This window comes from Callospermophilus lateralis, unplaced genomic scaffold (genome assembly GCF_048772815.1).
Source record: "Callospermophilus lateralis isolate mCalLat2 unplaced genomic scaffold, mCalLat2.hap1 Scaffold_138, whole genome shotgun sequence".
NCBI lineage: Eukaryota > Metazoa > Chordata > Mammalia > Rodentia > Sciuridae > Callospermophilus > Callospermophilus lateralis.
The window spans coordinates 2,337,623-2,625,980 of NW_027512535.1; the positions used below are offsets into that span (position 1 = coordinate 2,337,623).

General features: G+C 37.0%; 1 protein-coding gene, 1 non-coding gene and 3 pseudogenes across 2 annotated transcripts; 2 read left to right on the forward strand and 3 right to left on the reverse strand.

Moving 5' to 3' along the window:
- Positions 1-26,386: 26,386 nt before the first annotated feature.
- On the forward strand, positions 26,387-157,178 carry LOC143388152 (F-BAR and double SH3 domains protein 2-like; annotated as a pseudogene).
- Positions 44,963-45,787, forward strand: LOC143388156 (S-formylglutathione hydrolase pseudogene; annotated as a pseudogene).
- Positions 119,057-119,537, reverse strand: LOC143640223 (transcription initiation factor TFIID subunit 13 pseudogene; annotated as a pseudogene).
- Positions 157,179-164,230: 7,052 nt separating the features above from the next.
- On the reverse strand, positions 164,231-181,098 carry LOC143388153 (protein Atg16l2). Its single transcript, XM_077108105.1, has 17 exons — positions 181,064-181,098; positions 180,265-180,367; positions 171,324-171,397; positions 170,800-171,051; positions 170,544-170,609; positions 170,114-170,227; positions 169,040-169,102; positions 168,341-168,449; positions 167,821-167,926; positions 167,064-167,134; positions 166,719-166,790; positions 166,487-166,607; positions 166,041-166,146; positions 165,030-165,179; positions 164,783-164,830; positions 164,579-164,680; positions 164,231-164,318 (listed from the first exon to the last, which is right to left on the reverse strand). The coding sequence occupies exons 3-17, from the start codon at positions 171,395-171,397 to the stop codon at positions 164,231-164,233; spliced, it is 1,542 nt and encodes a 513-aa protein (XP_076964220.1). The 5' UTR covers positions 180,265-180,367; positions 181,064-181,098.
- An 11,372-nt stretch (positions 181,099-192,470) lies between these two features.
- Positions 192,471-192,574, reverse strand: LOC143386204 (U6 spliceosomal RNA). Its single transcript, XR_013089549.1, has one exon. It is a non-coding gene; the product is annotated as a U6 spliceosomal RNA (small nuclear RNA).
- Between the last annotated feature and the right edge of the window lie 95,784 nt (positions 192,575-288,358).

Below are 288,358 nucleotides of genomic sequence, written 5' to 3' on the forward strand. Positions count from 1 at the left end.
TTCAAAAATACTTCTATAGGGCTAGATCATTTTTTTAATAAGGTGGAATAGTTAAGAAAGAAATAAGAAAGACAAATATCCCATTTTCCTCTCAGTTGTGTTCTGGATTTAAATAATAAAAGTACTCCAACTGAGAGAAGAGAATATTTCTATGCTAATTTGGATTTTTATGGGCACAATCACAATACAGGGATGGGAAAGGAAAGATGTCTATGTTGGAGGAACAAACTTTGAAAATGTAATTGTGCAGAAAAGGGTGAATATAAAGTTGACAGAATATGAAGGTGGCATCTACAAAGGATGATCAGAGAGACACACATTACCAAGACACACCCTGTTAATAAAACACAAGACACACCCTGTTAATAAAAAAGCCAGTGTAGATACGACTAGAGGCAGGGCAGCTAAATACACTGATGAGTAATGGATTATAAAATAACTATACCTAAAATGTCCAAGTCTGTTTGACAAGAGATTGAATCTATTATGTAAGAATAGGAGATAAAGAAAAAAGATCAGCCCAATTTGAAAAACAATAAGTAGGACTTGTAGACCTGAAAAAATGCAATGATTAAAAAATTAAGGAAATCAGTAATAAGAGTAAAGCTATAGACTAATAGTGGAAGGGTGAATTAATGAGCCCAGGACATAGCCTGAACAAAGAAATGAAAATTACCAAAGCAAAGCTGTGGCATTGAGAACAGAATGCAAAGTTTCAAACAGAGTTCCCAAAGGAGAGATAAAGGAAAAGGCAATGCTCAGAGGAAAAAATGGCTGAGATCTTTCCAGAGCTGAAGATATGAGCATTTTCATGGTGCAAACTCTGAATTTAGTGAGGGAACAATAAAAGGCACAGGAGAGGTTGGTTAAGACTGCCTTAGGTTCTCAACCATGCTTCATCCCTAAGAATCTAAGGGATCCAGTCTGCTCCTCTGAGCCGTTCCTGAGCCCCCGAGTTGGGGTTTACAGGTGAGGCTGGGGCCTTGGAGGGAAGGACCTCATTTCCTGACAGAGTAGACAGCAATAACGCAGGTCGTGATGGGCAGGGGCCTCTAGGTTCTGGTCATTACTGCTGACAGCGGACCTGTACACACAGCTGTCCCCCTGATCCATGGGTTTTCCCTCTGTGGTCTCAGCTGCCCTCTTTCAAAAACAGGCAAGAAGGGTAACAACATACACAAAGATACTTTGAGAGACTACTTTCATAAAATCTTTATTATGGTATATTGTTATAATTGTTCTATTTTATTATTAATTATTGCCATTAATCTCTTTATTGTGCCAAATTTACAAGTTGAACTTTACTGTTTGTGGTTTCAGGCAACCACTGGGGTTCCTGGACCATGTCTCCTATGGATGAATGGTGGCTAGGGATAGAACCCTCCATATTGTGGAATTACTAAATGACTTAAACGGCTTCACTCTTAACAGTTTAAAAATGTTTCCTTCCTCTGACCATGGAGATCTACCAAACTCAGTATTCAAGTTCTCAAATTTTCTGCATCTATAAACACTGGTAATTCAATTTTCTGATGAGATAATATGGTATTTTTTTTCCTTCAGAAAAATAAAACCAGTTCACAAGTCAATATATTTTTATCTGGATAAATAAACAGAAACAAACTTGAAGAATGTCAAAACTAAAAATATAATTTCAGTTTCTGTGAGTAATTTGGTTATTCCCAAAACTAATGTTCCTGCTCCAAGTACTCCTTAATATCACTGTATCAGATCTTTCATTTAATTTAAACATATAATGAAATATATCTTATAAAACTAATGTATTTAAAAGTAGAACCTTTTTTTAGGCTTGAAGGAAACAGGTGTTAAGTTGGAAAAACTCTTTTAATAGACTAAAATAATTTTATGTGTATTTACAGATTTCTAGAGAGATGAACACTTTAACTTAGCTATTAGATTGGGCACATTTAAATCAGCAGAAGCCAGAGGGGGAAATGCATTTGAATGTCTTTTAGGGAGATAAGTCCAGGTCTGTCCTCCTCTGCTCTCAGCCCGGGGAGAGGTATTGTGTACGTCCTTGCCCTCTGACTTCTCTTTGGGTTTAATCAGCAGGACTCAGGAGAGACTGGGATGTTTTCTCCCCACCATTTATAGTGCTGTGCCAGGGTTTAGTAGGGACCTTCTAACAAAGAACATAGCAGCACATAGGCAGTGAGGGTCATTCCCAGAATCCCCCACACAGAGTGAAGCCTGCTACACACTAGACCCTCTCCTCTCTGCTTGTCTCCATGGTATTGGAAACCACTCCTGCTGTATCACCGAGCCTCTGTCCCTCCCAAAGTCTGCCTTTTATTCACCTAAACACATTTTACTTTTTTGATATTGATGTAAGAATATCTCAACTGTCTGTACCCAATTTTCCTATGTACATTCAACTCATGCCACAGTGAATTGAATTCACTGCAAGACAGCAGGAGATGAGACCCCGGGCACATAGCTTTTCTTCAAGTGGAATTTTCATATCCTCAAAAGAAAAAAAAAAGGTACTCAAATATTTAACATCTTTTTCTATTCTGATTAAAAATCAGGCCCTGTGCACATTCCATACAGTTGTGGGAACAGGAGGCTGGAGGAAGGCATCTAGAAAGTTTGGTTTGGCATTCTGATATATTACATTTCTTAAGTTCCTCTGCCACACATAAAAAATAATCCTATGCGGTTCCCCCCAAATATGCAACTCTTATTATTTTGCAAATGTTGACTTGTTTCATTTGCTTATTAAATTTGTTCTTCCCAAGGTTTATTCTTTCTTAATGTTTACTTTTATTAACATGAGTAATGGTACATATTTAGGGAGTGCAGCATAATACTCTAATGCCTGCGTGTACCTCACATAGATCAATCAGAGTAATTATCTTTTCCATCTTGTTATCATTTCTTTTTGTTTGGAACCTTGGAGTTCTTCATAGAAACAGTGAAGAGATTATTGTGAACTAGAGTTTATTTTTTCTAAGCACAAAAGGACTTTAAAGCCATGGTATATTCCAGGCAGGAACTCTAGCGCTCTCTCCTCTTGGTGCCCACTCTCCATGAACTTAATGGCTCTGGATCCTCTTTTGTGGGTCTGCCTCTCTTATTCCTATCCAGAAGGGCACCAGGAAAGATCTGAGCCTGAATTTAAAGGCACAGCAGATGAAATAAATTGGAGTCTAGGGAAATGAGCTCAACTACTGGTTGGTCAAATCAGAAAGAAAATTAGTCTAGATGCTAATGATGATGTGTGCTCAGCATGTTGCGAGGCACACGATCAACTCACGCCAAGATGAGAGAAAGGTAGGAGATATTAACGATTTTAAAGCCAAACTGGGGAAACTGCAACCCACAAAGTTAGCCACAGGACTGATAATTAAATACTCTGCTAAGTCATTTATTTTTCTAGGTTAATTTTTAAATCATTACTGAAATGAACAAAAGACATATTTTTAACTTGGTGGAATTACATAAATTATTTGAGATTTTTTTCTAATTAGTACATCTTTCTCTTAGCTTTTCTTTCTCTTCATATATTCTACCAAGCACTTGGGGAAGAAATTTTTAATCCTTGTTTTTCCTTTCAATACAGTATACATGTTACATTTGAATATTTTGTCTGCTACTCTCTATACAAATAGATAAGATATGGTGCATTTTTTTTAAAAAAGCATTTATTTTTTAGTTGTAGTTGGACTTAATAACTTTATTTCACTTATATATTTTTATGTGGTGCTGAGGGTCGAACCCAGGGTCTCCCATGTGCAAGGCGAGCGCTCTACTGCTGAGCCACAATCCCAGCCCCAAGATGCAATGCATTTTAACCCATAATTGATACCAAGAAAAGTTCCATATCCTTCTCATCTTTTGCCTCTGACCCTAGTGGCAACAGGCATGAGAGTCACTCGGGGAGTGTATTTTCCTTGTGAAAAGTAGAAAGTATTCTTCTACCCTTTGCTGCTTTTCAGTTTTCTTTTCTTTCAATGAAATCTCACCCTGAAGCCCAATATATAAACAGAAAAAAAGCAGAAGCTGCAAGTCTCTCAGGGTGGTTTTAACAATGGCTGCTTTATCTCTTGCAATTCTCAAATGATGCTATGAGTTATGCACGACTGTTACTCTATTCTAACTGAGCCTTGGAGAGCTTTAATGACTTGCTTAAGAACATGCAGCAGTGAGATAGCAAAGCCCAAACTGCATTTTTTCCATCAACACATAGTTTGTGCATGTCACCCATGTGCCCGATATTGCTCTGTGAACTTGGGAGATATCATTAAACAAACACACAGAGTTCCTGTCCCTTGTGGAGCTTATACAGTAACCTACTAGTTTTGAATGCAGAACTGTCTAATTCCAAAATGGTAGAGCCTTAACTAGAAAATATGAGTTTCCACTAGCATTCTTTGATGTCCTTCAGTCAAATACTCTTTTCTGACATGGCTAAGAGATACCATTCCATTTTCATATAGAATATTTTTACCTGGATGAGTCCTTGTCAGTTTAAATTGATATGGAAAAAAATTAGCATCTCCTTGCCCTCATGCTCTCCATTAACTACCATCAACTTTCAAGACCCCTACAATGCTTATAAGCCCACAGTTCTCTTCTATGTAACCTCTCCTTCATTTGTCTCCAGTATTTCACAAGGTACAACCAGAATGGGGATATGATTCTGCCATTATGGCTCATACAGGGCAATTATCCATAGTGGGACTGTGTCTCAGTCCAACTCCTTCACTGAGGAGAGTCACATGTGTTCATTTCTTTAAATTCCCTTTTCTCTTTCACATGAGAGATCACATTGGACCCTTGACTTTCTAGGTCTGGCTGATTTCACTTCGCACGATATTCTCCAGTTCCATCCATCTACCAGAAAATGCTATAATTTCATTCTTCTTTAAGGCCGAGTACTCCATTGAATATGTATTCCACATTTTCCTTATCCATTCATTTGCTGATGGACACCTGGGCTGCTGCCATTCTTGTCTGTTATGAATCAAACTGCTATAAACATTAATGTGGCTGTATCACTACAGTATACTGATTTTAGTTCTTTTGGATAAATACCAAGGAGTGGGATATCTGGGTCACATGATGGATCTATTCCTAGTTTATTGAGAAATCTCCATACTCCTTTCCAAATTGGTTAGTAGTAATTTGCAGTGCTACTGATGATATATGAGTGTACCTTTTCCCCACATCCTTGCCAGCATTTATTATTTGTATTCTTGATGATTGCCACTCTAACTGGAGTGAGATGAAATCTCAATGTAGTTTTGATTTTCATTTCTCTGCTTCTTAAGATGTTGAACATTCTTAATATTTTTCATATTGTTAGCCATTTGCATTTCTTCTGAGAAATGTCTGTTTAGTCAATTTTCCCATTTATTGATTGGGTCATTCCTTTTTTTTTCTGGTGTTAAGTTTATTGAGTTATTTATATATTCTTGTTATTAATCCCATGTTAGAGAAGTAGCTGGCAAAGACTTTCTCCCACCTCTCCATGTTTTTAGTTACTTCCTTTGCCATACAGAAGTCTATGTCTCATCCTGCACAAAAATCCACTCAAAGTGGAATAAAGACTTAAGAATAAGACCAGGAACATTGCAACTTCTAGAAGAAAACACACAGTCAACACTCTACAATATGTGTACAGGCATTCATTTTGTTAATAAGATTCCCAAAGCTCAAGAAACAAAGCCAAGAACCAACAACTGAGAGCTCAATTTCAATTACAAATTCAGGTATTGCCCCTGAATGGCCTGTATGCAGAGCCTCACTGCTCCAGTGCTGTCTCTGTTTCATTTGATAATATTTATTCAGGCCAATGCTATGTGGCTATAGGGAACAGAAACTCTCTTGAAGCTGCTCAGATAGAAAGGGGGTTCACTGTCAAGAAGGACAAAGCACTATGAAAAAGGATGTAAGAAGTCCACTTGAGAATTGGAGAGTTGTCAAAGAGCTCTTCTATTTTACTCTTGTAAGGTTGTAGGGACCTTGTTTCTCTCCTTGTGAGGGTGAAGTGGGGAGATATCTGCTCTATCTCATCTTTGCAGACATACTTTTTCCTACATGCCAATGGCCTAAGAAGTGTGAACTTGGCTACAAATATGACATATGACCACATGACCCTCATTAACTATAACCTCTGTATTCCTTACTTAAATATCTCACACAAGAATCTGACTGGGTCAGCTCACTGTGCAGACCAGTTGACTTTGGTCACATGGTCACTGGGATACAACCACTGGAGACTGTATTGGGGAGTGGAGGGGTACGTAGCTGTGTCATGCTAATATGGCTATGTTAGTCTGCCACTGAATCAGCAATTACACATGAGGGCAGTTTCCTAAGAAGCCAGCAGTGGGTGGTGGGGATGAAGTCACAACCATGACCTCTATAACAGCATTGCTAGATAAATCTTAAAATGTGTTTATCTCACCACTTCCTAATTCCACTGTTCCCTATGAAATATGGGGTACAGTTCACGTAGTTCCTCTTACATTCAAAGTCATCTGTGACCTGCTCTCCTATGCCTCGGTGGGCATCATCTTCAGTGTAACCTTGGTTTTGTACACAGCCTCTACTCCTTTACTCCTCCAAAATGCTGTGCTCAATCTGGAATGTTCTCAGTACCTCTACATTCATTTCCTTTCCCTCCAAAGTCCTGGTTAAACCTTCCTACCATCTGGAAGTCTGTAAATCTGGGTCATCCTTCTTCCTCAAACACTTCTTGCTCAGGTGAACTATTCCTACTTCATTATATTAGGTCTTATGATGCCCTCTCTTTTGGATATTTCATCTTATTTCACCATACATCAAGGTCTCTGGAAACACAAATTATACTACGGGCAGCTGAATTCTCTAGAATTCAGGAGAGAATCTCACAACCAAGGACATAAGACCATAGCTGGAGGAAGGTGACTTTCTACTGACATAGCCATCCAATGATAGGACCACAGCCTTTCAATCTCACCCTCAGTTTTCAGTCAATCCATCATAAGATCTGGCTGACAGTGCCCATGACTGCCTTTCATATTCACTGTTTTGTTCCTTTTCCACCCCAACTAAGGTGGTACTCATGCCCCTGGCAGGGTTAAATTAGGTATGTACTAATAATCAGATGGCACAATGTGTGGGTAAGAAAAGAGCAACCCAGAACAGAATTCATATAAGTTGTCATTGTTCAGAAGAAGTTTTAGTGAAAGAAGCAAAGTAGCGTGGTAACATACAAACACAAGTTAGTTTACCTCATAGCCAAGCAAATGTCCATTGCTCAACTTCCAAGGAATGGTGTTCCACAAAACTTCAATTTCTGAAGAAGACAGGCTATGGGCAGAGACTTCAGTTGGGGCCATTGTAGGCTCTGTTTAGGAATAGAAATTGAAAACCAATGATCATTTCTGCAGTTGAATAAAACAATCCTTTGACATCCTTATTTTTGAGAAAGCATTTTAACATAAGTGAAACTTTTATAGTCATCCCATAAAAATATTTGAAAACAAGCACCATGTCTTGAAAACACAGACATTGATCTATTGCTGAGGACGAGGTGGCCACAGTGCCACAGGGGTTTTCCTTGCTCAGCGCCCACAGCAACCTGTGCCTTCCTCTCTTGCACCTCTTTCTCAGTATTTCCTTCTTCCCTCTGTTCTCTCTACCCCTTTTTCCCCTCTCTTTCACCCCACACCAGCTGCTTGGGAACTCCTATACTACTTTCTTATTTGGGTCAAACAAAGTCAAAGTCAAGTTCAAGTAAAGTTCATTTACTCAGCAAGCACTGAGTGCCTAATTTCACACAAGGGGCGGTGTGACTTTGGATACTGACTCTTTTGAAGGAGTAGGTAGACATGCCCATGTGATCTCCAGTAAGAACACCCCCTTATAATGAACATTCTTGGGGATTCATGGGAATCTCATAAGGCTCAATGATAAAGTCTTCCTCTGATTCACTGAAATGTCTGAGTGTATTTCCAACAAGCCCCTCATTTTTTTCTTAGGCAACTAAATATCTTTCTTATGTGTGAACAGACAGCCCTTTGACCAACTCCTCAGAGTGATAAGGATGATTCAGGAGAAGGGAGGTGAGGGGCACAGGAATATGCCAAAGGCTAAGTCTGTTCCCTACTTCCCACAGCCAGTTCTCAGGCCCTAGATGCTGAGGGCAGACAGTGTCTGATGTCCTCCTGCTGGCTAATTTCCATCACTTCCCAGACTCACAACCTGCCCTTGTAATTCCTGGAAACTCTTGGAAATGGGGTCTGGTTATGAATGCAAGACTCTTTCTTTTGCAAAGATGCCTATAATACCTGTTTTTATCCTTTTCAGAACTCAATGGGAAATGAGAAGACAAGAATAAGGGTGGCCGTCCTCCGTCCTCAGAAATATGGAGTCTATTTTTAGGAATGATAACTGTGGACCTTTTTTTTTTCAATTTACTGCCAGTTCTGAGGTTAGGAGAGACACTGGAATATACTGCATGAGCTCAGAATGCTTAAGGCCAATGGCCCTGGGTTAAAATCCTGGCTCTTACTACAGGAGTTTTGGCAGATTTATTCATCTCTTTCATCAGGCTTTCATTTTCTAATTTGTAGATGGGAGACTTTTCATTTGAAAATTCTAATTAGGTAACTCCTGGCAGATGGCAACAATGCAATACAGATTGGCCCCTAACATCTTTGTTAGGTGGAACCACATGAGGTGGCCAATATTCAGTTGCTGTCATCTATAAAATAGTGATTTGCTATCATTTTCTAGAGTGATCTTGAGATGTCTCAGAATGTGGAGCAGATTTAAAAGGAGAGAATGACTCAATGGTTTTCTAGTGAAGTGTGTGTGTACACAGCAGAATGATGCAATGAGGCCAGAGTGACAGGTACTCATATCCCTCAAAGGTTCACATTGTACATCTCTTGGATGGCATCTTGGCCCTCGCTTTCTGTCTTGCTAGTGACCGTTTCTCAGTTGCAGAAACCACAACAGAACTTTGAACTAGGGTAGCTTCCAGGGACTATTTTATTCTTCAACCAAGAAGAACAGGGTTGCAACCAATTGTTAGATTCTCTGTCTCTCGAGTCTTACACTTCAAGTCAGTTATGCTTGATCTTTATGACCTGCCCTGGGGACATAACCATAAGTTTGATTACTGTTGACTTGAGGAAAAAAAATACCCCTAAAGCCACAGAGAATTTTCTAGTCAGGTTTGAGCACAACTAGCTTATGGATATACAAACTTGTTTCCCGCACCTTCTTCTGCAGAGAACACTGTTGTCACTGGGCTAAATGGGCCTTCACCTCTGTTAATATAGACACCCACTTTGACTTCATAGGGTGAAAATGGCATGATGCTTTCGTTCCTGAAGACGTATCTTGGGGTGTCAGGGGATGTCACCACTGTCTGGATCCAGTTGGTAACCCCAAGAGGGCGGAAAGCAACCACATACCCAAAACCTTCACCATTCTGCAGCTCTTCAGGGACTGGCTGTAAAGAAAAGGCACATTCTGTCACTCTTAAAGACAAGGGCATAGCAAAGTGATGAGTCCTCATCCTTAGTGTTTCCTATGAATTATCAAATAATAACCTTCACCGTATCAAGTCGGAGATTTTAAAAAGAAGAGGAACAACAGGGGCACATTTAATTCAGCTGATTTTTAAGAGACATATAATACTCTTACCAGGCACCGAGGTACTGAGCTAGACTTCTCAGTGATTATTTGACATATGAGTGTCTTTAAGTCCACGTCTGGGTTTCTAATAACCCATACTCTGAGTCTAACATACTAGATATTTTAAGTCAAATAAAAATTATCAAATCCCTAGTGTTGGTTTTATGGAAAGAAATCATACCTTGATACAGTGATTAAGTACAAAGGAGAAAAAAAAAGAAAAGAAAAGAAAAGCAAAAGAAAGTAAATACAGCTTACTGAACTCAAGGATGCATGGACTCATGCCAAAAATTCTATTGGCATTTATCACAAGCTCATGATGCTTTATTTGTTTGTTAACATATTCAATTAATATAAATAAATTTAGTGCTAGCCCCCCCTATTTCATACATGTTAATTACATTTTCCCCCTAACTTGACAAAAGCAAAGGATAAAAGATGGTCAGGAAAGAAATATAGACTCAAGCACCTGTGGGGATGTGTGACATCATCAGCAGGACATTCCAGGAATGCAAGGAGAGCAGTGAGGGAACCTCAAGAGTCAGCAGCCAGGAGTTGACTCTCACCCTCTGTTTAGCAGCAAGGTGTTCATGTGCAAATTACTATCTTTGTGCCTCAGTGTTTTAATATATAAATTTTCCAATAATGAAATAAGAAAACTTTTGCAAAATGACAGGAACAGTGATTAGCACTGAAATATTTGCTACCGGTGCTACCAGCAGTGGCAACAGCGGTACCATTATCAGCAGCAATAGCAACGCCAGCATCAGAACCCACATCACAAGCACCACTGATAGTACCACCAGTACCACCAACACAGGCACCACAATTCCCAGCACCAGTGTCACCAGCACTGGAGACATGAGAACCAGTAGCACCTGTTCCATCAATAGTACCACCACCAAAACAATGACCTACACCACCAGTACCAACACCTCCAGCAGCGGCACCTGTGCCACCAGCTGTATCACCAGCACCATGAAAATGAGCACACACACCATCAGCACCATCAGCACCAACACCAGAATAACTACATCTGCACACCAGTGACACCATGAATACCTGTGTTCCCAGCACCACTACTAGCACCTGTGCCACAAAACCCACCACCAAAAAAACCAGTACCAATTGCACCACTACTACAACCACTACCACCACCAGCCCCCACATCACCAGTCCATCCCCAGCACCACTGTCACCAACCCGATGACTCTCAGCAGCATTAGCAGCACCGCCTCCATAAGCATCTGTTGTGATATTGCCTTTTTCATCCCGTATGTTAGTAATTTGAGTTCTCTCTCTTCTTCTCTTCGTTAGCATGGCTAAGGGTCTGTCAATCTTGTTTATTTTTTCGAAGAACCAACTTTTAGTTTTGTTGATTTTTTCAATAGTTTCTTTTGATTCAATTTCGTTGATTTCCGCTCTGATTTTAATTATTTCTTGCCTTCTGCTGCATTTGCTGTTGTTTTGTTCTTCCTTTTCCAGGGCTTTGAGATGAAGTGTGAGCTCATTTATTTGTTGGTTTTTCTTTTTTTTGAGGAATGACCTCCAGGCGATGAATTTCCCTCTTAAAACTGCTTTCATTGTGTCCCATAGATTCCGATAAGTTGTGTCTGTATTTTCATTTATCTCTAAGAATTTTTTGATTTCCTCCTTTATGTCTTCTGTAACCCATTGATCATTCAGTAACATATTGTTCATTTTCCATGTGATATAGGATTTTCCCATCCTTCTTTTATCATTGATTTCCAGTTTCATTCCATTATGATCAGATAAAATGCATGGTATTATCTCCACCCCTTTATATTTACTGAGGTTTGCCCTATGGCATAATATATGGTCTATTTTTGAGAAGGATCCATGTGCTGCTGAGAAAAAAGTATATCCACTTGATGATGGTTGATATATTCTATATAAGTCAGTTAAGTCTAGGTTATTGATTGTGTTATTTAGATCTATAGTTTCTTTATTCAACTTTTGTTTGGAGGATCTGTCCAATGGTGAGAAGTGTTGAAGTCACCCATAATTATTGTATTGTGGTCTATTTGATTCTTGAACTTGAGGAGAATTTGTTTTATGAACGTCGCAGCACCATTATTTGGTGCATAAATATTGATAATTGTTATGTCTTGTTGGTGAATGGTTCCTTTTAACAGTATATAATGGCCTTCCTTATCCCTTTGGATTAACTTAGTCTTGAAGTCGATTTTGTTCGATATGAGGATGGCCACACCTGCTTGTTTGCGAGGACCGTGTGCATGGTATATTTTTTCCCAACCTTTCACCTTCAGCCTGGGTATGTCTTTTCGTGTCAGATGTGTCTCCTGGAGGCAGCATATTGTTGGATTTGTTTTTTTAATCCATGTTACCAGTCTATGTCGCTTTATTGGAGAGTTTAAACCATTAATGTTTAGAGTTACTATTGCTATATGGTTTGTACTTCCATCCATGTTTGATTATTTGTCTCTCTCTTTTTTTTTTTTTAATTTAGTTTATTTCTCCATGATTAGCTTTCCCCCCTCCGTCAGTCTTTACTGGGGCACTTCCCACTGTTGGCTTTGGTTATTGTTTCTCATTTCTTCCTCGTGTAGTGTTTTGCTCAAGATATTCTGCAATGCTGGTTTTCTGGCTGCAAATTCTTGGTGTGTAGCCAATATTGTGGTGAGCATCACCGGTGCACTCAGGATTAGAGACCCGCCCAGTCCAGGAGGAAGAGCTGCTGCAGAGTGACTGGCTCCCGCCTACTGAGAGGAGAAGCGTGGCCCGGGGGGCACAGCTCCACCTACTGGAAGAATAGGGAATCGAACTCTAAGACTGCATGTTTTTTTTTTTTTTTTTTCTTTTCTCTGGTCTCCTGTTTTATTCACACTATGGATGATCTCTCTCATACCATAATTGTAGTTAACAATCTGAATTGATGAATCTAAAAGACTGCATGTATTAATTTTTTTTTTTTGGTTTTGTTTTGTTTTTGTTGTTGTTTTCCCCCAATTTTTTTTAATTCATTTTATCTTATTTTTTAATACTAATTTTCATTTTTATTATTGCAATTATGATTTCTTTTTAATTCTTTTTAATTTTCTGTTTCCTTTCTCTCTCTCTTCTTTTCTTCTGTCTTTGCATTTATTTTCAATTCTCATATTCCCCCTTCCTTGAATTCTGCCTGATTACTCTCATTCTCTTTGGTGACTTATTCCCTCCCACTATAATACCTTTCCTCCCAAGCAGCAAATAAATTTATAGGAGTAATCAACAACTCAGTAGTCAAACAGAACAAGAAGCAATATGAAAAAGCAAGGAAGGAAAGGAGTACAAACAATGCAGGAAGGCCTAAATATCCAGGAGAATATAGATTCATCAGAAAAATGGTCATATAAAGACCTCAAGGAATACCTTAGACAGATGGAATGGAACCTTAAAGAGGATACGAGACAGCAAATTCAAGCAGCAAAAGAACACATTGAGAACGAATTACAAAAACAGATAAAAGAAGAAGTTAAGCATCTTTATCAGGAGATAGAGATTATAAAAAAGAATCAGACAATAATCTTAGAAATGAAGGAACTTATAAACCAAATTAAAAACTCAAATGAGAGTATCACTAACAGAGTGGAGCAAGTAGAAGCCAGAACGTCAGATAATGAAGACAAAATATATCATCTTGAAAAGAGTCTAGCCAACTCTAATAGGCTGGTTAAAAATCACGAGAGAAGCATCCAAGAGATATGTGATAACATTAAAAAAACCAAATTTAAGAGTGATCGGGATAGAGGAAGGCACAGAGATTCAAACCAAGGGAATGTGTAATCTACTACATGAGATAATTACAGAAAACTTTCCAGAAATAAAAAAGGAAACAGATATACAAATTGTAGATGCATACAGAACACCGAGCATACAAAATCAAAGTAGACCAACGCCAAGACACATTGTTATGAAGATATCCAATATACAGAACAAAGAGAAAATATTAAAAGCTACAAGAGAAAGGAGGCAGATTACATTCAGGGGTAAACCAATAAGGTTAACAGCGGATTTTTCATCTCAGACACTGAAAGCGAGAAGATCCTGGAACAACGTATTTCAAACACTGAAAGACAATGGATGCCAACCAAGAATTCTGTATCCAGCAAAATTAAGCTTCAGGTACGACAATGAGGTATAATGACTTTGTATCTTGCAATCTTGCAAATAACTCAGTTATTAGTACCAGGAGTTTTTTTAAGATAAAAAATCATGCTATGTGAAAAATTATAGCTTTATAGCTTTATTTCTTCCTTTTAAATCTGTAAGTCTTTTATTTCTTTTTCTTGCCTTATCATACTAGGTAAATAGGACTTCAGGGAAAATGTCAAAAAGAATTAGTAAGAGAGGACATCTATACCTTATTCCGAAAGTATGTTAGCAGCAGAGTTTTGGTGGATTTTTAAATTTAGATTAAGGAGGTTTCCATCCACTTGAAGTTTTTTGAGTTTTTATTATAAATTAGAGTTAAATTTCATACATTTCTTATTCTATATTTGATCTTTAAATCAAGACAAGTTATTTAAAATGTCTATAGCTCTTATTTTTTACATAATTAAATAAAATTAATCTTTATTTTTCATGAAAGCAAAAAAACTAAAATATATATTTAGTGTTTAAGCACATAATAACATTAGATTAATATTTCATTTCATCATGAAATTAATAGAAAAGTAATTAAAGGTAATTTATTATGTTATTTAAAAGATATACTGCTTAACTTTTTTTCCCAATTATGTATTATACAAAACCATGAAAGATATTTCATAACTTAAGGAATAAAGTTCTTAATCTTTTACTGTAAATGTGATTTAAGAATATAGCAAAGACAATTATTTGATCATTCCATCAGTTTGAAAGTATTTAGCTTATGTAGTGAACCTAATTTTTAAATGATACTTTGCCTGATGTTGGGAAATTCATGATTAAAAAAGTGTAGTATGGGGCTGGGGATGTGGCTCAAGCAGTAACACGCTTGCCTGGCATGCGCGGGGCACTGGGTTCGATCCTCAGCACACATAAAAAAAAATAAAATAAGATGTTGTGTCCACCAAAAACTAAAAAATAAATATTAAAAAAAATTCTCTCTCTCTCTCTCTCTCTCTCTCTCTCTGTTAAAAAATAAAAGTGTAGTATGTCAAGACTATGGTTCCTAATATTCCTAAACATAGTATTAAAGAATATGGTTTCCTAATATTTTAAAGAGTCATATGATGGTAAACCTTTATTTTAAGTTTTATTTAAAACATTAAGTTTCAGTATATGCTGGGTCAAGAACAGTATACAAAATAACCTGTGCCAGAGCCATGGAGGATCCTCTTGCTTAGCTTGCTGTGGTGAATGGGCCAAAGGTTAAACCATCAGTCCATTTCCCAGTGTCTACTCAACAGTGGCTTTCTTTGTATTTCTTCATTTGTTAAAGCAATAAAGCAAGAGTTATTGAGAGGTAAAAAAAAGCAAGTCTCACATCAGACACTGATGGCTTTTTAAAAAGTTGGAATGGGATGTCACTGAATGTTCTAAAGGGCATATTGATAGAACTACATCTTTATGGAAGTCACTGCTCCAGAATGAACTATAGTAGAAATCAACATTATGCATCAGTGATACTCCTGTCAATATAAATAAACGTACATCACGTCTAGTGGACAAATTTCAGAGAGTAATGCTATAGGCTGGGAGAGTGAATTTTATTTTTTATTCTAAGCCATAGTTTATTTTCCTTAGCAAATTAATTAGGGTAGATAATTTTCTATATAAATAAACCTTTCATTCATCACATGTAACTTTAAGCATGATGTAAGAGAAAAACTAGTTAATTTAAGTGTAGAATGATACTAGAGGCATGAAATATTGTTTAGGGCCTTTCCTGTAGTGGCCCCAGTGTATTTCTTAGCTTCCATGCAGATTAGGTTTTGAACAGCTGCGCAGAGCACACAGAAATTGTGATTCCTGCCTCTGTGAACTAACTTGAATAAAGTCTTTCATCTAGAGATCGCACTGTTTTTGTCTGATTCATGAATCCCTCATCTTATCTTTGAAGGGCCCATTCAGTTTAATACAGTTCAACTTTGTGGTTTAGAGTTCTAGAAACTGATGTTGTAATTTATAATGCACAAAAAATTTTAACATAATTTCATGCTTTTTTGAAAATTAGATAAAATCCACTTTAAAATTATGTCTTTTGTAAAGACTTTTTGATAACTTGCAATTCTAGCTTAAACTTAACTAGGCGCCATCTTTATGACTTTAAGAATCTTAGCAAATGTCCTATTTTTCTGTATTTATAACAAGGTAAAAGAAATGTATGTGTGAAAGGACTTGGTAATTTAGTTCATTTGTTCTGTATGGAGAGTACTGTCACTCTGCACAGTGTTCTGGTCCTGCTCATGAGTGAGAAGAGGTCCATGTCACATCTATGTTCTGTGTGAAGTGTTCTGCAAATACCTAAAGAGCCATTTGATAGTTGTTCAAGACCTAATCTGCTAAACAATTTGTTAGCAGCAATCAAACAGAAAATGTAACTTATATGTAATTTGTAAAGAAAATGCCACCTGATCTTTTCCTTATTTGGGTTCTTTACCACATTGTACCACTTATGTGGTAGTAACCAAGCCTAACATTTTATTTTGTATACTTATTCCTCTCTAACAGATGAGTTCTTGTAATGAATTCTTGTTATTCAGGGAGCTTGACTTATTTCAGCTTTCATAAAAATTAACATGTGATACCTTCTCGGCATACATGTGGAACATACTGTGGATATTCCATTTCAATAGTGATAATGGTCAAATTTGATTATAATTTTATTGATCAATTTATTTATTATATTAAGGCACCTACTCATAATTTCAAAAATCTAGTGCAGCATGTTTTTTCCTTTGAGTATACAGAAATTAGGAATCAGAGAAGTTTTTTGTTTTTTGTTTTGGCAGTACAGGGGATTTCACCCAGGGGTACACAACCACTGAGCTACATCCTCTGTCATTTTTATTTTTTGTTTTGAGACAGGGTCTCATTAAGTTGCTACAGCTTGTCTTGAACTTGCAATCCTCTGGCCTTAGTCTCCCGAGTCCCTGGAATTACAGACAGGCACCACTGTATCCAGCAGGAACCAGAAAAGTTTTAATCAAGTATTTCTAACTCAGAATGTCAAAAATGCAAAAGGAGATTACTGTTATATATTAGAAACAGTAATGTAGGAGGCATTAATTTATACAATCAGTGAATGTTATTAGTAATTAAATGCTAGTCTCTGTACCATAACTTACGGCTATAGTGATTTAAATAAATAAGAGAAAATCTTTACCCGATGGAGCTTGTAATCAACCAGACAACTATAATTTAATCAGATACTAACCATCTATAAGAATTATGAATGAGTAGTGTTGTATGAGAGAAAATAACTGGATAGAGGGTGAACTATTTTATGTAGAGTGGTTAGAAAAGTCATTTTAGAGAAAGATACAAAAACCTGAAGTATGAAAGTGTGCCTGGATTGTGTGCTCTAAATATGGTTTCTTACTGAAAGGAGTCAGGTATTACAGAGAGAAGCAGGTCTGTGAAAGGATCTGTTAGAGAAAACAAAGAAGCAAACAAATTCTTGGGGTACAATATAGAAGCCAACTTGAAAGGCACAATTTGAGGACAATTTGAGCATCTAAAGAAAAATAACTGCAATTAATTGGAACATATCATTGTTTAAAATACATGAGTTTACATGAGTTTAAAATGTTACTTTTAAAATTCATTACTCATCTGTGGAACAAAATGGAACAATCAAATATTTATCCCATCTTTTCTCGCATCTTTTCTCTTAAGAACTGCACCTCAAAGCAATAAAATAGTTCAGGGATGGATATTATTTGTAGAATTATAGCTAATAAATGCAGGAAGAATGATAAATTGAAATGAAATTAAATACCTATGCAATGAAACTTTTTACATTTTACTGTATGTACTTTTGAGTGTTTTGTGTTAGGAAATATATGTATCAGTTTAAAAAGCAGTGAGACAGAGTTCAGCAAGTAGGAATGGGAGTGATGAGAAGATATTTCATGCCATGGGAATTGTAGGAATAAGGTACAGAAGTGACAAAATACTGCATATATTCAGGGAAACCTTAGTAATTGGGTTTCCCAAAGTATGAGATAGGTTAAGTGAAAGTATTATATATTGTAGAATACAATTCCTGGAAATAGTGGAACCAAACTATTGCCAAGTTCAGGAGGAACTTGAGATTCTAAGATGCATCAGTTCCTGCTACACTTTGGAATAAAATGGTGCTATTTCAACAAAGGCTCTCAATAATGAATTTAATTAAGCCAAATTGATTTGCTAGCAGATCTTATTAGAAAGTTACCTTGTATAGAGTGAAACATTGATTTTTTAGTCGAACAACGTTTGCTTAAAGTAGATGGTCTATGAATTTCTGTGATTGTTCTTCATTTCAGCATAGTATTCTTCTTATTATTTTTTTTTACACCTACAGGGTAGAAGTCAATATCCCCAAATTAATGATTTCTTTAAAAATCCAATTATGTTGGCCCTGCTATAATATTAGAGGACCATGGCTGTTATTATCTAAAAGTAATATGTTACATAATTGGAATGAGTATTTTAACTTCATTTCCCAACAAAAAAATCTTCAAGAGTCCCATAGCTCCTCCATATTATAGATATTGTTTTGTCCAGATTTATATTAAATAGATAATAGTAAGTGGGTTTATTTTTTGGTAGAACTAATTTATTTGATTTGAAATGATTTCTGTTATTATTTTTTGTTTTGTTTTTTGTTTTTTAAAGGAAAAAAAAATCTCGAATCTGTCTGGAGAATTACTAGTATGATACACCACCAAAGTCTGCTCATTAATCCTTAAGCCATTGTTTGTCTGTTTGCGCCAAATTAAATGCAGTCTTCCTTCTCTTGAATGTGAGAATTTGTTGCTAGCACTTAGAAATGTGCCCACACCTCAGCTAAGGAATGGTGGGAAACTGAGATCTCAAACTGTGTGATCCAAGCTCTGGAGTTGGACAACTGTGTTCCCTGTTTCATACCAGAGATAGTTTGTTCTATGGTTAGTCAAATGGTCTGGTGAAGTGAAATGCATATCACTTAAGTTTCAGTGTCTTCATCCTCAGGCTCATCTTTTTCCTAAAAATGGAGACGAGAGGACTGGACAATAACGAGAGAAGTTTGTGATGTTATGTCATTGGCTCTTTACTTCTGAATTAAATTTTCATTTGGAACAATGGGATTTTCTAACTAATATGTTTTAATGGAAAGAGCTTCCTTTATGACACAATACTTATTTTAGAAAAAAAAAATATTTTTTTTAACAGCGTATCCAGAAGTTGGCTAGTCAGTACGTGAAGAGAGATTGGCCTGGAATAAAAGCTGATGATCAGAATGATTACAAGTAACTTAACTAAGTGGTTTTTTCTTATTTTCTTTAAAAATGGTTTTACTCAGAGCCTTATTACATACAGCTAACATAACAGCCTAATTTTTGAAAGAATTGTTTCTTTGCTATGTTTTTAGACACAATTTCAGAATTATAAATTTTTTTATTTTCATTTTTTACATTTTTAACATATGTAGATACTCTGTATAAATTAGGTCATTTTCCTATGTCTTACACTGAGGTTGCATATAATTTCTTTAATATTCACATATGAGATATAAAGAATCTAGATGGCAGTGGAACACAAATTTGTTTTCTTGCTGACCTATGATAAAACATATTATTGCAACAATAATGAGGCAGATTGTACTATATTGTGATGATCATGGATTGTTTATTTTTGAAGTAAATTCTGAATTTGGAAAGATGAGATTTTGTGGTACTAGGGGGAAAAATTTTCTAATATGTTTTAAGGGAAAGAGCTTCCTTTGTATAACACAATACTTATTTTAGAAATGTGTGTATGTGTATATAAACAGGGTATCCAGAACCTGGCTTGGTAATATCCTATATAATTAATAATAATATTAATTAATAATTTTAAAGAAGATATGTTGTGATGGGATATAAATTGTCCTTAGTAACCTATCAATATTGAATGTGTAATTTTGTTTAGAATTCGATGTCTTTTGGGGGGTTAATTTGGTAGTATGTGTTGCTTTTTGTGCTCAAGGCTGTTCTTAATATTGGAGGACCCAGAAGTCAAAGATCTTAGAACTGGCTATATGGTTGGAATTAAGAAACAATAATAGAGAACCCGTGGTAATGAAGAACTCAGTATTGAAGTGTATGGTTTAGAGTCTGAATGTGAAATCAATCTTTTGAATTGTCAGTAAAGACTGGCAACTATCAGAATTTCTGAAGTATGTGATAATGGGGCTAGAAAGCTCAAGCATATACAAGAAACCCTAATAGTTCCTCCCAGTGACTAACTTAAAAGGTAGCATGATAGCTTTAAATAATAGAATGGTATAATTCCAACTTAGAGTATTAAAACAGAAAATAAAGTTCTAGGCAAAAAAGACAATTAGAACAAAATCTTGATGTGAGGCTGAGCATGCTTAGAATTACTGATATGAAGAATTCATCCTGACCCAGAAAAGGATTGCTTGTTAGGGAATAAAGGAGTCCAACTTACAGATAAGCTATATCCCAACTTAGTTTGAAATTCAGTATTAAAGTTACCAAAGAAATAGGGAATTAAGGTGGTAACTCAGTGGTAGAGCACTTTTCCTAGTATGTGTGAGGCCCTTGATTTGATCTCCAAACCACACAAACACACACACACACACACACACACACACACACACACCGAGAGAGAGAGAGAGAGAGAGAGAGAGAGAGAGAGAGAGAGAGAAGCTGTACTTAAGGCAAGCTTAAGCAAACATTTATTAAATATTCAGTATACATCAGACACTGCTAGGACCTTTCACTTGTGTCCCATGATTATTAAAATAACCTTGAGGCAGATTTAATTATCCTTGTTTTATACACTAGGACCCTGGGTCTTGGGTTATATACCTTACTCAAGGTCTATTAAAATGGACTCTTTATACACTCATGCATTCATTCTTTTTTTTTCTTTAATTCAAGATGTACATATGTAATACCTACTAATGTCAGCTACTAAAGGAGATTTCAGGATTAGAGACACTAAAAGATATGATGTTTGTCCTTTAAGAGCTTACAGGAGTTAGCCACTATAAATGGTTGTCCTATCAGGTCGCAGTAGTAGAGGTGTATTGAGACCATCAAGGAAAACTTAAGCTTGGATAGTTTAGTCTTGAGCTCTGGCAAGACTTTACCAGTTTGGTAAATGAAATTCTAAGTAGAAGTAACATCTTTAAGGCATAGAATATGGGAAAATATGAATATTAGGTAGCAGTGAGCAGTTCAGTATGTGAAGTATACAGCTTGGGGGATAGACAGAGTGGTGGATATGGAGAACATCTAAGGTGGCATCATAAAGGACTTTGTGTATTATATTATGGAGTGTCTCTTTTTATTCAAAAGATAATGATGACATTGAAAAATTTCTACAACAGGAATGATTTGATCAACTTCCGTTAATCACAGTATGAAGGTGGATTAGAGGGGTGTGTAAGGAATTCAGGGAGCATAGACTCAAATGAATTTAATCCCTTCTCATCTCTTATTTAAACTATGGAAATAATAGTAAAAATTAGAATGTGGGGAGGATTTCAGAGTTATGTTAGGAGACTAACGCTAGAGGACTTGCAGTTGATTTGGCAGTTTTGTTTTTTTTAAGTTCGTTAAATTTGTTCTGGGACAAACTATAAACAGTTGTCTTTGTATCTAAAATAACTCTTGGCATATAAAATGCACTTGATAAATATTTGCTGACTGGCTGACTGAAAAGAAGTAAGTGGAGGGGAGGAAGGGATTGTACAATGACTCCCAGGTTTTTTAATTTAGGCATCTGGGTTCTGAAAAAAAGACAATAGAAAGATCAGTACTGAGTGTGAGCATGGGAAGTGTGGTGTTCTTCATAGTTTTTTGGGGGATGTGGTGCTCTTCATAGTTTACATGGTTTTAGTCATTTTAAATTGTTGAATTTTTAAGTTTATATTTGTGTTGGTAGTTTAAAAATTCTTATCCAAGTTATTCATGCTTTTCATTAAGGAGGTAAATAGTACAAAACAGTTGTGTGGCATCTCCTTTCCCAAGCCTCTCTATTCTCATTCCTACTCCATGGAGTTATTGCTATAAAAAGCCTATGGTATTTTCTTTCCCTTAATTATTTTCTGTGTGATTTATTCATGAACATACACAGTTTTGCCCTTCTTGACAGAACTGGAATTATTGTGTGCATATGTTTCTGTAAACAGTGTTTCAGAGAAACACCCTTTCATAGCAGTACGTTTTGGTGTCACGATATGGATGAGTTATAGTTTCGTATCCATTTCCCTATTTGGTAGTTACTTAGTTTATGACTATTACAAATAATGCTGCAGTGAATAATTTCCTTTTGCACATATCTTCATACACTGTGGAAGTATATTCTTAGGGTAAATTCTTAGAGAGGACACTTTAGGTGAAGGGTTTATATGTTCAAAATCTTGATTGTAGAAATTGTCCTGAATTTTAATATATTTTACATTTCTTCTAATACTATTTAAAAATCATCCAATTTATTTACTTACCAACAGTACATGTGATCAGTCTTTTATATTGTTTGCCAATCTGTTGATACATGTATTATTTAATGCCATGAAATCCCATTTTCCTGGAAACTAGACTTTAATGACACTAGTTTCTCTCCCCCTTGCTTTTTCCTTAAATGTTTGAGAAAATATTTTCAGACTTTTCTCTGTAAATGTTTCTAAAAGTTCCCTTAGCTCTCTAGTGACTCTTCTCAGTAATCTTATCTATATTCCTGGCTTTAACTATTGTCTATAAACTGACAATGATCATATACTTTTATTGACTTTCAGCTTAGAGAATAAAAAATCAAGTGCCTGCAACTTGACCTTCTTTCTAGATCTCATCTTCTCCTATCTGGAATGCTAAGTAGCTGTTGCTCTGTCTGGGATCTTTCCTTTTCACATTTTTGTTGTTGTTATTGTTTGTTTGTTTGCTACAAGATAATAAACTGTCTTTGCCTTTTATCATAATTGTCTGTATGTGTTTGTAAAATTGGCCTCCTCCCACTCCCCTGGTTGAAAATCTTGTTTCTTCTTGCCAATCGGGTGAAGTTTAAATTTCTTTTTGTGATTTTCAAATCCATGAAAAATCTGTCTCTCCTTATCTCTGGGCATTTCTTCTCCTTGATCCTCAGTCCTCCTGCCTTTGGCAATAGTTTACAGGTATAAGTGGGTGAATGTATTTATATTTTACTAGTTATAACTTAATTATGGCAAGTATTGTTTTTCAGTTGTAAAAAGTGATATAAAAGTGTAACGTATATATTTTAGTTTAAAAGGTAAAGTCAGTTACAAAAAAGATGAGTAATTATGCAGAAGGTATGCACCCAAAATAGTGTAGGACATATGCAAAAGATTTCAGACACATAGATCTCAGTATAGCTTCATTGGAATGAAAAGGTCCTCTTTAATATTAGCCTTGTTACTAAGATTAAAGAGTCTTATGTCAGCAGAATAGTGAGGTTTGGGAGTCAGACAAATGTGGGTTTTAATCTAGGACCCTTCATTCCCTCCTCTCCTCCTCCAGTGACTGCAACACCATACCCATTTTAGGTGCTGAGAATATAAAGGTGACTTAAACAACCCTTCTGCCAGCTGGAGCCCATGTTCTAGTGAGGGAAGACAGTAAAACAAGTGTATAATTAAATACATATGTCAGTTGGTGATAAGGACGTACGTTTAGTGAGGTGGATAGAGTGCCAGGGAGCTGTGGCTCTGCAGTCACTGCACTGTGTAGAACACTGGTGGTTAGGGGAGGGGGCAGAGGCAGAAACTGCTGCAGTAATCCATGCACAAAATGATGGTGACTTGAGGATGGTCACAGTGGAAGAGATAAACTGTAATTAATTTCTATTATGTTTTGTGAGTCTAAGCAAACAAAATTTCTTGATGGAAGCAGATGTGCGATGCGAGAGAAAAGTGAAGAATCATTGACAATTCTGTGGATTGAGTTTGAGCAACTAAGTCTGAGTAGCTGTCAATGAGATGAAGTATTTTGCTACAGTAGAGTCTAGGGACATTAATAATTTGGTTTTGGACATGTTAGTTTTAAGATATAATAAATGTGGGTATGTTAAATAGGCAATTAAAGGTTAGGGAAGATGTGTGGGCAGGAATTAAAAGTTCAGGACAGGTCAGCATGGTGATAGTATGTAAAGCCATGAGCTAGATGAGCTCATCCAAGAGTCTGTGAGAAGACGAGAAGCTGGAGACTGACTCTGGAGCACTCCAGCATTATAGGGCCAGGAGATGAAGAAGAACCCCCAGAACATACCAATAACCAGTGAGTTAAAAGTAGACTGAGAGAGAAAAATGTCCTGGAACTCAAGCATTTTTTTTCCTCATTTGCATTTTAAGGAAATGAAAGTATAGTGAGGTGAGCTACATATGATTGTATTGGTTAAACTAAAACTTGATTTCAGGTCTTATGCCTGGTAACTGAATTCCATGCTTTTCATGGTACTGCATTGTTACAGATATGTTTACTTGCTAGTAATCTGCTAATCTCTAGAGGTCTTTTTTTAAACTCCCTTTATGATGAAAGGATTTCTCTTATTATTGTATAATCTTCATGATTCAGACATTCATCTCTTCATTCCTTTATTCATTCAACACATTATTGTAATCATTCCATATTTACTGGGCCCTAGAAATACCATAGTCAGCAAAACATACACTTGGCCTTCATGGAGTTTTCACTTTAGTGAGAGGGAAGGACATTAACTGAACATTTACATAACAAATTTTTATAATTATAGGAAAAGTGCTTCTACGTATGAGCACTTTGCTTTGAGTCTGGGGGTTGGCCTGGTGGTGATTATGAAAGACTTCTCAGAGGAAGGTATAATTAAACTAAGATTTGAAGAGTGAACAGCAGTTTCCCAAGTGAAAGGGTGAAGGGAAGAAGGTGCTACACTGAGGGAAGAATTCCTTCCCTTTGCCAAGACCTCCCTTCCTCTGTTAGAATTCATAATGTTAGCTTTTCATTTTTATTTTGATTTTAAAATGCATTACACACACACACACACAAACACACACACACACACACACACACATACACACACACACACTAGTTGTAGAAGGACACATACCTTTTGTTTATTTATTTTTGTGTGGTCCTGAGGCTCGAACCCAGTGCCTCACTCATGCTAGGCAAGCACTCTACCACTGAGCTATAGTCCCAGCCCGAAAACTGTATTTTTAAGTATAGATTAATAGTTGATGAACTTTTCATAGTATTGAACTTTTCTTTCACTTCACTCTCTGGGAAAAATCAATTATTTGGACTGTTTAGGAGTTCACCTCAAAAGTCATTTGCTGTGAAAGGCCAAGGAGGACACCAGTTTTGCTGTTGTGAATTCATTAATGCTTTTATACTGATGTTTTGTTTTGTTTTGCTAATGCAACATATTGAGTTTTTCCAAAGGGATGGTGATATATCTGCCAAAATAAACAAATATTTTATTCTCTATTGATTTGGTGTATTACATGCACAGATCCCTAAGACTCCTTGGTTAAAAAACTATAGTTTATCAAGTTTTTTTTTTAAGTTCTAACTAGTATAGGGACCAGGCAACTTTTCTTTTTCTTTTTTTACACTGTCTTCTATTGACCCATAGCTAGCATATTTTGTAGTATATGGTCCCACACATTGCTATAGTAGAAAATCCATTTGAACACTAGGAGGGAAATCTCAGGAGATGAATATTAAAATTACTAAAATTTTACTACACATAGGTGTCACATTTTAAAATACAAAGTATCATCCATTGTTATGGTGAGTTATAAGATACATTATGGCTAATGGAGGAAAATAAGAGGATTGGCTAGGCATTTAACAAATTAGGAGAGAAGGTTTGAAAAGGAAATTGATAGAAAAAAGCAAAAGATGAATTAATTTTTTGACTTTACCAAGAGATTGCTGAGCACATTTATCAAGCAAGGTGGTGGGACTTGCTTGGAATGACTACAAAGCACAGTGTGATGCTGAGCACATTACATCGGAGACTGATGTAGAGCAACAATATCAGAGATTCCTTTTGTTTGACAAAATGGACTTTCTCAAGCATATAAGCAGTTAGTTGTTCATGACATTCATTTTTTCTAGCCAAATGGGTTTATGTAAGACAGTATAGTTGAAAGAGAATGTAATATAGAGGTAACCAATCTTCATCTTTATTTCTATACTGCCATGTTGTATGACCAAGAGTTACTCTCTAAATCTTAGTCTATAAAATAGAATACCATGATGAAGTAATAAAATCTGATATTCATAATGATGACCCTGTGACAGTGAAAGTCCTGAAAAGTCTAAATTATTCACTATTTTTATAGTGTTAGCTTTGTCTCAAATTGTAATCTTTTTATTCCTTTACTCCCCATTGCTGAATAATAGTGGGGTAGAGTATATGCCATGCTTTCCTGTATGCTGAAATATTGCCTTGAAGCCAATATAAATAAACATTTATGGTTCTGAAGAAGATATTTATTCTGTCAGTGTTTGACAGTGAGCAAAATATTAGATTTTCTTGCATTTTCCTGCCTAATACTTCTCTGTCCCTCTTTGAATTTAGGAGCATGTATCCTGTTTGGAAATCCTTTTTCGAGGGAACAATGCAGGTAGCCCAGTCTCGGATCAATATATGTGAAAATTATAAAAACTTCATTTCTGAGCCTGCCAGGACTGTGAGAAGCTTAAAAGAACAGCAACTAAAAAGGGTATGTTCCCACTTTTTTTGTGTCTTTTATATATTTTAATACCTCACTGCTACATTTGCAGTCTGTAAAATTATGCTAAATTGCTTTTAAAAATTTGAATGTTTTAAAAATATGGTCACAGATGTTTTTGGGTGGCATTTTACTAGAATTTCTCAACCATGTTTTATTAACTGATAAAGCTGAGTGTAATTTGAATTCATGGAAATTGGGAAAGTTCAGTAAATACTCCTTAGAAATATAACTCAAGTAAATCCACCTGTATAGTTTCACAGTATGGTACAGTTGGATGTATATTAAAATAATTGTTATTAAGTCCACTATATCTAGAGAACAGTTTGTATTAATTAGCCTCAGTTTCAACTTGTGCCATTTTGCATAATTAATCTTATTTTTAAAAGTCTAGTGTACTCTAAAGTTGAATTGTGTAGGATATACATAAGTAAAGTTTTTTTTCAAAAGGACCCATTTATTTGATTATCCAGAAATTTAAAATTCATAGGAAAAATATCATTATCTTATGTGATTGTTATAGTATGCTGTTGAAAGTATATGTTTGAATTGTGTCCTTTTTGGAAAGAGACTAATAAAAATGGAGATTATCATGATACTTAATAAGAAATAAAAGTTTTTTTTAAGAAGGTCTTAAATCAATAACTTTTTTTTTAAGTTATAGGTGGACAAAACATCTTTATTTTTATTTTTATGTGGTGCTGAGGATTGAACCCAATGCCTCATACATGGTAGGCAAGTGCTGCAACTCTGAGCCACAACCCCAGTCCCAGTTATTGAAGTTTTTTAATAGAGATATTAATACTTCAGAATAGTAAAGCAATTATTTAAGGAAATAATATTTCAGAATCCATCCATTGTTCCAATTCTGATTGTCATTTTTAAAAATACTAATTTTCTTGTTTGCCAAAGATGATTTCAGTTGCATAAAATAAGTGTGTTAAATGCATATATGTGTATATATAAAATTTTAACCTCTTAAAAAAGAGCACTTTTTTCATAGTTCTTTTTTTTAATTGATTTTAAAAAATAAATAAATGACAGCGGAATGCATTACAATTCTTACTACACATATATACCACAATTTTTCATATCTCTGTTTGAATATAAAGTATTTGACACCCAATTCGTGTCTTCATACGTGTACTTTGGACAATGATGTCTATCACATTCCATCATCTTTCTAATCCCCTGCCCACTTCTTTTCCCTCCCACCCCTCTTCCCCATCTAGAATTCATCTATTCCTCCCATGTAGAGTACTTTTAACACATTTGTATAAAAATGTTTATGCTTATCTTTGCCCAAAATTATCTTGTTCATTGTAGACTATGTGATTAAACTATGTGACCACTCATCAATGATCTTAAGTTGGAAGAAAATGTACATTCATGTATGTGTATGTATCTGATTATGCAGAAAAAGGAATAGAAGGGAAGAACAGAGAAATAATACAATTTAACTTGCTAATCAGGCAGAAATATTGTGGTTCAAGTTGCCATTGTATTTATCAAATCTAACTGAATTACTGAAAAGTTCTACTTTTTTCAAAATCTGAATCTTTTTTTTTTTTTCCCTGAGGGGTGTATATTCTATTGGAAACCTTAAATATTCTTCAAACAGAACCATAATCTTCAATCAGGCTCTTGTGTGCCCTACACAGAAAACTGTGGTTTTTAGGATTAAAGGCAAGGAGAGGGGAAAATACACTGGATGAGTGCTTAAATTTGGCAAGAGGATCTCTCAGGATGAATGCTCTTCAGCCAGTTTATCAGCTTTTGCCACAACTTCTTCAATGGGTCCCAATTTTTATGTGGTGCTGAGCATCCAACCCAGGGCCTCGCACGTGCTAGGAGAGCGCTCTGCCGCTGAGCCACAAACCCAGCCCCCAAAATCTGAATATCTTGAAAAACATTTAGCTACTTTTCTTTGCTTTTCCACTGGTGGATAGATTCAGACCTGAATTATACAACATTCCTGGGGGGGAAAATATTTGAGATTTGATAGGAATTAACTTGTATCATGATATAGATGATAATAATGGCATTTGTGTTTACAAAGCAGTTGTTGAATGTTATACAATGGGCATAACTATCATGAACCTGGGATTGCACATAACAAAACCTATTTCAAACTGGTGTAAGCCAAAATGAGATTGTATTATTTTTTATATCTGAATACTGCAAGACTTATTCAGGCATTGGCAAATCCAAGGCGGGCTCAGATGATGGTAGTAGAACTCACTCTTTCTTTCCATTAGCTCTGCATTCTCCAATGGTTTCATCTTTTAGTAACTCCTTCCACTTGTTGGTCCCCAGAATGCCACATTTAGAAATCTTCTGGATAGCAATCCCAGATTTTCAATTTTTCCAAAAGTTGTAGTAAAACTGGTAGAATGATTCTTCATATTGGCTACATCATTTTGCATTCCTACTAACAATGTATGACGAAGCTTCCAGTTTCTCCACAACCCTGCCGATACTTGTCTTGTTTTTTTTTTAGTTGTAGTTGGTCACAATACCTTTATTTTATTTACATTTTATTTTTTTAATGTGGTGCTGAGGATTGAACCCAGGACCTCACATGTGCTAGGGGAGCGCTCTACTGCTGAGCCACAAATCCAGCCCCCCACTTTTTTTTAATCACCATCACAGTTGTGAGGTACTATTTCATTGATTATAATTTTGATAATGGTTAATGATGTTGAGTGTTCTTATATTTTTATCATAAATTTTTCCTCCACTGTTAGCTTCCTAATTTTATAATACTATAATTCTTTTAGTAATTACCTTAGAGATTTCAATATGCTAATTTATTAGATTACCTTGATTTAGTAATTTTACTGTTCCCCAAACTTAGTCCCAAATTAACTTTCATAATCTACCTTGAATTAATATTTTACTACCTCATGAACAATACAAAAATCCTCTAGCCCAGTGCAGTGGCACACACCTACAATCTCAGAGGCTTGGGAGTCTGAGGCAGGAGGATTGCAAGTTCAAAACCAGTCTCAGCAACTTAGCGAGGTGCTAAACAACTCAGCGAGACACTGTCTTTAAAAAAAATACAAAAAGGGCTGGGGATGTGGCTTAGAGTTCAATCCTCGGTACCAAAAAAAAAAAAAAAATCTTTCAGCGTGTTGTTCTTTTTATCTTCCTATTATGACTTTTGTTTTTTTAGACCTTTTGACTCTGTCCATATTTCTTTTATACTTTTTCTACTTTGTATTTCTACCCTTTTTTCTATATATACTTCTATTGGTCTATTTGGCTATTTATTAATTCTCGGTTCTTCTATTCCTAATATTTTAAAAACTTATCTTTTGGAATCTTAATGTATTTTTTCAGTTACAGAGTTTTAATGTGACTTTTTGGAGGTTAGATTCCATTTTTCAGTTGTAATTCTCCCTGTTTTCCATGTGCTCCTAATCTGTTTCATAATTCCACTAAATGAATCACTATGTGTTTTTTTTTTTTTTTATTGTATGCTGATCTTCTTGGTTTTCATTATTTGGTCTATGGCTTTAGTGTGCCTCACCATGCTGAACATTGTGGATCAAACATGTGAAGGTTCTTGAAGATGTTATTTCCAAATATGGTGATATTTAGCAGGCAGATAGAATGCTAGACCTTTGTCCTGTTAAGGTCTGGTTTTGGGGGTCTTCTAGGGGTGATCTATTTTACTTCTTTGGTCTTAACTGAAAGTACGGGATGCTTACTCCAAGACCTTTCTACTCTGACAAAACTTGAACTCTAGCTTTTCTTCTCAGCATCATACAGCAACTCTGATCTTCTGATCTCTGACCAGTCATTACCTACTTTTATCTGCTGGATTTCTTGGCGTTTCATTCTCCATATACCTATTAGAAATCAACAGATGACTCAAGGGAAAATCACATGTAGTGTTTTGAACTTGCTCCTCTCTGTAATATCCTTCTTTCTAGATCTTTGCCTTACAAATTCCTGATGTTTTCATCATCCCCTGAACTACAGACTATCTCCCCAGAATAGAGTAAGAATACTATTTTCTGTTTATATCCTATTTCTGTGCCATGATTCAACAGATGTCCTAAACGGAGGGAAAGTCAGGTTGAGTGGAGAGTTATGTAGGTGTGGTCCTCTTCTAGGTCTCAATTCTGTAAGACCGGGGTATGCTTTGTCCAATTTTCACACTTTCCAGACTATAGGAAGATAGGCTAATTCAAATTCTGTCACCATGAGAACCAGTTTCAACTTAATATTCTCCCTCTATAACATTAAAGTTAATGTTCTTTTTATAATGTTCTTTATTTTGGCAGTTTTCTTTTGTATACTTGGGAATAAACAGACACATTATAATTATGAAGGACTTAAGATTATAATGAAAATTACAATGAGAATAATACCATAATCTTTTCTGGATCATTTTTTAAAAATATTTATTTTTAGGTGTAGTTGGACACAATTGCTTTTATTTTATTTATTTTTATATGGTACTGAGGATCGAAACCAGGGCCTTGCATGTGCTAGGTGAGTGCTCTACCACTGACTTACAACCCCAGCCCCTTCTGGATCATTTTTTATATGTGAATATTTGCTTTTAAATCAGAACAAGATCCACAGTAACATAAGGCTTTTTGCCATTCTTCTGTTTACTTAGTAGTGCCTTTGTCCATATTTTTCTCATTTATACTAGAGTTTATCTACCCTCCTTGAAATAACTGTGATTTGGGGGTTTGGGTTTTAGCTCAGTGGTACAGCACATCATTAGCATCTACAAATCTCTGCTTGGCCCCCAGTGCCACAAAAATAAAAGAAAGAATTGTGGCTCATATTTGTCTAATAATTTAGAATTTGTAAACTGCCACCATATCCATTATAGTGTTATTAGATTTAAAGAGATTTAGATTTGAACCTAGAATTTCAAAAATAAATAAGTAAAAATAACAAAAAACTGTTGAAATTCAATATTTAAACAGTTTTACAGAAAAATACATATAATTCATTTACCTTAGTAGACTACTTAAGCTCTTAATCATTTTATCTTCTTAGAACTTAGAAAAAGGAGACTATTGATTATGAAGAAATAACAGAATTGGTTTATTCTTTTTTTTCTTTATTGCCATGATATCTGCAACAGCAAGCCTTTTATGGTTGCTCTTCTTATGCCTTACCTTAATGTCAGTCATGATTGTTAGGCAAACTGTGACACTATTTGACACGGTACTTGAGATGGAAATACCAGCTGTGCGTGGAATTCTAATTTGCAATTTGAAAGTCATTAAAAGTGCTGATTTTTCTCCTGGGTTTCCATCCTGAAGGAATAATGCATGGTCCTTCAGACAAACTCATTTCTTTCAGCCTGAAAACTAAAAATTGTATTAATTGCACTTTTGTATTTTACAGTGTATGGACCAGTTGACAAAGATCCAAACTAAATTACAAGAGACAGTGAAAGATTTGGCTAAAGGCAAAAAGAAGTACTTTGAGACTGAGCAGATGGCTCATGCAGTGCGAGAGAAAGCTGACATTGAGGCAAAGTATGTATTTTAATATTTCTGAGAAAATTATTATGCAGTTAAATGTTATTTTTGCTAATTAATACTTTGTTTTTTGTTTATATAGCATATAGATTTGTTCTTAGGTTGTGTTGGTTTCATTTGTTCTACATATGTTATGTACTTTAGGTCCCATTTTCATTTTATATTGACTGGTTTTTATCTGTTAAAGTGGCAAAGTAGGAATCTCTGACCTTTAAATTGAATATTTAGACAAGATAAATGAACATTGTATGAACAGACTTGAAAACTTATGGAGAGTCTAGTAAAAGTCATGATGATATCAGAAAGTAGGGTTTAAGAGCCTCATTTTATCATGCTAGACTCTAAAATTCAGTTATAGTTGAAATCTCTATGATATCTCAAGATGTCATTGAAGGAACAATGGCCCATCAAGTGAACAAGAGCACTGACCTCCTTTTAAAACCCTATCCCAAGCACTGTTTTTTATTGTACATGTAATTCTCATATTTCTACTTTTTAAAGTATGCTTTAACAATTTTGTCAATATTAATTTCAATATATGTGAATTATAGTCCTTTATTTTGAGACTTTTTTTTTAATTTTATTTTTATGTGGTGCTGAGGATTGAACCCAGTGCCTCATGCACACTAGGCAATTGGTCTACCTTAGAGCCACCACCCTAGCCTGAGCCTATTAAGGAAAGGAAGGAACTGGCAATTGGTAATAGGAGATACCAATCAAGCGATAGAGATTTTTGCAATGACACTTTGAGGAAGTGTGATAAATATTGGTGGGGGGGTGGGAAACCTGTGTTATAGAACTGAACTTAGGAGGCTTGTGATCAGGAGAGCTAAGACTTCTGTTCACAGTGCTGATTGTTGCAAAATCTAGGAGTCCAAACTCGTAGGCATGAAATCAGAAAGGTTTGGACAATTGTACAAATAGTCCAGCAAGGAGGGGGTTACCTCTAACATGTTGTTTTGTTGTCATTGTTGAGACAGGGTCTCTCTATGTTGCCCAGGCTGGGATCAAACTATTTATCCTCCTGACTCAGCTTCCTGAGTAGCTATTATTTATAGGTGTGTGCTAACACATCTAGCTTCCTAAAATGGCTTTTATCTGCAAGAAATTTAAGCAACTTTGTCAGCAATTTAGGAAAATTCAGGGGTTCCTGGGAAGTTTATTTAGTATGATGGGTTGATGAATGAATACTCACTGAATACTTGATATTACAGTGTAACATTTAATATTTTTCGAATTTAAGTTTATTGTTTTTATTTTATTTTTTGAGCATTCAAATATTTCCCATGCATTCATGGAGTCACTAAATCCATCTTTCCAATAAGATCTGGAGGTTAGCAGATCTCAGTTGGGATTATTGTACCATTCTGGCTTTTAGGAACTTGTCTTTTAAACTCTCTGGGATTCTAGAACAGAGAATTGACAGATTTGTAGAGCATCTACAAATGCCTAATTTAGCCATGGGTGGACTGTTCCTGAGAAGTGTGTATTTGACTAGGTCTATTTCACGGAACTGATCACGAGGAACTGCCTTCTCATGAGGCCAAATTCAAAGTGAGACATTTTACTTCAGTGTATAACTTCTCTGGAAAATTAATTCAACTACTGAGTAAAAAATTGGCTCTATGTCTTAATTCAGTTAATATTTATTTAGTCATTATATTGGGCACTATGTGTCACAGATAAGATAGGTGCGCTTTTGTGCCTTCAAGGAATTTAGAGCATATGATTTAAAAAAGTAACTTCATCATTTGTCTATTCATAGTAAACTCAAAGAAATTATCTACCTAAAGACACTCACCTAGTCACTAATTGCTTAGAGTAGTAATCTGAAAACACTGTTTTGAAAGCATAGAAAATGGAGAGATTACTATTGCCTGTTGATAAAGGAACCTTTATAGAAGAAGTGATGCTTGGGCAGATTCTTGGAAGAAGAATGAGTATGTTTTTTTTCTAAGCAGAGATAGGAAAATCAGGAAGGGGACTAAGCACTGAAGTAAATATAGTTTTGATGGATGCTATGATAGGCCCATTAGGAGAGACTACAGGAGGAAGAGGGTTAGTCTGAAGGAGATGGTAAGTTCCATTTTGGATATGTAAATTCTGAAGAGCCTGGGAGACACTGACATGGATATATTTGGGAGGTGATCAAATATCTGTTCTTATGTGAGAATTTGGCACTGAGAATTGAATTCTGAAGGTTATAGGATGTCCATCAGTTATAGGGATGCAGTCATATATACAGTGAGATATGAATTTGAATTTGGAGACCCAAGGAACATTAACATTTGAAGGATAGATGGTGAAGACTAGTACACAGTATAGTTTTTTATTTGTATAGTGTGTGATTTTTAAAAATCCTTATTTTTTTTAGATTGTCATCTTCAAGGACATTTTATGCTATTGTTAATGCCTACCTAAATACCATACAAGAAGTGTATGCAGATTAGCAAGTGAAGCAGACGCCATAAATTTAAATCTATAATTTTATGTTGGACTATCCATGTGCAAGTCAGCCTATTTGGATAATGACTATTTAAAAAGGAGAAATGACAGTGCTTCAAGCACAGTCTTTCTTACCCTGACAGGTACTTTCAAATCTTAATATAGGTAATCTTAGCTTTCCTACATCAAAATGAATAGAAATATGATTAATAAAAACAAAAAATTCTCATAAAATAGGAATACAACTAGGCAGGAAATAACAGAAATATCTTAGACCCAATTTTTTTAAAGCAGTGGGGAGGAGTTAGGAAACTGTATATTCATCCCTGAATGTATTCTCTCTTGTTAGAAATGCAAGAGGCAACTTTTGGTGTCCTCTTCACAGTGTCTGTACACAGACTGGCTGCTTCAACTTCTAGTCCCAAATGGTCTGCAACTCTGCTTCATACTACGAGGCATAGCTGCCAGTGCATGCATTGAACTCTCCCATGGCAATCACCATGACACTGCAGTTAAGACAAACATTTCAGCTTCAAAAAAATCATGGCTGTGGGACTGTTACTTGTTCCTTAGCATCTGTCTGTTGATTTTGTCTATGTACTTATCTCTAGCCTTTAAGTAAAAGCAGCATACTACTGCTGACTGACAGGTTATAGTCCCCCCCCCCAAAACTTAGGCATCAAGGGAGATAGGTAAGAACACCAGAGTGGGAGAAGATTAAGTAGAACAAAAGTTTACAGGACAGAGAGTCTTAAGGGCCTTCTTAGTAAGTTCAGATTACCTTTAGGAGGGAGGGGGCACACAGGCAGGCAAGAACCCAAACACAAATCATTTTTAATGAGGGGATTAACAAAAGCAAGGACTTTCTAGAGCCTATAGATTGCATTCTGGTGTTGTACCACCTGACACACATAGCTCTGAGAATCTTGGTCTCCCCAGGTTGGTTGCCCTGGGGTTTCTCTGACCTTTTGTAAAAGAACTGAAGTGTGTGGAATTATATGATACTAGGAATAACATGTAGTTTGATGACTCTTTTTTATTAGAATATACTAATATATTTTTATTTTTTTCTTGGTCAAATTGTATTTTTAAGGGTATTTTAAATATGTTAATCCCAGTATTTTTATTTTCCTATAATATTAAATATATATAATATATAAATAAAGGCAAATAAGCATCACTTTTGACCTTTGTAAATTCACTTTAGAACAGTGTCTTGGAAAAGGGTTATTAATTTTTTTAGTAATTATAACATTTGGTAATCTTATTATGATATAATTTTATTAAACATTCTTTTCTATTTTTATATAGGTCTAAACATAATCTTTTTCAATCAAGAATCAGTTTACAGAAAGCAAGTGTAAAGGTGAGTTTTTGAAAGGTATATTTCACAATTGAGAAACCTTACCTTATATTTTAAAAGTTTGAGGTCTTTTGAGAATGGAAGTGGGGTTTTTCTACTTTAGAGAAGCATTTCAAAGTCAATAACCCAGTGAGGAACTTTCCTTCCCAGTGATGGGATTTTTCACCCAGGTGTGGACACTGGACATAGCTTACTTCCCAAGACTGCTTGAGGGGTAGGTTTGGATGTGTTACAACTCATGTAGTCTGTGTATTTAACTCTTAGTCCAAGAGACAAAGTGCAGGGGCTTTCAGAAGCGCTGTAGAATCATTTCACTCAGACTTAATACCTTAAGACCAGGTCTTCTGGGCTGGTGCAAGTGAGTTTTTCTGAGGGGCCCTCAAACTGGAGTACCTGTCAAGTAAGCTTAGAGACCAGAGTTTGTTGCCAGACTCCCCACCAACAGGAAGTTTTTCTGACACATTTGGATTGTTGATTTTTAAAATACTAGTATCTAAAACCTCCAGATTTACCCATGTCTTCAAAAATAAGGAACCTTTATTTAGAACCTTTATTTTCCCATCTCAATAAACTCAAAAAAATATTTTTCAGTTCTGTAGCAAAATTTGGAATTATGTTAAGTATAAATAACAAAGGTTTAAAATGTTCTCCCCATGTTTTCAGGTACTATTTCATTTCTTAATAGTGAAGTATAATTTTTACATACATGTAAATGTTTTCTCCACATTCTTATTTTTACTCTTGGTGGGGAGCCATTAATTGCTGTGTTTCCATACAGTATCAGTTTGCACTGATTTTTTTCCTTTTATTATTATGTTTTAGTTAAAAGCCCGGCGATCTGAGTGTAATTCCAAAGCTACCCACGCAAGGAATGATTATCTTCTTACACTAGCAGCAGCAAATGCACATCAGGATCGCTACTATCAAACAGATTTAGTTAACATTATGAAGGTAATACAGTTTTAATATCTGTGATAATTTTGTTTCATTAAAAACAAACAACCCATGAGCTGGGTGTTGTGTACATAGGATTAAGTATAGAATACTAACAAGGCTACTTTCTATTTCATTAGAATGTGCTCAATATTGGTGACCGACCTTTGTTTTCAAGTAATTTGGAATTAATTTTTAATGTTTAAAGCCAATTCACAGTAAAGGATTGCATTATTCCTTAGACATAGAAGATATTTGCTAAATAGTGATTATTGATATATAAAAGATAAGATTGATATATAAAGTGTGACATAATTCTTAAGCTGGGAAACTGCTTCTGAGCTATTTCCTGAGATATTGAAGCTAGATAGAATCTTCAAGTACCTTCTGAATTATCAGAGAAAGGCTGGTATTTCAGCATAGTTTTATTTTTTGTTAGGTTGTACTGTTATTTGTTATTTTCTGCAAAATATTTTTTTAAAACAGGTTTTACAAAAAAAGTATATAGTATGAAAATATTTTTATAAAAAGGTGTGCTTTTTATATTTTTATAGTGTATTGCTTAAGAAAGTCTGAATTACTTATTAACTAGAATTTTGGCTATTTTTTGTTTTTAAAAAAACTTGGATTTTTTCCAAGTGCCATGATTTTATCTTTAGTAGGTGAAATTATGCATTAATATTTGATGATTTTTGAGTTGAACAAACAAAAATGCTGGTGGTTATATGAAGATGTCTTCTACTCTGGGTTTTACTCTGAAATACTGAAGATTGCATTACAATTTGTATATCCTGGTCTTTCCTCATCTATACTACCTGTATTTATTTTGAACTTTCACAGAAGTAAAGGAAAGGGGGAAGGGGAGAAGAAGAAAACCATTTTAACCCACTGCCAGGCTGCCTCTACTTGCAGGCAGACAGACTCCACTTTGAATTGCATCTCCTTCTTTCCTGTTTTCTTAAGAACCCAAACATTGGATTATTCTATCTTTCTCTTATATTTTCAACACAGCACTCTCAAATGGGTAGTTCTTAATGACTCTTCAACACATATATTGCTATAGTTAAATTGCTTGTTTTAGGAAATCAGCAATTAAAAATGGGGTTACAACTGGCGCAGGCAGTCTTTTTACTACAGAGGCTCTGGGAAAAGAGATCAGCTTTATCCAGAAATTACAAGTTCCTTGATTTAAAGTAAAGATGGAACATTTCCTGAGACCTCTAGCAAAAGGCAGGAATGTTGGAGGATGTCAAACTGGACTAAGAAGTAATTTATTGCAAAATTTCTTCTTTCCGGGCCTGAGGTTGTAGTTCAGTGGTAGAGTGCTTGCCAAATACTTGTGAGGCACTGGGTTCGATAAAAATAAATAAACAAAATAAAGGTATTGTATCCATCTCAAACAAAAAAAATATATATATATTTTTTTAAATTTCTTCTTTCCTTTTTGTTTATTGCCTGAAATCCCCTTTTCTGCCATTTGTCCTGTTGCAACTTCTGCTGGTTAGAACATAGGTTAGAATAATGAGACAGGAAATTATTTTATATCCAGATGAGAACTCCATGTACATTTCCCCAAAGAGTATTTGACATAGAGGTTAAATGTTTTAGCATCTTATTATAGTGCTTCAGACTTACCTGAGAATTGGCCTTTCATTCATTCTAGCATGACTGCTTTAGGAAAATGTATTGTTTCAAACAATACATTTACTGAAGATGATTTTTTGCACAGCATTTGATTCCTTATATCCTGTATATGTCTACCATTAGATCAAAGCTGATAATCTACAAATTAAGTATCCCTTATCTGAAATGCTTGGGACCCGAAGTGTTTCAGATTTTAGATTTTTGGATTAGAGATGCTCAGTCCGTATAATGATTTTTTTGTCCCTGTGAATATTTACTTTTAGAGCAGCAAGGGCTATATTCAAAGCACAAAATGGGCCCCTGTAACATTTTTCTTCTGTCAATTTCTACTTTCCATTTCTGTGGAAAAAAATGGACAAGATATCTCCAACTGCTTCTTTCTGAGAGAGAAAGAAGTTGGTGGGGAGTGACCTGAAATCTTTATTCTCTATCAGGTGGGGCATGGACAGTTAAGGGTATTCAGCATCAGGGTAGTCCAGAGGTCCGTGGTTGCCATTGGTGGGTAACTGGACAAAGTACACATAGGGTAGGATCATGCTAGGATAATAGTAAACAAGATAGCAAAGCATTACTTTTTTGTAAACAATTAGCACAAAAGCAGTTAGTATTTCTGCCAATCTCTGAAAACCATGAAGACAGTAACTCATTAAACCTTAAGGTGTATTGAGGTGTCTTACACCCAGACAAAGCAGGTTCCTGCTCAGGAGATGTGAGCCACCTGGGAAAATAAAATGTCTGAAATAATCAGTAAGAAATACAGAGCTAAAGGTTAGAGTTTAAAAAGTGGATCGTCTGATGGGTCTTCCAGTCTTGATAGGAGCTGGAACTGGACAACTGAAAAAGGGGGAATATATCAAGGACAGGGATAAGGTTTTAATGGGAGGAGTCTTATTTGGTGCTTCTTTCTTGGTGTGGTAGGTCTTGCAGTAAACAGGTTGATTGGTATTTGACAATCTGCACCTATCTTCCAGAGGCTGTCTGGTTCCAGCAAGTCACTCCCCTCTCCAGAGCTGAGTTAGAACTTGAGCAGTAGGTTAGGCAGGGGGCCATGTAATCAAGCATTCTCAAAACAGTGTATTCCTACTGGGAGTTCCTGATACCAGGCTTCCCTGCCTAATGGCTCCACCACTGCTCAGTTTACCCATGGCTCATAGATGGCTCTTGGCAAAGATGGGATCTAATGTTCCATTGATTTGTAAGTGGAGGCCGTTTAAGGCTTTAGAAACATTAGCAAAGTTGTTAGAAACATAGACAGCATTTAGTTGCTAAACTCTGTCACATTTAATATGCTTAATGCCAGTTTTTATTTTTCATCCAGCAAGAAGCCATGACTTCTTAAATGATAAAACAGTACAAATTTCAAACCAAGATGTAGTTACCCTTTTGAAACACCAGAAAAATGTTCTGGCTTTCAGATATATACATTGTTAATTTATTGTAGCATTTCCTTACTTATAATATTCTTAACTGTTATTCTCCAGGGCTCAGACCGCATTTTCTCTTAACACATTTGCTTGTGACATGACCAATTCTGTATCCTTAGCTTCCTTACTTGTTTCATTAACTTCTTCCTCTTCACTCTTTTCTTGTACCAGTTGGAGTCTGTGTGTTTTCTTCAGTGTTTGAGAAAGCTTCACCTTGAACTGTGAATTTCTCAGCAGCTGCTAAATGTGCTTGCCGAGGTAAAACTTCAATCTTGGCTTTCCCAAAAACTATATAGGTATCTGGATCTGAACTCTTACAGACATCTGGTTTTGTGATGACAAAGAGGATATTCTTAGATATTTTTGGATATTCATTCTAATAACCGAGCCTATCAAAGACCCAGTTTGGACATAGATTTCTGTGCCTTCTTTTCACTTTCTGTTTTACTTTACTGACTGATTCTTCATCGATAGCATTTAGTTTTTATAATGGCACAGGTGTCCCCTACCATGCATATTTTAAAATGAGCTAATATTAGCTTAAACAGCAGCAAAACTAAAATCTTAGTCTGAGGGTAGCTTCAGTGATAAGAGTGTGCACCAAGAATGTAGAAAGCCCTGGATTGAATCCTAGCACCACTTAAGCAAACAGACAACCCATTTTGTTTTGTGGTATAGGGAATCAAACCCATGGTCCCATGCATGCTAGGTAAGTGCTTTACTACCGAGCTATATCTCTAACCCAAATCCTATGTTTTCAAAATTGAATCTACACCAAAAGAAGATGTCCTTCAATAAACCAGGAAAAAATACCTTATTTGTGGAACCTGTGCTCTGCCAAAAACAAAGAGAAAATTAATGAACCTGACCAACTGTCAGATTGTTAGGTGTTCTTGAACTTCCTTTGAAGTCCCCATGCTTGTTTTTAATCAGCATTAGGTAGATTATGCTTCTAATTTTTCGTTTCATGAAACATTTTAGAATATTGATTTAATATAGAGGCAGAAGATCCTTAAAAATGTAGTGTGACTAACTTATTTCTTCCTCAGGCTAATTCTGTGGATCTGCAGTATTGGAAAACTCCCATCCATCACTCTATTGGCTTCCCTCACTGAATTGACCACAGTTTTGGGGTACCTTATTTAGAAATGCTTATTGTTCTGAGTAGATGTTAAGGTGATAATGCCCTAGTTAGAATCTTTTTTTTTTAATTATATGGACAGTTTAGAAGCAGAGGATTTTGTATTGAAGACTTAAGTACCAGAGTTTTTTTTCTATTGCAAAGCTGATCTTTGGTCTTGGCTTTGGAACATATTTCATCTCCTTCTGCCTTCTTCGGCACCAAAACAATTGATTATACTATTTTCTCCATATAGTTCTTAAATTCTGCTGCTATATTGACAATTGTTGGGATCTTGGTGATGATACCTCATCATGTCTGTCTTGGAGTTACACGCCACTAGTTGCCCTCTGTCTGATGCTAGCAAGTTGTCCTGAGATCTCCTATTGCCGTCTCCTCTCTGGATCTTCAGCTTTTTGTATCATATGTCTTCTTTTTTCTTAGTACCTTCTTGAGAAAGGTATAGAAAGTAAGCTTTTTTGAGGTGCTGTATCTATGAAAATGTCATTATTCTGTGCTTATAGTTGGGTATACAGTTAAAGGTTGAAAACTGTTTTTGCAAATGTCAGAATCCATAATCCATTGTTTTCCTGTTTCCTATATGGCTTGAGAACTCAGAGCCATCCTGGTTCTTGGATTCTTGTGTCTGATTTCATTTTTTGCTTTTCGTTTTTAGAAATTATGGACTATTCTTAGTATACCCTTGGATTTCTTGGATTACTTCTTCCCTTTGTTTTTCTCTTTCTGGAACTCCTTCTATTAATGTGTTGAGTCTCCTGGTCTGGTTTTTAAAATTTATTTTCTCTCTTATTTTCCATTTTTGTTATTATGCTCTATTCCTGAGAGAATTCTTCAACTATTTATTGAACGTTTAACTTTTTAAAAATAGTTTTATTGTCTAATTATTCCTTTTGTTCCCTAAATCTTCCTTTTTTATACAAGGTTTCTAAGGAATATGACTATATATTGACTTTTTTTAACTCCAGTGCTATCAGTAATACAGTTAACTTTCAAGTTACTTCTGCTTGTATATGCTTATATGGTATCTGTCTTAGTTTGAGGTAGGATTTGTCAAATTAGAGCTTCACTGTAGGTAATCTGGTAGACCATTTATGGGGGAAGCCCCAGTATTGATATTCTTAGCTGGTTCCTCTTGAACTTGTCAAACCCCACCCCACCCCCTCACCCCCCCTTCACCCCCCTCATCCCCCTCACCCCCTTCATTCCCCTCATCCCCCCTCCCCTTACCCCACCCCATTCCATCCCACCCCGCCCCACTCCCACTTCACCCTACCCCCCTGCCCAATATACACACCCTCCCTTTGCTGTCTTCTGAAGTCACTTCTTCAGATCTCTTTCCTTTGGTTGTTTTCTGAAGAACACTTCCCTGACCTGGTTACTCCTCCCAACCATGAAAATGGTTTATCTCATCTTTGTAGCACATAGTATAGTTGCAGTTTACTTAGATCTATGACTACGTGATGAGTACCTTGTCTCCCATTTACCTATACTTTCCATAAGGATAGTGGTTGGTTGTTTTATTAGAGATTTTATCCTTTCTACCTAGTTCAGTATATTTTTAATGCATGAGAAATGTTTGTGAACATTTGAACATACTGAACAAATGAATGAATAACCAATCTTGTTTTAATCCTCACGTGATAAATCATTTACTTCGTAAATGAAGAAATTAGATAAAGCTTGAATTCAAATCTGGCACGTCTAATAGAAGGGCTGGTGTCACTAATTCTTTACATGATGCTGTTTCTTTGGACTTCTTTTTTCTTTTTTTGTTAAATGGAGCATTGTCTTTTTCTTTTGGCTTCCATAAGGAGCCATGAGATGATGAAAGTGTTTTTGTTCATTTTGAAGCGTGGTATACAAGTTACATTATTTTTTTAAATAACAGAAGTTCTAGCTGGGCCTTGTGGCACATGCCTGAATCTCAGTGACTTAGGAGGCTGAGGCAGAACGGTTGCCAAGTTTGAGGCCAGTCTTGGCAATTTAGACCCTGCATCAAAATAAAAGGGCTGGGGATATGGTTTAGTGGTAGAGTACCATGGGTTTGATCCCCAGTATGCAAAATAAATAAAAGAAATTCTAGTATATTTTAGATAACTCTTGTTTTGTTTATGGGAAGGAGAGTGTAAAAGAGACTTCAGTGCTTGGGAGTGAGAATGGAGCAACTATTTAGGTGCCTTGCACTATAAGATACTACAAGTGCTTTAAAAACCATTATTTATTTAGTTTTTATAATAATTTCCTAATAAATTTATTTATTAAACTTATTTAACAGATCAACCTCAGAGACTCAGTGACATCCATTTATTATATTATAGCCAGGACTTAAGGTCTCGGTGTTCTTTCCTGGACACTCTGGTGTTTTCTTACCACCATACCATTCCTTGTTAGTAAAAAATAATATAATAAGCAGTAGTATATAGTGAATATAGTAGTATATAGTGAATATCATGAATTCTGAGAGAATTATAGTATAAAATTATTTGTTAAACATTGCACATTCTCTCCTGTTCTAATAATTCTTAAAATGATGATCATGTCTCTATCGAAATATATTTGGACAGCTTCCCCAAGGCATACTTTTTATTCCTCAAGCAAGTATTGATTAGAACAAATACTAAATATATATTGCTCTGTGTCTGTATATTGTCAGGCTAGTGGTTTTTTTTTTTTAATCTTCAAACTAAAAATCTATTGCTAAACCGTGGACCTGAGATAACCAGTTTAATCAGATCTATAGAGAGCAACTTAACTGGCTGCTGGAAAATGAGATAGTTGTTCCTTAAATGTTCTTTTGAATAACATGATCTTGTAAAATATTTTTCTTTTTAAGAGTTCATACAATATTTTCTTTGTGGTTTGGATGAAGAAAAATAAGGCACAGTACATCAGAGTAGAAAAGATAGCATTAGTCAATCTAATGAAAGACTTTAAAAGCTTAATAATATTGGGAGCTTATTTCTAGACAAATGTTTTTTGTTCTCATTGAAAGTTAAACATGTCTGGACTAGTTGATAATTGGGCAAAGTAATTAAAAACTTTATCTGACATATAATATCTAGAAAATATGATAATTTGGTGTATATTTTGCAGACTCTTTTTGGGGGGAGTAGTCAATAAAGAGAAAAATATTATTGGTGTTCAAGTCCCATTTCTGGCTTTTCTAGCTAAGCATTAATTATTCCAAAAAGTCTTCCTCATTCATATTTAGATTGTATAGCTCTCATCTTTTTTATTTTGAGTTCTGGCTTTTCTGGTATCTCTGCCATCTCTAGCTGGTATACTTCTCTTTCATGTAGTAATACTTTTTCACTTAATGAATAAGCATGGAAGTCCCCAGATTTCAAACTTGACTTTCTGCTTCTCTTGTTTTACATCCTTTTTGAAAGTCCCTTTTCTTAGGGAGAATAATCATTTGCCCAGTTTCTGCTAATATTATACAGTTCTTAAATATGCCTGAAATCTTGTCCTTAACATTATCCATATTTATTATGCTTTATCCATCTGTGGCAGAAACTTTTCTAAATTAGAAGCAGTTCATTTCCTCCCCCCTTCTCCCCATGGTTTCCACCAGTAATCACCCCATCCTAGGGATCAGGTGATGATCAGGGCTTAGAAACTGTAATGTCCAATATGGCAGTCCTTAGGTACATTGTGACTATGTAAATTAGTTAAAAATGAATAAATTTTGGGCCCAAGGAGGGTGAAGCCATGGGATTAGGTTGAGGGGGCAGGCCCAAGTGAGGACGAGCCAGGTGGCTGTTTTGAGGCCCTACTGTCTCTTGGCATTTGCCTCTTCAGTCCTGCCATCTCTACAGCTATCACTACCAGAGGATCGTCTGCCCTTTGCTGCAGACAGACATACAGACACACACACACACACACACACACACACACACACACACACACACACTCACACACACACACACACACAGCAAGTAGTAGTTGAATAGGAGAAGAATGGCGTTGAAACAGATTTTCAGCAACAAGTGCTTTGGGGTATTGCAGAACATTTTGAACATGACAGTGTTGATCTGAACTGAAAAATGAAATTTTCTGTCTACTTACCACCAAAGGCAGAAAGTGGAAAGTGCCCTGTACTACATTGGTTGCCTTGTTTAATTTGCACAGAACAATTTTAAATCAAAATCTAGTTATTATCAGGCTGCCTCAGAACACAGCTTTATCATTTGCTCCCAGATACCAGCCCTCATAGCTGTAATACTAAAGGAGAAGTTGGAGAGCTGGGGTGTCCGCACTGTTTCCTGGGTTTTATGTGAATATCACTGAAGATTCTTGGAAAAGTAACTTCAGAATGTACTCTTAGGTAACGAAGAAGCTTCCCAACTCATAAATACCAGTTTTTCAGTGGATCCCCAGTGGATGTCTATTTCTGGCCACTTTATGGGAGGTCAAGGAGCTCTAATTTGTCCTTTGAAAAATCCCAGAAAATACAAAACTGTGTCAGCATTTGCTCCAGTTTGCAACCCAGTGCTGTGTCCATGGAGCACAAAACCTTTAGTTAATATTTGGGAACAGATCAAAATAAAGGAAAGGAATATGATGCAACCCATCTTGTGAAGTCCTGTCCAGGTTCTCAGTTGGACAAGGGAAAATGACCAGTTTCTTCTAGATGGACATTTACTCCCTGATAATTTCATAGCTGCCTATATAGAAAAGAAAATTTCTATTGTTTGTAGATGATAGGAGGGCTATGATCATAGCTACTACTTCATTGCAACCTTTATAATCAATCATTATGCAAAATACCTGAATGCATGAAAAACTTCTGATAAGAAAATCTCTTCAGGATTATAAAAGTTATAATAAACAGAATCGCTGAGGAAAAAATTTTGAAACATTGGATTTCATGGTGCCGAAAGAACTTCATTCTACACTTGAGTCTCCTGAATAAATATATAAAATCTGAAAAAAAGAATAAATTTTAAAATTCTTTTTATTGTCACAGTAGCCATAGTTTAAGTGTTCAGAAACCCATGGGCTAGTGACTACCATATTGGACTGTGCAGTTGTATTTTCATTGTCTCAGAGTGCTACTGGACAACAGTACTCTGGAGCTTAGTTTTTACTTGTTTTTCTTCCATTGTGACTTCTTCTGTCCACTATCAACCCTACTGACCATTTTTCTTGATAACAACAGCTATAATTACATTCTGTTATTTCAGGAGTAATTCCATTTTATTTATACCTTATAATAGAACAGAAGTTGGAAAACATTTTCTATAGAGGGCCAGATAATATATATTTTAGGTTTCTGTGTAGTAACCACTCAACTCTGCATTTGAGTTTTTACTTGGTGATAGGCGCTTGATGATACAAAAATGAATTGGATAGGATCCATGCCATCAGTGAGCCACAAATAAGAAGGTTATGATTCTCTGGAGCAGCTCTCCAGGGACTTATGGAATATGACATATTAGATCCTTTTCCTGCTATATTGATCATATTATGCTTGGCTCCCTGTGACACAAAGAGAGTCTTTTGCCAGTCTTATCAAACCTCAAAAACAGTTGTTTTAAAATATTTTTAGGAGTCAAATATTTTCAGACTCCTATATGGAATCTTTATACATAAAGCAGATGAAGGGGAAAGCTATTTGGTTGTAAAACTTGAGAGCGTGTTCCTCTTGGTGTGTGTTTCCCACTCCTCTCACCTGCCTGTGCCTCTTCCCTTAGTTCTTTCTGTGGTTCCTGAGGTGTTGTGCTGAATACTACAGTTCCTTGAAATATAGTTTGGAAACAAATGTTCTAAAAAGGATATTCCAACTAACAAATTTCTTGTAAATTTTAAGTTTTATCTAGATGATCTTCATTCTAGAATTTACCAATTAATCTTTCAAAAATGTAAATTAGAACCTAGTAATCTATACCCTGCAGTGGCCAGTTCATCACAACGGGCTTAGACATTGTAGCTTGACTCTGAGTTGAGTATCTTTGCTGGAGAATCAACAGTGAGTGAGGGATGCTGAAGCTGAGCATTCATAGAACTATTTAAGAGAAGCATATAGAGCTGGAGTTGTAGTTCAGTGTCAGAGCACTTGCCTAGCACATGTGAGGCACTGGGTTCAATGCTTAGCATGGCATAAAAATAATTAAAGGTATTGTATCCATCAAAAAGAGTAATATATAGGGTGACAAGAGTAAGAACTTTGAAGAAATTAACTTGTTTTTAAAAAATCTGTTTTGGAGAAGTATAGTTAACATACAATAAAATGCAATTGTATGCCAAATCCATTTCATGCATTCCCACTTTGAATCTCTTACTTCCTGTATTACTGCCAGCTAGAGAAAATGCTCTGCTCTTAAAGGGCTAGTGTGATTATGTTAAACCTACCCAGATAATCTCTTTTTTCTTGCCATTTATGATAACACAATCCCAAGAATGATATCTCATCATATTCACTGTTTTTTTGTGTGAATCTGACTACTCTAAGTATCTCATATAAGTAGAATTATGATTTATCCTTTTGTGTCTGGCTTATTTTACTTAGCGTAATGTTTTCAAGGTTCATCCATGTTGTAGTATATGTCAGAATTTCATTATTTTATAAGGCCAAATAATATTCCATTGTATTTACATACTATATGTTGTTTATTTATCCACTGATAAATGTGCGTTCCTTCTGCCTTTTAGCTATTGTGAAAAATGCTGTATGAACATGGAATACATATTTTGAGTTCCAATTTTCAGTTCTTTATACACACACACACACACACACACACACACACACACACACACACACGTATTTTTTGGTAATGGGAATTGAACCCAAGAGTTCATATTGTAGCATGTATTACTATTTATTCCTTTTTATGATTGAATAATGATATATCATGTTTTATTTACCCATTCATTAGTTGGTTAACATTTGGATTATTTTCACTTATTAACTGTTACCTGTCTGACTCTTTATTCTCATCTCAGATCTCTCCCTTTACTCTTTACCCTTCAATGAGTGATTCTCTTTAGTTTCTCAACCATACCAATCTCCTTCCTATACCAGTGCCTCCTCACTATCACATTCACTTTTTTTAATTAACTTTTATTTGTTCTAATTAGTCATACATAACATTATAATGCATTTTGATGCATCATACATAAATGGAGTATAACTTCTCATTCGTCTGTTGTGCAGGATGTAGAGTCACACATCTATATCAGGTCATGTAATTACATTAGGTCATGTAATCATATGTGCACATAGGGTAATAATGTCCAATTCATTCTACTTTCATTCACATTCACTTTCTTAACTCCTGCATTTTCCTGTAGTGCTGGGAATCTAACCCAGGGCCTTACATACACTAGGCACACTTTCTTAAGTCTTAGGGTTCACACATAGTTCTAACCTATTTCTGTAGGAAAGCCTTCCTCAAACTATATTACATTCCTCTATTTTATATTCTCCCTGCATCGTTTTTTAATACTCTTCTTAACTTTAATTGTATACTTGATTATATTTTTTTTTGTTTTACCTCCTGCCCTTAGTATGCTACAAAAAAACAAAATTATGTGTTTTCTGCTCACAGCTGTATTGCTTGAGCTTAGCATAGTACCAACATATGTATCTGTTAAGTATATTAATGCATGAAATCTATTTGTGGTGAAACCTATCAACAGTACAGAGTTTTCATCTAATCCAATTTCTGTTAAATCTTGTTCACAATCAAATATAACATACTGCCTAAAGAAGAAAAGTTTTAAAGCAAGGCAAGTTTTGTTTGATTCCTGATTTTATCACTTAAATAGTTTTGTGAACATAGGCAAATTATTTCCCTTCTGAAAGCCTCAGATAACTAGTATATAATATGAAGCTGCTAGTAAGTATCCTAGTTGCTTTGGGAGTATTCAGGGAGGTAAAGTATAGTAAGCATTTCTACCTCGACCCGGTATACAGTAAGCACACAATAAATGTAAAAGTTATTATTATCATATTATTATTATAAGGTGCTTAGACATTTATGAATTCAGAAAATTCATTGAGAGTCTACTAGTACCTGGTACTCTTTTGAATATTTAAGATATACCAGTTAAACCAAGACAGACTTAATAAAAAGTACACATGGATCACTCTGTATATGTCAGGTGCTCATCTAAACTATTTACTTTCATTAACCTACCAATTTTCTGTGAATAGATACTATTATCATTATCCCTATTTTTATCAAAGAAGTAATTGAAACAAAAAAAGATAAGTATCTTGCCCAGGTTACACAGGCAGGCAGGCAGTGACACAGCTGAACCATGGATTACACCAGCCTACCTCCCATGTACTTTCTTCTAACCACTTTGCAGTACTACATTTTGTCCAGGGTCATTTCCACTAATGCCTGATGAACGAGGATATTTCATTTCTTTGGCAGATCTACAGTCTAGTAACTTTAAATATTTAAAAAATAAATGAAGCCAGGCATAGTGCACACGCTTGTCATATTAGAGACACTGGAGGCTGAGGCTGAAGGATTGCAAGTTCAAGGCCAGCCTCAGCAACTCCATGAGACCCCCAGCAACTTAGCAAGACCCTGTCTCAAAATAAAAGTTAAAAATAATTGTGGAATTATGGATGTGGCTCAGTGGTTAAGTGCCCCTGAGTTTAGGCCCCAGCACAAAGATAGATAGATAGATAGATAGATAGATAGATAGATAGATAGATAGGGTCCATTATGGTCTCATTTTTTTTGACTTTTATTTAATCTATGATGACTCCTGATGATTACCTCTACCTTTTTACATTGTGAAGGTATTTGTTCAATCATCTTTTCCAGAAGTTGATAGGAAGTCATGTTATCTCTGTCATTTTTATGTAAGGCACATTTTTACTAAAAAAAGTAAGGGGAAAACCTTAAAGTTTATGTCCTTATTTGACAATGATTGAAGGAAGAAAATCTCAAAGTATAAATAGAGTCATCACTTAACTTATATAAAATATATTCTGTACATTTTCCCAATTTTTCATTGACTGTCAACAGCCTATACCAGTGATTATTAAGTTTTTTTTTTGTCTCAGACCTCTTTATACTCCTAAAAATCATTGAGAACCCAAGGAACTTTTATAGATGTGGGTTTGCTTAATGATACTTACTGTGTTTGACATTTAAATTGAGAAATCTTTTAGACACAAGAATGCCTAGGTACAGATTTCACTAGCTGTCAGAGTGTCTGTGTCCTCATCTATTTTCTAACCTCTGTAAAACTCCACTATGTGCTTGTGAGAGAATGAAAGTGGAAAATGCAGATGATGTCTTAGTATTATTATGAAAATAATTCTGATCTTGCAAATTCTCCCAGCTGCCCCTTGTTCTCACCTTGGGTAACTTCTGCCATATACTAAATAATGTTATTACTGTCTTCAGCTGGAAGAAACTACTAACACTAAAATTGAAGATCTGATTGAATGTTTCAATAATAGTACTTGTTAAGGACTACCTAAATGCTTTAGATGCTTTTAGAGATGGAACAGAATCAGCCTCTTATTGCAGAGAGTTTAGTATTTACACATTGAATTTAAATGCAGAGGACAAAGTGTTAAGTGACATGCTCTTACCTTAGTACCACTTGCAATTTATAAACTGAGTCGCATAATACCATAAGATATATTTGACTGCTTATAATTCTCTTAACATATGATTAAACAAAAACAACAGCATATTTAGAGATATCAACTTTGCATTTTGTTTAGGGTAGCTTACTTAGTAACTTGCTGGAAAGATTTGGGTAAATAGAGAGCAGAGAATATTGCTATCCTCAAGTCACTTAATATTCAGTTCTCAAAAGTGTTTATTTCTCAACTACACATACTTCCTGTACTTAAAACAGGACTAAATGCACAGTTCAAAATGACTGGAAACACCTAGATATGATATACCCATAGATCAGCTAAGAATTGGAAAGGCAGAAGCTTTGTATTTAAACTGGACATTAAAGAAGAAAAAAAGGGTCCAAAGTTATTGTATTGAAGATGAGAAGCACCAAGTGAGCAATTCTAAGATACCTTCTTTATGTGTGTAGTACCTCCCCATTCCTAGGTCATCTTGTATCCACTGTGCGACCAGCCAAAAGTGCTTTAGATCAAATGCAGGAAAAAATGATGACAGAAGTGCTTGCATCTCCCTCCCTAAGCACACTTTACTCTGCTTTGACCCCTATGTTTCTGATTGGCCTTCATATAACTTGGGAATTCTTATTATCAGAGTATATTTCAAAAGCAGGGATTCTTTATTATCCTCTTCTTTATATTATGCTCTTCTCCCACACCTACCCCAATATTATCAGGACAGAACTCTTTTGGTGGTTACAGAATGGGGGATAATATTTTTATTGGAAATCTTTGCAGCTTTAAAGGAATAGGGATGGCAAATTGATTTTAGTTTATGTGCCTGTTGTAATATGTGCTTGTTAGTATACTGGGCCAAGAATTATTCTGAGATTCCCAGGCCAGCCCCGTTAGCAATCGTGGTCTTAGCTTCTGTTGATCATCATGCGATTTACATAATCTGTAGATCTCAGTTGAAACAGGGACTGACTTGGATTGCTCCTTTCAGGAAACACAGAAAGTTACTGGGAGCAGTTTCTTTGAAATGGCTATGTGCAGTTTATTGCAAGCAAGCCCATGTTTAGTGTGCCCCTGACTGTGACCGTGGGAGCAAATCTAAATTAACAGTCTTGATTGTTAATCTCAGAATGTGCTGCATCTCTCTGATGTATAAAGACTGTAGAATATATGAAATGGAAGAATAACAATTAAAATAAGATTAAGATTTCAAAAATAAGTGAAGAGTAGTGATAGAATTTTACAGACTACAAGTGGCTGGAGCCTCCCATCTTCTAATAGTAGAAAGATTCACAACTCATGTACATACATGCAAAGGGTTACTATGAGCCTGCATCATATCCTGTAGAAGTGCTGAAGCAGAAAAATAACTGGACTAATCAAGTCCAGTACTCTTACTTTCATAGATGGCATCCAGGCTAGTTGTTTCAATAGGCTAGAATGTTCTTTTATAAAAATAAGATTCTGAATTGCTTTTTTAAAATCAACTAAAAAATTTATTCCTTAGGGAGATTTGGTTGAAGATAGTTTTACTTAAATTTTATCACTTTTAAGTGATTATACATAAAACATGGAAGATTTAAGAGACCATTCTCTGAATGGTGGGAGTTTTGTTTTATATTGATTTTTTTTTGGTGGGGGGGCATTACTGGGGATTGAATGCCAGGCCCCTATACCACTGAAATACATCCCCAGCCCTTTTTATTTTGTATTTTGAGACAAGACAGGGTCTTGTTAAATTTCTGAAGTTGACCTTGAACTTGTGATCCTCCTGCCTCTGCCTCTCAAGTCACTGGGATTACAGGCATGTGCTGTCTGAGAGCAAATTGCAGACTTGATGCCTCATCATCTCTAAATACTCTAGATGTTATCACCTCCAAACAAGGCTATTCTACCTAACCATCCACATTAGGAAATCAGCATCATTATATAAATATCATCCAGTTTACATATCAAATCCAAATTCTACCAAATGTTCAAAAATATCTCTTTCTGGTTAATTCAATTGCATATCTCTTTAGATTCCTTCGATTTGGAAGAGGTTTTTTTTTTTTTAAGTTTTTTAGTTTTTATCCTGTCTTTCATAACTTTGACAGTTTTAAAATATACAGCCTCCAATTCTGTTGGGTGCCTCTCAGGCCATGCATTCTTGGCAAAAATATCTCAGAAAAAATGCTGTGTCTTCTCAGTATACCATATCTAGAGGTGTATGAATGATGTAATCACCTGTCTCATTCCTGGTGATGTTACTCTTGATCACCTAGTCAATTTGGTATCTGCTGTGTTTTCTTCCACTGTAAAATCATCTTTTTTCCTATGTAATCATGTTATTTCTGAATGTGTTTCCCAAAAATACATATGTAATGGTATTCGAAGGTAGTCTTGGGGAGGTGAGTAAGTCATGAGGGCACAGCCTTCATGGTGGCTTTCATGCCTTTGTAAGGCCTGAGAGAGAGACCCCTTGCTCTTTCTACCATGTGAGGACACAATGAAAAGGTTTTGTCTGTGAACCTGGGAGTGGACCCTCACTAGACACTGAGTCTGCTTAATGCCTCCATCTTGGACTTCCCAGCATCCAGTAAGGTGAGAAGTAAATTTCTGTTGTCTATAAATCTTCTAGTTAATAATATTGGTTACACAATCCAAACAGGCCAAGAAATAATATTTTGTGAGGAAACTATGCCAATTGTATTCCTCATCAGACCTCCACCTACCAGCCCTGGCATGCTTAAGTGAACCCTCCTGAACTCAACCACTTTTATGATGGTTACCAAATAGTAATTTTCTATTTTTCATCATTCCTTCTACAATTTTTAGTTGAAACTCTACTATAAGGGAGAAGTTTCTTATTTTCCCCCTCTCATCCCTTCATGCATTCATTCATTTCTTAATCATTGTGTTCATGGATTTCTATTTTCTTTCATGGATTGAAATTTGTTGGTCTTATTATTTATATTTATGTTCATAGTGTCCCATACACAACCAACAGGAATCTCTTTAAGCTGACTCCTGTCCTTTACTGTGTTCCCTTCATTCTTTCTTTCTGGTCTAAATGTTCCAGACTTATTGTGTACTTTTCTTGTACCATTTCTGGGAAATTATTTATGTACACACTGTGATGTTATGATATAAAATATATATTTGATCTCTGCACACATGCCACCCAGGTGTTTAAAACCCTTGAGACAAGGGCACTAGCACAATCTTTTATTCTTGTATTTGGTCTTTTCCCCAGTTCCTGACACAGAACTTCTAAATCTTTTTCTTAGGTAATGGGAGCATCATTTGTTCCAATGAGACCATTCTTGGTGGGCTCCTGGATGGCCTCAGGATAGGAGATGGTTGCCCAGGGAACTGACCATAATTAGAAAGTTGGAACTTCTAGCCCAACTTCCCTGGAGGAGAGAGGAGCTAAAGATGATTTGATCACCAGTGGCTAATGATGTAATCAATCTTGCCTATATAATGAAGCCTCTATAAAAATCCAAAGGAGGAGTGGGGGTGTAGCTCAGTTGGTAGAGTGCTTGCCTCACATGCATGAGGCCCTGGGTTCAGTCCCCACCCAGCAACACATGCACACACACACACAAGAAAGAAAAAAAAGGAGAGAGTTCAGGGAGCTTCTGTATAGGTGAACACATGGATGTTCCTGGCAGGTGGTGTGCCTATAAAGGACATGGAAGTTCCACCCCTTCTCCCACACTTCATCATATACATCTCTTTCATCTAGCTATTCATCTGTATCTTTTGTAATAACTTTTCTAATAAATGCATAAATGTATGTAAAAGTATTTCCCCAAGTTTCGTGAGCCACTATAGCAAACTAATCAAACCCAAGGAGGGTTCCACGAAACTGTTACAAATTTTTGTGTGTTTGATCAAAAATACAAGTCACAACCTGGGATTTGCGATTGGCATTTGAAAGTGGCCAGTACTCTTGTAGGACTGAGGTCTTAACATGTGACATCGATGCTGTCCAGAAGGGCAGTGTCAGAATGGAATTGAATTAGAGTATCCTCAGCAGGTGTCTGTTGGAGGATTGTCACATACATATCTAATGTCAGAAGTGTTAATAATACTGACTGGTAAGGGAGACTAGGAAAAGCACTTTGTTTTTTCCTGTCTTTTGCACACACATACAGCTGTATCTGTTTTTATATCTGTCCGTGTATGTGTATGTTTTTGTGTGCTCAATTTACATTGAGCTGTCCAGTTCAAATCCTGTACTTTTAAGATCCTTTCCTGCCTCCCTCCTTCCCTTTCTTCCCAGGGTCTTGTGCATGCTCAGCAAGTGTTCTGCCACTGAGCTACATTCCCAGCCCTTTCTTATTTTTGTTTTGAAATATGGTCTCCCTAAATTGCCCAAGTTGGCCTTGAACTTGTGATCCTCCTGCCTCAGTCTCCCAAGTAACTGGAATTTCAGGAATGTGCCTTCACACCTGTTTTACCTCCCTGCCTTTCTATTTGTATGTAGATGCTATGTTGAACAGTGAGAAACTTGACTTCCACAACCTAAATACATTGACTTATTTGCTGTTTCTGTGTCAGTCCTCTCCTGACCACTGGTCACCTATTCAACCTTTGATTTTCTCTTCACAAACTTGCTTGTCTTATTCTTTTCTTAATAGAGGCAGCTATATCTTCGCTGTTGCTTAGGCTAGAAATCATCCTGCTGCCCCCCTCCAAACTCCACATTATACCATTGGTAATTCTTTTAAGTAGAACCATTTTTCCCTCACCTCCACTACCACTATTTTAATTCAAGCCACCATTATTACATCTGCAAATACTTAAAGTCTTCTCTTTGATTCTCTGCTTCCACCCCTTCCTTCAATATGAATTCCTTCCACATTAGCCAAAGTGATCATTTTAAAACCTAAACTAGATTTTGTCACTCCTTTGCTCAAAACCTGCTAATAGCTTCTCTTCTCTTCAGTTTAAAATTAAAAATTTTATGGGGTCCTATGTTGTCAACCACTCTTTGTTTCAGTGTAATTCAATATTGGCTTTCTGACTATTTCACACCAAGTGCCTCTCACTTCAGGACCTTTGAACTTGCTGTTTTCTTAAGCAAGCTCTTCTTTTAGATACCACTTCTCCCTTACTCCACTCAGCTCCATTTCTCAGATGTGACTTTATTAGTAAGATCTCCCCTGACTAATCAGTATAAGATAGCATCTTATCTTCATGCTTTATCCCTTCACTGTGTTTATTACATTATGGCAACCTCTGACGTAATATGCAGAGGAGGACTTTTTGTCTTTTTCTCTATGCACAGTATTTCTAGCACCTAGGATAATGTGACAAATAGTAGGCTCTTGACAGTCAAGTACCATATGATCTCACTGATGTGGAATCTAAGAGTTGATTTCATAGAAGTTGATAGTACAGTGGAGGTTATCAGAGGCTGGAGAAGGGAACAGGGTTGGGGAAAGTTGTTGCCTGGGCACAAAACTGTAGTTAGATAAGAGTTAAGAATTTCTGGTGCTGTTGCACGGGAGGATGACTATAGATAACAAGACTGTACTGTACATTTCAAAAAAATTAGAAGAAAGGAATGGGCTTCCAGTGCTTTATTATGCTTCTTAATCTGTGAAACCATGTATTCATCCGTGGAAATGCGGCTAATGACATCCTTCTCATGAGTTGTAAATATGTGTAAGTGCCTCCTGCATAGTAGGGATTCTTTATTCATTTCTCTTTCTACCTTCCCTCATCTTCCACCATCTTCTTAGTCAACATAACTTCATGTCTTATCTATATCAAAAAGCTCTTATGTATATTAACCAAATTTTCTTACCAAAATAGTGTAAGGTGAACAGAATTAAACAAAAAAATATAGAATTATTTTTGCCCTAAAAGTGCTAAAGGCTAATATTAGATTAGTATTTTTCCTCAGTGAGTATATATATATATATATATATATATATATATATATATATATGTAAATATTTATTTCTGGCATTAAAATAGAGAAGAGAGAGTTGCCTCATTTAAGTGACCAAGTAAAACCAGTACAAGTTGACAGTTCATGGGGAGTTTCCAGCAATAGACTCATGGTTGCTCTTCCTTCCTATCTTTGTCTTCATATAGACATAATGGAAAGCTTTGGGGATTTTTTTTTGTTCTTGCCTGAAATAAAAATGCTCTAAAGTGTACATATTGAGAATATCAACAACATGTGGACCCTGAAAACTTATTGTTTAAGTGAAAGAAGCCTGTGGCTTTTAGTATTCTTATCAGCTAGTGTTTTCCCTCAGCTTTATGAAAATAAGACCTTTATCTGCTGTTCTGAACTCTCACCTCATTTCCACAGCAAACATGATCAACTGCTGTAAGATATAGAATTTATATGAATCCCAATATTGTAACTATAATGCAATAATAAAAAATTTAAAACCTTTTTAAAAAGAATTTATTAGAGACTGTGAAAAGGTAGATTTCAAATCACTGGAATAATAACAGATTATGAAAGAAATGATGTCAAGACTCTATAGAAAAAGAAAAATGTTCCTCTTTTTATCATACCAGGCTAAAGTAAGTGATAAGATTGTTGAAGATAAATTTAATAGAGAAAAACATGCATGAATGTTTACTTGGTCTTGGTGTGGAGATGAGATTTTTAAGAATTCTAGCAAAGGGTAGATTATATGGGAAAATGGTAATAGATTTGACATCCTGAATCATAAAAATGTGTCACAATAGTAACAACAACATCTAACATATACTGAAGTAAGGGCTAAGCATTGCAATAAGTACATCCAAGTTAAAGTTCCAAGGTTGAGAAACCTGGCCTATCGTGCCACTCTATATTCCTTTTTATTTTTCCCTGTTATCATAGACAACACTGTGACAGATGTTTTGCCATGGTATAACAAGTATTACTAGTTTCTCAATCTTTTTTGCACCTGTGTACCACTTGCTATTCTGCCACTTAGCAGATGTCTTCTATGTTAGTTTTTTGTTACAGCAACATCCTACTGCAAGATACTACTTCTCTTTTAATTAGGATCAGCTAAAACATGGAGATGCAAACTGCAGTGGCTCACACACCATAGATATTCATTAGTTTTCATGCAGTAGCTTAGGTGATTAGCAGTTCATATGATTAAGTTCTTCCTCCTGAAGCTATTCAAGAACCCAGATAGCAGAGTGGCTCTTCCACTTTCCCTCATCACTACCCTGACTAAATCTTGGTCACTGACTTATTTGGGTTCTAGCCAGTTGACTTAGGAAAAGATAAACAAATATCTATTCTCTGAAGATCTAGTCTGGAAAGTGGCATATATTACTCTGCTCACATTGTATTGGAGAACTTAGATAGAATGCTGTACCTGACAGCAAGGGAGGCTAGGAAATGCAGTCCCACCATGTACCAGGAAGAAAGAAAGAACAGATTTTGGTGGAAAACAACAAAGAGATTCTGTACATCCACTATGTATGTTCTCAATCTGATAAACCACATGATAATATGGGAATTAAAATATTCCTATAAATCAATAAGAAAAATTAAAATATTCCAAAACAAAGAAAAGCTACAAATTCAGGTTTAAAAAAAAATTCAAAAGACTAATGATTATATATCAATGGTGGGTTGATTTTTAACAGAGGCATTTAATGAGGGAAAGGATATTCTTTCAACAGAAATTAGACCTTTATCTCATACCATACATAAAAATTAATTCAAGATGAAAGACCTAAATATAATGTTAAAACTATAAAATTCAATAAAGTGTAAGTCCATGTGATCTTAGAATGTACTTTCTCAGATATCACCAAAAGCTCAATCAAACAATGAAGAAATAAACAGTTTATAGAATTAAAAACTTTGGTGCATCAAAGCTCTGTAAAGAAAGGGACAAGAAAATCCACAGAACAGAAAAAAACTATTAGAAAATTACTCTTATCTGATAAGAGTCTAATGTCAGAATATATAACAGAGCTTTACAACTAAACAATGAAAGGATGACCCAGTTGTTAAAATGGACAAAGAATTTCAATAGATTTTTTTTCCCAAAAAAGATATGAAAAGATGTTTAACAACATTAGCCATTAGGAAAAGGCAAACCCAACTATAATGAAATACCACTTCACACTCACTAGAATGGATAGAATTAAAATAGAACAACAATGTTGATAACAAGATGAAGATGGCACACACCTGTAATCTCAGGAGGTTGAGATAGGAGAATTGCAAGTTTGAGGCCAGCCTCAGCAACTTAGCAAGACCCTGTCTCAAAAATAAAAAGGGCCAGGGATGAAGTTCAGTGGTAAAGCGCCCTTGGGTTCAATCCCTAATACCACACCTCCAAAAAAGTAGAAACAACCAAAATATTCATTAACTGATAAATGTGTTATATAACTGATAAACAAAATGTGTTACATCCATATAATTTGATATTACTTAGCCATAAAATGGAATGCAGTACTGATTTATGCTGAAAGATAGATGACATTAAAATCACAAGGTTAAATAAAAGCAACCGGGTACAAAAGGTCACATGTTGCCTCATTTTATGTATATGAAATGTTCAGAGTGGGCTAATTTATAAAGTGAGAAAGTAGATTAGTGATTGCCAGGAGCTTCGGGGAAGGGGAAATAACAGTCACTACCTAATGGGTGTGAGTTTTCTTTTGGGGATGATAGAACATTCTGAAATTAGATACTGGCAGTAGTTGTACAACTTAAGATACTAAAATGAAGAAGTGATAAATGGGACATCTCAATAAAAAACAATTTTTAAAAACTAATGACTGAAAATCTTCTATCCCAAGAATCAAAGAAATGGAAATTATGATAATGTTAGTATCAATTCTATTAAAAAGCTAAGTTAAAAATTTGTTAATACCATCTCACTCCAGTAAGATTGGCAGCCATTATGAAGTCAAACAACAACAAGTGCTGGCGAGTATGTGGGAAAAAGGGTACTCTTTTTTTTTTTTTTACTTGTTGTGCACAATTTATTTTTTTTTAATTTTTTTTAATATATCATATTTCACACTTTGATTCAAGTGGGATATGAACTCCCATTTTTACCCCATATACAGATTGCAGAATCACATAAGTTGCACAACCATTGATTTACATATTGCCATTCTGGTGTCTGTTGTATTCTGCTGCCTTTCCTATCCTCTACTATCCCCCCTCCCCCCTCCCCTCCCCTCTTCTCTCTCTACCCCCTCTACTGTAATTCAATTCTCCCCCTTAAATTTTTCCTCCTTTCCCCTCACTTCCTCTTGTATGTAATTTTGTATACCCCTGAGGGTCTCCTTCCATTTACATGCAATTTCTCTTCTCTCTCTCTTTCCCTCCCACCTCTCATCCCTGTTTAATGTTAATCTTCTTCTCATGCTCTTCGTCCCTACTCTGTTCTTAGTTACTCTCCTTATTATCAAAGAAGACATTTGGCATTTGTTTTTAAGGGATTGGCTAGCTTCACTTAGCATAATCTGCTCTAATGCCATCCATTTAAAAGGGTACTCTTGTACATTGCTGGTGGGACTGCAAATTGGTGCGGCCAATATGGAAAGCAGTATGGAGATTCCTGGGAAAGCTGGGAATGGAATTTGACCCAGCTATTGCCCTTCTCGGACTATTCCCTGAAGACCTTAAAAGAGCGTACTACAGGGATACTGCCACGTCGATGTTCATAGCAGCACAGTCACAATAGCTAGACTGTGGAACCAATCCTGATGCCCCTCAATAGATGAATGGATAAAATAATGTGGCATTTATACACAATGGAGTACTACGCAGCACTAAGAAATGACAAAATCATGGAATTTGCAGGGAAATGGATGGCATTAGAGCAGATTAAGCTAAGTGAAGCTAGCCAATCCCTAAAAAAAATGCCAAATGTCTTCTTTGATATAATGAGAGCAACTAAGAACAGAGCAGGGAGGAAGAACAGGAGGAAAAGATTAACATTAAACAGAGTCATGAGGTCGGAGGGAAAGGGAGAGAAAAAGGAAATTGCATGGAAATGGAAGGAGACCCTCATTGTTATACAAAATTACATATAAGAGGTTGTGAGGGGAATGGGAAAAAAATAAGGAGAGTAATGAATTACAGCAGATGGGGTAGAGAGAGAAGTTGGGAGGGGAGGGGAGGGGGGGTAGTAGAGGATAGGAAAGGTAGCAGAATACAACAGTTACTATTATGGTATTATGTAAAAATGTGGATGTGTAACCGATGTGATTCTGCAATCTTTGTAATGTTTTGAATAACCAATAAAAAAAATAAAAGCTGGATTAAATATTTTTAAAAAATTTGTTAATATGGGGCTGGGGATGTGGCTCAAGTGGTAGCGCGCTCGCCTGGCATGCGTGCGACCTGGGTTCAATTCTCAGCACCACATACAAACAAAGATGTTGTATCCGCCGATAACTAAAAAATAAATATCTAAAAAAAATCTCTCTCTCTCTCTCTCTCTCTCTCTCTCTCTCTCTCTCTCTCCCTTTCTCCCTCTCCCTCTCCCTCTCTCTCTCTCTCCCTCCCTCCCTCTCCCCCTCACTCTCTCTTTAAAAAAAAATTTGTTAAAACATTCATATTCTGTTGTTGAGAGTATAAATTGATACAGCATTTCGGGGGCGCTGTTGGTACTGTATGTCACATGCCTTAAAATGGATCCTATTTTTCTGAGGGGAACAGAGGGAATGGAACGGGGAGTGGTTTGGTCAACAGATATTGTGTTATCATTAGATAGGAAGAAGTTTTGGTGTGCTTTTGCATAGTAGGATGACCATTTCAAAAAGCTAGAAGAAAGGATTTTGAAAGTTTTCACCATGAAGAAGTGATAAATGTTTTAGGAGATAGATATTTTTACCTTGATTTTAAAAATTACATGATGTATACATTTAGTAAAACATCACAGGGTATCCCATAAATATGTACAATTTTTGTTTTTACATATCAGTTAAAACATTAAATAAAAATAAACCATATTCTTTGCTTCAGTAATTATATCTCAGGAATTTATTTGAAGGATATAAATAAATGTATGTGAAACTATTTGTCTACATGTATAATCAAGATGGGATCACTGAAAGCAACTGAAATGTTGAGAAATAAAACATTCAAAGGCCTGGGAGTGGCTCAGTCGTAGAGCACTTGCCTAGCATGTGTAAGGCACTGAGTTTCATTCTCGGCACCACATAAAAATAAATAAATAAAGGTCCATTGACAACTAAAAAAACATATATTAAAAAAAGAAAACATTCAATAATTAGAAGTAATTGAAATACTTTATAAGAAGCAGTAGTTAATTTACGATATTATCCATAATGATACCATAAAATTGTATTGAGCAAAATTAATTTAATTTAATTTAGCTTTAGGTCTAGTCATACCACTTAAGTACATATCAAAGTTTGGGTGGCATGAAATGGGAACCTGTAAAGAAATTTCTACAGCTCAATCATAGCTCTGGAAAACCTCTTAAATCTGCTTTTCTTGGCTGAAGTGGTGCCTGTGTATATGTCTGGAAGAGAAGAGTTCAAGTCTCTCTTATGATACATCAAATTTCTTACCTAGGAAAAGTTTAAATAAATTTAAACATAGAATTTAGGTCCTCTACTAAGTTTAAAGCTCTTGATTGAGGCATAAGATACATTGGAAAATGTTCAGGCTTTATAATCATGAAAACCTGAATGTAAGTTTCTTACTAGTTGTGTAGTGTTGACCAAGTAATATGAGTAAAGGTTTAAAAAAACCTTTTCCCTTCTGCCTGGTAATTTGGCTATTTGTTAATGTTTTAAATCTGTTATCCAAGCATATTATTGCTCCCTAAAGAGCTTAAGAACTTTTCCCCTAATTATCATCACCCCATTTGAAATGTTGGTACCACAGATAGATCATGTATCTGCTTATGAACCATGACCCTTTGGAGGACCACAGATCTTTGTTACATATAAGGTTCTTTTGCCCCTCCAATTTTTGACCCATTGCCCCTGTTGAAAATGTTTGCTGAAAAGGCTTTGTATATGTTCTATGTCAAAAATGTTACTAGGCAACATTGCTTGATAAAAATCATGCCTGTTGAGTAAACTGTATCTAATGGGAAAACTGTAAATATTTAAAAGACCATATCATTGAGTTTGCCTGAGGACATTGACTCTGGTAACAGTGTGTCCCTTGCAGAGACCTGCAATCTATACCTATAGCATTGTTATAAGAGATTTTGGGCCCTGTGGGAGAAGAGGCTATTAAACTAGAATGACTTCCAAACCCACTAATGTGAGTCTCATTTTCTTGGACCTGAACCTCACCTGGGGCAGGGGAAATGGGGCTGGGGTGCAAAAAATAACTCTAGGTAGCTGTGTGAGCTACTGCGTAGACTGCTGCAGAGACTGTTCCTACAAAAAATGAATACCTGGAGCTACCTTCTGGCAGGCTATAATTTTTGTCCTATATCTTTCTATGTAGATTAGTCTTCTGAGTGTGAATGTTTAGTTGAGCCTGAGAAATTCTTCTGGCTATTATGCCTAACTTCTCAAGATTCAGTTTCCTGCTCTGTAAAATGAAAATGTTACCAACCTTACAGGATTTTGTGAAAACTAGAGATACTATACAAAGCTCCTGCCACAGAAGAGCTATTCTGTGAATGGTAGCTACTACTGGGTTCATCCATCATATTTTTTACGTAAGTATGCTATTTTCATAATACCCATTTCCAGTGACTTGAATTAGAGGGTATTGTCAGATGTTGACATTTTGAGCATAATAAGTTTTGATTATATAATTGTTTATGTTTAACTCTTTGTCATGCAATTAGAAGTTAGAGTTGTCAGCATCACAGTGAATAATGACTAAAGCCTGAATATTTATCTTCATATGTACTTAATGTGGCAGTTTACAATATTTTATGTGCCTTAGAACAAATATATCAATTACAGATATCAATTTTTATTAACTTCTTTATTCTCTGAGTATGGATAACAGTTTACTGTTTCTTGGCATAGCTCTTATTTAAAAAAGGGGGGTATTTGAGATAATTTTATTTTAATTTTTTGATACTGGGGATTTAACCCTGGGGTGCTTAACCACTGAGCCACTGAATATCTATATTTCCCACCCCTTCCTGAGGTTGTTTTTGTTTAGTTGGTTACTATTAGCCTTTTCAGTTTTTTTCTTTGAGTCTAAGTTGTTTAGGGTTTTGCTTGTTGTTGAGGCTGGCCTCAAACTTTTGATCTTCTTGCCTCAGCCTCCCAGGTCACTAGTATTACAGGCATGCATCACCATGCCAGGCTGAGATAACATGTTTTAGAATATCTGTATTTCCCACCCCTTCCTGAGGTTGTTTTTGTTTAGTTGGTTACTTTATTGCTTATCCAGGCTAATTTTTCAGAGTCTCTTTATCCTGCAGTGTGCAGCCACTAGTATCTTTGCTCTTTTTTATTGTTTTTATTTTGGAGCTTTGTATTCATTCCCATGGTTTCCCCTATGCTTCATTGCTTGGCAGTCAGCCAGAGACTGGTCCCAAACTGTACTTTTAACACTCACAAACAGTGCACTAGGCCTTTGCCCTCTTTCACTCATGGGTCCATTTATTAGTTGAGGACTGCATTCCAAGTTTAGGTAGTTTTATTTTTACTGCCTTTACTTTGTGCTGTGTTCCCTCATTTCTCCCTTGCAGGTACAAGTGGCCTTCCTGTCCGTTAGGGTCTTGTGGAAAACATGGCTTTTATTTCCCTGGATTTGTGTTAAATCCAGCTGTTGGTCAGATGTTCACCCCAACTGGGACCACAGCCCTAGTCCAGTAGAGCCACTGCCTTTTCTGGTGTACTCCTCATTATTTCACTTGAAATGAGTTTTCACCCTCTGCTTCAAATCAAGTCAGTCCCTCTTGGCAATGAACCTGCTAGTTCTTTGCCAGCTTTATTCTGGTAGGACTGTTTCCATATAAAAAAGACAGGAGAACTGCCCTAGGCAGAAATACCACAGATTGTCTCTGTTCTTACACAAAGTTCAGCAGTTTTCAGTTTTGGGTTGATTTCCAGAGCCTGTAATGGCAGATTTTGATAATTTTATCCAGTTTTATAGGGTTTCATTTTGGGGGGCAGGGTATGCCAACCTACTCACTCTGCCAAGCCAGAAATCCCACCTCAGTAGATTTATTTTAAAATGCAATCTTTGTTGAATTTGTCTAGTTCTAATGGATATTTAGATTCTGTTTAATTTTTCTATGTATATAGTTATCAGTTGATTATAATGTATTGTTGTTTTTGAGTTTGGGAGCCTTGGGTGAGAGTCGTTTGTTTTTTGCATTTTTAAGGAAGAGCATGTGATTTTTATTTTTCATAATATATCAGAATATTTCATTCTAGAATAAATCTTACTAAACAATGATGTACTTGTAAAATTCATTCTTCAGCCAGGCATAGTGGCATACACCTGTAATCCCAGCAACTTGGGAGGCTGAGACAGGAAGATCACAAGTTCAAGGACAGCCTTAGCAACTTAGTGAGACCCTTTCTCTAAACAAACAAACAAATAAATAAAAAGGATTGGGGCAGTGGGGTTGTGTGCTTTCTAATGTGTGAGGCACTGGGTTCGACCCTCAGCACCACATATAAATAAATAAAATAAAGGTCCAACAACAACTAAAAAGAAAAAGAAAAAAATGGAATGGGGATGTGGCATAGTAGTAAAGTGCCTCTGAATTAGGTATCAGTACTGAAAAATAAATAAGTAAAATAAAATTCACTTTTCAGGGACTGGGGTTATAGTTCAGTGGTAGAGCACTTACCTGGCACAAGTGAGGCTCTGAGTTCAATCCCCAGCACCACAAAAATTAATTAATTAATTAATTTGAGCCACTTTTTTATTTTTATATCTACCTTCATAAGTAGAATTCATCTTTAATTTTCCTTGCCTACTTTATATTGTTCCAAAATCATGCAAATCCCCCAAATGAGTGGAGTCACTTTCTGTTTTCTGGAATCATTTTTTATAAGCTTAGGATGATCTGCTTGGTTCATGAACTTTTGGTTGAACATCTCCAAAAGTATCTTGAGCTCAGTGTCTTGGGAAGTGTGACTACAACGATGTGTGTTATTTAAGATTCTGTCTTCTGATTCACTTTCTTCTCAGCTAAGCTTTTTTTTTTAATATATTTTTTTAGTTGTGTATGGACTCAATGCCTTTATTTGTTTTTTTTTAATGTTTTTAGTTGTAAATGGACATAATACCCACCTTCCTTCCTTTCTTCCTTTTGTGTTGAGAATCGAACCCAGGTCCTCACATGTGCTAAGCAAGTGCTCTACCACAAGCTACAACCCTAGCCCACCTTTATTTGTTTTTATGTGGTGCTGGGATCAAACCCAGTGCCTCACTCTTGCAAGGCAAGTGCTCTACCACTGAGCCAGCCCCTTAGCTAGGCTTTATGAAGTTGGTTGTGATTGCTTTAATAATCTGGCTTCCACTCCCAGTGTACCAATAAAACTGTTCTCACGGTGTCAGTAATAATGGCATTATTACCTTTTACAGTTATTATTCTTCACAGCAGCATTTGGTAATTAGCCACTCTCTTTTTCTCAAACCTTACCTTTTCTTGGGTTTGATAAAACTTAACTGGCTGCTTCCATTTTAACTATTCTTTCTCACTTACTAGGATAACTACAATAAAAATAAAGCAAATAGCATATCATATAGCATACTATTGTATAGCAAAAAATAATAATAAAGTATCATTTGATTTTCTTTAATTTTTTAAAAAGGTGTATTTTTCATTTGATATATTTTTCACTTGGTTACTAACGTAACAAAAGAAAATTTGCAGAGTACAGGAAATAACCCCACTGCACAGTAGTAAATGATTCTCTCACCTTGGCATGTTCTTTCTTGTCTTTTGTTCAGTCCCTAGGATTTAAAAAAAAAAAAAGTGTGTGTGTGACAATTTGTGAATGAACATGGGCTATTATTAACATTTTAAAGATTTAATTTTTGCTTATTTATAAGTTAAACATTTTTATTTAGTAATGATACTAAGCAAACTGACATTTAAAGTCATTTTTAAGTTGTTGGGTTTTTTTTTGTGTGTGTGTGTATGTGTGTGTTTGTGTGTGTGTGTGGTGCTGGGGATTGAACCCAGGGTGTTGTGCACACAAGGAACGCACTCTACCAACTGAGCTATATCCGCAGCCCTCTAAAGTCATTTTTAAATACTTATATTCTCTTAGATACTATTTTAGACATGGATGATACAGTGACTATTAGCAAATAAAATGATATTTTGTATAACTGCATTTTATAAACAACATGTTTCTGATCAAAGTGGTTTATCAACAGGAATATCAATATGCTTTATGAAAGATCTTTTTAGTATTAACAGTGTGGTGCATTTTCTGATAAGCATAAACAAACACAAAGGACCATTTAAATATTATTGGAGTGGTTGGAGATGTGGCTTAGTATTAAAGTGCTTGCCTAGCATGTATGAGGCCCTGGGTTTGATCCCCTGTACCATGAATAAATAAATATTGTTCCAAGATTTCAGTCTTTGAAATCTTAAATAGTAATGAGTTAAAAAGGCTAATACTTGGGCTGGGGATATAGCTCAAGCCGTAGGGTGCTCGCCTGGCCTGCACGGGGCGCTGGGTTTGATCCTCAGCACCACATAAAAATAAAATAAAGATATTGTGTCCACGGAAAAACTAAAAAAATATATATTAAAAAATTCTCTCTCATTCTCTCTCTCTCTCTCTCTCTCTCTCTCTCTCTCTCTCTCTCTCGAAAAACAAAAGGCTAATACTAATGGCAAAGCAGTTTCCTACTTAGTTAGGGCTGAAACTTATTTCCCTTGCTTTTGTGAAATTCGAGCCCAAGAATCATCTACGTGAGGCCATAAATGCCTTTTCACTTTCTACATGAGGCTGTTATGTTGTCACACTAGGAGCTCCTGCCAGAGGGGCTGTGTAAGCAGGGCACAGATGTGCTCAGAGAAGCCCCATGGGACTTTACTACTTGCTTATAGAAAGAACCACCAGCCTGCTTCATAGATTTCCTAAAGGTCAGGGAAATTTCTCTAAGAGATCAAAATCTAACAGAGAAACTGAAAAGATTTTTACCAATTAGGCAATTTTTAACATCTAAATAAACTTCCATAATTCTTTTAGCAAAATTAAGTTAGAATTGTAGATACCTTAAACTTTGGAATAAGGAATTGAACTTTTTTTGTTTTAGAATTTTAAGCCCATTCCTTAGAAAGTATTGAGACACACAGTCTATGGAAGCATCAATCTTACTAATTGGAAAAATAAAATGTTTAGTTGTGATTTTCTTTTTTTTTTTTTTTTTTTAGGGAGGAATTACTGTCATTGGTGCTGAGAAATGGATCCTGTGTTTCTTGACCTTCTTTCATAAATGTCCTTAGCTAATGATTTTTTCTGTGATCCAAATACTGTTTCGCAAGCAGAGTTTTTTTACTGGAATTGACTTTAGTATAGACATGTTAACGTTTATAATAAAGAAAACCAAATTCTTTTTTTTTTTTAATAGATTCTGAACTTGAAAGATTTGGTATTCTAAATAACTAAATATCAAAAAAGTAAAATTTAAATTTTAAAATACCCTACATTACATATTTAGTAACTCAGACACCACTCCTCCCCTCCCTACCCCGCATATCCAAGGATTGAATCCAGGCTCACTTAACCATTGAGCCACATCCCCAGCCTTTTTTTTATATTTTAGAGATAGGGTCTCACTGAGCTGCTTAGGGCCTTGCTAAGTTGCTGAGGATGGCTTTGAACTAACTATCCTGCCTCAGCTTCCTGAGCCATGGGGATTACAGGCATGTGCCATTGCGCATAGCCTATATTATTCTTTAATTGTTTCACATGTTTTATGTTTTGTATTTCCCATAGTGCCTTGCAAGACACAAATTGAGAAGCCCTATCTGAAATGCTTGGGACTATTTTAGATTTTGCAGTTTTTCAGATTTGGGGAATATTTGCATAGATTTTCCCAATTGAGCATCCCTAATCTGGAAATCTGAATTGTTCCCCCAAATCCACAATTTTTTAGTATCGTGGCATTAAAAACATTTCAGATTTCATAGTATTTTGGATTTGGGAGTTTTAGATTAGGGATGCTCAACCTGTATTGAGTGCACTCAGGGATCATTTTCTCCAGAAAATCTTCCTTAAATATTAATATTTGTCCAGATGCCTCTCTTCTGTCACCGCTGGTAGTTAAAATTATCCTATTACATGCTTGTTTTTAATACTTGGAGCATTTCTCATGGTTATTTATTTAAAAACAAATACAAATTCAGTTTCAACATAGTTCTTGACACACAGTTAAGATCTCAAGAAATATTTTATTGAATTGAATTGCTGGGTATAATTACTTAAATATTGTGTTTATCACAGGTTCTTTTATATCATAGTATCCCAAAATTGCACAGATTTGGCAGATGCAAAGATATTTAACTGTCACGTGTACAGCATCTGCCTAATATTGTTTCTGTTAGATGGAGGCTGTTGTGGGTCTAAAAAGAATCAGACCACCAACCAGCAATTGTTGTTTCATAAGAGAACAGTTGAAGCATATAAGAGGATAGGTTTGTTTCCTTTAATGGTTCCACATGTCCAAGAAACGTATATTAACTCTTCTCTAGAATTTCAATGTAAAGAACATTTAGAGGGCTGGGGATGTGGCACAGTGGTAGAGCACTCGCCTAGCACTTACGAAGCCCTGGGTTCAATCCTCAGCACCACATAAAAATAAATAAAGGTATTGTGTCCAACTATAATTAAATAATAAATTTTTTTAAAGGAACATTTAGATCAGCATCAGTGATATTGCCTCATGAACGAGACTTGATATTCTTCATGCTAAGTACTTTCTGGAGTTTCAGTACTTCATCATCAAAAATACACAGAAAGGATGCCATGTAAATAATACAGTCAAAAGATAGATATGAGAAAATTCTATGACTAAATTGGAATGTCAAGAATAGTTCTGTTTGCATCAGTTCTACCTATTGTCTTATCTTTACATTTCTCTGGTTCAGACACCTGAAGACCTGAACTTATGTCAGTTTCTCTGTATGAGGTCTTTTTGCCCTCGAGGTCTGTTTGCTCCAGCTCCACATATGTGCACATATTCTCACTACCTATGGGTCATCAGGACCACTGCTAAAGAAGTGAATTTCTTTGCTGCTGGGGTGGTGCAGTTGATGAGCTGCCATTTTAATGTTTCATTTTTAACAACAACAACAAAAAAGATATATGAGACATGTAGAGAAACAGGATGTATGGCCCATATGGAGGATAAAAAAGGAGTCAACAGAAACTGTCCCTGCAGAAATTACGGGGGACTTATTAGTTTAAAGATTTAAAAGCACCTATTTTTATTATAGCCAAATAGCTAATGGAAACCATGTCTAAAGAAGTAAAGGAAATTATAAAAATGAATCTCACCAAACATAAAATGTCAACAGAGATACAAATTTTAAAAGGGAACCAAATAGAAATTCTGAAGTTAAAAAGTACAATCACTGAGATGGGGGTGTAGCTTATTGGTAGTGCTTGCCTAGCATTTGTAAGGCCCTGAGTTTGACTCCCAGCATCACACACTCACATACAAAAGTATAATAACTGAAATAAAATATTCTGAATGTTTTTGACAACAAAATTGAGCTGGCAGAAGAAAGAATCTGCGAACTTAAAGGCAAGAATAATGAGGTTATCTAGACCAAGAAAGAGTGGATAATGTAATGTCTGCTTTAAAAGAAAATGAGTTAGGCGCAGTGGCACACGCCTGTTATCCCAGTGTCTCAGAAGTCTGAGGCAAGAGGATTTTGAGTTCAAAGCCAGCCTCAGCAACTTGGCAAGGCCCTAAGCAACTCAGCGAGACCCTGTTTCTACATAAAATATAAAAAGGGCTGGGGATGTGGTTCAGTGGTTGAGTGCCCCTAGGCTCAGTCCCCAGGACAATGCATGAAACAATAATTATTAAACATTTTTGATGGACTTATAATGTATAAAGATATATTTCTATGACAATAAATAGCACCGAGAAGGGAGGGAATAGAGTCGTATGGGAGCAGAGTTGTTGTATGGGATTTAAATTAAGTGTGTATTAATCCAAACCAGATTGTTTTAAGTGAAGATGTTAATTATAATCCCTGTCAACCACTACAAATACAGCTCCACAATTATAGTAAAAGAAATAAGAGAATTAAAATACAGCATAGAAAATACCTATTTAAAAGACTTAATTAGAAGATACTGTTATTATCTCTTTATTTTATAGATAAGGAAATAAACTTAGAAGTTATACTATTCAAGTACACAGTAGACTCAAACCAAACCTGTCACCAAAATTCCTCACAGTCTTTTTTTTTTCTTTTAGTCGTCAATAGACCTTTACTTTATTTATTTTTATGTGGTACTGAGAATTGAACCCAATGTCTCATACATGCTAGGCAAGCACTCTACCACTGAGCCACAACCCCAGCCCCCAATCTTACATAGTTTTATAGGAAAATTGGTAAAATTCTCTGGTAGAAATGGTTAAGTTTTATTATTCCATCGGTTCAGGTGTGTAAAGCTCAAGGTTAAAAGTCTTTGTAGAGGGGCTGGAGTTGTGGCTCAGGGGTAGAGTGCTCGCCTAGCACGTGCGAGGCCCTGGGTTTGGTCCTCAGCACCACATAAAAATAAAATAAAGGTCCTTGGCCCATTTTTTTTAAAGAGTCTTTGTAGAGTGATACTGCTAGTAGGAGCTGGACTGGGATTTGAATGCAGGTGTGCGTGGTTCAGGTTTCCTCTTGGATGTGCCGCACTGGGGTTGCTGCCTCAGCATCATGTGGTTGTAGCACATTCAGACTGCCTGGCCATGAGCAGTACAGCAGATCTTTTGGCATCTGACTTCACTTGTGTGCCAGTAGACAACACAGACTTTAGAAAAGCAGTTTTGAATTTTTTCTTTGTTGACTTTGTAAGTCACAGAGACTTTCCTATTTCCTTCCTCTTTCACAGAACTCTTATGTAGCTCAGAGATCTAAAACAAAACAACCAAGTATAAAATTAGGTGATGTGTTTTTAATTTTACTTTATATCAATTGACAAATTCAGCCACATGTTCAGATATTTACAGTAATGCAAAGCAGCCGTACTTGCTTTGATTTCTTTTGTTGTTATTATTATTGTTGTTTTAATCTGTAAGAAGCTACTTTCTCTGCAGGTACAGCTTGGGATCTTCTGAGAAAGATAAACAAAAGCATACAGACAATCAGTGTTTGCTTCCAACATCAGCAAAGGAGAACTGTAGAATTTCAAGACAGCTCACATTTATCATTTTGATATTTATTTCCTTGACTTTTACCAAAGACTATTTTAGAAATACTCATGGCTCTCAGAAAAGAAGTTTGTTTTTCTAGGCTGCATTAAGGAAATTCAGGAGATTTTAGCATAATGCTGACTAAAGACTTTATGACCTTTCTGAATTGAAAATAAGGAGGCCACTGTTCTCACATTAGGGGAAATTGCATCAAATGCTTAGAAAAAAAATTTCTCCAAATTTCTAACTCGTCATATTTTTTTCTCTTCAAATAAGTTCCAGGGAATTTATACTTTCCTGTAAATTAAATGTTCAGTGAAACATCTTAGAATTCTAAGTTTTTCATTTGTCATTAGACTATTTCCAATTTTTCTTACTATTTTGCATATTTACCATTATGGGTTTTGGTTCTAAACTCAACTGATTTTAGAAATAAAGCAGATAGAATGAGTAGAGGGTAGAGTTAAGGTGAATGGATAACAGGTGATGTGCAGCTAGCTAACTGAAAAGAGCATGGCTACTGAAGGCATTCAAATTCAGGTGTTTTGTTTTTCAAAAACACCATTGGACCATTAAAATATATTGCTGTTTACGGGTCCCATTGTTTCTCAGCCTAAATATTACAGAATTCTCCTTTTTTAAGAATTTGTATTAGGTAGTCAGTCACATGTTTGGCATTTTTTGTTTGTTTGTTTTGTACTAGGGATTGAACCCAGGGATGCTTAACCACTGTGCCACATCTCTGGTCCTTTTTTTAAAAAAAAATATTTATTTATTTTTTGAAACAAGGTCTTACTAAGTTACTGAGTAGCTTACTAAGTTGCTGAGGCTGGCTTTGAAGTTGTGGTCCTCTAGCCTTAGCCTCTTGAGCCAATGGAATTACAGATGTGCACCACTGTACCCAGTTTGACTGTTTTTTAAAATGTACATTTGGTTAAGTTACCTACCAAATTTTTCATATGGAAAACAACCAAGGAACTGATATTGTCAGGTTAGTTCAGTATTTGTATAAACCTTGAAAGAATGCTTTCAATTTCTGAGCATTTTTAAAAAGTTTTATGACTCTTTACACAGGTCTCTTTGAACTAAAATTTGTGCACATCTGCTCAATTTGAAATTGAACAAGTGTACTTTGAGAACATTCTTATGTCTTAGTTAAATGTTTAAATGCTAGACAAGACACAGATGCATCTTTACTATGCATGTCCTTATCAAACTTTTATAGTTGTGATACTTTTACATTTAGCATAAGCTTTAAATAGTTATTCCTTCAAATTTATAAGAATAGATGCAGCTTTTGGATTACATTTTATTCATCTCTGACATAAAAAGTTGTTGCCTTAAGGTATTAGATCCACTTAGATAAAGGAATATTGAAAAGCAAACTATTAATTTTATTTGCAATTATCTATGTGAATCAAGGGTTGTTGATTTTTTTTCCTTTTAATACAACCAAAACATACAATTTAGATATGGTTGATATAAGCTACAGTTGTCATTCATTCATCTTTAGTGAGGATTCTTTTGATTGCAGGTAACAAAGACTCAACTCAAAGTAGCTTTAAAAATGGGAATGTGTTGGCTACTGTAAACAAATCACAGAAGAGCTTGCTTTAGGAACTACCCTATTCCAGGACACTGCCCAGATCTCTCTCTCTAGTCCCCCTTGCCATCTTTACTCTCAGATTTCTCATCACAGCTTTTCTTTATGAGTTGTTTTAATTCTCTCCTACACAATTATGAATAAATATCTACAAGGTGAGAATAGTCATGTGGTGTGAAAGATAGGCCATTTTGGACTTGTTGCGGCTTCTATCCCAGGATGCTCTAATTTAGATCAAGTGCCTGCCTGTGCCCAGTAACTGCAGGCAGAGAGCAGGGATATTAAGTTCTGCCTTGCATTACCAGCTTGGTCTTAGGAGCTTGCCCCTATGCTCAGGGAAGCAGAATCTGTTCTGGGAAGAAGGAAGCATGCAAAGTCATGTATCATGCCATGGGATTCTACATCAGATGCTATACTATAAAGTTTTGAAAACACTACATTAGACAGAATTTTGTGAGGTCAGTTACTTATGTGTCTTTTCCAAAATTTTGCTAATTATAACATCATTAGGCTTAAATTTTTAGTTATGAGGTTCGGTGTGGGTGCATTCTTCTTCAATCCTGTGAATTTTGATCCATGTGTTATTTGTAAAACAAATATTTATTGAGCACTACTAATATGTCAATCTCCATAATTAGCACAGAAGATGTAGTGATGAACAGACAGGCATGATCTCTCTTCCATGTAGATCCCAAGGAAAGACAGACAAATATTATAAGCATGAGGTAACATGTTATGAAGCAGAAAGAGAAATACCTTCAGGAAAAAAAAAAAAAAGCTAAGAAAGAGAAGAGAGATATCCAGAGTAGATAATGATCAAGTGAAGTTCTTCAAGATGAATAAGAGTGAGCCAGAAAGGGAGGGCTGAGGGTAATCAAGGCAGAGGAAAGCTTGTGTGAAAGCTCAGGGAGTATTGGTGGAGCTGAAAGATGTGTGTTGTACAGAAAGTGTAATGAGGAAAAGAATAAGAGAGTAATTAAGTGAGGAAGCAAAAGACATAAACCAAGTCAAATCATGTAGTCCATGATAAAGAATTTTTTAAAAGCATCCTAAATGTGATAGGTGGCGAGTGGACAGTGTTGAGCAGTCAAGTAAAATAAGTAGTTTCAAAACATCCTCCTGATTTTAGTGTGCAAGTGGGTTAGTGAGAAGGAACAGCTGTGTGCAGGGCCACAGGAGATTGTTACAGTGGTATAAATGAGAAGTAAGAAAAGGACTTTGAGGACTGCGGGGTTAGCTCAGTAGTAGAGTACAGGCTTTGGAAAGTATGAAATCCTATGTTTGATTTCTAGGCACTGCAGAAACAAACAAAAAACTTTTTTTTTTTTAATTTCCAGTTTCTTATCACTTGGACCCATAGAGCTAGCACAAGACCTAGGCATAGTTGGTACTCAGTATTAAGGTTACAAGAACTATGTGTGTGTGTGTGTGTGTGCGTGTGTGTGTGTGTTTCACCTTAAAATGCATGTCACTCTTTTAAAAACTCATAATGCTTGTTTTATCATTTGCTGTATGTTAAAAAAAAAAAGACTTCAGTGGTTCCTGCAAACACTTTATCGCTACCCACTACCAGCATTTCTAAGCCAAAACCTTTATGTCAGAAGTTAAATGTTTCCATTTTTTTTTAAAAAAGTTTATAAAAAGCATGTCTTAAGGTAGGGATTTTATTCCAATTTAACACCAGCAGTTTCTGGTCATATTACATAACAACATGGATATTGTATTAAAGATATCTGTGCTGCTTGTATTTCAAGTGCTTGATGGTGCCATCTAGTGGTCTGATCACTTCAAAAGGTGGATATTTGCTATTTGGGGACAGAATTTTTTTTAAAAAATCAATTTTATAAAAAAAAGGTTAATGCAATAGACAAACATAAGATACCAATGGAATTTAATATAAAACCTTTGTTGAGTATTCTTATATGTATCACCAAAATACCTTCAGGAAAAAAAAATAGCTAAGCAAGAATGTATCAAAATTTAAAGCCTTCATTTATCAAAAGTCACCAATCAAGAAAGTGAAAAGACAGCTTACAGAATGGGAGAAAATATTTGAAAATTACATATCTTGCAAGAGTCTAGTATCCAAAATATGTAAAGAATGCTTAAAATTCAACATCAAAAAGACAACCCAATTAAAAAATGAGTCAAGGACTTGAATAGACATTTCTCCAAAAGACATATATATGGCCAATAAGCACATCATTGCATTAGAGAAATACAAACCAAAGCCATAGTGAGATACCATTTCCCAACCACTAGAATGGTTTTCATAATTTTAAAAAACAAAATACCAAAACCAAAAAATAACAACTGTTGGCAAGAATTTGGAGAAATGGGAATCCTCATGGACTGGTGGACAGGTGTAGCCACTGTGAAAAATTGTTTTAACAGTTTCTCAAACAGAAAAATAGAGGATTACCCTGTAACCCAGCAATTCCATTCCTAGGTATATTCCTGGGAGAAATGGTGTCAGAGTTAAATGGAGAGACGAATCTCCAAAAGAAAAAAATAAGGTTTTATTTAGGAGTAATAAAAAAATAAGATTGCAGTCCAGGATACCTGTACACAGGCCAGGATGGCCTTTGATATGTCCGGAAAACAAAGGAAAGGTTAGTGGTTTCATTGGGCAGAGGAAATCTATGAAAATGCAGACTTAATGGAGGCGATTTCGCTGGATTAGCCTGCCAGGGAAGTTCCTGGAACAGTCATTAGAAACCTAAGTGTTTCCCATGACCTCTGGACTCTGTTTTAGATATGAATGACAAGAACATTTTCATTTGTGTGCTCAATCTTCATATAGGTGTTCAAACAAATGTTCATAGCAGCATTATTCATAATAGTGGAAAGGGAATGAATTTTTATCAACTGAAGAAATGGCTAAACAAAAGAGTACATCCATATGGTGGAGTATTATTTAGCTGTAAAAAGGAATGAAATATTATTACATTGATGGACCTTGAAACATTATGCCAAGTAACAGGATCCAGGCCAAATATTATATGATTTCATTTATGTGAACTGTCCAAAATAGTCATAGAGATAGAAAACAAAACAGAATCTGAGTCATTTTTTAAAAATACTTTTATTGTTTTTTCTCTGACCTTCCTTTGGTAAGTATATGCTAACTAAAATGGAGGAGATTTTTTATTGAGTAACTGTTCCAAGAGTTGTGCCTGGATTCTTTGCTTTTATTATTGTATTAAATGTCTGTGCCTCCTCTGACATAAAGTATCTAGAGAAATTGTAACAAGCAGATGAGTAAAGATCAGAAACCAGAAGTTTTTGTCTCCGTGTCATGTTCTGTTTCACTTTCAGCTTTACCAGTGTTGAAATTTACCTTTTTAAAAATATCTTTTTTTAGTTGCAGATGGACACAATACATTTATTTATTTATTGAATGTGGTGCTGTGGAGCCACAAAACTAGCCCCTGGATTTTACCTTTTGTAGTTGCTTTTTTATTAGAGAGATTCAGCATTTCTCAAGTGATTGTTAACTGTTTATATTATTCTTACTCAACAGTCTATATCCTGTGCATTTATTATTAATAGATTTCAAACTGAACTTTCATACTTTTCTTGTGGACATAGAGGTATTATGTGTCAACTTTATCACAACTTTTTTTTTTTGCTTTTATTTGCACCTCTATTCTAGGCTCTCGATGGCAATGTGTATGATCACCTCAAGGATTATTTAATAGCCTTCAGCCGGACTGAGTTAGAAACATGCCAAACTGTGCAGAACACATTCCAGTTTTTGTTAGAGAACTCCAGCAAGGTAAAGTACCTTCACTGCAGTGGGTGGTGTTAACCATTTCAGAATTCAACGTGTTTTTGCTACAAACAAAACAAAGAAACTAATGTAATACTAGAAGAATGCTTAAAGGACAACTGTCTGGAGACAGCATCCTTCTAACTCATCCACAGGGGAACAGAAACATCCTCCTACTTCAGATTGAATACTACAGTATCATGGTTTTTGACATATGCTGTCATTCTTCAACACTAGTCTTTTCATTTAAAAATACTGATCTGTCAACTTTGCTCACATGTCCCAATGTGTGTAGAAAAAATATATGTAATTTCTTTTCTTTAGGTTCTAATAGAGTAAATTTTTTTGTAGTGGAACTATTCTTTTGAAAGATTAATTATTCTTGTGATTAGTAAATGTTATATTCTTCCTAATAAATGAAATACATAGTAAATGTTTCCTGACTGAGTGCATACATTTATAAAAATGTATGTGTTTTGTAGCTGCTGCTTTAAAAGATCCTGTTCAATTCTCTATTTTTGGCAGGGGAAGTGGGAACTGACTATATCTTTTAGAAACCATTTGTAAAGGGATCAGAGTATCCATCTTTGCATGACAGTATCCAAAGACGGGAAAGAAAAGGGGCACAAACTTTTTATCCTCCTTATGTATATATTCTTTTCAATATACCAGAATTTTAATGATCTATTAGAAAAACATTAGAAATGCAAAGGTGATGGGGAAATATAAACATTACTACCCTGGTACTTTAAGTCTTGTCATATGTCTATTTTGTATATTCTTAACCCCCAGAATCCCCCCCCCAAAAAAAACAGAAGGATTCATATGTAAAAAGAAGGATGGATGGATAGATAGATAAAAGTGTGTGAAAGAAAATGAAGTAAAATATTAATTGCAGAATTACAATGGGTATCTAGGTGTTCATTATCTAATTCTTTTTATTTTACTATGTGCATATTTTAAATTTTTCACAAGAAAATGTTGAAAAAAGGTCTGTAAAAGCATCTTGGCCAGGCTGGGGATATAGCTTAGTGGGAGAATGCTTGCCTAGCATGTGTAAAGCTATAGGGGCCAGGAAAAAATACTTTTTGGTCTTTTTAGTTGTACATGACAGTAAACTGTATTTTGACATATTATATATACATGGAGTATAACTTTCCATTCTTGTGATGTGGAGTTAACACTGGTCGCATATTCATGTATAGACATAGGGAAATTATTTCTAATTCATTCTACTGTCTTTCCTATTCTCATGCCCCCCTCCCTTCCCTTCATTCCCCTTTATCTAATCCAATGAACAGCTATTCTCCCACCCACCCCATTGTGTGTTGCATCCACATATTAGAACATTCAGCCTTTGTTTTTTTGTGGTTGGCTTATTTCACTTAGTATGATAGTCTCCAGTTCCATCCATTTACTGGCAAATGCCATAATTTTATTCTTCTTTATGACTGAATAATATTCATTGTGTGTGTGTGTGTGTGTGTGTGTGTGTGTGTGTATAATCACATTATCTTTATCCATTCATCTGTTGAAGGCACCTAAGTTGGTTCCATATCTTAGCTAATGTGAATTGAGCTGCTATAACCATTGATGGGGCCACATCACTATAGTATGCTGATTTTAAGTCCTTTAGGGATATGCAGAGGAGTGGGATAGGTGAGTCAAATGGTTGTTGCACTCCCAAGTTTTCTGAGCAATCTCCATACTGCTTTCCAGAGTGGTTGCACCAATTTGTAGTCTATGAGTATACCGTTTGCCCCACATCCTTGCCAACATTTATTGTTACTTATATTCTTGGTAATTGCCATTCTGACTGTAATGAGATGAAGTCTCAATGTAGTTTTAATTTGCATTTTCTCAATTGCTAGAGATGTCGAACATTTTTTGTTCGACATCTCTAGCAATTATATTTGTTGATTGATTGTGTTTCTTCTGTGAAGTGTCTGTTCAGTTTCTTAGCCCATTTATTGATTTGTTTGTTTTTGTTTTTTTTTTTTCTTTTCTTTTCTTTTCTTTTTTCTTTCTTTCTTTTTTTTTTTTTTTTTTTGTTAAGTTTTTTGAGTCCTTTATATATCCTGGAGATTAATACTCTATCTGAGGTGCAGATGGTAAAGATTTTCTCCAATTCTGTAGGCTCTCTCTTCACATTCTTTATTGTTTCCTTTGCTGTGAAGAAGCTTTTTGGTTTGACAGCATCCCATTTAGTATTGATTTTATTTTTTGGGCTTTAGGAATCTTGTTGAGGAATTCGGTTCCTAACCCAGCATGATGGAGATTTGTGCCTGTTTTTCCTTCCAGTAGGCACAGGGTCTTGCCAAGGTCTTTGATCCATTTTGAGTTGAGTTTTATGCAGGGTGAGAGGTAGGTGTTTAATTTAATTTTGCTACATATGTATTTCTAGTTTTCCCAGCACCATTTGTTTTTGTTACTATAGGTCTGAGTATAATTTAGGTTCTGGTATTGTGATGCCTCCTGCTTCACTATCTTACCAAACTAAGGATTGCTTTGGCTATTCTGGGCCTCTTATTTTTCCAAATGAATTTCATGTCTGCTTTTTCTATTTCTATGAAGAATGTCATTGGAATTGTAATAGGAATTGCATTAAAATGTGATTCTGCATCTGTATACGGGGTAAAAATGGGAGTTCATAACCCACTTGAATCAAATGTATGAAATATGGTATGTCAAGAGCTTTGTAATGTTTTGAACAACCAATAATAAAAAAAAGGAATTGCATTAAATCTTATAACACTTTTGGTATGGCTATTTTGACAGTATTTATTCTGCCTATCCAAGAACATGGGCGATCTTTCCATTTTCTAAGTCTTAAAGGAAGCATCATAACTTAATTCCTTCTATGTAGTGCTTAGTTTCTGACCATTTACCAAATCCTTTTTATTCATTGGTCCATTCAGGTTTTCTGCTTCTTTTTCAATACATTTTGGTAACCTGCATTTTCTAAACAGTTGTCTATTTCAGTTGTTACCAGACTTGATGGCATAAGTTTCTCATATGCTTTTTTGCCTCTGGTTATTTCTCTTTTTATTTCAAATATTGCCTTGCTTTCTTATTTTGATCTAACATACCAGTCCTTTATTCATCTTTGCCAGAACCAGCTTTTGTTCTGCTTCCCAATGCTATGTCCCTAAGTTTTACCTTTATCTACATTATTTCTTTTTTTAAAGTTTATGTTCTTGTCTTTCTCAAGCTTATTTTCCTATTTAGGAGCTTTATTTTCAGTCTTTCTGTTTTCAAGTAAACCCATTTAAGGCTAAAAAATTTCTCCCTCTGTGATATGTAGGGCTTTTATTGTTATTTCTATATTAACCCATGAATTATTTAGAAGTGAATTTTACAGTTTGCATTCAGTGCAACTATATGGTAAGGTGACATTTTTCATTTCTAATTTTATTGGAAAACAATTTTTATTCATATTTTTATTCTATCCTTTTAAACTTTTTTGAAATTTCTTTTTCCAAGAAAAAGTTAGCTTGGGTACAGTACTGGTAGTTTAGAAAACATGGTTATAACAAGTCGCTAATATTGTACACACACCTAATTTCCTAGGATTTTCTTTAGCACATCTACATCTCATACTGTGAAACCCATGTCATTGGTATTAACATGCTCATCTGATGGAGAGGAACACAGACTCAGGTAGTTTATATGACTTACCCAGGGTCACATGCACATAGTGCTCTATGTATTTTTCTACTGTGTTATACTATGTTATATTATTCCTGTAGTTTGTTACTTTAATTTAAAATATATTAAGAATTTATGAATTAGTTTGGATACATAAAGAGATAAGCTTTCATTTTGTGCCTTCCCTAATGTGAGTGTTTTGTTCCCCAGGGATGAGCAATTAATGAGATGCTCTTATGTTTATGGTGAAAGTGGTGGGAATAAAATTTTAACAAGAATGATATATCCGGGAGAGGCTCCCTTTTGTTCCAAGTGAGAAAAGCTTACACCTACAAGTTTTATGCCTTGTGCTTTTCTGTTATAAAGAGCTTGTTACATGACTCTTGTCAAACTGCTGAAGGCAACTAGGTGATTTGATAACCTACTGGGAAGTTTGAAAGTCTTTAGATTTTTTTACTGTACATCATTATTACTCTGTCTTCTGAGGTAAAAATCTATTTTTCTAACATGTCTAAAATGTAACATATTCCCAAAGATATTTGGGGGGTAATTCATACTGACATAACACACTATAATTGTTAAGGTGCTGTCTATATCTTTCATCCTCTAAATGAAAACAGCTGGGTCTAGGAGCTTTTATTAAATTTTAATTATTTATGAAGCTTGCTTTTCTCCTTAATATTTTATGAAATGCTTTGTATGTAACTGAAGCAGATGTTATCATAGATTATTTTCTCTGGGATCATAACTCTAAAACTAGCTCTACTGGCCCTAATAGTTTATGTGTGATTGTTTTCTGTCTATATAAAGAACTCCTACTGATGAATAACATAGCTCTTTGAACAAGTCATAAAATAACAATGTTATTCTGTATTTCTTTTGAAAGTTAAATTCTCTAATATTACCAATCTTAATACCTTAAAGATTAACCAAAAAAGTAAATTTAATAAAATAAGGTGAAAATCACTTGATCACTTTAGTAGACACAGAAAAAACATTTAAGAAAATTCAACCCCCTTTAATGGGTTGAAAAACTCAGCAAATTAGAAATAGAAGGGAACTTCCACACCTTGATAGTTTTTGTGGAAAACCAGATTTAGTATCATACTCAATGATAAAAGACTGAAAGGGTTTCCACACTAAAATCAGGAACAAAATGAGGATGCCTGCTTTCACTCCTGCTATCCACCTTTGTACTAGAAGTCCTAGCTAGAGCAATTAGGTAAGGAAAAGGAAAAGAAGAATTAAAATGACCTCTGCTTTCAGAAGACATGATTATATGTAGAAAACTATAGAATTCGTGTAATTACTACTATAGCTAATAAAATAATTGAGCAAAGTTTTATCTTGTGGGTACAGAATCAAACACAATAACCCATTGTGTTTCTACACTCTATTAATGATAATTCTTTTCCAAAAAGAAAATTAAGAAAACAATTGCAGTTATAATAGTATCCAAAGAATAAAATACACAGGAAACAAAATTTTTTTAAAAGAGAGAGAGAGGATTTTTTTAAAAAAAATTTTAGTTTTTCGCAGACACAACATCTTTGTTTGTATGTGGTACTGAGGATCAAACCCAGGCCGCACGCATGCCAGGTGAGCGAGCTATCGCTTGAGCCACATCCCAAGCCCAGGAAAAAATTTTTTGACCAAAGACATTGAAGAGTAAAAACTATAAAACACTGCAGAAAAAAAGAACTGAATAATTGGATTATAATAAATGTTTGTGGATTTGAGGCTTTCATATCGATAATTTTTAATATCTTCCAAAATGATCTACAGATTTAATGCAATCCTGTCAAAATTCCAGTGACCTGTTTTGCAGAAATGGAAAAGGCACTCTTCAAAGAGAGAGAAGATGGGAGGGGAGGGGAGGGGGGATAGTAGAGGATAGGAAAGGTAGCAGAATACAACAGTTACTATTATGGTATTATGTAAAAATGTGGATGTGTAACCGATGTGATTCTGAATCTTTGTAATGTTTTGAATAAAAAAAATTAAAAAAAAAAAAACAAATTTACATGGAACTGTAAGGAACTTTAAATAACCAAAGCAACATTGAAAAGGATAAACAGTTGGAGGACTCACACTTCCAAATTTCAAAACATACTACAAGTAGAGTGTGGTAGAAGCATAAAGATGGGCATATAAATTAATGAAATAAAATTGATACTCTAGAAATAAACACATGTATCTGTAGACAATTGATTTTTCCACAAGGGTATTATGACCATTCAAAGACAAAAGAATAATATCTTCAACAAAAGTTCTGGGACAAGTGCAAAAGAACAGAGTTTAAATAAGTCGAACCTCTGCTGCACAAAAATTAGCTCAAAGTGTATCAGTGATCTAACTATAGGAGAAAATATAAAAGTAAGTCTTTATTACTTTGGATTTAATAGTGTATTCTTAGATTTGACATCAAAAGCATAATAAGACTAAAAATAGGGCTAGGAATACAGCTCAGTGATGGAGCACTTGCCTAGCATGTGCAAGGCCCTGAGTTTGATCCCCCAACATGGAAGGAAGGAAGGGAGGGAGGGAGGGAGGGAGGGAGGAAGGGGAAAGAAAGGAAAAGGAAAGAAAGGAAAAGGAAAGAAAGAAAGACGGGCGGGCTGGAGTTATAGCTCAGTGGTAGAGCACTTGTCTAGCATGCGTGAGGCTAGACACTGGGTTTAATTATCAACCGCATATAAATAAAGAAAGGTCCATCAACAGCTAAAAACATTTTAGAAGAACAAAAAAAGAGAAATTAAAAAGAAGAAAAAAAGCAGATAATTGTACTTATCAAATTAAAAACTCTTAACACATCAAAGGACACTATTCAGGAATGTTTTTTAAAAAAAGACCCAAAGATGGAAGAAATGTTTGCACATCTGATATTTAAATTTATCTATTAAGGATTTTATAAACAGATTTATATAAAGGACTCTTACAACTCAACAACAAAATAACAATTCTTAAAATGGGCAAAAGACCTGGGGCTGGAGTTGTGGCTCGGTGGTAGAGCATTGCCTAGCATGTGTGAGGCCCTGGGTTCGATTCTCAGCACCGAATTTAAATAAATGAATAAAATAAAGATCCATCAACATCTAAAAAAATATTTTTAAAAAAATGGGCAAAAGACTTGAGTAGACATTTCCTCTGAGAAGATGTACAGGCAATAAGCACATGAAAAAACGTTCAGCAATTGTTGGTCATTATGAACACACAAATTAAAACCACAGTGAGATATCATTTTCTGCCCACTAGGATGGCTTTAATAATTTTTTTAAAAAGTTAAACACATAGTTACCATATGACTCAACTTCTGCTCCTAGGAATACACTTAAGAATATTGAAAACTTAAAGTATTAAAACAAAAAAATGTACATGAGTGTTCACAGTAGCATTATTTATAATAGTCAAACAGTGGAAACAACTCAAATGTTTATCAACTAGTAGTTGAGAAAGTAAAATATGGCATGGTATATACATGCAGTGAAATATTCTTTGCCCATAAAAAGGAATGAACTACTAATAAAACAAACAGCATGCATGTTACAGGAAAAAAAATACCATAAAAAATATAAGATGATATTGTTATTGGCTGAATTGTGGCCCTCGGAAATTTCATGTTGAAATCCTAACCCCTAGTACCTCATAGTATGACCATATTTGAAGATAGACTTTTAAAGATATAATTAAAATAAGGTCATTTGGGTGGGTCTAATCCAGTATGACTAATGTACTTATAAGAAGTTGAGAATTATAGACATTAAACAGGCACAGAGAGACCATATGAAGATACCAAAAAAAGGTGGCAGCTCTAAGCCATAGAGAATGGCCCACAGTAAAAACCAACCCTGCCAGTATCTTGATCTTGAACTTCTTTCCTCTTGACCTCTAAAGAAATCTGTTTCTGATATTTAAGCTCCCCAGTCTGTTGTACTTTGTTGTGGCAGCCCTAACTACTTAATGCAGATGCTTTCCTTGTTAATAATCAAGGAAAGACTGGGATTGTGGCTCAGCGGTAGTGCACTTGCCTAGCACATTCGAGGCCCTGGGTTCAATCCTCAGCATCACATAAAAATAAAGAAAATAAAAGTATTGTGTACAACTATTTTTTAAAAATAATAATAATCAAGGAAATGAAAATTAAAATCATCATGAGATTCCATTTAACCTGTCAAAAATAAATGTAGACAAGAATGAATCTTAGCAAGACTATGTATTAACAGAAACATGCTGCAATTTGGAAGACCCAATTTGAAGATATTTGGGCACAAGGGAGTCTTGTGGTGATGGTTCAGTTTAGCATCTGGACTATGGTTTGTGGTTATATGAAGCTACACATGTGCATAGAGCCATATAAATGAACATACCCAAAGGAGTAAGTGTATAATTGGTGGAATCTAATAACCTTTATGGTGTATACCAATGTCAATTTTCTAGCTTTTTATTGTGTGATAGCTATGCAGGATGCTGACATTAAGAAGTACACAGGAGGGCTGGGGATGTGGCTCAAGTGGTAATTCGCTCGCCTGGCATGCTCGGGGCGCTGGGTTCGATCCTCAGCACCACATAAAATAAAATAAAGATGTTGTGTCCACTGAAAACTGAAAAATAAATAAAAAGAGAGAGAAAGAGAAAGATCTTAAGAAGTGCACAGGACTCCTTTGCAACTTTTTTCCATTTCCTTGACTAGAAATCTGAAATCTTAAGTGTCAGCAAGCTGTACTTCCTCCAAAAGCTTTAAGGGAAAAACAATTCCTTACCTCATTGGGTGTCTGTGGCCACCTCACTCCACTCTCTGCCTCAGTGGTCACATTGCCCTCTCCTTTTGTCTGTGTAATTTTCTTAATATCTTTTGTTTTTTGAGAGAGAGAGAATTTTTTAATATTTATTTTTTAGTTTTCAATGGACACAGCATCTTTATTTTATTTTTATATGGTGCTGAGGATCAAACCCAGCACCCCGCGCATGCCAGGCGAGCGTGCTACCGCTTGAGCCACATCCCCAGCCCTCTTAATGTCTTATCATTGGATTTAGGGCCCACCTAGGTAATCCAGCATGTTTTTATCTCAGAATCCTTAATTACATCTGCCAAAACACTTTTTCAAAAGGAGGTAACATCCACAGATTTCAGGGATTAAGACATGGGCATATCTTTTGGGAAGTTACCTTCAGCCCACTATAAATGTTAATATCATAAAAAGAGGCAAGTCAGGGCAAACCTTCTCATGAAAGTAAAGCCTACCTTGCCAAAACAAATAGAAACAAAGCAGATCCAAACAAACACAAACCTGAATCTAATTAAGCCTCTAGATTCAAAAGCCAATTTAAGGAAAAACAGGAAGTAAAACATTCCCAGGATGCAGTCAACAAAATTCAGACTCAGAAACTCAACAAAAAAAACCTGGGCTTCTTCAACAATTGAATTGATTGCAAGAGAGGAAAAAGGAGGAAGAAAGAAATTTACAGTGTATGTAAAGAATATCATCTTAAGCAACATCAGCTTTCCCTCACCAGATTCTCCCCACCACTCCTCACCCCATCTCACCTCTTCATTCAGGATTCAGTATCATCTTCTTTGCTCTCCCTGTATCCTCTATGTGCTTCCATAGTGTGCTTTAGCTGTGTAACCTATTTAGTTCTCCCAGCTTCCACATTATAAGCAACATCCAGTTGCGCTCTGGGGACTGACTTTATTTGGATCCTAATTCGAAAAACTTTTAAAGAATAGGGAAATTTGAACACTAATTGATATGTTAGTCTTGTAAATTTTAAACTGAATGTGTTTTCTTAAGACCCCTATTCTTTTAGATAGGATATTGAAATGTTTATAGATGAGATTGAAGTAAGTCTGGGACTTACTTCAATATAATTAGTGACAGAAGAAGTAGATGAATTTATAGATGAAACAAGATTGTCCATGAGGGGATGTTTTTGAAAACTGGGCCATGAGCACATGGAGATACATATTACTATTATCTCTACTTTTATGTGTGTTTTGAAATTATCTATAACAAAAAGTTTAAAGTCTGTAAGAATTGACCTGTCCAGTCTGCCCTTGCCCCACCCATCATAGTGCTTGAGGATTTGTTTGGCTAGTGATCCTCCCAGCTTTTCTTCATGGTAATGAGTGAGGCTTTGAGGGCTGGATCATTAGCTTTCAGTTATTCTAGCTTAAAATTAGAACCCAAGAAAAGAACAAAATACATTTCCCTTTGAGAATACGTTTTTTCAGTGAGTATTCCTTGACCAGAACCTCCCCATAATCCTCACCCCGTCTCATCTCTTCCATCTGAATTCAGTATCACCCCTTTTGCTCTCCCTGTACCTTCTGCGTACTTCCACAGTGTATTTGAACTGTGTAATCTATTTGGTTCTTCCAGTTTTCACATTCTAAATTACTGGAAGATACTAACCCTATTTGCTGTTTTGTTCATCTGTGGATTCCCTTGTCACTCCTATACTTAACGTTGGACCTGGTAAGCTCTATAAATGGATGATTGAATGGGGGGGAGGCAAGCAGTTGAAAACTGGGATTGCACTTGTAAATAAAATATAAAACACTACATTATCCTCTCAAGTAGTCCATCCTTTTCCCAGATTTCCAAGGTAAAACTACAGAACTTTTTTGAACTTTTTTTCTTCTGCCCATCCTCAGGCAGAGCTGCTAATGAGGTGTAATGCATTGCACATGAAAGATGAGTAACCAGTGCAGAAAAATGCAATTTGGGTTTCTGCATAATCAAATGTTGCTTATTTCCATTTTTTCCCAGAGCATATAATTCATTTTCAGAGACCATCTTTCTATGCTGTTTATTTTGCTGTTCTATGTATATTCCTTTTCAGTCTGTCTTCTGAATTATTTGTTTTAATTAGTTATACATGACAGTAGAATACATTTTGATATACATAAATGGAGTATAACTTTTCATTCATCTGGTTGTACATGATGTTATGATTACAGATGATGTAATCATATATGCACATAGGGTAATAATGTCCAATTCATTCTAATGTTATTCCTATACCCATGCCCCCTGCCCTCCTTTCACTCCCCTCTTTCTAGTTCAAAATACCTCTATTCTTCCCCCTCCCCCATTGTGAATTATTATCCATATATCAGAGAAAACATTTGGCCTTTGGTTCTTTGGGATTGGCTTATTTCACTTAGCATGATGTTCTCCAGTTTCATCCATTTACTGGCAAATACCACAATTTTTTTATTCTTTAAGGCTTGGTAATATTCCATTAGGTATATATACCAGTTTCTTTATCCATTCTTCTGTTGAAGGGCATCTAGGTTGATTCCATAATTTAGCTGTTTTGAATTGAGCTTCTATAAACATTGATGTGGCTGTATCACTGTAATATGCTGATTTTAAGTCATTTGGGTATAAACCTAGGAGTCGGATAACTTGGTCAAATGGTTGTTCCACTCTCCACACTGCTTTCCATAGTGGTTGCACCAATTTACAGCCCCACCAACAATGTATGAAGTATACCTTTTTTCCCACATCCTCACCAACATTTATTGTTGCTTATATTCTTGATGATTGCCATTCTGATTACTCCAGTAAGATGGAATCTCAGTGTAGTTTTGCATTTCTCTTGATTACTAGAGATGTTGAACATTTTTTCATATATTTGTTGATTGACTGTGTTTCTTTTTCTGTGAATTGTCTGCCCATTTATTGATTGTGGTGTGTGTGTGTGTGTGTGTGTGTGTGTGTGTGTGTTAAGTTTTTTGAGTTCTTTATATATCCTGGAGATTAATGTTCTATCTGAGGAGGTGTGTTTGATAAATCTTTTTTCCATTCTGTAAGCTCTCTCTTCACATGCTTGAATGCGAAGAAACTTTTTAGTTTGATTCCATCCCATTTATTGATTCTTGATTTTACTTCTTGTTCTTTAGGAGTCTTGTTAAGGAAGTCAGGTCCTAAGCAGATGTAGCAGATATTTGGGCCTACTTTTTCTTCTATTAGGCACAGGGTTTCTGAGTGTATTTTAAGATCATGATTAGAATGCAACCTACTGGGAAAAAGTACAAGAAATTTTCTGGCAATATCATTTTGTGCTATAGATAGGATTATCTTGCAGTTTCCTAGTGAATGGCAGTTTGTAAAACAGACTTCTAAGAGCCCATCAAACTTCAGAGTTTGGAGAAACTAAGAAACCAATGCTCCCTTCCCTGTTCACACACATACACACCCATTACACAGGATAGCTTTTCATGACATTTTGCTCTCTTAAAATAGTGCATATTGTTTAGTCTTTAAATCTGGACTAGTTGCTAAACTAGTACTTTCAAATTTAAACTCTTGAGAAAATAGGACATAGAAGTAATAACTCTTATCTTAAAAAAAAGGCATAACATTATCATTTCCTTTTGATCACATAGTGTTGGATGATTTCTCATTTGTATAGAAACCAGCTGAGTAAATCTTAGACTTTAGAATGTAATTACTGGACATTTTAACCTTATTCAAGACTTAAAGATATCTTATTTTCTCTGTAGGTGGTACGGGACTATAATCTTCAGCTGTTTTTACAAGAGAATGCTGTATTTCACAAACCTCAACCCTTCCAGTTCCAGCCCTGTGACAGTGATACTGTAAGGGGAATTCAGATTCTCTTATCATTTTTTTAAATTATATTTGTGCTTACATAGTTATCATCCTTGGAATAGACAGGGAGAGCTGAGTGTATCTCATTAATTTTGTAACAACACTATGAAGATGTAGAGAAACCATGACATTTCTTCTGTCTACCATGTAAGGAACACACCCAGTGTCTTTATACTAACAACTTCCTACTGAATAAGATGAAGTTATGAAACAAAAGTAATGAAAATCTGAAAACTGAGGGAAGAAGAAAAATTATTCAACAGATTTATTAATATGTACATTATGCTTTCTGTACATGAAATTCTTTTATGTTATACCTCTCAAAGAACCCAGTGGTTAAATTTTAACCAGAGTAGAATGAATAATGTAATAATATATATGGGCATAGAGATATTTTAATTGGCTTTAGAAAGCAATTATAGGCCTTTGATAATTCATTTAAGATTTTAGAATGTTAACATAAACCTCAAATTGGCAACTTTTAGAGAACTTACATTAATTATACATTTTTCTTAAGTTTAAGGGAAATGTTTGCCATTATTTGAATTTTTAAAATGATGAACAAAAATATGAATTTTTTGACACAAAATAATGAAATTTAGCTTCTACAAAATGAGAAGTAATATTGGCATTCTAATACATTCTCTAAAAGTAGGCAAACCAAGAGGGAAGTCAAATTATATTCAAAAACTCTTTTAGTAAATTTAGAATCTGAAAGGAGTATATGATATATTTTCAGAGTTTAATGATATCACTTTAATAGAAATGTATTTGTTGGTGACATCCTCATTATTTTTCTTATATTTTGAATAGCCCTGTTAATAGCTATATAAGGAAATACAGGACTGGGGATTGTAGCTCAGTGGTAGAGCACTTGCCTGGCATGTATAAGAGCCTGGATTCAGTCCCTAGTACTGCAAAAAGGATAGAATAAAATAAGAGAAATATTTAGGAAAAAAAGAAATATAGGAAATTAGTATTTGCTTCTTAGATAATGGCTTTTGCCATTTATATTAGTGACCTTTTGAACAAATCAGATTTTTCTTAACGACTCAATGATATTGTCCTATAATGTGACTTCTTTGAAGCTTGGGATGAATGAAGTAGAGCCTTAGAAGAAACAGAGCACGGACAAGTTTATCAAACTTGACTTAAAATTGTGACTAACTAGAGAATATTTTATTTTTGCCTATTTGTCACATAAAAATCAATCATCTCACTTTCAAAGGCCAATTGTAGCCCTAAGTCCTTCTATCTTTGTTTCTAAACACTGCTAAATGTTCTTAGCTGTTGTGTTCCTGATTGCCTTATAATTCTAACTCTGTGCTGTGTTTTCTATCCTTGTGCAATCTTTACTGGGTAGAGTTTAAGAGCTGCCCAACTGGTGGATATTGAGCTCTCCCCTGTCAGTGCTTTGAGAATGACCATAGCTGAGGTATATCGGGGTATGGGTCAAGGGTGGGAGGGATGGAATGTCTGGGGTTGCATGTTAATGAAGGGTGGGACCTGGTGTGTGACTGAGTCATAATTGTCTATATACAGGGCCCCTGAATGCATGAGCAGTAGCTTTCTGATTTTCCCTTATAACCTAGGAATTTCCTTTACTTTGTATAGTAAATTGATTGAGCTTCTCATTTTTCCTTTTGTCTGAAACACCTTAGTTTTCCCAACAGGAGTGTGGGAAGAACCCAAGAGCTAATCTTGGCTGTAATAAAGAAGGAACTGTATCCTAAGAAGGAAAAGAGATTTGCCCAGAGTCATGTGGGGAATGAATGACACATAGCTGTTTTGATTGCAGTTCTAATGCTCTTTCTGTTATGCTGTTGTTTCCTGAAAAAAATGTTGGAAACTTAGAAGCCATTAATTTTTTTTCATAATAGAAAACAATAAATACCTGTGGTTTTATAAAAATCCTTATAATGATTTTGAAAACGTTAACTATAAAATATTTTATGTATAATTTTTGTTGTTATAAATTAAGCATTCTTATTGCTTACAAAAAACAAATTTACAAGGTTGGGGATATAGCTAAGTGGTAAAGTGCTTGCCTTGCATGTCAATTCCCAGTGCCAATAAATAAGTAAACAAACAAACAAATTCCCAAGCAAGTATTTTTACTCAGTATGGACCAGTATTTTTCCTTATGGGAATGGAGCCATTGTTTACTTGCTTCTCAGGTTTTACTTCTTGGAGCTGGTAGCACAAAGCTTGGCATGAAGTGAAGAGAATACAAGTCAGTGTCCATTAACTCATTTTTTCTGCCAGCTGAATCTTGGACATGTAGGAAGTACCACTCACCTCTATCTTCAGTGTGTTTCTGAAATTGCTCTTGTTGGTTCTGTTTTGAAACATATCTCAGTTCAACAAACACTGAACCCCTACTGTATGTTCCAGTCACTCAACTAAATGCTAAGGATAGCTATGACATGCTGAACTATAGACCTCAGGCTAGATGAGCTTTCTGTCTTTTCATAAGTTTATTGAGGCATATTTACATATCATATAATTCACCCATTTCAAGTGTGTTCAATGATTTTTAATGAATTTACCAAATTATGTTTCATCATCATAAATAAGTTCTAGAATATTTTCATGATCCTGATATGATCCTGCATGTCTATTTATTGTTAATCCACATCACCCCTCCCAGATACAGGCAACCACTCTTTCTAGTTTTATTCTTTTTAGATTTGCTTTTTCTAAATTAAATCATACAATATGTGTAGTCTCTTATGCTTTGCTGCTGTCATTTAACATAATGTTTTCAAGATTCATCCATGTTGTAGAATGCAGCAGTATGTTTTGTTCCTTTTTATTGCTGAATAGTATTCCATCATATGAGTATACCACATTTTGTTTATCTGTTTATCTATTCATCAGTTTGAACATTTAGGTTGTTTCTCACTTTTGCTCTTATGAATAATGCTACTATGTTAATTGCTATGCCAGTCTTTGTATGAACGTGTTTTCATTTCTCTTGGGTTACTGGGTCATAGTAAATTCCTGATTAAGTGTTTAGCAAACTGCCAAACCATTTGCAAGAGTAACTGCAGAATTTCATATTTCCATCAGTATTGGGTAAGGGTTCTCATTTCTCCACATCTCCACCAATATTGATTGTTATTTGTAGTTTGTTTTTTTTTCCCATTTAACACTCCACTATTGAGCTTCTTCCCCCCACCAGCCCTGTCTCTTTGGTTATAGCCTTGCTCGTGGTTGTGAAATATCTCATGGTAGTTTTTATTTGCATTTGCCTATGACTAATATTGTTGAATGTTTCATGAGCTGATTAGCCATTTATATATCTACTTTGGGAAATGTCTATTCAAAACTTTTTTGTTCATTTTTTTTATTGGATTGTTTGGATTAGATTTTTGAAGATGAATTGAGATTTATCTTATAGAAATTGAGGAATAATATGTCAGGAAGTTAAGACAGCAATTGAAAACAAACAAACAAAAAAAATAGGTGGCATTCATTGAACATTTATTTTATGCTAGACATTTTTCTAATTACATGACCTATATTAAATCATATAATCCTCATGACAGCCCTATGTCTTAGGTGCTGTTTTTCATCTCCCCTAATCAGGGTCCCTCAACTAGAAATTTTATAGCTAAAACATTTGTAAGTATACGACCTATTCCTGAGATGGCAAATAGTCTTGGGATGAAAGAGAAACTGAAAATCCCATAGGCATATGTTGCAACCAGATTTTATGTTTGGTAATTCTATATACATTGTTAGATGGAGAACTATGGAATATTTTCAAGTAGGACAAAATATGATGAGATCCATTGCAGAAGTAGGACAGTATTGTTCTTTATCAAAATTTGAATTAAGACTATGTAGTTGCTAATATTTTCTCTAAATTTTGGTAAGATACATATAGGAAAGTCATAGGATGTTTAACGTTACTACTGTAATAAAATATAACTTATTATCATATACTGTGTTAAAACTTAAAGAGAAAAAGTTTTCAGATAATCCACTTCAAATTGCAGTGTTCTACAAAAGTTCAAAACATCCAACTAAAAACATATAGTCACAGTATTAGCATAGGAATTTATTTAAGGCTTGGAATTATTATGCCTTTTATTTCCGACTGATAGAATTCCCTTTCATGTTATCTTAATATATGATTAATCATAAGATGATTACAAGTAACAGTGACCAAAGGAAAGTGTTGTTTGATGTGACCTAGTAGCTATCTTGTGGTTAATATTGAAAGGAGCTAGCCAGGCATGGTGGCACATACCTATAATCCCAGTGGTTTAGGAGGCTGAGGCAGGAGCCTAAGCAACTCAGGTAGACCTGTCTCTAAATAAAATACAAAAAAACCCCACCAAAACCTGGAGATATGGTTCAGTGGTTAAGCACCGCTGGGTTCAATCCTTGGTCCCCTCAGTCAACCCCCCCCCAAAAAAATAATAATATTGAAAGGAGGTTTTCTTGTCTATTGTCTATATTTCCATATTGTGTTATTGATTTCTAAAGTATCCTTTCTTTATACCTCATTACCATTTATCAGATGATAGTAACAAGTCAAAAATTCTTTAAAAAAAATGAGCAGAGTACATCTTTCTTTGCAGAAATGAGTTTTTAATGCAAAATTATTCTGAGGAGGATATGGAATGTATCCTAAAACACCTCCCTAAATAACAGGTATTCTGTTTAGAATTGACAAGTACATTGATTAGAATATCAGTGTTGAAGAGTCATTCAGCTGTCACACAGGTCATACTGGTGTTAGATATTCATACAGGTATTATACAAGAACAAGTCCTAGGTCTTAGTATCTAAAACTAGCTGTTTATATTATATATTTTTAAATTTTTTGATTTATTCTCCTTGTATATAAAATGACTATTTTATTGGGTATGAAATTAAACTTTTGACTCAATGCCTGGCACATAGTGGTCGGTAAAGAGCTAGATGGATCTTTATGTTTTTCCTTTTTGTTTTAGGTTTTGCCCCTCATTGCTTCAGGAAATATCAAAATATCAAATATAGATGATACTACAAAGATTACAAAATCTTGCAGTACTTAACTTCCTTTTTAAACTGATTACTGCAAGTCCCGTGGGACTTCTGTTCTCTTATTGTATTACCCAAAGTAAATCTTATTAACCTCTTTCTTAGCATTTTATAAGCCTGAAAGGCAATAGCTGACAGTTACCTCCCTATGACCTGCACTTTTCAGCATCTCTGTCCTGCATACGTGCCCACCTTCTGTTTGCAAAACCAGTAACATAAGTCCTTCAAAGTGTTTCTCACATCCTATGAAAAAGCACAAGGTCAACCAGGGATAGGAAAAAATATGGGAAACACACGTCTATAAAACTTGGATAAGTATGATCTATAGAGGCAGCAAAACAAGGAAATATTCTCTCAAGCTTCCTGGTGGGAATGAGAAAACCCTTTCCTCTTTTCTTTCCTTGAATTGTAATTAACAAGATCTTCAGAGATAATGGTAGCAAAAGGGCTGACATAAAATTTCTGATACATGGTATTTTCCTGTTATTCTGGCCACCATTTCAGATATTTAACTCTGCCTTCTCTAGATTAACAGTTACATTAAGTAAAAAGTCCACTTGCTTGAGGACATCTGCATATTTAAGGTTTGCTTAAGTGGAGTTTTTTTGTTTTGTTTTGTTTTGTTTTGTTTAGTGATGCTGAAGATTGAACCCAGGGCTTTTAAATGTAAGGCAAGCACTCTACCAACTGAGCTATATCCCTAAACCTTAAGTGGAGCTTTTTATGCATTTATTAAAATTAAATATTTAACAAGAATTTCCCTTGTCTATAAAGGACCATATTGGGCTAATGTATCCTGTAGCAAATTTACCTGGAAATTCTGTTACGTAAGCCAGGTGTACTGGTGAACACCTATGATTCTTGCCAGGCTAAGGAGGCAGGAGGTTCGCAAGTTGAAGGCCAGCCTGGGCAACTTAAAGAGACCCTGTCTCAAAATAAAATTTTAAAAAAGGGTTTTAGGTATAGCTCAGAAATAGAATGCTCCTGGGTTCAATTCCCAGTACCAAAAGGGGAAAAAAAAATCTCAAGTTATGGGTAGCTCTTTCCACTGGTGGTAATTTTGTATTTATATAGCAATGTCTCATAAACAGGAAAGATGATGATAGAGATTCTGTGGAAAATCTTCCCATTCAGGAATTAGGTGCCAGGTATATGTGGCAGGTGGCATCCAAAACTGAAAAGCTGCAGCTAAAGACATGAGCGCTACTTTGTAGAATCAGCAGTGTTGACAGGTAGGCATTCAGTAGGGGTTGTTCTCATTTCTTCAGCCTTCCAGAAAGGGTTTATTTGATTCTCATAGAAAGCCTACCATCTATGTGATAGGCCCTCTGCTGGATTAGTCACCTTCACCTTTCTCCTGAATTAGTTCCTTCTCTAAGCATCCAGAGAGCTTTCAATAGATGCCTTGGTGATGTATTGACGTACAGGGTTTGGGGATTTTGTGTGTGCGTCTCTGTGTGTGTATTGGTTTATATTGAGTATTGAACCCTAAGGCACTTCGCCATTGAACTATACCCTCAGCTCTCCTTTTTTATTTTTAATTTTGAGATAGGGTCTCACTAAGTTGCTTGAACTTATAATCCTCCTGCCTCAGCCTCTTGAGTCACTGAGATTTCAGGGATATAATTTTTGCTTAGATTTGCCCTTGCTATTCTAGCTGTTCTGATCTAAGAGAATGGTACTCCTTTATCAGAGTTCTCATCAGCCTTAATGGAATTGTACTGTACATCCTTTTAACCAGTTGTCCAGTCTTCCAGAATTGCCTCAAGACTCAGACCACAACATTAATTCTCTAGTTTATTCACCTGAAAGACTAGGCACACAATCCAATTATGCAGTTGAACTGCCACTTTTCTCTGCAGTGAAGGTGCTACTGTCCCAGCTTGATCAGAATAAGCTTAAGACATGTCTTTGACAGTACACTGCTCCACCTCCTCTCCAAGGTGTGTGTAAGGTTTAAAATATGTGACTTTAGGTTTTACAGACTCTTACCAAAAAAGGCTTGGGGCCAAATCTGTTTCAAAATTCAGAAATTTTCAGAAGCAATCCCTGTACCATCATTACACACTGAATAGGACATGAGGAAGCACCTGATGATCAAACAACACAGTATTTTTTGCAGTAAAACATTTCAATATTCATACCAAGTTAAATGAATAAAAGCCTATAAATAACATCTCCTTAGTTCAAGACTAACTCACTTTGCTTCAAATGAGTTCTAAACTTAAAAAAAAAGATCTTTGTGATTTTCAGAGCATTTTGAATTCCAGAATTATAGATTCTGAACCTATTATTGCATTCCAAGCACAAACCTACAGAGATCCAGGTCTTTTTACTTTTTTTTCCCCTTTTTCTTGAGATGGGCATTTCACTCTGTTCCCTATGTTGCCCTGGCTGGTCCAGGACTCATAGAGTCATGCTGTCCTCCTGCCTCAACTTCCTGAGTAGCAGGGACTACAGGAGTGTACCAGCATTCCTGACAAAAGGGACCTCTTGAGAATAAATAAAAATTAACTTAAATAAAAATTAACTTAATTGAATATATTAGAAAACATCAAAAAGAATTAGTGGATTGGGCTGTAATGCCAGCAATTCAGGAAGCTGAAACAGGAAGATTGAAAGTTCAAGTTCAGCTTCAACAACATAATAAGACTGTCTCAAAATAAAAATAAAAAGGACTGGGGATGTATCTCAGTGGTAGCATCCCTGGGTTCAATCCCTAGTACTAAAAACAAAAACAAAAAAAAAATTAAAATAAGAATAAGACGGATTGATATTAACTTGATAATATCCACCAATGAACTGAAAAATACAATTAGTACACACACTTTGAGTGAAGGTTAATGAGGGCTGGGGATGTAACTCAGTGGTAAAGTACTTGCCTTAAATGAGGATTAATGAGATTGTTCCTGGTACAACAACCCTAATTTTATCTTTTTTCGAAATTTGGTTGGAAAAATAGTATTTTACTGTGCTAGTGGTTTTCATTCGTCACTTTTTCTCTTTCAAATGAACACATTTTGGGTACAGATTTGAAAAGTAAGGACTCTGTTTCCTCTGTGAAATCAGCATTCTCTCCCAGCTCACTTTGTCATTTTATACAGGTACTCAGATATCTGTCTGAACCTTCTGTGCCCTTATAGTAACTTTAAAATGAATTTAAATTAAGCTGGTACAATGGCAAATGCCTATAATCCCACCTACTCAGGAGATTGAGGCAGGAGAACCACAAGTTCAAGGCCAATTTAGCAAGACCTTGTCTCAAAAAATAAAAAGAAATAAGGATATAGCTCAATGGTAGAACAACCCTGGGTTCAGTCCCAAATAAAAGGAATGGAGGGAGAGGATGGGAATGAATCTTGAGAGGTGTCTGAGGACAAAATAGTTGAGATGTGTTAAAATTGATTTATCATAAGTACTAGAATGTTAATTTCCTTTATTTAGTTCTTTAAAATTATTTAATTTATAATTTTTAAAGATCTTAATATTTTATTCTAAATGGACTGGAAATTTTTAAAAACTTAACATTGCTAGTTTTTAAAGCCTTCTCAAACTTATTTGAACCAGTTCGGGTTTTTTTGTTTTGTTTTGTTTTCCTCAAGGAAAATTAAATCAGTTAAATGTCTTATCTCTAATTAAAAACCTTTCCAAAGTTTCATTCAAAAGAAACTTTATTTTAGCAGCGTCTTTTTAATATTATTGTCTCTGTGTTATTAATATTAGTACTAACCAAATAGTACAATTAGTGACAAAGTATAAGCATATATGGACAGCATGGAATCTGAGCCAGCAGGGTCTCAATACAGGCTCTAGACCCACTGCTTAGTGGTTGAGTGGCTTTAGGGAAAAAACAACCCTTTCTTCTCTTCCTTCTTTCCCCTCTCCTCTTCCCCCCTCCCCACTCACTGTTTTGAGACAGGGTCTTACTAAATTGCCCACACTGGCCTCTAACTTGTGATCCTCCTACCTTAGCTTCCCAAGTAGCTGGGATTACAGACATGTACCATCATGCCCAACTGATACATAACCTTTTCTGAGCTTAGATTTCTATACTGATAAGTTGAAAATAATAATTTCTGTGTATTAGGATTGTTTTGAGAACTAAATGAAATTATGTAGGGGCTGGGGATGTGGCTCAAGTGGTAGCACGCTCGTCTGGCATGCGTGCGGCCCGGGTTTGATCCTCAGCACCACATACCAACAAAGATGTTGTGTCGCCGATAACTAAAAAATAAATAAATAAATATTTTTTTAAAAAAAGAAATATGTAAAGTGTCACAGAGATTAAAGAATCAGTAAATGGTAACCTTGTTTTCAAAGTTATCATAACTTTATAGTGTTCTGATTATAAAACATGAAAAGAAAGTTTTTACCCAAAGTATACAAGAGTCAAAACATCATATTGTTTCCCTCATTGCTAGATTTTAAGGTTTTCTTTCTACTGCAATATGAACTTCCACTTTAACTTAAAGTAGGAATAAACATGCATACATTCTCTTTTTAAAATATCATATCATATGCCATAAAGTTTAAAATGAAAAAACAATGTTTCCACCCAAATTCTCAACATTCAAAGTAATCATTGGTAAAATTATATAGATATGGATACACAAGTTCATATAAATAGATTTATACTAACCAAACTTGAATTTAATCTCTAGCACTCATTAAATTCCAAATAAATTTATATTTCAGGAATATTATTAAATTTTTATTGGGACCCTTTTGCTCTTTGATTAGGCTAAACTCCCAGATAATGCTAGGAAGATATCTGGAGCTCAGAGCAATAGCATTATTTTTTTTTATTTTTTATTTTTTGGTACTAGGAATTGAACTCAGGGGCACTTAACCACTGAGCCATATCCCCAGATTTTTTTTTTTGTATTTTATTTAGAGACAGTGTCTCACTGAGTTGTTTAGGGCCTTGCTAAATTGCTGAGGCTGGCTTTGAACTCGCTATCCTACTGTCTCAGCCTCCCAAGCTGCTGGGATTATAGGCTGCACCACTGCACCCTCCTACAGTAGCATTATGAACATAATTTTTTTATTACATGCTTTTTGAGACTGTTATCCAGAGAACATTATTCTCTCTGGCCAAAAATGATCCTACTTATTCTAAAATTTATTGCTGGGTTGCTGACAACCTGAGATTCCATCTCCGGACATGTTGATTTATAAGTAAGGAAACTAAGGCCTGGAGAGGCGGGGTTAAGTTAGCCAGGGTGACACATAAATGTATTTTAGATTTCAATGACTGCTTCTTAAAATATCTAATAAGTTCCATAAAGTAAGAGTTTGCAGAAGTCACTAAATTTGGAGATTCAGATTTATTCCTTCTTTATTCATGTTTGAATGGATTTTAGAATGCAAATTTAAACATACAGCAGATTATATTAGATGACCTTTAATTGGATGAGTGGAGAAAAGATGTCAATTCTAAAGTCAGCTCTGAGAACCTGTGCTAAAATTTGTGGCACTCAATAAATTAGTTCTCTTTCTCCCCTCTTCATTCTGTTCTTACCCACATAGAATAATTTTGTCTCTCATCAGTCAGAAACTCATTCTAATAAAGTAAGTTTGTTCTTTTGTCTCTAAAGGCACAGTCCTAATAATCTAGTACCCTGGCCCTCACTTTGGAATCAGGGCATTCAGTTATATTTGCATAACTAGCATTTACTAAGGACATTCCTGTGTTTGTGTTAGGTCCCAAACTAGGTGAAACACTGCTCAGGCCCTCAGATTGCCTAAGAGCAAACTGAAGCCAGTGCAGCACTGGCATGGCTTGATGTTGGCCTGATAGTGGAGACTCAGTGACTTCTAACAAACTAAAATCAATTAATATAATGGGTATAGTCAAAGTAAAAGAGCCCCTTAGTCATCTGGAGAAATCAGGGAAGATTTCCTGAAAAGGTAGCACTTGAAATGAGACTAGGAGTTTGTTTATGAACAACACAATAAATAAATAAATAGGAAAACTATTCCAGCCAAAGGAATTAGAACTCAAAAGCACAGGCTTGTATTTAGATTGACATTTATTTTGCAGCAAAAGAACAACGTGCTTCTGAAACGTTTTTACTAATATCTCATGATTTCTAAAATTATTCTATTTCTGAACATCTCAAGAATCAAATTTAGTTGACCCTCCTTTACGTTAATAGAATTTGTAAACTGACACCTAACCATTTATAGCATCCCTCTTCAAGTTCTAATTTGTTTGTGTGTGTCTGTGCATGTGCTACTGTTATTCTGAGATTATATGTATGCTTCTTTACAAATAAGCAAATTGAGTAAGTGAGCTTTTCCAGAGCTAGGCTATAGTGCTATCTGTTATTTAATTATTTAATTCTCATATTCTGCTTCAAAAAGATACCAATGTTCTTTAAATTAGGTGATTCATGTCTCTTATATGTTACCATTCTTTTATATATTTCAAATACATTTTTAAAAGAATAAAGGGAAAATATTTAAAAAATGAACTAAAAATTAAATTAGTCATCATTTAAAAAGAAGCAGTCACCTGCAGCTCCTTCACTATAATCAACCACTGTAAATATGACCACTCTAAAAGATAGTGATAGGGCTGAGGTTATAGCTCAGTGGTAGAGTGCTTGCTTCTCACTTGTGAGGCACTGGGTTTGATCCTCAGCACCACATAAAAATAAATAAAGATATTATGTCCATCTTTAAAAAAAATAGTGATCTACATTATAGCCTGACTGATAGGATTTGGGGGATGATTGGGGGAGTTCCGGGGATTGAACTCAGGAGCACTTGACCACTGAGCCACATCCCCAGCCCTATATCGTATTTTATTTAGAGACAGCATCTCTCTGAATTGGTTCGTACCTCACTGTTGCTGAGGTTGGCTTTGAACTTGGAATCCTCCTTTCAAAGCCGTCTGATTCTCTGGGATTACCATGTGCCTGGATGGTAGGATTTTTGATAGTGACGATGGCTGAGAATATTGCTCTGTGTGTTGTTTAGCACCCTGGACTGTGTTTGCTTTGTATAATATTTTTATTTTATTAAGATATACGTTATAAAGAGCTTTCACTTGTCTTCTGTGACCTGACTTCAGAATTTATGAAAAGATTAAATTGCAAGTGAGTCTCTAAAATTCTTTCCATTTCATTATATCTCTTTTTATTCTAAAAATCCTCTTTGGACAATTCATATTTAGGAACTTATTTTCTTAGCTAGACACAGTGAAACATGCCTGTAATCCCAGTGGCTCGGGAGGCTTGGGGCAGGAGGACTGTGAATTGAAAGCCAGCCTCAGTAATTTAGCAAGGCCCTAAGCAACTAAGTGAGACCCTGTCTCAAAATAAAAAGGACTGGGGATGTGGCTTAGTGGTTAAATACCCCTGTGTTCAATACTCAGTATCAAAAAATAATTTTTTTTTTCTTGCCAAAAACAGTAACACACACCTTTAATCCCAGCTACTCAGAAGGCTGAGGCTGACCTCAAACTTGGGATCCTCCTGCCTCAGCTTCCACAGTTGCTGGGATTATAGGTGTGTGCCACTATACTCAGTATGTCTTGTTTTTTAAGTGCTAAATGAAGGCCCTTTGGTCTAACTACTGAGTATAATAGTTGCAATCAGAATAACAATATTTTTCTCTCTGTTCTCTCTTGTGTTGTAGAGTCGACAATTAGAATCAGAAACTGGGACCACAGAGGAGCACAGTCTAAATAAAGAGGCTAGGAAATGGGCCACACGTGTGGCACGTGAGCACAAAAATATTGTTCATCAACAATGGGTAAGTGTAGTAGAATCCTGGCCACATTCAGCTTAAGCCAAGTGTCAGACCCATTTAAGGAGCTAAATTTTATTAATGTGAAAAGCACCCATATATGTTTTTTTTTTTTGTTCTTTCTCAAACTCAACAATATAGTCTTATCTATTTATCTTAAAAATTCTGTAAACCTTGTAGCAGCAACACATTAATTCACCTGTTTGACATAAAATTGCCTAAGAAAGACTAGTGATGGTGTATTACAGTTTGTTGGCCGGGGGAAGAGGCATACATATGATAAATTAAAGTAGACTTTCATCTCTCAAGACAAGTTTTTTTGAAGACACAGTTGTAAATTCCATGAAAATATATTTTCAAGACTAAACTCCAAGTGCAAAGAAATTATTTTAAATATGGTATTTTTTTTAGTTTGATTTTTAGTATCTAGATCCTCTTTCTTTGACTTCACATCCAACTTCTTAAAAGAATTGTCCACACTTACACATCCTGACCTCCCTCCTGCTTTTCAGCTCATTGTGTTTAAGCTTTGCCTTGCTTTCCTTCTGATCATTCCTTTCCTTCTAAATTTATCATAATCACCAGTGATGTCTGTTGCAAGATCCAAAGTGGACACTTGATCTCTCGTTTTTCTTAACCAATCAAGTTTCATCATAACTAACAACACCCTTCTTCTTAAAACACTCTTCAGCCCTCTGTAACTCAGCATTGTTCCAGTTTTTCCTCTTCCTCTTCAGCCTGTCTAGATTCTTTCATGGGTTGCTCTTTCTCTATCCAATGGTTAAATATTTAAATTCCTTAGATTCCTGAACTAGGCTGTCTTTTTTTTTTTTTAACTCTTTACTCTCCCTATGGTCCATCTCATACACTGCTATTTTTTCACTTTCAACCTAATCATAAACTAATATTTTCAACATTGGGCCTTGCTTGCTGCTGTATCCCATGTATTTTTTTTGCCTACTTTGACATCTTATTTCACTTGTCTCACAGGAGACAATGTTTTGGGTTTTGGGGGTTTGTTGTTGTTGTTTGCTTTTTGTGGGTTTTTCTTGTTGTTGTTGTTTTGGTTTTGGTTTTTTGATTATTAAACTGGGAATTGGACCCAAGAGTGCTTTACCACTGAATTGCATTCCCAAACCTTATTTTATTTTATTTATTTATTTGGTACCTGGGATTGAACCCAGGAGCACTTAATCACTGAGCCACATCCCCAACCCTCTTTTTTATATTTTATTTAGAGACAGGGTTTTGCTCAGTTGCTGAGGCCAATGTTGAACTCACCATCCTCCTTATTTTAGCCTCCTGAGCCACTGGGATTACAGGTGTGTGCCACCACACCCAGCTTTGTGTCTTATTTTAAAATAGGTTCTCACTGTGTTGCTGACAGTCTTGTTAAGTTGCCGAGACTGGCCTCAAACTTGGATCTTCCTGCCTTAGCCTCCTGAGTCACAGGATTACAGTCATCCGCCACCATACCCAGCTTAAAAAAATTTAAAAAGCATTTTTTTAATAATGTCTTTCAGGGGCTGGGGATGTGGCCCAAGCGGTAGCGCACTCGCCTGGCATGCGTGCGTCCCGGGTTTGGTCCTCAGCACCACATACAAAGATGTTGTGTATGCCAAAAACTGAAAAATAAATATTGAAATTCTTTCTCCCTCCCTCTCTCTCTCTCTAAAAAAAATAAAAAAGATTTATTAAAAAAAAATAATGTCTTTCAGTGTTCTGGGTATTGGTAGTCTCAACTTGGCAGTTATCACTTTATAATAATCAGATAATGGCCAGTGCTGGTGTCATCTCATGTGAAATAACTGGTTCTTTTTTTTTTTAAAGAGAAAGAGAGAGAGAATTTTTAATATTTATTTTCTTTTTAGTTTTCGGCGGACACAACGTCTTAATTTGTACGTGGTGCTGAGGATCGAACTCAGTGTCTCGCGTATGCCAGGCGAGCGTGGTACTGCTTGAGCCCCATCCCCAGCCCCCAAAATAACTGGTTCTTAGGCTGGGAAGATCTAAACAGTTGGGAACCAGAATGCTAGGGCTTCTTACACACTTCTGTCTCTGTGTGGTCTCTCCACATGATCTCTCCAACATGGTGGCTTCAGGTTGGCTATACTGCTTACATGGTAGTACAAAGCCCCAAAGATATAAGTTCCAAGAGTGAGAAAATAAAACCTGTGTATTCTTTTGACCTAGCCTCAGAAACATCATTGGGATTGTTGAATCATATTTTATTGAGACAATCACAAAGGCCTGTCCATAGTTCAAGGAGGTAGGACATACACTCTACTTCTTGGTGGAGAAGTAACGAAGTTGGAAAAACATGCAGAATGAGAAATGTAGTAACAACTTTTTGAAAAACATAGTCTTCCACAGTATACCTTATGGTTAAAAGTTATAATTAAAACTTCACATACCTCTGACATGCAAAATACACTCACTTCTTATCCCCCAAAGCCTGGGATTTTGGGTTTTTTTTTTTTTTTTTTTTTTTTTTTTTTGCTAAAATCTGTCCACAATTAATAAAAATTGTAAACCAAGAGCTAAAGCTCAGTAAGCCTGAGGCAGGTAAAACACAAAGAAAATCACACCACAGTGCATCATAGTCAGCTTTAAAATACAAAAAATGTTTAACAGTTGTCAGGCGTGGATATATACACCTATAATCCCAACTACTCAGGAGGCTGGGGAGCAGGCAATCACAAGTTCAAGACCTGCCTGGACAACTTATTGAGACTATTTAACAAAAAAAAGGTTGGGAATGTAGCTCTGTAGTAGTAGTCCCCAGGTTCCATCCTAGTATGAGATATTGGGATGGGGGGGTGGTAATTGATTGTCCATAATGAAAAATCAAAAATGTTTCCTTCAAGATCAAGAACAAGCTAAGAATGTTCACTTTCACCATGTTTACTCAACATAGGAGTTCTAGAGCAGTTATAGCAAAGTTGCCATAGCAGTTATAGCAAAGTTGCAGGATGCAAAATAAAAGCAAAAAAATCAGTTGCATTTCTAAATAACAATGAGCACTGCAAAAAGGAAATTAATACATCTCCAGTACCACAGCAACAATAAAAAAAGGAAATTAAGAAAGCAATTTCATTTCTAGTAACACCAAAAAGAAAATATCAAGAAGGTAAAAGACTTGTACACTGGGAACTACAAAAACATTGATGATAGATTAAAGAGGGCATAAGTAAATGGAAAGACAGTTTATGTTCATTAAGTGAAGGTATTGATAAGATGACAGTTACTCCCAGAATGATGTCCAGATTCCATGTAATTCCTATCAAAATCCCATTGGGAATATATCCAGTATTCATGGAACTGAAGGCAGATATTGTTTGGGGTTTGTTTTATGGGGGCTTCTTTTCATGTGTTTGTTTTGTTTTGTTTTGTTTGTTACTGGAGATTGAACCCAAAGGCATTTTGCCTCTGAGACACATCCACAGCCCTTTTTCTTTATTTCGAGACAGGGTCTCATTAAGTTGCTGAGGCTGGCTTTGAACTTGTAATACTCATGCCTCAACCTCCCAGATAGCTGCAGATATTGTTAAATGGCACTTAATACCAAAATGTTCTTCAAATTCAATGTAGTTCCCTTCAAAATCTGAACAGTGTTATTTACAATAAAAGACAAAGCCATTCTAAAATTCATATGAGATCTCAAGAGACCCCAAATAGCCAAAATAGTCATGAAAAATAATAAGGTTAGAGAACTCCTACTTCCTGATTTCAAAGCTTATAAAACTGCAGAGATTGAGGTAGTGCAGTACTGGCATAAGGACACATATATAGACTTTAACTACATATGAAATCTATTTTTATTTATTTTGGAGGGATGGGTACTAGGGATTGAACTCAGGGGCATTCTGCCACTGAGCCACATCTTCAGCCCTGTTTTGTATTTTATTTAGAGTTGGGGTCTCAACTGAGTTGCTTAGCACCTCACTTCTGCAGAGGCTGACTTTGAACTTGAGATCCTCCTGCCTCAGCCTCCCAAGCTGCTAGGATTATAGGCTTGCGCCACTATGCCCAGTATATGAAGACTATTTTTAAAATACCAGTTTTCTCCATATATTCAATGTAATACAGGTTAAATACCCAGCATTTTTTTTTAATTAACAAGCTAATTCTCAAAGATATGTGAAAATGCAAATCATCTAAGATAGCCAAAACAATTTTGAAAAAGAAGGATTAGATTTGAGGGCTTTCTCCACCTGGTTTCAAGACATAAAACTATACTAATCAAGATGTTTTAGCATTGGTATGAGGATATACTTACAGATGAATGGAACAAAATGAAGAGTCTAGAAGTAGGCCCACGCATATATGGTCTGTTGATTTTAGACAAAGGTATAACAAACTTGTAAAAATGATAAATATATATATAATAACATGCCTTGCACATGTGAGATACTGGGTTTGATCCTTAGCACCACATAAAAATAAATAAAATAAAGCTACTGTGTCCATCTACAACTAAAGAGAAGAAAACAAGATTGAGTTCCCTGTCTCCTTCCCAGCTATTAGCTAGAGGCTGTCTTTAGCCCCTAGAAGCTACTCTTCCTGGTCCTTGCACTTGTGCTTCCGGTCTCAGAATCAGCAATGGCACACTGAATTCTTCTTCTTAGAATCTCTAATTTCCTTTCTACCCATCTCTTATCTTACTCTAGCCAGAGAAAATTCTTTGCTTGAAAGATATCACATGATTATATTGAACTCACTTAGGTAATCAAGGATGATCTCATTATTTTAAGGTTCCTAACTCTAATACTTCTGCAAATTACATCATACATACCCACAGTTTCAAACACCAGGGTATTTACATCTTCAAAGCCATGCTGCTTATTACAATGATAAAACAAGAAAACAACATCTATCATCACCACTACTTTTCAGTGTCATATAGGATTAGTCAATGTATTAATTAAAGAAAACCAGTTAAGAGATTTAAATATTAGAAAAAGGCACATCCATCATTATTTATTAATAATATATGTACCCAAAATACCAAGACCCAATTGTCAATGATGGTTTAGTAAAGTGAACAAATACAAGAATATATTTTTAGAAATCATCAATTTTCCAAGGTTAGGAATCTGGCTCAGTGGCAGAGCATTTGCCTAGCATGAGTGAGGCCTGGGTTCAGTCTTCAAAACTGAAGGGAAAAAGGAAAACTTTAGTTTTCTCATTAATCAGAAATAATAAATTGCAAATACAGTGGAAAAAAGTTATTCATCACAGCAGTAAAATACTGATAAGGTAAAGGAATATAAAATTTTAATGAAACTTAGAAAATATATTTGGAGAAGCTTGACATTCTGGCTCTAAAATTTACCTGGAATTCTTTTTATAAACACACAAGAATGAGACTTACCACATACTAAATCATAAAATAATGGCCACAGAAATTAACTGTGATCTAATACAAAAAAATAGCAAATCTATTAAAGAACATATGATAATTTAGAATAATGATCTTATCAAGATACCATTTTTGGCATACACAATTGCTAAATCCATTTACTAAAGGATTTACTAATTCTTTTCCCCAAAGATTTGAAATGTCAATCAAGATGCCATATTTCAGGTAGGAGGGAAATATAATGATGAACAGTGTATTAAAAGCTGCCAAGAAATTATTGTTAGGTTTGATAATGGTATTATGGTTGTATAAAACAATTCACATTTAGAGATATTTATTATAACACGTAGGAATAAAATGACTTAATATCGATTTTTTTTCTTCAAATGCTGTAGCAAAGAACAAAAAGGATAGGTAAAGCAAATTTTAACATTTTTTTGAATCTCAGTTATTAATATATGGGATTTATTGTAATAGATGCTCTAAAACCTTCAAGTATATTTGAATTTTTTTATAATAGAAAACATGTTAGCCTGGGGGTATGGCTGAGTGATAGAACATGTATATGCTTAGCATGCATGAAGCCCTAGGTTCAATTCCAAGCACTACCAAAAAAAAAAAAGTTAATGGTGTTGGGGTTTGAGTGTGCAGAGTTTAGCTCCCTCAGGCCTGACAGTGTGCAAGAGCTGTGGCTGTGATTTAGGTCAGCTGAGGCAAACCTCAGTTAGGAGGAGGAAACGTTCTCTTCCCCTTATCGCAAGTCACAAGTTCTGCATGGTTTGGCCAAGAGGAAGAAGCTTCCTGCATACTTGTCCTAGGAACAGTACATTCTAAAGAAACAAATGCCTGCTCAGGGGAGTAGACAATGTCTACAAAGAACTTTAGGAGGGTACTTATCAAATAAGCAGGAACGATCTGAAGTTAGCTCTGTGTATCCGCTGAGGCATGTTATCTGGGCAATGTGGGCAAAGTGTTATTGAAGAATTGCTTGCTTTGTTAGAAGAAGAATATAAAAGGAACTTGCAAATAAACCTCAGCATGCAGTTGCAATTGCTGCCTTCGCTCTGCATCCCCTGTGTCCCGGTTATTTCGTGACCCTTACCCAGGGACCCGAACGCACTAGACGTTCACATAATGGCATTTCAAATCTTTGGGGAAAAAAGTTAGTAAAAATCCTTTAGTAAATGGATTTAGCAATTTTGTATGTTTAGGGAAAAATACACCATTAGGTTTCTTTCTTCCACTATATACAAAATAAATTTTAGAAAACTAAAGAGCTAAGTGCTAAGCGCTAAACATATGACTATTAAAAAACTAGAAGAACCTAGAATATATATATATATATATATATATATATATATATATATATATATATATATATATTTAGTTATCAGTGGGCCTTTATTTTATTCATTTATATGTGGTACTGAGAATTGAATTCAGTCCCTCACACATGCTAAGCAAACCCTCTACCACTGAGCCACAACCTCAGCCCCATATTTTTGGTATATTACAGATACCCTTTTTTTTGGACGGGGGGTGGGGATACCAGGGGTTGAACTCAGGGGTACTCAACTACTGAGCCACATCCCTAGCCCCATGCCTTTTTTTAAATTTTACTTAGAGACAGGGTCTCACTGAGTTGCTTAGCTCCTTTCCATTGCTGAGGCTGGCTTTGAACTTGCCATCTGCCTGCCTCAGCCTCCAGAGCTGCTGGGACTACAGGCATTTGTCACTGCGCCCAGCCATATACCTTTTTAAACAAAACAAAACTCAGGAGCTATAAAGGAAAAGACTGATAAAATGTGACCACATAAAAATTAAAAATTTCCGCAAAACAAAAGAGCATTAAAAAAGGAAAGGGGATAGAGTAGAAGGAAATGTTTATAACAAATAATAGGAAAAAAAAGGAGTAAATATCTTGAAAGAAATATATCTTAATAATAATTAAAAGATTAAAAAAGTGAATTGAAATAGAAGTACAAATTGCTAGCAACATATAAAATGATTCTCCATTAATTAGAGACCTGAAAATATGGTGAATTACATTTATGGATTTCTGGATGTTGAGTCAGTGTTCCTGGGATGAAACCCACTTGATCATGGTGCACTGTCTTTTTAATATGTTTCTATGTGATTTGCCAGCATTTTACTAAGAATTTTTGCATTTATGTTCATCAGGGATATTGGCCTGAAGTTTTCTTTCCTTGGTGTATCTTTGTCTGGTCATAGGTTGAGTTTAGAAGGGTTCCCTCCTTTTCTATTTCATAGAATAGTTTGAAGTGGATTGGTGTTCTTCTTTGAAGGAAGGTCTGGTAGAACTCAGCTGAGAATCCTTCAAGTCCTGGGCTTTTCTTTGTTGATAGGCTTTTCATGGCATCTGCAGTTTCATCGCTTGAAATTTACCTGTTTAAATTTTGTATATCTTCCTGATTCAATTTGGGTAGGTCATATTTCTCTAGAAATTTGTTGATGTCTTCAAGATTTTCTGTTTAATTGGAGTATAAGTTTTTAAAATAGTTTCTGATCATCCTCTGTATTTCAGTGGTGTCTGTGGTGATATATCCTTTGAGTTTTTTCCCTTTTTCTCTTGGTTAGCATGGCTAAAGTTTTCTCGATTTTATTGATTTTTTTTTTGAAAAACCAACTCAACAGTGAGATTATTTTTTAAAAAATACATTGGCATAATTCTAAAGACTGGCAAAATTCAGTGTGGGTAAGATACAAGGAAGAGTAGGTACAACTTTGTGTAGATAATCTGGTAATGTCTATTAAAATTAAAATGTGCAATTTCTGCTTTTATATTTTTTATCTTAAATATTCCTATATGTGTTCAAAAAGTCATTGACTTTTGTACAAAACGTCATTGTACAAAGGGTTCTTTGTACAGAGTCACGTATAATGTTGAGAAACTTGAAAATTCAAAAGGCAAATAGAGTAAGAATAAATGAAACATGGTACAGTTAAATTCTTGGATCTATAGATTAATTAAAGAGAATGAGGTCAGTCTATTTATACAGACATGAAAAGCTTTCTTAGAAAGATTGAGAAGATAGTATATCTAATTTTATTTTTTTAAACAAAATTTTCTGTTTGTTTTTATATAGAGAGAAATGCTCAAAAGTGGTTTAGAAAAAGTAAAAATTAATTGATGGTATGACAGTTTTACCCCATAATGGATTATACAATGTAATAAAAAACTTTTGCCATTTTGCATTAATTGTTTTGTAACAGTATTTTATATTCATGTAAATTTTAAAAACTAAAGGTATGCATGTCAAAACTTGTACAATCCAAGTAGGATCTGTAGATTGAGCCAATGTCAATTTTTGTACTCTATTGCAGTAGCCCCTACTTATCTGCAGTTCACTATCCATGGTTTCAGTTACCTGAAGTCAACCACAGCCCAGAAATGTTAAATGTAAAAGTTCAGAAATAAACATTTTAGATGTTTTAAATTGCACACCATTCTGAATAACATGGAAGTCTCATTCTTTCCGACCCAAGATCCAAAACACTTTAACCATAATTTTTACGCTACGTACCCTATCCACCTGTTACTTACTGAGTAGCCAGTTAGATTATCAAATCTGCTGTTATAATATCAGAGTGTTTTGCTTAACCTTTTATTTTACTTAATAACGACAAAATACAAGACTAGTAATGCAAAGAAGGCACCATGACATAAAACAGATTAATTCTTCCACTGAGAAGCATTGTTGCAGGGCTTATAGAAAAATACATAGTAATTTTAGAATTCAGTATTACCAGCATTTTTAGCATCCATTGAGGGTCTAGGAAAGAATCTTCTAAGGATAAAGGGAAACTACTAATGTAAAGTTATATAAATTTTTACCACTGGGGGAAGTTGGGTGAAGGGAGTGTGTACTAGTTTTGCAACTTACAGAGTCTATAATCCAAATTTTTAGAATTAAATAAATAAATGAAACAAAATTACAAGTTAAGGAAAGGATAATAATTTGTTAAAAAAGGAATCATGGTTTTAGTTACTAAAATCTTTCAAATAATCATTCAAGGAACAAAGATGAGAAGGAGGATTATTTTCTGTACCTGTTTTCTCTTTAGGTTCTAAACAAACTTGAATGCCATGGAGTTGCTGTATCAGAACAAAGCCGAGCAGAACTGGAACAGAAAATAGATGAAGCTAGAGAAAATATTCGTAAAGCAGAGGTAAGGGGGCAGCTAACTATGGCATTTTGCCCAACTCCAGTCAATGTCACAGCTGTGATGTACACCTTTGAAGCTGAGTTCCTACACTTATTAAGTTGAAGGGGAATCACCATTTAATTTATGTCCACAGTAGTATTATTGAGTGCCTGCTTTGTAGAAAGTATACATATAGCAGACTTTGAACCTGCTGTGAAGAGTTCATAATCATGAAAATTACATAACAAAAGAATTAAATCACAATAAAGATATTAAAGTTTAACAAAGTAAAATTATAATCAAGTTAATGGTAGAGATATTTATGTTTATATATAAAATGATAACTTATATATTATAGAATATATAATAACATTTATATATAATTTATATATTATATAATAATACATAGTAATATATTTACATAAGATTATATATGTTTATATTTAGAACCTAAAAAATCTCCCTTATATGGGTGGTTTCTGAATCCAGGGGCATGAACTGGGTCTTCAGCAATAGAGATTTGGTTGAGAAGCGATAGGGCATTATAAAAGTAATTTTTTTTTTGACTCATGAGATCTTTTGAAAGTTGTATAAAAACTATGAAACCTCTCCCACAAAAAAAGAAATGTACATGTTGTGTACAGCATCAGAGTTCATCAACCCCAGGCTAATACTCCTTGCCCTAGAGGGGGAGAGGTCAAAATGAGAGAACAAGAAAGTATTAGCAAAAGGGGGCAGGCACAGGGTAGAGTTTGGCAATTGAAAGTGATTAGAATAACAGATTTTTGTAAGGAAATGTGATAGAAAGTAAGTAAACTATGTCCAGTTCACAGAGGACACACATGTGTATTCATCTACTCTGCTACAGCATGATGAAGGGATATGGAGGTAGACATTTAAAAAAAAAAGACCAAGACTTTACAACTCTCAAGAGATATGTTCTTATTAGAAAAGCCTAAAGAATGCCAAAGATAACCAAGACTGTGAAGCACAAGTGCCAAAGAGTGGCCATACAAGTATGCTTCAGGAAGTGGAGGACACGAGGAGCATTGGGGAAGGGGTTTTCAGAGCAGAGGTAGGACTTAGGATGGTGTTGGCCAGTGAATAGTATTTAATTAGTCAGGGAAAAGGGAATAACATAGATCTGTGGCTTGCAACCTCAAGAAACAGAACTTGAACCAAAATATGAAGGTAGGAAGGAGGCAGGTTTTAGTTTGATGTTGAGAAATATTTTCTAAGAGTCAGATCTTCTGAGTGGCAGAATAAGTACATAATGCAACACTGTAAGGGCTCAGGATTCTGGGCAAGCATCTGTCAGGGACTCTGTACAAGGAATTCTGGCATTGGTTGAAGGTAATCTAAACTAGTGATTTTCATACACCCCTTTATTGCTCTAGAGGTTTTGAAAAAGTGCTTCCGTGGTTGTGGGGTAAGGGTGAGGTGACAGAGGCAAACACAGGGTATATGAGCGTGTTTTTGACATAGCCCCATGGAAGTGATTTGAACCAGAATGGGTTTGCCATCTTCATAGTCTAAAGAAGCTCTGGTAACCTCTCCTCTGCTTCTTTCCTGGCATAGTCTGACCCACAGCCTCCATAGTGAGAAGGGCAGGGTGTGCAGTGAGCAGACATTTTCCTCTCTGAATTCAGAGTCACAGCTAAACCACTACCCTCTGGTGCTGGCCAAGTACTGCTGGCGGGCCCTTGCCAGTTTGGAAAACACTGGCTTGTGGTAGAAGAGATTATTATTCTATTGTTTTGTTTCTCTTCACTCTGGATGAAGCCAGTATTACCGCCTTAGTGGAACAGAAGTGATTACCTTAGAACAAGTCTCAGAAGTTTTCTGAAGGGGTTGTACTTATATTTTCCATTTACAGACTCCATCCATGGTATCACTATCTAGTACCTTAAGTCCACTAGTGCCTTTACTACCACATCTTTTATAGTAGTAGTACTAACAGCTGTCAGTCTAAATAAAGGCCTAAATAAAGGCCAGTTGACCTTTTATTTCCCTGAGTATGAGTATGCTAAACTACACTGTTAGCTTAAAACTAAAAATATAAAGTGAGATTCCCACAACAGAATATTTCACCTCTCCTAATACATTTAAGTCTGCATTCTCAAAGATCATTTTCGTTCCAAAATATGGAATATGCTAAAATTATAATGTCAGATTATCTCAGTTTTGAATGTCTGTAAAATGTAATTAATTCTATTTTCTTAAAATGATCTCTCAGTTTCCTCATATTAGAGAATTTTTAAAAAATTCCCAGCTAAAATTAACTGGCAAATAGGAGGGCATGTATATTTGGGCAGTACTTACAAGATTATCATAATGAAATTTTTTGATAGACTAGAAAACAAGAGAGATTGACATTAATTGTTTTGTACATACCCTTTTTCTTTTCTCTGCCTGTATATCTTTTGCATTGGTTTTTCTGAATTGCATAGTTACTCAATAGCTTTTTACCTAATTATAAATACCTGTTACAAGAGAGAGAAAGGTGGTTAAAATTGCATTATAGCTTTCAAGATTGGTTTTTAATTCCTGCTAACAAGAGCCTTATTAAGAATCTGCTTTATCCAGTCTTTCCTATATTATGTCTCCATTCAGTGTTGCTAATTAGAATAAAAGTCATTTGTGGTCTTTTGTAATAGATTAAAGAATCTTCCAACTAGAAGAAATTCAAAATATAAAAAATGCTTTTCCAAAGACTAGAGATCTTTAATTCTTGTCTGGTTAATTTGGGGCAGATTTACTAACTGATTAATTCAACCACTGCATCAGCTATGTTCCAGATACTGATGAAAATACTATACTCACTGGGCATGGTGGCACACACCAGTAATCCCAGTGACTCAGGAAGCTGAAGCAAGAGGATCACAAGTTCAAAGCCAGCCTCAGCAACTTAGTGAAGTCCTAAGCAACTTAGCGAAACCCTGTCTCAAAATTAAAAAAAAATAAAATAAAAAGGGCTTAGGATGTGACTCAGTTAAGTTCTCTGGGTTCAGTCCCAGATACAACAACAACAAAAAAATAATACCAATAGTGATGGACAAACTCTTGTTTTACTGTCATGATCTTTGGATTGTCTCAGGAGTATTTGTAGGAGCTATATCATGTCTTCAGCCTCTAATTCAGGAATTTGAAATAAGACAACTGTTTAAATGAAATGTTAATTTTTTAAATTTTATTTTTATTTTTTGATACCAGAGATTGAACCTAGTGGCACTTAACCACTAAGCCACATCCCCAGCCCTTTTTAATTTTTTATTTTGAAACAGATGGTTAGGGCCTCACTGAGTTGGTGAGTCTGACCTTAAACTTGCTTCGATCTTCCCGCCTCGGCCTCCCAAGCCACTGGTATTATAGGCATGCACCACTATGCCCAGCTAATAATAATGTTCTTAGTATGGTATTTAGGAATTCAAATTTTTTGAAATGCCTTTTGTCATATACACACACATTCATCATTTATGTTATTTTTTACATAACTATTTAAAAAGTAATAGCTTAGAGTGTTACAACATAATGATGTTAAATGTAATTCCCATGTTACTACAATGAAAATGGCTATACAATATACAAAAAGAAATGAGAAGGGAACTAAAACATGACACTGAAAAATCAACTAAACACAAAATACAATAATACAGGAGGAAGTAGGGACTAAAAAGCTATAAAGCATATATAAAACAAACAGGAAGACAGAAGTCCTTCCTTATCAGTAATTACTTTAATTGTAAATGTATTAAATTGTCCAGTCAAAACTTAGAAATTGGCAGAAATTTGCTTTCTATAGGAGACTCAACTTTAGATCCAAAGACACAGACAGATTGAAATAAATGGGTGGAAGAAGATATTCCATGCAAATAAGAACCAGAAGAGATCAGGGTTGCAGAAAGACAAATACTGTGTGATTTCACCTGGATGAGGCACCTAAAGTAATCAGATTCATAGACAAAAAGTAGAATGGAGGTTACCAAGGGCTGGGAGAGGGAGAATGGCAAATTGTTGTTTTTTGTTTTAGTACTGGGGATTGAACCCAGGAGTGCTCAGCCACTGAGCCATATCCCAAGCTCTCATTATATATATATATATATATATATATATATATATATTAGAGACAGCATCTTACTGAGTTGCTTTAGGGCCTCTCTATGTTGCTGAGGCTGGCTTTGAACTCACAGTCCTCCTACCTCAGACTCCCGAAAAATTATTGTTTAATGTATAGGGTTTCCGTTTTGCAAAATGAAAGAGAGCTGGAAGATAGTGGTAATGGCTGCACATCAGTATGAATGTACTTAATGCCACTGAACAATACACTTCAAATGGTTAGTTAGCATGGAAAATTTATGTTACATACACTTTACTACAATAAAAAAGAAGGTGAGCCAGGCGCAGTGGCACATACCTGTAATCCCAGCCACTCAGGAGGCTGAGACGGAGGATCGCGAGTTCAAAGCCAACCTCAGCAATGGTGAGGCGCTAAGAAACTTAGTGAGACCCTGTGTCTAAATAAAATACAAAATAGGACTGGGGATGTGGCTCAGTGGTTGAGTGCTCCTGAGTTCAATCCCTAGTACCCCCACAAAAAATAAATAAATAAATAAAAAGAAGATGAGGGCTGGGGTTGTGGCTCAATGGTAGAGCACTTCCCTAGCACATGTGAGGCACTGGGTTTGATTCTCACCACCACACAAATAAATAAATAAAGCTATTCTGTCCATCTACAACTAAAAATATTTTAAAAAATAAAGAAGAAATAAATAGATAGATGGATAAATTTAAATAAAAATAAAGGTATTGTGTCCATCTGCAACTAAAAAAAATATTTTTAAAAAAGGTGTGTGTGTGTTCTTTAAAGTAGCTTGTAAAGAAGTCAAAAGTTTTAAGTAGTAGTCTAGTCTGTTCATGACTTATGTTGTTTCAGAATGTTTTTTAGTTTACATTATACCTTTTTTCTGGGTTGGTCGAGTTCTGTTTTTTTGAACAATGAAATGATTAACACAATAAGGAAAAAATAATGTGAGAAATCAAATATAGGACATTTTTAGTAACCTCCTTTGGTGTAAGATCTGTAAGAGGAACTATAGACTACATTATCCTTTGTCCAAGATGTTCACTAGATTCTATGATCTGAATTAAATGTGTATTTGAAAACCAAAGTCCAGCCAGGCACAGTGATGCACACCTGTAATCCCAACAACTTTGGACGTGAAGGCAGGAGGATCATGAGTTCAAAGCCAACCTCAGCAAAAGCTAGGCACTAAGCAACTCAGTAAGATCCTGTCTCTAGATAAAAATACAAAATAGGGCTGGGGATGTGGCTCAATGGTTAAGTGCCTTTGAGTTCAATCCCCAGTACCAAAAACAAACAAACAAAAAAATCCAGAGTTCCGTTATATAGCATCAGTGAATTAACAAAAGAAAAATATCAAATTATTCTTTATATAAGCACACTTTTATAGATACAAGTTTCCCCCACACCTGGTACTAGGGGTAGAGTGATTGAACCCAGGGGTACACTACCACTGAGCCATGCTCCCAGCCTTTTTATATTTATGTTGAGATAGGGTCTTGCTAAGTTGCTGAAATTGGCCTCAAACTCACAATCCTCTTCCCTCAGTCTCCTGGGTTGCTGGGATTACAGGTGTGTGTCACTATGCCGAGCCCTGTTTTATCTTAAATTGTCACCTCATAAAGTGCTATCATACATGAGTAATTTAAAATTACTGTGCTACTCTTGTCCCTCAGTGACTCAAAAATAATTAAGACCCTTGTTGTAATGTTATAAAAAAATCCAGTTATGTAAAAAGGTAAGGCCTCATTATTACAAGGATAATGAAATGACAAGTTTGAACCTACCATAAAAACAATTTTCAATCATATTGTGTCCAAACTTACATTATGTTAGAGCCTGTTATTGTGCAGTTTTACTGTACTCTTAATGTTAGCAGACCTCTTGACTAATCACTTTTTTTTTTTTTTTTTTGGTATGGGGAATTGAACTCGGGGCATTCGACTACTAATACCTACTAAAATAGGCCACATCCCCAGCCCTATTTTGTATTTTATTTAGAGATCAGCCTCCCAAGATGCTGGGGATAATTATAGGCGTGTGCCACCACACCAGGCAACTAATCATTTTTTAAATTATTTGTTGCAAAAATTTTCAAGCATACAGAAAAGCGAAGAATAAACATGGACTTACTGACATCTATATTTAACATCTATATTATGTTTTGCAATATTGGCTTTATACGTTTATTAGACTGACACATTATTTCTGTTCTATAAGGTGCAAGTTAGGTCTACCAGCCTAGTTAGAGGCAGGTTAGATTTTAGGCTGGAATGCTTCAGTGGTGATGCCATGTTTTCCATAACATCAGGAATCATATAGAATAAAGTTGTCTGCAGTTAATGATATGAGTGGTCATTTTTTTTAAGCTAAGGGCAATAATTTAATGCAGTAAGCTAAATTCACACAAAACCTGTATACTGTGAACTACAAAAGTGGTTTTTGTAGTTACAGTTTTAGTCAACTACACATTTCCACAAGTACTTACAAATATGTTAAAAAAACACTACCCCAAATGCTTATCCTACCATTAGCTCATTAAATATTGCCATTCCTGCTCCTGAAAGTAGATGATTGGGAAAATGATAAAACTTAAAAAGTAACCTAGGTCCAAAAGGTTTTAAATCAAAAAAGTCTTTCAACATAGAAGCATCAACATGAAACTTTTAAGTTTCTAAAAAAATAAAAATTAAAAAATCACTCTTTAGAAAATATTAAAACAAATTATCATTTAAAACACAAAAACATTCTTACAAAAACTTGTAGTTTCAAATATCATCTCCTTAAAAGAAAACCAGTTCACTATGTTTAATAACATCTCAGACCACTGTTGTCTAAAAACTTCAGAATATGTAAGGCATATGTCTCAGCTGTCATAGTCAAAATGACACTTAGATTTCACATATTAAACAGCTATAGTATAGCTTATAATGGCACAAATATACCTAACACATAAATACTACTTCATCCTTTAGATAGTCAAAAGTCAGAAGGAACTGCATAATTTGTAAGGTACTTTAACTTACGTGTAGTCATTAAACTCAGTAAGTAATTCAAGTATAGTCATGTAAAGGCAGGTAATTAAAGGCTCAAGGACCACTCTAAGATCAAAGACATGAAAATAAAGGCTGAAAACTTTGTTTCTCCATCTTTCATTTACATGCCTAGATATTAGGACATTACTGAACAAAATACACAATTATTATATATGATTTCCACAGAATATAATGAAATTTCATGAAGTACAAAAATTATCAATATCCGTAGTTTGCTTCATCAAATGCTTTTCTAGCTCGTTTCAATTCTTCATTCATGGTAAGCAAGTCTTTAACCCTAGCAAACTTCCTTGGGTCCTTTCGAATCAAGAAGACCATATCTTCAACTTGTACTCGACCTTGTCTTCCAATTGACATTGCCTTGTGAGTCATTTCAGTGATGAACTCAATGACAAGATCTTCAAGAATATCCACTGACTCAGTGTAAGGATTCTGGTCATCCCCAAACCCATACATCATACATCGTAATTCTTTAGAAAAAAGTCTCTTTCTTTTACCCTGTCCACCTTCTGCACCTCCTCCAATTTCTTCATTTTCCTCCTCAAAGGTCGGGTCTTCTTCCTCATCTGCCATCATGAGTGGTCACTTAATTAAGGTAGTGCTACTGGGTCTTTCTCCTGTAAAGGTTCTTTTTTACCCCATTGTGTTTGTCGAAGTATTCATTATTTCTGGTGGGGTGAATAGGTATTTTCTATCTTGAGTATTGTTCTGACCTGATAGGTTTTTTAAAATCAACTTTATCAAAATATACTATATATACAGTAAAATATAACCGTATTAAATGTATAATTCAATGAACTTTGACAAATATATAGCCTAAATCACCACCACAATCAAAATATAAAATATTTCTGTCATCTCAGAAAGTTCTCTTGTGACCAGGTAACAACGGAAGTGTTTTCTATCTTATGGATTAACTTTACTTATTCTGTATTTTCTTTAAATGAAAGAGAGTATGTACTCTTGTATCCAGTCTCTCCCTTTCGATACATATATTTGTTTACCCATTTACCTGTTCATATATATTTGGGTTATTTCAAGATTTTTACTCTTTATTTATAAGAATATACAAGTAATATACAAGATTGGACATGTTTTGATTTCTCTAAAAGTGGAATTGCTAAATCATATTGTAAATGTGTGTTTATAAGAAACTGCCAACGTGTATTCCAAAGTGACTGTACCATATTATACTCCCAAGATATGGGAGTTCCAGGGGCTGGGATTGTAGCTCAGAGGTAGAGCGCTCGCCTAGCATGGGCGGGACCTGGGTTCAGTCCTCAGCACCACATAAAAATAAAGGCATTGTGTTGTGTCCATCCATCTACACCTAAAAAATAAATGAATAAATGTTAAAAAAAAAAAAAGGATATGGGAGTTCCAGTTCCTTCACCAGCATTTAGTATCATTGGTTTTTATATATTTGGCCATTTGAGTGGATATACGATACATTTCATTGTGGTTCTGATTTGCATTTGATTGCTAAAATGCTGAGTCTTATAATTTTTTGGCCAAACATATATCCTTTTTAGTATTTTACCCATTTTTAAAATTTGGGTCAGTCTTAATTCTATGTATTAATCATTTTTCAAATATATGTATTGTGAATGTTTTCGTCAGATATTGGCTTGCTTTTCATTTTCTATATTGTAAATTTTTAATTTTGGTGAGATCTGATTTATCAATATTATCTTATGGTTAAATCTTAAGACATTTTTGGCCCACACTAAAGTTGTGATATATTCTCTTATGTTTTCTAAAAAGTGTTGTAATTTTAGTGTTCTGTTTGGGCTATGATCCTAAGAATTATTTCAGTTGTTGAGGTCCAGTTTGAGTTAACAGTCATGGTTTTTCTTTTCAACATAGAGATACAGTTTTCCCAGCAGTTTTCCTCATTACCTTTGCAACTCTACTGAATACAACTGACTATGTATGTGTGAATCTTCCTTTGATTGTGTTCAGTTCCATTGATCTATATGTCTATCCTTATGCCAGTGTCCAGTCTTAATGACTTTAGAATAATAAGTCCTGGGATCAGTTACTGTAAGTCCTCAAATTGTTTGGACTATTCTCATTTTCATCAGCTTATCAGTTTCTACAAAAAAAAAAAAAAAAAAGATGGCTGGTATTTTGATTGGAATTATACTGAATGTATAAATCAATTTGATGAAAATTGACCCCTCAATAATATTGAGGAGTCTTACCCTATGTATTTTCAGCTTATGAATTTTTGTTCATTTTTTGTTAGATTAATTCAGTTGTCATTTTCTAAATCCCATATTATCTAAATTTGGCCCCATATTATCTAAAGTTGGAGTCCATTCAGAGTGTCTTCTGTATCCCTTTGATGTTACCCCCAATAGTTTGAATACTTTCTTTTAAGCACAACAAGCTTTCATAGGCTCACCTTATATTTTCCCTGCCCAGACTTAGAATTAGCTCCAAGGAGATCAGATTTATTTATTTGTTTGTTTGTTTGTTTCCTTTCTTTCTTTCTTTCTTTCTTTTATTTTTCATTTTCTTTTCTTTAGTTGTTATTGGACACAACACCTCCATCTCATTCATTCATTTCTGTGTGGTGCTGAGGATCAAACCCAGCACCTCGAATGTGCTAGGCAAGCACTCCACTATTAAGCCATAATCCCAGCCCTCAGATTTCTTTTAATAGAGAATGAAATTTAGGCACTAATGTCTGAGCTATGAAGGTCTGGGCTTATTACTGTGAGCGTCATTTATTTTTTATTCTTTCTTAGATTTATTTTTTTTAATATTTATTTTTTAGATGTAGATGTACACAACACAATGCCTTTATTTTTATGTGGTGCTGAGGATTGAACCCGGGTCCTGCCCATGCTAAGCAAGCGCTCTACCGCTGAGCCACAATCCCAGCCCCTCTTTCTTAGATTTAGTGCTATGCATTTATTATTGTTTTATGATCATGAGTTAATTTTGGTATATCCAATTAAATTTAAAGTTAGAGGGATTTTATTAAATTTCTTTGATTTTTTCCCACTTTTACATTGAAAATCTCAGTACTTTTTTCCTCTCCTTTTTTAAAAATATCTTTATTTATTTTTGTGTGGTGCTTCACACATGTGAAGCAGGTGTCTTCCACTGAGCTACAGCCCCAGCCCCTTTCTTTCTTTTTATGGAACTTCTTTATCCTTTTATACATATTAAGCAGTATCAGAACTACAAAATTTTTAGATTTCTTTGCAACTCTTTTTGAATGTAGAATATATCTCAATAGCAGTTCCTGCCTTTTTAAAAGTATTTTTTAGTTGTAAATGGACACAATACCTTTATTTATTTATCTTTTAATATTTATTTTTAGTTGTAGTTGGACACAATACCTTTGCTTTACTTATTTATATGTGGTGCTGAGGATCTAACCCAGTGCCTCACCCCTATGCTAGGTGAGTGCTCTACCATTAAGCCACAGCCACAGCCCCCAGTTTTTGCTTTTTGTAATGGGAGTATATTAGACAGTTTTCTGTTACTGTAACAAATACCAGAGATAATCTCCTTATAAAGAGAAAAGTTTGGGGGCTGGCATTGTAATTCAATGACAGATCACTCACTTAGCATTTTTGAGGCCCAGGGTTTGATTCCCAGCACTGGTGGGGTGGGGTGGGGGCCCAGATAAAGTTAAAGAGAAAAGCTTTATTTCTGCTCCTAGTTTTGAGGTTTTAGTTCATTTGTCCCATCCCACTGCCTTTGGGCCTGTGGTGAGGAAACACTTCATGATGGGGAACACATGATGGAGCAAAGCTGCTTACCTCATAACCAAGCCACAAACAAGACAGCAAGAAAAAAGGGTAGGGTCCCATTATCCCCTTCAAAGTCATACCTCCTGTGACTGGAAGACCTCCCACTGGGTCCTACAAGTTTCCACCACCTCCCAATCATACCAGGCTGGGAACTAAACCTATAACACATGGGCCTTTAGGGAGCATTTTAGATTTAAACTATAGTAGAGGGATTAGCTTATAAAAGGCTCACTGTTTTGTATAACAGTTATTAATCTGGGATAAAAACATTAAAACAAAAATCATTTGACAGAGATGCTACTATACGACTTTACCTAATTGGCATTCACAGACTATTCTGCTGCACAAGAGTAGAATGTATGTCTTTTAAAATACACATGTACCATTCAGCTGCATTATATACTGGATTGTTAATCAGTCTCACTAAGTTTATAAAGATTCACATACAGGGCTGTGTGTGAGGCACTGGGTTCAATCCTTAGCACCACATAAAAATAACCATAAATATTTTTTATTTAATTCATAGATCAATTCTGGGGGTGGACACATTTAACTCCATCTCACAGATGAGAAATATGATTTAACTGAGATCATACTGATTTTGGTATGATTTTGGTATGATTTTGGTAAATTGTTTTACCAATGGTTCCTAATAAAACTTGTCGCCTTATCTAAGCAGTCCCCTCCCACACTGACTCTGGGCATTCTGTCCTTCTACAACTACAAAAAAAAAAAAAAAAAAAAAAAAAAAAAGATTCAAAGAAAGTTCTGTGACCCATCAGAACTAAATTAAAAATCAGTAACAGAATGATACCTGGAAAATGCCCAAACATACAAAAATTAAATTATTCAAACAATAATTTGTTGTTGCCTTTAAAAACTATCCCTAACTTTATAGCAAACGCAGCAGTGTTTTATTGATTTTTACTATGCTGGATGTTAACTGCATTTCTTTTTCTGGTTTTTCCTGATATTACTTAAGCACTACATTCAGCCATAGAGTTGCCTGGAGGGCTGGGTCTTTCCTGTGTCTTCTTTCATCCTCACATAGGTAAAATTGGCCTCCCTAACAAAGTTGAATGGCCCTTATCAGTGAGCTTCGGCTTCTAGCAAATGGATTTGGCCAAACCAAATCACAAGGACAAGCCCAGAATCAGTATGGGAGGGGACAACTTGGACAAGAAGGCATGATTCATTAGGAACCATTGGTAAAAAAAATTTACCAAAATCAGTATGATCGCAGTTAAATCATTTTTCTCATCTGTTAAATGGAGTTTAGTGTACCCACCTCAGAATTTTTGGTTAAGTAAATTTTTATGAAATTTACAGAAAGGTATATTCCAAAGCTTTTAATCAGTTTGCATATCATCAAAATTGATTTGAAAACACTGGAAAATTCTGTTTATAAGCAATTGTTAAAATATAAGCAATTGGAGCTGGGTGTGGTGGCACACGCCTGTTATCCCAATGGCTGGGGAGACTGAGCAAAAGCAAGGTGCTAATCAACTCAGTGAGACCCTGTCTTTAAATAAAATGCAAAATAGGACTAGGGATGTGGCTCAGTGGTTGAGTGCCCCTACTCTCAATCCCTGGTATCAAATATATAAATAAATAAACTATTGGAATCTCTTGAGGATTTTGAGGAAACAAACAAAACTAATTCCCCCTGCTCTATGCTCACAACACAGATCACTTTCATGATCCCAAAATAAACAAGAATTTTTTTTTTTCCCACCAGCCAGCAAGCATTCAGTTCTTCAATAGACACCTGGCAGTGATTTAGTTCGGCTCTGACATTATCAACCTGGAAATGGCATCAGATCCCACAGATTGGCCCCAGATTGCCCCCACTTTAGATACAAGTCACAAGCCCAGGTTTCCAGAACTTCTGCCAACTGCCTAAAAATTGGGATTCCCACAATCCCCTTGCTTTTAGGCCAAATTAACTGGCTAGAGCCATTCACAGAACTCAGAGAAACACATTTACCAATTATAATGGGTATTTTAAAGGATATGAATAAACAGCTAGATGAAGACATATATAGGGCAAGATCTAGAAGAATCCTGAGTCCAGAAACTTCCATTCCCATGGAGTTGTATACCACCATCCTAACATGAAAATGAGCTTTTGTTCACCTTCCTGCAAGCCTCCATGCATGCAACTGTCCATAAGCTCTCCAAACCTTCTCATTTTATGGAGACTTCATTGCATAGACATGATTGAAGTATGGACAACCACGTAGAAATTTATTGGACAAAGGAGTATGTTCTAGTGCTAATAGACTGAGTGGGGAAACCAAGCAAGGCCTGTCCAGATTCTTCTTGGCCTCTCTATGCATCATTCATTCTTACTGGCATGTGATAGGACCCCTCCTGAAATGATGTCTTATGATCTTCTCTCATATAGGTACACTGATGATTTGGGGGATGGGATACTGAGGGTTTAACTCAGGGACACTCAACCACTGAGCCATATCCCTAGCCCTTTTTTGTATTTTTATTTAGAGAAAGGGTCTCACTGAGTTACTTAGAGCCTCGATGTTGAGGTTAGCTTTGAACAGTGATCCTCCTGTCTTGCCTCCCGAGCCACTGGGTTTAAGCATGTGCTTGGAGGATTTGTAGGATGAACCAGAAAGCAAAAAAAAGAAAATATTTGATTGGTTAATGTGGAGCAGTAGCCTTATTTAGATCCTTTCCTGTTAGAAGGTAGTTGGCAGTTTTTGACTGATGAAGCTTTTTTCATTTTACCCTTTACACTGAGTTGGGTTCCTATTTATTTACATAGGAATCCAGGATACTGGAGCCACCTTAGTCTCATGGCCTACCAATTAATTATTTTAAAAATTAACATCAGATCAAAAATTAATTCCAAAGTAATCTAAATGTAACAGGTAAAATTATGAAACTCTGAAAAGAAACCATGAAGTAAGTCTTTATGACCTTGGATTAGTTTCTTATATTTGACACCAAAAGCCCAAGCAAAAAATGTGGGGGGAAAACTACATAAATTGAACTTCATCAGAATTAAAAACTTTCATACTTTAAAGGATGCGATCAAGCCAAGTGTAGTAGCAACACGCCTGTAATCCCAGCATCTCATGGAGGCCCTCAGCAACTTAGTGAGACCCTGTCTAAAAAAAAAACAGAGAGCTATGGATGTGGCTCAGTGGTTAAGTACTCCTGGGTTCAATCCAGAAAAATAAAAATAAAGGATGCAGTCAAAAAGGTGAACAACATCTCAGAATGGGAAAAAATGTTGCAAATCATGTACTTGATAAGGGACTTGTTTCGAGAATACATGAAAACTCATCTTAAAAAGACAAAAATAACAAGACAATCAGCCCAATTTTAAAATGGGCAAAGACTCTGAATAGATAATTCTCCAATGATGTACAGATGGCTAATAAGCACTTGAAAAGATGCTTAACACCATTAGTCATCAAGGAAATGCAAACAAAGCCATGAGTTTTACACCTACTAGAATGACTGGAATCAAAAAGGCAGACTTTAATAGTTGTTTGCCATGATATGGTGAAACCATATGCTGCTGGTGGGATCAACAGTGATTCTGCAAGTGAGTTGTTGCTTTATGACCCAACAATGTACTCCTATCTATACACCCTAGAGAAATGAAAACATGCACACAGAAAAAGTTGTATATGAATGTTATAACTACATTATAATAGTCAAAAAATAGAAACAACCCAAGTGTCCATTAGTTGACAAATACAGAATATTATTTGGCCATTAAAAAGATGGAAGTACTGATACATGTTACAACAGAGATTAATCTTAAAAACATGCTAAGTGAGGGGCTGGGTTGTGGCTCAGCGGTAGAGCACTCGCCTCACACATGTGAGACCCTGGGTTTGATCCTCAGCACCACATAAAAATAAACAAAATAAAGAAACTGTGTCCATGTATAACTAAAAAAAAATTTTTTAAAAAACATGCTAAGTGAAAGAAGCTAATCACAAAAAATCCACATATTTTATGATTTAATTTATATTAAATATCCAGAAGAGGCAAATCTACAGACAGAAAGCAGACTAGTGGCTGCTCAGGGCAGCAGGGAATGAGCAATAGCTCAATCATACTGAGCTGTTTCAGGGATGATTAAATGTTCTAAAATTGACAGAAATGATTGCGTGCACTGTGAATGTACTATAAACCATTGAATTGTAGTCTTTAAATGAGTGAATTTATGGTATATGAATTATATGTCCATAAAACTATTACCAAAAAAGGGAGGGAGGGAAGACAAAAGAAAGATAAAGATTCTTTTTTTTCTGTCTTTTAATTACATATTAAATTTATTTTTTCATGAGCGATCAAAAAAGCTAATTTTTCAAGAATATTTACCAAATGATGTCCCTTTAAGCCAAAACTCTAATTACTTTACATAACAATCTATATGATACCCCAAACCATTCAATTTTGAACTTTAAAATGGTTAGGATGGTGAATTTTGCCTCCATTTAAAAAAAATTATATGCTTTAAAATCTCTTAAGATAACAACATTAATTCAGCCATAAAACCCCACTTGAACAAATCAGAGATCAGGTTGTTTTTGACACCAACTTCCCAAGAAGAGGTCGACTAAAATTGTATTATGAGTGGAATCTGTGAGAGTCAAACAGAAAGCCACCAAGAGAGGGTCATCAGAATTCTCTCATTGGGGGTGCTGGGATTGTGGCTCAGTGGTAGAGCACTTGCTTAGCATGTATGAGTTACTGGGTTTGTTCCTCACTACCACATACATATATACATACATACATACATACATAAAATTTAAAAAAAAAGAATTCTCTCATTGGAAATTTCAAAGTTAAAAGAAAGAGACCACCATTCTAATATGTGAAACAATTAAGCTGAATTTATTACTTGCTAAATAACAGAATGATCTTTTTTGTTTTTTAATTTATTCTAATTTGTTATATATGACAGCAGAATGCATTTCAATTCATATTACATATATATAGCACAATTTTTCATATCTCTGGTTGTACACAATGTAGAGTCATGCCATTCATGTCTTCATATATGTAGTTAGAGTAATGATGTCCATTTCATTCCATTTCCTTTCTTATCCCCATGCCCCCTCCCTTCCCATACCTTCCCTTTGCCTTATCTAGAGTTTGTCTATTCCTCCCATGTTCCCCTCCTCATCCCCATTATGAATCAGCATTCTTATATGAGAAAACATTTGGCATTTGGTTTTTTGGGATTGGCTTACTTTACTTAGCATTATATTTTCCAACTCCATCAATTTACCTGCAAATACCATGATTTTATTCTCTTTTAATGCTGAGTAATATTCCATTGTGTGTGTATGTGTGGTGTGTGTATGTATATGTATGTATACACACACACACACACACACACACACACACACACACATATACAGTTTAAATATCCAATCATCTACTAAAGGACATCTAGGTTGGTTCCACAGTTAGGTATTATGAATTGTGCTGCTATAAACATTGATGTGGCTGTGTTCCTGTAGTATGCTGTTTGTAAGTCCTTTGGGTATAGACTGAGGAGTAGGATAGCTGGGTCAAATGGTGATTCCATTCTCAGTTTTCTAAGGAATCTCCATACTGCTTTCCAGATGGCTGCACCAATTTGCAGTCCCACCAGCAATGTATGGGTGTGCCTTTTTCCCCACATCCTCTCCAACACTTATTGAAGAGAGAGAGAGAAAGAGATTTTTAATGTTTATTTTTTAGTTTTCGGCGGACACAACATCTTTGTTTTTGGTGCTGAGGATCGAACCCGGGCCGCATGCATGCCAGGCGAGCGCACTACTGCTTGAGCCACATCCCCAGCCCTGTTTATATTCTTAATAGATGCCATTCTGACTAGAGTGAGATAAAATCTTAAGAGTTAGTTTTGATTTTCATTTCTCTAATTGCTAGAGATGTTGAACATTTTTACATATATTTGTTCATTGATTGTATATCATCTGTTCAGTTCCTTGGCCCATTTACTGATTGGGTTATTTGGTTTTTTTGGTGTCAGGGTTTTTGAGTTCTTTATATAACCTAGAGATTAGTGCTCTGATGAGCATGTGGTAAAAATTTGCTCTCATTCTTTAGGCTCTCTATTCCCCTCACTGATGTTTCTTTTGCTGAAAAGAAGATTTTTAGTTTGAATCAATAACATTTGTTGATTCTTTTAATTCTTGCACTATCGAGACTTACAGGACCTAATCCAACATGATGGAGATTAGGGCCTACTTTTTCTTCTTTTAGGTGCAGGGTCTCTGGTTTAATTCCTGGTCCTTGATCAACTTTGAGTTGAATTTTGTGCATGGTGAAAGATAGGGATTTAATTTCATTTTGTTGCATCTGGATTTCCAGTTTTTCCAGCACCATTTGTTAAAGAGGCTATCTTTTCTCCAATATATGTTTTTGGCACCTTTGTCTAATATAACTGTAATTATATGGGTTAGTTTCTGTGTCCTCTATGCTGTACCATTGATCTACCAGTCTATTTTGGTAACAATATCATACTGTTTTTGTTACTATTGCTCTGTAGTATAGTTTAAAGTCTGGTATAGTGATGTCACCTGCTTCACTCTTCTTGGCTAAGGATTGCTTTAGCTATTCTGGGTCTCTTATTTTTCTAGATGAATTTCGTGACTGCTTTTTCTATTTCTATGAGGAATGTCATTGGGATTTTGATTGGAATTGCATTAAATCTGTATAGTACTTTTGGTAGTATGGTCATTTTGACAATTTTAATTCTGCCTATCCAAGAACAAGGGAGATCTTTCCATCTTCTAAGGTCTTCTTTAATTTCTTTCATTAGTGTTCTGTAGTTTTCATTATAGAGGTCTTTCACCTCTTTAGTTGATTCCCAAGGTTTTTTTTTTTTTTTCAGGCTATTGTAAATGGGGTAGTTTTTCTTTCAGAGGATTTGTCACTGATATACAGAAATGCCTTTGATTTATGAGTGTTGATTTTATATTCTCATACTTTGCTGAATTCAAACATTAGTTCTAGATGTTTTCTGGTGGAAATTTTTGGGTCTTCTCGGTATAGCATCATATAGTTGGCAAATAGTGCTAATTTGAGTTCTTCTTTTCCTATCCATATCCCTTTAATTTGTTTCTTCTGTCTAATTGCTCTAGCCAGTGTTTCAAGAACTATTTTAAATAGAAGTGGTGAAAGAGGGCATCCCTGTCTTGTTCCTATTTTTAGAGGGAATGTTTTCAATTTGTCTTCATTTAGAATGATGTTGGCCTGGGGCTTAGCATAGATAGCTTTTAGAATGTTGAGATATGTTCCTGTTATACCTAGTTTTTCTAGTGTGTTGAACATGAAAGGGTGCTGTATTTTGTTGAATGCTTTTTCTGCATCTATTGAAATGATCATATGATTCTTATCTTTAAGTCTATTGATGTGTGATGAATTACATTTATTGAACAGAATGATCTTTACAAAACATTCTCTCTAAACAAAGCAAGAGCTGATATGTAGGATTTAGGAAAGCATGAATTTTAGGGATTGGCAGACTGGGAATGTTTTAGGGATTGACTCACTCCTAGCATGGGTGGAGGTTTTGTTTGGGGTTTGTTTGTTTGTTTGGTCAGTTATTTGGTTGGGTTGGAGGGAGCAGTATTTTCGCTGCTGGAGATGGAACCCAGAACTTGATTATAAGCAAGTGTTCTACACTGAGCTCCACACCTCACCCCCTGCTCCCAGCCATGGTTTTTGGAGATGGCAGACTACCCAAAGCAGAAGTAAAGGCATGAATACTGGATGAGGCTGGAGATGATTGTCAATCAGACAAGCATGGAGCTGTCACTGGAGGATGACTTTCAGAGGCATGCCTGTTGTAGCAGAGCAGTCACTGTTTCAGACAGATTTAAAATTGGTTTTATAGTCACTTGTTTAGTAAGTTTTTTTGTAATAAGGACTAAAGATGAGGCAGTCATTCCCTTTCTTGAATTTGTAGAAGAGGAACTTTTTTCCAGTCCCCACTATTTCTGACAGCTGCATCATAACTTAAAAGCAAGAAGACTATTAATCAACAAACAATCACCAAAGGCAGCCAAATCAAAAGGGAAGTTATTGGGGCTGGGGATGTGGCTCAAGCGGTAGCGCTCTCACCTGGCATGCACGGGACGCTGGGTTCGATCCTCAGCACCACATAAAAATAAAACAAAGATGTTGTGTCCACCAAAAAATTAAAAATAAATATTAAAAAAAGAAGTTATTTAAGCTTGTGCTGAAAATATTAGAATTATTAAAAAGAGATCATTTATTATTAAAAAGTGGTTATTGAAAGGAAACAGTAGTTTTTAACTCAGTGGCACTGAATGCATCTTAAGATTAATATCAACTGAAGTAGTATACCTCTTCAAAGTAAAATCTTTTCTTAGAAGAGCAAATAGAAGTTACTTTATATAGGATACTCATTCAAAACAATTATCAAACACTTATCAGAAGAATAGCACCGAATGTCAGTGCTCCAGTCATTAAGGAGCCTAGTTATATTTAAAAGGTCAGCAGTTGCACAGATGAGTATAAAGTAATGTGTATGCTACCACATTTTGAGTGGGTCTGTATAACCTGCCTTGGGAGCAGAGAAAGGGGTATGGAGTAAGGAGGCGGGGTGGTCATGAAGATCTTCAGAGAAAGGATAATATTTGAACTGACTCTTGAAAGGTAGGAACTCACCAGACATCAAAAGGCAATAAAAAGATATTATGCACAGAGGGACCCTCATAAACAGAGGCATGAGAGCACATGATATATTAGAGGAACAGCACATAGTAGTGTGGGAGCGCAGGGTGTGTGGAAAGTAGTGGAGGAAATAAGTTGAATTTGAAAGATGGCTTGTTCCATGTTAAAATTTAGTTAATTCTATATTCAGTAGGCACTCCAGAGTTTTTGTAGAAGATTTTAGCAGGGAAGTGACATGATGAGACCATGCACAGCCTGTAAAAGATGGATTATAGAGGAAAAGAAAAAGACCAAGAGTTGGATTATAAGGCTGAAAATACTGGATTTTAGGATGTTCTGAGGGGTAGCCTTGTTAACGGGGGGGTGGGGGGGAGTAGGCTTTATGGCATACTTCCTTTTCCTATTCATAAGTTATGTATTTTTAAATTTTTATACCTTTATTATATTTATTTATTTTTATGTGGTGTTGAGGATCAAACCCAGGGCCTTGCATGTGCTAGGCGAGCGCTCTACAGCTGACCACAACCCCAGCCCCTCATAAGTTATATTTGATGTGTCATCAGTACTATGCTCTTGTGAATATACAGTCAGTCAAGGGCTGGAGGTGTAGCTCAGTAGTAGAGCACATGCTTATCTAGCACAAGACCTTGGTTTCAATCTCCAGCACATACCCCCACCCCCAATAGATAGATAGAAGGAAGAAGTATGCTATTGCCATGTTTAGGGGGACTGCTCTTGTGTTTATGTTCTTTTCCTTTCTCCTCCTCTCTGCAAATGATAAATTACCTTTTATACCCAAGAAGAATTGCTTGTGAATATCAAGATTGTCCTAAATAAATAAATGGGAAATAATTTAATAATGAAAGGGGGGAAATGCCTTGATTTCTGATCATTTTCTTGGTTTCCTTAGATAATTAAGTTGAAAGCTGAAGCCCGGCTAGACCTGCTAAAGCAGATTGGCGTTTCTGTGGACACATGGCTAAAGAGTGCCATGAACCAAGTAATGGAAGAACTGGAAAATGAGCGATGGGCCCACACTCCTGCAGCCACCAGCAATGGCACACTACACTCGGTATGGTTTCTTTTCTTGGATATGATGGGCTTTCACTAAAGGATGAAAAAGAAGTACAGGAAAAAGAAGAGAGAAGATAAAAGCAGTTTGTTAATGTTTTTTTTAATGTGCAGAAAAAGAATACATTGTCATTAATGGGGTTATCAATGATTATCTACCAATCTCATTATTTATTCTATTCATGAAGTAAATGTACTTCTTAGCTAGAAGTAGTAGAATAGAAAACTTAACCTAGCCTTTCTGAAGTTTTCAGAAGTCATCTTTAGTGAAAATGAAAAACATTCAGAGTTGTAAAATCTTAAAGAAGTGTGAGTGAGGCGTGGTGGCACACAGCTGTAGTCTCAGTGACACAGGAGGCTGAGACAAGAGAATCGCTCAAGTCCAGGAGTTCGCACCTTGCTTGCAGAACATAACCATACCTGTCTCAAAATTAAAATAAACAAATTTTCAGCAGTGTGGAGGCTCAGTGTAAAGGTAACTCCAGCTCCCACAGGCTCTCATACTTGATTGTCAAACCTGGGGCACAAGCTTAAGTTTTCTTACTTCACATCCAAAGGTCTTTCCACTTGGATGTCATTTAGTTCAACTTTGGTTTGTCATGTTAAAGATCTAAGAATCAGAAAAGTTCATTGATTTCCCTGATACTACATAGGTGGATATGTGATGCATTCTAGTCAGACCTAATTCCTACTTCCACCTTGTTACCCATTACTCTCTCTCATCTTGTTTATTTCCTTAATGGTGTTATCACAGTTTGTACTTCTCTTCTTTGTTTTCTTTTGTTTATTGTCCGTCTTCCTCTCTGAAATATAATTGCCATATCTGCCTAGTTCATTGCTCTGCACAGCTAAATGTCTGGCACATAATAGGTTCTTCATATTTGTTGAAGGAAGAAATGGAGAAAAATATGGATACATAGGTGGGTGGGTGGAACAGTAGCAAACTAAAAGCTAAAATCTCCCAACTTCCACTGTATTTGTAATGTTGTGTCCTTCAGAAATAAAGTGTCCTTGATAGAGAAATTAGCCAAAGTTTTAAAACATTCTTAGAAGTTTTTTCAGTTTTTTCACATAACATTCTGATTTTTTAATGGGCATACACTTGCACATTTAAAAAGGATTGTGTGTGGGTATACATTTAAGAAGACAAGATCTATTGAAGGTTTATTTTTATTTCACTATTAATGGTAATTCAGTCCAGGGGAAAAAACCACACATCACCGAAATGACTTTGGGGTTAGAAGAGCTTGCCATGTTTTCATTAGAACAGAGTTGCTTCATGTCATGGAATATTTCTTCCTATTGCATCTTTTAAAAGATGTTAATTCCAATCTGCTTTAGGTTACTTTGTTGTATAGTTTATAATGTCAGCAAATTCTGGGCACAAACTTGCTTTTGGCTTCTACAGCAGCAGCACTGTTTCCAACCAATCAAACCCATTACTATCCTTGGACTAGCACCTCTTCTGACTAAACCACCTGAGAAGGTCCGTATCACTTCACATTGTGCTTACTTCCAGGCAAATTGGAGGTAAATAAAACTTGTTTCTCTCCTCAAAGAGCTTACAAGCTGGGAGAGAAGACAAGACTTTCATAGACCTTAGTGATACGTAGCAGTGTGTGACTGGGCCACTGTGTGGCCGCTTGAAATTGCTTACCTCTATCATCAGCACACCTTGGGAAAAGTCACTTTTTTCTGGATTTCTGAGAGAATGTTAAGTTAATTGATTCCAAGATCTCCAGCTCTAAAATCTCATAGTTCTGTGACATGCAGCCAGAAAAGCTCAATACTAGTTAGAAGAAGTTTGCCTCATGCAGGAAATGTCATTTGAAGGTAGTCCTTGAACAATTTTAGCAAAAAATAAAGAGGAAGGGCTCCTGGGTATAAAGGAGGGGAATGAAGGAAATGTGTATCTAGTGGTATGTAGACATCAGCTCATCTAGAGACATGTCTCTGGTAAAGAAAGTATTTTGCAATCTCATCCCACATTTTCCTTCTATCTAGTCAGTCTTGGTAATCCTATGTCTTCCCTCCTCATTGAGGGATTATATTTTGTAGAAGATCTACTGACAATATAAATTAAAGAGAGATTCAGTCACAAAATTATTTAATGAGGTCCCAATATTTATTTAACCTGCTTTTGAATAACATCTCTAAAATAACTTAGAGAGGATTGTATCTCTTCACACTGACAGCTAGCTGGCTGACAAATGTAAAGCAGAAGCACACATTCTAGTAACCAAATATTTTCTTCCATTATAGATGCCAACAAAAGCATTAGTCATCTAGAAAATATGATTGATACTACTGGTAGACATTAACAGTATAACTGAAAATTACCTTATAAAATATAAATGTTTTTTCAATATACAGTCTATTTACCTTATAGAATAAGGAAGGAACTATACTTGAGCATTGACTCTTTGTCTTCTGCTTCATACGTGGTACAGAATATAAAACTGGGAAGAAAAAAAAAAGAATCTCAGAATATGGCAACATTGTTTAAAAGGAGAACAGTCTGCTGGTGTAAATGTTCAGTTGGTGGGTAACTGAAGAGCTTCCTGTGTTTGAATTGCTGCCAGTGACTTAGTCTGTCTTCATGTCATTCATCCCTCCTTTTTTTCTTTGTTTTCCCTTACTCAAAATCCACAACCAATTTACAACCTAACTTTTGAAATTATATTAACTCTATGATAGGAAAAGTTACATAACTATATTACAAAAAAAAATTAGAAAACAGAATGGGGAGGCAAATGACCAAAAGTTCCATAACACTACAGATAGCAATGTGGTATAATTCGTTCCTCTTTTCTTTTTTCATTTTCATGTAATTGGCAAGCACAAATTATATATATTTATGGTATACAACATGTTTTGAAATATATTCATTACTGATATATATATTTTAAATATATTTATCATAATTAAATTAATTTTGTATTTTTCCTGCCTAACATGCCTTGTCACTAGATGATCTTCATAATTATTCTTCCAGTGCCTGTACAGTATTCCATTAGGAAGGCATAATAAAATTCACTTAAATGTTCTCTTATATGCTCATTATTTAGACTGCCTCCAAATTTTTGCTATTTTAAATAATATAAAAAATTTTTACACATATAATTGGCTTTCCATATCCCTGGATTCTGCATCCATGGATTCAACCAACCACTGATCAAAAAAATTGGGAGAAAAATCACTTCAATTGTGAACATATACAGACTTTTTTTCTCTTATCAATATTCCCTGGACAAAATAGTATAGCAACTTTTTTAAAAAATATTTTTTTAGTTGTCACTGGACCTTTATTTCATTTATTTACATGTGGTTCTTAAGACTCGAACCCAGTGCCTCACACATGCTGGGCAAGCACTCCCATTGAGCTATAACCTCAGCCCCAGTAACAACTTTTTACATAGCATTTACATTGTATTAGGCAATGTAAGCAATGATTTAAAATACATGGGAGAATGTGTGTTGTTTAATATGCAAATACTATGCCATTTTATATTAGAGATTTGGACATTGATAGATTTTGGTATCCATGAGAGGTCCTGGAGCCAACCTGCCTTGGATACCAACAGGTGACTGTATTTTTCCATATTGAGAATTTTTCCTGTAGTACAGATTTTCAGAGTGGGATTAGTTGGTCAGAGATTTGCAGTCCTTGTTTAATATTGGTTTATTTTTTTTCTTAAACTTTCTAATTATAGCTAATACTATGTACTTGTCTTCCCTATCTTTAGCCACTTCCCCCAAATATTGAACAAAAGCAAACAGTCAACTTTGTCTAAGAGTATGATGATTGAATATGAGAGTTACACAGAAATTCTGACTCCAGTCATTATGAAGACCATGTTGAATAGTATGATTGAAATGCAAGGAAATTAATCTTTTTTTGTAATGGAAAACCTCTCAAATTTATTAGTAGATTAAATATTTTTAACCGTTGAGATGTAGTTTAGTTCCATCAGCCCAGGTATTGCCTAATAGTTCTTGCAGTATAGAGGTCTTTGTTTTTGAATATGAAAATCTGTTTTTGGTTTAAGCTAATCCCAGTGAAAAGAAACAGCGGATTTTTATAAATGCAAACTGTTGAAAACAGTTTGTAGAATGTGCCTACAAAAATCTTCAGTTGCTTTTGCATTTACAGTATTTCCAAATGAGCAATCGTGGTTTTTATTTAACTAAACTCCATATTCAAAAGAGCCTACTCTTTTAGTGAAACTAACAAATCCTCAGTAGGAACAGCTTACTTCAGTAAGTATGCCTTGAGCCAGTCCTTCTTATGAGACCCTTCACTAGGTACTGAGAATTACTAAATTGAATATGTCTATTAAGTTAGTGCCCACAGATCAAGAGAACCAGTCTCACTTAATGACAGCTACGGCCAAAAGGTAGGCGAAAAGATGTACAGAATTTCACTCTGAGGGGATGTATACTATGTTCCTTGACTTTCTGCATAGCCATAATAACAAGTGCCAATCTAGCAATCCCATTAATGGGTACATATTCAAAAGAAATGAAATCAGTATGTTGAAGGAGGTTATCTACTTTCCCATGTTTATCACAGTGCTATTCACAATGACTAAGATATGGAATCAACCTAAACATCCATCATCAGATTTCTGGGTTTTAAATTGTGGCATTTAGTTGGGATCAATTGTGCATATCTGTCCAGCAACTTGGGAGGCTGAGGCAAAAGGATCACAAGTTCAAAGCCAGCCTCAGCTACTTAGTGAGACTCTAAGTAACTTAGCAAGATCCTGTTGTAAATTTAAAAATAAAAAGGTCTGGGAATATGGTTCAGTGGTTAAGTGCCCCAGTACCAAATAATTAATTAATTTAAAATATGGCATATATATATATGAATGTTGTTGAGCCATAAAAACAGTGCAGTCCTGTCATTCATGACAGCATGGATAAATCTAAAGGACATTATGTCAAGTAAAATAATCCAGGCACAAAAAGATAAATATCTTATATTCTCTCTTATATGTGAAATCTTAAAAAAAATTATCTCAGAAGTAGAGTTGAATGGTGGTTCCTAGAGATTGGGATGATTGGGTGAAGGTATATGGTTAAAGAAAATATGATCATAGTTAGAAAAGAATAAATGAGGAGATCTATTGTACAGCAAAGTAGCTATAGTTAATTATGGTATGTTATTTATGAAAAATGTAACAAAAGTAGATGTTATGCTCTTAGCACAAAAATGTGAGGATAAATAAATTGTAAAAAATGTATGTACATATATGTTATTACTAGAAGAAAAGCCATCAGAAAAGATAATGAGCTGAATGCAGTGGCAAACTCCTGTAATCCCAGTTACTCCTGAGACAGAAAAGGCAAATTTGAAAGCAGCAGAGGCAACATAGTTTAAAAAAAAAAGTAATGCTATTTATCTCTACCTAGTGGAATACTGTGTTGTTATTATCAACTTTATTTTGTTTATGATGACTTTTTTAGGAAATTAAGTTATTAATTCAAAGTTCTTAAAACTATCTCATCAATTATGATTTCTATGAAATAAAGGAATTAACTTAATTTTATACAAGAAAAAAATAAAGTGCCTGACACAGTTTCTTATACATAGTACATGTTAAAAATATTTATCTGAACCTCAGAAAAGCCATTTACTCTAGTTCTGACAGGTGCATTACTACTCAATGGAGGGAGTTCACATTGATAGAGTGTATTATGACCCAGGTATTCTGCCAAATACAATCATACGTTATATATATGTGCACAATTAATTAATGAGCACAAAAATCCTGAGTGTATTTACGTTGAGGACACACACTTGGGAGAATTAAATACCTCCTGAAGGCACACAGCATATAAATGAAGAGAAGTGACATTTGAACCAAAATATATCTCCCTCTGAAGTCCTGCTCTTTATCAATTATTTCACCATCTCTGAGTTCCCTTTCTTCCTCTAACTTCTATGATGTTTTAATAGCTGTGCATTCTTTTATTATTTTTCATTTCTGAAGCATTTGTTGAATCATCATTGAAGGTCCCATTTCCAATGTAGTTAATGGTTTTATAGCATCAAGTACTGTATGAAAGATGACATTAAAATTCCCAAGTTTTTTTTAATATTTTTAACAGCTTTACTGTGATAGAATTGACATACGATAATCTGCACATATCTAAATGTGCACAGTCTAATACATACAGACACATGTATACACCATGAAACCACCACCATTATAATGATGAACGTATCTATTACCCCCAGAGGTTTCCTCATTTCCTTTGTAATCTGCCTTTCCCATCTCTCATTAGTCAACCAGTAATCCACTAGTGTTTATTGCTCAACATTTGTTTGGTTTCATTGGTGGATCTATTTGTCTAGTTTGATGCCAGTACTCCATTGTCTTAAGTCCTATAAAATTATAAAATGTTTTTTTGGGATTGGTTAACTTCTCTTAGCATTATCTTCTCCAACTGCATCCATTTACCTGCAAATGCCATAATTTTATTCTCTTTTAGTGCTGAGTAATATTCCATTGTGTATATATACCACATTTTTTAATCCATTCATCCACTGAAGGGCATCTAGGTTGGCTCCACAGTTTAGCTATTGTGAATTGTGCTGCTATAAACATTGATGTGGCTGTGTCCCTGTAGTATGCTGTTTTTAAGTCCTTTGGGTATAGTCTGAGGAGAGGGATAGCTGGGTCAAATGGTGGTTCCATTCCCAGATTTCCAAGGAATCTCCATAGTGCTTTCCATATTGACTGCCCCAATTTGCAGTCCCACCAGCAATGTATGGGTGTGCCTTTTTCCCCACATCCTCACCAACACTTATTATTGTTTGTCTTCATAATATCTGCCATTCTGACTGGAGTCAGATGGTATCTTAGAGTAGTTTTGATTTGCATTTCTCTAATTGCTAGAGATGATGAATATTTTTTCATATATTTGTTGATTGATTGAATATCCTGTTCTGAGAAGTGTCTATTCATGTCCTTGGCCCATTTATTGATTGGGTTGTGGGTTTTTGTTTGTTTGTTTGTTTGTTTTGTTTTGTGTTTTTTTTTTTTTGGTGTTTAGCTTTTTGAGTTCTTTATATACCTTAGAAATTAGTGTGTGATCTGATATATGAGGGGTAAAAACTTGCTCCCAAGATGTAACAATGGGTGCCCATCTAATGATGGTCCCGTAAGAATTATGTCATCTAAAATATAGAAAGAAAAAAATTGTCATGTAGTAACATAGGCCTCTTAATTTGGTAAGCATTCTCTGCGATGTTCACACCATGATAAAAACCCCTAACAATCTAACAATGCATTCTCAGAAGTAGTCCCCATCTCTAAGCAATGCATGACTGTGATTGGAATCAACCTATACTATCTGTGAAGATAGGATTTGAAGAGGGAGACTGTTTAGGAGTCTTAAGGTGTTCCAAGTAACAGGTTGGATTTTGTTGAGTAGAAATAAACACCATCGCCCCAAAAATTATAAAATGTTGAAGTCAGGGAGGATAAGTCCTCCAACTTTTTTTTTGTACCAAGGATTGAACCCAGAGGGACTTAACCACTGAGCCACATCCCAGCCCTTTTTATTTTTTATTTTGAGACAGGGTTTCACTAAGTTGCTGAGACCGACTTCGAATTCACAATCTTTCTGTCTCGGCCTCCTGAATGCTGCATTTATAGGCGTGTGCCGTCACACCTGGCTCCCCCAACTTCTTAAAGATGTTCTCAAAGTTGTTCTGGGTTTTCTAAATCATTTTTACATAATTTTTTGTCAGTACTGGAGATTGAACACAGGGGCACACTACCAGCTCTTTTTATTTTATATATTAAGACGTAGTCTTACTAAGTTGCCTGAGCTAACCTTGGACTTGATCCTCCTGCCTCAGCTGCTGGAATCACTGAAATTACAGGTGTGGTGTGCCACCATGCCCAGCTCCAGATATTTTTTGTTACTGGTCTCTTTTTTTTCCCCCTTTTGTGTGTGTGTGCGCACGCGTGTGTGTGTGTGTGTGTGTGTGTGTTGTTTTACTATGTATTGAACCCAGGACCTTGTGCATGCTAGGCAAATGCTCTACCTAGCCTTTTTTTTTTTTTAACAGGGACCACTAAGTTTTGCAGCCTGGCCTCAAATTTGTGATCCTTTTTCCTCAGCTTCCCAAGTAGTTGGGATTACAGTCTACTTGCATCATCACACACAGCTGTTAGTGATTTCTAATTTGTTTCTGTTGTAGTCCGACATACTTGACATACTTGAATCCTACTAAATTGTTTTGTGACCTAGTATATGGTATATCTTGGTAAATGTTTCTCATGTACTTGCTGCTGTTAGATATTATGTTCTATAAATGTCAGTTAAGTCAAGTTGGTTCTTCTGTATCCTTACTGGTTTTCTGAGAACTCCACCTGATGCCCTGAGCCTTCTGAGGTTTTCTATTCTATTAGGAGAGAACAGGAATTATTGTCAAATCTGTGCAATATCTGTGGATCATTTTCTCTAATCCATTTGGGTGGTTCTATTCTTAACCACACATACTTTCTTCATATAACATGTACTGATCAGTACTCAGCTGAATACTTGTCCTCTGCAGATTTCCCATAATATCTGTCTATCTCTGTCTCTCTCTCCCACCCTCCTCTTCATCACTCTGCAGTCTCAACTCCAGCCACTTTGGCCTTCCTGAATTCCTAGTTCTACTTCATCAGTTCTGGGAGACCATCATCCTCTCTGCCTGGATTTCCTCTCCTTATGTCTCTGCCTAGGAACTTTTTCTGGCAGTAGGTCATTACTTAATGTCCAGTGTCTTAAAAACTATATGTATACACACACACACACACACACACACACACACACACACACACACACACACATATTTATAAATACATATTTATTAAACATTTTTAGTTGTAAATGGACACAATACCTTTCTTTCTTTCTTTCTTTCTTTATTTATTTATTTATTTATTTATATGTGGTCCTAAGGATTGAATCCAGTGCCTCACACATGCTAAGGAAGCGCTTTACCACTGAGCTATAACCCCAGCCCTCTTCCATATATTTTGAACAGTTTTTAGTTAGTTTAGACCCTGATAGTCCATCTTGCTTGGAAGCAGGAATCCATTTTCCTGATACTTTTTCACATATTTCATAACTTTTTGTGTCATATTTGGAATAATGTTCACTGTGATCACTTCTCTGTCCACATGGAGTTCAGAGGTTCTGTTGTTTATTTTCTATAAGCAGCTGCCTTCCCCTGTATTGAGTATTAACAGATTCTTTATCTAGATTCTCCCTACCTCATAGAAACAATAAAAGCTAATGGTTTATTAAGTGCCTTCTGTGCAGCAAGCATGCATTAATTGTTTTAAATGTATTACCTCATTTAATCCTTATGGTACCCTGTGAAGCAGTCATTAACTTCATTAGAGAGATGAGATAATTGAGTTGGAGAAGTTAAGTAGTTTGCCCAAGGTCACACAGGAGGTGACATGGTCAGCTCTCACACTCAAGTCCAACAGACTCAGAGCCCACTGCTTCCTAGAGAGTACCACAAAGCCCATGGTGCCTATCTGAGGTTATTTTGCTGAGTACAAGAAGACCACTACTAAAACCAACTCAAAAAGATTCTTCTTATCTGTCCTGGCAATAACAGTAAGCATTTTACAACATCTAAGGAAGGAAAAATACTAGTACAGCTAGAAAAAAAATCATTTTGATTGAAGTTCTGTCAAGTGACCGGAAGAAAAAGAATTGAGTGCAGTTCTTTAGATAATAGAAGAAGAATGTAATTTTAGAAATGCTGAGTCAAGAGGGTAGAGGAGGGGGCTGGTGTGTAGCTCAGAAGTAGCATGTAGGAGACCCTGACTTCCATCTCCTCCACCACGGGGCGGGGGTGGGAAGGTGAGGGGTTGGAGCCAGGGCTGTGGCTCAGTGGTAGAATACTTATCTAGCATGTGTGAGGCACTGGGTTTGATCCCTGGCACCACATACAATAAACAAATGAAATAAAGGTATTGTGTCCATCTACAACCATAAAAATATTTAGAAAAAAATTTTTCTAAATAGTTTTGTGAGGGTAGAAGAGGGGAAAAGGAAGAAATTATTCTGAGATGATATGATTCCGGAAGGTGCTGGAGCAGTGCAGAAGCATGTGTTGCTGTCACTGAAGCCTTTCATTCCCTTCCATAAGAACCAAAAAATGAACTCAAAAATAGAGCAGGGAAAGGAATGTTTAGTGTCAACCATTGTTGCCAAGTTAAAATGTCTTGAATTGATTCCAAGTGCCATAGCACAGTACAATATTAACATTTTATATATTTTTTAGAAATTTGTTCTACCTTCATTTTTATAAATGTATGAGCATTTTTAAATTTTTTTGTAATACCCACATTTTTTAAATGTTTATAACCTTTCTTAGAGTGTGAAGGGAATGTCTTATAGTAGTTGAAATATTTTTTTTAAGTTAGTGTTATGGAAATTTCTAGAACATCATCCTTATTTTTTGTATAACACCATTCCCTGTAGGAAAAAACAATAGAATCTGAAGTCTGAGATTTGAGAAGTCAAGATCTAAACTTATTTTGCCACTGGCCTGAGGGATTACAAATGAATAACTGTAAGATCAGGCACAAGATTACCTCACTGACATGTGGAGAATTTTCAGTAATAATTATAAATGAAACTATGTCAGGACGTTTGAAGTGGTGGCAGTAAATGTGGCAGGAAAAAATGTAGTTTATTCTTCTAGAATTCCCTGCGGGTCTCTAGAATTTCTTAGATATTCTTAAAATTTAGGAATTCTTAGAATTTTTTAAGAGGAGTCAATTTAAAAGTATTAGTGATCCTCCTCCCCCTCCCCCTCCCCCTCCCTCTCTCCCCTTCCTCCGTTTTTCAGTTGTAGGTGGACACAATACCTTTATTTTATTTATTTATTTAATGTGGTGCTGAGGATTGAACCCAGTGCCTTGTACGTGCCACTGAGCCACAACCCCAGTCCATCCCTCAGTTTTCTTTGTCCTGCACTCCCTTGACAGACAACTATGCTTGTGTAAATATTATTTATATTTAATATAGCACAAATGGTGCTATAGATAAATACATATACATTTTGAACATCCAATACTACTTTAATTAATATGCCTTTTAGCTATGGTGGGTAATATACCTTGAGACTCAGATTAGAAAATTATATATTTTCCTGTGTAACACTGCACAGGGGACTTTTCCTTTTGTGTCAATATACCTGTTTATCATCTAGTTATACCTGTTTATTATTTAGCATATAGTTCTATGACATTAAGTAAACTTCACAGTGTTGTGGCACTGTCCTCAGTATCCATCTCATCTTGCAGAAATGACTTCCCATTACTCACCGCAGTTCCTGACAATCACCTTTCTACTTTTTGTCTCTATGATTTTGACTCCTCTAGATATCTCATATAAGTGGAATTATGGGGTTTATTTTTTTGTGACTGGCTTATTTCACTTAGCATACTGTCCTCAAAGTTCATCCTTGTGGTAACATTGTCGGAATTTCCTTCCTTTTTAAGACTGAGTAATATTCCATTGTATGTATGTACCAATTTTGTTTGTCTTTTCATCTGTTACTGGACACTTGGGTTGCTTCCACCTTTTGGCTGTTGTAAACACTACTACTGTGAACATGGGTTTACAATTTTCTATTCTAGTCCATGCTTTTAATTCTTTGGGGTTTCTACCCAGAAATGGAATTGTTGGATTATATGTAACTCTATGTTTAATTTATTAAGTAAACACCATACTACTGTTTTTCCACACCAGCTGTACTATATACAGTAACATTAACAGTGTACAATGGTCCAATTTTCCACATCCTCATAAACATTTATGAAAATAGCTTTTTGAAAATAGCCATCCTAATGAGTATAAAATGGTATATCATGGTTTTAATTTGCACTTTCCCAATGATTAAACATGTTGGGATCTTTTCATGTGCTTCTTGTCCATTTATATATCTTCTTTAGAAAAATATCCATTCAGGTTCTTTGCCTTTTGTTGTTGTGTTGTTGCTGCAGGGTTGGGAGGATCCTGGGGATTTAACTTAGGGGCACTTGACCACTGAGCCACATCCCCAGCCTTGTATTTTATTTAGAGACAGGGTCTCACTGAGTTGCTTACCACCTTGCTATTGATGAGGCTGGCTTTGAACCCACAATCCTTCTGCCTCAGCCTCCCAAACCACTGGGATTTCAGGTGTGCACCCTGAACCTGGCTGCCTATTTTTTAATTGGGTTGTTTTTTATTGTTGAGTTTTAAGCATTCTTTATATATTCTGGATGTTAATCCCACATCAGGTATATGATTTGCAAATACTTTCTCTCATTCTGTGGGATCCTGTCATTTTATTGTCCATTGATGCAAAACAATTTTTAATTTCGATGGTCCAATTTATTTTATTTTAGCTTTTTAAAAAAATTTTTTGGTACCAGTGATTGAACCCAGGGGTGCTTATCCACTGAGCCATATCCCCATCCTTTTTTATTTTTTTATTTTGAGACAGAGTCTCGCTAGAACCTCAGTAAGTTGCTGAGGCTGGCTTTGAATTCAGGATCCTCCTTCCTCAGCCTCCCAAACCACTGGGATTACAGGCATGCACCACCATGCAAAGCTATTTTATTCTTTTGTTGCCTATTGTCAGTCAGTATTTAAGAATAAAAAGTGAAAGATACTAATAAATATTTCTTCTCTATTTGAAACATATTTTACTTTTGATTGTAAAAATGATCTCTATCCTCTATTAACATGCATGCATGAACAGACAGTCCTATCTATGTATAATCGAATAAGTAAATTAACATTTTGGAACAGTTCAATTTTAGGTGCTTTTCCTGTTTCCAGACATTTTCTTGAAGCAAGCAAACTAGCTAATGGTTTTTAATTTTTTCTAGCTAAATGCAGATAATGAAAGAGAAGAAGGAGAAGAGTTTGAAGACAATATGGATGTTTTTGATGACAGCAGTTCCAGTCCTTCTGGTACCTTAAGAAATTATCCACTCACCTGCAAAGTTGTTTATTCCTACAAGGTTTGTATTAAGATATTGCTGATATTAAATTGTGACAAACCTAAAGATACATGTGACTGTGTCTACCCAGCTTCTCACAGGACACCTAGCATAATGTCAGTATTCAGTTAATATTTAAAGGAACGAAACATAATGATGAAGAGTTTAAGCTCTGATATTAGATTTCTTGAGTTAAATCCTGTCTCACTGCTTATGAACTACATGAGGTTACTCTAGTCAGCCTCTTAATTTCTATGAGCCTCAGTTTCCTTATCTACATGATGGGGATAATATTGTAAAATAAATGTGAAGATTAAATGAGAGATTACCTTTATAGCAAAGCACTTGGCATAGTACCTAGTTCAGTAAATACAGTATATTCAGTAAATACAGCTCTTACCCTTACTCTCTATTGCCTGCTTGGCATAAACCCTCCATTAGAATGAACCTCAAAATTCATATCAAAATAAAATTGTTTCCCAAAGCAGTTTTTAATACTTTGCCTTTACTCATCCTAATATAATTCCCTCTTGTCCATATTGAGCAGGAAATCTGGATTAACAGATGCCAGAATTTCCAAACTTGGTTTGGTATAATAGTTCTTACTCTCTCTCATCCTTTCCTGCTTATCCAATTACTTTATATTCAACACAAAGTAAATGGTGTTTCAATTTTCCAGTTCCTTTCTTTCCCTCACTCCCACATTCAGTCTGTCAGCCAGTCCTGTTGTGCCCACCTCCACAACATATCCTGAATCTATTCACTTTTCACCATATTTACTGCTCTCATCTTTATCTAGGCCGTTTCTTTGATTGTTATAAGATGGGGATGAGCCCTCATAATTAGGCTTCTTTGACACTAGCTTCCCAACGATCCATTTTCCAGCTACAATTATTTTTTACATATAAAGGAGTTAATTCCATCCCCTTTTCTAAAAAAAACCCTTTTTAAGCTTTAAATGTTAATTCCATTCCTTTTCCTAAAAAACCGTTCCCAGCCCGAACTCTTCACTGGAATCCGTAATGTCTAGCCTGATTGGACTACAGGCATTCTCCCCAGCTTTATGTCAGGCCATTCCTCCACTTCACACACTCAGTACACTGGCCACTCTGGCTGCCTTTCTGGCTTCAAAAGTACCAGGTTCCTTCCTGAGTACACATCTTTGCACTTGTTGTTCCCTCTGATTAGAACTGTGTCTCCCCATATATCTGTTGACTGCCCTTATCTTCATTGTAGTTCAACTCAAATAGCCTCCAAAGGTCACCTCAGCCACCTAAACACATAGCTAGCTCTTTACTACTCTATCCCATAACACTGTTTTGTTCACCATACTGTCATCTCTCACTCAACTACGGGAATATGATCTGAGAAATGCAGCATTTGGTGACTTTATCGTCATTCAAACATTGTAGAGTGAGCTTATACGAATCTAGATGGTATAGCCTAATAGACACCTAGCCTGTGTGGTAGAGATATATTATTTCTGTTCATCAGACCATGACGAACAAAACAACATGAGATTAAATCAAGCACAAGATAAACTCATGCAATCCAAAGATGCAATAAACGTGACATGTACAAGGCTACTGTTGGCCAGCATAAATTGTTTTACAGTAAACTTGTTTTTTTAATAAGTAGAGATTACAGACCAAAATAATGATTAAAAGTATATTAAATATAAACTAATACCTAGTTGTTTATTATCATTATCAAATACTATATACTATACATAATTATGTGTGCTGTACATATATATGATTGGCAGCATGGTGGATTTGTTTACACTAATGATGCCACAGACATATGAATAATATGTTATACTGTGACATCATGATGGCTACAATGCTGTTTTTTAATTTTTCATCTCCATTATAATTTTATGGGACCACCATATATGTGTGATCCAGTGTTGACCAAAATGTCATTATGTGGTACATGACTGTATAGCTCTTAGTGCCAGCCAGATTAAGTCTTACTTGTCTTCATATTTCTTTGCCTGGTTCCCCATTAAAGGCTTATGAAAGTATAAACTTTGTGTTTGTACCTTTTCTGTGTCATGAGCTCCTGGGACAATGCCTGGCACACAGTGGGTCTTGGATTAATAATTGTGAAATTAATAAGTGAATGATGTAAGGAAGGCATGAGCAAATGAATCCTTTTCTGGCCCCTATACTGATAGAGAAAGCAAGAGGAAAAGGTTAATGCTAAGGAATAACAACAGAGGGACTGTTCTGAGAGACTCTTTAACTGTCATACACTGGGCACTCTCACTCCACTCCCCAGTCCTGTGTTGCCAAAAGCTGGCATTATATACTTTTCAGTATCAGCTATTCCTGGGTTTTTTGAGTTTAACATCATTTCATTATATTTAAATTCATAATACTTGCTGTTTTCTTTAAAAAGTTAGGGTTTTTTCCTAGTGTACATTGTTTTGATAATGTTTTGAAATTTTGAAATCATCTTCTAAGAAATTTGGGGATATTTTACAGGACATTTTTAAACTAGGGTTCAGAATGTTTTCTGATATCACCTCTCCTTGTTATATTTACATGAAAGTTTCAAAACTAATTAAGATCCTTAGATGGAGAGAGTTCTAAGTGTCTAAATTGTTTTAAACAGCTCACATTCAGGCTGGGGTTGTGGCTCAGTGGCAGAACGCTCACCTAGCACGTGCAAGACCTGGGTTTAATCCTTAGCACCACATAAAAATAAATAAATAAAATAAAGATATTGTGTCCAACTACAATTAAAAAATAAATATTAAAAAAAAAACAGCTCACATTCACCCATTGATCTATCACAGTACCTCTATTAATCTATCCCAGATACGTCTCTGTGAAACCAGACTATCAGAATCTATTTAGGGCTGAGTGCAGTGGTGCATGCCTGTAATCCCAGCAGTTCAGGAGACTGAGGCAGGAGGATCATGAGTTCAAAGCCATCCTCAGTAATTAGCAAGGCCCTAAGCAACTCAGTGAGACCCTATCTCTAAACAAAATATAAAAAGGGGCTGGGGATGTGGCTTAGTAGTGAAGCGCCCCTGGGTTCAATCCTCAATACAAAAAAAAAAAAACAAACAGAATCTATTTAGTCAGTTAATCATGAGCTAAAACTGAGTGCACAATATGTGATAACTTTTGTGATATAAGAATTAATATGACACTATCCCTGCCATCCAGGAATAGACAGACTACGCAGTAGTTAAATAAATTTTACAGACAAGATGGCATTTAAATTAAATCATAATCTAGACTTTTCTAGGTAGAGAGAGAAGATAGGGAAAGGAAGGATCCTTCTAAGCAAAGGGAACAGCAGATATGGAAACTGGGATGAGAGGATAGGGTGTTGAGAACAGTTTACTTTTGGATGTGTAGGAGCGCTGAGAGGTGGGGAGTAACAGAAGATCTAAAGGCATTTGCTGTCAGATAATAAAGGGCCTTGTATACTAGGCTCAGGAGTTCGGTTTTTATTCTGGACTTTAAGGAGATAACTTTGGTATTTGTGTAGAAACTCAGGAGGATAAATTAGAATAGAGAGATCAGCTGGGCACAGTGGCCCAGGCCCATAGTCCCAACTACTTGGAATGCTGAAGCAGGAGGAAGATGGCTTGAAACCGGGGTATTCAAGGCCATGCTCATAGCAAAACTCCATTGCAATGAATGAATGAATGGAAAAAAGAGAAAGAGATTGACTTTGAGCCTAATCATGATTTCTGTGGCCTACACCAATAAAAAAGGACTAGATGAACCTGGTGAGAACACAGAAAAGCTATATTTAATATTCAGATTCAAAAGCTTTAAAAGTATTCATAACTTTTAACCTTATTAATATCCATCCTAAGGAAATGAGCCACAATACAGAAAATGTTTTACATACAAAATATTCTTTCAGGGTTTGGGATATAGTTCAGTGGTAGAGTGCCTACCTAGCAATGTGTGAGGCCCTAGGTTTGATCCCCAGTACTGCAACAACACAAAAGTGTTCTTTCATTATCTTCTACTTTATAATAGCTCACAGTTTGCTATGGAGTTTTGTAACAGACTGAAACATATTAGGACTTAAGGAGACATTGTGAGACCTTGCATATATTTAATAGCCATTGACTGACCACTTGCTGCCTATAGTTGGAATAAGTGAGAAATACAGTCCCCGCCTTAAGTCATTCTAATAGGGAACTCATAAGGACTAGCAGTGAGCTAGAGCACCATGGTAGTCAGTGTGTGATGGACTCATGGAGTCTTAATGAAAGGAAGAAGCAACTGGCTCATTGCCAGTGGTCTGAGAAAGAGAGCTGGGCCACAAGTCATGAGAAGCTACTGCTTCTTTGTTCATTTCAATCTCTTCAATAACCCTACAAAGAAGATATTATCAGAAAACACCATTTATTCAACAAACAATTACTTGAGCATCTCTTTATACAAATACTTTGCTCTTTCTAGGGCCTGTGATGTAGCACTGATCAAAACAGACAAAAATCTGTCTTTATGGCACTTATGTTCTGGTAGAAAAAAAGAAAGAAAGAAAACTGAGACTCAGATGGTCTCTTTCCCATAGAAACAAGACTGAAACTAGACTTTTATACCTATAATAATCTAATCCATTCATCAGATAGGAAAGCTGGAACAGAGCAGGACAGACAAAAGGAGCAGCCGGTTATAAGCATAGAAGCAAGAGAGACATGGTGCACCTAGACCACAGGGAAGAGTGTGCTGGTCCAGGGTACCCCGAGGCTCACAGGGCCCAGACTCTAGGTCTTGATTGCCATGTAGAGGAAAACCTTGTACAAAAGTTGTCATTGGTGTGTGGTGTCAGCACAGTCATGCTAGTGTCTGCTTCTGCTAGAAGACTCCTGCTGCACTGGGCCTCAATGGCTGTTGCACAAGGACAGCAACATATCCTGCTTTGCTCTCACACAGGGTAGAGACTGGTATGGTTGTATTGAGACTTTTTAAGTCTTGGCATGTAATTTAGGAAAACGGCTTTACTACAGAAGTACCTTTTACTGGTATATTCAGGACACAATGTGGTTTCAGAGTAGCAAAGAAATTCCATTGGAAAAGCTATCAAGAGTAAATGTGGACCAACACTAATTATCTCATTCAACAATTTATCCAATGCTTAAATCCTGAAATTGCCCATATTTACCTCCTGTTGACTAATGATCTTGGCAGTGTCACATGGCCCTCTCGTATGCTGTCTTTTTTGTAGGATGATGTTTTTGTATATGCTGAATTAATTATATAAAAAATATCCTCCAAGCTATTTGGCTTTTTTTATTTCAAGAACAGTAATAACTTACCTATCACTCTTCAGACTAAATGTTATAAAACATCTTCTTTTTTAATAGAGAATCTTTATCATATAGACTTAACTCATTTAATTCCAAATTTTAAGATGCATTAAGCCTGATTTTTCTTTTTTACAAAGAGTGCTGCACGTCCACATCCCAATAAATAATAAAGAACTAAATTATTTTCCTCAAAAAAGAATAATTGAGGCCAAAATTGACTCTACTGCTGTGTATAACTATGAAGAACAAATTTTTAAAAAGAGTAAATGAGACAATTTCTATCAGGTCCCCTCTCATCCTGCAGGAGTTCTGTCTCTTTTCTTTTCAATTAAATAAATTCTCTTTTACACTTAAAAAAAAGTAAATAAGTGGGTTTCATATATTGACATAAGAGGTAATTTACTTAAAATCTGGTCCTGGAGTGGCTGGGGATATAGCTCAGTGGTAGGGTATTTGCCTAGCATGTGTGAGGTTTTGGGTTCAAACCCTAATACTGAGGGGAGAAAATCTAGTCTTATAGTATTCTCTGGTTTATCACCCATTTTCAAGACTGTTTTTGTCTTAAGGAGCTATGGTAGCTTCAGAATCTGGGTTTTGATGAAATGTTTAAAGCTTGCAAAATGTGGAGTGAATCATAGAAACTGACTAACTTTCTTGCCCAATTTTTGCTTGTGTAACTTGGAGATATTTTACACTTTGTAATTGTGAGATTTGAAAAACTATATGGTCTCAGTTGACAATTTTAACTGATCTTGGGACTTGGGGGAAGCTTTTAAGGCTTTTACCAGAGAGCCAGAAGATACTCACAAGGCCACCTGTTAATATGACATACAAGGCTCTTTAGGAAGCAAAGCCAAACAGACTCTCCAACCCCTCTGTGGAGCCTCTGAGAGTCTCCTCTCAGGTTTTGTTGTCCTAAGGGAAAATCTGGTGACTGGTGCTATCAGGGACAATAAAGCCATCACAGATTGTGTAGAACCTCTAAGGATCAACCCAGTCTTCATACTAATATTGGAGCATAATCCAAATTTTGCCTGATCTCAATCATGGCCTTTCCCACAATTTTCCTCTTTGGGCCACTATTTTATAGCAATTCCAGATCAACCCTCGGCATTGCTTAACCTCCATCCAATCCATGTACATAGCCCTTTGCATTTTCCATGCACCTCCATGGTAGCCTTTGGTAGCACTTCCGTTTCAGTGCCTTCTCCTCTGCCTGTGCTTCCCAAGTCGTCATGGTTCTGTGCTTATTCATCCTACATTAACACCCCAATCCTCAAGAGAATGGCAGGACTGTCATTTTGAAGAAATGGAGGCTGAGTAACTTACCACTAGGTACCTGAGCTGAAGCTGGAACCCACATCCTTCACTTCCAGCCCAGTGCTGATCACTGATCTGATTGCCTCCTGAGGATCCAGTTTTAGTTGCAGTTTTATTTTGTTTCATTTTTTTAGAGTAAAACTTCACCTCATTATGATAGTTTTACAGCATTGAAATTTTTATGTTTCTCAAAATCATTTCAATATTTTGATCCCCAGTTTTTGTTCTGACCAGCTCACATCTGCTCTTTATCTAACCTTTTTAATTTTGTCCATGACCATCCTCCATTGCAGGCTTCTCAACCAGATGAGTTGACCATTGAGGAACATGAGGTGTTAGAAGTGATTGAAGATGGAGATATGGAAGACTGGGTAAAGGTATATTCCTTTGCTCATATTGCCCCTCTTGTGACATTTTTAGGAGTTTGTTTTGGTTCTTATTATGTCCGGTCCAAACCTTTGTGTGTGCAAACCTGTTTTGTAACCATGTCTTTTACCCAGGCTCGAAATAAAGTTGGCCAAGTGGGTTATGTGCCAGAAAAGTACCTACAGTTTCCCACCTCGAACAGCCTACTGAGCATGCTGCAGTCCTTGGCCGCTTTGGACAGTCGGTCACACACATCCAGCAATTCCACGGAAGCAGAACTCGTTTCAGGCAGCCTCAACGGAGATGCCAGTGGTAAAGACTGAAACAAGGCACACTTTATTTGGTCACATTTGACCTAAACTGTATTACCCTAGGAGTAAGCCTTCAGTAGGTTAAAAAGCACTTTCTTCCTGTTTTTTGTTTCCCTGTTTTGATGACAGTGAGTAAAAAAATTACAACTTTGAGTGGTGCTCTCTGAGTTGTCATGTGAGCATAGGGGTGGTTGCAAAAGCAGCCTTGACTGTCTTTGTTCTTAACCAGATTTGTCTCTCTCTTGCTTTCTAGTCTGTTTTGTGAAAGCACTTTATGATTATGAGGGCCAAACAGATGATGAGCTATCTTTTCCTGAGGGAGCAATCATTTGTATCTTGAACAAAGAGAACCAAGATGACGATGGCTTCTGGGAAGGGGAATTCAATGGGCAGATTGGAGTGTTTTCATCGGTGCTAGTTGAAGAACTTTCAGCCTCAGAAAATGGTGATACTCCATGGATGAAAGAGATTCAGGTACCAGAGTGGGGAGAGCTGAATTTTATAATGTTTAAAGGGATGGAGGTGTGGCTCAGTGGTGGAATGTTTACCTAGTACGTTCAAGGTTTGATCCCTAGCACTGCTGAAAAGAAGAAAAGAACAGCTGCTTTAAAACATGATTAAAGAAAATAACTCCCTAGGGTCTCTTGAACCAGGCAAAAGTGGGTTGCAGTCTCTCTGCCTCACCCTCCCTGTTCCAGTCCTCAATTGCCAGATGTCTATATAGCTGAATTTCAGAAACCAGAGACTTGACGGTCAGACCCTTGTGGGATATGACCCTATTATGCCTTCATTCTTCTGCATTCTGTGAATCTATTAACCAAAATACTAAATCGTATATAGCATATCAAAGGTTGGTTTGGTGGAGAGAGAAAAAACAAATCAGAGAGAGAATGTGTTATGTCCATGGTTAGTTTATGTGGTACAACTCTGAGGTAGCTCTTTGTTCTATCACACTCAGAGCCCTACCACATAACCCAGGGCCTGCCAGAGCCCCTGTCCCACAATAAAGGGGCTGTAAGGTTTTGCTCATCAGTAGGAAACTTGCATTTACAGGAAGTCCTAATTTATTCAGTTCAGTTTTTCTCTGGGGATCTGTTACAGCAGCCTGGCAGATAGAAGAATAAAGTGTTTGCCAATCTTGTTTGCGTGATAATAACTTAGCCTCACATACAAGAAGCTCAGCCAGTTATTGTATCTTCATATGTAAAAACAGTACAATTTGTCCCCTTTTTTGTTCTTCCTTAGCTTTGTTGAATTGACTAATTTATCATATTTTCAATTAAAAAAGAAAAGTTTAGAGAATGGTTTGAATTGGTAACTGTTTGAAGATAAACTAAAATCAGTAATATAATGAGATCTATGATAGGAAACTGTTAAATGCATCATGAAACAGTTTGGGGTAGTTATTTTAGGTCTATTTGCTGATGAGCAAAAGGCTGACAAGCTTTAACAGTCATAATATAGTCCCAGAGAAAAGGAATGTGTGTTCAGCAGCAGAGAAGAAGCCAGCTCTCTTTCCTGAGGCCAAGAGCACCTGGTAACCTTGCCTCCTTCCATGCAGATCTCTCCTTCCCCCAAGCCGCAAACATCCCTGCCTCCGCTACCGCTGTATGACCAGCCTCCCAGCAGTCCTTACCCCAGCCCGGATAAGAGGAGTGCCCAGCTCTTCCCCCGTCTCCTTCAACAAATGGTAAGGGTCCTCTGGGCAGGGTCTGAGTGCATTTTATTGCACAACACCACATAAATTGAGCTTTTTAATTCTCTCCCTTAGAAAATAGCCTCCATGCTGAGTCACCAGGATTCTCACAGGCATCAAGGCATACTCCTGAGACCTCATATAGCAAACTCCTGCCTGTAAGTCTCCTAGCTGGCAGGGTTATAGAATGCATAGTTCTTCCAAATCAAAATCAGCCCCTGTGTGTTGCCAAACAAGGATGAAATGAATTTGGGAAGGTAAAAAGATTGATTGAGGGGCTGGGGTTGTGGCTCAGAGGTAGAACGCTCGCCTAGCATGCATGAGTCACTGGGTTCAATCCTCAGCACCACATAAAAATAAAATTTTGTGTCCACCTATAACTAAAAAATAAATTTAAAAAAAGAGCGATTAAAAAGGCTAAGTGGGTTATGTGCCAGAAAAGTATCTACAGTTTCCCACCTCAAACAGCCTCGACAGCTCTAAAGTCAATTCATCTTGGATCATTTAGTTTATACTGGAACACTTCTCACTGACATGGTAAGATCACAAGATAACCACTGTGCAGGTGTATTTCAATTGTATTTCAAGCTCTAGGAACATTGAAGTAGTATAATTGTAACATAAAAACAATTGTTTTAGCAAGCGTTTATTAAGAATCTATTTTCCAGGCCGTATTTGCCTCTTTGAGGAGCATTGAAATACACTAAATGACCTCAAAGAACTCCTGTTCTCAGGGATATATTCTGACAAATAGTTACCTATGCTCACCCTTCACTTTACTGCCATCTTAGTTCCACTACCACTCCTCTTCAAGGTCATGGCTTTCATACTGGTAATCCAGTGGACCCTTTGCAATTCTGTTTTCCTTGACCTTTATCACCATTTCTTGAACCACTAGGTTGATTCATTAAGCAGATGTGCTTTGAGTTCCTTATTAATGACTTGGGTCTTAATATTTTTTTTATACTGGGGAATAAATCCAGGGGCACTATACCACTGAGTTATAGCCCCAGCCCTTTTTATTTATTTATTTTTTCAGACAGAGTCTTACTAAATTGCTCAGGCTGGCCTCAACTTGTGATACTCATGCCTCAACCTCCTGGGTAGTTGGGATTACAGGCTGGGCCACCACACCTGGCAGGGACTTGGGTCTTGATTCTAAATGTGATTGAAAGCCATTGTGAGGTATGAAGCAGGGCAGTGTTGTGATTAGTTTTGTATTTTAAACACATATTTATGGCTACCAAGTGGAGACCAATAAAAGGTGGCAGAACTGATACAGGAGCCATTAGGAGGATGTAGCAGTTGTCCAAGCAAGAGGCATTAGTAACATGGGCTGGTGGGTAAGAGTAGAAATGGAGAAATCGGGGCTAATTTTCTTGTCCACCACACTTTGCTGGCTGGCTCTATACTATACCTCCAGCTCTTCCTTTTCATTGACCTTAGCAGGTTTCTCCTCCTCTCTCCATCTCTGCTGATACTTTTCATGATCCTGTCCCTAGACTGCTTCTCTTGAAGTCATTCAACATATTCTCCCCAAGTTACCTATTCCCATGACTGTGAGAACCAAATCCCAGAATCATGTCTCTCAGTGAGTTTCAGACTTGTGGTAATCTCAACTTATATGTCTGAGACCAACCCCCAAAACTCAGCAAAAATTAGTGAATTACCTTCCCTCCAAGACATGTTCCTTCTTCCATTTTGCCTGTCTTGGTGAATGGATCCTCTATCCTACCAGTGCTCTGGAGGCATTCCTCAGACCTTCCTGGCCTACCTGCAGTCATCACCAGGTCTTGCCAGGTTTACCTTGGATACAGGTCTCAAAACTCTTCACTGTTCTGCTTCCACCATTCCTGGTATCTAGTTCAGCTCACATCAGCCTTCATTCTGAAAAGTCTGGAAAGTCTCCTATGTTGTCAGCTCACTTGTCCTGTTGCCCACTTCCAATCTCTTCTCCAAACTGTTATCTGAGACATCTTTTCATGGATCTGATATGCCTTATAATCCATCAAAGACTCCCCTGCCTACAGAGTAAAGCCCAGATTTCTTTTTTTTAAATATAGGGTTTTTTTAATATTTATATTTTAGGTGTAGATGGACACAACACAATGCCTTCATTTTTATGTGGTGCTGAAAATCAAACCCGGGTCCCACCCATGCTAGGCAAGCGCTCTACGCTGAGCTACAATCCCAGCCCAAGCCCAGATTTCTTATAACATGTCTCAACAAGGCCCTTCATTTCTTGCCCCAGCCTGCCTCTCCAGCCTTCTCTCTTAGAACTGACTCCCAAGACATGCTGAAATGTCTTATTTCCCTAAGTATTGCGCTCTTGCCTTCCAGGCTTCAGCTTTGGAGAAGGATTTTAGGGCTTTAGTAACTGTTGTGCCCAGGGCTTTTAGCCCAGGCAGCAGTCTCATTTGTAGACTTGACATTTCATCCAGAACAGTACCTGCTTTTCGGGGTGGGAAATTTACACTGAAAGTATGTGCCCATGTCATTGGATAGAGGACTGGTTGGACTTTGCAGATGCTCCAGCCTGAGTCTGGAAGCTGACTTACAAACCAAGACTTTGTTCTTTACTCAGGTCCGAGCGGCTCCCCCTCCACCCACACAGAACCACCGAAGGCCAGCAGAGAAGATGGAGGATGTGGAGATCACAATGGTGTGACTATGGGCTTGCCCTTTGTTACCGCTACAATCAAGGCCAGGCTTGGAGTTTGGCCCATCCTGTTGTTTAGGCACCTTTGCATGATGGTGACTCTTTAACAGAGCAAAACCAAGGCAGATTCTCTGTGACTGGGTGGCCTGGTGAACTCCTCCCATGTTTTGAATATTTTGTGCCTTTTTTTGTTGTTGTCATTTTCTATGTCATCTGTCCTACCATAGCACAAATCCTAGTGGGCCCTAGAAGCAGAGGGGAGTAGCCCTCATGCCTAACAATGGTCCATTTTTATAGGAGATTCCAGACCAGGCCTCATTCCAGGGAATAGTCACAGAATTCTGATCATGTGTGCTCGTACAGTATATTACTGTGGCCACAAGGATGTGGCAAAAATCTCATCATTCTTCAAGTGGCTTTTGCTCATCTGATTAAGTATTAATCAGATTCTGTTGGCTCCAAAAGGAAACAGAAGGAGGGATTCAGGAGAGGCTGGCTCCTCCCCGAAGTTCGTCCCCAGATGAAGAGTGAAACCATACCGGGAAAAAGTGGACTGCCCATTGCATTAGCGCCAGTTGCATTAACGCACATCTCTTCCACAACTAACAGATTTAAAATAATAACAGTGTCCTTTGTATTAATATTTATGCCATTCATTTAGTATTAGTGGGGCTAACCTGGAGGGGGCTAAACTAGTAGCCTCATCTTGCCCATCACATAGACTAATAGAAAGGAGGCTACGGCCACAGCAGAGATGGAGCTTCCAGATCTGAAATGAGCCGGTTTAATGTTCTTTTTGTCTTTGGACATTTTTCAACTCAGTTTTTACAGCATATACTCTTCTGACCAATATCTTTAGAACCTGAGTGTCTGATAAATTAAGGACACATGGCTGCTTGTTGAGCTTCTCTATCGGGGAGGTCCCTAGCACTATTTTGTTCAAAAGCTAGTGCACTGACCCAGACAGCCTGGTCGCTGTTGGTATAGACAAGCTGTCACTCATGAATAATGCAGCTCCAGGTCCTCCCTGATGCTTCCTAGGAAGGAAGAACATGTGGGCCTGTGGAGGAAACTAGCTTCCTGAGCAAGAAAAGACTCTGACTGCACATCCCACACAAGTGCAGACTGATGAGGAAGAGGAGCCTTCTGCGAGTCCCAGGAGAGCTGGGGGTGGGAGGGGTGCTCAGCAGTCTTCAGCACTGGGAACAGCGTGGGGCTCTGCTTTCCACCCATGGAAGGTAGGGAGTGTGTTACCTAGGGACTGAGGGAGGCTTGCCTGTTGCTTTTCTGTTTTGGCTAAGAAATCACATTTTTTAGAATTTAATCCAAAAGTTGTATTATGCTTTGAAAATCCCATCCCTCTTAAGAATCTTTAGAAACTTGAAATGCTCACCAAACATCCCTGTGGGATTTTTGACAAAATGTAGGGTCTGAACGGAAGAAGTTTTCAGTTATTCATTTGATCACTTCAGTAACAATACCCCTTGACTGTTGGCTATGGTTTTGGTTTTTCGCATTTTGTAAACTGTTGATCTACTTGAGGTCTTCTTATGTTTATCAAACTTATTCTTAAGTTTAAAAAAGCAATTAAAAGGGTGGTTTTTTAAAGATTTTACAATTTGTGGAAATGTTACAAATCTAAAAAGTGCTTATTAAATAGAGCAGTTCAACTTGCCACCCAGTCTTCTACTCTTTCTTTAGCTAGCCAAATTATCCTTGAATTTGGATTTTTCACAACTTCAGAAAGTTGTTGAAGTCTTTTGTTAGATCTTAAAATGTTTCTTGGAAGAGCTGCTAATTTTATTTTTAAAAACAAAGTTGTAAAAATATGCCTCCGTTTTAAAAAAATAATCCCTCCCTCCAGGACATGTAACCCAGCATCACCATGCACAGGGCAGGGCTCAGAAGGAGTCTCTGTGCAGATGCGCTTTCTTTACAGTGGCTGTAAAAAATTTGTATTTATTATGTATAAAATATTGAATAATAAAAAAATGGAATTAAGTTTTCCAAGTTTCCTTTTAAAAAGGTTTGGTTCAACAGGCTTTTCCCAAAATACCATGTTTCTTACAAAGATACTCTTGGGCCCTCCTTTACAGCATTTAACAAATTCGGAGAGCAAGTAAATACACCATGGGACACAGACCCTGAGACCACTTTTGTGCCAGGTATGATATCCTGGGTCCTAAAGATGGAAAGAAATAACTAATGGTCTTTGCTTTCAAGGTTCTTTCCCAGTGGGGAAAAAAGACGGCTACATAACAATGAGGACAATATTATGAGACATGCTGGAAAGAAAGGGCAGCAGCATGCTGGTGAGCTAAGGAGGGAGCCTGGAGGATGTGACCACTGGCTTCCTGGATGTGGTCATTCTGGATGCTTCTCCCCTTTCCCACAGCTACATCCTACGAAGTAATGAACTGAGTGTGTATAAGGACATTTTATTGGTCCCAAGAAGGATATATCAAGTATGCAGCACAGGGTGGTCTCCACATACTCCTCACATCATTTCTCCCACCTCCTGGGTCCTCACCTTAATAACTGAGATCCTCGATAGTCTCCTGCTGTACAGGAACACACAGGTCCCTCAAGAGGCCTGTGTGAAGGGATGTGTGTGAGGTGTCCAGCCATAAATCTGGGACACAGAATATTTCCATCTTCTGCTTTCCCTGCAGTGCAGGCTGCTCACATTTGAGATGGCTGTTAGCACTGGAGGCTTAGTCTGTGACCAGGGGCAAAGTTCAGCTAATTGCCCCATCCCAGTGTCGCAGCTAACCGTAGGCCTCCTTCATCTTAGGAACAAGCTTGATGCGGGCAAGCCAGACTCCCAGCATATGGCTTGCAGCACTTCCTCTCTGACCCCACCACCCAGCCCACGTCCACAAGCGACACAGAAACCATGTGATGTCATCTGGCTTCAGCCCTGATGCTGTTAAATGAGTGATCCTCCCTCCAACCTGCTGCAACCCCAACTTTAAAAGAAATGGAATGAGTGATTTCGAAGAGTTTATCCAACTCTTATTCTGGATCAGTTCAGTTATTCTAAGATACAAGTAAAAATATCACACAGCAGGTCACCGTAGCTGAGAACAGACCATGTAGATAGGCTTCCTGGAAGGCAAGCATGCTCACCACTCCACCACCAACACTGTTCAGCCATGGCTGAAGATTTCTTAGAATAACAAGAAAATGAAAAGAAAATTCCAGCAATTGGACTCATCCACTGGCACAAACTGTCATGCTCCAGGTTGTAATGACATCTCAGGCTGTACTAGTCACTGCCGAGGGAACCCAGCCACAGTTTTTGGTTTTGGTTCCAGTTACTGCCCAGCCCTCTTCAAGTAGCTTTATGACAAAATCTGGCAGCTCTGAAACCTTTGCATTTGTTTTGTTCATTGTAAAGTTTTTCCTGACAGAAATATAACCAAATAATAGAAATTTTAGATTAAAAGGAAGAGAGTTAAAGTTTGTCCTGAAACCCCACCACTTGACACAACCAATTGAGTTTCCACCTAGGTTCTTCCTATGTTTGCTTTGTTCCTGACTGATCTGCCAAGAACCATATGAATGCCAAAGAGCATCTTGTTCCTGGACTATTTTCCCTTGGTCCCAGTGGCCAAAAAAAAACCACACATAGTCCTTCTGCCATGTCTGTTTCTGAGAACTCTGATCTGGGAATATCTTCCTGAAGTGTTTTATCCTGAAGCATTGCAGAAATGAACCCATGAGTAGGGTCCACACCCCTTCCACACTGTACCAAACACTTGCCACAGCTGGCTGCTGGGAGGGGCAGGAAGAAATGGGGGGAAGAGACTGTGTGCAAGCCCTGAGCTATCTCAGATTTGCCCTGAGGGGCTGAGGCTCAGCCCTTCACCTTTCTAGGCCTCATTTTCTTCATCTTTGAAGGTAGGAGTGAGAAGGTAATGCAAACTTCCTAAAGTCCAAAAGGATCAAATAATATAATGTACAGATGAGCTGAAGATATTATTTCAGAGAAAGCCTAAAACCAGAGGTGGTGTGTCTGAAGATAGCAATATTCACACATTCTCACAAGTGGGTCCATACCTTGTGTCAAGATTCCTTCAGAAACCAACTCTGTTACTCTGTCCATTCAGCAAACTACTGTACCAGGCTATGTTCTGGGCACAGGAGTTCAGCCCCTGCACAAACAGGCTCACATAAGGTGGGGGAGTCTCAAGAAAACAGAGGAGCCAGGGCTAGGAGATGACCAAGGGATAGTAGGTACCAGAACAAGGGTGTCTGTCATTTAAGGCCTCAGATTAGGCAGGGCAGTTGGAGGTACTTAGGCCTACAGAAGAGCTATGTCACCTGGCTGATGGGGTGGGGAGAGCCTTGGAACAGGAAGTTTGACAGATGGCAATATAGAGCCTGGAAGCCACTGTGATTTGCCTCAGTTCTGCTGTGTGACCCAGAACAAGCTCCTGCCCTCTCTTGGGGCATCAGTTCATGTACGTGGCAAGTGTACAGGTCATTCCAGTTTGACTAGGGACCTAAACTCAGGCAGACAGCACCCAAATGCCTGAGTACTAGAACCCCAAACACTAGGGTTGGGGGTGTGGCTCAGTGATAGAGTACTTGCCTGGCCTGCATGAGGCTCTAGGTTCCATCCCAGCACTACCAATAAAAAGAAAAGGGCTGGGGTTGTGACTCGGTGGTAGAGCACTTGCCTAGCATGTGTGAGGCAATGGGTTCGATTCTCAGCACCACAAATAAAGTCCATTGACAACTAAGAAAATATTAAAAAAAAAAAACAAAAACAAACTTGAGCACTGACTTCTGAAAGGCCTAGAGAGGTCTTTATCATTAGCCCCTTTGAGCACCTGCCCTGGGCATCTGTGGCCTCTCCCTCCAGTCTGCCTCTCCTTTCAGATCTGCTCCTCCAGGAAGCACAGAAATTTAAGGTGGACATGTACTCCATGAGGCCACACCATCCCACAGTGTATGATCAGGCCTGCCCCCATAAGTGGAAGGAAGGCCTTCAGGGAAGCTGGGGTCAGGGAGGCTGCCATCCCAGAGAGCGAGTCCCGTCATCTCCTGGGCTGTCTGAGCAGTCTGTGATCTGCCGAGCTGTGCCTTCCAGTGAGGCACTTAATCTGAACGGCAAGTTTCCTTCTCTCCGTTGTTCCTGCCTCCCCCTCACTTTGAAGGACACTAACCCTCCTGGCTTTAAGGGTCAGAATTGAAGAGAGAAGATGCAGGGAGGAAGCCCAGTTAGACACAAAGCTGGAATCACCCCCACTCTGGTAGTGGTGGTAGTTGTGGTGGCTGAAGTGGGGGGCACGGTGCATCACTGCCCAGGGAGCCTAAAGTCTGACATTTGTATGATGAATGCAGTCACAATGCAGGTGTGTGCAAGTGTGATCTTGACTCAACCTCTGAGCCTCATCTTTTCTCATCTGTAAAATAGGTGATAACCATATCACAAGTTGGTTGAGAGGAACAAATGAAATTACCGGAAGTACACTGGAGGCTGACACGTTAAGTACTTAGTAATGGTGGCCACTGGGACATCATTGGTTTTTTTCAGCCATCAGTCTCTGGGGGGAGGCTGGTGAAAGGACTCCTCAGAGACCAGACAGCTGGTGACCCCTGCTGGCCACTAGGGACCAGAGCGGTAGGGCTGGGGCAGGGGTGAGGGGAGCTAGATTATTGAACTCACAGAGTGCCTGCATAGGAGAACTTAATGACTTCATAAACATTCCCTGAGGTTTCTCTGAGCCAGACCTGATCCCAGGGAACATTCTGTTCCCATCCTGGCCTATTTCAAGAGCTCCATGGCTTATAATGGAGGGAGGCTGATAACAAACAAGAAAGGGTAGGACCAAGCCTGGTAGATGAGGAAAGGGCTGTCAGTAGGGGAATCCTGAAGGACGAATTTTACTTGTGGGCTGGGAGGGACAAGAACATTCTGGATAGAGAAAAGCACATGCAAGTCACATTCAGAATAGCAAGGGAATGAAGATGCAGGCCAACAGGGTGACTTCCAAAGGCTAGATTTCAAGCTGAGGGGTTCTTCTGAAGGCAGCAGGGAAAATTCAAAGAGTTGGCAACTTAGAAAGTCACTGGCTCTGGCAAGTACGGGACTGGGAGGAGACAGTGAGTCTAGAAGGTGGCCTGTAGTGGCAGCAGGGATGGAGAGAAGCATGAGGCACAGCAGCCTCAGGATCTGGTACTATGAGGGGCAGAGGTCACATGCACAGATGACAGGAGGCAGCTGGGTATGGCATCCAGAGTTCAGGACTGCCGTGCCAGGAGAAGTAGGCAATCTGGGAGCAATGAGTAGATTTTGCCATTTGGCCAACACCTTTCTGTCTTCACTGACCTGTGCCAAGCCCTAGGCTACAGAAAGAAATGGGGTGCTGGGTTCTGCCCTGTGAGTTCAGCCTGGACTGGGGCATGTTGTGGGGGTGAAATTTGATGCCAAGGTAAATGAAGGCCCAGGCTTAACCTCCCCTCCTCTACCTGGGCCCTGCCTCTGGAGGAGGAAAGGGGGCCAGTGTACCAAATACTTTGATATCACTCTTGTTTGTTAGGACCCTTTCCACCAGGACCCCATGGGCTGCTTGCTCCCTTTTCAGCCCACTGTGTTGGTTTGGCCTCAGGGCCAGGTTGGACCCAAGGCTACATTTCCATGGCTCTGAAAGGCACTGGTTTGGGCTGTCCTGAGCCGTTCTTCATGTTGTTTGCATGATTAAGCTGGGCAACCTGCGTCCCTGGGCTGGCTCTGCCAAAACAGCTCTATGCAGGAGGAGGAAGGAGACCAAACCAGATTTCCCTGAGCCCCCAGCCCAGGTCTCCCTGTACCCCACAAATGCTGCAAAGACGCAAACAGACAATTTTGTTAGTCACCCTCCCTAAGTAAGTGAGGAGATACATATTTTAAAAAGACTTTTTAAACAAGAACACTGTTTTTAAACAAACAGACCAAGTCCTTCTGGGCCTTCTTCCCCATTAAATTTGGAGGCCACCCCCATCCTGTGGGCTCTGGAGCTCTGTGAAGCAGAGGGAAGCTGTTCTCCAGCCCAGGCTGTGGGGGTGTAATCCTAGCGCCAGAGCACAACCTTCCTGCCCTGGTCCACGCTCACCACGTGGCTCCCGGAGCAGCACCAGGCCACAGCGTTGATAGCAGCACTGAGGAGAGGGAGAGTAGGGTTCAAGGGGAAGCAGGACCCAGGTCTGCAGCCTGGCTCTGCCCCCCAGTATTGGACCTAGATAGTTTGAGGCCCTCTGTGAGCCCATTTCCTCATCTGTAAAGTGGGTATCTATAAAACACACGTGGAAGGATACCTGGGTGCTTTGAAGGGCTGTGGGGTGAAGGTTTGGAGACAGGGGCTGGGAGATGTTAGAACCTGGTGTCAGGCAGGACTAGTAGGAGGGTAGTGTCTGCTCACCAGTGGGGGCCCTGAAGGCTGCTCTCCAGTTTCCCAGTGTCAACATCCCAGATGTAAAGGGCTCCATTTGAGGAGCCTGCCAGTGCATAGCTTCTGTCAGGGCTGCAGTGGCCACAGCAGAACAAGAGAAAGTGACTCAGGTAAGGACACACACAAGGACCAGGTGGGGTGTACTCGAGGATGGGAAAGCTCTCACAGACACACCTGAACACAGCTTTGGTCCAGTCAGAACCACATTTGAAGCCATCATCCCTAAAGACAAACAGGGCTGGGGTCAGAATGGAGATCACTGCCGGTCCTGTCCCCAACCAGGGGCTTTGAGAGCCCCATCTCTCTAAGGTGTCAGGTACCTCAGCAGGTCCTGGTCAAGAAAGGCAGAGAACTTTTACAGGAAAAGAGAAACACAGCTGCCCCAATAAAGGCCACAGGATCAACAGGCAGAGCCTAGTACCTGAACACCTGGCGGATATTGCTGACCCGGAGGTCGATGACCTTGAGTGTGTTATCTCTGGAGCAGATGAGCAGGTGCAGCTGGTCATGGCTGAGGCTCAGGGAGGTGACCCGGCCCTGCACAGGAATGACCTGGGTGCAGCGGAGACCCCTGAGGAGAGAGGGCTAAGGAACAGTCCCCCAAGCCATTCCTGAAAAGAAGGGACTAGTTGTGGTACCCTTCCTAACCAACAAAGTCCAGAGGCAGGTCTCTGCCAGTAACTAATCTCCCTTATCCCTCCACCCAGCTCCCTCCACTGAAGAACGTGGTCAGACTTTGATTTGAGAAGGAGCCCTTGAAACCCTTGGATCACTAAAATAAACACTGGAAGAAAAACAATGAAAAGTCTGTCTTGAAAAACTTGAGAGAAGGAAGGGCTTCAAAGGGCAGTCCCTGCACACCAGCAAGACCAGCCTACATGGGCCCTGCACTGGCTCCAGCTCTGCATTTCTAAACCATTCACCCAATGCTGGGCTCTTCTGTTCAAAAAACAACTAAAAACATTTCTTGGTTTTTTAATTGAAGCGTGGTAGCCAGGCATGAAGGCACATACCTATAACTGCAGCTACACAGGAGCCTGTGGCAGGAAGATCCCAGCCTGGGCAACTTAGCAACACTCAGTCTCAAAATAAAAAGTAAGAAGGGTTGGGGATGTAGCTCAGTGGTAGTGAACCACTGGGTCCAATCTCTGGCACCAGAAAAAAAGTAGAAATAAAATGGAAAAAGTTGTTTGTCCATCTTGGTTGTAAAGCCCAGGCAGTCAATACTGGACTGAGAAGTCACAAGGAAAGTGGCACAGCTTCCCAGGGGCGCTATGCCCCATGAAGCTGTGCCCAACAGAGGATACCAGCTGGTAGTGCCAGCCCCATAGCTTTACTCCCCCAAGGAATCACCATGACCCTTCCTGCCAAGGAGCAAGAACTCCAACACTCTGACCCCAGGTCCACCAGCCACCCGCAGTCTGCCTGTCACCTGCTATCCCAGAACCGGATCTTCTGGTCATTGTGGCCACTAATGATGATGTGGTCCCCGCACACCACGTCGTTACAATAGGAAAGGACATTGATAGTTCTGGAACCTAGGGACCAAGGGGTAGAGCGCAGGGTCTCAGAGGGTTGTCAGGAGCTAGCACAGTAGACACGTAGAGATGCTGAGGTCCAAAAGGGGCAGTGTTCTCCCAAGACTAGAACCCAGATCTTCCCAGCCCAGGGCTCAGTCCACCTCTTCTTCATCTACCCAAAGCTTAAAGTCATGAAGAAATCAGATAGGGAACACCAATGGGGCACAGAGAAGGATGACCTTGGAGGATTTCACCCAAAATGTCTTTGAATCCCAGAGCCACTCCCAGAAAGCAGGGTAGGTTCCCTTGTATCTGAGGGAAGGGGGGGATGGGAGGTGGAGTTGGAGCTGAGCCTCACAGTAGGCACGGCCAAGGTCCCACTCCTTCACTGTCCGGTCTCTGCTCCCAGTCACCGCCTGGTGTCTTGTTAGCTTGAATTTGGCAGCTGTCACCTTGTCCTTGTGTCCAGACAGTGTTTCCTGCCCCATCCCAAGTCTGGATCAAAGGCATGGCCAAAACCCCATAATAGCACCTCCCTCATCCTAAAAAGGACCCTTGACCCTTAGGCTGCCTTCCCAGTCAGGTCTCACCTTGGACCGTGCCTCTCCCACCTTCCAGAGCTGGGTAGCCTGATTGTAAGTAGCTGCCAAAACCTGGGAGCCCTGGAGAGATGGGGAGTGTTAGAGGTCTGAGTCTAGGCCTGGCCAAAGGCAGCATCTTTCAGTCCAGAGAACTATGGTAGGGGTGGCCTTAAAGGTTCCCATGGCCCAAGTCATCAAGGAAGACAAATGAGCCTCAGGCCAGCAGGAGTGATATATGCAAGAGCCCAAGGACCCAGCTTTTGGATACTGTTACTGATGGGAGCCTCTGCCCACTGGTATAGAGACTGGGGTGTGGGGAGATAATCCCATGCTACTGGGGCAAAGTCCCCTCACCGAGGGGTCGAAGTCCACACTGGTGATGCTGCCACCAGCTCCCTCAAGGGTCTGGTTGGCCTCCAGACGACCTGGCAGGGCAGGGGGAGAGCAGGGAAAGGAACAGGTGAAATGAGGTCACTCACAAAATAGAGGAACTGGAACCCAGAGTGGGAACAGGAGTCTCTCTTAAGTTAGAGCACAGAATCATGGAGTACAGTTACAGCCTGGGCTGCAGGGGCCTCAGGGGGAAGCTAGGCATTTCCCAGATAGGGCTAGAGAAAACCAGAGAGAAGGGAATGTCCATAGGTCACACAGCAAGCCAAGCCAGACCAGCTGGAGATCTGCCTCCTCTAGGAAGCCTCCAGGGGTTGGCTCTGAGTCCCTAACCCAGTTGTAGAGCAGAGCTTAGCACAAGATGGACAGTCAATGTTTGTGTCCTGACTTCTGGCAGGTGGAGTGATACCAAAAGAGGTGATGGCCTGGTGAACCCAAGGACTTGTTCCTCTAAGGTCTGTCTCTGTAAGACTGATAAGGGACCTCCCCCTCCCCCAACAGAGGCCCATCTGCACTCAGCCCTCCCCATCTTGCAGGCCTAGGGGTTCTACCCTTCCTCGGAGAGGCATCCTCAGAGTGCTGCTCCTGCAGGGGGGTTCTGTAGCTATTGCTCACAGGAATGTTCCAGGTAGAGGCAAACACAAAGAGGCCCACCCAGGAGCAAGCTGAGAGTAGATCTTTAGAGAAAGTACTGGGTTGGGCTGCAGGTAGGGGTCCTTACCTCCTACCACATTCCAGAGGTGGATAAGACAGTCAGCCCCACCAGTGGCCAGGAGACTGCTGTTAGGGCCAAAACATACAGCATTGACTTCAGAAAGGTGGGCATCCTGTGGGGAAAGGGAAGGTTGGTGACCCGGGCCTTCCCCACATATGCTTGTTTGTGCCCCCTCACAGGCTCACTCTCAATGTGCCTGTGCACACATACAGCCTGCTGCTGGCTTGGTATCCACACCCCAGGTCTCTTCCCAAATCCTGAGTTTCAAACTTAGCCCCAGCAAATATCTTCATTTCTGCCTGGTCCCCTGAAGCAGCCTCCCAACTCTGCCTCCCAGCACTCTCATTGGGCCACCTACTCTCTCAGCCTCCCATCTCCCTTTCCAGTCTATGCCCCCATTGTAAAGAGCCTGAGCAGTTCCCACCGTGGCCTGTGGAGACAAACTCCTGCTGGTCCTGGGGGTCTTGCTTGCCTGGCCTGCACTCCCATATTGGCCCCCACACATGTGGCCCAGTTCCTCCCTTACCAGGACATCTTGAGCCCAAGTAGGAAGTCGGGCAGCCACACACACAGGGATGCTCTGGTATCGCTGCTCAGGGGCACCCCCAATTGAGTGACCTCTCCTCTTCTTGAAACTGCAGGGGTAGAGTCAGGAGGATGTTCACCAAGGCCTTCTGATGTGGGGGCTTCAAGCTCCCCAAAGGTAGCAGCAACAGGAAACAGACATGGCAGTAGCAGAATATGGCCCCAGGATCCATCCAGCCCGTTCCCCAACCCAATTTACCCGGGATGGAGTGGAGAATACACAGAAAAGCACAGAACAAGGGCAGGATTGGTGGTTGCAGGAAAACTTCAGGGCTAATGGTTAGTATTGGCCTTGCCACTGCTTGGCTTTGTGACTGAATGAGTTCTTACATTCTGAGCCTTAGTTTTCCAATTGAGTGAGAGTTCCCATTTGGCCTCAGGCTGGAAATCTTGGTCCCCTGTGAGGACCTTGGATAAGGACAGATCCCTTATAAGCCTGGAAGATAGCTGAGTAGGGGTTAAAAAATGAGTTCATACACCTGGTTCCTGCCTCTGGGGCCCAAAAGAGATACACACAGACAGTGGGCACCATATGGATGAACAGATGAGGCACATACAGAGACCAAGCCTGGGCTCCAGAAGCCTGACATGAGGCTCCAATAGGCCCAACCCCTTCACATACACAAATACACACACTTACTCTAGCAGCCCCTTCACCACATCCACACAGTGGGACAGAGTCAGAGAGGTGGCTGAGGCAGACCTGGGGCAGAACCGAGAACCACGTGCTAAGGGACTGGCTGGTAGGTGTATAGGCAGCAATCTTTTATCCCTATACTTTGCTGGAGATCTGAAGACTCATAACCTCTAGAGCCTATGACAAGAACTTGACTCCTTGAATATCAGGAGAGTTGTAATCCAGACCAACCCAGGAAAATGCAGGCAGGGAGGGACTTGACAATGGAAGTCTCTACCATGATGATAAGAACTACCAACCCCCCCCCACACCCTCAGCAAATGCTCACAAACAAAAGCTCCTGGGAGGCTGAGCTAGGGCATATGGGAGTGGGCAGATGAAGTGGCCTCAGGCTGGGACAAGGCTGGGGGCAGTGAAACCTAAGCTGGTTGAGTAATCTCAGAAATGCCCAACTGTACTGGGATGTCTCAGCCCACCAGGGCTGCCAAGAACTTTGGAGACCAGTGTCTCAAGTCCCTCTCCAAGGTTCCTTCACTATCCCAGGACCTAGACACCAGGGACCTACAAGAAAAGACTGAGGAGAAAAGCCTTCAGGCTGGTAAATGGAACCAGGAGAGAGCAGCCTCAATAACAAGTAAATCAAGACTTGGGGGGACTGAGAGTGTGAGCAAACATCTACATATGTTCTTATGTTCATACACACTAAGGTATTCGCAACCAAGCTCCTGTATACATATGCCCATGTCCTCGTGTGTACCTACCCATGCACACACCTGTGTTTACATACATACATGCCTAGGACAGATGAGCCCTGGGCCTTGCCCACAGTTCCCTCCTCATGACACCCTTCACAAGCCTTAAACCCCACCCCAGAGCTCTGGTCCTAGGAAGAAGAGAAAGCAGTGCATGTTCAGTGAAAATGACCCCAACTACCCCAAGCACTGTAGGTCAGACCAGTCCTGGGCTGTACCCCAGCTTCTCCCCAAACTCCTAGCCCCAACCCACCAGCTGGCCCCAAGGTCCTAGAAGAAGACAATGGCAGCCTCAGAATTCTGAGACAGCCAACTGGGTCCTCACCTGAAAGGCCTTTTCCACTTCCCACAAGCCTCACTCTCCAGGGACTCAGGCTTAATAGCCAAAGCCAGAGTCTCTGTCTGCTCTCTGATCCCATCATGTAGAGTGTGTGGAATCCTGGGAGAGAGGAATAAAGCTCAGGAAGTCCAAAGCAACAGGCCAGCCCCTCCCTGCCCAAGCACTGATTACAGTGAAGATGTGAATTCCGGGCGGGGAAGGGTCCGAGTGGGAGGGAGGATGTGCGGTGGGCACATGAACTTGCTCCTACAATCACACAGCTCTGCAAGGATCCAGTGGACCCTGGATTGCTGCTGTGTCCACCCACATGCATTCAGGGGTACCGGTGTCGGGGAGTGGGGAAGATGGAAAAATGGGCACACAGTCGGGCAACTACAGAGTACAGGAGTCAGATCCGGTCCCTCCTCACTCTTACTCGCTGATGCTCACAGTCCGTTTGGCAGCCTTCTTTAGTTCCTGGGACACCCGCGCCTGATTGGCCCTAGTGGGGGAAAAAGCATCCTAGGAGCCAGAAGATTCCAAGGTGGGGTACCAAACGCCCCTGCTTTCAGGTTCGAGCCTGATTTAGTCCATTCTCCCCAGGGGGCAGTCCCCACCGCTGACTTTCAGGCAAAGGCGAGGCCAGACTGAGGAGGCTAGTCATAGAACAGGTTGGGGCCCAGCCCTCTTACCGTTCTCGGCGCTCGTTGCGCAAGTTGCACTCGGCTGCGGCGCGCTCCTTGCGTTGCAAGAGCTGCTCCAGCCGATCGCGCGCCTCCTCCTGGAGCTTGCGCAGTGCCGCCTCTTGGTGCCCAGTGTGCACGCGCAGCACTTCGTAGGCCTTCCGCTGCGCCGCATTCTGCTTCTGTAGCTCTTCTACGAGGCTGACCTGCTGCGCCCTCGCCTCCCGCAGCTGCGCCACGCGGGCCTCCACAGCCGCCAGCCTGGAGGACCCGAAGCGCAGGCAGTGCATCCCAAAACGCTTCCATCACCGCCCAGTGGGGACCCGCCTAAGACCCCAGAGAGATCTACCCATGGCCACCGGCCAGACAGGTGGTTAAGCCACGTCCCCAGCCAAGCCTTCGCCCTCAGAGCCGTGCAGTTCGCATCCCCCAAACACAAGCCAGGGTGGTCATGGGGGAAGCTGTTGGGGCCACGCAATAACCCTACCTGGGCCAGAGGAGGGCGCAATCCCTTTCACCCTACCGGTACTCACCTGCTTTGCCGCTCCTCCAGCTCCGACTGCAGGGCATCCAAGGCTGCACTCTTCTTCACCACCTGGTAGGCCATCTGTGGGGGCAGACAGGTGGTCATGGGCACCTCTGGAAGGCTCACCAGGCCTCACGCCCCTCTCAGGCAGGAGAGGCTGGAGGGACAGAGCCTGCCACCACCTTCCACGGCCCCTTCCCAACAAGGCTCAGATGAGTTTAGGATCGTGCATAAGGATACAACAGAGGCTCTAGGCTCAAAAATCTGACTCCTGAGTTTCAATTCTAGCTGTGTTGTGCCACTTATTTTCTCTATGACCCTAGGGGTGTAGAGACCCTTGGAAAGTGAATCTCCTTAGCAAGCTTCGTTTTCCTCACCTGCAAAATGGGAATGATAGTGCCTACCTCCATAGGGTTGAAGGAATGCTGAATGAGGCAGGGGTACAGATGAGATGACCCTCACCCTACCTCCATAGAGCAACCCAGAACTATTATGAAGAAAAATATTTAAAATAATAGCAGATGATTATCTAGCATTTACACGTGCCATGCTTTATTCTGAGCACTCTACACATGTTAACTCTTTTAATCCCCATAATAACACCATATAGTAAACCCACCAGCCTCGTTTTACAAATGAGAACATTGCTACAGAGAAGTTAAATGCCTTGTCCAAAGTCACACAGCTAAGTGACAGTTGATATTTGAACTCAAGCTACCTAACTACTGCTGGGAGCCATCAGCCAAGTAGGTATGACAAATTCCTTGCCAGCTTACTCCCATGCTGTCTAGTGGAAGGACTTCTGAAAGGTGACCTTGCTCAAGGACCAGGGCAGGATCCGTGTTTAGGGTGTTCCCCCTTTAGAATAGGGCAGTTTAGCATAATAGGAGAGTAGGGTGTTTCCCCTTTAGAATAGGGTGGTTTAGTAATAGGAGATTAGGGTGTTCCTCTTTTGGAATAGGGCGTATCCTGCTGCTGAGTTCCTCTTGAGTGCTTAGGGTCAGACAGTATTTTTTGAGAGACAGAAGCCCATGCGGTGTGGATTTAGGCAGGAGGTGGATTTGGGAGAGAGTGGATCAGGGCAGAGTGTGGATTTGGGAAGAGAACGTGGATTCCCCCAGAACGTGTTTGTAGACGGCCGGTGTGAGATCGGGAATAAAGAATTGCTGTTTGAATCTACAAGCTGTGTGGAGACTCATGATTTGTGCCCAGCCGAGAGACTGCGGCATCTGGTGGCCCGTACGGGGATCGAACCCGCGACCTTGGCGTTATCAGCACCACGATGCCGTAGAGGGAGACATTGGGCTAATGAATGCCGTTCTCAAACTACCATAGAGGGTACTCCCTTACCAAAAAACGGAAAAGGACCAGGTATTTACCCACGATACCGTGGAGAAAGGCATCAGGCTCCGTTGCCAAAAAACGGACAGCCGGGCCCAATGCTCCGGGGCCCACAACCACAAATATACGGGGCAGTGGAGGAACCCAGCAACACCATCAGAGTAGTGCCCAGGACACATTGTCCATTAAATCCCTCATCAGACAAACCCGAGGGAGCGCAGGGTTGGACATCTGCGCCTCTGCCAGAGCAGTACTAACTCCAGAGATGGGAGTTCAAATCATTCCCACAGGAGTAAAAGGACCTCTTCCCCAAGGGACAGTAGGCTTATTATTGGGACGTAGTTCATCTACATTAAAAGGACTTATGATAAGTCCCGGGGTAATTGATCCCGATTATGTAGGTGAAATAAAAATTATAGCTAGTTCTCCAAGAGGTATATCAGTAATTTCACCTGGAGACAGAATAGCACAGTTGTTAATAATACCCAGCCTACATAATAAATTTCCTAGTCATAGTGTAAAAAGAGGTTCCAGGGGATTAGGCTCCACAGGTGTAGATTGGGCTATGTTGTCTTTAAATTTAGATTCTCGCCCAATGTTAAAACTAAATATTCAAGGACACGACTTTAATGGGCTACTGGACACAGGTGCAGACCTTAGCATCATATCTAGTAAGGAATGGCCAAAACATTGGCCATTACAACAAGCCACTCAAACGCTTCGAGGCCTAGGAGTGGCTACTAATCCCCATAGAAGTGCAATGATATTAGATTGGAAGGATCCTGAAGGTTGTGAGGGAACTATACAGCCCTATGTATTGGATCATCTTCCTATAAATTTATGGGGACGAGATGTCCTAGATCAATTAGGTTTGACATTAACAAATAACATCAATCCTAATGCGCCCACTACTAGGGCTAGACAAGGTTTTAGGAAAGAAAAAAGATTAGGAAAACAAGGACAAGGTATAGCAGCACCAATTCAAATAGATCAAGGAACAGACAGACATGGGTTGGATTTTCAGAAATGGCCACTGAGACAATCAAAATTACTTGGAAATCAGAAAGACCAGTGTGGGTTCCTCAGTGGCCCCTGACTAAAGAAAAGATACAAGTAGCCCATGATCTGGTCAAACAACAATTAGCGGAAGGACATATACAACCTTCCATATCTCCCCATAATACTCCCATTTTTGTCATTAAAAAGAAATCTGGTAAATGGAGATTATTGCAAGATTTAAGAGCCATTAATAATGAAATGGTTATTATGGGACCTGCTCAATCAGGGATTTCTCAATTGTCTGCTTTGCCAAAAACCTGGCATGTTTTAGCCATAGATATTAAAGATTGTTTTTTTTCAATTCCAATTCATCCCGAGGATAGTCCACGTTTTGCATTTACTATCCCTGCATTAAATCATGAAGGTCCTGATCAGAGATATGAATGGAAAGTACTCCCTCAAGGGATGGCTAACAGTCCAACTATGTGTCAAATATATGTTAATAAAGCAATCCAGCCACTTAGAAATCAAAATCCTGAACTACAAATATTTCACTATATGGATGATGTATTATTGGCACATAAAGATAAAAACATATTGCTGGAATGTTATGCCACACTTACAAACTTATTAAAAAATTATAATCTAGAGATAGCAATAGATAAAGTACAATTAAATTTTCCAATTAATTATTTAGGAGTTCTATTATCCTCAACCATGGTCCGTCCACCAAAAATTCAAATACGAGTAGATCAACTCAAGTCACTTAACGACTTTCAAAAGTTATTGGGAGACATAAATTGGATAAGGCCTTATCTAGGCATACCAACAGGAGAGTTGGGACCTTTATTTGATATTCTAAAAGGTCCATCAGATCCAAACTCACCTCGCATGTTAACTCCTGAAGCAAGAAAGGCATTGAAAATTATTGAAACATATATGGAAAATATACATTTGGATAGAATTGATATAAGTTTGCCTTTATTATTTATTGTACTACCAACAAAAAATATTCCTACAGGAGTATTTTGGCAAGAAGGTCCATTATTGTGGATACATTTATCTTATTCTCCTAACACTATTCTTACTAGGTATCCTGAGGCTGTAGGACAATTAATACTCAAAGGAATAAAAGCAGCGAAGGGAGTGTTTGGAATTTCTCCCAATAAAATTATTACTCCATATACTATGGATCAAATTGATGAGTTAGCTAATGAGTTAAATACTTGGGCAATAATCATGTGTAAATCTAATGTTTCATTTGATAATCACTTACCATCTAATCCTTTGTTGTCTTTTTGGTCTAAGCATCCTGTAGTTTTTCCAAAAATGACAAGAAAAACCCCTATCATGAATGCTCCAAATATATTCACTGATGGGTCAAATAATGGTACAGCAGCAGTAGTTACCCCTGATCAAACTTTTACATTTTTAGTACCCAAACAATCAGCTCAAAAGGTAGAGCTTAATGCAGTATTACAAGCTTTTTTAATGTTTAAAGATTCTGTATTTAATTTATTTTCTGATAGTCAGTATGTAGTTAATGCTATAGTATCTCTTGAAGATGCTGGTAGGATTTCCCCTTCTTCTACTGTTTTCTCTTTGTTTTCCACTATACAAAGTCTAATCTGGGACAGAAAAGATCCATTCTTTATAGGACATATTAGAGCACATACAGGATTGCCTGGAGCCCTTAGTTTGGGCAACGATTTAGCAGATAAAACTACACATGACATACATATTTTCTCTACACTAGAAGAAGCTATGAATTTTCATAAAAAATTCCATGTTAATGCTAATACTTTACAAAAGCGTTTTAAAATAACTAAGGAACAAGCCAGACATATAATAAAACAATGTCAAAATTGTGTGACCTTTTTACCACAAGTTAATCTTGGAGTCAATCCTAGAGGACTGATACCTAACCATATTTGGCAGATGGACGTCACACACTTGCCAGAATTTGGAAAATTAAAATATTTACATGTTACAGTTGATACTTCTTCCGGATTTTTGATGGGCTCCCTTCATGCCGGAGAAAAAACTAAAGATGTTATAGCTCATTGCTTACAAAATTTTGCCACTGTGGGTGTTCCTAAACAGTTAAAAACTGATAACGGTCCTGGCTATACCTCTACCTCTTTTAAACAATTTTGCTCATCATTTGGTATTACTCATATAACAGGAATTCCATACAATCCACAGGGACAAGGCATAGTTGAAAGAGCTCATCAAACTATTAAAACGTACTTACTAAAACAAAAAGAGGGAATTGGAAAGGGGTATATATCCCCCAAAGATAAACTTAAAATAACACTTTTTACCCTAAACTTTTTAAATTTGGATTCATCAGGACTTAGTGTTGCAGAAAGGCATATGTATCCAAAATATGTGCATAAGCCTAAAGTTCTTTGGAAAGATATTCTAACAGGACAATGGAAAGGTCCAGACCCAGTGATTGTCTGGAGTCGGGGCTCTGTTTGTGTGTTTCCACAGGGAGAACAGCAGCCGATTTGGATTCCAGAAAGACTAACTAAAGCAATTTCTACGAATCGAAAAGAAGATGATTTGACTCAAATCCATAACAGCTGATATCCAGAACTCCAGCTTGGCCATTCTTACATCTGCAACAGTGATTAACAAGGATGCTTTTTTCAATATCTATTTTATTATTGCATTTTTCCCACATCATAAGGTTCTATTTTTATTTTTTGAGCTCACACAAACCTAGGTTAATGTTTTTCTGATCAGTTTTATTTTTTTTTTTTGACTATAGAGTTTTTAAACATTGCAATGGAGATTTCACCTAGGTAAAGCTACAAGGCCTTTATTATTATCTTATATGTTGTACGTTTGTTTGCACATTTGTGTTTTGTGTTGTATGTCTGTGTGTGCGTATTTTATATATGAGGAGCGCTCATGAGAAAATGGATCCGAATTTTTTTTTTTATTCACGTGATTTAAATGGCTTAATTTAAATTAGGTAAACAGCTGTTAAAGATTGTTTTTAAAGATGCTTAACATATCTGCTTGTTTACTAATTTAAATCAGGTAAACAGCTGTTAAGGATTGTTTTTTAAGGAGGTTAACAGATCTGTTTGTTTACTTTCACCTTTCCTTTTCATTATATTTAATAATTCTTTTCAGGTTAATGTCTTTTTAGCATCATTGCCAGAATTCCTATCTTCATCCCAATGAATATAACTCAACAAGTATGCTCAATCAAGGAGTCAACTTACTTTGGGAGGAAACGGACTTTGGGAGGAGACAGACAGATTGATAGATTCCTCCCCTTTGAACTGCTTACAGAACTTGCCTGGACTATGTAACTACGTTTAGTGCAGCAAATTGTGGTAATGCTGGCATATCTTTGCTGATGGTGTCACCAGTGATCTTTGCTGATGGTGTCACCAATGATGCAATTTTTCCAAAGGAACTGTCAATTGGCTTGGTGTCGTGGCATTTCTGTATCCTCCTCCCTTCTGCTAGTGATGGTCTAAATTTGGGGGCCAATGGCTATATGCTGGACCGGCAGTCAGTGACGGGTATGATCCAATTGCAATGGTATCAACCTAAGACAGGAGGCTGACGCCTAAAGGTCAGTTGCCTAAAGGTCAGTTTTCCCATGACGGGTAAGAACCATATGTTGAATTGGACAACCTACCAGGCGCGGTCCTTAAGCCACATTAACCTCACTCCCCCACTGGCACCAAGGCCAAATTTGGGGGCCAACAGAGGTGAGGCAAAGAACCTCACCCCCCCACTGGTGCATAGACCTATCCACAAGTATGGCTGTATGCTGGACCGGTAGTCAGTGACGGGTATGATCCAGTTGCATTGGTATCAACCTAAGACAGGAGGCTGACGCCTAAAGGTCAGTTTTCCAATGACGGGTAAGAGCCATATGTTGAACTGGACAACCTACCAGGCACGGTCCTTAAGCCACATTACTTGTTGTTTAATTAATCAGAAGGGGGGAGATGCTGGGAGCCATCAGCCAAGTAGGTATGACAAATTCCTTGCCAGCTTACTCCCATGCTGTCTAGTGGAAGGACTTCTTAAAGGTGACCTTGCTCAAGGACCAGGGCAGGATCCGTGTTTAGGGTGTTCCCCCTTTAGAATAGGGCAGTTTAGCATAATAGGAGAGTAGGGTGTTTCCCCTTTAGAATAGGGTGGTTTAGTAATAGGAGATTAGGGTGTTCCTCTTTTGGAATAGGGCGTATCCTGCTGCTGAGTTCCTCTTGAGTGCTTAGGGTCAGACAGTATTTTTTGAGAGACAGAAGCCCATGCGGTGTGGATTTAGGCAGGAGGTGGATTTGGGAGAGAGTGGATCAGGGCAGAGTGTGGATTTGGGAAGAGAACGTGGATTCCCCCAGAACGTGTTTGTAGACGGCCGGTGTGAGATCGGGAATAAAGAATTGCTGTTTGAATCTACAAGCTGTGTGGAGACTCGTGATTTGTGCCCAGCCGAGAGACTGCGGCAAACTACATCATGCTCCAAGTAAAGTGTTGATCTACAGGGAGGGTTCAAGGGATGTGAGTTCTATTCCCTGCCTCTCCAACATTTGGCTTTCTTTACAATCCCTGACCAACTGCTGGCCTGCCCAAGCACAGATCTCAGAATACAGAAGCACACAAGGCTAAGAACAGGAATGGACTGTGAGAGTACTGAACCCAGACTGAGTCGTGGATCTGCCCTGAAAGCCCGGAAGTAGGGTGAGAATCATTACATATTTACCCCTGCCTCACTCCACATTCCTTCAACCCCAGAGCCAAGAGATGGGCCAGCCATGAAGATGAAATTTGGTTCCCTTCTTTCAATGCTGAGGGGTCAGTGAGAGAAACAGATCCAAGGCAAGGCAGTGCCCATCAGTGTGGCAAGAGAAAAATGAGGGCCAGACTCTGAGCACCTCTGGCGCAGCAAATACAAGGAAGGGATGGGGGTGGGGTAGGGTGGTACTCTTATTGCTAACATCTGTTCCTGGTACTTTCTCACAAGCCCTGGTAAGGATGGATTGAGGTGCGAGACTGAGGCTGTCTACCTGCACTGATATAACTCCCTGGGTGAGGGACTGGGAAGACCCCCTGCACATGCAGACAGGGCCCCTACTTTTATAGCTGGTCCAATTTACAATGTTTATAATCCTTCTCACCACTGAGCAACCTAATCATCATCCTCGTCACCTATCACTTGCTTTCATTTCTGTTGTGTTATACCACTCAATATTTTTTTATTGGTACTTGTCAAAATTCAAATGATAGGAAAAAAATTCAAATGATAGAGGTAGAAAACAGATGAGTGGTTACTACCAGTGGTTAAGGATGTTTGGGGAAGGGTGAGTGTGACTAAAAAGGGATAGCAAGAAGGATGTCTGGTGGTGATGAAATTGTGCTGTATCCTGATGAATACAAATCTACAAATGTTATGGCATAATGTCACACCATTATCAAGTTGCAACCACAGCATCAGCTCTGGGGGAGAGGCTCTCAATTTGTCTATAGCCCCCTTCCCACACTTGTGTTGGGCAGGTGACTCGGCTTACTGTAACTGGACACATGTTTACTGGCCCATCACACTCTCCTCCCTTGAAAACTCCACAGGGCCAGGTCTGTTCACAGCTGCACTCCCTGTTCCTTGGACATAGTGACTGTCAATAAATATTTGTTGAAAGAATGAAGAAATCACAAAAAGTAGATTTCTGTGGGTGGAGTTTTAAATCTAGAATCCACCTCTCTAAGCCTCAGTTTCCCGCTCTGTACCTACAATGTAGAGGATTAACTAAGTTAATGCTTGCCTAGTGCTAAGTGCTATATTATGGAAGAGATGGTGACTTCAATTATTTTATTTATTTATTTATTTATTTTTATTTGTGGCCCTAGGGGTTGAACCCAGGAGTACTCTACCACTGAGCTACATCCCCAGCTCTTCTTATTTATTTATTTTGAGATAGAGTCTTATAAGTTTCCTAGGCTGGCCTCGAGCTCACAATCCCCCTGCCTCAACCTCCTGAATCATGGGATTACAGGGTGTACCACCCACAGCTGGAGATGATTTTAGATGTGATGTCTCTGCTGAGCAAGAGTCCAGTGTGCAGAAAAGAAGGCTGGGTAGAGACAGGTCCAAGAGTCAGAAGAGAAAAAGAAAGAGAAAATCCCTGTGGCCATGGGAGCCAATGAGCACACTCAAATGAACACCCACATTTAAAGGGAGGAAGGAAAGGAGCCAGAGAAGGAACTCAGAAGTAAAATCTACAGATATAAGAAGAAAATCAGAGGAAATAAGTAGGGTAAAATAGAAGCCAAGAGATGCCATTGCAGGGGACAGGCAGGGCAGTAATGCTAGGTGGAAGTGCCAAGTCCTGCCTACAGACTACATCAATCTTGGTTGTTTGTCTGCAAATATATATTAACCATCACCTGATGCTGGGCCCTGGGGTTGCCTGGACAAGGGGTGAAGAGTAGGCTCACTCAATGCTTGCAGCACTGGACTTTAGGGGATGCAGCAAACACAGGAAGTTCTGCTCACTTCCTGGTTCCCTTGACAGTATCTCCCTGCCCCAAGTCCTTGATCCTGGCCCTGCCCCATTCTTGATCCCTTCCCAGCTTACCTCACCACAGTCCAAGCAGAGCCCCTCCTCCTCCTCCTCCTGCCAATTCACCCTCAGAGTGCCTGGTGGTGAGCTTTGGTCTGAGTCAGGCCCTGACTTCTCCCTGCCAACCAACCAGAGAGAGGTGCTTATGTCCCCTCCATTCACCCCAATGCTCAAAGGCTCCCAGTGTCCCATGAAAAGCCTGAAATAAGAGCCGTTAACTTTTTCTTGAGGAAAATGGAAGCCTGAAAGCCACTCAAGGAAAAAGCAAGGACTGAAGAGCAGTCAGTGGTGGAGTGCTTGTCTAGCATAGGAGAGGCCCTAGGTTCCATCCCCAGCACCACAAAAAAATAAAATAAAAAGAAAAAAAGGAAAGAGCAAATCTCAGAAATGAGCTTTCATGAGTCCTGTGCTCTGGCCTTGTGTTTCCTTGCCAAGGACCTTCCTCAAAAAAACACCTGCTAACTCTGGCCCCAACCCATTCCTTGATCTAGTCTTCACTCTCTTTCTCTTTGGAATAGGGAGCAAGATCCTTTCTGTAGGCATCAGGTAAAGAACAGGGAGATGGAAAAAGGCTAAGGAGGAAAGACAGGAGTGCAGGGTTAGGAGGTGAAAGGGATAGAAAAATTCAGAGAAAGAAGGAGAAAGAAGATTTTAAATCAGCTGGCCTGGGAGAGGGCCTGCCTCTCCAGAACCACCCCTGAGTAGCAGCCAGGAGCCATTGAGGTGCTGGGAGAATATGACCCAGTATGGGGGCTGGTGGGCAGGAGGGACTAGAAACAGGCAGCCTTTTATGATCACTGATACATATACTTACCAGAAGCTCTGATGGGTGGCAGAAATAACATCATTTGGCTTCTTATGAAGCTTCTCTGAGAATTTGGCCAATAGCTCAGCTTTTTCTAGAAGATGATTATCTGGGGGTGCAAGAGGGTGAGTTGGGGCAGAGATAGACACTTTCCAGCCATCCCCCGGCATACAAGCTAGAAAGGCTGCAGGAGTCCAGGGATGCTGGGATTGAGGCAGCTACTGGTGGATGGGTTGTGCCCCTTGCCTGAGAGCTGTTTGTTCATCTCTACAGGACCTTTTTTAGTGCTGGCATAGACCACCATGTCACCCAGGAGAAGACCTGTTCTCCCAGGGACAGAAGGATCCCTACTTCTGGCAACAGGATGGCTGGGTCCTGCCTGATGAGGGTCCTGAAGGACGCCAGGGGCCTAGGATTGATTCACCTCTGCCCCAGACAGGGCTGGCTCCAGAGCATGATGAAACAAAAAGCTGTACTAGCCTATGACCTTCAGCAAGTCACTTCCCCTTCAAGGGCTCTAACTTCACACTAAAGTAATCCTAACTTCCCCAGAGTTGGTGCAAGTTCCCACAGGTCAAAATAGAAAGTCCTTGAGCAATTATCCAACAGACCTTCTTAGGTTAGGTGGTTAGACCCTGGATTACACACACCCACCACCATGCACGATAACTTCCTCTTTTCAGTTCCGGAGCAGGCTGGGGGGTGGTAAGCCCAGCCTAGCTTCTCAGCTCCCTTCCCTCACCCAGTGCCCTGCTTGTCACCTTGACTGAGGTCCCTGGATTTAGCCTAGTTCTCATACAAAACCCCACCTCAGCTGTAGTAAAGGCACAGCACTGGTCCCCAGCAAATCTTAAAAAGGTTCCATTATGCCTAATTTACATAGAATAAATCTGAGGCTTGGGGACATGAACTACCCAAGACCACAGAGATAATAGGAATTTCAGTCTTTCTGATTTCAGCCTTCTGGGTTGCTCCAGACCCTTAGATTTGGAAGTCCCAAAAAGGGATTGGGGGTGACTCTTTCCTCAAACTGGGAGGTTCCCCTGTCTATCGAAGCCCTTAAGTGAGGCTGCCTGGAGGTAGGGGAGAGCCTCAGGACCATCAAGAAAAAGGCCCAGCACCTGGAAGATTGCAGAGTGATTTCCCAGGATAAGAAACAGATTCGGTCTTGGGGACTTACCAAGATTAGCTCCAGTGAAATAGCAGCAGGGATTGTGGCCAACCCCAAACTTTTCTCACTAGTTCCAGGGCAGGCTGGAACTAGTGAAAAAAACTAAAACTTCCAACCCCAAATATACAATCTCAGGTGACCAATGGTCCTACACACAGATCCACTCTTGTTCATCCCATCCTGAACTGCCCCACCCCTACCCCCAACGCACACTCCAGCTGCCCAGAAAGCTCCAAAAGAATCTGACTTCCCAGCTCCCTTTGAAATCCTGCGGCCCCTGCTTCTCCCTCAGGCTGGGGTGTGCTGAGCACAGAGAAGCTTCGTGTGTCCCAGTCATCTATAGGCGGCAGCAGAGCCCAGATTCAGAGCTTTCTCCTTAGAGATGAAGAGTTTCACTGTTACCCTAGATCCACCAACAAGCGGCTACTCAGCCTTCCTTCACTGGGTTAGAGACTAAATGGTTTGATCTGGTCCTGGGGACCATCTGAGAGGGAGGAAAGCACAAGAGACCTGGCAAAAACAATACTCAGGGGCAAACGTTCTAGGAAACCCAGCTCGTGGGGGTTGAACCGAGCCTTGAGGGGGTATCAACAAGGATCTCTCCGCCCAAGAGAGTGCTAAGAAGAGCCTGGATTGGAAGGGACGGGAATCCTGGCCATTCAGAAGTGGGGCGTGGCAGACAGGTTCAAGTCGAAAGACCTCGGAAGCCAGAAGTCGCTGAAGCACTTGGGTCACGGCTTGAACAGCCAAACCTTCTTCCCAGGCCGGGAGCCCAGCCTCCTCAATGGCCATTTTCTAAGATGCTCAAGGGCACACTCACAGGCCGGCACCAGCTCCAGGAAAAGTGCCTTCTGCGTGCGGTCCCGCTGCTGTAGCTGCCGCAGAATGTGGCGCTTATAGCCGGGTCTCCAGCCAGTGCCCTGGGCGCGGCACTCGGTAGCAGGCGCTGCAGGGGCAGGGGCGGGGCCTCTCGGGGACTCCAGGACGTCGGGGTCGGGCGGTGGCGGGGAATCCCCGGCCGTACCAAGGGCTTGATAGGGATGGAGGAACTGAGCGCACTCCTCGGGGGAAGCTGCCGCAAGTCTGCGCCGCTGGGGCCCCACCAGAAAATTTTTGCCTCACAGGGTGCTCCTCTTGCTGTCAGGGGTAATAAGTTGGGACCAGAATCGAGGCCCTGGGTCAGCTACCCCTTTGCCTGTTGGCGCGCTCCGGAGGCGGGGCCTCCAAGGCCAAGTCCAGTGTTCTTCCTTGACCCAAACGCGCTGGGACTCAATTCTAAAGTGAAGGATGCTTAGAGAACAAGAGTCTTTTTATTTTCTTCCGTCCGGAGGATGCTTTGGGCTGTAGGGATCCAGGCTGGTGTCACAGATGCCATAACTCATTGCAGGGGCAGACAAGTGTTCCTGGAAGGAACGCCGCCTCGCGACCAAGACTCTCCCTAGCTGGGTTACACCCGGTCTCTTGGGTGTACGCAGACACAGGGCACCCACAGCATGACAGAAGCACAGAGGAGGAAGAGACAGAAGGGAAGAAATCCTTCTTTCCGGAGATGATGACTTTTGAGTTGGCCAGAGGAGAGAAAAAAAGATTCTCGGCCGGGGGCGGGACGCGGGGGGGGGGCAGTCCTCAGAAGTTTGACGACATAAAAATTCCCATGAGTTGAGGGCTGCTAGGTCAGGAGTCAGAACTGCCTATGGAAGGGAACAAGGTTTAGGGGCCCAGTTGGTCACAGACAGTTTAGGTCCCTAAGATTAAAGGGATGCAAGCTGGGCGCGGTGGCACAAGACTGTAATGCCAGTGATTCTGGAGGCTGAAGCAGGAGGATTCCAAGTTCAAGGCCAGTCTCAGCAATTTAGCAAGACCGTGTCTCTCTGGGGCTAGGGCTATATTTCAGTTGGTATAGTGCTTGCCTCACATGCATAAGACCCTGGGCTCAATCCTCTGCACCATAAAAAAAAAAAAGATCCTGTCTCAAGAGGAGACCCTGACTCAAAAGGATTGGGGATGTTGCTCAGCACCCTGGGTTCAATCTACAGTACCAAAAACAAAATCAAAATAAATTAGTTAATTAAATTAAAAGGGGATGCAGCTGTTTTAATCTCGGAAACCCCCTTGATCCAAAGAAACAAGAGGTTTGTTTGCCTGAGGTTTTATGGAGTAAATGGCTGAGCTGGCCAGTAGCCCAGTATCCTGAATCAGGGTCCAAGAGTTAACTTGTTTGGGCAGCCTCTGGAGGAGTAGAGACATCTCTTGTGGGTACACTTGACAGTGTATCGTGGATTTCATGGAACGTGATAAAATTGTCTCTGGCCTATCCAGAGCTCTCAGAACACAGGCTTGGGTGAGGAATCAAAAGAGCGCTTCACTGGGCCAGCCTTACCCTGGGAAATACTGGGGAAGGCCCAGAAGGTGGTCCTCTCAGTGAAACAAAAAGAGAAATTAGGCAATGTCAGGTAGCTTTCTGGGCCTTGGAGGTGACAGGTCTGTTGAAATTCTAATGGGGATGGGTCACAGAACTTGGAAAGTAGTAAAGGCTAGTGATAAACCAGCACAGTGCTTTAAAATCACAATAAACTGGGCTCCTTGGGCCCTTGTGGCCTTTGCATATGCTGTGCCTGATCTTTGGAACAACTTCCTGTCAAGCTAGTACATCTCTTCACCTCCCCAGGGAAAACTATGCTGTGGTCTATGGAATTCCTCTTGGGATAAGGCCTGAGTCCCAGGTATCTGCATCCCTCCCACCAACCCAGGCCTGGCCTGAATATTTCACATGACTATTTCTGTTGCAGGTTGGTAGTAACAATCACCAAAAGGCATGCCCAGTCAAAGGACACAGTACCTGTGGAGGCCTAGGTCAGTTAGTGAAAGTGATCAATTTATTTTAGGATTAGCTAACTCTCAGATACTTAGAAAATGCACATTGGAGGGTGTATTAGCCCAGCTATGAGGTGCAACAAGCTGTTTTTATTGTTATTATTATTTTGTACCAGGGATTGAACCCAGTGTACTTAACCACTGAGTCACATCTCCTTTTTAATTTTTTTTTTTGAGTCAGGGCCTTGCTGAGTTGCTGAGGCTGGCCTCGAACTTGCAATTCTTCTACCTTGGTCTCCCAAATCACTGGGATTATAGGCAAGAGCCATCACATCTGGCTAGTTGTGTTATATCTGAATATTATATAATAAAGAAGTGATTGGCTTCTACTGAAAATATTTTCCATCTTTAGTATATGACAGAATGTATTATAAAATTCACTTAAAATACAGAGCTGAGGTTGTGGCTCAGTGGTAGAGTGCTTGCCTAGCATGCTCAAAGCCCAGGGTTCAATCCCCACCATTGCAAAAAATAAAATTAAAAAAAAATAGGGGCTGGGATTGTGGCTCAGTGGTAGAGTGCTCATCTAGCACATGCAAGGTGCTGGGTTTGAGCCTCAGCAGCACATAAAAATAAATAAAATAAAGGTATTGTATCCAATTACAACTAAAAAACTTTTTAAAAGATAAAAAAATAATACTAAATAAAATAGAAAGAAGGAAAGAAAATCTACAGAACAGGAGAAAATATTTGCAAATATAATCGGATAAGGGCTATTATCAGGAATACATAAAGAACTCCTAAATGTCAACACAGCAACACCCAATTAAAAAAAATGAGGAAAAGATATGAATAGATATTTTTCCAAACAGCATAAGCAGATGGCCAGTGAGCACATGTTGACATTACTAGTCATTTGGGAGATGCAAATAAAATACAACAAGATGCCACCTTACACCTACTAGGATGGATACAATAAGGGAAAAAAGTGTTAGCAAGTATGTAGAGAAAAATGGAACTCTCATGCACTGCTGGTAGAAATGTATGGTAATACGTTTCTGTGGAAAACAGTTTGGAAGTTTCTCAGAAGGGTGAACATACAAGAATCATATGATCTAGCAATTCCACTCCTAGGTATATATCCACAAGAATCAAAAGCAAGGATTTGAGCCAAGTATGGAATCCCACGCCTGTAATTCCACGCGATTCAGGAGGCTGAGCCAGGAGGATAATAAGTTTGAGACCAGACTCAACAATTAAGCAAGAGACCCTTTCTCAAATAAAAAGGACTGAGATAAAGAAGAATGAAATTTGCTGGTAAATGGATGGAAATGGAAAACATCATGCTAAATTAAATAGGCCAAACTCAGAAACTCAAAGGTCAAATGTTTTCTCTCATGAAGAAGCTAAAGTAAAATAAAGAAAATGAGGAGGAAAGGATTGGATATCATAAAGATAAAGGGAAGGTCAGCAGTGTATTAGATCAAAAAGCAGAGTGGAGGGATGAGAAAAGGGAGGCAATGCCGAATGAATTTTGTGCACATATAAATATACCACAGGGAACCTCACTTTTATGTAGAAGTAAAAAGAACCAATCAAACATAAATAAATAGATGAGCAAAAGGAAGTTTAGCAGAGTAGAGGAAGGGGAACAGGGAAGGGGAAGGAGGATGGGAGAAAAAAAAGGGGAGAGAAAAGGATGGGATGGTGAACTGAAATTGAATCCCATGCATGAGTTCATTGGGATGAACCCAATTACTATGTATAATTATAAAGTTCTGATTTAAAAATTAAAAAGAAAACTTTAAAACTATTTTAAAAATAAAAAGGGCTGAGCATGTGGCTCTCTGGTAAAGTGCCCCTGGGTTCCCTCCCCAGTAACAACAACAACAAAAAAAAAAAGGTTAATAAACCTTAAATGAAAACAGCATAGTATTGGCACCAAAATAGACTGGTAGACCAATGGTACAGAATAGAGGACACAGAGACAAACCCACATAAATACAGTTATCTCATACTAGACAAAGGTGCCAAACACATATTAGAGAAAGGATAACCTCTTCAACAAATGGTGCTGGGAAAACTGGAAATCCATAAGCAACAAAATGAAATTAAATCCCTATCTGTCACCATACACAAAACTCAACTCAAAGTGGATCAAGGACCTAGGAGTTAAACCAGAGACCCTACATCTAATAGAGGAAGAAGTAGGCCCTAATCTCTATCATGTGGGATTAGGCCCCAATTTCCTTAATAAGACTCCTATAGTGCAAGAAATAAAATCAAGAGACAATAATTGGGATGGATTCCAACTAAAAAGCTTCTTCTCAGCAAAAGAAACAATCAGTGAGGTGAATAGAGAGCCTACAGAATGGGAACAAATTTTTACCATACGCTCAGTAGATAAAGCACTAATCTCTAGGTAATATAAAGAACTCAAAAACCTTAACACCAATAATAATAATAATAATAATAATAATAATAATAATAATAATAATAACCCAATCAGTAAATGGGCCAAGGACCTGAACAGACACTTCTCAGAAGATGATATACAATCAATCAACAAATATATGAAAAAATGTTCAACATCTCTAGCAATTAGAGAAATGCAAATCAAAACTACTCTAAGATTTCATCTCACTCCAGTCAAAATGGCAGCTATTAAGAATACAGACAACAGGGCTGGGGTTGTGGCTCAGCAGTAGAGCGCTTGCCTCACATGCGTGAGGCCCTGGGTTCGATCCTCAGCACCACATATAAATAAATAAATAAAAAGAAAGGTATTGTGTCCGACTACAACTAAAAAATAAATATTAAAAAAAAAAAGAATACAGGGCTGGGATTGTGGCTTAGCGGTAGAGTGCTCGTCTAGCACATGCGAGGCCCTGGGTTCCATCCTCAGCACCACATAAAAATAAAATAAAGATGTTGTGTCCACCGAAAACTGAAAAATAAGTATTTAAAAAAAAAAAAAGATTTGGGGCTAGGGATGTTGCTCAAGTGGTAGCGCGCCAGGCGTGCGGCCCGGGTTCGATCCTCAGCACCACATACAAACAAAAAGATGTTATATCCGCTGAAAACTAAAAATAAATTTTAAAAAATTTAAAAAAAGGTATATTAAAAAAAAGAAAAAGAATACAGACAACAATAAGTGTTGAAGAGGATGTGGGGGAAAAAGCACACTCATACATTGCTGGTGGGACTGCTAGTTGGTGCAACCATCTGGAAAGCAGTATGGTGATTCCTTGGAAAACTTTGAATGGAACCACCATTTGACCTAGCAGCACAATTCACAATAGCTAAACTATGGAACCAACCTAGATGCCCTTCAGTAGATGAATGGATAAAGAAACTGTGGTATATATACACAATGGAATATTACTCATCATTAAAAGAGAATAAAATCATGGCATTTGCGGTAAATGGATGGAGTTGGAGAATATTACGCTAATTGAGGTTAGCCAATCCCAAAGAACCAAAGGCCAAATGTTTTCTCTGATATGTGGATGCTGATTCATAATGGGGGTGGGGTGGGGGATCAAGGGAGAAATGGAGGAACTTTAGATAGGGCAAACAGGAATTTGGGGAAGGGAGGAGGCATGGGGGTAGGAAAGATGGTGGAATGAGCTGGACATTATTACTCTAAGTACATGTATGAAGACACAAATTGTGTGACTCCTTTGTGAACAACCAGAGACATGAAAAATTGTTCTTTATATGTGTACTATGAATTTAAATGCATTCTGCTGTCATGTATAACAAATTATAATAAATAAATGAATTTAAAATTTTAAAAAAGTTAAAAATGACAATTTTACCACAATTTAAAAATCCTCACTCAGGGCCAGTATGATAACACATACCTATACTTCCAACTACTTGGGAGGCTCAGGCTATAGTATCATTGGAGACCAGCCTGGGCAAGAGAGCAAGAACCCATCTCAAGGAAAAACCAAAACCAAAAACAAAAACAAAACATCTCAGTGAGATAGTGCACATCCATAACCCCAGCAACTGAGGCTGAGGAGGCTAAGGCAGGAGGATCAGAAGTTTGAGGCCAGCCTGGGAAACTTAGCAAGACCCTGTCACAAAATAGAATATGAAAAGGGCTGGGAACTTAGCTCAGTGGGTTCAATCTTGAGTACCACAAAACAACAGCAAAAACAGCTCACTCAAAAACGAAATGCAGGCCAGGCACCATGGTACATGCCCATAACCCTAGAAGCTCAGGAGTCTGAGGCAGGAGGATCGCAAGTTCAAAGCCAGCCTCAGCAACAGTGAGACCCTGTCTCTAAATAAAATACAAAATAGGGCTGGGGATGTGGATCAGTGATCAAGTGCCCCTGAGTTCAATCCCCAGTCTCAAAAGAAAAGAAAACAAAGAAATGCACAATCAACTAAGTCAAAAAAGAGGCAATAGGGCTAGGGATGTGGCTCAACCAGTAGTGTGCTCGCCTGGCACGCGCGGGGCGCTGGGTTCGATCCTCAGCACCACATTAAAAAAAATAAAGGTATTGACAACTACAACTAAAAATAAATAAAATTTTTTTTTTTTAAAAAAAGGAGGCAATAGGTGGAGAGGACTAGAGTGCAACTCAGTGAATACTTGCAGCATGTGTGAGGCTCTGGGTTGGGTTCTGAGCACTACAAAAAAAGCAAGCAAGGACAAAAAAAAATGGAGAGAAACTACTTGCAGCATACATATAAAAGTAATAAAATCCAGAACATATAAATAACCTTTGTAAATCAACTAAACAGAAACCCACTATAAAAATGAGCAGTGGAGCAGATACAATGGCATTAATCTGTACTCAATTATTTGGAAGCTGAGGAAGGAGGAATGCAAATTCAGGGCCACTTTGGGCAACTCAAAATAAAAGTCAAAAAAGACTAGGATGTAGTTCAGTGAGCCTTGATTTGTTCTCCAGAACTGGTGTGTGTGGGGGTGAGAAACAGTGATTTTTATCAGAAGAAAAACAAGTCATCCACAGAAAATAAAATTGCACATTAACTAGTAAAGTGTAGCTTAAAATTCAAATGAAAGGTTTTGGAAGCCTTGTATCAGCTATGGATATTGGTTGAGCCCTTAAGACAGGGAAGCTGCTTTTCTGGGAACTCCTGGGTGAAATTCCCAGGATGGCGAAAGCCCAGATCATCCTCCAGGTTCAAACAAGGCAGTCAGTTGGGAGATGGGCGGAACCTGACAAGCAACAAAAAAACTGTTTTTCCCCCACATTCTTATCCTGTTTTTCCTGAAGAAGCTCCTTACTATCCCCCTTGGTCTGTACAGCTATAAATAAAGCAAGTGCAAGTTTTTCTCTTTGTTAGGATCAGACCCATCAGGGCTATTCTCCTGTCTAGCCCTTGCTTTTTAATAGATAATTCTTGTCTTTGTCTTTAATTTCTCTTTTTTTGTAATATTTATTTTTTAAGTTGTAGTTGGACACAGTACCTTTATTGCTGAAGATCAAACCCAGGGCCTCAAACATTCTAGGCGAATGCTCTACCAATGAGCCAATATCTAAGCCCCTAATCTCTTAATATTACTTTCATAGCTTTTATTTCCCAGCCAGCCCACACACCCGATAGTTAAGCACTCCATCCTCATGCAGGATGTGGGCAGAAAAGTCATCTTTTATTCTTCAGATTGGCAAATGAATAATTTTCTTTCTTTTTCTTTTCAATTTTTTTTTAGTTGCAGATGAACACAATACCTTATATTTTATTTTATTTTATTTTATTTATTTATTTTTGTGGCACTGGGGATTGAATCCAGGGCCTTGTGCATGCAAGGCACTCTACCAACGAAGCTATCTCCTCAGCCACTATTTTATTTATTTTTGTGTGGTGCTGAGGAAGCACTCTACCAATGAGCTACAACCTGTTTTTCTTAAAATTAGTTGATGCAGGTATGGGAAATGGAGTCCACCATTTGTAGCTGGTGGAGTATAACCTGGTTTATTTGCTCTCTTGGGAGGGCAATTTGGCCACATCTGATAAATACACACACCCTTGGATCCAGAAGTTGCAGTCTAGTGCTGGACAGGATGAATAGTTACTTTATCACAATACATCCATAAAAAGGAATCCAGGAGCTTGGGTTGTGGCTCAGCGGTAGAGCGCTTGACTACCATTGTGTGAGGCCCTGGTTCCTCAGCACCACATTAAAAAATAAATAAATAAATAAAACAAAAGAATTGTGCCCAATTATAACTAAAAAATAAATATTAAAAAAAAATAAGGAAACCAGTACAATCCAAAGGAGCTAGATCTGGATGTCCCGACACTGGAAATATATGTCTGAGATACTTCATAATACTGCTTAAAACCCAGCAAGTTTATTTTTTGCTTGATATTTATGTTATGTTTCTAAATGATAACATCAAAGGTTTAGACTGCTGTTTGCAAGTAGTTTTCACAAATAATACCTTTGGGATTGGGTTGGCTTTATTCTCAGTACATGAGAACACAAATAGCATTGTAGCTGCTTTTTTATTTTCCTAGCTTTGGCTTCTCAGTCTTAGTGCCATCTGAATGTGTTCTATATGAAGTTTTATCAGACAAATTTAAATTTCTGTAAAAAAAATTGGTAACAATCTTGGGCAGGGGCTGTGACTCAGTGGTAGTACACTTGCCTGGCATGTATGAGGCACTGGGTTTGATTCTCAGCACTGCGTATGAATAAATAAGGGTCTATCAACAACTAAAATAACACTAAAAAAATTTTTGGTAACAATCTTAAGGCAAATGAACAGTTTTTATGTTGTTAACTAATTGCCCACCAAATATTATAACTAATTAATGTAGAATTAAAAATGAAATAGTTTAAAGGTGTGAAATGGTTAAAAACATCTAGGGTTAAAACATCTAGGGGTTGGGAAAAGTGAGTTCATCTCACAACACACCAAAGGACCCATGTGAGTGTTCCATCAAAGATAAAAGGAAAAGTTACTTTCCTTATTATTATTGTAGGTTTGAGAGAGGGGCATAAATTAGGTAAAGTTTTTTGTTTTTTTTACAGTTTTATTTTCTTTTCACCCAAAATAGGCACTCATATAAATTTACTTAGTAAAAATTTTCATACATGGGAGTCCAATAACTTGACCAAGTTTGAACTTGTGATATAAAATTCACTACCTAGTTCTTTTTTTTTTGTGGTGCTGGTGATTAAACCCAGGGCCTTGCCTTTGCAAGGCAAGCACTCTACCAACTGAGCTCTATCCCCAGCCCACTACCTAGTTTTTAAAGAGAGAATGTTATAGAGAATGAATCCCATTTCTCCAGTTTCTTCCTCAAGGGTAGTTTCTATAAATGAAAAAGAACAGTTTGACATGATTTTCTGATGATAATTCTACCTAAGAACTTATGAGAATATTATTTCCCTAGATTAATACAGCAGCTTCTCTTTTTTTCTTTTAATATGCACTGCTTCATATGTCATCCTTGTGCAGGGGCCATTGTCATTCTTGTGCAGGGGCCATGCTATCCTCTCTGTATCATTCCAATTTTTAATATATTTGCTGCTGAAGCAATCACAATATGGCAGTTTCTTGATTGAAGAATTGTACTTGTTATTTTCCTGGTTGCCTTCTTAGAAACAAGTATACATTTTTAGTACAGCCAACTTTTATTTTTCCATTGCCCCTAAGTTTAAAAATATTCACATTATAATAGTTCACATAGTTCTACAGTTAAATAGTTTTAGTCATTTTCTATCATAACCAAGGCAGACTCTTTTTTAAAAAGTCTTTCAGAATCCATTTAAACTGTCAGCATCATATACACAGTAAGAACAGCTGCATAGAACCATAAATCTATTTGTCAACCCTTGGAGCTTACTAATACATACATATAGCTAGATATGTGGAAACTCCAGGGAAGTGCTCCAAAGAGGCAGCCCTCCTCCCAATTTTGAGGTGGAGCTGTCGTTCATGATGAAAATCAATCATTCCCTGTCCCTTGTTTATTGTGAGTTTGTGACTTATTCTGGAAGAGGCCACAACCTATGTCACAGCCCACATTGAGAGCAGGCTGTGTCCTGTCCTACCCATTACCACTTTTGACATCATTCTGCCAAAGAACATACCCCTGGGGGTGATTTTGTGAAAAGTATAGCAGAAGTTTCTGTTCAAGGAGCATAGGCAATGGGATTGACAACTGAATTGGCTATAACAGGAGAATGGCCATGTTCATTACCCACTTGGGTTTATCCTTAGCCCAAAATGGCTGAAGAAGAGTGACACAGCTGATGGCACAGTCAGCACAGAGCAAAACTCCCACAGTCAAGGTCTGTGACTTGGTAGTGTTATCTCCGGATAGACAGTGGTCCTCTAGTGGCCCATCAGCTTGGTGTGCTGGCTGAAGCTGCATGCAGGCCACCATAAAGACCTTGATTTTGATCAGCAACATTATGAGCACTGGGGGCAGGACACAGCCAAAGAAATTAAAATATTGGGACTGGGGTTGTGGCGCAGCGGTAGAGTGCTTACCTCGCACATGTGAGACCCTGGGTTCGATCCTCAGCACCACATAAGAATAAATAAGTAAAATAAAGGTTAAAAAAAGAAATTGAAATATATTATATAATTAATGAGGACCACATTCTTAAATAGCAGCAACTTTCATCTATGGTTTCATCTTGGGACTTTCTTTACTGTGGTACTGTCTTTACTGTTCCACTCTAGGAATGAAGTCAATCCAAAGCTAAAGGCAAAGACCCAGAGGACAGCAATAATCATCTTCCCCCTGCTCAGGACCTAGTGACTAAAATTATACACCCAAGTGGGACACAGATAGGTGCCTGTCAACAGCCACAGCCAGGAGACTGAAGGGGAAGCTCTGAGCATGAGCAACAAGCAGGTGAGGAAGACAGCTGCCAAAGTCAGTAAAGCTCAGGTTGATGGTGATAGCAAAGAGAATAACCTTGGCTAGAGAGGGACCAGGAAGTAGTTGGCAGGCACCTGCAGCCACTCAACATGCCCACTACTGTGCCCTTCAGCACAATGCCCACTATATACAGCCTGTCTACACTTCCGGCAGCATGACCCAGCACCTCCACCTGCCTTAGTCAACCACATCTGGACAGTAGGTGATAGACTCAAGCAAATCAGAGCCATGTATAAAGGGGTCAACATCAGGTCTGCTCTGCTAAGTGGATGCAAGGTACTGTTTCCTTGGAAACAATGAAGTTAATATGGGTAGATTTCTTTAGAATTTTATTTATTTATTTTGGCACCCCTGGGGATAGAATCCCAGGGTACTCTAACCACTGAACTATAACCCCAGCCCTTTTTATTTTTTATTTTGAGACCAGTCTCACCAAATTGCCCAGGTTGGCCTTGAACTTTGATCCTCCTGCTTCAGCCTCCCAAGTGTGTGGGATTACAGTTGTGGGCCACCCAGACTCGTTAGAGTAGAACACATGTTCAGAAACCCCTTATCTCAATCTCTGCCCCGGGTGTAAATTCTGTCCATTTAGTGAGTTAGATCCCCCAGGCAAGAGTTTCATTCTTGTTTAAACAATTCAAACAGCTGTTTCCAATAGCCTATAATTTTAGAAAACAAGGCTGCTCAGTTAAGTAAGGAAGAAGTAGTCACTTAAAGCAAAGGGTTGTTAGGACATTTTTATGGTTGTGGTATGTATTTAGGAAAAATATTTCTTGTTAATTTTACCACCTTCAGGCAGGTGGCGCACGCCTGTAATCCCAGGAGATCGGGAAGTTGAGACAGGAGGAGTTCAATCCCTGGAATAAAAATAATAATAATAATAATAAAATACCACCTTCTATGTGTCTGTTATTTCAGCCTGATGAATAGCAGGGCAGATTTTTACAGTCCAAACTAATTTTGAGGTTTCCAGGGACAAAAACTGAGGAGGGAGCTGCAAACTGATAAAAGTTAATTAAGAGGGCTGGGATTGTTTTTTGTTTGTTTGTTTGTTTGTTTTTTTAAAGAGAGAGGAGAGAGAGGGAGAGAGAATTTTAATATTTATTTTTTAGTATTTGGCGGACACAACATCTTTGTCTGTATGTGGTGCTGAGGATCGAACCCAGGCCTCACGCATGCCAGGCGAGCGCGCTAGTGCTTGCCTAAGTGGTAGAGTGCTTACCTAAAACGTGTGAGGCACTGGGTTCCATCCTCAGCACCACATTTATTTATTTTTATTTTTTATTTTTGTTTTTTGTGGTGCTAGAGATTGAACCCAGGACTTTATGTGTGCAAGGCAAGCACTCTATCAACTGAGCAATATCCCCAGCCCCTCAGCACCATATTTAAAAAAAAAATACAATAAAGGTATTGTGTCCATCTACAACTAAAAAAAAAAAATACATTAATTTCAAAATGAATTCGATTAAGTACAAATTTGGATTCATGCATGGCATTTATCCACATGTCAAGTGTTCAGTAATCACAGATTAATGGCTATAGTATTGAATAATACAGATAAAGAACATTTCCATTATTGCAGTAAGATGATAATTGAGAGTGCAGTCTCCGAGGAGTGATGGGGAGGGGGCCCTGTGGGAGTTGCAAACTAATGGGTTGTATTCTAAGACACATCCTTTCCAATGCTTGTGCACTCCTACGCTAGCTACGCGATTCCGCCACTCCAGGTTCAGAGCCTGAGGTTCGCTTGCAGAACCCCAGTAAGGTCCCCAAACTCTAAACTCCCAACAGGCGGCAGGTCCTTCTGCGACTCTGACTCTTGGACTTCTGGGAAACGTAGTCTTTACAGCGTTCCAGCCCCAGGAAGGTCTTAACCGCGAACTACAGCTCCATGCGGGGGTGCTTTGAGGTTCCGGTGGGATTGACTACGGTCTCGTGTCTGCGGCGGTGGATGCTAGGATCGACGCCTGAGGTTCAGTGGAACGACGACTGAGATGCTGAAAATAGGGTGAGGAGGAGATAGTGATCACTCTGTGCCTCCCGTCGCTCCTAACATCTCCGCAGCTCTGGGGCTGTGGAGACGCCCCAACCTACGCGGAGCCGACTGAGTCCCCAGGGAGTCGTGGTGACAGAACGGCCACAACCGCTAGGGGGACTGGAGCGCGCAGGCTCTAATCTGAGGAGGAAGAGCCGCCAGAGGGTTCTGGCTTGGCCGGGAGGCGGGAGGCTGGAAGCGCACGCGCAAATGCAGGGCCTCAGGCGTCTGTAAACACTGAAGGGCGCCTTCGTAGTCTGAGCGTCTAGGGATCGATGCGCGGGGGCGCTTCAGCCAAGAGAAGAGCAATTAAGTAGTAATGTAGCGGTCCTGTCATCTTTCTGCAGCCTTTTATGGTTTCCCAAACACAGTCCCCCTCATTGCCTCTCCTAATTAGATCCTCACACTGTCCTTTTACAAATGGAACAAATCAAAGAAAGCCACACAGCAAGAGTCCCAGCATCACAGAAAGTTAAGGACCAGGGAAGGACCAAGATTTCAGGGCTCTAATCCAGGCTTTGCCTTTGATTTGCTGTGTGACTTGGGTATTTTTGTTCCCTTGGGAACCTAAGCTTTCTCATTTATAAGTGGATTAGCTTGTTGGGAGAATCAAACGAGATCCAGGGATGAAAATGAAATTCCCAAGCAGTCTATAAAGGCAAAAGATTATTATAGTTGGGTGATTGCAGACTGAGGGACCCATTTCCTCTTTCTACAATTTGCAAAACTGAGAGTGCCAAAAGGGGTAGGGGCTTGCCTCAGGTCTCAGCAGCCTGTGAGCAAGAGTGAAACCCAACCCTCCTACTTTTGGGCCTGGAGTCCTTCCTTGAATCCAAAGGAGCAGTGTGTCTTTGTTGGATATAGGTGTAGAGAAATAAACTGTTTCCCTGAGGGCCTGGGCTTCTGCACATTGGCCTGTTGGAGGAGTGTCCTGCTCTGTTGAGGTGACCACCAGAAGCAGGAAACTGAGGAGTATCAGGAGAATCCTGGGGGAAAAGAACAGTGTTGCTGGAGATGCTTCTTGGGACTTGACAAAGGTGAGTGCAGGAGCCCAGTTGTGACAGATGATGTGTCACTATTAAGGGGACAGATTAAATAGAAAGGAATGATAGGACTTGGACTCTGTTTTTGAGCTTGAGAGGCACAGATGACTCCAGTTGGGCCAGTGGCAGCTGGAGGTGATACACCAGCTGGTCTGGGTGGTGAGGAGAGGAAGTGATGCACATTGAGGTGAGGCTGTGGGAGCCACTAGTACAGATGGAAGAGAGGTGGTAACTTGCCACCTGCAGGATCATGCAGCTGCTCAACAGGGAAGTGAACTTTTCTCTGTATCTTGTAACAGAGCTGGGCTATACACAGCTGTTTCCCTCTGGAGAGCTCTTAGAGGTTCTAGGGGTAGGTTGTGGTAAGAACTGGGAGATCCTGAGGTTTGATTGCTGTTTGGACCTCCTCAGGCAAGTAAGGCAATTTGGCTATTTATAGAAATAGGAAATCCAAGATCCTCCCCTCTTTCAAGTATCTAATTCTCTGGGCCTTCACTTGCTTCTGTTTTTCAGCCAGGGAAACTGAGACTAAAGAAGAAAAAGGACTCTCTTAAGGACGCATAGGAGTTGGGGGACAAGTAGACTAGAATAGGGATTTTTTTATCACATAGCAGTAATAATGACATCAAACATTTATTAGGTATCTAATGTGTACTCTGAGAAGAGCTTCCTTGGGGTAGCAAATGGAAACCAGGATTGCAGTCAGACCTGCCTGGTTTTTCACCAGCCCTCCCAGTGATTCTGGGTGAGTCACTGCCCCTCTCTGAGCCTCCAGTTGTTCTGTAAAGTGGAGGTGGTAAGCCTTATCCAGGGCTGTCTTGAGGTTTAACTATAAATTAAGTTAAAACCTGTTTAGTGCACAGAACAGCACCAGGCACATAATAAGCACTTAATAAACACTGGCCACTGTTGTTCCTCGGGAAGACAGGTTGAGACAGTCAGGTTGCAAATGGGTTCTCTTCCAGCAGACATGCAGCATCCCCTGGTCTGCCCATGTCCCTGATTCCTCCATACCATGCCCCTCATACTTCTGGAAGCCAAGGGAAGACCCAGGTCCCCATATTCTCCTCTGGCCTCAGAGCCTGGCAAAGAAAGAGATGTCTCCAGTGTTAACACCTCCACATGCATTCCCCACACCTGAGGCCCAGAGTTGAGACAATTCTTTCCTGAAGTTGTATGTTACATGCCTGGACAGACCAGAACTGACCCTGGGATCTCTCCAGCCCCTTCAGGGTAGGGGGTTGTACCTGACTTCTCTTCCCTGTAGGGCAGAATTCCAAGAAGACTGACAGCAGGTTCTTAGCCTGTGTTTCCCCTGAGTGGAGCAGGGATTGGGGGCAAGGAGGAATTTGGGTGGAAAACAGGCCTGCCAGACACCCCACCCCCAGACCGCCCTGCTTGATGATGGAAGCCTGACACAGTGGTCATTTCAACTTTGATCCATGATTGACTAATAAAATTCTGGTTGAACCCCTTATTTATAGAGGAGGAAACAAAAATCTAGCACTGCCAAGAACTCACTGAGAGCCTCAGAGAGGAGGGAGGATTCTGGTTCAGTATATAGCTTTCTGACTTCAGGTGAGGGCTCTGCCCAGCAGATGAATTGGAGTGGGCAGGGCTTTACTTCACCTCTCCTTCCCCTAGTTCTGCTTTGAGCCAGACCTCAATGTGGCCACCCCACCCAGGCACATGAGCTCTAGTTGGGGTTGAGGGAGTTGGGAATGTGGAAACATCAGGGAAGGCGGGGTATAGACAAAAAGAAGGCCAGAGCTGACCTGGGGCAAGTGGGAGCAGGGAGCTCTTGGTGTGTGGCTCTTGTGGGATGCTGGGGCCTTATTAATCAGTCTGAGGTAGCAGAAGATAAAAATACTGTGGGAGCACACTCCTGGAGGAGGCTAGCAAAGCAGATTCAGGAATGAGTCATAGATCCCTGGCCCTAAATTTAGAAGGTGCTGAAGGAGGCAGCCTTCCCCTGGGGAAGACATGGAGATGCCTGCTGACCCAGGGCACCAGGGATTCAGGGCAGGAAGGAGTGGTTGGCAGGAGTTCCCTGAACTGTAGCACTCCATCCTATAGCTGAGCCTGCTAGAGGCCTGTTCCAGGGGTAGATCAAACCCAGAATGAACCTTAATACAGGACAGAGCCTTCAGTCCCATTCTTAGAGTCCCTGGGAACCCACCCACTCAATCCCTTCACACAGTCCTGAGAACCAGCCTCTGCAGTGAGGACATTTCAGAACCGTGCTGCCCACTGGGTGGGCATGGCCAGGCTTCCTGTGCCACTCGCGCTGCCATTCTGATATCTATTTATCAGACACCAAGGAGAGGAGTATGGATGTAAGAAGCTAATGCCATTGAGTGAAGGTCTCTCAAAGGGGACCCAGCCAGACCTTTTGCAAGCTCCTCTGAGAAATGAGGATGAGGGAGAGGGACAACATGTCATCGTATCCACTTTTGCCTTATTCTCAACCCTCCAGGCTCCAGATTAACACAGGTCAGGAGAAGGGAGAGGAATCAAGGAGGACATGCTTTGGGGACAGATGCCAGACCTGGGGGTAAGGAAGCTCAGGAGATAAGATAGACAGTTGCTGTGGCATTCATTGAGCACTCAAAGAGCCTCCTCTTCCATCCTCCCTTGCCCATCCTCCAGAACCTAAAACCGGACCCCTGCACTGAGAAAAGTGCTCTGTCCTCATTCTGATGATGGAAATCCTCGTAGTCCACCCATCTTAGAAGTCAGAGAGCTGGCCGGGCACAGTGGCACCTTATAATCCTAGTGACTCAAGAGGCTGAGGCAGGAGGATTCCCAAGTTTGAGGCCAGGCTTAGCAACTTAGTGAGACACTGTCTCAAAATAAAAAAAGATTGGAGGCAGGTCATGGTGGTGCACACCTGTAATCCCAGCGGCTAGGGAGGCTGATACAGGAGGATTACAAGTTCAAAGCCAGCCTCAGCAATGGCGAGGCACTAAGCAACTCAGTGAGACCCTGTCTCTAAATAAAATACAAAATTGGACTGGGGATGTGGCTCAGTGGTCGAGTGCCCCTGAGTTATATCCCTGGTACCCCTGCCAAAAAAAAAAAAAAAAAGATTGGGGATGTAGCTCACTGGTGAAGTGCTGGGTTTAAAAAAAAAAGTGGGACAGCTGAGACACAGAGAGGTTGAGTAATGTTCTAGATCACACACTGAGTAAGGTGTTTTAACCAGACAGTCTGGCTCCCTGGCCCAAGTCATTTTCCTAGACTGCTGAGCTAGGTACTTTACCCCATCTGTCAGGCCTCTTCTTCCATCCTTCCAGGCCCATCCTCCAGTCCCTGCACCCAGAACCTTGGAAGCAGATCTTTGGGGCTATGCAGGATCCTGCTGCCCAGGTTACCCATAGGCTTCAGGAAAGGACAAGTTTAACTGGCCCCCAACACTGCCATGCAAGACTTCACAATTGATGGCATCCTCCTTAACTCTGTGGGGGAGGCCTCTTGAGCCCCACCATTCTGACAGGAGTACATCCTAAAGAGGTGCAGTATGAAGGACTGCAGCAGAACCACAGGGGCTCCCCACCAGGGAAGGCCCCAGGCTTGTGCTAAGGACTCCTTCTAACAATATCTGTTGGGACCTGCTGTCTGCAAGAACCGAGTTGGATCTCTGCCTTCTAGAAGCCCTAGAATTTCCTTTCAGAGGTGCCTGATCCATCTGCTGACCTTGAGCCTTCCCCTGGATTTGTGCTCAGGTTAAGAGGGTGGAGGTATCTTGAGTATTTTCAGGAAGGACAGGTTGTTCAGTCCTTCTTCAGGGTGGATAGAAACTCTAGTCCTGAGACTACAGCCCCTTTCTGACAGCCCACATGACTTCCTTCTTTTGGTTCCTTTTTAATCTAAAACCTGGGCCCCCAGTGCTCTGACTAAGTACAGTTTCACCTCTTGGAACTAGAGGGGCTTCCAGGAAGAAGTCAGAATCACATTTTGGGTAATAAAGAGAGATCAGGAGTCCACACCTAAGACCCCCCAGGCTATTATCTTTTCAGAAAAAAGAGGCTCCTCTGGGACACATTGCTGGCCTGAGTGCTGCTGGTGAGTCTGGGAAACTCAGATACACCAGGGGACATAGCCTGGCCCAGGTATAGTTTGATTTCCCATAGCTAGGGGAAAACACACTGGAGCACCTAGGATAGCTTCTGTTTCTTGCTGGGCCTTTTTTTCCCCCTCAGCTGTCAAATGGAGCTAATGGTCCCTGCCTGACATTTCACTTAAGGTGTGAAGGTGAGACAAAATGAGCATGAAAGACATCCCCTGGTCTAGTGGCATGTCACAGAAAGAAGGTGCAGAGGTTTTTTTGTTTTTGTTTTTTTTTTGTGTGTGTGTGTGTGTACATGACAACTTATACACCACTATGACTTGGGTGCAATGTGCATATTCCCCTGACACAGCAGGCATCTGAGGTCTGTTTGGGAACTGACATGTGACTGCATAATGCTTCAAGGTTTTGTGACGTGGGTGTGGCAGTGCCTCAAATGTAAGGTTGCCAGATTTAGCAAATTTTGGAGATTTAGTAAAGTTAATCATTGCTTGTCTGAAATTTAAAATTTTAAATTTCACTAGGTGTCCCATACTGTGTGTGTGTGTGCCTGGCACATGCTAGGCAAACACTCTACCACTGAGCTACCTTCCCAGCACATTGTTGTTGTTGTTTTTTTTTTTAAACTGGCAACTTCACTCTGATATTGTGTGTGACCATGTATGTGTATGTACCTGTGCTGCACTGGCCATGTTTGAGAATGAGATGGTGTATATTTGTGTATGATTCTGATAAGACATTGAGATGATGTATGTGACTGTGACAGTGTCACCAGGAGGAGTAAGGATATGGGTAACTCTGGGTGATGAATGCAGTGGCTGTAGCTCCCAGAGGTTGTAACAGCGCCCTCAGGGAAGTGTGGGCTATTTGCTCAGTGAGGCCCATCAGGGCCAGGAGACCGCCTTGGGTAAACATTTAGATCCGGGTTTGTATGGGACTGAGATGTAGCTCCTATTGCCACTGTAAAGAACACGTCCCTCTCCAGGCTAAGCCAGCCTTGGTGGCCTCAAAGTGCTTTGTCCTGGACCTTTCTTGAGGGCCTATGGAACTGAGGCTCTGCTGCTTCCTAGTGACATCACACAAGTCACTGTCTAATCTTCTAGAATAGTGCCCCTAGGATATTGCTTTTTTGCCCTAGAAAACTTGGGAATTTTCTCCACCCGAACTAACAGGTAGCATACCCCTGAGGAGGAGGTGGGGGCAGAAGGCACCAGTGGTGGGCCTTCTTACCTCCCAGAGGGGAAATTGAAGTAGTCATCTGTCTGTCTGGCTAAATGGTGAGTAGAAATGTGTACCTAGGAGCAAGTCAAGTCTTGCAGGACCCCTATTGTACAGGACATGGTCAGGGTGGGAGGCACTGGTGATGAGGATGGAAACTAAATCTTGAGGATTAGAGAAGGTGGTGACAATGCCAAGGACCCCACAGGCAAATGGAAAGAGTAGTATGTAATGGGGGTTAGGAGTCAGGAGTCCTGGGATTTTTATTTCTGCTTGACTCTGCTAGCTGGGCCTTCTGTTTCTTTTTTTGGGAGGCTGAAGCCAGATGACATTAGTCTGAGGGGTTTAGATGTAGTGTGGGGAGTTGGCCAAGGGGTGACTCTAGGCAGATGCCCTCACCGCTACTCCAATAGTTGTCAGGGCCTATGAGCAAAGTCTAGTGTAAATGTCTAAACAACTCACTGACTCCCCCAGTCCTGGGGTCACAGTCTAGGGGCTGGACCCAGAGGGATTCTGCTTTGTGTATGATTTGGGCCCTCCTGGAGCCTCAGCTGCTCTCTCTAGGAGGGGCATAATAAGACTCAGTCTTGCTCAGAGCCCAGGGTAATAAGTCCTCTCACTCCCATGAGGAGGCTTCTCAGTTTGCTAAGCACCTTCTTGTACACACTTTCACCTTCTACACCTACCCTGCTCCGCTTAGTGCTGTTCTTTCTGGGGCCCAGAACAGTCAGACATGGGCTCTGCCCTGGGCTCACAGAGGCACCTCCATCCACCTCCTGTGGGACTTGGGTCTGGGGCAGGGGGCTGAATGGGCAGAGAGCAGGGGTCATACTTTGCCAGCCCTTTTCACTGCTTAATCTTTCATGAGAATCATACCTAACATGTCAAGGTGTTACTTTAATGCTTTTTGTTGGAGCCATACATTTTTGGACCAGTGCATTCCTCCATGCCCTACCCTGTCCCCGAGTTATATTTTTGAGTGACACTGGCATATGTACAGCTCTTCATTTCAGTAATTCTCAGAAGGTATTATTATTCCAGATGAGGAAATAGGCTTGGAGAGAATGTGTCACCTGCTTCTGGTTACACAGCTAGAAAAGGTTTTGAATCTAGGTCTACTGACAGACTGTGGGAAGCAGGGATGGCCTAGGCCTGGGACTCCTGTCCAGATTCTGTCCCCAGGCTCCTTCCCATTCCTTACTCTTCCACTTTTGAATATCAGGCCCTTAGCTATGCTGCTCAGTGGTGTTGTGAGACTTGGTATGTTCTGTCATGTTCAAGGAGATGTAAAGAGCCTTAGAATCAAGGACACTCCTTTGCAAGGGCAAATTAATGAGTAGAATGGAGTGATGCCCTTCTGCCTACCTGCTGGCCAGCCAATCTCATCTGAAATCAAGACCCATTGATGAGCCCAGGGCATAGCCACCTGAGCCCAAGAGTGCCAGATCACCCACCTTTACTGACCTAAGACCCAAAAGACCCAAAAGATTTATTCTTGTCTTAATCTGTGTTTAGATGTGAGGGATGTTTTGGTTCTTGCCATCTTGCCATCTGTATCTTCCTGGGTTTCTGTCTCCTCCTCAGATTGGCAGCCTTCTGGGGTAGGGAGTTCCTTCTGTCAGTTTGCCCTCACTGCCTCCTCCTGCTGTCACTCCAATCTTATCTTACTGTCTGTTGAGATGTGCTGGGTGGGGGGATGCTAAAAATACAGAAGCCACCAGACCAGTGCTGCCATCTCTTCCTCATGGCTGATCCCACAGGTTATAGTCCAATTCCACAAACCGGACTTGGGTCTGCTGGGGTCCCCTGTGGCTCTCCTACCAGCCTGGAAGCAAAAGTGTCTTCCTCAAGGCCTGGGGAAGACAGTAACGTGGCTAGAATTGGGCCAAGGGCAGGGGAGGTAGATTAGAAGTCAGAACCTGGTTCCTCCCCAGCTGAGAGCTAGCCGCCCTAACACCTAATCATTCCAGACTTTTTCTTTTTTCTTTCTTTCTTTATTTTTTTTGTAGTTGTGGATAGACAACATGCCTTTATTTTAGTTGTTTATTTTTATGCGGTGCTAAGGATTGAAACTAGTGCCTCACAAGAGCTCTGCCATTGAGCTAAAGCCCCAGCCCCAAACTCTTTCTTTTTTTCCAGTACTGGGGTTTGAACCCATGGGATCCATACCACTGAGCTGTATCCCCAGCCCTTTTATTTTTTATTTTGAGGGAGGGTCTCACTAAGTTTCTGAGTCTTGCCTTGAACTTTTGATCCTCCTGCCTTGGCCTCTACTCAGGGGGCCTCTCAGGGGGTTGAAACAGGAGGATTGAAAGTTCAGGGCCAGTCTCAACAATTTAGCAAGACCCTGTCTCAAAAATAAAAAGGAGTGGGCTGGGGATATTGCTCAGTTGGAAGAGTGCTTGCCTTGCATGCACAAGCCCCTGGGTTCAATTCCCAGCACACACACACACACACACACAAATAAATAAATAAAATAAAAAGGAGTGACTCCTGGGTTCAATCCCCAGTTGGGGGGGGGGGAGAGGAGTGTGAATCTGGAGGTTGGAGGTGATTAATAGAGATCTAGAATCATCACATGGGCCTCATAAGGACCTGCAGCTCATTGTACAGGCTTCAATTTGCTGAATGTCTTGCTGTTGTCTTGCTGTCATGGCTCCCGGTTCACCCCCACTCATTTTTAAAATTGGGCCTGATTTACAAACATCTCAGAGCCTTGAGCACTTCAGGAAGAGACACCTCTATTTGTGAAGACACCATGCTGACTCCTTATATTTACTCTTAGTGCCTGTTAGCAAAGCTGTTCTATCCCAGGGCTCTGGATGGTGAAGCCAGGATATGCCTTCTGATTCCCTCCTTGTATAGGAGGAACCAAGGTCCAGAGATAAGCAAGTAGAGCAAGGAGCCCTGGGTAGGAAGAGGCTGAGTGGGCTTTTGTCAGATAGCTATAGACTCACTTTGATACTGGGCCAGTGGTAAGCATTTGTTGGACCTTGTTAGGTGCCCATCCAAAGGAGCTCAGCAGAGGCCCTTCCTGCTCCTGTTTAGTCCAGGGCCAGTCATGGGACAGGTTGCCACACTCATCCTGACCTGACCTCAGAGAAGTTGATCTGTTAGCCTTAGTTCACACAGAGTAGCTGCATACAGAGATGGCACTAGGACCCAGGGAGCAAGGGGGCAGCCTCCAGGCTGGAAGGGGTGACTGGAATGCTGGTGGACATATCTCCCCAGAGGCCATGAAGCTCTGATCAGTTAAGCCTGGGAAGGGACCAGGAAAACCTCAGAGGTCTGGGGCCTGATGCTATTTATTGAGAATCTAGTCTAATACAAGGGAGATGTGTGCTGAGAAATGGTGACTTTGGACAACAGCCCGAGGAAGGGGCTGGAGGAGTCCTGGTAAAAGTCCCAGGTGAGAGTGAGACTAGAGAGGAGAGTTTGCCCAAGTCTGCCTAGCCTGTGAACCTTGAGCCAAGTGAGAGCAACTTCCGGCTGGGTTGGCACACTCCAAAGGGAATTGGGTTGGGTGTGTATAGGCTTGGTGTGACTCTTGGTTGTTGGGGTTGCAAGTTTTGGGAATCCCTGAGTTGCTGTGAGGCTGTCATCCCTGCGAGTTAATCTCTTGATTATCGTTTGTGTGTGTGCCCATCTTTGGATCTCGGGTGTTCTGGTGACAGAGTGCCTGTGTGTAAATAGGTTGTTGCAGAGGTGTGTACCTGTGAGGGTGGGAGGGGGACAGCAAGAGGGGATTCATAATTAACTTCCAGAATCCCTCTCTTAACACCTCGCCTTCCTTCCTCTGAGCGTCCACTCTATCTTGGCCACTCCTCACCCAGCCCCCAAGCCCTGCCTGAGGACTGCACCCCCGCCCCCGCGCGCAAGGGTCCTCTCCCGGGGCGTGTAAGGGCGGGCACTAGGACCCTGCGGGGCGGGGCGGGGCTCGGAGCTCCTTCTGCTTTACCTCCGCAGCCTGGAAAATACCGAGCGAGGCAAGCCGAGCCCGGGAGCCCTCAGCCTAGCCCGGAGGGAGGAGCGCGGGAGGGGGCGCGCAGGGCGGGGGTGCGGGGCGGGGCCGGGCGGTGGGACCCACTGCTCCTCCCCCCAGGGCCCCCGCGCGGCCCCTGGTCGCCCGGGCAGTGGCGGCAGCGGAGGCACTCGCACCCCGGCCCTGGCGGGACACAGGTGAGTGGCCCTGCCGCCCGGCGCCCCACCCCGCCCCCGAGCTCACCTGCGCGCATCCCGCGCCCGCGCCGCTGCCGAGTTAGTTGAGGCGGTCCGGTCACCACTGCGGCGGGGGCCCCCCGCCAGACCGTCCGTCACCTCGGATCCCCCTGTCCCGACAGGCTTCCGCGGGTCACCCGCACCCCATACGCAGCCCCCGCGCCGGACCGGGAGAGGTCTGGGGTCGCTCATGGCGGGTAGCCCCCATGACTGTCCTGTGCCCGTCCGCCCTGCCCCAGGGGCCAGCGCCTGTCTAATCACAGCAGTTCAGGACCCCAGCAGCTCCACCCGCGCCCCCAGCACTCTGACTCCGGTCCCCAAACCGGTCTTGCAGGTCCCAGGAAGGTGGCGTCAGCATCTGCAACCGCGTCGACAACGTTGTCAGAGCCTCCGCGAAGGATCCAGGAGAACCGGACTAGGACCAAGGTGCTGGGCCTCCCCTCTTTCCCAATGGAGAAGTCAGCGGCCTCAACAGAGCCTCAAGGACCACGGCCAGTCCTGGGCAGTGAAAGTGTCCAGGTTCCGGACGACCAGGACTTCCGCAGCTTCCGGTCAGAGTGTGAGGCTGAGGTGGGCTGGAATCTGACTTACAGCAAGGCTGGCGTGTCTGTGTGGGTGCAAGCTATGGAGATGTATCGGACTCTACACAAGATCAAGGTAGGGGTGCACTACTGCACCTGCAGCCTCCACCACACTTTACTGCCTCATCCCAGGGTCTCCTGTTCTTGCTGCAGGGCCACAGACCCCTGGGGGTGCATCTTGGCCCAGAAGGAGTCTCCTGCCAGGAACTAGGAGGAGGCATGGTCTACTGGGCCAAGTCTCCATTATACAGATGGGCCAACTGAGGCCTGGAAAGGGGATGTGACCCACTCTGGCTCTATCAGTCGAAACTAGACATGCCCCTTTTTGCTGAGGAGGGGGACTGCTGCTAGGCCTATCCAGGAGAGTGGTCTCCCCCAGGGACCCCTCTGTCCAGCAAGCCTCCACTTGGCCCCTGAGTTGAGTCACCCTAGGCCAGAGACTGATCCCCTTTTCTTCCTAATTCCTGGTTCTCAGCCTGAGCTGGGTCTCCTCTCTGCCTGATCTTTCCAGCCTGATCCCTTTCTCTCTCCCTTCCCTCCGTGGCAGCTCCCTGAGTCTCCAGCAGGGGCTCAGCATTGTGGCTGGCAGATTGTGATTGCCAGATCATGAAGGCAGGGCTTTGATGTCCCTGCTTTGCACTGGGACAGGCTGGGGTGGGCTGGGGAAGCAGGGAACCTGTGGTCAGGTCAGAAGCCAGCTCAGAGGACAGTTGTAGACACAGCAGCCCCTCACAGGTACCCTCTCACTCCCCTGCAGCTTTATGGTTCTCTGTCAGTCATGAGGTAGACTTGGGGTATGATGGGTAGATGGGACAGAGGCTGAAGACCCTGGTGTAGGGCCACAGTAACTTTCCTGATACCTCTGGTGTTGCTTTGAGTAACATATTTTGAGGGTGTGTAGATTTCCCTTCAGAGGGTTTCTTGCTTCCTTTCCCTTGCCCTCTTCTCCCTTTGACCTGGAGCATGTGGAGAAATACATTCCTGTTGCCAGGGGCCAGGACGATGGTCTTTTTAGATAGGACCTCTCCTGCCTGGGACCTAATCTTTGACTTCATTTGGGTATACTGCCTCACACCAAACTTGAGCTGTCTGACCTTTCCCTTCTGATCCTGTGCTTTTCTGCCTCATTTTGCCTTAATCATTTACTGCTTTGTCCATCTTGTCCCGACATGATGTGGCTTGCTCTTTCTGCCTTCTCTTTTCTCCTCCACAGCTCTCTGCTTACATCCTGGCCATCTGACTCTTTCTCTTTGTGTTTCCATGTGTGAGGGTGGGAGGGGGGCAGCAAGAGGGGGTTCTGTCTGTTCCCAGGCTGGAGGACCCTGGGCTGGGATTTCTCAAATCCATATCTGAACTGAGGAGCAGGGAAGGATAGGGCAGCTAAGAGGTTCTAGCTTGATACTGCCTGAGGCAGGAGGGACAGATTCTATCTTCCCCACCAACAGGGGAGGGATGTTTGTTGAAGGAAGGTGGAAGGAAGAGACTAAGGAACAAAGCTAATGAAAATTGAGTAAGGTGACTACAAGGGAGCCTGATTGTGACCCGAGAAGGGCTTTTGGCTGGTAGTGCTCAGGGAGGTGGGAAAGTGTAGTTTCTTCACCAAGGTTGGTTCTGGGAGGTGGGTACTCCCACCCTCTGTCAATAGGGTGGAGCTGTCTCCTCCATCTGGCTTGGTTAATCAGTAAACCCAACTCAGCCCAGAGTTGGCAGGTCTGGGGGCCAAGTTGCCACAGTAGACCCCATGTGACCAGGTCAGACTTGTCAGGTGGCCTTCCTTGGGGGTGGAAGTCTTAGAAAAACTGGGATGTTCTGGGCAGGGGGTATATACCCTGGCTCTACTTCCCTCTCAGATTGAGCAGAGGCTGGAGGTGCCAGAGGGGTCTTTGAAAGCCCTGTTTCATACTACCCTTCCCCCCACACTGGGGTACAGGTAGTGAGGCCCAGAGGAGTCAGGAGCCAGCCCAGGGTCACACAGCTAAGTTCTAGCAGAGCTGGCTTAGAGTCCAGATGTGCTAGCCTCCCAGTCCTACCCTCTCCCTTACTTTTATTCTCATTCTTCCCCCAGCTCTTTTCCCTGCAGTAGAGGAGGTGAGCAGAGCCTAGACCTATGGAGGAGACTAACACCTTGGTCATAAGCATCCCCAGGGCCAGCCCCCCTTCCTTTCCTTCCAGCATAGCAGATGGAACTCTGGGAGCTAGGCAAAGGCCTCTTTGAGCTACCCATCCCCAAGATTCTAGTACTCTCAGGTGCCATGCAGCTAATCCTATTTCTGATAAGAGCTCCTTCTCTGAGCCAAGCATGTTTCTCCTTCAACTAATTCACCCTCAGGCAAGTCCTGGGCAGTAGTAGACTTGTTGCCTTGTTACAAAGAAACTGAGGCTGAAAGAGAAGATGTCCTTTCCCTAAGGTCATGCAGCAGTTGAAGCAACTGGCTCCACAGCCTCTGCCCCTCTGTGCATAGGCTCACATCATTAGGCAACATCTGGCCTTTAACCCCATCAATAACTCTTTGAAGAATCAAGAACACAATGTTCTCATCATCCCTTTCTTTTTTGATAGATGACAAAGCTGAAGCCTGCAAAGGGGAGTGACTTGTCAAGGTCAGACAGCAGGTTGAAGCCAGAGTTCCAGGGATGACTGGGTCACCCCTTATTTGATGAGATTGACACCCATTGGGGAGAGCAACTGCTTAAAATCATGTACTGATGGAAAGAGTAATCAGTACCAAACACACTCACCTGACACAACTGGACTTATATCTGACCAAGTGTTTGGGTGTCTTGTAGCCCAGTTAAATTTAGAGATAAAATTAAAAATGTACCATGCAATTGATAATAATGGCTTGGATGATGTGGTTGTTGTTGACTCTAAAATTGGTAAAGTGGGCAAATGGTATTGAAATCATGAGGATACATAAAAGCATTTATAAAGAATTCAAGTGAGAAAAAATTAGACCCAGGACAAGCCAATGACAGTTTTTGATAATCTTATGTTGGAAAGTGGAGTATAGATCACAACAAAGATTTCCATGGAAGAAAAAAACAAAGAAAATATCAGATAAGAGAGTTCAAGTAAAACTATAAAAGATAAAAAGGTCAATGGTATCAATTTTTTGTGGAGTTCAAGGAAAGTAGTATTAAAATATTTCATTTGGATTTAGCTTTAAAGAAGTCATTATGAAAGAAAGTATTGATGCCTGGCATGGGGGTGCATGCCTCTAATTCCAGCTCCTCAGAATGCTGAGGCAGGAGCATTACAAGTTCAAGACCAACCTCAACAATTTAGCAAGATCCTGGTTTCAAAATAAAATAAAAAGTGCTGAAGATGTAGCTCAGAGGTAAACCACCCCTCTGTTCAATTCTTAGTACTACAAAAAAATTAAAAAAAATGTATTGGTAAAGTGATAAAGACAGAATTATCTTGAACTGTGAGAAGATATGATAATATCTTCATATACATTACCCACACAATTTAATATTTTATATTGCTAGACATCAAACCCAGATAGTACTTAAATAGAGACAAGATGTTAATAAGTTTGTGTTCAATATCATTTCTTTCATATCATTACTGATTTTCTATAATCTAAACACATGATGATTATTTAGTTTCTATAGCCTTATGAGCCCCATCATTCACTAAATAATTTTTTTTCCAACATGTTCCCTCTACCAGAAAGAGTTTCAAGAACTCTACATACCTCTGTTATGTCTCTTTAAGTAACTAATGCTTGCTATTTTTCAGATCTTAGATTGTATTAATTAGTTTTATATTACTATTAAAAAATCCCTGATGCAGACTAACTATATAAAGGAAAGTTGTTTATTTAGCTCGTAGTTCTAGAGAATCAAGCATTTGGCACCAAGCATCTGCTCTGTCCTGTTGAAAGCCTCTGGTGGATTGCATCAGAATGGTGGAAGTACCTTCTTAAAAAGGAAACAAGAAGGAGACTCAGGGGTCAGGATTGCATTTATAATATTTCTTTCTTGCAAGAATTCATAGGTTCCACAAAAGCTCCTCCAATGATGCAAGCACTCCTACTAGGATCCATCTCTTTAAGGGATCCACAACATCTCCTAGTACCAAAACCCTGGGGACCAACTTCCAACACATCCAGAAAATAGCACATGTCAATCATACTTTACTTTGAGAAGATTCTATTGATTTTCCTAAAGAAAACTTCCTCTAGTAAATGTTATTACTGGATTAAGTGCTTCTTCTCTTGGAAATTTCTTCTTCTTTTCTTTTTTACTAGACTCTTCCTTGATTAATAACTGTTTAGATCACTAGAACATAAACTTTATTGAAATATGGTAGATTATTTTTCTTCTTTTAGTGCTTCCACAGCACTAACCAGTCTCTCACAAAAAACAGATTCTCTGTAAGTATGTGTAAAATGAGTGAATATACAAAATTAACCAGAATGCGTTTAGCTAAAAATTGGAAATGTACATGCTAAATGAGGTAACATAGTCCACAAGAGTTCTGACCTATAGCAACTATTGATACTCTATTTAAAAGATGATAATTATTTTTCTAGACTAGAACATGAAATTTGATCATCTTTATTATCATATCAAACTTATAAAATATCTAATTGATACTTATTTGGGGGGTTAATAATTCAAACAAGATTTTATTCCTTACAAGCTTTTCTAAAACACTTTAGAGTTGTTCGATTTTTATAAAGGAAAATGAAAGAATCTCAGAGAAAATATATCATGTAACCTATAATGCCTAATTTTTGTTTCAAGAATTTTAAATACCTAAAGTCAGTTGCAGCATAGAGGATTTGAATAGGAAAAATATTTTACTCAGAATGATGACTGTATGTCTTATAAACCACTAGTGAATGATATATTTGTAATTTTTCCTGGAATCAAGCAACAAATGTATAAACACAGAGCCATAAACTTACATAATTTTAAGAAACCTTATGCCCTTAATGAAATTTCCTTTAGAGTAGGAACCTTGTCTATAGTGTCCACAGCAGATCTTCATATATATTTTTGTCTGCAATAATCTTCAGTGTTTTATAAAGAAGCCAAATGGATAAAATCTCTCATTGTCAATAAGGGCTTTTCTTACACTGATGCTGAATTTCTGACATTCAAATTCCTCTATTTTTATTCCATCTTGCCATACAGGGCAACATTACAAATGTTTGAACTTTTTTTTCATTATCCTCTTCACTTTTGCAAACCTTTCAGTCTTTCTTCTGGTTATGTATGCATTTGTTCCACAGAAATCATGGTTTTCCAACAGCCTCTACTAAAGGCACTGTTGTCATGTCTAATTTATTTTGCACTTGACAATTTCATTCATGTTAAGTTTTATCTTGTTCCCATCTTTATTTCACTGATTTTTATGCCATATTAGCTATTTCTCATAGCCTTGATTATTCTAAAATGTTCTTGGCAAATCTCCATTTATACAAGAGTATTAAGAAAATATAAACAATCTAAAGCGAAGAGTTCTGTGAAACACTGATGGACATCTTTTGCATTTTCAGCAAATATTCACATTATATTACATGAAAATATTCTTCTACAAATACCTTAAGCATACTGGATAACTTTTGACAATTGCTGGTCTTATGCAGAGCTTAGCTTTTGAGAAAAACAAGTTGAGAAACCAAATTGGAAAGGTGCCTAAAAAAGCAAAAGTGGGAAGAACAAGCTAACAACTATTTTGCTAATTGGTGGAATGGACAAGTGTTTGGTTATTCCAGTAGCCAAGAGACGGAAGTTCTAAAGGTAACATAATAAGTTGAAATCAAGGACAAATTCATGAAGTGGGGAATTGGTACCTTACACAAAGGAGTCCTGAAAAAGAAAGAAAAAGAAAGAAAGAAACCTGGCTAATTTAACAGACTATTGCTAAGTGAAAATCTGAATTTAGGGAAAATATATTCAGAGGCAAAAGATGATGAAAAACACAATTGAGCATCTTTTTCTAGGTTATAGGAGAACAACAGGTAGGAAAAATCACTTTAATAATTGATAATCATAGATTTCCCTTGATGTCTACTTGAGCTTAATTAACATTATTTGCATTCAGACCAAGAAATCAATATTAAATGGTTCTAGACTGTGAGCAACACTTGCGTGCCTAATGACACAAAATTCAAAATATTTCTTTTGAAAAGAAATGTACTTTAAAATAAAAAGTGTGAACTATCCTGAATGATAACATTCCACTGAACAGGATCTTGCATTTTACAATGACAAAAATACATCAAAAGAAATATATATCTGTCAGCAGATATAGCAAACAGCAGAATTCAACTGCCAGCAAAGTTAGATGGTGGAAACCAAATAAGAATTCAAGTTATTACGAGATATAAGAAAACTGTAAGTTACTACTCTATTTAAATGAGTACATTTAAAAAGCATAGATTCTAAAACCCCAAAATGTATTCATTAGATGAATAACAATAAAAACGCTTGTGGAATAGGGCAAATAAAATGTCAATATAACTGAAAAGAGCACTTGAAATCTACTTGTTGGCAATAACTAAGTTATCTTGAATAAAGGACAGATAGATAAGGGATGATATCCATGAGAATAATTAGTAGTTATAAAATGTATTTGAGAAAATCTAATTTTCATCTCATCATGATTCTAATAAATGAGAATATTAGAGAATGCTGAACAAAGGCAAAAATAAGTTCTTGAAAATCAAAACAAAGATTAAAAAGGTAACTCATAAAGAAATGGGAAAATCAAACTGACACAGATACTTTACAGCAATAAAAACAGAAGTCAGTGGAAAATGGATAAATTCTTCTGAGTGCCAAGAGAAATGCTATCAAACTAGAATTAGTGATCAGCTGATCTATGATTTAAAATGATATAAATTTTAAAACGAAGATTTTTTCATAAAAGAGAACGTTACCAACCCTCAACTCTACAACAAGTGAATTTTGAACTTGAATTATAGAAAGAATAAAATTAAGCCCCCAGAAAATATGTTTTCTCACAGAAAGAATGAAGGTGTAATGAAAATAAACAAATGTGTTGGACAAATAAAAATTTTCATATAAAGCAATAATCATGAGATGTTCAGGGGGAGGGAAAATAAAAGAAAATGGCACTATAATAGAAGATAATAATTACATGTGCAATTGGAGAAAATGATTGGAGGAAAATTATTGCAAGGTGCTTTTATCCTCTAACAAATAATAGAGCTATTTCCGGCTTACGTGTGAAGTCAGGTATATAAAAACCTACAATGTAGGAACATTCAACAAAAAGAAGAAACAGGCATTTAACTTCTAAATACAAGATTGCTAGAATAAGCAATAAAAAGATGAATAAAAAAAATGATAATAGCATAGTAAATCTCCAGTGTTGAAATGACAGCAAGACAATACAAATGTGGAATTATCAGAAAATTCCAAACTATTTATTCTTACTTGTATACTGCATTTTACAAAGGAAAGTCATCTATATTTTCTCATTTAATCCTTATGAAACTTTGATTATATTAAAGAGGCCATGTGATTATATTTGCTTGTTTCACAGATAAGTAACTGAGTTATTTTTTGTTTTGTTTTGTTTTCTTTGATTTTTAATGTGTTTGTATCATTGATTTCTAAAATTAAAAAGACCAGAGGGAAATATTCAAGTCCATGTCAGCTAGGTTAAGTATGTTTGCCATTCCAACTGAGTGCATCAGCCATTCAAAAAATTGTGAGTATGTGGATCATGAGAAAACTGAATGTATGACATTGTAGGACCCAGTGGACCTGGAGTTGTACAATGATTTTGCCATTCTCTAGAAAAGCAGATGAGTCCAAGTGCAATCAACTACTATCTGTAGTTTACTCTTCTTGCTGTAATTACTGTGTTCTTATCATGTAATCATGACATTAAGTTACTATGTCATTTCAGAATTTGTAAAAAATTCAGCAACAAATTTGCTACCATGTCTTGTCAGAATCCATTCTTGCTTCATGCACCCCTTGTTTGAATAAGGAAAGAGCTGCCTTCTTTCCCATCATTTAAAGTCTAAAAATTTCATATTTTAGTAATCACTAAGTGTATATGTTAAGAAACGTCTCAAATTACAAAAAAATTAATTGTAATAACTAATTATAAAAATGTTTTTCATTGTGATATTTCCCTGTATCATACCTGATGCATTGATCATGCCCATGTGTCCTTTTATCCTTGTCCCCCACCCACATGGTCTCCTCTCCACTTTACTGCCCCCAGCATCCTTCCTAGTTCTCAGTGGTTTCTAGCAGTGCCTCTTCTACTTCCAGGTTGTGTGTGTGTGTTTGTTTATTTTAAGTTTCCACGTGTAAGTGATAACATGTGGTTGAGGGCTTAGCTTTCTTTGTCTGACAACTTTTATTTAAGTAGATATTTTTGAGTTCTGTCCATTTTCCTGAAAATGTCAGAATTTAATTCTCCTTTATGACTGAATAATATCCCATTGTGTACACATATACTATATTCTTCATCCATTCCTTTGTCCACGGGAACCTAGGCTGATACCCTATCTTAGCTATTGTGAATAATGCTGCAACAAACATGAGTACACAGACTTTTCTTTTGCATGCTACCTTCATTTCCTTTAGTTATAAACCCAGGAGGGAGGAAGAGAGAGAAGGAGAGAGAAAGAGAGAAAGGAAATGGGCTGAAGAGGAACCCCTCTAGGGCATCCTCCAGTGACCCACCTCCTCCAGACATGCCCACCTGTCTGCAGTTTCTACTTAGTCTTTCCAATTAACTGGATGGACTGATTAGGGGGTTAAGGCTCTCATGATCTAAACCTTTCACCTCTGAACATGACTTCAGTAACTAGTTGGGGGCTATCTCACATCCAAGCCATAATACCATTTTTCTTTTTTTGAGCAGTGTCTATTAAGATCATTTTTCATTTAAAAAGAAATAAATTACTTGTTTTTATGTTGTTAAGTTTTGTGGGTTCTTTATATATTTTGGATATTAATTCCCTATCAGAATAACTGGCATGAATTTTCTCCCCTTCTGTATTGTCTTTTCACCTTGTTAATTGTTTTTCTGTAAAACCTTTTGAAATTACAGACTTAAAAATTCACTAATAGTAATTAGATGTTCTCTTGATTTTTTCTGTTTTACACTTATCAATTTGCAACTTCTCCTCTGAAGTTCAGAAAAAATCAAACAAAAATTTCTTTTTTTCTTACTTTGCTTTTCACCTTTCTTCCTTGTGCCTTTGGCCCAAAATTGATATTATTTTTTCTATCATTTTTTATTTGCCTATAAGTACAATAAACATTCATAAGACAAAACAAAACAAAATTTATCGGCTGCCTTTGGAAGTTTTTACTATATTACCTTCAATTTTGGCTCTGCATCCCTTCTGTTTATTTTATATGTTAGGTTCTGCTTTACTTACATATACAACGATTTTTTCTTTGTACACTTAATCTTAAAAAAAACATTTATTGTGAAAATTTCTTTGTTTCTCCTAATAGAAAAGACTTTATAATGTTGTTATTTTTTTAAGAGAGAGAGAATTTTTTAATTTTTTTTTTTTTTTTTTTAGTTTTCAGCAGACACAACATCTTTGTTTTTATGTGGTGCTGAGGATCAAATCTGGGCCGCACTCATGCCAGGTGAGTGCACTACGGCTTGAGCCACAACCCCAGCCCCATACATAATGTTGTTATAATAAACTAAATGATTTTTGTACATTGTAAATGAAACAGAGATGTTTAATTAAAAAAAATGTTCTAATAGTTGGTTACATATTCAAAGTGACGGTATAAAAGTCTCTAATGTGACACTGCTTAGGTTAAAGTCCTGCTTTAATTTGTCTATGGCTAATCAGCTTTATTATCTTGAAACTTACGTAAATATTGGTGAATCTGTATATTGTTGTTGTTGTTGCTTTTGTTGCTGGTACAATGGAAACAGTATGTTTCTCATTTGTGGTAAAAATCTGAAACTCTTTCTTGAATTTGTGATATATATATATATATATATTATATATATATATATATATATATATATATATATATATATAGAGAGAGAGAGAGAGAGAGAGAGATACACATATATATGGCAATTAATTATATGATGGAAGGCTGCTACTGTTAACACTTTTATGACTTCTGAGTCCATATTCATAACTTATAAGTAACATTTTATTAAGTAGTTATGTTCAAAACATTTACTGCCCTCTATACTTTACATATATTAAATTATTTTATACTCACAAGGATCCCGTCATCTCAAAATTTTATTATTATTATTGTTTATAAATGATGAAATTAGAAAAAATACTATGTGACATGTATTATGGTAGACTAGGTATTGCAGTAGCAACAGATGACTCCTTGATTAAAATAAACTGAATGTTCCTGAAATAATCTCTCCCTCATGGCCAGGTATATGATGAGCTCTATTCCAATCAGTACTCAGTGATCCTGGTTGATAGAAGCTCTTGTCTCTTGTAGCTGCATCTTCTGCAACACAGAGTATCTCAGATCCCGCAGCTTGCTGATATGTCAAAATGGCTCCCCTGTCCACAGTCATTGGCCAGAATAGACCATGTATATGGTCACAGAATCTGCTAACTATGAAGAATTTGCTGAATAGTTAGGTAAGCACCACTGTGTCTACACCAGGTAAGAAGCATCAGAATTTGAACCCCAGCTGTCTGGTTTTTGAGTTGCTTAGCCGCACTGTAGAACACATTCCTAAAATAATTTGACCAATATAGTATGTGTGTTGCATATGCCTGTGTGATTTCTCACTGTTGTCAAAAATATATTCATTCTTTTTTATGGTCATAAAATGAGGACCTAAGTTCTCAACAGTGAAATGTGAGACAAGTCATTCACCATTTCTGGGACAGAGCTTACAAAGGCAAGGAAGCTTCTCCATGCTTTCTTTTGGCTTCTGGGCATTGGATACACTTTATGACAAATCCTTAGGGCAAGGCACAGGAATAGAGTAAAACACCTGTGCTCCCGCGTTCTAGGAGAGCTCCCTGGAGATCAGGGACACCTAATTTGAACTCTGTGTCATCGTGATTTCCACCCAACACAATATTGTTGTTATGTATCTGATATTTGTCTCTTCTGTTAAACTCTTATGCTAATGTTTATTACTGCTATTCTTACAGTCACCTAAAGACACATACCATATTATTATTTTCCTTGTGAATTATTAGGGAGTTTTAATTATTGACAACTTTAACCAATAGTTTTTGATAGAAATCTGTTCCTTTTGTTATACCCTAATTTATGATTCCTTCTCTGGGGTAAGGGCATTTGGGCATTCTCCCACTCAGGTTCACCTTAAAATTCTCATGATTTGAATGTAGATTGCAAGGCCCCCCCAAAAGCAAGTTAAATTTATTCTGTAGAACTTGCAGTAGGCCTGGGTGTGTATGCAGAACCTGTCTGTGGCTGTAAAATACATAGCTATCAGTTCATCTCCCTTACTTTTTTAAAATAAGACTTCACTAGAAGAAAAGAGAAAAACTCGTCTTGAGCCCTCTGGTACTTCATTGTCATTACTAGATTGAATAAAACAATTCTCTTTCCTAAACAAACATACAACCCTTTAGATAGAATTTAATTTAATTATTCTTAAATGCATAATTCTTACTCTAAAAGAATCTTTGTTGGAAAGAACATTCACTATGATCTCTTCTATTATTTTACTGTAATTACGCTTCATAGAAAAATTGTAAGGCATTAGAAAATAGAAAGTATCTGTAATTCAATTCATTATGTAATTTTGTGTCCTTGTTTATTAAGCTTCCATTATATTAAGTAAAATGAAAATTCTCAGAAACTTGGTCCATGAAACCAGCTCGCCAGGGAGGGAAACTTACCACAGGGAGACATCTAGATGTTCTTCCACAGGTGGCACACATGGCCACCATTACCCTTAATCAACCACGTCTGTGGAAGAACATTCTCAAAATGGATGAACAGATCTAACTTATCAAGAACATTTCTGAAATAAACTTGCCAAGCTGAACCATTTTTCCCTCTATGAAATCAATTTTTATATCCATCCACACCATCTATTCCTCATGAAAATGGAAAATTAAGCTTCATGTTGACCTGGCATCAGTTAGTTCCATTATCTCCAACTGGTTCATTAAAAAATTCAGGGGTTTCCTTTACTCAAATATACCAATTTAATTTATTAATAAAAAATTTATATACTCATCCATGTATGCTTTACCACATCATTTCTTCTCTTCAACATTTTAAGAAATTAACTTACTCAATTCTATGGTCTTATTTAATACCTGTTCTATTGGTGATATTACATACATTATTTTCTGCTTCTTGGGAATGATGGACTCAATTTCTCTCAAGCCAATGGATTCATTGAAAACCAATATATTCTTTTTAGATTTGAATTAAGTAATGGCCTACTTGGAAAGTGTGATATTTTTAAACACTTTGTATTTGAAAATGGTTTATAATTTTTTTCCATAAAATTAACTTAGAAAAAGCTATCCAAGGAACATAACAGATTGTAACAAAATAGCTAACATTTCTGAATGAATTACATTAATTTAATTTAATTTATTTTAGTTTATCTAATCTCTTAAAGCCAAGACTTTTAATAACCAGTCATACTAGAATGGGGAAATTTGACATAAACATACATATTTCTATGAACACATAAATAACTCAGTGAACATACAGAAGGATTACTAGCACTTTAATTGCAATTCCTGGTAAATTACTTTTAATGACTTTTTCAATAATATATGTAAAATTATTAGTTTCAGATGAAATATACCTGTACTACTCATTAAGTTTCAATAAATAATTATTAATTATGTGGCAATTTAAAATAAATTTCTAAATTACATTAGGATAATGATGAAACATACATGATGTGTATTAAAATAGTCATCTCCTAAGAGTGAAAAAAATTGTTGCTATGCAAAAAGTAAGGGGAAAGATGGGAGTTCACAATACATCCATTTGTGATGATGAGATTCATACTGACGGATGTTTAGTCAGCAAGTAAAGAAAATATGAACCTAGATAGGCAATCTCCATGCATGTCTAACAAAATTGTCATCACAGCTTTGGGAATAAACAACATGTCCCAAAAGGGGCAGGCTTGATGGCAGGAGGCCTGGACCAGCTTCCTAGATATCCAGGCATAGGGGGATACTTAGCATGGAGTGCACCCTGGAGGTGGGAAGGCTACCAAGGCTGTCTACTAGGCAGGTGGATTATGTCTCAGGAGCCTTCTTGTCAGAACAACTGTACTAAGATTATAATTGGGACTGGAGTGGGAAAATTTCAAAGTTTTACTTGGAAAGCAGAAAGGAGAATATCCTTCTTCTAAGTCATTCCATCTGTAGTAAATGATTGTTGATTTCATTTAACACCTTTTTAGGATTTATTTCTTCCTGCCTAGTTTATCACAAGTATCTGCAGTCCCCTGATTTTAGTGATTTTGTTCCCTAATCACAAAAGTAACATATCTTCAATTTAGAAAACTTAAGATGATTCAAGAACGAATACATAAGTTTCACTATTTTTAAGCAATGACTATTTCCAGAACAAGCACATCCTCTTTTACAACAGTTTATTTATACCTTTTTTTTCCTGTTCTCTGCTTATGCTTCAGCCACATAAAAATGACATTCTAGATAGTCTATTTGTCTGGTTTGACATGTGTATCACTTTCAGTTCACAAAGCATGTGTCTGGAAGAACAATCCCATCTTCTTTTAATTGGCCTTTTCTCTTCCAGATAATATATTTTACAGATTATTGTGAAAGTGGTGATTTCTAAATATAAATACGTTAAACGTGTATTTTGGGAGCACTTTGTACATGATACTATTCATGTGTTACATTGTTATTATAAGATATGCCCTGTTTATGGACATATTGTTGGTATTTCTTTGATGAGCTGACATCATTAAATATTTCAAGTGTTAAACATTCTCTTTATGGAGCTAAAATCATGAACTCAAAGTAAATTTTAAGTCCGTCCACTTCTAATTATCTCTCAAAGGCATGACAACCTTTGCCACCTTGAATCCCAGACATGCTTGTCCAGTCTGAGATTATATTAGCATCCAAGTTAAATGTTTACCTTCCCAGAAATGAGGAGGTGAACATCATACATCATGTCAGACTAAACCTAATCTTTATGGTTGCTAACAACATGCATTAGTCATCTATTGCTGCTTAATTAATTATTACAAATTAAGTAGCTCACTATTACAAATATAGTAAATACTGACTTACTGTCTTATGGTAGTGAAGACAGAATTCTAAAATCAAGTTGTCGATAGAGTCATATTCCATTTGGAAATTTCATAGGATTAGAGATGTCCTTACTTTTTCCAGTTACCAGAGGCCATCTGCAATTGCCTTGTGTCTTCTTCCTCCATCTTCAGAGTATATTACTTCAGCATCTTCCACTGTCATAGCATCTCTTACGTTTTTTTTTTTTTTGTGTGTGTGTATGGGCTGCCACTGGGGATAGAATTCTGGGGAACTTGACTACTGAGCCACATAACCAGCCCTATTTTGTATTTTATTTAGAGACAGGGTCCCACTGAGTTACTTAGTGCCTCATTTTTTGGAAGCTGGCTTTGAACTCACAATCCTCCTGCTTGGCCTCTGAGCCACTGGGATTATAAGCATGTGCCACCGCACCTGGCCATAGCACCTCTTTCTAATCTCTGCTACTAACTTTACCACTCACTTTGTATAAGGACCCTGTGATTACATTGAACTCATCTGGTTGATCTAGAATAATTTTCCTACTTTAATACTTAACAAAATCACATCTATAAAATCCTTTTGGATATAAGATCATCTGTTCACAGATTTCATAGATTTAGATGGGTACATCGTTGGGTTTTTAGTTATTTTACTACAACATAGAATGTGCAACTTTATCATCAGGTCTATTTTAAACACAAATTAAATCATTAAAGAGAATAAAACTCAAAATGAAAAATAACACAAACAAAAGCCTTAACTTCTAGTAATTTAATTTTTTTTTACTTTAATGTTGGTTTTAAAAATATTTATAGTCCAAATAACAACAACTGAAGCCACCTTATTATAGACTAAATAAATTCTATTTTCCTTATGATTAAAAACATCTTTTCATAGATCTATAAATCTTGAAGAAACTAACATAAATATTAAGTGTATCATTATTAATTGGTCACTAAATGAAAAAAATGCAAAATTATTTTAGATTGAGTCACTTTAATAAGAAGCATTTTATTATCATTTCAATCACACATAAAAATAATAATCATAAATAAACTGAATATGTTCCCCATATCACACAAAAATGTGTTAATGGAAGATTACATGCAGAAACCCAAAAAGACTTAGAAGACATTTCAGTGTCCAAAGGAAAACAACTTATTTCCTATAAGAATTGGAAATAGTAGAAATGAAAGATAAAGGATGGTTTCTAAACAGTCCTATGAAGAAAGAGGAGGGGTTTTAGATGAAAAGAAATTTGATGGACACTGTTGAGAGTCACAGCGGAAGGGGCCCCAGCAAACTTCCAGCTGCCACCTCATGATTGGCTCACAGAGGACCCAGCAAACTTCTATCTGTCATCTGATTGATGAAGCTCATTGGGCTGTTTCCCCGCCCTTTCAGACCACGGAGCTGCTCATTGGGGTACTTTTTTTGGGTCTGCCCATGCAACCTAGCCAATGGGCCTCAAGAGCAGGAGGAGTGGGGGAGGTTGAGAGGCTTATGGGAAGCCGGTGGTGCCAGTTGGGCTCTGAGGGTTTTTCCTGAGGAGCTGTGTGGAGTGGTGTGTGTGTGTTCTAAAAATAAAGTTCATTTCTTTTGACATGTGGCTCCTGAATTGTGCTCAGCCAGACTGCGGCATTTGGTGGCTCACAGGGGGAAAGACTGAGGGTTAGTGATAAGGTAAACTGCTCGCCCCTGAGGGCAGAGCAAGAGGATGGGTAGCAATTTTAAGATTCTTCTTTTGTTTTGCTTCATTTTTGTTTTAAATTGCCTGTCCCTGGAGATGTGTAAGATGGAAGAAACACCACTCACATCTGAGGAACAGATAGGGAGAAAGGACGGATGGACATTTTAGGAGGCTATTATAATGATTTTTTGTTGTTCCAATTTTGTTTCACTCTTTCAGTTTTGTTAGGCGTTACCTTGTTGGGTTGTATTATAGTTATAGTAGAAAAATTCAAGTAAAAGAGAAGGTCTCTCGAGCTAGTAAGACAGAGAAAAAAATTCAAGTAAAAAAAAAAGGTCTCTCGAGCTAGTCAGACAGAGGAAAAAATTCAAGTAAAAGAGAAGGTCTCTCAAGCTAGTCAGAGGAAGAAAGTTTAGAGCAGAAAAAGGCATCAGGGGAAAAGTTACAACAGGAGACTGCTACTAACACCTTTCTATCACCAGAGGGTGTAAGTGTCCAACCAACAGTGCCACCTCTACAGGAGACTGCTACTAACACCTTTCTATCACCAGAGGACATAAGTGTCCAACCAACAAGGCCACCTCCATATGCTGGGAGGTCCCCAACCCCGCAGTTGATAGATGGGATCCTGAGACAGGATATCAAATATTAACATGCACTGTATTTGAGGCAGTAGGGCAGCGAATTCACAATGCTTTAAATTTCAAAACAGTGAAGCAGCTAAAAGAGGCTGTAACAACCTATGGTCCTCAAGTACCCTTCACTGTAAGCATGGTCGAATCCATTAACAACTTGAAACATGATGCCAGCAGATTGGGCTAATATGTGTAAAGCTGTGCTAAATGGAGGGCAATACCTGTTATGGAAGGTTGCCAATGAGGAATTTTGCAAGGAGACTGCTAGGCGAAATGCAGCAGCTGGTTATCCTCAGAGAAATCTAGATATGTTGTTAGGAAAGGGACCTTATGAGGATCAGCAGCAACAAATTGCATATGATCCTGGCATATACGCACAAATTGCTGCAGATGCTGTTAGCGCATGGAAGGCTGTACAAGGACAAGGAGGTTTACAAGATCAATTATCTAAGGTAATACAAGGAGCTAATGAATCTTATGCTGAATTTGTAGATAGGCTTATTCAAACAGCTACCAGAGTTTTTGGGAATACAGAAAAAGCAATGCCATTAATAAAACAACTGGCTTATGAGCAAGTGAATCGTGGGTGCAGAGAAGTCATTAGACCATGGAAACATGAAGATTTAAACACATATATTAAATTATGTAGAGACATTAATGAACACGGGCAAGTTGTGGCAGCTGCAGTAAAACAGGCTTTAGATGCCAGGCCAAGAGCATGCTATAATTGTAAACAAACAGGACATTTTAAAAGGAATTGCCCCATAGGAGGAGGGTTTAACAAAACTAGGTATCAAAGGAGTAGAATACCGGGTATTTGCCCATGATGCTGTAGAGGGAGACATTGGGCTAATGAATGCCATTCTCAAACCACCATAGAGGGTACTCAATTATCAAAAAATGAACAAGGACCAGGTGTTTATCCATAATATCATGGAGAAAGGCATCGGGCTCCATTGCCAAAAAATGGACAGGGGGGCCCAATGCTCTGGGGCCCAAGACCACAAATATACGGAGCACTGGAGGAACCCAGCAACCCCATCAGGGTAGTGCACAGGACACATTGTCCATTAGATCCCTCATCAGACAAACCAGAGGGAGCGCAGGGTTGGACATCTGCGCCTCCGCCAGAATAGTACTAACTCCAGAGATGGGAGTTCAAATCATTCCCACAGGGGTAAAAGGACCTCTTCCCAAAGGAACAATAGGCTTATTATTGGGACGCAGCTCTTCTACTCTAAAAGGACTTATGGTACATCCTGGGGTAATTGATCCCGCTTATGAAGGTGAAATAAAAATTATAGCCAGTTCTCCAAAGGGTATATCAGTAATTTTACCTGGAGATAGAATAGCACAGTTACTAATAATACCCAGCCTACATGATAAATTTTCCAGTCGTACTGTAGAACGAGGTTCCAAGGGATTAGGCTCCACAGGTGTAGATTGGGCTATGTTGTCTTTAAATTTAGATTCTCGCCCCATGCTAAAACTAAATATTCAAGGACATGAATTTAATGGGCTACTGGATACAGGTGCAGACCTTAGCATCATATCTCGTCAGAATGGCCAAAACATTGGCCATTACAACAAGCCACTCAAACGCTTTGAGGCCTAGGAGTGACAACTAATGCCCATAGAAGTGCAATGGCATTAGATTGGAAGGATCCTGAAGGATGTGTAGGAACTATACAGACATATGTATTGGATCATCTTCCTGTAAATTTATGGGGATGAGATGTCCTAGATCAATTAGGTTTGACATTAACAAATAACATCAATCAAAATGCACCAACTATTATGACTAGACAAGGTTTTAGGAAAGGAAAAAGATTAGGAGAACAAGAACAAAATATAGCAGAACAAATACAAATAGATCAAGGAACGGACAGACATGGGTTGGATTTTCAAAAGGGGCCACTGAGTCAATCAAAATTACTTGCAAATCAGAAAGACCAGTATGGTTTCCCCAGTGGCCCCTGACTAAAGAAAAGATACAAAAAGCCCATGACCTAGTCAAACAACAATTAGCGGAAGGACATATACAACCTTCTGAATCTCCCCATAATACTCCCATTTTTGTCATCAAAAGAAATCTGGTAAATGGAGATTATTGAAAGATTAAAGAGCCATTAATAATGAGATGGCTATTATGGGACCTGCTCAATCGGGGATCCCTTAATTGTCTGCTTTGCCAAAAACCTGGTATGTTTTAGTTATAGATATTAAAGATTGTTTTTTTTTTCAATTCCAATTCATCCTGAGGATAGTCCATGTTTTGCATTTACTATCCCTGCAGTGAATCATGAAGATCCTGATCAGAGATATGAATGGAAAGTACTCCCTCAGGGGATGGCTAATAGCCCAACTATGTGTCAAATTTATGTTAACAAAGTAATCCAGCCACTTAGAAATCAAAATTTTGAACTAAATATATTTTACTATGTTGATGATGTATTATTAGCACACAAAGATAAAAACACATTGCTAGAATGTTATGCCACATTTACAAACTTATTAAAAAATTATAATCTAGAGATAGCAATAGATAAAGTACAATTAAATTTTCTAATTAATTATTTAAGAGTTCTATTATGCTCAACCATGGTCCGTCCACCAAAAATTCAAATACGAGTAGATCAACTCAAATCACTTAATGACTTTCAAAAGTTATTAGGAGACATAAATTGGATAAGACCTTATCTAGGTATACCAACAGGAGAGTTGGGACCTTTATTTGCTATCCTAAAAGGTTCATCAGATCCAAATTCACCCCGAATGTTAATGCCTGAAGCAAGAAAGGCATTAAAACTCATTGAAACATATATGGAAAATATGCATTTGGATAGAATTGATATAAGTTTGCCTTTATTATTTATTGTACTACCAACAAAAAATATTCCTACAGGAGTATTTTGGCAAGAAGGTCCATTATTATGGATAGATTTATTTTATTCTCCTAACACTATTCTTACTAGGTATCCTGAGGCTGTAGGACAATTAATACTCAAGGGAATAAAAGTAGCAAAGGGAGTGTTTAGAATTTTTCCCAATAAAATTATTACTCCATATACTATGGATCAAATTGATGAGTTAGCTTATGAGTTAAATACTTGGGCAATAGTCATGTGCAAATATAATGTTTCCTTTGATAACCACTTACCATCTAATCCTTTATTGTCTTTTGGGTCATCGCATCCTGTAATTTTTCCAAAAATGACAAGAAAAACACCTATCGTAAATGCTCCAAATATATTCATTGATGGGTCAAATAATGGTACAGCAGCAATAGTTAGACCTCATCAAACTTTTACATTTTTAGTACCCAAACAATCAGCTCAAAAGGTAGAGCTTAATGCAGTATTACAGGCTTTTGTGATGTTTAAAGATTCTGTATTTAATTTATTTTCCGATAGTCAGTATATAGTTAATGCTATAGTATCCCTTGAAGATACTGGTAGGATTTCCCCTTCCTCTACTGTTTTCTCTTTGCTTTCCACTATACAAAGTCTAATCTGGGACAGAAAAGATCCGTTCTTTATAGGACATATCAGGGCACATACAGGATTGCCTGGAGCCCTTAATTTGGGCAATGATTTAGCAGATAAAACTACACATGACATACATGTTTTCTCTACACTAGGAGAAGCTACATATTTTCATAAAAAGTTTCATGTCAATGCTAATATTTACAAAAGCATTTTAAAATAACTAAGGAACAAGCTAGACAAATGATAAGACAATGTCAAAATTGTGTGACCTTTTTACCACAAGTTAATCTTGGAGTCAATCCTAGAGGACTGATACCTAACCATATTTGGCAGATGGAAGTCACACACTTGCCAGAATTTGGAAAATTAAAGTATTTGCATGTTACAGTTGATACTTCTTCTGGATTTTTGATGGACTCCCTTCATGCCGGAGAAAAAACTAAAGATATTATAGCTCATTGCTTACAAAATTTTGCCACTGTGGGCGTTCCAAAACAGTTAAAAACAGATAATGCCCCTGGTTATACTTCTACCTCTTTTAAACAATTTTGCTTATCATTTGGCATTATTCATATAACAGGAATCCCATACGATCCACAGGGAAAAGGCATAGTTGAAAGAGTTCATCAAAGTATTAAAATGTACTTATTAAAGCAAAAAGAGGGAAATGGGAAGGGGTATATATTCCCCAAAGATAAACTTAAAATAACCCTTTTTACTCTAAACTTTTTAAATTTGGATTCATCAGGACTTTGTGCTGCGGAAAGGCATATGTGTCCAAAAAATGTACATAAGCCCAAGGTACTTTGGAAGGATATTCTAACAGGACAATGGAAAGGTCCTGACCTAGTGATTGTCTGGAGTTGGGGGTCTGTTTGTGTGTTTCCACAGGGAGAACAGCAGCCAATTTGGATTCCAGAGAGATTAACTAAAGCGATTTCTACAGACCAAAAAGACGATAATTTGGCTCAAATCCATAATAGCTGATACCCAAAACTCCAGTTTGGGTATCCTTACATCTGTGACAGAACCAGGATGCTTTTTTCAATATCTATTTTATTATTACCCTTTCCCACATCATGAAGTTTTCTTTTGTTTTTTGAGCTCATACAGACCTAGGTTAATGTTTTGCTGATCAGTTCTATTTTTTGACTATAGAGTTTTTAAACATTGCAATGGAGATTTCACCTGTAAAAAGTTATAAGGCTTTTACTATTATGTTATGTGTTGTATGTATTATATTATGTGTGCACACTTGTGTTTTATATTGTATGTTTGTATGTACATATGTCCATATATCATATATGATGAGCGCTCATGAAAAAATGGATCCAAATATATTTTTTTAATTCATGTGATGTAAATGGTTTAAGTTAAATTGGGTAAATAGCGGTTGAGGTTTGTTTTAATATGTGAACAAAAAACGAGGCTAACATATCTGTTTGTTTACTTTCACCTTTCCTTTTCATTATATTTAATAATTCTGTTCAAGATAATGTAAATTGTTAAGTAAATTGTTTTCTTTTAGTGCCTTCTGGAATGTTACATAATTTTTTTCTTTAGCCATTATTACCAGAATTCCTATCTTCATCCCAGTGCCAGTGAAGACAAAGATAAAACCAATCTACAGCTTCTGCAATAGCCATCACTGAACTGCTTGCAGAATTGCCTGGACTATGTATCACTTGTATGCATTGTGAACTCACTTGTATGCATTATGAACTATCTGTTGGTGCAGCGTCTTGTGGTAGTGTTGAGGTATTTTTGCTGATGATCTTCCTCCCTTCTGCTTTCAGCTAAAATTTGCGGGCCAACAGAGGTGAGGCAAAGAACCTCACCCCCCCACTGGTACAAAGACCTATCCACAGGTGTGGCTGTATGCTGGACTGGTAGTCAATTATGGGAAAGATCCAATTGTAATGGTACCAACCTAAGTCAGGAGGCTGATGCCTTGTGGTCAGTTCATCAGATGATGGGTAAGAACCATATGTACTATAGGACAACCTAAGGAAGGCAGGGTCCCTAAGCTACATGCTTGTTGTTTAAACAGAGAGAGGGAGATGTTGAGAGCCACAGCCAAAGGGGCCCCAGCAAACTTCCAGCTGCCAGCAAACTTTCAGCTGCCAGCATACTTCTAGCTGCCAGCAAACTTCCAGCTGCCAGCTGATGATTGGCTCACAGCGGCCCCAGCAAACTTCTAGCTGCCAACTGATTGGCTCCTCTGCAGTGATGCTCATTGGGCTGTTTCCCCGCCCTTTCAGACCACGGAGCTGCTCATTGGGGGACATTTTTTGGCTCTGCCCACCCAACCCAGCCAGTCAGCCTCAAGAGCAGGAGGAGTGGGGGAGGTTGAGAGGCTTGTGGGAAGCCGGTAGTGGCAGTTGGGCTCTGAGGGTCTTTCCTGAGGAGCTGTGTGGTGTGGTGTGTGTGTTCTAAAAATAAAGTTCATTTCTTTTGACAAGTGGCTCCTGAATTGTGCCCATCCAGACTGCAGCATCTCACAATTTTGTGTTATGTTTTTCTGGTGATTGAATTACCCATGCAACTTGCTAGCTGATGTGAACTATCCCCAGTAGGCCTCCTAACTTGCCCCTTTGTACCCATACACTTCCATTCAGAAGCTGAATAAACTAAAATCGCTTTTGTAGAATTCACTATTTCTACCATTTTTACACAGATTCAGCACCTTGGCATAGATGCTCTTATACATGTGGAGTTAAGATGTGAACTGGTGTGGAGCCCATTTTTTAACTGATGGGCACTGGTTCTTCTCAAGATCAGTTCTGAAGACATTGGTTTTTTCTACAGCTATCCAATTCCTAGATCCCCTGTGTCAACAGGAGAGGGAGCAAGTGAAGGCAAACTATTGACCTGTTTATTAGAACCAGGTGTTCCAAACAATTCCTGTCAAGGCTTCTGGTTGTGATGTTGAGTTTGCCTCAGCAGTCCTACCAGAAGTTTTAAAAAGCATCTGGTAACTATGTTAAATCTGGTTCTGTCTTAATATTTAGAATGATATTAATTCCTATAAATGTCCCAAAGTGTGATGTTTGGATAGCATTTAGCTCCATAAATCTGCATGTTGAAGGTAATAATGGAACCAAAGACACATTATCAGAACATCATTGATGTATAAAGATCAGTGATGGACATGGTTTTGAAGGCAGTCATCCAGTAAATTTTTTAGGCACAGAAACACTGGAGAACATGACTATCAGAAGCTAACACAGTAAGAGAAGCCTATCAGAGAAGGTGGTAGTGGAAGAGAATATATAATACCATCTTAAAGAAAGTTTCAAATCTTTTGAACATTTCCTTTCCACTGCTTTATTAAGTTTCCTTTTTATTGTCCCTGTGTATTTTCCAAATACTCATTATTTCTTTACATTGTAACCCCAACTTGCAGTTTCAAATGCCTATGGTGTGGCCAATGGTGAACCAATTCATTCATACTATGTAACCAAGCAATTATTTTTTATGCATTGCTTACTATCATTTCTTATAAAATTTAAACCAGAGCTTATTCAAAATTTTATTTCTTCATTCTTAATTTTAAACAGCTGAGCAAATATATGTAAATTTGCAAAATCAAACTTATTCAACTGTCTACAAATTCATATTACCAAATTTGTATGTTCACTTTCATATTTGTGCACACATATGTATGCACACACACACACACATACACACACACACTAATTTTTATTCTTTTGTCTTTACCTCTGGAAATAATGTTTATTATTCCCTTTATTTATTTAATATGTCTCTTTTTATTGATACAAGATTCATTAATTCATTCAAAATTTTTAGAAACTACATGTGGAACAATAAATTATGGGCTATGATATGATAACAAATTAAATATAGAGTTCCTGGTACCAGAATTCTTAGAACTTGTAGAGAACATAAAAATAATGAAAAGCAGCTGGTGAAGGAGATAGTGAGGGTGATATTTTCTGTGAGGCTGTCAGAGAGAACCCATTTGGAATAAACATTTATGCAGAGAGCTGGAAGAAACCTCTCACTCTGCTTTCTGCTGGTCCCCTTATATTGCTTTGCATTAGCTTTTGATATATTTAAGATTCACATTTATTTCTCATGTGTACTATAGTATTTTACCCAGATCACATTTTATCTTTTAATTTGGCTTATGTTATGTGTAATATATATGAATCTTTCCACAGTGTAGCCTAATTTTCAAACTTTCTTTTATGATTTCTGAACCTTGTAATCATTAAAAATAACTTTCCAATCAACATTTTTGAAATAATATTTTATTTAATATTTTTACTATTTATTTACTTCTTACATTAACACATGGATTCACTTGGACTTTATCTTGACATAAGTTATAAAATACTGATAAATAGATAAACAAACCTGTTCCTTTCTACAGCATGATTTGAATAATCAAAACTTTCTATGTGAGATGTTATCTTAATTAGAAGCTAAACTGTTACGTATGTTTCAGTACATTCTGTACTTATTCATTGGTTCCATTTAACTGTAGATTCATTATTACTAAGTGTAAGGTAAATAACTTAAATTTTATAAACCATTTTAGGAAAAGATTATCAATTCAGGACAAATATAAAATAATATAATCTATATCCATCTCAGTTGTGCAAGTCATATTCATATAGATACATGTCACAATGTATCCTTGACTCACCATTCACAGGAAGATGATTTTACTAAATGTTTGTTTTAATCAATAAGGATCAAAAGCCCTTTCTCATGACAGATTATTCTTTTTGTAATTGCTAGTTCTTTATCCTAGCAGAGTTCCCATAACCTTTAAAAGTATAATAATGCCTAGCCAACACAGTGTGAACAATTCATTGCATTTTTTTTAAAGTAACATTTATACATAAAACTTTTGTTCTGTTTCAGTAAGTCATTCTAACATATGCTGGTTAAATTCTGTCTTCTTGTTACAGCCTAAATCTGTTTTCATTCAGGTTTGTTACTTTATGCCTTTAAGCTAAAAAAGGATATTTAAAATCTTGAGAGAAATGATTCACACTCTCTTTGGCAGCTAAAGTTACAATGTTTGCCTTTTGCTCACTCTTTGGAATTTGATGAACTAAAAGATTAAGACAGCTATACCACATGTATAAACCAAATGCTTTTAGTTCTCATTCTGACAACACAATTGCTTGTGGCTTCTCAGAGAAAAGTCACTCTTTGCTGTTGTTAAAACTGTTTTCATAGACTAAAAGTGATGGGAACCTGTCTTAAGAATTTTATTCTTCTTTTATTTTTTACATGATGTTGAACTGGATTTTCCTGTTGATGAAAATGAAAAAGGTCAATTCTCAGTGACAGATGTAAAACCTAAAGCACATACAACTTGCCTCCTGGCTGCTCTGAGTGTCTCCTTGCTGAGACCATAAAATGACAAAGTTTGGAAACGTCAAAGAAAGTTAATCGTGAGTCAAGGAGACATTGTGACATGTATCTATGATCTAAGATAAATCTTTCCAAAAAGAGAGAGAAATATAGGGTAGTGTGTCTATTATTGCATGAAAAGTACTTTAAAAATATACGGAATAGTCACATTGAAAAGAGTATCACGATAAACTCTCTAGAGAACACTGAAAATAGAAGTAAGGTTGGGGCTAAGATTTAACAGATGGATTCTCTAGCCCATAAACTTTATCATTGAATGATCACAGCATTTTTATCATGTATACATTACCATGTTATAAGAGAAAAATTCCAAACAATTTATATATATTTCCAAAGATTGCTACCTGGAATGAGAGAAAAACCACGGCTATAAATCAGGACTTGTTTGAATTCTAAACTCTTGCCTATTCAAATTGGTGTTGTAAAATAGTGTCATCATAGACACTAGCACAGGGGGTTAAAATCCTAATTTTAATCTACTGAGGGCGGGAGGATGCTTTGCTACTTTAGGATGATGGAATCTGCTTCACAGAGCTTTTGTGAGGCAGGATATTCAAGACTCCATGACAGAACTTGGGGCATAAAAATAAAATCAAATTTAGCTGGTTTTGTTATTATGACATTCTTGTCCATACAGTTAATATTGCAAGGAAAAAAAACTGTTCCTGTCTTTAGGGATCTTAAAACTTAGTATCTGAGCAAATTTTCTAGTAATCAACACATAAGATGGGGTTCTATGCTTTAAAAAAAAACAAAACAAAGATGGATAGTAAAGATAGGAGAAGGGAAAATTCACAGAGATCAGGAGATGGTCAGTTCTATTTTGAAAACAGGTCATAAAACTTTTCAAGAATGAAAGAGCCTTGAGAAAAGTATTGCAAAACTGAAAAAAATAAAAAAAAATTCAATAGGTTATGACAAAGATGTGATAGAGAAAAACACTAGATAGGGGAGAGAACTATAAACTAGAAATAACATTTCTAGGAATGTTAAGAAAATGAATTTCAATAGGAGTGTATAAATATTTCACTGGTATTTATAAACTAGTAAAGGAAGGATGAGTTTGGAAATATTAATTGGGACAGTCAGAGAGTTCTGTATACTAATGGGACAGAAACTAACAGGTGCTATTATCATCAGTATTGCATGCTAGATGTAATACATTTTGGCATGAAGAACCTTTTACTAAATTCATTGTTTGGATATTACATGTTACATTTTTAATACATATGGGTTGAAAACCTATGGACAATGGTTAATATTAGCATGCAAAAAATGTATCCTTTAATTTAACAGTATTATCCTAGAAATATGCCATATGTGTATGAATATTAACACAAATTATTTCTTTTATGTGCTTTGACAAGCATACAAAATGCAGTTTTTGTCAGTTTATTCACATTTGTGGTAAACTGCAGCCCAGAAAACCAATTTTTTAAATCACAACATAATCTCCTTCAAGAATTCAGTGGTTCTGTACTGTAACCCAACTGTTCCTCTTACTAGCTACATGACCCTGCATTTGTTTTACAGGCTCCTGAGGCCTTTGATTCAATATCTCTAAAGAAATTACAGACTAACTTATAAGCCATCATCATTTGAAGCCAAATCATTATGTGAATATACTTGTGTTAAATAAATTGACTGGGAGGAAAGAACTAAAAGTTATTTTACACAAATCAGGGATTTTGAGAAAATAAACAGCATAAAAAGTGTTAAAGTTACGGACAGTACACATTTTAACATTGTAGAATGTTATTATATGCTGCATCTTTATTTTCCTATAGAAAACATTGAACAGCAATTTTCAATAATAATCTATAAATTACAAATGCTGCCAATATTTTAAAGGAGGATTTTATAAAGAATTTTTCATTCTGCCAATTTTATGCTTCCTTCTTGTTCTCTGATATATCATTAGAAAAATACTCCCCAAATTTTAACATATATAATTAGAATTCTAAGTGAGAATGTGAAGATTCTGATTAGTAGGCTGGATTGAGAGTTTGCATTTCCAATTAGGTTTTAGGTAATGCTTATGTTACTGTCTGCAGAACACAATCCATGTAGTCAGATGCTAAAAGACTTCTTTAGTGGTTCCTTTTGATATGCTTTTTTCTCTGTGGGCTTTGTTGTCTACCTAGTGGATGCTATTTAAGTCTTCTGAAACTCTAATCAAAAATCTACATAATCTACTTCTTTGGTATCAAAAGCATGAAACAAACCTTTCTCATACCATCCATATCCATCTTGTTGGAACCACATTTAAATATATTCAAAATGAGACAGTTTCTTTATGAAAAGGAACTTCTAAGGAGGCCACCTGTTACAATGCTGGGAAAAGTTCCATAATGCCCCCCCAGGTTCTTTACATAACATGCTCACTACTTTCTTGCTCCTTCAAATCTGTTCCTTATTTTTAAAACCAAGATCAGATCATGTTAAGCTTTTGCTCAATGGTGCTAAAGAAACCATTTCACTTAGAATGAAGCTCAGTTACCTTTCCATGTCTTACTCTTTCCATTGTTTTAATCTTTTTCCAAGATAATATAAATTTCTGCCCATGCTACACTGAATCTCACTATTCTTTGTACTTTAAACTTTCATGTTTGTCTAGATTTTAATCTATGTAGAGCAATATGATCAGAAAATGCATAACATTTCTTTCATCAATGATTTCCATTGCACTTAGGGTGAAATGCAGATTCTTTACCATACCTAGATGAATTTATTTGTCTGTCCTTTCAACTTTATCACATCACATTCCTCTTCTGTACCTCATTTTGCCCTACTGTTAGTTCCAAGAGTATGCCAAGTTCATTTACTCTTCAGTGACTTTCTACCTTGTGTTGCTTAAAATGCAACTTCATGGATATTCACATAGGTTGGTCTTAATAGAAGGACAACTTTTCAAATGGTTGTGTAATGAACCCTGTGAATAAATCTGAAGTGCCACTCCCAGTCACTACTCCTCATAAATTTTCTTTCATGCAGGTGTTACAACCTGAAATGATTTTGTTGTTTTGATACTTGACTGTATTTATCTTTTATACCAGATTAAATACTCCATATACTCTATTTTATAAACACTGTATTCCATATCTAGGAAAATGTCTGTGATAAGTAAGTATTTATGAGTAAGTGCATTATTTTTTTCAAAGAAGAATGACAAAAGATACTCAAATTTTAAGATAATTGTATGATTCTAGCATAAAGTAAACATTTTATCCCATTTCTTTTAAAACAATTGAAACCAAGTAGGATTTTTTTCTGATATTTATTATAGAAACAGGGATTAACCTTAGCACAAATAACAGAAATCTGTTTCATACTACTCAAGATGGATTTATAAATCGTTTGAATGTTTGTAGAGTTTTGAGAAAAGAAAAAAAAGGAGAAATGTTAACAATTTTTCTATTACAATCAACAAGGAATATATAGCAATATTCTAAAACCTTATGTAAGTTAGGGTTTGGAAATCCCACTTGGGAGATCTTTGAACATTATTTAATGTGTTTGTTTTAATATTATTTTCTTAGTTATAGATGGACACAGTACCTTTATTTTATTTGTTTTTATGTGCTGCTGAGGATAGAACCCAGTGCCTCATACATGCAAGGCAAGCACTCTGCCACTCAGCCACAATCCCAGCCCTTAATGTATTTTTTGATGATCAAGTATTAACTAAATTTGTTACATGCAGGTTGTTTATATGTATTTACCTTGGACCAAACTGTTGAGTTCAGTAATTATAATGGAAACTTATTTCTGCTATTGAGTATTTATATTTAATACATAAGATTATATTGTCCTTCTTAAAATTTTGGCTTCACCAAATCTTTCTACTTCTGCATCTCACGTATGTGGAATTAGTATTATCATATTGATTTCATGGCACAAATAATAATTATGACTTGTAAAACCATGTTGCTTTTTACTGCCATTGAGTATGCAAAAATTTTAATATTTGTTTATAGCTTTTATTTTTACCAGTTGGTATCTTGAAACTCTTCTTCTAAATTCTGCCTTTCTCATGTTTATGCAGCTGTCTGTGTTAGAATTATGTAAAATATCCTTTTCCTTTGATGACTTTTAAATTTTCACTATTAATCTCTCCTTTGCTCCCTTTTATATTCCTAAAAATAACCCAGTTATTGTAGAAAACTCTTTCTCTTAACACACACACACACACACACACACACACACACACACATAGATAAATGGTAGAGAGGTTTTAAAAAAAAACCCTCAAATTTAAGTATGTTTGGTGATGCACACCTGTAAGGATCACAAGTTTGAGGCCAGCCAATTTAGCAAATCCCTTTTGAAAGAAAGAAAGAAAGAAAGAAAGAAAGAAAGAAAGAAAGAAAGAAAGGAAGGAAGGAAGGAAGGAAGGAAGGAAGGAAGGAAGGAAGGAAGGAAGGAAGGGGCTGGGAATGCTTGTTGCTTGGTGGTAGAGCACTCCTGGGTTCAATCCTCTGTATCATACAAAAAAAAAAAAAACAAATAAAAAAATCTTCAGATTGAATTGGAAAGGATATATTCCAACTAATTTCTACTTTATATTACATAATTCTGCCAAATCAAGATTTCTTTTCTTCCTTCTTTTATCTATTAATCACTATGCTATATGCTATAAATTGTAACTTTAAGGAAGAAAAAAGAAAATTTTTGAAAATGATCAAATGAAATTTTAATCAGAATGGTTTGGGATAAAGCACTAAATACATGTGGGAGAGATGATCAACACTAAATTTACTGATGAATTTTACAGACCTAAGGAGTGAAAACATATATCTTGTTCATTTTGACTTTTTCTTAAGTGTGCTTTGTATTATTCATAATTCTGATAATTACTAGAATTGTTCTCTTTGGATTGAAGAGTCATTATTTCTAAATTTTGTTCTTTGGTCTTCTCAAATGCAAAAAAATATATAGTGTAGTGGTTTATAAAGCAAATTTTGATATCATACAAAGCACAAGTTTACTCTTGGATTGGATCTGTAGAAAATAAGAACAAGTTTTTAAATTTTTCTAAACTCCTGCAAATAGATATAATAATTGTCTTTATGACATGTAAGAGATTTTTCTTTTATTCAGCATCCAATTTTTTTGAGACACATCCCTTTCATGGTATCAACAACTTGCTTTATTTTAAAGTTAAGTACTATTCTGGATTAAAAAAAAATATGGCATATATACACAATGGAATATTACTCAGTCTTAAAGAAGAATGTAGTTATGGCATTTGCTGGTAAGTGGATGAAGCTGGAGAATAGCATACTAAGCAAAATAAGCCACTTCCAAAGAACAAAAACCAAATGTTTTTTCTGTTATATGGATGCTAATTCACAATAAGTTTGAGGGTTAGGGAAGAGTAGAGGTACTATGGATGAGACAGAGGGGAGTGATAGGAGGGGAGGAGAAATAAAAGTAAGAAGGGTAGTAGAATAAAAGAGACATTATACCCTATGATTATTACCCTATGTGATTACATGAGTGGTGTAATTCTATATCATGTACCATCAGAAGAATGTGAAGTTATACTATATTTATGTATGATGTGTCAAAATGCATTCTACTGTCACATATAACTAATTTGAACAACAACAACAAAAAAGTTGAGTACTATTCTTTGCATGAGTAAAATACATTTTTTAGTCTATTCTTCTCCTGAGGAACACCAAGGAAGATTTTACCTTGGGGTTATCATAACTAAAGTTGCTATGAATATTCCTGAATAAAAGTCATTTTATGCACATGTATATGGTAAATGGTTGAGATTATATTTGATGGATGAAATGTAGGAATTATTTTAGTTGTATCATTAACTGCCAGGATTTTTTATGACCTTTTACAATCCCAACCACAAAGTTTGAGAATCCTGGATGCTTCATGCCCCTGTTAGCTTTTGATGCCATCAGCCTTTTACCACAGACAATCAAGATGCTTATAGTGCTGATCACTGAAGGCTTTCTTTGTATTTTCCTCCTCACATTCTGCTGAGAACCTATTGTGGACTTTTTAGCCACATGTATATTACTCTTTTATAAAGTGCCATTTGACACATTGTTTATTTTAACTATATTTTCTACTATTCATTTGAAGGAATATTTTGTGCATCCTCATACAATTTCTATCAGACATACGTTTTGCCAAGTTTATCTCAGTCTGTGCCAATGTCTCAATGTTAATTTCTTTAATGATATATTTTGAAGAACAAAATCTTTTTAATTTTGATAAAGTCTAGCACAACACTTTTTGCAATTATTTGCTGCTATTGCTTCCTGTATTGTGCCCAAAGAAATTATTCTTGTTTTAGGAAAATATTCTACAAGATATTATTGTAAAACACTGATAATTTTGAGGTTTTTTTCTTTTTAATTTTTAAGCATATAATCCATCTCAATTTTTGTGTGGTTCAATTTTTTCCTAAATGGGTTTTCAGTTGTTATATTATGATTTCATTTATTGAAGGGAATTTTCTGTTTTGCTTTTTGGTGCTGGTGATCAAACACATGCCCTTGTGTATGCTAGGCTGATTTCTTCTCTTGAACTATATATTTTGTTCTGACTCTTCTGCCTTAATCGGGATAACTTATATACTTTTCTTGAAAATAAAATAACAGCATTTTTTTGTGTGTGTTTCTCAGCTCTCTATTGCATTCAATTAGTATAATTTTTTCTTTTTCTTTTTTACTTGTTTTTTGATACACATGACAGTCAAATATATTTTGACATATTACATATATATGGAGTGTAACATATTTGATTAGTATCCCATTCTTGTGGTTGAATATGATGTGGAGTTACACTGGTTATGTACTCATATGTGAACATAGGTAAAGTTATGTCTGATTCATTCTACTGTCTTTCCTATTCCCATCCCCATTGCCTTCCCTTCATTCCCCTTTGTCTAATCCACTGAACTTCTATACTGCCCCCCTCCTTTTTGTCTGTTACCATCACCACCCACATATCAGAAAGAACGTTTTGGCCTTTGGTTTTGGGGGATTGGCTTATTGGTGTATTCATAAATTCTGAGTCTGGTGACAGGCTGTAGTATTTGAAATAATTACTGAAGTATAGGAAATGTGAGTTTGTCAACATTGTTTAATTTTTTAAGCAATTGTATTAGATAGTCTGAGTCCTTTACATATTCTGGAACATTTTCACACACACACACACACACACACACACACACAAAAGGCTTGAGAATTTTTAATGAGATTACACTGAATTTTTAGGTCACTTTGGAAATAGCAACACTTCTAGATGAGATGTCTTTAAATACTTGGTTACTTTTAGGTCACTATTCATTTAGGTGTTCTTTTGTTGAGGGCCACAGACAAGTCAAGATGGCGCCAGGCACTTTGCGAGGAGGAGTGGTTTGTGAAGTAACACCAGCGAGTCATTAAGATGATGAGGATTCCTTAATGACTGACTGCTGTATGTAGATGATGTTAATTAAGTTAAGCTGTGTGTAATTAGTTAAGTATATATACCTCTGCTGTCCCTTAATAAAGCAGCTTCTCCCACTGTTTCAATCTTCACAAGTTGCTTGTAACCCCCTGGTTATTTTGCCCAGCCAGACTGTGGCATTCTTTCATTTTCTTCTCTGTACGTTTTAAAGTTTTCACATTACAGATATATAGAAAAGCTGTTGCTGAGATTATCCCTCCACATACTGATTTTGATACAAATTATATTCTACTTGCTAGTGACTAAAGTAAAAATTGAAATATATTTGCGTCCATTAGTATTGCTAAACTAATTTAATAGTTCTAGTAGTGAATTTATATTATCCTTCAGGTTTTGGATAAAGATTGTGTGATCTGCAAATACAGTTATCTTCCTTCCTTCTTTCCTTCATCTCTCCCTCTGTTTTTCTAATTCTTTTACTTATATTTTCCATTTAATTTTGTTAAAATTAACAGAAATGACAAGACATTGTAGATTAGTGGTATTTCATATATTAAGGGATGAGAGTTCAACATCTGAAAGTAAGTGCAATGTTAACTCTAGATACTTTGTGCATATCTTTGAAAGAATGAGAAAGTTTATTTCTATTTCTATTTTTTTTTTTTTGGAGATGCAATCAAGACCAGATGTTGAATACTCTCAGAGCTTTTTAAGTGTACCTATTATAATCATTCTCTGTTGTTGTTGTTGTTATTATTATTACTACTACTACTACCAGGGAATGAACGCAGGGGCACTTTAGCACTGATCTTCATCCCCAGCTGCATTTTTATTATTATTATTTTTATTTTGAGACAGGCTGGCTTTGAACTTGCAATCTTCCTGCCTCAGCCTCCTGAGTCACTGGGAATACAGGCATATACCAGCACACCCAGCTCTTTTTAATTGTTGACCAATATTAGTTCTTGTTTGTTTTTCCATTCTTCAAGCTTTCAAATCTTATCTGGTCTTGATATATTCCTTTGGGTATTGCAGTATTAAGTTTAAAAATGCTTAAAAATTTTATAATTCATATCTATAAGAAATATTGTTTTGTATTTGTTAATTTTTAAAAGTTTTATGAGATTTTTCTGGATGCAGTGGCACAGGGCGGTAATCCAAAGGACTCAGGAGACTGGGGCAAGAGGATTCCATGTTAAGGCCAGTCTCAACAACTTAGTGAGACACTGTCTTGCCTCATCCTGGCTGCGCACAAAATCACGAGCCACTCAAACAGGAACAAACTTTATTTTGAAACTCCCGCCAATGCCCTGTATGCTCCCCGGGAAATATGCCAACCCACACACGCTGCTTTCTCCTGGACACACACCAACAGGAAATCACTCCTTCGGAATTCCCTCCTACCACACTTCCCCAACTAATGGGAACTCTCCAGGCCAAGGTGGACAGCAGGGGTCTAATATCCATTTGAATGCAGATCTTAACATAATCATATCATCTCAATGGCTTGTTGGCATCACCTTTCAACCAAAAATGCCATGCATCATTACTACTTGGCTATGGCTCTTAGCACTGTCTAAAAATAAAAAAGACAAAATGAATTGAAATCGCTGGGGATGTAGCTCAGTGGTTAAAAATATCCCTAGGTTTAATCCCCAGTGCCAAATAAGTGAATAAATAAATAAATAAATAGTTTTAGAAGATTTGGCTTCAAAATCTGAATTGGGAAGTATTCCTTCTGTGTTCTGGAGGAATTTCTATACATACAAATTCAGAGATTTTTCTCATTCTAAAATTTATAAATTTATAAAATTTTTTATAAAATTTTTCTTTTTGTACTTATGATAGATTTTTTTTTCAGTTTTTATTTCTTTATTTTCCCAAAGTGAAAGTAACTTACTTTTTTTATGTAAAAAAATAGCTCGATAAATTCTGGGGTGCTCCTTCAGCTCAAGTCACACATTTTATGTAGTAGTTTTATTTTCACTAAATACAAACTCTTCTAATTTCTACTTTAATTTTTTCTTTGATCCAGGAATTATTTAGAATTATGTTGCTTGAGTTTCAAGTACTTAGCTCTTTTATAGATGTCTTATGGTTATTGTTTTCAAAATCAATCTCATCATCAACAGATAACATGTTCTGCCTAATTTCAATCCTCCTAAATATATTTAAACATTATTCCATAGCATGAGATCTATGTTGATAAATATTCAGGGAGAAACTGAAAATAATAAAGTTCATTGTTGTATAGTTCTATAAATTCCAATTCAAGATATTTATGCTACTCTTTTCTGTAACATCTTTTTAATTTTTTTCCATTTATCTCCATAATCAATGTAATATATGGATATTAAACTTTCTGACTTTAATTGAGGAATTATCTATCACCTTTTCTGTTAATTTTTGCTTCATAACTTGAAGCTCTTATGATAGGTAAATTGATTTCTAATCCTGACTTCCTGAAGAATAGAAACATCATTATGAATGTTTCCCTTTGTCCTTCACCTTTTTCTTTGAGAATCTTTTGTACCTGATATTGGTATAAGCATCTGAGACTTCTTATACTTAAATGTTGTATGATACTTTTTCATCAATTTTCTTTCACTCTGTTTTTTTTTTGTTTTTTCAAGTATATCACTTTTGAAAATTTATTGTTGAAGCTTACTTTGCATCTATCCTTGCAATTTTGGCTTTTCATTGTTTTGTTTAGTTCATTAACATGTAAAGTAAGCATTGATATATTTTGATTTATGAATGCCATTTGTTTTATAAATTGTTTTTGGTTTCTTTATTTCCCCTTTTCTGTTTTTCAGATAACTTGCTATTTTATATGATTTCATTATTAATGTATTTAATTTACTTAAAAGGTTCAAATTATTTTTGGTGGTTGCTATAGAGATATATTAGTCAGGTTTCTCTATAGGAACAGGACCAATGGGAGGTATGATTGTAAAAAGGGAATTTATTTGATTGGCTTACATGATCAGAAGCTGGATAGTCTGGGTTAGAGAGCTGGAGAAATTAGTAGCTGCATAGTCCAAGATGCTGAAGCCTCAGAACAAGAGGGCTCAAAAATGTGACCCCAGGGGCTGAGACTGTGGCTTAGAGGTAGAGCGCTCGTCTAGCATGTGTGAGGCACTGGGTTCGGTCATCAGCACCACATATAAATAAATTAAATAAAGGTATTGTGTCCATCTATAACTAAAATAAAAAAAAATAATGTTATCCCAGTACAAGACTAAAGGCTTCTGGAAACTCCCTGGAGAATTACTGGCAAAGTCTCCTCTTTTCCTTCTCTTTCTTGCTTTTCTTTCTTCCATTTCCTCATGTTTGAGCTCATTTAAAAAATAATAATAATAAGCTCACTGATTCATTAATCATTCTGGTCAGCCAATTATATTAGTTTTATAATGTTTCTGGAAATATTCAATACAAATGTATTTTTAAGCATCATATTTATTACCTAATACTATGTACTCTAGAAGTTTATCAGGGTGATTTCATTGGGCTAAAATTTAAGTACTGCAGGGCTCCATTCCTTTCAGGAACTTCTATGGAAGAATCTGTTTACTTCTATAAAGTCAGCTTTTGTCTCAGTATTTTTATTTTGTCCTTCCTTAATCTTCAAAGACAGCAATACTCAACAGATCCAGTGTTACTCTCTGATATTTCCCAAAGGGAATTCTGTCTTTCTATTCTCTTGTTTCTTTTTTCACCTTCTGAATACTCTTGTGATTACATTGTGTCTGGTTAAGCCAGCATAATCTCTCCATTTCAAAGTCTGCTTGCAAATTCGTACTTCCAAGGTTTCTTTTCCCATGTAAAATAGCTTATTCACAGATTGAGATTTTGAAATGTGAGGATCTTTGGGGGGTGTCTAACAACACCAGTAAGTGACACTTTTTCTTTTTTTTAAATTTATTTATTTATTTATTTATTTATTTTTTACAGGGACACAGCCACATCAATGTTTATAGCAGCACAATTCACAATAGCTAAACTGTGGTGCAAACCTTGATGCCCTTCAATGGATGAATGGATAAAAAAATGTGGCATTTATAAAAGTGAAACTTTTTCTTCAGATACTTGATATTTTGATTCTAGAGTTTTCATTTGGATTTTTATCATGTTTCTTTTTTTCTGCTAGAATTTTTTATATTTCTCTTATTATGGACATATGTTATTTTTCATTAATAACATGGTTATAACAACTGGCTTGATTCCAATTAGAATATAAGAAAGAAAAATCTGTGGTTAGTCTCTGAACATTTTCTTCTTGAGATTGAGTCATATTTTTCTATTTCTTCATGGATTAACTAGTTGTAGGATGCATGTTTAATTTTAAGTGTCAACTTGATTAGGTTAAGGGTTTGTCAATAGCTACCAACAATTTTTTTTGATATGTCTGTGACAGTGTTTCTGCAAGAGGTTGTCTTTGAATCCTATGGAGTCAGGAGGTCTCATCCCCTTGGCAGAATGCATGAATAGAACAAAAAATAGGGGAAAAGCACAAACTATTTCTGCTTAAGAAGAAGTACATTATTTTCTTCCCTTAAGAATTAATATTCCAGATTCTCTATCCATTAAACCTCAAGGATTTACACCATCACCCTTCCAAACCAGTGTACTGTTTAAGTATGCAAGGAAGAAGAAAAAAAGTGCCTGGTTTGCCAATGGTTTTGCATAACATGGACAGCTATGGCATTTCAGCCCTTTTCTGAGATATAACAGAAGGGGTATGGTAAAGAAAAATAATACCAGATGTCAGAAATTTAGCTACTGTACTTGATTGTGCACTTTGCTTTCTAGGACAAATGGTCAGATATGCATTACACATCCATTTGTGGCCTACAGCCAATGTTTTGCTTGATAGTAAATGAAATAAATACAATTTGGAAGATGTTTGGCATAAGAATAGTTGATGAAGAAACCCCTTTTCCTCTTTTGCTTGGACTTTGGAACTTCAGACTCTAAAGCCTTTGAACTTGGAAACTTGTACCAGTAGCACCTTGTGTCCTCTGGTCTTAAGCATGAGTCTGAGTCTCATACTATTAGCTTTCCTTTTTCTGAAGTCCTTGGACTCACACTGTGCTGCACTATGGCTTCCCTGGTTTCCAGTTTGTAAGCAACACATACTGGGACACAGCCTTTATAATTGTGGGAAATAATTCCTCTAGTGAATTCCTTCTCATCCATCTCTTCATTTATCCTATTAGTTCCTTCTGGAAAATCCTTAGTAAAACAGTATATCTTGAACATTTCAAATGTTATTTTATATATTCCTCCAAACAATGTTGTTTTTTTGTGTATTTGCATTTTATAGCAATTAATTCGTACTTAATATGCAAGCTTTGTATCTTGGACTTAAGTTCAAAAGCCAGTCCAGTGATTTTAACCTTTGTTGAGCTGATTAGAGTATGCTCATACACATGGATCATGTGTAAGATGGAGATTTGAGAATGCATTATACCCATAATTTATAATGTCTCATCTCATAGTCTATCAGTTTTTAGAATACCTCCATCACTTTAAAAACAAATGGGCTGTCCCAAATTTTGTTATCCTGTGCTTTGACACAAAAATAAGTGAAGATTCTTCTCAAAGTTTTAGTTACCTTTCAATCCTAAAGACTTAATATATAGGTAAACCAACCAAGGCCATTTCCTTTTTCCAAGTGTTAACTTTTAATAAGAACCTTCACTTTTTATTTCTCATTTTATTTTATTTTATTTGTCAAATATCTTGCTCAAGGTAAATTATATACCTTTGCAGGAAAGTTGGAGTTATTGGCGCATGTTTTTAAAAGAAATATTATGAGAGGAATGCTAATATTTTCAAATTTATGTCCTAAGTTTTCATTTTCCTTACTTCCAAGTTTACTTAGTGAATTTCAAAATTTTAGATATGAATCATTATTCTTTGCTCAAAGTCTAAGTGAAAATAATTTTTATTTTTACAAAAACTTGAAGCATTTTTAAAGATATCCAAGAGAAACATTGATGTGCCTCAATTCATGTCTCACATTCCTTTTTTTAAAGAGAGAGAGATAATTTTTAATATTTATTTTTTAGTTTTTGATGGACACAACATCTTTATTTTATTTTTATGTGTACTGAGCCACATCCCCAGCTCTCACATTTCTTTTTAAAAAGGATTTTGAAGCTACATATAAATATAATCTACTTCATTCACTCATTCATAAAACTGATATTTACTCAGCTTCACCTATGTGTAACACTTTTATTTTTCAGTGAAGAAAATATACAGATGACTAAGAATGACATGGCTCCTGCAGCTAAATGAGGGAAAGAAAATTTAGAGTGCAGTGTCAAACAAGCAAAAAACTGTAATTAGAATGGGAGCTACAAAGAGAAGCAGCATGCTGATAAAAGTATATATTAGAGGAACATCATTTAAACACGGAGTCTAAATGTACTCAGACTATCCTGAGGAAGCACTGTTGAAGAGAGACTTGACAGAAAGCAAGATTAAACTAGCTGAAGATTGTATGCATTGCATGAGCACTGAGAGAAAATTTCAGGCAAAATAACTAGAGTGGAATATTCAAGATGATCCTGAGAAGAGGTCAGAATAGAATGTGATGAAAACTTAATGTTGAATGAGATTTATGAGGTAGATCAAGACTAGATGATTGGAGGGTTTTCAGGCCAGGCTGAGTATTTTAGTCTTAGTCTTCAGAGCAACAGATTTCTATTTTTTTTTGTTCTATATTACCACAATTAACTCTCACAACATTCACAGGTTGACAGTATAATTTTTCTATATCTTTACAAAATTTGAGTAAGTTTTCCCTCATATAAATAATGTCTATTCTAAATTATAAGAACTTTAGTATCATGCATAACAAAATAGGACAAATAAATATAAAACTTTTGCATGGAAAACATAAAAAAGAAAAATAGTTGAACATGTTTGTGTTCAGTAAGCTAGATATATTTAATGTTAATTTAAGGGTGGTTTGATGGAGGATGATCCACACAGAATGTCTTTTTTTGTGTGTGTGTAATATTTAAAGCATATTGATAAAGTGTATACCTGAACAAAATTAATGACATCTGTAGAAGTTCCAAAGGTTGAAATGATTTTCGAATTCATAGTTTATGAACTCACTGGAGCATGGTCATATCTTTATCATATAAAAAACATTATTAATCATGCATGTTTCTTTCAGGGGAAACAAGCAATAATGACTCTAGGATATATTGATAAAATTGAACCTGTTGCAAAAGTATTTAGCAATACTTCTTGTTTCCAAAATGTCAGTGTAAATACCTAAAAATCATCAGTATCTATATTTAACTAGAAGTAACAGGATTCATGATTGATAAATATTCTAATATTTCAAGACCATTTAGAGATCTCTTTTAAGTCTGAGGGAAATGTGTACTGTTATGAAATACCAGAAGAAATCCAGCTGTATTCCAATCCCTCTTCAATCTATCATCACAGAAAATATTGACTATTTTTTCCTGAGACATGCAGCTGTCAACTATCTAACTATGGGTCTAGATTTACATTATAGTATTATTTCCTACCTATTCATTTTCATCTAAAACACTTGTTCCATGAAACAGCTTTTTGCTGTCTGAAAAAGGAAAGCAGGATATGCAGTCTCATCAAACCTGTCCATGGATGTACATGAGCACAGCAAATAACATTTGCTGAATTCAAGGGAATATATTTCTACTTTTAGGAAATGGCAAAATCTCTGAGTATTTTCCATTCAATATTAAGGTCATATTCACCATTGCACTAAGACGATATCTATTACATAGCAATAGTCATAGGATCCAGCATCTTACCCCCACTATAAAACCCCATTGTATATTCAAATACTTCCAATGAGTATGTGCCTTTCTTGAACAGTAGACCAAGTGAAAAAACACCTATTTGGATATGCAGATTTATGATTCTTTGGAAAATATTAAAAAGGTTTTGTATGTAGTAGTGGATAGAATATATGAATGAAGGTATGAAACACTACAATGATAATGAAATCCAAAATGTAATTGCTCAACAGAATGCAAAATTATTTATTTCTTTTTAAACAATTCTTGGTGAGTGGTCAGAATGATAGGAGCATTCTTTCATGTGGTTTTATGAAAATCTGGGCTATTTCTCAGAACTCCATCTTTTTTCAGGATAACATTTTTATTAGGTTCAGACATTCGATGGAAAAGCGTCATTAGAAAAGAGTTCTAAAAGGGCTGTGTGTGTGTGTGTGTGTGTGTGTGTGTGTGTGTGTCCTATTAGCTCAGTATCTCTCTTATTTTAACAAAAATGTATTATAATAAGAATAATTTGCAGTTTTACATTCATTATTCTGAGCACTTATACAACTAGATAGTCATGGAATTTAATGCTGAGGCTGATTATTAAACTGTTTTTGTGATAATTTTTCCTTCATTTTATTTACTTTTAAAATGGAATTTGAGTATATTTGATGCTGTCTTGATTCTGTCATCTTCTTATGTTTTCTCTCTTATTTTTATTTTCTTGCTTATCTTATACTGGTAGAACATTCATCTTGATTCTTATATCTTCCTACCTGATATTGAAATGTTTGGTTTTGTTGTTATTCTTTTGATTTGATTTTCATGTACTGGGTATTGAATATGCTGTGTGAGCACTCTGCATGGAGCTACATTCCCAGCCCCACACATTATTTTTTATTTATTTTATTTTTTAGTTTTTAGGTTTCCTTTGATTTTCTGATTTTTCCTTCTTATAGCATCTTCTATTTGATTTCCTCTTCAGAACATTTTTTAGATAGAGTTGCAACTTTGTTTTATCTTCTTTTTTCTTTCTTTTTTTTAATGTTGCCTATTTTATCAGAGTTCTTTGTCTCTCTTTGTTTTGTTCACTGGCTGTTATGTCAATAGTGTCCTCTGAGGTCTAACAATCCTGGGACCTATACACAACCCGTAGTGAAACAAGAAAAGCTGATAGAAATGTCTACTAAGATGGGAAAAAAAATCATGCTTAAGAGAATTTATTTTTTCAATTATATCCCAAATCTGGTAGTGCTTAAATGCTAAAACATGGATGGAATGAGCTCATTTATTTATACATGAAAACTTTGAGCCTGACTTATATCACATCTGCTTGATTATATCCATCTATAACTCAGAATTGTAGTTCGAAATTTAGTAGCTGGACATGTGATACATATCCCACTTCCCTTGTAGTTATGGGTGATCATGTGATTAATTCTTCTCAAGGAAAGGGAAATGAAAATAGCATCGTATATATTTGCTTGTGTCTGTACAGACAGATAAAGAGGGCAGAGGGAGATAAAGAGGGGAGAGAGAAATCAGAATTTAAAAAAAAAGAGCTTTAATTTTTTTTAAAACGAAAGAATGCAGAGAGTTGATAACATTAGAATTTTTGCACATATGAATTCAAGCAAGTATATTGGTAAGTAGAAAGAAACTCTTACATAACTCAAAAATTTTAAGGAACAATTAATTTTAGTCTAAAGCTATATACCCAGATTAAATTTTAATAATATAATAAAGAATTTTTTAAATAAGCCACCCTTCTAAAATGTCACCCCTTTGATATCTTTCTTAGGCTGGAGAGATCCACAAAACTAGTGCTTAATCCTAAAAAAGAAAAATGTGGGTTTCTGAAAAGAGAACATTTGATAAAGACAAATGATATAAAGTATCTTCAGTATAAAATTAAAGAAAATAGCAAGAGAATTGGAGCATTTTGGATGAATAATTAGCCTGGATTTGAACAGAGAAAGGAAAGGCTTACTAAGAGGAAAACAAGTACAGGTAGCAGTGAAATTATATGATGATCTTTAATGTGGTTTTGAATATTGAATCCAATCTGTCCATTGTTTTGAACAGTTATCTGAGACTGCTGTCAGTGTGAACAATTAATAATAGGTATATTGAAAAACAAAAAAGGCAATTTATTCTAGAAAAAAGGAAAAGGTTGAAGGACTAAGTAAAGTTAAATGTGAACATAGTGTATTTCTTAATTCAAAGAAAGTGATATTTATGAGATTATAAATGCTTAAAGTTGGCTTATCAAAAAATATAACTATTATTGAACTGAAACAGAGAAAGAAATAGGGAACTCCAGTAGTATAAGTGATGTAATTAAAACATAAGGCAGGTCAAGGGATTATGCTGTATGATGTTAAATAGACAAGATAAGCATTGTCGCCAAATATATATATATATATATATATATATATATATATATATATATATATATATATATATATTTATATATGTGAAATGAATAATAATAAAATAAAATGTAAATAAATATAGAAAGCAGTGTTTTAGCATAAAAGGGAATTTTACTAATATCTTATTAGGAGGGTTTTTTCCTCTACTTTTTAAATGTTGTCATATCTTAATTTAAAACATATTTAGCTTGGGGTAGTGGTGCACACCTGTAATCCCAAATGACTCAAAGGCTGGGTGTAGGAGGATCAAAAGTTTGGGGCCAGCTTCATCAAGTTAGCTCTCCTCAGTTTAGCAAGACGATGTCTCAAAATACAAAAATAAAGAGGCTGGGGATATAGCTTATTCGTTAAGTGCCTCTGGGTTCAATCCCCAGAAGAGAAAAATAAAATATATATTTATGTCGTTCTAAATAATGTGCTTCATAAAAGGTTTAGAGAAAAGTAGATACCCCATCATCCCCATTATTCAATGGTTGCAAGCAGGACACTGTCAAAGTTGCTTTCTATTCTGGGCCTTAGTTAATTACCCCCTCTATGGCATATGAAATAAGAGAGCACTAACAGATTCTCCAAATATGGCTAAGACACCATGCAGAGAGCCACTGCCTTGACAGGAGGAATAAAGAATGAAGTTAAATTATTTCCAAGTTGTCAGGGACCTGAATTAGAATTGGAACAGATTTTTAAAGTATGAGCCAAGGAGCTTTGTGGGTTTTAGGCTGAAGTTGATAGATCATAGTGGCCAGTTCTTACTTACTTCCATCAGAGTTTTGCTTATGGTCAAAGGCTGATAAAAAAGGAATTGAATGCTTGACTATAAATATTTCATTACATATTTTATAAATTACTGCATATTTGAAGGTGTACAACATGATGTACTAATGTACATATGCATAATAAAATGGTAACTGTAGTTAAGAAAACTAATATGACCATCATCTTGCCCCATTTGCCCTTATTTATGTATTTGAAGTTAATATACTATAGTAGAATCTATTATAACTTGTTGCTTAAATCTGGCCTACTGTTCCTTTATGGTCATTTATATTTTCAACAGATTAAAAAAACTAAAATAAAATATCTCACATATATGAAAATTATATAAAACTCAAACTTCAACATCCATAAATAAAGTTTATTGGAATACAGTCATGTCAATGACCTACTTATTGTCTCTGGCTCTTTTTATACTCCTGAACCACACTAATGCAGTTGCCAAAAAGAACGTGCAGACCACAAAGTCTAAGGATGGCTACAATACCCTTTATAAAAAGTGTTTGCCCATACTTGCATTGTAAGAAAATATATGCAACTGAGACTTTGAACTTTTTGGTTCTTTCACACACAATTCTAAGACAGGAATCCAGTTATTGTGATAAACACTGAAGTTTCTGAGCAAGGTATGAAAATTAATTGCAACAAGCCTTAAATCTCAGTTTCAGCTATCCCTGTCCTTTGAAAACCTGTTTCATAGGTACAGAGAAAGCTCACCCTTTTTTTTAAACAGAGAGTGAGAGAGAGAGAGAGTGAGAGAGAGGGAGGGAGAGAGAGAGAGAGAGAGAAAGAGAGAGAGAGAGAGAGAGAATTTTTAATTTTTATTTTATTTTTTTTTAAGTTTTCGGCGGACACACATCTTTGTTTGTACCTGGTGTGAAAGCTCACCCTTAAACAGCTCTAGTTTGTTTAGGACATAATTAAATCTCCAGAATATTTACTGGACCAGCTCAGATTTCCAGACATGGTTATTTATAACTGCTAGCATCAGACTGCTGTAGTGGACTGCAGAAGGTTCTTCAGGAGAAGAAGAGCAACTATAGCATATCTATAACCACTAGCACCTTCTTGGTGTGAATATGCTGTACACCTGACTGTTATGCAACTATTTACATTTCTTCTTCCCCAAATGAAGATAGTGAACCTTTAGTCAGGGTTTTAAAATAAGCAACCAAGAATTTAATTGCAGTAGTATCCCTTGAAATTGCAATAAACACTGTATGAGCCTTGGAGACTCTGATTTACTTTTCTACAAATGTACAAAGGGTCAAATTGTCCAGATTATGCTAACATGAGGATCAATATGTTGTTCCTGAGAAGCAAGGTTCACAATTAAATGAAAAATGGGTACATTTGGTTTTCTTATAGTCAATGATTTCTAATGGACTCTGAAAAGAATCCTTTCAGATTATCATACTCTTTCATATCACATACATTTAAAATTACTTATTTTTCACTTTATCTTGTTTCCCATTCTTCTTTCTTCATGAAAGGAAATCCAGGAGAAAACCCACTCAGTTCTGAAGAAAATGTATGTAGAAGAAATTAGAATTGAACATATTAGAGGCTGGCTGATTAAGAATTGTTGCCAGAAGACTAAATAATGAGTTCTAATCTGCCTCCTACTATGAACGGGTGTTGGAAGTTTCAAAACTAACTCATTCCTCAATAAACTGCAGGTAGTGCCTAGTAGATTATGTCTCAAATGAGGACACCACACTAGCTAGTGTTGCTTTCAGCAACATAGCACACAGCTCTCAGCACTCCCGCCAGCACCACAGTCAGGAGTTTTAAAACAGAAGACTATGAAGAAGAAAACACACACACACACACACACACACACACACACACACACACACACACTGAAAGCTCATTCATTTAGCAAAAGTTACTCTATTCAAGGTAACATAATTAAAAAGTGGACCCATTTTTTGAGTGCTATTATAATGAAGACGTATTAATGGATGAGGGAATAAATGTTTTGACATCCAGTATTGTTGGGTTGGCTGCAGAGTTGTCAATTGTTTCCATTTCCTGAGATCAACTATGAGACAAATACTGAAGTAAAAATAAATGAAATTTAGAAAAATAGAGTAAAAGTGAAAGAATTACAATTGAAAATTTCAATTGAAAATGTATTAATAAAGACATTGATAAATTGTGAACAAAAATTTATTAAGGAATAGTCTTTGAAACTATCCCATAGCATACATAAAATAAGATATATCTCTTATGATAATAGAAAAATTGATGTGTCCATAAAATTATAGAGTATATTTTTATAAATTTATTTATGTTCAATCACTTTTATATATAAAGTACTAAATTTATTTGTGGCATTTTAACTTATTATGTTTCTACCAATCATACTATGAATTTCAAAAATTTATATGTATCCATGGATGTTCATAAACTTATATATTATTTACATTATTCCATTAGCATACTTCAACTTCATTATACTTTGTGCCCATAATCATTTTAAAGAGGAAACATGTATATTTTTTCAGTTTATGAATTCAATTTAAATTTATTTGTCATAATTATTGAGATGTCTGATTATAAAGGTTTGCATTTGTCTCAAAGATGTTTGTTTTCTTCCTAATTTTAATTTTTAGAATTTCTTAAATTATGCATGAGTTTTGTTATCAAATTTGAGTTGGTTGTCCTCTTAATAAGTAAGGTTATCATATACAATGTCAAATGTATTTATTATTGAAGGGAAAGTGAGGAACGAGAGATGGGTAAGTGAGAAATGAAAGTTAGAGACTAGGTAGAGATACACAGGAGAGTGGATTTGTCAGAACCTACAAATAAAGGCCCTCTCTCTATAAGACAGAGAGGCAAAACAGGTTTGAGTTCTGGGACTTTCACCTGGAAGGCTCAGGAATCAGAGCTGGGCAGGTCCTAATGCAGGCAGTTAAGGATTGGGTTGGTATGATGGAATGGTGAACCTTTCTCAGACAGGCCTTTGGGCAGGAAAGTGAAATGTTTTCCTTATAATGACCACTGTCATTTAATGCTAATATTCTAAGCAAGGACATTATAATTATCATTTACTTCCTATTTCTAAAAATGTTTCATGTTTTCTTGATATTCTCTGTACATTGCTATGTGTTGCCCCAGTTACTAAATTTTACATTTTCCTTTTGTACTTTAATAGGTATAAAAAGCTTTGTATAGGGCATAGATAAATAACAATTTTATTTTTTTAACTTTCTATGCCCAGAAAGAAATATTGTCAATGGACATTTATATTTTTGTTTCTTTTGTCCTTGTTTCATTGTGGTATGGGGGACTGAATCCAGAGTTCCCTGAATGCTGGCCAAATGACTAACCACTGAGCAATCCTCTCTACCCTCAGGGGACATTCCTAAGTTAAAAAAAAGAAAACATCATTTATACCCTTCTTCTCCCTCTTCCTTCTATATTGTCACCCAAAATTTAATCAATGCTTATTGTTTTCCTTTTTTTTTGTCATGAACTTGTGCTTTTCTTTTAGTCCATCAGTGTTTAAAAAATGTTATTTTAAAAAACTATAATACTGTAGATTATTTAAAATTGCTTGCATTTGTAAACTCATTGGCTTTTCTAAATTGCTTCACCACTTATGTTTTCATTTTTGAGATATAACTACTTATTGACATGGTTTAACTATTCTAGTTGAAGTTTTTTAATCAAAGGTATTCCTTAATTCACAGAAAATCAAATATCTTCATTTTCTTCAGTTTTAAGTACTAACTTGCTTTAGAACAGGATGAATTGATCTCAGTCTTTGATTTTCAGAAATCCACACACACTGCATCCTTGGCTTCTGTACTTAAGATTGCTAAGGAGTAGGTTGAGGAAAGAAATGACTCTCCATCTTGTTTTGCCCATCACTAGATTCTTCTCCAAGGAGCTTCTGGGTTTGCAGAAGATTTTTTTAAAAATTGTAAGTTTGATAATTTTACCAAGTTAATTACTCTGCCTATATATTATCTGTGATAAAAAAGACAGAAATTCATGTGTATCTTTCATCTTGTAATTGTTTTCTATGTATTTTTGTAACAAGTAAATCATCAGTTCATTCTACTAAGGAAAGATAATTTAATTTTGTTTTTGCTACTGATGCTATTTCCTCTGGTAGGGATCACCAATAATCTGTAAACTGGATTTCCATTTTGCATATTTCAATAATAATGAAATTATTATTTCATTTTTTGTAAAAATTTTATGAGATATTCTTTAAATAAGTTTTAAATGCCCATGATTTACCTTGTGTTATTATTCTGCTTTTTGCTATTCCTGGTTATGTTTGCAAATTATACAATGCCATTCCTGTCTTAATTTCTTTCATAAATTCACTTTTCATCATTTCTCTTCCTTTATCATTCCTCATTTTAGACAGCACAAGTTTTGAGAATTCCTGAGAGAATAAGTAGTTTTAGCCTGCACTTCTGTTTTATTTCTGTTGCAATACCTCAGCACATTTTATTCATCTCCATGCTGTCTGGCATTTCTCTTTTTCTCTTCTGAGCTTGCAAAGGAACTATGCAGGATTCATTTTGTTGCTCTGCTTTTTTTCTAAGTTTATTTCTCTTTGAAGAGATGCAGTTATATTTGCACCTGATATTTTACCCAGAAAATTGTGATTGGAATTGCCTTTAGTTTTCTCCCTGCTTAGTATAAGGGAACAATTTTTGAAACTTCTTTTAAAAAAAAATTCTAAGTGGGTTGTCTCAGGGTCAATAATTTACATATTGTGTTTAATACTTGGAATGACTTAAGTTTGAGAAAAGAGAAGAGATAGGGGTGAAAAGATAACAAACATGGTGGGGAAACAGTATCATTTATTTATTTTTGCCTTCAGCTAAACTTCATAAAAATCACTTTAGTTCCAGAGAATTCAAGGCACACAATTATGAGAGGCCTCTGATTAAACTTTAACCTTTGTCAGTATGTTTTCATGGATTTGTTTTCACACAAAGCCTATGTATTTGGTCAGAAGTTCTTTCTTTCATTCTTTGTTTTTATAGACAGAATTTTGCAGATTATAAAAACATCAACAGAATTCTAAGCCCTTTATTGTTTTTTTAATTATTTTTTAGTTGTTGACAGACTTTTATTTTATTTATTTATTTATATGCAGTGCTGACAATCTAACTCAGTGCCTCAACATGCTAAGCAAGCACTTTACCACTGATCCGCAATCCCAATTCCCCTTTATTATTTTCTTAAAAATGCAAAAAAAAAAAATAATCTAGTTAACATAACTACTTCCTCAAATACCTGTCACTTATCCCTCTGGTTTAACTGAAACTTGGACACTTGGACTAACATCTCTCCATTCTTCCTACCCCAGCCTGTTGAATCAGTCATTCCACAGTGTGTAGATATAACATAGTATTCAATTTGTAACACAAAAAATTATACGATCATAATTGTCAATATTTAATAAAATAAAAATTAACATGCCAATAAAGCAAGCAAACAAAAAACAATACGGAATAAATTTCAAGACACTGAAGCAATTATGTAACAATCATGGCTTACTGATTCATCAATATATTTTATTTTTTAAGAAAATGTCACACAATATTCAGAAACTGTGAAAACCTTTTCATCTTTCTGTTTCAGAGATATATTTTCTCCCTGAATAGGTACATTATAATGTAAGCCAACATTACATTATAATGTAATGGAGGCAGAATAGAAATTTATTTTCCCTTATTATCAGTATGATTCAAGTGAAACACAACACTCCTACCTTTTGTAATATCTGTTTTAAAAAGGATCTGGCATGGAGATTCACTCATACATAGATCTTTTCTTTTATCTGAAGTAATTCCAGTATCCACCACTTCTATTTTATTGTACTAACATAAAAAAAGTTCAACAATTATTTTTAAGGAGATTATTACACAAAAATTTATAAATCATGTAACCATGCTACATTTAAAAATTTTGGAATGAGATTTATATTTCTTGAAATGTTAAGAAATTTAACAGTCACTTTTATTTTTATCTTTTGAGAAATGAAAGAAAGAACCATTGTAAGTGTGGAGAATATATTATTCAGCATTCTGCCACTGTGACAAAATACCTGAGATAAATAAATTATAAGGAGAAAAGATTTATTTTGACTCAGTTTCATAAATTTCATTACATGGATACTTGGCCCTATCTCTTTGGGCCTGTGTAAGGCAGAACTATATGCCAGGGACTATGTGTTGGAGAAAAGTTGTTCATCTCATTTCAACTGGAAAGCAAAGAAAGGGAGGATGGCCTAGGTCCCAATATCCCCTCTAAGACATGCCTCCAAAAACCTAACTTCCTTCCTCTGTGTCCTATTTCCTAAAGGTTTGCCACCTCCTAGTATAATCACCATCTGGAGAAAAAGCCTTCAATACAGGGCCTTTGGAGACTTTTAAGATTCAAAGCATAACAGGGTAGAAAAAGTTTGATTTTATGTGTGACAGGACTGAATATATTTTGGAACAAGGATTGGAAATAAAATTCTCAAATAAGCAAGCTGTAATTTTTCATAGGAAAACTTGCTCTGAAGAGTAATAAAATGGAGACTGAGAGGTTGGTGGAGTTTTACAAAAGAAACCTCTGAGGGGGTCACATTTTATCTGAGTTTTAGTTAGTAAGTGTTTGGGTTTGCATCTTTGATACACAAGTGTCTGTGTAATGTAGTTTTTAATATGCAGACTGTACAGCCCTGAATTATCACAGTTGAGAGAGTTAAAAATGTGCATATCAAACTTAATTGTCTTAAGTCTCATAGCTATTTTCCTTACCCCTTACAAAGGAAAATAAAACTTGAGTGCTAAACTAAACTGTAAAAGGAGATATTTAAAATCAACCAATCACAGTTTAATTGTTTACTTTTGCTAATGACCATTACAAGAAAATCTGAAAACAGAGATACTTTGCAGAAATAAAGACAAAATTTGTTTTCAGGAACAAAACAAGAAGACTTTCCTCTGATGTGGAGAACAGAATAATGTTTCCCTAAAGAAGTTAAACTCCTGATTCCCACAACATGTGTTTACATTACCCAACAAACAAGAGGCTGGTAGACTGGATTAACTTATGGTATTTGAGAAGAGAAAATACAAGGCAAACTACTGTAGGTCCTTTACATTTTATTTATTTATTTCTAATTTTGTTATTAGTAGATAATAATTACAAGTAATCGTGTGATGCATTGCGACATATTCATCCATGCATAATTTTTTGCAGCAGCATTAGAAAACAAATACATGTGCCGAAGAAGCAGATGAAATAATTCTGCTCAAACATTAACAGAGCTTAAAAAGAAAAGAAAGTAAAACATTATTCTACCTCTGCTCATTCCTAGTTCCTGCTCTGTTCTCAGCCAGTTTCTTTCAGAGGTTTCAGGATGAGTAATTTGATATCCACACTTGTTGAAAAGAGGAAATGAGAAGGCAAGACTTCACACAGGTGCCTCTAGGGGAAAGGGGCACCTAACAAGCATCAGATGACTGAGCTCTTTCATTCAGAGGTTCATTTCTGGGATGACTTTAGTAAAAGGGCTTATTTTAGCTGAAGGCAGTCAGTGGTCATGTCTGTAATCCCTGAGACTTGGGAAGCTGAGGCAGGAGGATCAGAAGTTTGAGGCCAGCCTCAGCAATTTAAAAACCAATAAAACAAAAAAGACCATTGATAGAACTCAGTGTTAAAGTATACCTGGGTTCAATTCTCAGGATCAAAAGAAAAGAGTTGGAGTACTCTTTTAGAATGGACACATCCATGTGTGAAGTTTTAAACATTTGGCAAAAATATATCGGATCCTGCCCATTCCTTTATTAAGAACAGTTATGTAGGGGCAAAATGTCTCTATTCCAGGCCTCATTTCTCCAAAGTAGAAATAGAAGATAGAAATAATGTTTTTAATGTGTATTTTGAAAAGTTTTTGTTTTTCAATTCTGTTTCCTTCATTGATTTTGATAACAGGAGGAAACCGATCTTCCCCACAGTTTAGATCTGATTCTAGTCTTTACACCACCAAAACACAAGATAAATGTTGTTACTTCAAATTCTGGGCCATACTCTACTATACTTTCTTTTGATTTGTAATGGGAAAAAATGTATTTGATCTGAGGAGTTATTTTATTTCATTTTTTTAAAATAATGTACTACAAGTTGCAAGAGTTCTTTGATATCTATAATATATTTCTAGAATCCTTCTTATATAACATTTCCTTATTTTTGTTCTTGTTTGTAAGTGTGCTGAAAACAGTTGTTTGAAAGAGAATTTTAAAGCTATCATCATTTCTAGAAATTTAAGCAAGCTTGTCAATTTGACTGTTCTTGTAACAACAGTGATGAAAAAAGCGTCTCCTTCTGTACTGACAGTCATGATTTCCCAAAGTATTTAAACCTCTCACCATTTCCATGGGGAAAGGTCAAAATACTGGACTAATGGAGATGGAGAATCCTCCAAGAAATGTGAAACTAGTTCAACATGATAACTTGAGTGCACAGAAATGTGGGAGGAGAATAAAGAGGAGTGGAAGATTCTAATGTCACTGTCTTCTTTGGGATGTATCTAGAGGTTGACCAAGATTCTGAAATCTCTCACATACATTTAATCACATAATGAATAAATAAATTTGAGTATTTTCAAGCTGCCATTGTATTTTTAGTTACTCTGAGCACATATATTAAAATAGTTTAGAAAGTAATCTCTAGATTATTAGAAAGAAAAGTTCTAAAATATTATAAAATGATGCTGCTTCTACAGATCAGGTATGTTACTAGTGATTATAAATAAGTAGGCAGCATTTTGTGTACTATGCCTTGTAAAGTTTCTGGGAAACATATTTTTTTAACAGTTTAAGAAAATGCAAATATAGCTTCAAGAATAATACATATTGTACCAAACCAAAAAAGCAATGTTGTATAAAAAAATAGCTGCATGTGTAGAAGCTGGAATAAAAATTCATCACATTAATTACCATTGAGCAAGTTGTGAGGATCATATTTATTTCAAATCTCACCCTGGTGTACAGAATTTGACACCAGATAGTTTCATACTAACAAGGAATTAACAATTTGTGGCTTGTTAATTGTTCCAGTATAAAGACTTAGGTGAAATAAATAGGAACCCATTTCTGTAAAATACAGCTGAAATACAGTTGTAAAATCAAACAAAATGGGAACAATAATTTCAGTAATTTTTAAAATGTGAGGGAAAAGGCTAGGCATTGCTAAAATTTTTTCTTTAATCACTGTTTCTTTTCCCTGACTCTTTTCCTGTTTGGATTATTTGAAATCAAAATTATTACCACCATAATTTAAATACATACAAAGTATTCATTAATAGTCTATATAATGATTAATTTTACATGTCAACATAACTGGGTTAAAGTATACCCAGATAGCTTATAAAACATTATTTTTGGTTTGTTCTTGAATGTATTTCCAGAAGATTGGCATTTGAATCAGTACACTTCATAAGGACTAGCTCATCCATCAGTGTGGTCAGGCATCGCCCAATCTGTTCAGGGACTGAGTAGATCTGTAGGGAGACTTTTTTGTTTGAGGAAGGGAAAATCTACCCTCTTTTTTTGAGTAGCAACATCCATCTTCTCCTGTTCTCAGACACTTGTGTTCCTGGGTCTTGGGCCTTGGAATTCATACTGAGTCATCCCACTGCCAACACTGGTCCTTTAGCTTCGGACTGCAGATTGTGGGATGTAGCCTTCATAATCAGTTGTAAAATAAAACAAAATGGGAATAATAATTTCAGTAACTTACAAAATCATATGATTAACTCCATAATCATATGAGCCACTTCCCATTATATATTTCCTCTTTATCTCTATCTATCTATCTATCCATCCACCCATCCATCAATCCATCCATTTAATTTCATATTGGTTTTTTACTCTGAAGAATCCTCATGCACACCATTTTACTGGAGTTACACTGTTGCATATTTTGGATATCATCAATTTTACTTTTTGACATGTAGATATTCTGTACTGTTTCTATTTTTTCACCACACTGAACATTAAGCATTGTGTTTGATAATCACAGGACAGAAACTAGAGTCTATCTTTAAAAGTTTAATTTTTTTTAGGTGTAGGACACAAGACCATTATTTTATTTACTTATGTGGTGCTGAGGATCAAACCGAGAGCCCCACACATGCAAGGCAAGCACTCTACCACTGAGCCACAATCCCAGCCCTACCTTCAAAAGTTTTTAAAACTTTATAAAAATTTAATTGTAATTACTTTTTAAAAGAAATTTTACATACATACAGGAAGCAGAATATTTTTTAAAATAGCTTTTAGGTGTAGAGGGACACAATACCTTTATTTTATTTTTATTTATTTTTATGTGGTGCTGTGGATTGAACCCAGAGCCTCAGACATACTAGGCAAGAACTTGACCACTGAACCACAACCCCAGCCCCAAGGAATAAAATTTTTAATGAAAAAGCTAGAACAGATTCTAAAACTTTTTGTTTCAGGACATTTTTACCCCCTTAAAATTTATGGAGTACTCTGAAAAATTTTGATTTACACCCTACTCCTTCTAATATTTACCATGTTAGAAATCAAAGTTGTGTTTTAAAAATTTATTGATTAATTAAAAAACAGCAAAATGCATTCAAACCTAAAGAAAATCCTATTAAAAATAGTTTCCAAACCAAAAATAGAAGAGACTAGTATTTTTTCTGCATTTTTGTCTTTAAAAAAAATACTTAATATATCTGGCTTACTAGAGGGTAAATTGATTTTTGTATAATTTTCTCTTTTGGGGGCTCAAGTATTGAGTTGGCAGCCTTCTCTTCACCCTTCCCCTTCCATGGCGGCTGTGATGGGGGACTTTCCATCTGGTGAGGAGACACGAAATGGCCAATCAGAAACTGACATGGAAACAGACCCCAATACCATGGGGTTCCTGACTGCTGAAGCAATCGCCCTGTCAACTCCTCTCAGCCTGGACCAACCAGCCACAGATGCCCCTAAACTTGGCTTAGCTAACCTGTTGTCCACAATAATTTAGATGGCCTAGGCTCTCCTACCTCCAGCTTCCCTTGTAAGCATGATTCTTGCCTTTCTTACCAGCAACTTCCCTGGCCCTCACCCTTTCCAGGACTGGTGATCCTCACCCAGGAGTGCCCCCGCAATAAACCTTCTTTTGGTACCTTATTCTTGTTCTGTGGTTCCTGATCTCACATGCCTTCTCTGATTTACATAAGATATATAGGGAAAAAAATAGCTTAAAACAAAAACATAGTATTTGGAAAAGGAAGGCACATTTTAATAATGTCAAAGATAGAGCCAAATTTGAGGCAAAGTTAGTAAAGTCTATTTATTTCAGAGCTGGTAGCCCTAATGAAATCCATTCATGGCCATGTTAATATCAGTAAGATTCAAAGGTGTTTGAAGGAAGAGGTAGCTTTAGAGGAAAAGGATAACATCCTACCATATTCCCTGATTGGCAAGTGTGTTTATTATTAGTATCAGATTTTCAGAAATGGTGAAGAATTTGTTTGATTTGGGAGAACATTTTTATGTTCTTGTTTGGCTACAAGTGAACAAGTGAAATTTGAAGAGATTTTTAATAAAGAAAATCTTTTGCATTCTTCAGTGTGAACAGTCCTCTGTTGGCCAGACCCTGTCTAAAACAATTGTGGGTTTATGGAATAGTGTGTCCATTAAACTCATGATATCCCTTGTTTTAGAAAATTTCCCAATATTATCCCTATGTGGAAATGAATATCATTCTTTGATAATATACCTAAACTTCACAAGTTATAGTTTATTAAACATTAGTTGCAATGTGTTAATGGAAACAATTTCAGTGAACTTTTCATCTTCTGGGACATTAAAATCCTTTAGTCCACCTTGCATTTAAATGCATCTTGCACCAGCACATAATTTTATAACACTTTGTCAGTAGGAAAATATTGATTTACTGATTTATGCAAATCTTGAAAATGTTGGCACATTTAATTGTAAAATATGTTTAAATGTCATCCAATTATATAATCATTGACCTTGGCAGAAAAAAAAAAAACATGTTTAGAAAGGCTCTATAGCTCATAGTCAAAGATACATGTTGTCTAAAGCTTAAATTTTTCAGAAAAAAGCTCCAATTTTATCAACATCAGAAAATACTTTCAGTTATGTCCCTTAGATTGACATGCAAAAGAGAGATTTTATAATTTTATACAGATTCTTGATTCATAACTTCATACATACCTTGTCAAATTTTGTAAAAGTGAGAGTTCAACTGTTGATTAGTAGTATTTCTTTTGGGAACATGTTTTTTCACATATCTCTAGGACTCTTTACAACAATTTTTTTGTAGATGCTTAAATTAACTGACTTAAGGAAGTACTCCTGACAGCAGCATACTCAGTGTGTCTGCTCCCTGTTTCTTCCATCCTGTCCCATAAATCCTTGTTGAAGCTGAAGTATAAGAAGCACTGCTTGAAAGCTCATACAGTGGAACACAGAACTGCAAGGGAAAAAACAATTCCAGAAGCAATCTTCTGATAAGTGAAAGTTGGAAGCTCCCTAACTAAATTTCTTCCCACTCTCCAATGGCAAACAGTCTTGAATTACCATGAGGCATAAGAGCATTCCAGAAACAGTTGCCTGGCAGTGAACACTCACTTGCATCTGTGGGAGTTGGACAGCTCAGGAATGATTCGCATCCACACTCTCATTCTCTTACTTACCATTCCCAGCATTGCACTACTTTTTAAAGTACTGGTACATAACCAGTTTGCTTTTCTGCAGAACTTAGGCTGAGAAATTTCTATTTTCCAGTATTTTTGAATATTTAATTTATATATCTTGCCTTATTATGGTGAGATGTTAAGCAAATAATCTGATTTGAAATTTATTTTCCCTTTTTTTGTAGAAAATGTCATTATACTTTTCTGTATTCTTAACCCCGTCTCTACTTAAAAAAAAAAAAAAAAAACAATCACTTTTATCTAAATAGGATGTGTTTTGACTAAAGAAGTCACAGTTTTCTTACCAGAAAACATTTTTTTTTTTCAGGGATAACTTAAAGCACAGAAAAGTAAGTTTTAAAAGATCAGTTCAATATATTTAAAACCAAGATGATAATCTCTATGAATCCTTAAGAAAACACAATTGCCCTGAGGATCCCTAATTCCTTTTCCTAGTTACTGAGGTTCAAATTCTCTCAGGCAATTTGTTTCCTCTGATAATCATGCTTTACATATTTGATCAGGAATCAAAGTCTCTCAACCACTCCCTAACAACATCTTGTATATCAACACCTTCATTAATATGCATAAAATAAAAATAAAATGCAAGTTTCCTTCAAAAGAAGTAAACAGAGACAATATTGCCACAAAGGAACAGAGAGTGAACAGATAAAGATTGGTTAGAATTAATGAGAAATTCAGCTTAGTATTAAAATAAGAAAAATCTAAATGATAACAGAAGAGGATATCTATTACTTTTTAAAGTATGATGTAATAAATCTCACCAAGGTTATGAAATTCAGTTCCATAATTAAACTTAATGAAAGATGCAGCTTAAGACTTTGTTCAAATACACATTTAACTGAATATATTATAAACATTTTTTCATTAATGATTTCCTGATTACATATTCATTAAGGACAAGTAACTAGCAGTTAGCTGAAAAAAGCAGGAAAAAAATAAATATGCATTTCTGTAAACTTCTATATATACATTTTCATATATATTTTAACATACTCACATTATTATTAACTGAATGCTCTTTTCCTCCAAAATTTGTATGTTGAAATCTTAATTCTCAGGGATCATATAGATATTCTACAACTTATGATGTAATTAGGTTACAATAAACCCATAACAAGTTGAAAATATAAATTTAAAAGAATGCACTTAAATATAACTAATCTTCTGAACACCATAGCTAAGCAACATATAGGAGTATTGATTATTTGTTTTCATGATCATCTGGCTGAATGTATCTACTGTATATACATTTAACAAAGTATATAATGTAAGCCCACATTTGCACTGTGGGCTTTATTTGTCAAAGAAAAATTATATTTCATTTATTTTTTTCAAGAGAGTAATTTTATTAAACCCAAAAGGAACAATTAAAGTGTTTATTTTTTTAAAAAAAATTATCCAAAGTCAATTTATTTCTATTCTTTAAATGATTTTATTGTTGAATGGGTATAGGCATATCAAGCAGTCACAGTTCATTGAAAGGATTACATATTTTGAATGTCAATTAGATGAGTTGAAAAATCCCATAAATAGTGCCTTATACTGTAGGTTCACAGAACCTACATTTAATCATTGGTACATTTAATATTAATGTACCAATATATCTCATGTAAAATATATCTATTGTTCTTTATTCTCTTATTATTTTCTATATAGTCTTTACATATTTTCAAGCTTGTGGCACTTTCTTCAAACTTTCCATTTATTTAGTAAGTTTTTTTCATTGTTGTGACCAAAAGGCATGGCAAGAACAATTTTATAGGAGGAAAAGTTTACTTAGCACAGTTTTTTAAGTCTCAATCCATATATGGTTGACTCTATTGCTCTGAACCCATAGAACATCATGGCAGAAGAGAATGGTGGAAAAAATATCTCAGGACATGACAGCAGGAAGAAGAGAGAGAAAGAGAGAGATCTCCTGAGCACAACAAAATATAAACCCTAAGGGCATGCCCCTATCAACCAAGCTCCTCCAGCTACACTTGACTGCCTACAGTTACCATCTAGTTGATCCCTATCAGGGGATTAACACACTAGTCTTTCACATGAGCTTTTGGGGGACACCTCATATTTAAACTATAACATCACCAAAATTTAGATTTGACTTACTTCATTCATTTTTGTTTTATTCTTGCATAATTTTAGATATTAGTGTTTTTTGCAACATTTAAATCAATTTTATATGATTTTTTTATATGTAGACTTTAATTATAAAGAAAATAATTTGGAAACCATTTCTGAAACCAAAGGCACAAATATATAGCCATAATGACAATGTTATTTTGTTCAATGAATTGAATGCATGGGTGTAGATTAGGTCTATACCCTTTGAGGAGCTGATGCAGATGAAGAGAGAGGCATCACCATGTACATTGGAAGTACTGCTTCACATTCTGTCTGCTACTCTTTGAAAACTGACTTGAAGGACTTGGAATGAAAGGATAACTATGAAATCCTTTTGCAAGATAATAAAAGTAAGAAATCCTGAGTTTTTGTCTTGGGTCTACCAAATGCTAATATTGTAGTCTTTGAAAAAGTAATTTAAGTTCTCTTTGCTCTTAAATTTCCAATTGGAGAGACAATTTGTTTTATCCAAGGTCTTTGTTATAGAAATGTCATGTGAGAATATTAATGATAATTAATATTCATAAATTTAAAATGAATTAAATTATAAGAGTTGAGTTTCTTTTAAGGAAAAAAATGAATTCCATTTACTTTACACATGATGAAAATCGAGATCAGATTTGTGATTGCCTATAATTGCTGCTACAATTTTACTGTGTCCCCCCAAAAAAACATTGTCTTCAAAACTTAATCTAGAACAACAATATTGGGAGGTGGACTGTTTACTCAAGAATAGGTCAACCCTGCTACAAAATGGATTCTTGGTGTGTGTCTCTTTCCACTCTTTGTACAAAGAAAAGATCCAAGTTTCATCCCTGCCTTGCTACACTTTCCACCAACCAAAGATAGAGCAGAAAGGCCTGTACCAGATCATGCCATTGCTTTGATCATGAACTTCTTAGTTTTCAGACCAGAATAAATTGCTGTTTCTTATAAATTATTATTTTTCAGCTGTTACATTTATGCAACACATGGACCAAAACAATCATTAAATTCATCAAAGTCTATATTATAGAGTAAATGCCTAGAATGTCTAAATAAATTTCCTATGTTCTTCCAAGAGAATTCTCAAGTATTAGGATGTATATAATGAATAGGTGACATAATCACTTTTCTTTCTCTCTCTTTTTTTTCTAAATTTAATTAGGAATTGAAAAAAGGGAGAAAGAGTGCTCAATATGTTTAGAAAGAATAGTTTGAATTTCAGCTAAGCCTACAAAGATCAGAAAAAGATCAATTAGAAGAACTGGAAAAATACAGAAATTTAAATGATGAATTAGAAATGTAATGAGATTCTTTTGGATGAAAAATGTGGTTCATGTAGAGTAATGATCAGATCTAGTTATAAGACTTACTTACGTAAGCTTGTCTTTCTTAGAGTGATAAAGAGAAGTCTGGATGTAGGAAAAGGGAGGCCCCAAAACAGATGAGTGATAGTTTGTATGACAATTACATTTTTATAATATTCCTCCATTTTTTTAAAAAAATTGCCAAGCATACACAACCATTCAGAATTCTGTTTGGTATGAATATGAAATTATAGTTACAGTTAGAGAACACTTAGACTTTTTTTGAGTAACAAAGAATATTGCAAGTTATCATTTCAACCACTGTAGGACAGATAATTGTATTGAATAATACCCTAAAACACTGTAGAAAAATATACTCAGGACTTTTAATCAACTGTGAAGTACATAAGAAAAAACAAAAACTCATGCAATTTAGATATCTTTAGTTTGACTTTCCCTGTCGACTTTCTTACCTCTGCACCTAGGACTTGACCCCTGCACATTGTTTTCTGGGCTATCTGAATTTAGGATCTCAATCAGTTTTAGTCAGTGTTCCACACTAACAAAAACAGATTAGAAGAGGAATTCTAATTTGCCTCAGTCACTCTCTTCCACAGCATTCAATGAAATGATTGAAATATTCATACCAGACAATCGTCTCATAAAAAATACCACCTCTATATCATAGTAACTGCTATTGTCCCTGCCGTGGCTGGCCTAAGTAGGCAATGCCTTACTTCTGCTTTAGGACCAGGTGTAGTGTGGATATGCTGGAACAACTTTTACCAGCTCCCTTTGTCCAGGTCTGGGCACTGCTTCCCAATTCTCTACTCACTGGAGCTCGACCCCCAACTTGAAATCAGCCATGGAGAGAGCAATGGTGTCAGAGAAACTAACATCTACAAACTTTTGTTGTTGTTGTTTGTGGAAATCCAGTTATTAAAACTATCTGAACACACCACTGCCTCAAATACTCTTTACAAACTACCTCCTTGAATTTCTTAATTCAATAAGCCACGTTTTATAAAGTAATTTGCTTTGTTAAACTTTTCACAAAGTACCAATTTTAATGTGTGTGTGTGTGTGTGTATGTTTGTGTATATGTGTGTATTTGTTCACTCATTTGTTAGAGAGTCTTAACTAATGTAATAATTATGAGAAATGTCTCCAGGAAATGAATCTTGGAAATAGGATTGCAAGGTTGAATTGTACATATATTAAGAAATCCATCAAGAAAATGGGTTCCAGAGAAATTGGACACTGGAAATCTGTGAAAAGTTGTGGCATTAAGAGTCTCAGAATGTCACTGGGCTGGAGCTGGGGTTGTAGCTCAGTGGTAGAGTGCTTGCCTTGCATGTCTAAGGCACTGGGTTCAATCCTCAGCATCACATAAAAATAAATAAAGATACTGTGTCCATATACAAGAAATATATATATATATATATATATATATATATATATATATATATATATATATATACATACATACAAATGCATGTTTAGGTGACAAAAGCTTAGAATTCTAGAAAGTACATTCAAATAAAAGAGTAAAATAAAATCAAATATCCAACTCATAAAACAAATGGAAAAATCAGACATTCTCAAGGACAGTTTGAAGGAGTTCTTTTCTTCCTCCAGTTTCACAGCAGATATAATTGAGACCAGTAAATAGTATTTTTATTAGCAGTTACACATTTTCAGTGTCAGTAAAATCCTCAACTCAGAGCACTTGAGTCCCTGAGATATAGAATAGAGAAAATTTGGAAGACATAGGCAGACAAGAATCTTGAACTCCCCTCCCCACATGCTCCTAAAGTCTTCCTTGCTCATAGAGGAAAAATTTCTAAACCTTTCTGAGGGAAACAGACTTTTCCTTTGTGAAAGTTTTTCCTTATATACATTTGGGAACTATTTTTTCTGCAGAAGTTATGATAAATACTTCTTATTACCTTCATGAACACAGGAGTTGTCCAATATATGACAAATGAGAACAAAGTTGGCTTTAGGAAGTCTATTTATAGAACAGTTACATAATTCCATTAGCTTCAGTTGATAGGAGCCCAGCAAGCATGTATGGGACTGTATGGGACATTCTGAGGGTGCTAGACACAGGAGACTGAAATAAACAAATGTAAATGCCACCCAAAACTATTTATAAGTTGTCCTTGAATGGAACCTGGGATTTAATATTTTGAATCTAGGACCTGGAATGATTTCCTAGGAGCAGTTACTTTATTTCCATCAATCCTATACTCAAGAGGGAATTCTAGAAATTATCAATATAATTGAAACTCAGAACTCTGAAGTGCATATGTATAGAAAGAAATCAGAAGCTTCATGTGGACTGTAATGTTAGGAAAGAAACATTGTCAGCTACCTCTAAATACAATGTTTCAATTCCAACAGAGGCAGATTGTTGATCATTGACCTTAGATACACAGTGAATGCAAATGTTCCAATAAATTTCAAGGCATGAATAATAATTAAAATGTTTTAATATGCAGGAATTTTTAGTGATGGTTAATAAAGCATAGGTTTCAAGGGATAATATAGATTGACAGCCAGTAAAGGGTTGTATGACAGGTATTACCAAAAAAGTTCTGTGGCCATAGATCAGAAAGGCAAGTCAGGTGCCAGACCTTTGCCACTTCATGGAGTGGGAATTTTATATATGAATTTTATATATATATATATATATATATATATAGAAGGGTTTAACAATAATGAGACATATTTCTAACATGAACCCACCCAAGCATTTTTGCAAAGGGAATTTTAAATATTTAATGATAACAGGCTCCCAAGAAAAGTCAAATAAGGAAAGCAAACAATAAACAATAAAACAATAAACCTCAAAAGTTTTGGGGTTTATCATACTGTCTCTGAACTGACACTAATTATCTGAACTTTTCAACTTAGCAAGATTTTCATACAGTACAGGTTTCTGATGGTTGATGAGGATTTTGTTTGACTCTTGCAGCGAATTCAATAGGACTACAAATTCATTTCTCAATAGTATGGAAGAAATAGATATGTTTAATAACTGGTAAAACCTTTAAAGTCCTCTGTGTAGAAGCCACATGAAAATTCCTATTCTTAACCATGATATATAGTAAAATAATGTTTGTTTTGTTTCATCACTGATTTGTGTAAGAGTTATGGCAACTCTTTTTTTCTCTTTCATAGTCCATGGTATGTCAATTATGCTGATATTTTTCTGTACATCTTTTGGTTGTTTACCATTTTAGACATTATGCTACTTAAACTTGATGAGAAGTACAAGTTGCTTATGTTGAGTATGCCAGTTTTTCAAATGAGTGAAAGAGAAGAACTAATGCTGTGGGAGAAGATGGGGAAAAGGAGTAGTATCACCAGGATTTAATCGGTTTGCCTGTCTGAAGACATTATCTAACCTTCCCTACACTGCAGTGTGCTCTGAGAAACTGCTGCAGATAGACTGCTATGATGACATGTCTGGAGTTTGATGTGTGTTGTGTATAGATAGACAGAATGGAGGCGCCAGCACACGATCTGAGTGCTGGAGGAACGTAAGCTTCTTGTGAATTTGTTGGAAGTGTTAAAGAGGGTAGTTCTCCATCCTCTCTACTTATGCTCTGCATCTTTGGACAACTGATCCCTCATCTTCATCTTTCAGGCACAGGGAAAAGAACAATTTCTTTCATTTTTAAATATCACCCAAACCTCTATAAAAACAAGTTCATATTACCCATTTTGAATTTTCATTTTCTTAGAGAAAACATTCTTAGAGTAAACATGACTAATAAACTGGTACACTTAACTGACTGAAATTAAGACTCAGGTTTACTTTTTTTTCCCCCCTTTCACATAGTGTGTTTATACATACCAACATAGTACTCTAGAATGTAGCATCTATAGTACAGATTTTTTAGTCTTGGTGTATACTACTTTTGTTTACATCTAAATTTTATGTTTAAAAAGAAATTATATTACCAATTTATAAATATAAAAATTATTTTGGATTCAAAACATTTAGAAAAAATTACTAGTAACATAAATAAAATAATATATTGTTAGTAATGTGTTGCACATATACAAATGTACAAATTTCATACCTCCTATGTAAATACTTTAATTTTCTTCATTAATTACTAGTTTATTATAAATTATCCACATTAAAAAGATATTTTATTTATTCTATAAAATTCTTACAAAAACAATTAACATAAAGCTATTCCTGAGATTATTTTAATCTAGTTAATTATTAGTGATTGTCATAACTGTTATTGCAAAAGACATTTATTACAGCTAATTTTGTTTAAAGAATCAATTTAGAAAATATTGTTGGTACACATTTGATGTGTAATACAAATAAAAATAGTGTTTATTTGATGCTTTCTTGTTCACTCTTAGCATTTCTGAGATAAAGACAATAATATTTCTGAACCTTTCAAATTTGTCTTCCTAATAATTTGTTTGGGGAATTCACCACTCAATCTGGTATTTGACAATCTCTTTTCCACACCATTCCACTTTGAGTTTATGCTGCAGGAATATGAAATTGTCAGTGTTCTTCTGAGTGCATCAATCTGTTCATATCTCCCTGACTCTGCCTAGGTTCCCTCAGCCTTGGAAAGACTTTCTATTACTATCTCTCAAGCTAAATATTTTCTATTTTTAAAGCCTCTTTGACCCTGTCTGTTCACCTCAGTCACAATTAATCATTTTCTCCTTTTGCCTCTTGCTTTCTCAGTGAATGTTCATCAACAGTATGACATTATTTAGGATGAAGATTCAGCACTTGTTCAGTGCCCCTGTGAAGCAAGCAGAACAAAGAATAGTTAATGATACTGAGGCTTAATACCTTTTAAAAATGTGAGGTACCAAATTGTATCAATTTCTACATGCACATTTCCAACATTTTATCATAGCTGAAATTGTAAATATCTTACAATTGATATTATGTAATAATAAAATTAGCATATAATTTACTTCTTTTCCTTGAAAAGATAATGATATCTCTTGTAAACTTTGGAGAAATTTTTGTGTACAACTTTAGAAATATTTTCTGGTTTATTTACATTTATTTCCTAATTTGATGAATTACTACCCTCTTTCACTCTCAATAAAAATGACTTTTTTCTAATTTTGAGGTAAGGTATATAATGTAGATAATGCATTGAATTTTAGGATAATTATCTCATTCTATGTTGATCAGCCCAATAAGACAGTGTGTGATTGTCTTTGCTTTATTTCAGGACACTTAGGGAGCAAAACTAATCTATCTGTATGATATATAGTAAAATAATGTTTGAAAAAAAAGAAAAATTTTCAATGTTTAAATACAATTTTATTATTATGGTCAACAGGTTTTTAAATGTTTTAGATTAATTGTGTTTGTATGAGAGGAATCAACCTGAGTATTGAGAGAGAGAGAGAGAGAGAGAGAGAGAGAGAGAGAGAGAGAGATCAATGACTTATGGTTTGGAGATAAAAATGTTAATTTAATATTCAAAAGTAATTATCTATCTGTCTCTTGCATTACAGTGAAAGTGCACATATACCTATGCATATATGTGTGTGTTTGTATGGTGCTTGATCTAAAAGGCATAGAATACTAAATATATGTATGTGTGTGTGTGTGTGTGTGTGTGTGTGTGTGTATATATATATATATATATATATATATATATATATATATATATATATATTCATTACATTTCTAAGACATTTGAGGTAAAGTAATAAAATATTTGGATAAGCATGAAATTTTTACAAAGATGTTAGATATGCTACTTTCCAGAAAATGAGGGGACCTCCTATAAACATACAGAAATAAATTAATGGATTTTCATAATATCTTTTTTTAAATTTAGCCTTGGTTTTTATTTATTTTTTATATTTTTATATTTTAATTTCTTATATATGACAGCAGAATGAGTCACAATTCATATTATACATATAGAGTACAATTTTTCATATCTCTGATTGTACACAAAGTAGAGACATACCATTCATGTCTTCATACATGTACTTAAGGTAATGATGTCCATCTCATTCTACCATCTTTCCTACCCCCACATTTTCATAAGATCCTAACTGGAGCTGTGCCACAGATTCATATTCTGTGAGGGCATCTACAATGTCAGTGTTTAGCAAAATAAATCAAACTCAGAGAGTAAAGGGTCTTATATTTTCTCTCATATGGGGAAGCTAGAGAGGGAAAAAAATTAAAAAGAAAGAAATGAACGGGGCCAGGAATATTGCAAAAATATAGGGGAGTTCAGTAGAAGTGAGAGAAGGTACAAGGAGGAGGCAGAAGCAGAGAAAGGGGAACCACTAGAGGATGATATTTGCAATTATATGGTTATATTATGTGCACATATGAATATGTAATAACAATCCCATCATTATATACAACTATGAGGAACGAATAAAAATATAAAAAATAAATAAATAAAATATTAATTCTTAAAACAGGTACTTCTTCTTTTATCCATCCACGTTTTAGGTTTCATGGGTTTCTGGCCAGATACTGCAAAGATCTAGAGGTGATCAGAGACAACATCCCTATTCTATGAAAGTAGGTCTGGAGGATGCCCACCTTTACTGGGTCTCCCTCACTTCAGTGCCTCAGCTGCCATGGGCTCCCAGGGACAAGCTGCTTTGACATTACATACCTTCTCCCTTGAGAGGAAGAATAGTTCACTTTAAGCCTAAGCTGCCTTGGCCTGCTTCAGCCTCAGGTTCATTCACTTGTGGACCCTGGACACTATGGTGGTCTACTTTTCCACCCTCAGTAGCTTCTGGACTTCCAGGGACTGACTGACCACGGCTGTGTTGCCTGAGACCAAGATGAGTAGCCTAAATGAGTGCCTTGGCCCTTTGGTAAGCTGACATGGAAGCACATAATCTGTGACTGCCCCAAAGAATTTCTTAACAGACTTTCTAAACATATGGATCTGAAACCTCATAAGACAATGCCGTTGGACTTTTTAATGCTTTAATTCTCCAGATAGACTTTTGTCACTACTGTAGAGGTGTTTTTAAAAGTGTTTTAGGCATGCATTGAAGTGGAAAGATGTTAAACAAGTGACTTTTCTTGTATAATCAAATTTTGATGTATGTCTCTTTCAAATTCTGTCAAATTAATTTTATCCTATGTTTTTCTTTGGACTAATTTTAACTACATTAACATACATAATTAAAAAATCTAAAGCAAGGGGAAATATATTTTTGGAAATAATATGAGTGAAAGCAGATTACAAATTATCCTCCTGAAACTGACGTAAGCAAATATTATATACATAAAATGGAAACAAATACTGCAGTAAGTCTTAATGAAAGGAAGAAACACAGACAACTGCTAAAAACTTTGAAAAAACATTAGGCAGAGAGGTAAGAAAAAAAATCGAGGAATCAAGGAGTGTATCCTTCTTACATTTCCTTTGGATAACTGCAAAAAAAGGGTAAATATACACAGAAAAATAAACTGAGTCTTAACCTATCAAATGCTACTCCTATAGGTGCTTCAACTCATCTCATTAAAATAAAATTTTAGACCAAAGACAAATTTTATATAGAGTGAGTAAAAAGTAAAAGAAAATTCACCTATACCCATATGAATACTGAGAAGGCACAGATATATATTTCCTTAAAACAAAAGTACTGTGGCAGAAGTATTATTTTAGATTATAAAAAAATAGAAGAAATAAAAGAACATGTTAATGTGCTATGTTCATACACACACACATACTTATACTCATTCACATGCAGAGTATATGGTCAATGTTCCATGACATGTAATGGGATTATGTATTGATAAACCATCATAACTTAAGAATAGCACAAAGTGAGCTGGGCACAGTGGCTCACTCCTGTAAACCCAGTGGCTTGGGAGTCTGAGACAGGAGAATCTCAGATTCAAAGCCAGCCTCAGCAACAGTGAGGTGCTAAACAACTCAGTGAAATCCTGTCTCTAAATAAAATTCAATATAGGGCTGGGCACTTGGCTCATTGGTTGAGTGCCCCTGAGTTCAATCCCTAGTATCCAAAAAAAAAAAAAAAAAAGAATAGCACAGTTGAAATGTAGTTAAAATATTAATTTATTGCATATCATAGTATGATTTCTATAGAATGAATGTATATAACCTTTCCTGATCTCAAAAATAAAAATTAAAAAAAAACTTTATAAGTTGAGTCACTACAAGTAGAGAAATTCTATATATTCTATACTTTCATATTTTGTATGGAAAATATACTGAGAAATACAAATCTGTTCACATGATAATTTTGCAGAATACAAAACAAATTAAGAAGATATAAAATAATGGATTGATGAAAAAAAGAGTTGTTTCTTTGAAAAGATAAACAACATAAACCCTTAGCCAAACAAAATAAAAGAAAAAGAAAGAAAACCCAAGTTAATAATATTAATATGAAAAATGAGAAATCACCATAGATATCTCAGAAATCCAGTGAACCATTAGAGACTATTTTAAAAACATATTCCTATAAACTGGAAAACCTAGAAGAAATTAATACATTTCTAGACAAATATGATCTGCCAAACCTCAATCAAAAGGCCATAGAAAACATAAACAGTCAAAAAGCTTGTAATGAGATACAATCAATAATAAAATGCCTTCCAACAAGGAAAAGCTCAGGGCCAGATGGATTCTCAGCTGAATTTTACAAAACCTTTAAAGAACTAATGCTATTCTACCTAAAATTATTTCATGAAATAGAAAGGAATGGAACATTTTCAAATTTGATTTTTGAAGCCAGTATCACACTCATACTACAACCAAACAAGGACACATCAAGAAAGCAAATTACAGTCCAGTATCACTGCTGAATTTAGATGCAAAAATACTTAATAAAATATCAGCAACTCATGTTCAGCAACATATTAAGAAGATTAAATATCAAGATCAGATTGTTTTTTTTCTATACATGCAAGGATATATGATTATGCACAAATCAATAAAAGCAACCCATCACATAAACATAATTAAGGACAAAAACCATGTAGTAGTCCCAATAGATGAAGAGGAGTACTTTGACAAATCTCAGCACTACTTCATCATAAAAAAAGAAAACACTAAATAAACTAGGAATAGGATCTTATCTCAACATCATAAAGGCTATATAAGAAAAACATAAAGCCAACTTCATAATAAATGCAGAAAAACTGAAAGCATTTCCTTTAAAATCTCAGCAAAGATAAGGATTTCCATGTCCTCACTCCTACTTAATATAGATCTGGAAATTCTAGCCAGAGCCCTAAAGAAATAAAAGGGATAAAACAGAAAAGGAAAAATTTAAATTATCACTGTAAGAAGATGATATGATCCTATCTATACCTAGAAGATCCTAAAAATTTCACCAAAAGACTCCTAAAGCTAATATACAAATTCGTAAAATACCAGATTACAAAATCAACATGCAAAAATAAATAGTTTTTCTGTATATCAACAGCAAATTCACTGAGAAAGAAATCAGGAAAACAACTGCATTTTTAATACCCTCAAAAAATAAAATAAAATACCTTGGAATAAATATAACCTGGGAGGTTAAAGACTTCTACAATAGAAAATCTCAGAACATTGAAAGACCTCCCATGTTTATGAAAAGGCAGAATTAATATTGTTAAGATGGCCATACTAACAAAGGCAATGTACAGATTCAATGCAATTCCCATAAAAGTACTATTGACATCTTTATAGAACTATAAAAGTAAACTGTCCTGTAATTCATTTGGCAGAATAAAAAGCCCAGAATAACCAAATAAATGTTAAGAAAAAAAAAGCAATGCTGGATACATCACAATGCCTGACTTCAAATTATTCTACAGAGCTATACAATGAAAACTACATGGTGCTGATATAAAATCAGACATATAGACTGACTACTGGTACATAATAGAAGACCCAGACACAAATCTACATGTCTACAGTCATCTGATCCTTGACGAAGGTGCCAAAAACTTTCATTAGAGAAAATATAGCCTTTTTAAAAAATGGCTCTGTGAAAACTGATTTTTCATATGTAGAAAAATGAATCTAGACCCTTATTTCTCAACCTGCAAAAAAATTAACTCAAAATGGATCAAAGACCTTGAAATTAGATGAGAAACTATGCAATTTCTACAGTAAAACATATGGTTAACACTCTAGCTTTTAGGCAGAGGCAATGACTTTCTCAATAAGATCCCTAAAGCTCAGGATATAATGACAAGAGTTAATAAATTGGATGGCATCAAATTTTAAAGCTTCTTCACAGCAAAGGAAACAATTAAAAATGTGAAGAAAGAACCTACAGAATGGGCAAAAATCTTAATTAACTATTCTTCTGACAGAGGATAAATATCTAAAATATATAAATTACTCAAAATCTTTACACCAAAAAAATCAAATAACACAATTAATAAATGGACAAATGAATTAAGCAGGCAATTCTCAATAGAAGAAAAATGAGTCGCCACCAAATACATGAAAAAATGTTCAATGTCAGAGAAATTAGGGAAATGCAAATCAAATTTACACTGAGATTTCATCTCACAACAGTCAGAATGATAATCGTCAAGAATACAAATAATAATACATGCTGGAGAGGATGTAGAGAAAAAGGAACACTTTTATACTGTTGGCAGGACTTTCAATTACTACAACCACTATGGAAATCAACATAGAGTTTCTGCAAAAGACTGGGCATGGAACCACCATAGGATTGAATGATACCACTCCTTAGTATTTATCATGAAAAATTAAAGTCTTCTTTCTATAGTGATAGTGCATACCCATGTTTAAAGCAGCACCATTCAGAATAGTCAAACTATGAAACCAGCCATCAATATGGTATATATAACAATCATATTTTATTCAGCCATAAAGAAACATGAAACATTGGCATTTGCAGAAAAATGAACTAGATACCATTATGTTAAGTGAAATAGCTCAAACTCAGAAAGACAAGTGTCATATGTTTTCTCCTATATGCACAAACTAGATAGGAAAAAGGAAAAAATGGCGAAGGTGGACCTCCTAATAATCAAAGGGAGATCAGTGGAGAAAAGGGATTAAGGGGCAGGAGATAGGGAGTGATATTGGCCAAATTATATTGTTACACTGTGTGGATTTACAACTATGTAACAGCAAGTACAGCAATAAAATGTACAAAAACTAAACAAAAAAAAAGAATCATATCCATAGAACAGAATGACATCCTGAGATAAATGCATTGACAAGGTAAAGATATTTAAGCAAATAACAAAATGTAGATGCATATAAAAAGTGTTAAAAAAATGCTAAGAATGAGCAGGCTAGGAAGAGCCTTGAAAAAAGAGATAACATTTCCTGTGAAAATCACAATTGGAAAAATGATAATCTGTTCATATTTGTATACTTGTCTAGGAATTAAAGAATAAATGAAGCTGCCTTGTGAATATTAGGCTATTTAGGGGGTATCAGGTATTGAACTTTGTGGCATTCAACCAGCCACATCCTCAGCCCTATTTTATATTTTATTTAGAGACAGGATCTCACTGAGTTGCTTTGTGCCCCTCTTTTGTTGAAGTTGGGTTTAAACTTGTGATCCTCCTGCCTCAGTCTCCTGAACTGCTGGGATTATAGACAGTGAACATTTCAAAAACTTTTACAGAATGATCAATACCAACAGATACTCCAATGAATCTGCTTTTAAAGATTAAAACAAAAAACAGCGAGTGAACAAGAGAATAACAAAAAAATTAGACAGTTATCAGCACCCCACAAGGCAATATTCAGAGCTATAAGCCAGGGAACATTTTCCCCAACTTTTCAAGTAAAATCTCAATACTTTAGGAGACAGGGTAACCTTTTTATGTAAAGAAAATTAGTGAACCACCAATAGTGGATTTTAAGATAATAAATAACTCAATATTCCTAATAGCTAAAAACAATCTTTCCTTCAAAGGCAGATGAAAAATATTGGTAATGCTACTTGTTATAAAATTCTGATAGAATTTTTGAGTTATTAATCATATCAATGTACCAAATTAGTACATTGCAATTCCAGGAAGGTGTGTTAAATAAATGTTGACCATGTGAAGTTGGGGAAAGAAATACGCAATTTCTGAGAAAGAAAATATGGCTTAATGAATTAAAATCCTGTGAAACATAAGCTATTAAGGTTGTGCTATATAACAAAGGAAACAACTATTAAAATACAAAGGGAAAGATACAAAAGACTGATCACTGTATTGTATTCAAGTTTCCCCTGAACTATAAAGTAGACGTTATGTTCAGGTTCAGAATCAATAAATCATCCACGTGATTCTTCCTAAGGTTTGAGATGGAGTGTTGCCTCCTTTGCATCTGGTAAGTTAGTGAAAATACACAAATTTGAAAATATAATATTACAAAAAATTTGTGATGTTAATATAGGGCAAGTAAAGCAAAAGGAAGAAAAGGAAATATAAAAAAATAGTCATTCAGATTGGCAAAATTTTGACACCAAATTTTCATAAGTGTTACAATTTGTCTTGCAATAATTGTAGTAAAATGAAGATATTCTTTGAGTTTATAATATTTAAAATATTCAATTTAATTTGATTTATTAGGTATATCGTGACAGGAGGGTCTCCACTTCATGTTCCACCTCAGGAATTTAGCAAAGATTTAAGCAACTTAGTGAGATCCTGTCCCAAAATAAAAATATAAAAACAGCTGGGGATATCACTCAGTAGTAAACTGCCCCTTGTTTAAATTTTCAGTAAACTGCTGACACCCCCCAAAAAACCCTTAAGAACATAAAAATAAATTTAACACTACCTACTTAAGTATTGCTTAAATTTTATTCAAATCATTTTATGAATCAAAATAAATAAATTGCACTACAAAATGAAAACAAAACACTCGACTATGTTTTTAACATTTTTTTCTTAGCATTGTTCTCCTTTTATTCATATTTAATATTATGTTTTATTTCCTCAAAAACATATATTTCCACTGAAAAAAATTTTGTGTAGTTTTAAAGGTAATCTCTGTTTATCTATTTTTATTCAAACTTTTAAAAACTTTTCTTCTTTGTTAATGTCATGCTATATGTTTGCAAAAAACAATCACATTGGAAAAGAAAATCACATTTAAAATTTATGTTTAACACTAATACTCAAGACAAAAATTACTACCCCCAATAACTTTTAGGTACTTAAAAAATGTAATACACTTGAGAAAATTACTGATTTAAAATATTGACAGATCTATCCTGCCACATAATCTAATCACTTGTATTTTGGTATGTCTAGAGGAATTTGCTTCAGAAGTGAAAATTTTATTAGTAAAAATAGAGATGTTATTGCATTTGAGAAAGACTCTTTCCATCTGGGTAAAAAGTGAAATTGTCTTACTATTAGGAAACTAGGTCAAAAGATTTATAATCTAAGATGTTATTGGATCTAGACGAGAAACAAAATTACCTGATCTGAAGGGTTTTGGTTTGAATATGAGGTGTTTACACAAAGTTTCTATTAATGCAGAAAATTTCACAGATGGAATTATTATATTATTATATATTATATAATTATATTATGAAAACTGAATCTCAATTTGAATGGACTGTACTGGTGGTAACTGTAGGCAGATGAACATGGCTAGAGGAGGTGGGTCACTGGGAGACAGGGCCTAGGGGTGCATTTTCCCTGTGGACCCTTTTCTACCCCTTCTGATTCATGACTTGAACATCTTTTCTCTGCTGCACCCTCTTGTAGCATGATGGGCTGCCTCATCTTGGGACCAGAGAAATGGAGTTCACCATCTATGGGATAAAACCTTTGAAACTTTGAGCCCCCCAAACTTGTCTTGCTCTAGGATGTTTTGGTTGATATTGTTCACAGTGACAAAAAAAGCTGACTACATCCTCAGAGAAGTTTAAAATTATTTTCTGCTAATTTTTTAATTTAATAGATGAATAGATAAAAAAGTGTGGCATTTATATACAATGGAATATTACTCAGCACTAAAAAATAAAACAAGATCATGGCATTTGCAGGGAAATGGATGACATTAGAGCAGATTATGCTAAGTGAAGTTAGCCAATCCCTAAAAAACAAATGCCGAATGTCTTCTCTGATAAGGGGAGGTTACTCAAAATGGAGTAGGAGGGAAGAACATGAGAAGAAGATTACCACTAAATAGGGAAGAGAGGTGGGAGGGAAATGGAGGGAGAAGGGGAATTGCATGGAAGATGGAAGGAGACTCTCATTGTTATACAGAATACATGTATGACAAAGTGAGGAAAAAGAAAAAAAAAAAGAAGTGTGTCACATTACATGGGTAGAGAGAAGTGATAGGAGGGAAGGGTATGGGAAGGGGTAAAGGAAGGGCAGCAGAATAAAATAGACATTATTATTGCTGTATGTATATACGTGACTGCATGACCAATGTGATTCTGCAACCTGTACGCTCAGAAAAATGAGAAATTATACCCCATCTGATTCAAATGTACGATTTGTCCAGATCATTGTTTTTTCATGTGTAACTAATTAAAACAAATAAAAAAAGTAAAATTAAAAAAGACATGCTTGTTTTGAATTTAAACAGAATTTTTAATATTATTTTTTATTTAAAAGTTACCTTATAACGTATATAATATGTATAATTATATAATACATATTTTACCAGCATATTTTATACCCAGCTCTAATTATTGCTATATTTAAAATGAGGATGTTTTATTAGTTAAATAATAGTTTGTATTTCAGACATTACAGTAAACATATTAAGTCCCTCCTTTAATTATAAGTTTTAAAGTATATAATCCTTGGTTAAATATTATATACATGATAGTACTCTATGGAATCCATGGTATAATAAAATCCTATTGAATGAAAAACTGTAATCCATCCCAGGAAACTCTTCAAAAGTAATTAGTAAATGATTAATTATTTCATCTCGTTTAACAGATATGTTGAAAAACAATTTTTTTAAATCCAGGGATTATTTTAATGAGTATACATTGCTTTAAAAATGGATGAACTATAGCTTTTCTGTTCTTTTTTGTTGTTGTTGTTAATATTTATGTCATAAGGTGGTGCCCCATGAAAAGTTTCATCTGTAGTTTTTGGTACAGATGAAAGACTCGTACTCAAAAGTTATCAACATCACTTATTTCAAGTAAATTTTTTTAATAATCTGGTTACATTGCATGATCAGAAAGAAATCACACCCATTAAACCTATTGGTATGCTATAATCCTATTTAAGTCTTAAGAAAAAGTAAAACCTTATATTTGTGATACGAAATGTACACTAATATGGAAAAGACTTCTATTGAACTAAATAATTATATACTTTAAATGAAAGTAAATAATATTTCATGGTTTTATGGGAGTGTATATATTTTTAAATAAGAATCAGATTTGTGTGTACAAAATAATGGAAGCCATAAAATTCTTCTCTTCAGCATAACTAAAAGAAGAAGATGAAGAAAACATTGAAAATCCAGGCAGGCATTCACTAGCAGCAGAGAAAGAAAGGGGAAGGGCCTAATGCCATACTTTGAAATGTAGATAATTCTGGATCTGGGTAGAGCAGACTGTAGCTTTAAAAGTTCCCTATCCTCCAAAGAAAGTATACTATTCAGTCTCAGTATCCACCAAATTTGTACTGATGTTTGTGAAGCCAGAAGGAGGCCAATAGAAAGGGAGGAATTGCATGTTTCTCTTTTCCTAGGAGAGGAACCTAGAGGTGGGGAGCAGATTGGTTGTGAAGAGATGCCTAGAAAAGCATGGGCACTGTTTCCGGCAAGTCAATTGTCCTGTCTGCCCACTGAAGGTGTGGGGTATGTGGCGTCTGTGTGCCACAGTCCGGCTGCAGCAAAATAACCAGGGGGGTGACGAGCAACTTGTGTAGATTGATACAGCAGGAGTGGGAGCCGTTTACTGTAGGACAGGAGGGGTATATATACATTCCACACAGCTTATCTTAATTAGCATAAACTAGATACAGCAGTCAACCAATAAGGAATCTTCACACTTAATGGCTCGCTGGCATTACTTCACAAACCACTCCCTCTGGCAAAATGCCAGGTGCCATCCTGACTTGTTTACAGACTCTAACATCTGTGAGCATCTCCACTTTGGACTGTGTGGTGTTATCCAAACACATGGAAGAAACAAAAATGGCAGATCAGGAAATGTCCTCATATATATGCAGGGAGAAAGGATTTTTTTTTTGAGAGAATCTCTCTCTTTCTGTCTCTTTCTCTCTCTCTCTCTCTCTCTCTCTCTCTCTCTCTCTCTCTCTCTCTCTTTTGAAGATGGACACAACACAATGCCTTTATTTTTATGTGGTGCTGAGAATCGAACCTGGGTCCGTCTGTGCTAAGCGAGTGCTCTATGGCTGAGCCACAATCCCAGTACGAAAAGATTGTTTTTCATGTGGACTACATACAGTTTTTCTCTATGGTGAGAAAGAAGAAAAATGATCTTCATTAGCCTAAAAATGAATGCAAGTCTCCAGGTGGCCAGAATATGAAGTATACTTAAGTTGTATACAAATAAGGAAATACAGTTTGGCGGAGTCAATGGCCACAAAAATTGACACACAGCATGAAGTTCTCGAACTTAGGTTAGAGGTAAGTTGGACCCAAGAAACAGAAAGAAGCTTTCCCAAGTGCTGTGAGGAACAAAGAAACTCACTAAGCAATAGTGAGTTTATTTAATTCAATAAATTCAGACTCCAAATAGATAAGAGAAAATTGACGGAAAATAACAGGATAAAAAAATCACAACTGAACTCATAATAAATTTGGTAGCACCCAGGACAAAGAGAAGGAGAATTAATGATGAGAGGAGAGAAAAAGTTTGAGAAAATTATGGAGTACTACAAATGAAAATAAAGACTAAACAGTGAGACAAATCCACTAAAAATACAGATAATTAGTCTTAGTGAGGAATGAGTCTCAGCAACTAAAAATAACAAGTAATGATTTAGCACAGTAATAAAACTGAAATTTACTAGAAAAACAAAGCAAAAAACACAAAAACTAAATCTATGCATAGAACACTTTGACTTTTAGGCAACATGCGGGTGCCTTTTAGTTAAATAGATCTTCAAGAATTTGGAAAGAATACCTGAGACAATGGAGCAGAAGCCAACTTGCTTAAAGAGTTTTGAGTTTTAGACTGGTATTGGACTTCCCTACAGTATCATTCACTGCTAACATCAGAACATTAAAAATAAAAACTATGAATCAAAAGATGAAGGTATTCTCAAGAAAGATTAAATTGAGGACTATAAAGCTTGGATTTATTGTATAAATATTACTAATAATTAATTTTATCTAATTAGGAAGTTAATCAATATAATAAGTCTCCAAAATAGAGAAATTGTGTTAATAAAAATAGGCCCATTTAAATATAGAAAGAGTATTTTCAAATTGAATGGGCAATAGTTACAGAATGAATTATACAGTAATAAATATTGGATAATATAATGATGTAAATATCAAATATTAGAATAAAGGAGAAGCAAAAGTATCAATGTCCTTATCATTTATAGTAAAGTTTAATAAAAGTTAATAGCTCACGTAGATACAAATAACCATTTTACTTTCATATGTATATTTGGTTTTCATATGTATATACAGTTCTCATATTTTCATATAACTTAAGAGTCTGAGGAAATATAAAATGTGGTAAAATATTAGTTCTAATTTAGTATGTTTCCTTTTCTTCTGGTAATTTTAGTAAAAATTAATTTCATTGCATATTTTAATCAAATTAGTAGAATGCAATCTATTTTTATAATTAAATATTATTTACTAATCCTGTTTGCAAAACTATGTGAAACATTTTTATGTAAAAATAATTATTAGCATTATCAGAAAATGTAGTATTGTATGATCTTTAAGTAACTCAGTTCTTGTTAATATTATTTTAAAATTTTGAAATGTATTTTTGATATTAAAAAAATATATTGTTCTCATTATATTGTAATATGTATTATGTCACTGTGACATTATTTTAAGTTATTAACTTAAAAATTTAACAAAAAATTGAATCTACTCCAATGAATATAAAATGTCCAAATTTAGAAAGCATAAGTCTCAAATTCAAATATAAATGATGCTGTACAAATGGCAACTGTATTTTAATGAAAAAAACATGAACACAAGTCAAACAGAACATTGTGTTCTAAGACGTAGTTAAAAATGGGCAAGACACCAATGACTTTGGAAATAAATGCATACAAATGCATAGGGGTATAAACTAAACATAAAATGTCCTAAAAGATCAATGTATCTGAAATATACTAAACCTCAATTTCAGGTCATGCCAAACTTATTAATGTTCTCCTTGACATTTGCATTGATAAATTTTATAATAATATTAAAAAATAGGCATTTTGTACCATAGATGGAATACCAGTCAGATTCAAGAGTATTTCATCATGAGCAGGCATAAGGAAATATAAGAGACTAAAAAACAATGGAATTGTAATGAAAATTATCACAAAAATTTCATTTATGAAAAAATCACCTCAGGCCCAAATTTTGGGGACCAGCCTACCATGGACTGACGCCTCTGAAACCATAAACATAAATAAACTTTCTCTCCTCCAATTTTTTATTTTGTTTATTTTAGTCATAACATCTGAAAGCTGATACAAACATTGTCCTTCTCTTGAATCTTTATTTGGATATATTCAGTGGTCTCCTTGAATCTCTCTTCTGTCACAGACTACAATGCATTTACAGAGCAGGGAGTCCAGCACAGGTAGATTAGCTTTCCTGAGAAAACCCTCCATGTAAAACCTTTGCAATTTATAACAAGGCTGGAAAAATTATATATACCTATGTATATCTCTTTATATATATATATTAGTATAGGTATATATGGCAGAAGATATATTCTTGAATTTTTTGTATTTTAAAAAATTAAAATATATCAAATGCAATAAATAAATTATGTTAATTTTACTGCACTATTAAATTAATTTTTTATGTGAATACCAGGTAATTGCTAGAAGGTAATTCCCTAGCAGCCTAAGGTATGTTAAATGGCATGTGAAATGCATCAATATTGTTGCAGTTTGTTCTTCTTTTCTATTATTTTTATGTAATACCTTTAATCTAGCCCTTTGTCTTTTGTTGGGCCCTTGATTGTTTTCAGTTTTTGACAATGTGAATCAAATTGCTATGAATACACATAATATAGATGAGCAAAGTCATCCATGTCTTCTGGAGAACAAAGACACTTATTTTGTTCAGACATTTGCAAAGAAATGAGATTGCTGGAGTGCAGAGAAATACATGCTTAGTTCTATGAGATAGTTTCAAACAGTCCTTGACTGTGGCTTTACTCTCACTGGAATGCGTGAGCCAACAAGTTGCTGTACATCTTTGACAATGATGGCCAGTCTTTTCAAATTTGAGACATTTGTTGGATACATGTGGTATACCTTTGTAGATTTAATTTACACTTCCATGATAAGTGATTTTTTTGGTACCTACTGTTTTTTTGGCTATTCTCTCTTGTGACATTCATGTTCACATCTTTTGAACATTATATATTGGATTGTCAGTCTTTTTTATTATTTGTAGACTTTCTTTAGATATTCTGGAAACAGAGTTGAGATTTTAATTTTTATCTCTGGTGCTAACAGAATATGAAGACAAAAAGAAATACATCGGTCATCATATTATCTACAAAAAGAATAACTGAGAAACTCCTTCTACTTTTTATTTCCTGGTCTCATAATATATCTTTCAGGTTTATCACATAAAATAATAAGTGCTGGTATAATTAACGTGTCACATCTTGAAAAAACAGTAGCCCCAACCCCAGTAGGAGTCACTTCCATGCTGATGTCTCCTTAATTAATCTTATGAAATGACCATTTCAAACATCTAACTGACCAGTAATTTACAAGTGCTGTGATATATCTTCAGACCTGTGGATACCTGAACACCAATCAGTACTTGACTTCTTGAGTCATATGGTGAATTATTTGGCTTAGATGAATTAATATATGGTCTAGTGTCTATAAGTTAGACACACTGTGAACTATTGAATAATGCTACAGACAGTAACTTAGGCAGGGAGACAGAAATCCATATCCAGAACACATCTCAATTAGAGTAAAAACAAATAAATCTCCATTCCCTCTCCTTCATTGACAGGGTTGAGTAGATTCAAATATCCTCAGAAATTGCCTCAGTTGTCCCTTCAAATAGAATCTGTCTCTGCTGTTAGGAATTTACACATTCAACAACAGTATTCTCTAACAAATGGCTGAGAGTAAGGACTTACAGTTTGGGTCCAAAAATGCTTTTCTTTTTGAAATAATTATCACTAAATTAATAGACCTACTCACTACACAGAATTTGGGTGGTCAATGACAAAGAATGAATAGAAAATATTGAAAAAATAAATTTCCAACTTCTAAATAGAATTGGATATAACCCCCAAATCTGTATCCACTACAATGTGTCCACTACAACGGAGCCTTCTACACAGATCTTTTTCTGATTATATTCTCTTATCATCCTCAAATCTTGCTAATTAAAGGGACCTGTGCTTTTATCCTGGAAATCCAATAGTATCTGCAATGTATAATATATACTTGTGACAACATAAATCAGGTGTTCTGCCCAGTGGGAGGTTTCTAACCATCACTCCCAGCCTACAATATTTTAGCTATAATGTAGAAACAGTGAACATCTGAATGTCATCTATTCAGAATTTTTACCTTCTATATGAACCAGTCAGAGGGACCTGCCACACACACACATATACAAGATCAAAGGTCTGAGTTGAGGAAGAGAGTTTAATGAATTTGCATTTGTTTGTAAAAATTGATGTAAAAAAGCACCAAAAACGGGGTGATTAAACAACAAAAACATATTGTCACATGGTTTTGGAGGCTGGAAGTCCATGAGTTAGGCGTTGGCAGGTTTTGTTCTTACAAGAATGATGAAAAAGATTTGTTTCATACCTCTCTGCTAGCTGCTAGAGGTTTGGGGCAATCTATGCCTTTCTTTGGTTTGTAGACCACTGACTTCAACTGTATATGTCATTCTCTCTGGGCGAATATCTATGTCCAAATTTCTCTAAATTAGTTTACATTAGTTTAGGAGCCAACCCTACCTCAACATACATACACAAAAACACACACATGTATATATATAATTATATAATTAAACAATTAGATTTCCACAAAGTTCAACTTTTGTTGTATTGGAAGTTAAGATTTTAGCACAACCCAAACCA

What these genes read in the sequence shown, in the direction of transcription:
- LOC143388153 (XM_077108105.1), bottom strand. Translation starts at nt 171,397, where the DNA reads ATGGCCTACCAGGTGGTGAAGAAGAGTGCAGCCTTGGATGCCCTGCAG. An exon ending in CGGACTGTGAGCATCAGCGA is followed by an intron (nt 170,228 to 170,543) that starts GTAAGAGTGAGG and finishes CCTCTCTCCCAG; the next exon opens with GATTCCACACACTCTACATG. An exon ending in AGCCTTCAGGGCCCCCACTG is followed by an intron (nt 164,319 to 164,578) that starts GTGAGCAGACAC and finishes CCCTCTCCTCAG; the next exon opens with TGCTGCTATCAACGCTGTGG.